At 41.8% G+C, this 288,358-nt stretch overlaps 13 protein-coding genes and 1 long non-coding RNA gene across 18 annotated transcripts; 10 read left to right on the forward strand and 4 right to left on the reverse strand.

Moving 5' to 3' along the window:
• Nucleotides 1-4,231: 4,231 nt before the first annotated feature.
• On the reverse strand, nt 4,232-31,305 carry LOC308113639 (transmembrane protein 26; the record flags this gene model as incomplete). Its single annotated transcript, XM_080470034.1, is given in 5 exon segments — nt 4,232-4,684; nt 27,068-27,109; nt 27,111-27,791; nt 28,278-28,422; nt 31,112-31,305. Coding segments are annotated over 5 exon segments (1,515 nt in total).
• A 4,556-nt stretch (nt 31,306-35,861) lies between these two features.
• gabrd (gamma-aminobutyric acid type A receptor subunit delta) lies at nt 35,862-59,022 on the reverse strand. Its single transcript, XM_080470277.1, has 9 exons — nt 58,862-59,022; nt 47,476-47,591; nt 44,671-44,738; nt 42,717-42,937; nt 41,561-41,643; nt 41,154-41,291; nt 40,541-40,696; nt 38,520-38,731; nt 35,862-36,924 (listed from the first exon to the last, which is right to left on the reverse strand). Exons 1-9 carry the CDS (start codon nt 58,927-58,929, stop codon nt 36,601-36,603), a joined length of 1,386 nt encoding a protein of 461 aa, XP_080326403.1. The 5' UTR covers nt 58,930-59,022; the 3' UTR covers nt 35,862-36,600.
• Nucleotides 59,023-64,766: 5,744 nt separating this feature from the next.
• Nucleotides 64,767-120,314, forward strand: cfap74 (cilia and flagella associated protein 74; the record flags this gene model as incomplete). Its single annotated transcript, XM_080470035.1, has 38 exons — nt 64,767-64,836; nt 64,939-65,020; nt 65,144-65,302; nt 66,169-66,267; nt 66,359-66,463; nt 67,520-67,693; nt 67,937-68,047; nt 68,934-69,036; nt 69,593-69,750; nt 69,901-70,114; nt 70,207-70,362; nt 73,668-73,811; nt 73,881-73,999; nt 84,721-84,787; nt 86,023-86,112; nt 86,335-86,520; nt 86,637-86,763; nt 88,514-88,611; nt 90,406-90,528; nt 90,618-90,739; nt 97,253-97,381; nt 104,163-104,250; nt 108,472-108,645; nt 109,155-109,288; nt 109,414-109,690; nt 110,920-111,054; nt 111,208-111,341; nt 111,832-111,966; nt 113,267-113,367; nt 113,461-113,516; nt 113,818-113,937; nt 115,035-115,190; nt 115,261-115,393; nt 117,870-118,024; nt 118,352-118,484; nt 119,232-119,368; nt 119,471-119,605; nt 120,210-120,314. 38 exons carry the CDS (start codon nt 64,767-64,769, stop codon nt 120,312-120,314), a joined length of 4,944 nt encoding a protein of 1,647 aa, XP_080326161.1.
• A 7,506-nt stretch (nt 120,315-127,820) lies between these two features.
• Nucleotides 127,821-160,668, forward strand: gnb1a (guanine nucleotide binding protein (G protein), beta polypeptide 1a). Of its 3 annotated transcripts, none has more exons than XM_080470401.1 (11): nt 127,821-128,499; nt 151,301-151,407; nt 151,886-151,924; nt 152,042-152,148; nt 154,674-154,737; nt 155,415-155,577; nt 156,776-156,842; nt 157,172-157,373; nt 157,747-157,963; nt 159,954-160,069; nt 160,380-160,668. In XM_080470401.1, the coding sequence occupies exons 2-10, from the start codon at nt 151,351-151,353 to the stop codon at nt 160,058-160,060; spliced, it is 1,023 nt and encodes a 340-aa protein (XP_080326527.1). In that variant the 5' UTR covers nt 127,821-128,499; nt 151,301-151,350; the 3' UTR covers nt 160,061-160,069; nt 160,380-160,668. The 3 variants fall into 3 exon arrangements, with proteins under 3 accessions (XP_080326527.1, XP_080326529.1, XP_080326528.1); XM_080470403.1 differs by lacking the exon at nt 127,821-128,499 and adding an exon at nt 149,996-150,113; XM_080470402.1 differs by lacking the exon at nt 127,821-128,499 and adding an exon at nt 150,046-150,795.
• Nucleotides 160,669-163,929: 3,261 nt separating this feature from the next.
• nadka (NAD kinase a) lies at nt 163,930-182,200 on the forward strand. 2 transcript variants are annotated; one of them, XM_080469395.1, is made up of 12 exons: nt 163,930-164,091; nt 164,988-165,191; nt 168,179-168,262; nt 176,152-176,281; nt 176,383-176,491; nt 177,165-177,250; nt 177,331-177,433; nt 177,523-177,665; nt 178,442-178,541; nt 178,904-179,061; nt 180,058-180,140; nt 180,521-182,200. In XM_080469395.1, exons 2-12 carry the CDS (start codon nt 165,013-165,015, stop codon nt 180,666-180,668), a joined length of 1,323 nt encoding a protein of 440 aa, XP_080325521.1. In that variant the 5' UTR covers nt 163,930-164,091; nt 164,988-165,012; the 3' UTR covers nt 180,669-182,200. The 2 variants fall into 2 exon arrangements, with proteins under 2 accessions (XP_080325521.1, XP_080325522.1); XM_080469396.1 differs by lacking the exons at nt 163,930-164,091; nt 164,988-165,191; nt 168,179-168,262 and adding an exon at nt 173,738-174,203 and having other exon boundaries at nt 180,521-182,199.
• A 1,179-nt stretch (nt 182,201-183,379) lies between these two features.
• LOC308113991 (uncharacterized protein) lies at nt 183,380-195,296 on the reverse strand. Its single transcript, XM_080470602.1, has 9 exons — nt 195,195-195,296; nt 191,652-191,757; nt 191,377-191,548; nt 190,081-190,226; nt 186,843-187,019; nt 186,412-186,528; nt 186,230-186,316; nt 185,726-185,873; nt 183,380-184,771 (listed from the first exon to the last, which is right to left on the reverse strand). The coding sequence occupies exons 1-9, from the start codon at nt 195,206-195,208 to the stop codon at nt 184,752-184,754; spliced, it is 987 nt and encodes a 328-aa protein (XP_080326728.1). The 5' UTR covers nt 195,209-195,296; the 3' UTR covers nt 183,380-184,751.
• Nucleotides 195,297-196,083: 787 nt separating this feature from the next.
• Nucleotides 196,084-202,921, forward strand: LOC308113710 (solute carrier family 35 member E2A). Of its 2 annotated transcripts, XM_080470147.1 has the most exons (10): nt 196,084-196,430; nt 198,482-198,920; nt 199,133-199,268; nt 199,361-199,488; nt 199,860-199,980; nt 200,293-200,332; nt 200,463-200,516; nt 200,592-200,664; nt 200,753-200,898; nt 201,222-202,917. In XM_080470147.1, the coding sequence occupies exons 2-10, from the start codon at nt 198,641-198,643 to the stop codon at nt 201,279-201,281; spliced, it is 1,038 nt and encodes a 345-aa protein (XP_080326273.1). In that variant the 5' UTR covers nt 196,084-196,430; nt 198,482-198,640; the 3' UTR covers nt 201,282-202,917. The 2 variants fall into 2 exon arrangements, with proteins under 2 accessions (XP_080326273.1, XP_080326272.1); XM_080470146.1 differs by lacking the exon at nt 200,293-200,332 and having other exon boundaries at nt 201,222-202,921.
• A 2,772-nt stretch (nt 202,922-205,693) lies between these two features.
• Nucleotides 205,694-209,536, reverse strand: slc25a45 (solute carrier family 25 member 45; the record flags this gene model as incomplete). Its single annotated transcript, XM_080468593.1, has 7 exons — nt 209,412-209,536; nt 209,141-209,199; nt 209,004-209,047; nt 208,850-208,921; nt 207,057-207,233; nt 206,299-206,533; nt 205,694-205,974 (listed from the first exon to the last, which is right to left on the reverse strand). Exons 2-7 carry the CDS (start codon nt 209,175-209,177, stop codon nt 205,694-205,696), a joined length of 846 nt encoding a protein of 281 aa, XP_080324719.1. The 5' UTR covers nt 209,178-209,199; nt 209,412-209,536.
• Nucleotides 209,537-229,496: 19,960 nt separating this feature from the next.
• LOC308112781 (mitotic spindle assembly checkpoint protein MAD2B-like) lies at nt 229,497-233,813 on the forward strand. The gene is made up of 5 exons (XM_080468544.1): nt 229,497-229,834; nt 230,049-230,167; nt 230,253-230,324; nt 230,408-230,508; nt 232,910-233,813. The coding sequence occupies exons 1-5, from the start codon at nt 229,795-229,797 to the stop codon at nt 233,016-233,018; spliced, it is 441 nt and encodes a 146-aa protein (XP_080324670.1). The 5' UTR covers nt 229,497-229,794; the 3' UTR covers nt 233,019-233,813.
• A 2,529-nt stretch (nt 233,814-236,342) lies between these two features.
• On the forward strand, nt 236,343-237,522 carry LOC308113641 (mitotic spindle assembly checkpoint protein MAD2B-like; the record flags this gene model as incomplete). Its single annotated transcript, XM_080470036.1, has 4 exons — nt 236,343-236,701; nt 236,916-237,034; nt 237,120-237,191; nt 237,271-237,522. The coding sequence occupies exons 1-4, from the start codon at nt 236,662-236,664 to the stop codon at nt 237,520-237,522; spliced, it is 483 nt and encodes a 160-aa protein (XP_080326162.1). The 5' UTR covers nt 236,343-236,661.
• A 14,899-nt stretch (nt 237,523-252,421) lies between these two features.
• LOC308113723 lies at nt 252,422-253,255 on the forward strand. The gene is made up of 4 exons (XR_013935571.1): nt 252,422-252,555; nt 252,770-252,888; nt 252,974-253,045; nt 253,138-253,255. It is a non-coding gene; the product is annotated as an uncharacterized lncRNA (long non-coding RNA).
• A 7,586-nt stretch (nt 253,256-260,841) lies between these two features.
• On the forward strand, nt 260,842-261,971 carry LOC308113642 (mitotic spindle assembly checkpoint protein MAD2B-like; the record flags this gene model as incomplete). Its single annotated transcript, XM_080470037.1, has 4 exons — nt 260,842-261,192; nt 261,407-261,525; nt 261,611-261,682; nt 261,756-261,971. Exons 1-4 carry the CDS (start codon nt 261,153-261,155, stop codon nt 261,969-261,971), a joined length of 447 nt encoding a protein of 148 aa, XP_080326163.1. The 5' UTR covers nt 260,842-261,152.
• A 14,580-nt stretch (nt 261,972-276,551) lies between these two features.
• LOC308113643 (mitotic spindle assembly checkpoint protein MAD2B-like) lies at nt 276,552-282,216 on the forward strand (the record flags this gene model as incomplete). Its single annotated transcript, XM_080470038.1, has 4 exons — nt 276,552-276,912; nt 277,127-277,245; nt 277,331-277,402; nt 282,094-282,216. The coding sequence occupies exons 1-4, from the start codon at nt 276,873-276,875 to the stop codon at nt 282,214-282,216; spliced, it is 354 nt and encodes a 117-aa protein (XP_080326164.1). The 5' UTR covers nt 276,552-276,872.
• On the forward strand, nt 281,034-287,334 carry LOC308113099 (mitotic spindle assembly checkpoint protein MAD2B). The gene is made up of 8 exons (XM_080469074.1): nt 281,034-283,753; nt 283,968-284,086; nt 284,172-284,243; nt 284,317-284,417; nt 284,523-284,617; nt 285,782-285,855; nt 286,381-286,473; nt 286,600-287,334. The coding sequence occupies exons 1-8, from the start codon at nt 283,714-283,716 to the stop codon at nt 286,636-286,638; spliced, it is 633 nt and encodes a 210-aa protein (XP_080325200.1). The 5' UTR covers nt 281,034-283,713; the 3' UTR covers nt 286,639-287,334.
• The last annotated feature ends 1,024 nt before the right edge of the window (nt 287,335-288,358 follow it).

Below are 288,358 nucleotides of genomic sequence, written 5' to 3' on the forward strand. Positions count from 1 at the left end.
CTTTAACACATACAACACTAACATCATGCAGCATCATGCCATTTCGTGAGTGCAACACACAGAAACCTCACCACAGATTAGAGGCCGGGTTGTGATGCTCTGGTAGGCAATCTCACTGCTGTTGTTCTGGAGCAACTCTACCACTATGTGAATGGGTAAACTAAAGGGTTTTTATTGGTGTCATGTTATAATTGAACATAAAAACTAAACAGCACCAAACTGCCTCCAAAATCTCCTCTGATCAATCACCGGTGACGTGTGGAAGATGGAAGGTAACAGCTTTGCTTTTCGTCGATGACACTGTCCTTTTAGCACCTTCACATGAACGCCTTCAGAAGGCATGAAAGCTGTTTGCAGCCAACTTTGAATTTGTTGGTGTCAGGGAATTTTCATCTTCTTGATAATAACGTCCTTGTTTGACACATAAATGCAACATGGTGACTGTTCCACAGGATTACGGTCACTGTCATTTTTAATCGCCTCGGAGAATATGTTGTGTCAATTTTCTGTGAAAGAAGGATCATAGCCCTGAATAAATATTGTGAAATGTATGATAGAGAGCCACAACAGATCTTTGCCCTAGATCTTCTCCAAGGTTGAATCGACTTCAATAATCACTGTGAACTAGGCACATGAAAACAACTGACCCCAAGTAGCAGTTTTCACGAATCTTTAAAACTTGATTACAAGAGATAAAGGAGGTATTGGGATTTTGAGTGTGAGTTTAGGGAAACAGCTTGATAGTCACCATTCAGGGTGAACTCCATGACCTAACACTTGACCTAACGTGTGCTCAATGGAAATGACAGGAGGCATCTGGTTGGAAGAACAAAAAGAAACTGGTGAATGGTAAAACTTTTAGAGCGTTGATGGGATTACCATATGTTTCGTTATTTAGAAATTGATGAGAAAAGTAATGAGCTTTTGAGTGCAGCGTATCTGACCTGCCCTAAGTCACTGGGATTCTTTCCATTTCAAACATACTCTGAATACCCAACTAGAGTGTCTCCTGAAGGTCATCCCAGGACCTTTGAGAAAGAGCCCACGTCACAGTTGACTTTAAACCCTCTAACAGCTTGTCCTGTTTCGTATGCTGGAGGACATTTTAAGAAACAGGGACATCTGGGGCTGTTTGCTTCACTAAATACCACTGTGACCCTTTTGGAACCAAACAGTTGGGAAGATGGATTGATTGTTAATTTCTTATTTTTCTTTACCATTCTCCTTCAAATTATTCTAAGAATGATGCGATTAAGTGGTTGTTTTTTTTTCTTTCAATTAAAAAAGTTGCCACTATTACATTCGTTATGTAGTTGGTAAAGTTTAAGCAGCTGAAAAGACTTGATAATGTTGTTGTGGATATCATGGAGGCAAATTATAAGGTTTATTTTCTAAGGTGACGTTTCGTATTATTCCCAGATGGATTTTTGTGCTATGAATAAACTCAACAGCCAATCACATGGATTGAATCTGAAGTCATGTCACAACAACAACGGTAGACCTGTTTCTTGTTTCAGCTTGTTTCAACAGCAGCTCTGAATCCATCCCCAGAAAGATTTCCAGCTCTTTCTCAAATGTTACAAAAGCCTTTCTAAAGTTAGAGAACAGGTTCAGATTGTGGAGTTTCCATTTTTGGGCATAATATGAAACTCCTATACAACCAAAGTCTTCTGAATGAAGAGGAAAAGATTTAGATCTCTGTATCATCTGTGAAAATGAGTTAGCACAGCTCTATTTTATCCTTTGTTAAAACGATTTTTTGCATCATCTGGATAGTTCCAGCAAGTGTTTTGCATGTCTGTCGTTTATGCGTACATCCCTCATGTGTAAAGACCTTAGATCAAATTTAACAACCAAATATCAGAAAGGTCATCAACTCCCATTTGTTCAAATATGAAAACTGAAGATAAAGAAGAAGATTACTTCTAAATGCACATTATGTCTTTATCTTGTCATCTGGCAGTATCAGGGGAAAAAAAGTGTACATTACTAACTCAAGTATGTTGAAAACGGGTAAAAGCAAGACAGTCTTGTGCCACTTCTGCAAGGGAAAACTTTATAGAAACATGGCAAAGGAAGTGGGACGTGATGCCAGCCACCCTCTGGTCTGCTTGGGTCTTAATTCATCAGAAGCCTCACTGAGCTCTTCCCTTCCTTGACTGTCTGAAGGAGTTTGGCGAGCATACAGAAGCAACAGTGATTAATGTGGTTATAAAACCAGCCGGCCGACTCCTAAGTATTATACTAGATCATCTACTAAGGGAGCTCCACCTTGTGCAGTGGTGCGACGCAAAACTGAGAGCTGATGAGAAATGCATTGAAAACAAGTCTCTCGCCATTTTGATGTCATCCAACTTGATGAAAGAAGAAAAGCTCCTTGATAGTCCAACTTCACTCTGTAAGTCCTTACTGCTGAGAGGATATTTACTGTCCATCATTGGCTGGAATTTACTTTTGCCTCGCAATAAGTATTCAGTTACGATCTAAATAGGGAAAAAGAATTGATGCAAAAATGAGACTCAGTCCCAATGGATGCTTGAGGAAAGACCTTGTGTTGGTAAAGTCTGCTTTCAATTACACAAAAGCATCAGCAGATGGCAACTGTTCAGGTGAGAGTGCTGAACAGAAAACACACACAAACATGCACGCACACACCATGTATATTTTTCTCTTGTAAACTCCTGTGCATTCAAGCACCAACATTTTGAAGAGCTGTCAATCACCTCCCACGTTGACGGCCACAGATTCAGATGTAGTGTTGGACTGGCTTTACGCCTACTTTTCATTATTGCATGCATGACGGTGTTATGGCCCGCTCTGGAAAGAACTCCCCGGCTTTTGCCCGCAGGAGCCTTGAGGGTGCTTTCAGGTGGTCAGTTTGTTAGATGCGGCTCACTTGGCCTGTTCTGAGTAGAAGCATGTTGCAGCCATCCAGTCCTCAGCTGACAATATCTTTGCACTAACTTCTTCACTCTAGTTTGGGAGTACTTGGTTCGTAGTTTCTCAATTGACTAAAGCCCACACCTTCATCTGTCGATGACAGTGTCCACGTTATAGCACAGTTTTATATAATATAGCATTTAACACTTTCCTAAATAAAGTGACAAAGTATTGCATACAGAGTCAATAGAAAAGCTGCTCTGTTCAGAATTTCAATTTAAAACTTCAAGCTAAGTTAAACTGATCTTTACAGCAGACTTAAGGACTTCATGAAATTTTTTCAAGGAGGAAAAACCACATTATCAACAGTAAGGAGGAAAAACTCTTGTCTCAGAGGTGAGCCGCCATCTGTCTCGACAGGTCGAGGTGGGGGGAGATTGTAGAAAAACAGGAAGAAAAACAACACCAGGCAGGTTGTTGGGGCAACTATCCGCAGATCATAAACAAGCCACCCTGGTAAAAGAGAAGACCTATAGAAAGAAACAAAAAGGGAGTAGGCAGAGAGGGGAAAAGCACAAACTATAGGAAAACTTTGAGGCTCAACATTAAGAACTGCATAGATATGAATAATAAACGATATACAAGCAGCATGAAGCATGAATAGAAATGACAGAAGGCAATGATGAAGTATGGGACTGAATAATTAAATGAATCAATGCAAATATGCATTAAAAAAGACTCTCAAATTTGCAAGCATTGACTTCAGTCATTTTTGCATTTACGCTCCAGAAAAGTTTTGTGTTTACACAGCAAAGTTTTGAAAACGATGTCGTGAGCATGTCAGGCCAAGAGTTGATGCATTTGGTTGTTTTTGTAATCAAGCCACACTCACATGTACGCAGGGAACAACGCACTATAAACATCAACGATGGTGACAACAAGGACACTCATGGAGACAGACGAGGAAGTTGGATTACTATTACGGGTGACTCTCAACTTGGGTTGCACACTTTCCCAAGAACAAATAAAGGACGGGAGTTTTTGACCGGTGGTCAATGCCACCACAAATGAATATCACAAATAAACACACAACCTACACATGCAGGCATTTCAATAGAAATTTGGGGGAATGTTTGACTCACCAAGTCTACTTTATCCATGGATACTTTTTGCTGCTCCCGATGGATCCCAACAGTCCTTTGACCATTTGCACAGCCCGGGAGAAATCTTTGCATGGCAAGTCACAATTCACACAGATCTGAAGTTCATTTTTGATTAATTCAGTGCAAAATGAAATGATCCTGAACATGTTGGGCAGGTTGGCCTTTCCTATGTTTTGGAAAACAGCCATCTACTTCTCATTTGTGGTTTTTGTGGTATCCTGTCTGGCTTTCTGAATTTCCTCCCCGCTCGCACAAAATTCTTCATACAGTCGATCCATACCGACGGTCTCTGTCAGTTTGAGGGCAGCCACCACTTGCTCCAGGTCAGTGAAGCAGAGCTCCTCATAGAGACCGATGGGTTTCAGTTTCAACAGAACATTTTCTGGAGAAAAGTCAAACCACTTGTCAATGTAAGTGATGACATGGTCGTGGAACTTCAAAAAGTCCTGTTGTTGGTTGTTTGGTCTGGTATCCAAAAAGTTGTCCTGTTTCTGTTTCCGTCTTGTGCAAATGGGACGCAGGATTTCACGCCATTCAGTGTCAACAAAGTCAAAACATTTCTGCAGTTTTTCTCTTCTTGAGGCAGACACTGAGAAGTGGCTGTAGATCTTCAACACAATTGTCTCAATATCCATGGACAGCTGAGCACAGACATGCTTGCAAGTGTTATGAGCTATGTGAGCTGGACAATTAGCTTTCAGAATACGATTGTCTGCCTCTTTCAATAACTGGTAAACAGAGTTGTGTTTTCCAAAGTTGACATTAGCATTATCTGCTGCATAAGACGTGATGTTTCTGATGTCCAGCCCATATTTTTTCCAGACAGTTCGTTAATGCATTTATGAATGCCAATAGCAGTTTCATCGCTGTCTTCCTAAAAGTCCAGCAACTTGCACTGAACTCCCTCAGACACAGAGAAATACCTGACACACACCAGAAACATTTTTCTATTTCCCTTGTTCGAGGCATCAGTTGCAACTGAGAAATAAACAGGTTCGTCGTCAGTAGAGGAGAGGTTGTCCAAGATGTCCCGCACAGTCTTTAGTTCCAAAATATTCCTAGTGATCATCGCAGCTTTAGTTCGTCCCATGTGCACCTTCCTCACAACGTTTGAATCGTTGAACAGCGCACCGTTGAGTTTAACGAGACAGTCGGTGCTGTTGTAGCTGAACCCGTGTTTAACGGTATGTTAGACCGGGTCATTTTCTGCTGTCAATGTGTCAAAGAACACACTGATATTATAGTGTAGTCTTAGTAATTTGGATTACTCTTTCAGGATACTTTTGCCTTGGACTAAACATTTAATAAACTATTAAACTTTATCTCTGTGCCTCAGTTTGCTTCTGGGTTTGTCACTGATTCGGAACACAGTATAATATTTTATTTTCTTCTTTTTTTTTTAATCTGCTTAAATGGTTCCCTTTTCGCTGTTTATACTTCAGACCATTTAGCCATGTAGGAAAATTATGTCTTTGTCTATGAGTTAATTCCACAGATTTATTCACAGGATGAACTACACAAATATAGTAATGTAATAAAATATGTCCGGAATGCTGCCATTTGTTTACAGGGGACTTTAAAGCTGCTGGTTGCTCACATTTTATCGGCTGACCCTCGACTTTAACTTGTGACAAGTCGAGGGTCAGCCGATGAAATGTGAGCAATAGAAATAAAATAAAAATGGACGCATGAAACCATAGAAAAATATAAATCACCTATCAAGGTGTTGGGAGGGTTGAAATCACTTTGAACTGAGAGCTTTTCAGCTGTCAAGATATTTAATTCCACATATTGACATACTTCTACTGAAAAGTGGAGGCGGTCCGTTCCAGATGTTATTGTTTTAGGTCGACTATTATGCTGAACTTGCAACACGAACCACTCGGCCTGCTGTGAGCGCAGAAGAAACCCTCGGTGAGACTCTTTTTGCATCCCAATGTTCAACTTGGGGTATAGATATTTAACCCACTATTTCTATCAGCTTCAGGATACACAAATGTCCTAAAATGCAAATGGTGCCATAGCACATTGTCAGGAAGAGAAACTTACTCAATTTTAATTTGAAATACTACAATTATCTATCTATTTTTCTTTTCTATAATTGTTTTGGCACTTATCGAGGCACAATGAACAATTATCCCATAGACAAAAATTACAATTTGGGAAAGCATATACTTCATTTCACGGGGCCTCCAGTCTCTGTCTCAGTATGAGTGCTTGTGGCATTTTTCAAATTGTTGTGCAAATTGTTTGACATTCACTGAAACTCCAGGGGAAATCTTTTGTCTTCTTTCCATTTATTTGGAACAACAGTTGGCAAACAATGAAGCCCGATCGACAGGGAACTGTTGCACCTGGTCATGCAATTAGCAGCATTCGCTCCGGCTCCGATCAGCAGAGACTGAGTGCAAGCACGAAACCGGAGGAGCCGGAAAAGTGTAGTTTGTGCTCTGCGCTCTGTCATCACCGTAAAAAAAAGAAGTGCCTTATGATAATGTTTCTGTAGTATTAGATCTTAGCGAGTAGGTCGGTGTCACCGCTTAGAGTTTCCACTGCAACCCATAAGTAACCTCCTGCCTAATTCATTCATTTGGACATGAATATTGTGCTGACATAGAGTTATAGACAACTTTAGGTTGCATGAGCACCGATCATAATCAGTAGTATATTCATGCAAGTAACAAAGGATTAATTATTTATGGCTCTTCAGTAGTAAACATCCCGATAAATAGCTGGCCTGCAGCATCAGAGATTTCAAATGTCTCCATAATGAGGTGCCCCTCAACTGTAAATCCAGTACTTTGCAGTTGACTGGCAGTCGATTTATAGCTCTCCTAAAAGCATATATATTTGTTCATTTGATTGGATAAGCTATCGTTTACATTTGTGAAGTTCTTCAATTTTTTTTTGCGCTCATGTCTAATTCAAAGTGTAACTCGAGACAAAGTGGACTGTTTCCTCTAAACTGACCTTCTAACATGTCAACTTCTTGGTCATTGTGTTAAGCACATTTTTTGGAAAAATAGCGGATGGGTTGCGCAAAGCCGTCCAAAATATTTGTATTATGGCCATCAGAACTTGTCACCGTCTAATTTTGTCTGAATCCATGGTCTTTGGCTGTAAAATAGCGAATTATCAGCTTGATTACACAACTAACAACTGACTTCCGGTTTTGTATTACACCCAGTAACAAGCAACATGATTGGTCAATTGATACCATGTGGAATATACCCTGTCAAAGACGGTCTCCGATTGGTTCGTAAATATCTGACTCATCCTGATGCGTTCAAATGCTGAAGCAGAGGGGAGGAATTTGGAGGAATTTCTTTTGCAAGATGCTGAGGAATTATATCTGCAGAATCCACACAGGTGGTATTATTCTATGGACCAATGATCTATCTCATTTTTCATTTCCAACATATTGACACATGCTTGCATAACTGTACTTCAATCATGTTTTTCATTGAAAATCAACAATATTCTTTGCTGTGTAAATGTTGATTTGACAATCGTGCTTGTCCCCCTTACCAATTTAATTATGTGTGACTGTGACGTTCTAAAGCCTTGGGATCTCACTATAAGTGGCATGCACATAACAAATAAGTATACAATATTTAAGTAAAATTAATAAGAAGATAATACAGGTGCTCAGTTTAAGGTGCAGATAGAAGCAGTGTGCCAACGACAGGGGATTTAAACATGCACATGTAGTGAAGTTTGGAGAGAGGTGAGTCAGGTACAGGTGGAAACCATCGGCAATAAAGATAAGCCATTACCTTAAAAGAAAAAAAAGGTAACTTTTAAACAAAGCAAGAAAAGGCTATAGGATGCATCAGCAAAAATGTCAGGGAGAAAAGGAAATACGTCACCGTGAAGAAGCAAAATCTACATGTCACAATGGAGTATTTAGTGATCCAGAATGCATTAGAATGGACAATTTAGTTGATTTTTGAACCTCCTCCCATCCCCCAATCCCATGTCCGTCCCGCCCACACTGGTCGCCGAGCATGTTTCCAACTTGCATGAAAAGTGTCTTTGTTTGACAGATTAATTCCTTATTTTCAAATAGATAACAAAGCATCATAAAGCCCAAAACCTGGACGTCATTTTTTTGACCAGATCTAGAAAAAGTTCCACTCACGAGGAGATAATGAACATTTGGCCACAGCAGTGGGATGACATTGTCTGAGTCCAGTCGCTGTAATTATGAGCAGGAACATTAACAACAAAACACAAAGGATCTGACAAAGCATGTCCTAATTGCATGAAACGTCTCCGTGGAGATGTTTTCACAAGACTCAGGTTTTCTTTTTAAAGTATCAGGATGGCTTCGTTTGGTCACTGTGAGCCTGAATTTGTCCTTTTTCAGCTCAGATTTGATCCACATCAGATGAACAGGTTGCAACTTTGAACTCGTTGTGGATTTGAGGTCTCCTCAGGAGGGGATTGAGTACTTTAACCTGTCTTTTCTTTTGCATGCTGAGCCAAAACAATGAAAAACACACTGCATCACTTTTCTAATACTTCCAGCATGTGCTGCAGATGCAAAATTTAGTTTCTGAGGTGAGTTTCATATTATTTGAAGTTCAGTGGGGTTCCTTATTAGACCGTATGAGATTACGTTAATGAAAATGTCCATTCTAAACCCTCCTCATTCCCCCCCCCAAATCCATCCTCATGCGTTTGCCACTGATTAGAAGTCTGACCAGGACATAACTAGTGATGCTGATGATTTTGCTCTTCCTTTTTTTTTAATGGTCCCAATTATATTGACGTGGCTCCCCGACTTCTGCGTCTTCTTTTCTTCCTTCCATCCCCGAGGCGTTAGGTAGGCGATTACAATTATTTGTTTAAAAACGAAGCATCAGCAGAAAGGATTGTGCTGTGGATTAAGTCATCTTGTAGTCTGCTTTGGGGCGCGTATCCCAGCATGTCCTGTAAAGAGACAATTCACTTTGCAAGTGAAGCTCAGACGTTGTTTCTCTGCCTCTTGTTCATGCAGGTCCCCTTTTATTCCAAATATATTGTGCTGTGATGCTTTGGTCCCTGCACAGACGAAAAGTGACACACGCATACATGCAATGCACTTCGGGCCTCTTTTTGCTTGTTATCCAATGCCAAATAATGTGTTTGTTCAAAGTCTCTCATGCTGTACATATCGGATTAATGTGGGCCAGTTCTGACACTGACATATGAGGCCTGGTTCTGCCTTTTTTTCTTTTTTTTGTTCTGGCAAGCCACTGCTCGAGCAGGAATAGATGGGAGACGAGCCACGTTACTGAGTCTGTGATGTAGCTACCACTTCCCTCCTCTTGTGCTGCTCTCTGTCACTGGTGAGCACACCGGGGGGACGTTGGAGAATCTGCCTTCAAAGGGTTTTTTGTTTAGCATGTACCTGCAGTCCTGCACATCAAAGTGGGCCCATCAGTTATAATTGAAGCTACACGTATTAATAAGCGTTAACCAGTCCAGAGGATTACATCGATTAACCGCCGGATTTGTGTACGGCAACACATGATGTCATGTTAAAGAAGAAGCGCACAACACGAGTCCTTCAAATCTATCGCCCTGTCAAATTGTTCCTGACGGGCTTTGATTGTGCTTTTATCCTCCTCTGTCGCTCGGTAAGAGTGAGCCCAGGCTGTTATGAAGCGTTGGAAATGGAAATCAGGTCTTAGCCCACTCCACAATTGTATGTGAGGCTCTTTGAGTGGGGCATAAAAAAAGAATAGACTTTATCAATTCACTGTAAGTGGGTTTCAAGGACAAGTCCAATAATACTTCTGTGGCACATTAAGAATAGTATGACTGAATTAATGCAGACAGATTATTTGGGTATTTTTTTTGTCTGAATTAATCATTGTATGGGTTGTACAGATTAGTTGTAGTGAGCACACTCACCCCCCCCCCCCCCCCATCCAATTATGGGCAAACACAGAAAGACAGTCACATTCACTAATTAACTTCACATGCATGTTTTAGGACTGTACGCGAAAATCGAAGACGACTAATGCATGTACAGGGCGATCATGCACACTCGACGCAGAAAGGCCCCCGAACCCAACCCAAGAAATCCTGGTTATGTGGTGACAGTGCTAAACCCTGAAGCAACACGCGGCGTTAACCTGCCCTGTTAGAGGCTCTTTAATGGAGTAACCACCAGTTTTAGCTGGATTGAACCAAGGAACCAAAGAATAAATAATTTGCCTTGAAAAAAATGTGTAAAACATGCATCAATAACGTTATCCCAAACGTACGCACAAACAAGAGAAAGAGAGAAAGAAAGAAAGAGAGAAAGAAAGAAAGAAAGAAAGAAAGAAAGAAAGAAAGAAAGAAAGAAAGAAAGAAAGAAAGAAAGAAAGAAAGAAAGAAAGAAAGAAAGAAAGAAAGAAAGAAAGAAAGAAAGAAGGAAAGAAAGAAAGAAAGAAAGAAAGAAAGAAAAAGAAGGCGGACCGACGGATAGAGAACTTTTGACAGCATCTTATTTCTAAAAAATATCCAGAAATGACATAAAAAAAATATGTGAAGAGGAAAAAACCTTGTTCTTTGCAATAATATAGATTTAACTTATCTAAAAGCATTAAACTGGCTTATGAAGAGTTACGCTTTTCATTGCCTACTGATGGTTTGGTTCACGCTCCTTTCTCTCTGACTATCAAAAACTAAACTACATCAAACACACATTATTATTGTTATTATCATCCCCACTAGAATATTTGATGTTTCTTTAGCAAAACACAAAAGATACACACAAAAGCAAGATGACTGTTTCCACTCCATTATATCTTTAAACAGACATTGTAACCGGATTAAAGACGAAAACCTGGAGCTTATAACATAGAATGTACGGCTCAATACCAAACCACTTCACTTGGTTGCGACTCAGTCACTTTTCAAACAATTCTACTTTCAAATGAGCCTTTTTATTTTTATTTTTTTAAGGTTTTTAAAGACATGAAACCTTGAGAAGTAAAAGTGTCTGTTTTACAAGTACTAGAATTTATTGCTCTGGCAGAAATAATCTAATGGATAATACACCATAATGCCACATGTCATGGTTATTTAATCTTTAAATGAATGAGTAATTTTCCCTTGAACAACTTGCTTCCGTCATGGATTTGAGTTAACTTTGCCTTCCTCTTCCACTTCATTTGCTTTTTATACCGTAAATAAATAAACAACTACGGTGGCATTAAGCATGAATAAACCTGTGATGAAACGATTGGTCTTTGATTAGTTTAGGTTCTTGAAATATGTTACTCACTTGGTGCTAAGAATGATAAGACGATAAAGTACAGCTCCGTGGTCAGGTTTAGGTGTCAAACCCTTTTGGAGAATTGTTTTCTGTTAAGTCAGTTTTGTTATTTTATATATAGTAAAATCCATTTTAGAGGTTCAAACTAAGAAGCACAATAGCATGATTTTATGTGTGGGAGGATTATACTTCTAGTTTATTATGTTCATCCACAGTACGAGTTAAAAATGTTGCACTCTCTCTCAAAATGATCCATCTTTATTTTCCCCTCCTAATTCTCAATCTGCCCCCAGTCTTTCTCCCTCTACTTCATTCCCCCTACATTGTTTCCTCCATAATCACCATAGCCTCTGGAGGTCACCGGAAAACTAAACCTTTGGCTCCTGCAGGAGCCCTTGAGCACATCCAGCCCGTATTTATTAGATGACTAAAAATACTCAAAGAACACATATTATTTAGGGTGTTTTTTTTGGGGGGGGGGATTTTTTTAGGTTAACTGTCTATGAGTTAGACTAAGTTAACCATGTAAATTCCACCCGTATACTACATTAATAAACACATGGTGTTGGCAGTGTAATACTCTAATCCAAGCTGAGATCTGCTTGATATGGTTTATCTCACCATCTCCAGACCCGGGGACACCAGGGGCTGCATGGTGCAATAACAAATATCTTAATGTGTAAAATACGTGTTTATTCTCCAAATCAAACCTCTTCCCCTCACCACTAACCCACTTCCTGAAATAGATCCGCTCCATTCACTCTCTGAAGTGTTCCAAAGAGAAAAAACGCTTCTGGCTGCCCATGTCCTACATAATGTAATTATGTAAACCAACCAAGAGAAAGAACCCGCACACCACACAATCCACCGCGCGCAATCAATGCCACATAAACACTGAAAGGGCGATGAATGCACAGGAATGCAGTGAAGCGTGCAGAAGTTACGCTTAACAATGCCGCGTGTGTGTTTCTTCGGTGTTGGTCTAAGTGTGTTTTTATGGACTTATGTGTTCAATTGTTTCTTTCGGTGCTGATTGGACGAGGTGAGGCGAGCCTCTCCTGCGCCTCCATGGACACAGCAGATTGATTCTCAAAGATTTAAACAACAATTTTGTTCAACCAAAGCGAAACGTCCCCTGAAAGCCTTGTTCATCATACTGCGGTAGGCAATGGATGTCTCTCTCTCTCTCTCTCTCTCTCTCTCTCTCTCTCTCTCTCTCTCTCTCTCTCTCTCTCTCTCTCTCTCTCTCTCTCTCTCTCTCTCTCTCTCTCTCTCTCACACACACACACACACACGCACACACACTGATGTTCTGTGTATTACAAGCCAAGCAGTACTGTAGCCGCATACATCTTTCGCAAAGTTGGCCACTCGTTCTTGAGATCTGACTGTAGACAAAGGATGAGTGGCGCTAAGAGGAACAAAGCTTTCTCGGGGAAAGGGAGACATAATAGTGATTTAGGGTGGATGAAGAGCTTTGCATGTCTTTATCGGTATTGCAGCATGTTGGTGACACAGCTCATTGGCTGAGCCATTAAAAGGAACAGGCTCTCCTCAAACACATCTGCGATGCCTCCATTGATTATATTGACTCACTTGGGGGCCTCTTGTGCCATTACGGGATGGTTCAATTTCCAAGCACACTCAGCACTCATTTTCTTCTTTATTTAACTGCGTTGTTTTTTTTAAGAAGTGCCAGATCACGCACTCTGACGCACACACGCTCACACACACATACACACACACACACCGACAACCCCAACATCATAGCCAATTGGTCCCATTGAGGCTGGGGGCATTTTCCACAGATAAGCCTGTCAGGTCAATAAAGATGCACATAAAGTGAAGTGAAAGCATTTTTTCCCTGCTGAGCCCTCTTTTTGACACATTACATGTTCACAGAACAGATTGTACCTGAGCCTCACCTCCCTGAAAAACACCTCTTTGCTGTTTTCTTTCTTTTTTCTTTTTCCTTCAGTAAATTGAAAATCCATATAATCTCCAAAAAGGACCCATTCAGGCACAGTGTAGCCTCCGCTGTGGTAACGCTGTGGCGTCGTCGTAGACTCTCTTGATACATATAGCGAAGAGACGCTGAGTTAGGCCTTGGGTTTCCCCCCACAGTCTAAAAAAAGAAGCATCTGAAGCTAATTAGTGTCACTCTAAATTACCTTTAAGTGTGATTGTGTGTGGTTGTACATCTCTCTGTGGATCCCCGGTGATGGACAGGCGCCCCGGTGAAGCCTGCCTTCACCTACAACTTTATGTTGGATAGAGAAATGGAGGACTGTGTAATCCCATTCTTATTACGTGTACGGGTAGGTATAATGTAGCTGAATTGAGTTATAAAGAAAGCCCAATAGAAAACCATCAGTGTGAACAGCATCAAGAACGGTATTGCTTTTTATGACTGATGTATCCTAAGAGTGTTAACAATCATTTCAATCAAACGGTCATCACTCATCAGCAAACAAAATGATTTGTGTTTGGATTATTTCTCTATAAATTTTGCCGTTGGCACACCTGAAGTCTCTCATTTAAACTGTTGCCACATTTGTGGGATGGACGGGATTGCTGGAGATATGGCTGATGGAAAAACTTTCCAAATCCCCTCCACTGAGACCAAATAGCTTTTATTTTCCGTTGACGCATGAAATCTAGAGCAGTTCCAGAAAAAAATGGGGTTTAAAGTAGCATGTAGAACTAGACACAACCCCAACAGCCTGGTACTGCCTCCACACAGTGCTTCCCTGCATGCAGACATATAACTTGCTTAGCTTTAACGACACCAGTGTAGCAAGAAAACAGACACATTGTTTAGTAGACTTTCTTCTCAGCACATATATTAGATTTTTTTTGGGGGGAGAAAATGACTACCTGCCTGATTTTTCATTTGCTTGTGTCAGTTTGATGACGATAGCTCGACAGCTCATGCGATTCTTCTGAACGATCAGTATTATTAACAATCAAAAAGCAACAGTTGACTGAGAGTGCATGTAGGTTTTATCTGTGGTGGAGAAGAGCTTCATCGGGATGAAGTACCGACAACAATCTGACAGCAGCGGTGTGTAGCGAGCTGGCAGACTGGTGTTGTCAACAAACAACGTAAAATAGATTAGCAATAATTAATGTTTATGCGTCAGTTAGGAGGAAACACTGCAAGTTGAAAATAATTTCATTTACACCCGCCAGCTGTCTTCGCGGAAAAAAAACTAAACCAAAAACAATTCAGTTATATCTCTAAAAGTCAATTACGAATTCTTGTGGCAAAAGGTGTAGAGGCGATAATATTCATTTGTCAAGATTTTCTCAATGTCTCTTTGCTGTTTATCTCAGCGGAGTGGTTAATACTTACATGCAGTCAACATCCTGTTCTTTTTCTTTCCTCACTGAGCCAAAAAACACAAGACACTTGTGTCTCAATACGCCATCTTGTGGAAAAATGTGGTATTATAAGACAAAAGGCGCTGTTAGCGTTCTGATGTGGTGCTTACATCTCCTCACACAATACCTGCACGTTAAAAGAGTTGTTTCTTCACATTTGTTGGTTGCGTGAGGTAGTTTTAGACTATATGTATGCATAGTTTGGCAATAAAAATGCTACAATCTGTTCCTTTAAACTTTTTTTTAACAATACCTTCCTTCTGTTCTGCGTATCTGGTTCATCTGATGGCTGCTTTTGCCTGCAGTAAGAGTCAGTGATGAGAAGTAATTACCCCTTTATAGGGCATTAATTGAAATCCCAAACCTCAAAATGTCTCGGGATAGCTCAATACTTGAATGTGTAAAAAGTGTAAAACATCATTTTGTGCCTTGATTTGCTACCAAAAATGACATATTTTACCGTTTCAAGCTCAAAAAGACTGAAATTAAAATGAAGTTAAGTCAAATTACTTTTTCTTGCTGGATTTTTGTAAATAATTACCTACATGCTCTTGAGTATCACTGTCCTATTGGTATTATCTGCACAAAAATACCCTAAATAAGACCTGCATTTATGCACTACTTTTCCAATGGTTTGCTCATGCATAGTTTCTAAGTAGAAAGAAAAGTTACTTCATCAGAGGATGAGAAGTAAAATTAGCAGAAAATCTATGCTATGCTATGCTATGGTATGGTATATATATATTTATTAAAAAAAAAAATAATGATCAAAATCAAGCCTCGCATATTGAGGTCATTATTGTACGATAAGTTAACTTGATTAAGGGTTCACTTTTCATATCAAAACGTTCAGTTTATATCCTAACAGAAAAATCTATTTTAACATACTTTTTCCCAGGTGTTTTTATTCTTTTAGTTTGCTTCTGACAGATATTGTTGGTGTGTTATGGTTGTTATGTGTATTCCCACTTCAAGTAGGACTTAAATGGACGAAACAATAGCAAGTAGGAAATAGTTCCCCTTTGTATAATGATTGTGAAAAACATTGGAAGAGATGTAGCTGTACTGAAAGAAGAAGAAGGGAAACAAGGCCACGGAGATAAGTCACCTATTGAATGTGATGTTTATTCCAGGGGCATATATCACTTGTATGAGTAGACGTGAAACCAGATAATGCAGAGCCCAACAGCGACACATAGTTCATTCATGACTTCAAATTACAGGGAGGGTTGATGGAAATGTGCTCTGAAAGGCTTAAACTCTGACTCTTGGTGTCTTGGTGCCTGCACTCTTTGAATCACTGCTTCTTCTTTTCCATTTTTAATTAGGAACATATTGAAAGCAAACAGCAACTGCTAAATTTGTGTTTTTCTCTTGCTCTATGTTATCCTGTTGATGGAATTAGAGACACTCACTCCCGGTTGATATAAGAGAAAACACCCTAGCAGAAATGAGCAGGCATAAAACTAATGGCAAGAAATAAAATGGCTCTTCGATCCAATCATCAGGCTTAGAGAAATGCCGTAATCACCAGGGAGGGAGACATTGGGTTGGCAGATGGTGGTTGAAGGCCTTGTAAGGTACACCTGGTAAACAGGTGATGTCAGACTTCTCATGAGGGGCCTCATTTATAACTGCGACAGGAGTACACAGCTTCCCACGCAAATGTTGGGCCTCATAAAATAACCTTGACAGAAGAGTGTATCCACCTGCAGTGAAACTCCGGCCCATGCCTACGAACGCTGGGGAGGGAGGGATTAGCGATGCCGTTAGTGAGGTGGTTGAAGCCAGACTGTGGAGAGGCGACATTAACCGTGCCTTTCGCACATTTCATTTCACTCCATGTCATGCATTCCTTAAAGATCCCCTGCATCGTAAACATTCAAACCTGCAGCGTTATATTGCGCGTTAATGGGCCGTAAATATTCCATAAGTACCTTTCATTTGTGAAAGATTCATGCCAACTCAAAAAACCTGGAATCGGGTTCTGCTCGATGTTTCATCGCTGCTGTCTCACAGTTACGTTCTCCACCCCCGGAGCGTAGAGGAGCGGGCCCGACGGTACGCCGCTGACACTCGTGGTCAGCCGCAGAGCGCGCCGCAGCTGTCCAAATGCCCGGGTGGTGCCAGAACGAAGCAGGTGGCGAGATTCAGGGAAGTCTGGTTTGAAATAAGAATATACCGACGTCTCCTCAGCCAAGAAATTCAAGATGACATCAAATAGCAATGAAGAGTTGCAGAGGAGAGTGAAACGAGTTTAATATCTATTAATAACGTGCACAAGTACTAATCAACATGGTAGTTTTCATATAGAGCTTGTGTGGATCTGCCACAGTGAACGGGCTGAACAGGGGCCAAATGGTAAAACTTTGCTGAGGAAGAAGGTTTTACCTATACAGACAAGATCTCACTATTTTTTTTATAATATAATCTGCTCAAGGCAGCAGCTGGCAACGCCATGAAGCTGGTGTCAAACTACAAATTCTTGATGTTGCATTTGGTACTTCCTGGATGGTAACCAATCAGAAGGAAGTGGACTTTTCATGAAAGCTTATTTCAGTGGAATAGTCATGAGGTGTTTTTACTGGATGAATGTGTGTAGTTCGGCAACATATTTAATCCAGGAGTACATTTCCGGAGGCAGACTGAGATTACTAGGTGCACTTTATAAACTGTACAGTCGTGAGATGAATGTAGGAGAAAGTGAGTGTGGGAGCTCACTGTGGCCAATACAACAATCTGTGGGGTGTGCTTTCTAATTTTACCTTCACCACAGACTCCTCAGTCTCATTTCAAGATGTAAATACGCTTTACACAAAAACATAAATTCTACAAACGCATGTAAAGGGTTTTCAAAATAGCCGATGTTTTTCTGCAATAATAAATTTCATAGTTCATAGAAAACATGGCCCAAGATCCCAGTCGTGATCTGAACTAAATGTTTAATTATTCAAAGAGAAAGCTTCAGGCTGCTGTGTGCAACCACGTTCACGCAAGGTGAAACCGGCTCACTATTTCTTAATGAGGTCGTCTTCTCCAGGGAATCCCAGCAGCTGATGTCAAAGTGCTTGACGCCGCCCAGGGTCAAGCTCAGGTGTTGTTGAAAGTACAACTTCCTGAAACCAATAATCAGAATGCATGCTTTCTTGAAAGGCTCATTTCTGTGAACTCATAAGATGCTTTTTTGTTGTCCATGTTTGAGTGTTTATGTGAAAAGAGTAAATGACATAAGCACATTGCGCCCAAACAGACTGATGGATTTGATGCTTGTTAACATTTTGGGTTATCTTAATAAATGAGGCCTCAGGTCTGTGTGAACTTGCACAGACGACTTGACTGACGTCTGCACAAATCTGTTCTTGGCTCTGTTGCGCCTAATTAGTTGAAGAGAGCCAATAAACTCATAATGTACACCGCATTGTTTTGCCCAACTCCATAGATTTCTAATTATCCAGAATAACTGTCGACACCTGGGGGATCTTCCAGGGTTATTTTCACGCTACAGTAACTGATCTTGAAAGAAGCTGTGGACTATTCATTTTCTTTACGAGATGAGCACAGTCACAAAGAACAACTTCACTTTATTAAGCTAATAAATCCAAAATGCATCCCAGTGTTTGTCTTTCTTAAGAGAGAGATTAGCCCCATGTGTAGCTACCCTGCAGTGACTGTGCTCCATTTCTGCATCTTTATCATTCTGCTGTTTTGACTATAAGAGGTCAATTATGAAATTCATGGAATGGAATCATATTCATGCAATATCAATTATCCATAATATCCTGTAAGTATTTGATTTAAAAAATTCAATTGTATAACTTGTTTTTACATTTTTAGACATATTAACCCACTCACATTGCAGTGGGAATGAATGTCATCCAAAGTGCTCACTCAACACTTAAAGAAACTGTGTCTTGCTCAAGGACACTTCAGTCCATGGAGAGGCAGAGTGAGGGATCCCGCCGCTGAAAACACCATTGTAGGAATGTCCACACCTGCGCCTGAGCTACTCATCCACAGTTTTAATAAATCACCCTCTATTAAACTCCATTTTCTTCTAATGGCCAGCTTCCAAGAAGTTCACATTTGTAATTTGACACCAGCCTCATTGCCGTGCCAGCTGCTGCTACGCTCTGGAGCCGAATGAATTAACTGAATTTAACATTTTGTTTTTACTTAACTGTGAGAACCTGTGTCCATCTTGAGTGTTGTCGAGTGTTCTCATTATTATTTGCATGCAAGATGATACAGAAAATATCGTTGGAGACTGTGAACTACAGTAAAGTGTGAGTCAGATTTTAGTCCAGCTTATAATCACAGTTTTCTGTTGCGCCGTTTGTGCGCCCACAAAAAGCTCTTTTTCCCTGCAAAAAGGCTGCAGGCTGCACTGGGTAGAAGTAGCGCAAATGAGTCAGGAGTAGCCAGTCCCCTTTGTGGAGGGCAGAATTAGGACATCACCATCACACTGTGGGGATATCACAAGGCATATGGCTCAAACAACACTTGAGCTGAATTCAAAAATGTGTTTGTTCGTCGAGTGCTCTCAGCCGTCCTCATTATGTCGTCCAGTCAGACAGCCGACTGTATTCCCTAAGTTGCGCCGGTGTCCCGACGTGGCCTTGGCCTCTATGACCAGAGGCCATGTTGTAGATTGGAGCCGGGTAAAATGGCAGCTCTCCCAGCACAGAAGAACTCGGGGTGGCAAAGGAGGCGGCCAATTAATATTTCAACAATACATCCTCTGTGGCCCGAGATTGACTGACTAAACTGCTCGCTGTCAGAGCAGTTATCTCCAAAACTGCCATGTGGGTCTGAATTCAGAATGCTCTGTTTGGAGGGAGATTTCACATTCATTGCTCACTTTTGCAATTAACATTGGATAGGAGGAAAAACTGGAATGAATATAAACAGAGCTGAAGCAACAAGACAAAGTTATCACATACCTGAGCAGGGAATGGTGTTTTCCAAGTCTTCTTTGTTTTCCGCATCACAAATTCGCACAAAGTTAACCCGAGCAAAATCATCCAGAACTTTATCATAACTCAACTGAGAATTTTTTTATTTTTTCTAATAGTTTTATGAAAAGCTCAATATACTTTCCATTTATATTACTGCTTCCAAAATACCCAAAGTTATTATCCTCAACAACGAGCACCTCTGATATTATTTTACCAAACCGCTGTTTTACTTGAATCCATAACTAAATCCTTCGGATAAGCAACATTAACATCAGCATCTCCAAATGGACACCAGCCTACCTTTATAAGAGCGTTGTGTAGTGTGATGTTTTGTTGCTGCTTCTTCTCATTGTTAGTTTCGGTAAATAATTACGTTTTGAAAAACGCTAATTTACAGATTATAGAGCATCTCCACCTAACTAGCCCAGTGCTTCCCAACCTGTGGTGCATTAGGGGCCCAAGGGAGCTTCAGGTGGGAGAAGAAATCAGAGGTTCCCAGCAGGCCCGTTTTCCCCCATTAATCCGTTCAATTCCTATTTCTCAGATGCTAAAAAAACATACATTTCTATGCTGAATTGGTGGCATGTGTAATGGTGGTGAATAGATATATGCTTCAGAAACTTTCTGTGCACCAACACTATGAATGAAGGCTCAATGGATCTTACTCGCCTCTGGATTTCAACAGCTGTTAATATCATTTGATCTGACAAAAATAAGAATCCTACAATTAACTGATTTTTCACGTTGTATTAAGAGTATCTTTCCATATTTTCATAACTCCTCAACTAACTTGTGTCAGAGATACTGTAGATTCAATTGTATCCACATAAGTTTTTTTCTTAATTATATTTTATCGGACGGGTATTCCAGCCACACAAAGCTGGCCATTTTCAGACAGCTAAAATGCTGAGTTTTAAAAATGATGTGTGGATAAATCTGAAACGTACATTCAGCAAAACACTGGTTATGAACTACATGGTTGCATTTGTGCTTCATTTTCAGAGATGTGACTATTAAGTGTGATCAATTAAATTATTTCTATTAAGTTCCCAAGCACTGTTTCCTTCTGACCTAAACTGATTCAGCTGAAAGTTGAAGTGACTGACGAGGCAGTGTCAGGGGTCATTTCGCTATTGACAGTCTCCTTTTTGAAAATCACTAAAAAGCTGTAAGGTTTTGCCGAAGGTATGAAAAAATAATGACCTATTCTGTCATGTCTACCCTCTAAAATCTCCCTCTCTTGAAAAGTTGTCACTTCAAAGTTGGAGAAAGAGTTTTTAAACCTGCCAGTCTTCCTCACTCAACGGGGTGCTGATTGCTGACTGGACCTTTTTGTCCGATCGAGCCATTACTCTGTGACACATCAGTGCATAGCCCAGACGCTGACGTAATACAGACAGCAAAATGTTCTTGTTCTTTTAGTTTTGTATGAAAATCGGTGTGAGCCACACTCCTGATGCATAAGACGTGCTGCACAGTCACTTTAAAATGTGTATACACTGATGGTGACTGATGGTCAGGACAAGTTTTTCCCATGTATTAAACAGTTATGCGGTTTAAAGAGGCTGTTGGGTTAAGGTTTGTAAGATGTGGACACTTAGTTGTGATGGCGAAGGACTGTGTAAAGATCAAGGGAATACAATATGTCAATAGGTTAACCCCAATTAAATAGAGTGGCTTTCATGTGTGTGTGTGTGCATGTGTATATATCTCTTACTGTCGACCCTGATCTTCGATGTGCAGATTTTCAGCCCAATAAGTCACACAAGGGAAAAAGTCACAACCCTGCAAAAGAAATGGCTCGGCTTCCATATTTAGATGACTTGCTTCCTTATAAGTTCAATACTTTTTTTACTATTTTTTTTATTTTTTTTATTTATTGCTTTAGAGGAGATTGCAAGTGTTGTCTTCTGTACAAAGAAACACGATTAATCATGTGAAGTAATCTGACCTCCTCGTGAAGGGACCAACAGTGTGGAAATCTTTTTTTTTTTATGAACAGAAGCCGTGCTTAGCAAACTTTACATTCGTTTGATATAAGGGTGTGACTGCCACCTTACTTCGTATTTTATTTGTTTTTTGCCATCTCCCTCCCCCTCGCCCTTCAAACACACACACACACACACACACACACACACACACACACACACACACACACATATATACAGTATATATATATATACATATATATATATATATATATATATATTCCCTTCTTTTATTGAATTCCCTGCATCTTCACTTTGCTGCTGTCATAATTACTATTTCCACTACTATTATATCTTCTAAAGCCCTGTTTACATGACAGTTTGAAGTGAAAAGGCATCTTTTGCATATTGTTTCAGAAACATTTACTCTGCAATAGTTTGAAAACAATGTGCGATGAAATTTATGTCCGTTTGCCTGCCAGGCCATGAGTTGAAAATTTTGGTTCTTTTTGTCATGAAACCACACTAACATGTGAAGAGAACAGTACACTATAAACATTAACAATGGCAAGTACACAGACATTTGTATGGACAGACAATGAAGTTGGATTGCTATTACGGTGACTCACAACTACAAAATGACCAAGTCCCTGGAGAATATGGTCAGGGAGTCATGACACTCAGGAAGCCGCCATTGTTGTTACTATGGATACGCTTATACATGTGCAAAAGAACCATTTGCTACGGCCGTGGTGCGCATGCACAGCAACGGCGTTTCAGAAAAGTCGCGTTTTCCCCTGTTTCCATGGAGATGGAGCTGTTCTCAAAAAGTTGCATTTTCAGTGGCTCCAAGCCACATCGGCATGTAAACTGACCCCCAAAAACGCAGTGAAAGTTTCCCATTTTCACTTGAAAGCATTGTCGTGTAAACAGGGCTTAAATCGGTTCTTCTGGCTCATGCACTTCTAGTCAATAGTGAACAAAGAATGGCTGTTTGATTAACTTGGCGTCATTTCAAGTGGCTATATAGGCGCTTCCATATTACACAGTTGACTCCGTCTCAAGAAATCCTTTATCATGTGAAAGCAAGACAACATACAGGCTCCCTGATCTACAGCCAGTGAAGTAAAGCTCATTAGTTTCCATCCATGGCAGTACATGAGGCGGCGGGAGCCGGATCCACAGCCGCCTGTCAGAAAGTTGTGGAGTTCACTTGAAGTTTCCCTTTGTTTTCACTCTCCCACTTTTCGCCACAACACTTCAGTGGCATTCTGACGGGTTTATCTGTCGGATTGGCGGCTGATGAGGCGCACCTTGGCGTGTTTGGACTTCCTGATTAGTTGACACAAAATAGGGAAATTGTGTCATGTGGTGAAAACGCTCCACACGCTGTCATGTGAAATGCACCTGTTCTGGTTGACTGAATCTCTCCTCCCTTCATTCCGTTGCTTCTTCTGCAGCCTTCAGGTCGCCTTAGAAATCTCAATAGCGTGTTTGCCACACCCGAGAAACATTATAATTGGATAGCGTGTCTAAAAACGGCAAGCAATGATTTTCTGTTGTTCTTTTCTAAGCAGTTAGTCAGAAGCTTGATTGCTAAATAGACTCCCTGCCAACTACTGCTGAAATATAACTTAGTTTATTAGTTCATCAGTGAGTTATTTTTTCAAAGTGCTCTGTTAAGAGGAGTGATTTCCTCCACTTCAAGAAGTTGGTTGCAAATAAATTTCTGAACAGATGGAGGCTTTGCAAACTGTTTGACCCCCTTGAATCAGTTTCATTATCCTATAAAAGTAACCGTTTGTAAACAAAGTCTTGGGGATCCGATTATTTTATTAAGGGTGAATACTAATCAACTATTTGTTTACAGCTGTGGTGCACATGTGCAGGAGCAGCCTTTCAGATAAGTAGATTTTTCCCCAGTTTCCACGGAAACGCCGTTGGACTTTTCTTGGTGAATCATTTTCAGTAAAGCGAACACCAAAAACTTGCCGAAACTTTTCCATTTTAACTTGAAAATCATGTCATCAGGGCCGGAGGCTTTAAATAATCAGTCACCATCATCCATTCACATAGCCTCATACAGGCTCACACCACAGGTCGAAATTTGCATCAAAGCATTGCAATGAGGGTGAATTTATAAGAAAAAATGCACGGTGAAGAAAAATAGAGGGTGAATTTGCCCATATTAGCCTGAATACCACTGGCTAATTTACTAAAGAAAGCAGGTATTTGTTGTGTTTTTGGATCCAACAAAAGTCAAAGACAATCTTTGAAACACAAATAGAGCCATGGTTTTTGGACATGCACAAGGAGCCAAATGATGCATACATAATATAGTTTCTTTACAATGAAACCAAGGGAAACATATGGAGTTGTTGCTGCTTACAGGCTATTATGCTTTCATTGTATTTGTTTGTGTTTTATCCCATTTGAATTGTGAGATTAAATTGGGCAGTATACAACCTTGAACTACAATGAGTTTGACATGACTGAGGTGAAGAATAAAACTTCAATTATCGCATTGAAAATGTGCATTTGCAACAGTGAATGTTTTAAATATTCCTTAGAAAATGTTCACTAAGCTTCCGTGACATTCATCCCATTGTTCCACAACTTTGGATGGTATTCACAACAACTGTTTCTTATTAACTTAAATGTGAATCACCAGAAATTCTGCTGCTGATCATCTCAGTGTGGTAAGAGACTCAAAGTTAATGACAAGAGAGCAAAACTTGCAGGTTAGATGTTTGACAAAAGGCGACTCTTTGTGCTACAGAAGGTTAATTACAGTTTTTGAACTGTCGTGCAGGTACGTGATGCTTCCAAATACATCCACCCAACAGATGAGAAATTTGATGACAATTCGAGTAAATGTAAAAAGTTTTTGGGGAAATCAATCCATACAGATACCTGAAAACTACTTCTCACTTCTGGCCTGCACATCAAACTTTAAAGTGAGTAGTCACATCCATAATCTCTGATAGTGTGTGACACATGAGTGTAAGCTTGGGAGAGCAGCGATGAAGCCGCTGGTTGAGTACCTTCGGTATGACTAATGGTCTCATCACTCAAGCAAATGATATGTTGTCAGTGATCAGTCATCCCTCTTTGTCCTTAGAAACATGATCATATAAGTTTGAAAGATTTAGCTGAGAGCTGTAGCAGTAGCAAAAAAAAAAAAAAAAAAAGATGCCTGCTTCCTTGAAGACTTATTGATTTGACGTAATCAGAGAAATGAATGCCTCACAGAGTCCTATTGTCTCTCTTTACCAGGTGAACAGGTTTGGTTGTTTTAATTTTTAGATTTGTTTTAATACATGCGGAATTGCAGGCTTTGAGTCTGGCAGCTCTCTCTCTCTCTCTCTCTCTCGCTCTCTCTCTCTCTCTCTCTCCCTGTCTATGTAGGGCAGCCCATGGATCAGCTGACATCCCCATCCTCCCACATACCCACACAATCTTGTTAAAGCATGCAGTTAATCTGAGGAGGAAAAGGACTCTCTTCTCAAGCATGCGCCACTTTCATCACCCTATTGTATTGCCCACATCGCATTGACGCACAAATATTGGATTCTCCCATAACTCAGGTGCTTAAGACAGGCTTTCTCTAACGGCCCCATGTGATGTCATTTGCCTGCGAGTGACTGTAAACTGGGCATTAGTGAGCGCTCAGGAAGCACAGAGAGCATTGTGCTGCGGGAAGATTTAACATCTCCGTGGGAGGCTCTCTATTACTATTTCATTCTTTTTCTTTTAAAGCGTGGATCCATCATTAGTCATTTAGAGGGCCACCACAGAGAAAACACAGTGGTACTCTCCAGAAAGTCTTTCAGAGGTACATATACACTCACCCGTTCCGCAAAACGCCGTGCAATCTATGCTCTCTTTTTTTTCTTTTTTTTTACAGCGCTTTCTTTCTTTCACCTCTGGCTCTTTCTGTCAATAAGTCCCAATTGGTTCAGGGCCCCAGCGCCGATCATCATCTTACAGCCCAGGTGAAGTGTGGCAATTCCATGAACACAGATACAGGGGCAGCACTCGAAAGGCCTCTGATTGAATTGCCACTTACTCCTGCTGCCGCTCTCGGTTCCCCCGGCCTGCCTGACACGGAGTGAGAGGGTCATCCATACATGCGAGGAGGACGGTGTCCCTGGCATTCGTTTGACAGGAGAGGTATTGTCTGGATCAAGCCTCAAAGAGGACGCGTGGAAAGGGTTTACGCTGAGGCTCTTTGTCCCCCTGCACCATGGAGTAGCAGTTCCAAACCTTGAGGCTCTGGGCTCACACGTCTCTCTCTCTCTCTCTCTCTCTCTCTGTCCTTGCAGGTCCTACCAGAGTCTCTCGCTGGTAATCTGTAGACTGGCAGATAAATATCTTAGAAGCACCTCGCATCTCTCAGAAAGTGATAGCAAATCATGCCAAACTTAAACAACACCCACATAATCACGAGTGTGCTTTTTTCAGACGTAATAAAAAGCCTTGTGCATTTGCACAAGGCTTGCAAACAGTCGTTCATGGGCTGATTGTGCTCGGGAGGAAAATGAACCTTGAAAAGTGAATCAAACCTCTTCAGCCTTCCACCTACTTGTTATACTTTATGAAGTGTCTCTAGACTGGCTGCGACTGACTATTAATTACATAGACAATGCCTGAAGGTGACTAAAGCTTTCAGGTACATTTATCTCATGTGTGCCTATTACCTGCCTGTCTTACAGAGTCCCAGGAAGAAAATGTTCTGAACCAAAGGTGAACGCTGCCACTGCTGCTGCTGTACTGTGCTGCTGTCTTGCACATTTTTTTCTTCCAGGTTGCTTGCATGCATGTCTCAGACAAGTAAACAATGCATAGCAACGCTTGTGCATTGGTGGATTTGGCAACACTGCCATCTCATGGCCATCAGAGTAAACAAACCTCACTCTGCTTTTTCCATATACATGTTTATTTTAAATTGTTTTATTATAAGTGTAGTAAACTGTGATTACCTGATCAGCCATCATACTTAATTAGTGCATATGTTGTTTTCCCTTCAAGGCTTATTTAATGTAAAATGTATTGATGCAATGTTATAAAATTGTAGCATGTCATTCTTATATGACTAAAAAAAAACAATTACTCCGACTGCAAGGCACAAAAGCTTCATTCACCTAGTTGCATGGTAATTCCTCTTCATATTGCCAAGACTTAGAGTTCACGGTAACTTGTTGGACTCGTTTTCCTGAGCAAAAAACTCTCCCGTGACTGAAACACCACTTTTACTTCAAGGTTTTACCAAAGGGGGTTGCAAAAATTCATGTCTGATCTTTTCAGCAGTGAATGATTCTCTCCTCCTGAGGTCTATTTCTAGTCACTGAACCTCCAGAGAACTGAAAACTGTCTCTGAACAAGGCTGCGATGGAAGGGATGGCAGATGGGTTCAACTTTTCTCTCAGTGTGTGAAAGCCGTTTTCTCCACCCCCCCGAGGGCCTAAGTCATGCCTCACGGCATTTTGAGCCTTTCTTTACCTGGACACCTCTCTGATCTTCCTCCCTCATGGCACCCTCCCTCCATGTCTTCGTGACAGCTCTGCCCACCGCAATGTTCCTCTTTCCCTGCGTCCTTTCCCAGCCCCTCCTCCTTCCCATTGCCCCCCCGGGCTTGACACTGAAGCACCCAAGCAGCACACTTTTCCAACCGTGCTCCAGCTCCCTGCTGCTTGCATTGCACCACAAAGATCCTGTACAGCTCCAGAAGGACGATCAGGATGTTCTTGCAGGTGAAGAAAATCATTAGTTGGTTGAGCACTCTCTCTTGCACCATCAGATAAATGCGGTAAATCAGGAACGGGCCATCTTGGAGTCCGACAGTTAGCAGCAAGCTCCATACTTCACTGGAGCAGCATGAAGCGCAGGACCCCGGAGCTCCAGGACCACCCGCCCTCCCCCGGGGAGGCTCGCCCTTCGGGGGTCGGGTCTGTGTGAGAACCAGAGGAAACTGCATGAGCGCCCAAGAGAAAAGGGTCAAGCCCACGATGATGACTGGCCGGTTGGTTTTGACTTCGGGCTCCTTGAAGGTGTCGAAAATGTCCAAGATATCAGCCCCAAGTCCCACGTAGACCATGAGGAGCTGTGAGAGCTGGTCACGTGACATGTCCCCCTTGGGCATCAGCCAACGACCCAGAACCAGCACTATCAGCATGGTCTGCTCCAGCCCCTCCACCCAGTTCTCCGGGTCAAGCTTTTCAATGCCCTGCGTGAGTAACAATACAGGCAAAGGTTCAGTCCGATCTCTCCGGCGGTAAATTAATCATATTCACAATAAATAAAACAGGCTGGAATCTTTTCCTTTATCTCAAATATGATAAGATTAAACTTGTTGTTGTGTCAATGTTCATTAAAATGATCCTGCCAGCACCTCTCCACTGTTCACAACATTCCCAGAACACCGTCTCCAAGTTTCTAAAGCTGCCCCCCAGCCTCGAGTACAGCCAAGGGGCAAAAACAGCTCCCAAATCCTACTTGAAAGAAAGTATACTAAAACCATCCCGGAAGCTGAGAGATCTGAGAGTTTTTCCAACAGGAGCCTATCTGGATCTCATCTCAATGTGTCTATTACACATTTCCTGAGACTAATAGTTTATCCCCCCCCCCACCTTCTAGATTTGAATCTTATCTGATATCAGGTGTCGCTTTAATGTGGCAGCATGGAGGGCAGTTTCTGGTGTGGGACGCCTACCGCTGCGATGGGGATGTGAGCCAGTACAGGAAGCTCGTGGCTCGAGGAATTGTTGACGGGCAGCTTGGACTGTAGCAGACTCAGCTCCAGGAACCAAATGGATGGGATGACAGTACTGAGGTAGAGGAAAACCATGGGGGAGAACCTAAAAGAGGACCACCAAAGGAGAGGGATGAAGGGGGGAGAAAGGTGGGGACGGATTATTTTTAGAAGCATGCTTTTTCTTTTCTTTTTTTTCTTTTTTTCATGCCATCCTCTAAAGAAAAAAAAAGAGTCCCCCTCCCCAAAGAAGCATCGAATTTCAGACAGGCAATTATTCTCATCATATATGCAAATCCCACTTGACAGAGCAAAGCCTTCTACATGAGGAGAGAACTTCAAAGTATAACCCAGCGAGAAAGAGAGAGGCGTGAAGAAAGCCCGTGTCTGAGGACGGCGGGTCCGTGCGTGCTGGAGAGCCACCATTTCTGAATGAGCCACAGCTCGGCGTTGAATGAGGTGTGACACTAAATGCCTATATCAATTTGAGGCTCGCGTAATAAAGGCTGACGTCAGTCTGTGTTTACCCAAGTCTCACATTTCTCTTCATTTTCACGGCACGCGAGCTGGTGTGAGAAGGCTGGAGTCGGTACGAGACGTTTTTCTCCGCGACTAGATGGAGGGAGGCTGTGACAGACCCGCGATGGCAGGTTCACAATATCCAGTCGGTGAAAGACAGAGCAATAACGCAGCGGGCGAATAGATTTGTTTTTGATGGACAGTGAAAGAGAGAAAGAGGTGCGGAGTGGAGTGCAGGATTTCAGTGGCAGAGAATATTACAGGCCTTAGATGCAAGCTGCCTCACATGGCCCTGGGCAGATGGGCTGTAAAGTGTTAGCACAGTCACAAGTTCAGGAGTTATTTACTCAGGTTTACAAAGTCTGGCTGAAACATCTCAAACCCTGTGAAATCGTTTTTTGTTTTTCCTCTTTCGTTCTTTTAAAGAGTGAAAAACAATGGAGAAGCAGCGAGCTCACACTTGTTAACTTATCACATGGGCGAGTTGTTTTTCATCACAGCAGAAGCAAAGAAGGGAACACCTTAAATGACAAAGTGATTGTTAATGCAGGGGTGCCAAACGCATTTTAGTTCCGGGACCATCCACAGCCCAATTTCATCTTGAGCGGGCCGGACCGGTGAAATAGTGCCATAAGAATGTTTAAATTTAAACTTCTTAAAGTTTTTCTTTGTTGTGCTGCAGAGTTTATGTAAAATATATGTCTATATTTTCCAAAACCCCAAAACAATTTTTGTGAAAATGACTACAATATCAACATAAAAGCAAATTTAATGAAGCCTGGTGCAAAATACAGTGAAATGTCCCAAAATTTTAAAAAAATCAAAGAAACTCCTATACTGTATCCTTTGCATTCTGCATGTGTTTGTAAACTCACCCTGACGGCATGGCTTTGAGGCTCGTTTGTTATCTTTCATGCCAGCATCACCAATACTTTAGCTCGGGTCTCTGTGTTGCTTTATGTCCGCTACTGTGAAGAAATTTGTTTTTAAATAATGTATGTTTTCTTTGAAATTTTTACCAGTTGCTTGGTGGTTTGGCACCAGATTCGAGCCTCTTGCGGGCCGATTTCCGTCCACAGGCCTTATGTTTGACATCCCTGGTTTAGTGTGTTTCTGTGAAAGAGTGATATTCTTCGTAGTAGGCGATCAAAGCTACTTCACCAGCAAATGTCCAATAATCGTGACTATCAGGGTATTATCTCCTCGGATAACATACACAGCCTGAAGCTAAACGGACATTTTGGTTAAATTTCTGTACAATAAAATTAGTTTGACTCCCCTATTTTAGACCGTTATTCTATTTCTCTATTTTACCCACAACAGCAGTTCTCTTCTCGAAGTGCTCGTAGCGCACTCAAAATGCATATAAACTCCAGCTCGAAACTGCACCTGAACACCTGCTGTGTACACACACACAGATCTGCGAGGGCCGCTTATGTTGATCCTTTAATGTAGACTCAGTGCAGCCGCTACTGCTGCTGCAGCCTGGTAATATTTAGCTCTTTAAACTTGTTATAATAAATATGTGCTGTCTCGTAGCCAAATCTGTTAGGAGGTGTAACAGCACGCTCGATGTTGATATGAACATCCATCTTGAATATTTTTCCTCTGTATTTTCTCTTGCATTCATCTTTTTTTTTTAATCTATCCAATAGATATGAGAAGAAAAGGGCATAACCGGGGTGTGAGCTGTGATAAAAGCAGCAGGGACGATGTTTTCTAGCACCTGTCAACAAAATGGTGAATGGATTTCACTTATATAGCACTTTTCCGCTGCTTGAGCAGTGCCCAAAGCGCCTTACATTATTAATCACATTCACCCATTCACACACCAATGGAGGCGGCTGCCATACGAGGCACTCAAGTCCATCCTTTGGGAGCAGTGTGGGGTTCAGTGTCTTGCTCTCGGGCACTTTGTGGGCAGATAGGGTATTGAACATGCAACCTTCCGAGTGTGAGACAATCCGCTCTAACAACCAAGCCACAGCCGGTGGCTTTTAAAATCAGTGACTTTTAAAATGAACCAAACAATGACAATGAGACGACAGGGACATTTTAATTAAATGTCATATGATTGTAGGTAATGTATGCTGTGTGATGTGTTAGTATTGTTCTTTTCATTGTTACCATAATGAGCTGTTTGACTTCACAGTGTCGAACAAAGAGTTAGAGGAGATATCGGTAGAGCAGCCATTAAACTGAGCCCATGCAATACTGTAGATCAAATACAAAGGTTAAAGTCGGGGTAAATGTTTGTATCCACACACGCGTGTTACCATTTCCACTCTGCGTTACGGGTACATTTCAGAGTGACGGCCATTTCCACGCCTAACAGAACCACGCCTGTCAGCAGCAGCCAATAGAGCGGCTCCTCTTTGACGGCCACTACGTGCCACACTGTCACCACGCCATGGACCACGAACAGGAAGCGACTCAGCAGAGCCAGCAGGACGTTCAGGAGAAGACACATGACGCTCCACACCAAACCTGCAAAGACAATTTGACAGGTTTCATAGAAGTCAAACGTTTCAAACAGAGTTTTCCATTTTAGTGTGAAAACAGAGAGGAGATAGTTCGGCCTTGTATCTGGAGGGAGCGAGTCATTGATCTGGACCAGTTTGTCAGATGTGGGGCATAATGATAAATGACTAAAGGAGAAAAAATGTTATGTGTCATATTTGCTTTGCAATGGATCACTCTTGTAAAGTTGATCAAACGTATTGCCAGAAACTCACTAAAATAAAGAAAGTCAGTGAAAGGCCGCGAGCCAATGAATTGTTTAAAGAAATATAAAGTTGGAATCCACAAATTTAACACAAGTAAAAAGCTCAATTTGCCAAAGTTTCAGTGGAGGATGTTTCATTTAGTGATACGTCGTGGTTGTAGTGATACCAGAAATTAAGTAAAATATGAACTTCTTGTTTAACCCATGCTGGACAAATGGTGAGATTGCACCAAAAAAAGCCATTTAAAATAGAAACAAATGTGAAATATTAGCAACAAGCTTATGTAACCAACAGCAGCATTACACATGAAAACCAAGTAAAATCTTCATTATGGATAAATACTACACTATGTGTTGGTGTACAGACTGTCCTGGCTGTCAGCAGGATAAAAGCTCCTGAGCTTGCAGGGAATTCAAAGCAAGCAGTGATTAGGAAGAAAAAGAGTCAGACAAACTGATCTGCAATCAATATTGAAGGACTCCTGGAGGCTTTGCACAGGTTTGCTTGAATTCGATGCCTGGATCTCGGCGGATGGTTGTGACGGCTTTGTGGCTTGAAAGTGGTGCTATATTATAGCTGTATATTTATTATGTGGCTCACACTTGTCCACAGACAAATCCACTTTTACCCTCTATAGAAGGCAGAGTTACAAAGTCACACTGCAAACAACACAGTGCAAACACTTCAATCCTCAAACTACAATTTGTTCTGGTGTCAGTCCTCGGATACGTATTTTTCTCACAACTTTATGCTTTTGACATTTCAACTTTTTACCCTTCTCTATACAACCCTCTGTACATGTATTCATTGAACATTTATCATCTGTGGCCAGTTGTAGTTAATAAATAGTGTTCTTATAAGACAGATTATTCATAAGACGGATTGTTTTGTTCTTAGGAATTTAAAAAGACAAAGCAAATTGAAATAATATCTTCAGATCTCACTATTCAAAACCATGGAAGGTTCAGAGACAGCGATAAGCACATAACGAACAAACACCATGATTAAACTTTCTTAAAAGGCTCCATTGAATGTCTTTCTATTCCGCCCGTTAATTCAATCCAATTGAATTAGGCACATTAATGTACATTTTTCTTGTGAATACCTACAAAGCGTGTTTTGTAAATGTATGATATTCTAAGTAATGATGCATGCGGTACAAACCTAGAAGATTCTTATAGTGAAGGTCAGTTTCTTCAGTGTACTCCAGAGGTGTCCAGATGCTGTGGAGTGAAAAGTGAACATGCTGCAACAGTCACATATAGAGTGACCCGGCTTCTGTCTGTCTGACTGTCTTTTTAAGTGACGGCCCCCTAGAGCAGACGTGTGTGTGTGTGTGTGTGTGTGTGTGTGTGTGTGTGTGTGTGTGTGTGTGTGTGTGTGTGTGTGTGTGTGTGTGTGTGTGTGTGTGTGTGTGTGTGTGTGTGTGTGTGTGTGTGTGTGTGTGTGTGTGTGTGTGTGTGTGTGTGTGTTGTTCCATACTCACTGGGACCTCAAAGGCACTGATCAACTGGCACTCATGACATTATAAACACAAAAATGGAAGAAGTCGTCATATAGAAAATCATTAGTGTGCATCGACATAAAAACCTGGTTTAAAGTGAGATGAAAGTTAGTCTTTAGAGCGTAAGATGTAGTAGTTTGAGCTGAGTTTAAAGTACTTCTGTTGGGAATGATTGTAAGTTGATGACATGTTCGCTTGTATAATTACTTTTTTATACCTCAACTGATTTTTGATATACAGAGACCACATCTGAGGCAGTCATGAGTGAAATCATGAAATATTCAGGTCAAGACTTGTTTTTTGACTTATACCAAGGTTGCGTTCGTGCTGGGATGATGTTAAGGGAAAGCTTCGGCACATAGTACTTAAAGCCATGTCCAGGAATTCAAGTCCATGAAATGTGCTCATAAGGCATAAAACTAACATGCATGGTGTGTACCCGTGTGCTCAGTGGGGAGTGACTGCTGTTCAAGTCCACTGGATTATCAGTGATCGACAGCGCGAGCCAGGAGTGTATACGAGTTTGTCTCCGCCGCCTCGGTGCCATTGTAGGAGAAAAGTTTTCCTGTTCCCTTGAGTCCCCATCTTCATTGGCATCCGTCATGATGTCATCTCTCATGGCCCAGAACAAAGTTATCTGCCTGGGAGAAGCCAGGCTACCACACTCCCTGTTCAGAGAGCGGCCGGCCCTGCCCTGACCTGCCCCGCTCCCAGCCCTCCGCTCTGCCGGCCCTGATAACGGCCCCGGCTTCCTGAATCTCTGTGCACACAAAGACACCGAGCAACAGCAGTTAAAAGGAGATGCCCAATGCCCCATGAGCCGTCACTACAGGAGCGTGTGGGTATGTTACAGCCGTTGCATCAGAATGAGGATGCTGCGTGGGCTGAGGCTGTCCGTGAACGTCAATCCACTTAACTGCTGAAGGAGAGCAGAGACAGATGATTGACGAGATGTTATTTGTTTTGTTTTTTTTTTTAACTTTGGCCAGCATGTGAATCCGATGCATTAAGGACAAAGTTCCCTTCAGTGTGCTTTACAGAATTATTTTTAACATTTTGGGAGGACTGGAAACGACAGTGAATGTGTTTTTACATCCAAGCAGACATGGAACAATGTTTTTTGCTCGGATAAATCTAATAGTCCTTTATTGTTATTCCGCTGACACTATTTCTCAATTGTGTCTGGCTGAAAGCAAGCTTGATGGGAGCTACGAGAATAAACCAAAATATAAAGCTGCAGCCCTCAATCGTGGAAAGCTGAGTTTTATGTTACAATCATTAGTCCATTTTGTAATTACACCACCATTTGTGATCTATTTTTAACCCGCAAATGTGAAGTTATCACAGCTCAGAGGTGTGCTCATGTTATAAAAGAGGCTAAATTTAGAAGAACACTAATTGCACAAAATGTCAGTGTTCAACCAGAAAAGCTCTCAGTGGTGCAACATAACAAAACTAATGTGAGACTTGTTGATCCAGAAACATTTTAAACCCATTACAAATGAAGACATTTTTTTTTAAATAATTATTTTGTGTAATTATTTCCTGATAGGTATTCCCCCCGGTAGAGAAATCAGAATATTATGATACTGTGGTTTCCTCATAACTCTTCATTTTGGAAATTTTAACTGCACACCTAAAAAAGAAAGAAAGAAACACTGAGGAGAGCACTACGACTTCAATAAATTACCTTCATGATCCTTAGATAATAAATTGCAACAAGGTTTGATGGAAATTTTTTCTTATCTTTTCTTTTCTTTTACAGTTTTGTATTCCCATTTCAAATCTTGCCTGTTTAAAGGTACAGTCATTTTACCTTTTACTTCTAATCTAAAACCAACAGCTAGATCTGTTGATCACTGGTGAATGAGGATATACAGCAAGTATTCACTATATATATATTATATATATAGTCCCTCTGGGAGTAAAAAATTATTTATCTTCCATTTTATGTATATGATATGTATTTCTGTTTATACACCATATGATGACTGTAATTTGGACTTATGAGAGAGTAAAAATACTATTACTGTATTCATGAAAGTACAAGTGTATGGGGAAAAAAAAATTACTTGATACCAGTATTGTGAGTTTTTGTACTCTTTTTTTTTTTTTTGTACATTATTGTGTTCTTCGGTGTGAGAAATTAATCACAGCACATCAGCTGAGGTGTTTTTGGGTAACATGTACGCAAGCTTCTAACTTTACGCTTTCTTTTTTTCACTTTCACAACTTAAAAGCACTCTTCTCTTCTGAGTTACTAACCATGGTGTGTGTTCTTTATAAACTCATCCCTTCCTTTAACTGTAATTTATGTCCCCTTGTCTTCAAGTCTGGCAACATGAAAGTAGATGGTGACCAGAGGAAGCAGTGACCGTCACAGTGCTGTGATGTGAAAGCTAAAAAAGGGAGGGTTTTTTTAAAAAAAAAAAAAAAAAAGGAAAAGGAGGTCATTTTTGAGTCTGAAGCAAAGGTGCTTTCTCATCCATAAATATCCTGGAATCAATTTCCCCAGTTCAGACAAAGGACAGAGACGAGTGTGACATTATTACCACAGTACAGTTCCTGACCTGCAATAATTTGCCGAGTCAATTTTTCATAATCCCTCGAGATATTTTGGAAGATCGTGCCTGTACAAAGTTGCATCGGCCACCAGAACAGAGTTCAACTCTTAAAAACAAAAAGAAAAATCACACTGAATAACTGTGGATTTAATGCCGCAGTGATCAGAGAGAGAGAGAGAGAGAGAGAGAGAGAGAGAGAGAGAGAGAGACATTCCCACACACACACACAGGTAGTGAAGAAAGTCCTTTAATGGAGAGGAAACAGGCAGAACTGGCAGAAGGAGATAAGACACTCCAGACTGTGTCCACAAAGTGGAAATGAAGTTTAAAAAAAAAAAAAAAAACTAGGTGGAGGACCAAAGGAGAAAGAAAAAGCGAGTGGATCGCGATGGTGATGGGGAAGAGGGTGAATGAGTTATCAGCCATGCAGAATAGCAGGACACCTCATCTGGTTATCCTCCGGTCTGGGTGGTGTCTTTGCTTTTTCAGATAACAGGCGGCGGCTCAACGAAGACTCTGGCTTCGGGCTTACTGTGCTTGTTTGTGTCCGTTCGGGGGAAGAGTACAAGCGTCTGAGTGTTGGGGGGGGTGGGGGTTGTTCAGTGTCCTGTTTTGAGTTAGTTCTTACAGCAGAATGACGAATGGGAATCTCGGTTGTTAGTTGAGCTATGTTCACTGTGTTGCGTGAACCTCCAACAGGCAACAGTCCTTTGCCTTTATACTGCCACTACTTGTATGTAAATGTAATTAAGTCCTCTTAACACTTTTTAAACTCATAACTACTTCCATTAAATACCAGATTTCCATATTCACAGCCTGTCGTACTTCGAGTGCTTCTGGAGGATTTCATTTTTTTTCTTATACCTCGAGGCCTGCGTCAGTCTGCCAGCATTAAAGTGGCACAGCTCCAGCAGTTTCTTATATACAGCTCTGGACGGCGGCCACTCGCACAGACTCCCGCTGCCTCCTCTTCACATGGTGTACGCCACCCAGTAGATCACGTTCACCACGGCGAAGGTGAAGGGGAACACGGCCCTGGCATAGATGTCGATGGTGTCGGCGTCGATGGGCTTGCAGACGCACTTTGAACAGCACTTCTTCTCCTCCTCGCTCTCCTCCGTCTGCTTGGACCGCCTCCTTCTCGGCTCGGGCTCCTCCGGGCCGCCCTCCCCGGGGATCTCGCTGCTGGCGCGCTGCGCCCGGCCCTGACGGTTCGAGATGACCACGCCCTGGTTCATGCCGGTGACCGACAGGGAAAACAGAACCATAGCCTGTTTTCCATTCTTTACAATAGACTGGAAAGAGAGAAAAAAAATAAACCATGAGACAGATATAATGCACTTAAATGCAAAAATGGCAGATAGCCGCTTTGGTGCTCGAGTATTTAATAACAATCTTCTCCTATTCATTGGGAATGGCAGTATAGAACATGCAGAAATTTAAAAAAAAGCAGAGAGCAGACATGTGTCAAAAGCCGTGACTCAGCCGAGATACCCGTACTGATAACAAACACAACCCGCGCATTAATAATTCATGTTGTTTTGTCTCTCCGATTGTCTGCTTTGTAGATGCTTTGCATATCATCCTGCAAATTTTTCGGGATGCTCTCTCTCCCATTCGGTAATAGCGCGTTATATTTTGGAATCATTTTGGTTTGTGTTGGTTCAGATTAAAGTGTAGCTGATTTGAACCATTTTACTCCCATTTGCGTGCCTATTTCTCATAACCATAACTCCTACACACAAAAAGCAGAAAGCAGAGGAATAGAGCTCCGTGCCCATACGTATACTCGTCATCAATGCGGCTCTGATGGTGATTTTATATGCATGTAATTTTGACACAACACATTTTATCTGGAACTCGCTGAGAGCAGTTGAGGAGATTATTGTAATTTGAGATATTAGGCTTTACAGCTTGGTTTTCTTTGACCCTGATTATTGGATTTTAGCGGCATCTGCAGGTGATGTTGTACACTGAATAAATATCCTGATTATCACCACGTCATCCCTTCCATTATCACTTCATTGAGAACCTTCAGAAGCTGTGGAAAGTGTTTAAAAAGAACCTTTGTGAAGCCGAACTTTGGGTTTTCCATTCTGGAGTAAAGGTTTTTTTGAAGATATGAATTGACTGTTTGAAGTCAGTTTAAAGAGTTTTATCTGTATGTAATTGTTCAACAATACAGCTTAATTCAATATAAGTGTATAAATCAGGCACACTGGGAATTGGAAATGTTTTTTTAAAGAAATACTTTAAATATAACACCTAAATTCTGGTATAGTCTTTGAATTCACCATTGTCTCTTTGGAAGAAAACATAAAGACATGAACTAGTTACCAAGTATGGTCACTTGCCTAGTAAACAGTTCCAATGAAAACTGGATTAGTTTTGATAACACCGGGTAATTGCTGGAATCGTAGCTTTCAGTATCGTTACTGTAGATCTCAAACTCGATATGCTCGCGCACTTTCTCCAACTCAGCACTGCGATATTAAATTTTAATCACCTCCCTTATAACCCTCTCGCCCTGTCATATCATCCGGCAAGCAGTTAGACTTCTATTTTTCTATTCATAAGAAATTCCAACTCACAAATAGTAGCTTGTGTTATTCTGGAGATACAGCTGAGATTTGCAACGATTGAAAAAAATAGAAAGTACGAGGAGATTCACTATCCCTCCCTGTATGGATGTCATCTATTCTCTCATAATGCCGTGCAGCAAATCATTGTCTGGCTGAAGGTCAGAAAGACGGATGCTGTCAACACGAGGTTTGAAGCCCGACCCAGGTCCATGTTTGAACGGCGTGCTCATTATTCCCAACAACCCCGAACCCCCACCGCCGCCGCCCCAAAGCTCTGCATTGGTACATAGCGGGAATGATTTCCTCACCTCAGAGCTGAGCTTGTTGGCCTTCACCTTGGCCTTCTCTTTGAGTCTGTAGTCGGCGTTGTAGTGAGCGAAGGCGTACTCGATGAGCGCCGCAAACACAAACACGTAACAGATCCAGAAGTAGACGTCCAACGCCTTGATGGCCGAGGCTCGTGGCAGGGAGGAGCGGGCGCTCACCATCAGAGTGGTCATGGTGAGGACTGTGGTGATACCTGTGGAGGGAGTGCAGACAGCAACTATGTTATAGTGTGAAAAGAGTCTGACATTTGTGCTTCCAATTTTTTTCCTGTTTGAGAAATTAACAACCAAACCACAGGAATGGCTTTTTTCATCTACTTTCTTTGAATTGGTAAGAACATCAGGAGTCAGTGGGTGCTTCTGAATAGTCCCTCCTTTCTCCTTTCCTGTCTACTTTTTCTTAACCCCGGAAGTGTTTAAATGGCAGCCATGATAAGGAACGTTCGAATTCTCAATAAGCTAACGAAAGGAGGCTCAATGCTTCCTCTATTACCTCCTTTAGCCTAGGAAACACTGATGCATCATTTACCAAAGGAGACAAGAACATGCTAACCCACAATTCCTTGCGGCGACAAAATTTAAAGGGACCAGCTCATCCGAGCGTTCAGGGAAACAAGTTATAGATCCATGAAAAAGCATTCAGGAGAGCAGAATAAAACAATGGCTTATATGATTCATTAGTACTTTATCAGAATTTTCAGTATCTGCTTAAGCAGGTATTTCATTTTACTATAATAAAATATAGGATTTCTTTGCCTGCCAGGATCACAGGCACTGCTGGGTTTTCATACCGAATAGAATGCACATTTGGTGTAACCCTAATCTTCAATGTGCTGTCAAAAATTTACTGAACAACAGCAATATGTAATAAAGTTTACTAATACTGAAATATTGTAATCACAGCTTTGAAAACGCCTTGCAGCTGCCACTAGGTTTAAGCTCTTTCAAGTTTGCATGTGCCCTTCCTGCAGAGGCAGATTCCAGTTCTCTTCAGAGGGTTTCAGTTGGATTTATGCTCCAACTCATTGCTGACTACTTCAAACCATCCAGTCATCCTGTTGCGCTGTTGAGGCTGAGCTTTGGCTCTTTGTCCTGCGAAAACATCCAAGACCTTCATCTACTTCTTCTCCCACTTGGTGACACTTTTCTCTAAAAAATGTCAAGATAATGCTCAGATTACATCAATCTTTTGATGCATTTAAGACTTTGAGTACCAGAGGCAGTGGAGCAGCCTCACAGCATGACAGGATTCCATGTTTTACAGGATGCACTTTTCTCGCAGGCACAGAACGCCCCACGAAGCTGAACTTTAGTTTAGTTCCTCAAATATTATGTCAGAGAAACTGTGGATTATCTTAAATTTGTCTAATGTTTGGAAAGCTGGCATTCTCTTGAAAGGTGAAATATGTGTGCGAAAGACAGGGAGGGGTTAATCCTCAGTGTCTTTGTGAGGTTGAACTAGAAATATCTACACTCTGAGTAAAGTTCACTCCAGAGAAGTCAAGTAATGATTCTTCTATATTGGCTTTCATAATACATTCATCTCAGTTAATAGGGAATCTCAGCGACGGGTTTTTCAGCTACGCGGAATCTCGTCTTACGGATGATAGTTTTTCGCCTGTTTTGGACCGAAACAAAGGAAAAATCTATTCACACTTAAGAACCTTTTCTGGCTGGACCTGAGGCGCACACAGTCATTCTGAAAAGAGCTGATTTGAACTTAGTGATATCATGATTTTTGAAGAGATAACGAAGACCCTCTGAAAGGAACTTGAACCAGTGGGAAAGGTAGGGGAGCTACAGAGACTTTATTAATGGAAAAGATCCCATTCTTTATTCTGACACACTATTTGCTGGTTAATTCTGGTCTCATAAACACTACAAACACTTTTACACTTTTTTTTGTAAGTTGGTTGGAACAACGAATATAACGTCATGACCGATCACAGATTTTCATTGAAAGAGCCTTTTTAAAACAAATCAAACACAGACTTTGGACCAACCTAAGGAGACACGTGCAGGGACCGCTGACTGGCTGATCCAGAAGGAAACCCAGGACATGGCAACCAAAAGTATTGAAGGCATGTACGACTGGATGATGTAGACGCCTCTGTTACGTCTCAGCTCAAAGCGAAGACTGAGTCTTGGAAATCGTCCCGCTGGAGGAGCAAAGGAAGAAGACAACCTGTTTTACTGCTTGACTGGAACAGCAAATTATCCACTATAAAGCAACCCACTGTTCTTCACAGCCACTGGTTAAAATGGAACATCTGCTCATTTGTGCCCCTAGTGGAAAAACGTCTCAATCTGAGCCATAAAGAGGAGCCGCAAACTGCATCCTCCCAGCAGGAGCACCTGTCATCTCCTAAATCTCCTGCCTGGCTCGGTGGCATCTCCGTCTTGATCCATTCCTTCTATGCATAGAATATATCCACAGAAGTGCCTGAAGTTGTGAAAAAAAAAAGCTTGCTTCAAAAAGAATGTGCTAGGTTTTCAGACGCAAGAGCGAAGCCAAGTTCAGTACATGATGCATGAAACATTCAAGCCACTCGGATGGAGTTTTTAAAGTGCCAGAGCGAACCCCGAAGAAAAGAGAGACCCAAAAAGGAAGCTCACCTGATTTGAAGTTCATCATCTCTGTGACAAATCGGTAGTCTGTAATGGTGAACTGGGAGAGCTCGAGCTTATCCAGGCCGTGGATGTGTCTCTGACTCTCCGACCAATGATACACTATGTCCTCTGAGGAGTACCCGTCTACAATAGTAAAAAAAAAAAAGAAACAAATGTGACAGTTGAAAATGTTAACCATCTAGAGGACTGAGATGTGACATAGTTTCCTCAACACGCTGCGTTTCTGTCTTCACACTGGGTGGAGGAAGGAGTTTGTAACATTGTGACCTTTTGTAAATGTCACTGTATTTGGACAATGAAAGATTTCAGCAATTTAAACCCCGAATTTATCCAGAAAGGTGGATGTGGATGAAGAAAAGGTGGAAGAAGCACTGTGAGTATAGCAAACTTACAGCTTTCCAAATCCAGCATGCATTCCTGTTCATCCATGGGATACTTGGTCAGGTCCATGTCACACGCCACTGTCGAAGTGATTCTATGAATGAAAATAGCACATTTAACATTTAAGGATCCATAATGTATCAATGAGGCTCCGTTGGAGAAACTTCATTAACATCATTAAGAAAAATCCAGATTTGAACCTTATCTCTGTAAGTCTGCTCCACTTCAGTCCCAGTCTCTACAGGATGTCTACACTGTTATAGTCAGGTGCAGTATTATTATTATGGACAATAAGATTTCAGAATTGGTTTAAAACAAATTAGCAGCATCAGATGATGGCACCCACTTTTTTGTAATTTAACACCAGCCTCATCCTTTCTATTACTATTTGTGATAAACCTTGAAAATTATGCAATTTCTCATTTTTGATTGGTTTTGTAAATTTGCCAGTGCAGTTAGACATACATTTGACACAGTGCATGTGAGGAAAGTGGCTCTGTTTGATTAATATTTAACATTAAGTGCGCTGAAGCCAGGAAAATGTGTTTGTTTTTGCTGCTTTACAGCTTTATGCTATGAAGAAAGTAAATGTCCACTAATCGAATTATATAAAGTCAAAGCTTTTTCTCAATTTAACATAAGCTGTTCTTTCAAACTTTACTATTTCCTCTCAGACGTCAGCCTCTGGGGGGTTACACTGAGGACTGCGGTCAGGAGGGTTGTTGCATTATGTTGTGAGGACGACGCTCTGGAAAGCGTTGTGTCGCAATCGTTGTCAAATGTGGCCTGGTTTTGGATAAAAGTGGCATCTTCTCTGACACATCAGAATCATGTCACTTTTTCCCCCCACTCATTGTGATCAAAGTATTTCCTATCTTCACTCTCTTTGTAGATAAAAGAAAATCTAAATTAATAGCAAAATGCTCCGCTATGCTAATTGCAAGTTGCTAAATCTGTCAGTGTGCGTTCTTGTTGAAAACTGAATGCTTCCAGAAACTCTGCAATGGAGAGCAGTAAGACAGAACGGGAACTGTAAAGTTTGTGCACGGCAAAATAAAAAAAGGACTTGGACAAAGGCTGAAAATCTCAGCTCAAGCGAGTGGGAACGGCAGAGTTGGCGGGCAGTCCTTCCGAGAGGAGAGAGGACAGTAATCTGTTTGTTTCTACCTGCTGCTGTATAGGATGACGCCGTTGGGCTGCAGGCGGATCAGCTTGTTCTCCACGGTCACGTCGTGAAACCAGGCGGATTTGGCGTTCACGATGAAGGTGTCGGGCAGCCACAGCTTGTCCACAAAGCGACTGTCCAGTCCTAAAGTCTTGTTGGTGTGGTTGTAGGACAGGCGGTCATCGTGCCAGCTTTGCCGCAGGAATATGGTCATGGTGTATTCCTGTCAGGAACAGCACAACAAGCAAACGGAGCGTTGAAGGAAATATACGGAAGTACAGTGCGAAAATCGGTTTTCTAGAAGGAATAACTCAGAGCAAAGAAAGTGGAGGAAAATCCAACTCGTACTGTTTGATACAAGAAAGACTGAATCGAGCTAAATGAATGTGAGTCCTCTTAACTCCGATTTTTTTTTTATGTTTTTCAAGTTGTTTCATGAGATGATTGTGCATGCATATATTTGAAGCTTGGCACCCAGTCTCAGAGGATCTTAACCATTGTTTTAGGAGAAATAGATTGGAAGTGAAGTGGAAATGGAAATCTGCCTCAAATGTAATGGACTCCATTTATTTTAGCTCTCGACAGGCGGTCAAATAATGCGTAAGACCCACTTCAAAGTAGATTAAGAGAAATGTGTAAAATCTAACAAAATAGATGAAAGTCTGTATCCAATTCCACATCTTTTGATGTTTTTTTTTTTTTCCATTGCTTAACTGTGTAGTCTTATACTGTGCATCACCTGGTTGACAGAAAAGGGAGTACCAAAAGAAAAAAAATGAAGAAAGAAATTATTGCACTTCTGTTACAATTCCAAATGTTACCTCTCATTAAAAGACTCCCTGCAGTTTGACACTGTTAGAAAAATGCTTTTAAGTAGGTCTGGATTAGCCAAATCATCCACATCAAACACATTCCCCTTTAGATGGAAATAATCCTTGAGCTGTTGTCGTCGTACAATCTGTTGAATCTAGTTATGAGCTGTCAGTTTTCTTGATCCCGTCGATATGAAGCGCTAAAGCACAGCTGCACCTACTGGAGCCACAAAGTAAGATTTATGGTGTGTTATTAAGGCTTTAGTAATTATAGCAAAAGCAATGCTGACAGGAAATTAAACATAAAAAGGTAGAAAGTTTGCATCTGGAGGAGATTCTCCATAATTTATGACAATCTGAGTGCCACTGCAAACAAGTGGGCAAGACATTCTGACAAGTGGATCCTGGTCCGGTGTACGGCTCCATTAAATCCACCTGAAGCCTGAACACAGCATATATAAAAAAGATCTGTAAACAGACCAAACACAGGATGTGACGGACTGAAGTATTACTGTGGAAATCAGCAGACCAGCAAGACTTCTTCATCAATCTTTTCGACAAACATCACAGAAGAGTTTAAGCAAACAGTTTTTTCTCTTTTTTTTTCATCCAACTTTGTTCCAGACCAAGGTATCTGTGTGGATAAAGAGTTAGATCACATACTTAATGTATGCCGTTATTAAACCCAATATGACAATGTTTTAACTTACTTAATGGCTTATTAAGGGATTAGAAAGGAACTGTAATATCATGTATCAATGAAACAGATGATGATCTAACTACGTGAACTGAACCGTAGTTATAATGTAATATGTTTTTTATAGGTGCAGGTGAAGCTGATATCTGCACATGTTTTGTTGAGGTTTTCCTGACAAATATGAATTTTCTTGGAATAGCATCAGAGTTACATACATAAAGTGAATCGTCCCGCTCGGTTTGGTTTAAAATCCATAAAAGTATCAAATTATCCAACAACTCAGCCAGTGTGTCACACATGTTCACACTGAATAATTCCAAACCTTCAAGTGGGATAAATCAGGATTATGCAAATGAAAATCTTTGATCTTTGCTGCACTGGTGAAGTTGAGTGATGATGGAGAATCTCAATGTGGGAAGAAGGAGAGAGAGTGGCTGTGTACTTTACCATGTTGGCTTCAGAGATGTGGTCAATGCTGGCCACCTCAATAGCCATGGCCACATTCACAGGTGGACCTGCAGAGGAAGAAGTGAGAAAACAAGGCAAACCTGCACCTTCCCCACCGAGAACAACACACCTTCTCTCTGCCTATTGTGAGTCCATAGGTCCCTCCTGTGGTCAATCCATCACCCATCTGTTCCCCCCCCCCCCCCCACACACACACCCACACACACACACACCCACACACACACACACACACACACACACACACACACACACACACACACACACACACACACACACACATCTCAAACGCCCCTTTGGTGCATAGAGATTAGGCATTATCCAGTTTAACCATGCTAAGTGGCACATCACACTGTGGGCATTCCTAAACAGCGCTGGGGCTTTCATGGACTCGCACAGAGAGAGCTTCTGCCAACACACATAGACACACATACATACACACGCATACATACACACACATACACACACACATACACACACATACACCGTGGCGTTTTCACTCAACAGTTTGCCATATGATTAGCATGAAGTGGGCCTCGGTCCTCGGATGCTCGAGGGCAGAAACTGCGGGGGAGCTCACTGATGGCGAACAGAGTGGCTATTTATACTGAACATTAAGGAATCATGCATCACTATTTCCCATCATTCAACACCTCTCCATGACCGTTTCTGCATGTCAGATTTCTTTTTCTCTTTTTTTTTTTAGCATTGACATCCAGCAGGTATATAGTGTGAGTTGATTTACCATGCTGTGCTTATTATATGAGAAATAAGGTGATACCTATAAAGTTATTGAAATGATGCCATAAAAGGCATACTTGCACAGATTAATAACTAAAATGAGTGCACATTTGTAGTACTGTTGACATATCATTAAGAAAAGAAAAAGTATCCCACAGTTTAGACTGCACATCCTTAAATGTATAAATAATCTTCTTAACGTCGAAGAATTTGTTCAACGCCATTGCTGGCAACATTAATGAATCAAACTACAATTTTCTGGTTACTTCACAGCCTCGACTTGTATTTCGTCACATTCTGATGAAATGTGTGGCGTTGCAGGCTCATCTCTTCCCATTGTATTGTAACGCCTGTGCGAGACAGCTCGTGTTCCAGAAACCACTAAACAAATATGTCAATAAAGTAGAATGTTATCTGTTTAGTCCCACATAAATGCGGTGCCACTGTGTATTTGTTTTTGTCCAATACAGAAATAGCAGTGCACTCACTGACATATTTAGTTGGAGAGGACGGTGGAAATGCTGTATTATTATGTTTCAGGAGACAACAAAGTCCACTATAGCAGCTCTTACTTATGGGATGATGCACTTTCAGTGTTTAATCACACTTGGCACTTTAGATCCGACTTTAAACCCGACTTTAAACACACACACACACACACACACACACACACACACACACACGAGAGCCACAATTTCCTTTATATATATAAAGGAAATATATATATATATAAGAAAAATCAATAGAAGTAATCAACTTGGCTTTTTCAGTGTTCACAGCAATAAAATTTGTAACAAGATCCACAAACTTAGAATTTAAAAAAAGCTTCTTTTTTTTCCCCCACATAAGGCTGGGTAATATTATAATGTTGTGATTTGCGTAGTGACAAAGGGAAATATGAGTAATTTAATGAAGTCCTTATGTCTGAAATATATTGATTATTACAAACAGAATAAATGTGAATATATTAACAAAATACCAATTATCTGTCTCATAGGGATGCAATATCCACCCATAAATACTCCAGTGTTATTTTCATATTGCCCAGCCTCTTTTCCAAAGCCAAATCCCTGCTTTGCACCATGTTGTTGTACATATGCGTCACTTTCCTCAGGCGAGATCTTTTAAATAGTTAATTTGTGGATGTTGCAAGCTACAAAACATTCAAACTTTCAGATCTTCTTTTGAAGTTTCACTTCACACTGATGACACAAATAAATCTCATGAGCAATGGGATTGTGCTGAATGATGGAAATTGCCACAAATAACACACGCGATTCCCCAATGGTCACAACAGCCCTTTGTTTTAGCGTTTCTTTTCAGCCCATTGTAATGTCAAATCTGTAGGAGTGCAGTGACCATGATGCTGCGTCACGATGGCTTGTGAAGGCGCGTGTGTGTGTGTGCGTTTGCGTTGATAGCAGCGTGTCAGCCCCACATTTTCACCTCTGCTCAGCTGAGTTAAGCTGTGAGATTGAGCAATCTATCGCTGTGGTCATTGGATGTTTCACATTTTGCAGCCATTCTTAGCAAAGTCTCCGGAGCAGTACAAATTGTTTTAACCACTCTTATACTTTAGTTTGTCCTTGGAAGGCATCATCCTTTATAATCCATTTCAGCAAAACTGCTCTTTACCTTTGTGTGTGTGTGTGTGTGTGTGTGTGTGTGTGTGTGTGTGTGTGTGTGTGTGTGTGTGTGTGTGTGTGTGTGTGTGTGTGTGTGTGTGTGTGTGTGTGTGTGTGTGTGTGTGTGTGTGTGTGTGTGTGTGTGTGTGTGTGTGTGTGTGTGTCCTTTGTGAACAAGTCACCTTATTGACAAGTCAAAGCAGGTATTTGCATGAGGTAAACACAGCTTTGTTCTAATACAGTGCGAGAAAAGAGAGCAAAGATGAAAAGACACCACTCAGGATGATGGAATCGAGAAAATGAAATGCAAACATCCACATTTCCACGTTTTGGGACTCGGGTTGGGTTATGCTAAGCGTGGCTGTATATGTGAGGGGGTGAAATGCAATCCAATGCCACAAGCCGTAGATCTCATACTCACCTCCTATCCCAGGGCGAAAATTTCTGGCATAGCCCTTCATTAACTCATCCAGATTAGGTAACCAGGATATTTCAATGTCTGTACCTACATAGTCCCCAATGTCACTCAGCATGGCCCTAAAGGAGACAAACAGCAGACAGAGCAGCCTTCAGCATGAGTTCACAGGACGACCTGGCACGACTTCTGGTTTAGTCCGGGACAAACACTTGAAAACACATCAGGTGACACAATATTAGCTGTTAAAGAGAAAAAGAATTAGAGGGAGCTGCAACCACACTGACATGGGATTTCTCCTCCTGACTCGTGCATGTCCTCTCAATCATTCCTCATAAATGTCATTTTTAAAGAGGGGTGTTTTGTCCATTTGGGGGCAGCAGAGCACTCACATAATCAGTTACAGTAAAGAGCTGCATGCTTTCATAACACGAAGCGCTGATTAGCTCATCATGACTGGATAAGTTGTTTATACTTACCTGATAGACAATAGTAAAACCTTCTGTCAGAAGAAAGATTCACATGTTAGCCAGAAAAATGACACTACACCTACAAAGACTTTAGCCAGATTCCCTTTAGAGATAATGAGACTTAATTTGTCATTATATGTGAAATGTAATGAAATTACAGGTCCTTCTCCCTTGTGGATCAATAGAGTGTGACAAAAGGTACACATAAAGTAGATAGTACATGTAATATAAAAGCACTCATATTCTGTTCACTAAGAAAAAATATTTACTTTATTTTAGTAAAAAGGAACAGTCATCCAGAATCTCATAAAGTTGAAAAAGATGGAGGTTTACTTATTGTCACAATATAATTTAACTACAGTTGTTTTTCTGTCAATAACACATATAACCTACTGTACGTTCAACGTTCACTCTCGCTGCGTGTGTGGCAGTTAGCACAGTGAATTTATGGTTTCCATAAATCACAGAACCAAAACAATTTGACTGTTCTTGCAAGAAATGACGAGCAAAGACCAAAGAAACATTAATAAATCGTCCAGTCTGAATAGCAAAACAAGGTGCTGAAAAGTAATAATATACTTCCAAATGCTAAGGACTCTATGTACTCATTGTCATCCCCTATGATGAGGGTGTGTCGAGGTCAACAAGGCAAGTTTCACTAATACTTGTAGTTCTATCCTCTCTGTTTTGTCATTTGTCCACTTATTTTATTGGTACTAAATAATTGATCGTAAGTCTCCATTTGCAACTTCACTGTTATTTTTGTCTGTCTTGTATTGGTATTGTTCATGTCACTACAGCGTTAAAAAAAAAGAAGAAAAAAAGACACCAACGATGATCTATTAAAATATCAGTTTGAGGAGAAACTGAGGAATCTCATTATATATACAGATATAGAGAGATATGTATATAGATTTAATATAGATATACAGAACACATGAAAATAATCATATTGTTTATATACAAACTGTCACAGTCATATTCTGGTAAAAATGAATTTACCATGATTGATATCAACACATGCAACGCATATGATTAATGTTTTCTATCCTTTGACATCCTCTCTATTAAAATTAATATGACAATGATGCTCTCACAGCAAGTAAAAAGTGTATGATGTCACAAATATACAGGATTGTTTTTTGTTGTTTTTTTTTTTTTTTTTGCATTAAACTGATCAAATCTGAGCTGATAAAAAAATAATAATAATTTTCACATTGGCTACATCCTTCCAGAAAGCTGCAGTTGTATTATGTATTCAGAAGCCACATTGATTAAAGCCTGGCTGGCATATTTTTCTTCAGTGGTGTGTCTCACAGTGTGCGCTTGTCCACAAGGAGGCTGACAGCAGATACAAAATCTGCCGGCTTCAGAATCCACACAGGCTGAACGACATGCTGCGCCTCGCTCCGTCAACCTCCAAAACCTGGTTCTCATTAGACCACAGACCCTCAATTAACAGAATTGTCATCACTTTTCTACATTGTTGTTGATTTGACTGAGTGATTATTGATGCAGGCTGCACGGTGATGTAATGGTGAGCAGCCTTGCCTTGGAGTAGCCCTGATTTTGAGCACCTCTGTGTGGATGTTGGCCCCATGTTGTCTCTACCCTGGTTTCCTCCCACGGTCCAAAAAAGCACGAGGCCAAATCGCATATCCAAGCAAATTAAAAATAGTCGTTGCAGTTCAAAAGGACCTCACTGAAGCCAACTAAAGCGTCCTGAGTGCTCCTCAGATTCAACAAGAGCAGCTCAGCTCATACACCACCAGGTGGCAGTTTTGTATTCTAAAACACAGATCCCACACAGGCACAAGCACAGTGTATACAAAAGGGGATTTTCACTGTGTTTGGTCTGCAAACAGGCCGAGCTTCACCGGCAGCTATTTTCAGCCACCGAATCAACATTTTGAAACTGTTGAGACTCGAAAGAGCCGACTGTTGTGCAGTGAATAAAGTGAATAAGACCAAAGGTTTCTCTGACATTCAAAGGCACAAAAGGCTGCTGGTGCCACTGACAGGGAAATTGACCACATGGGGGAGGCGTTGATCGAAGGTCTTCCCTTTGACCAACCATAAAAAGCCATTTGGTGACCTTTCAAATAAAGCTGACATTTGAGTGCAAGTCTGCTTGTGAGAGAGCCTGAACACTACACACACAAAACCAAAAAGTCACAACATTTCTGCCCTGTCATTAACATTTTCCTCGTTTTAACGCGGCAGGAGTATTTTTATCCTGGCAATCGCTGTCATGTCTGGGGAAAAAAAAATAAAAATGAGAGCAGAGAGTAGATTCATTAATCACTATGTGACTCCTGGATTTCTCCACTAATTGGCACTTTCTAAATCTGGACGTAAAGAGTTTTCCCTTCATGGAATTCGTTACCATGCCAAGGTCAAACAAGCCTCGTCGCATGGAGGGATCAGACACAGCGTGTGGGGGGGTCAGGATGCCAGTGTCAAATTCCACAATATTAGACTATGTAATGTCATTTAATATCAATTTCACGTTATTGTGTGTGTGTGTGTGTGTGTGTGTGTGTGTGTGTGTGTGTGTGTGTGTGTGTGTGTGTGTGTGTGTGTGTGTGTGTGTGTGTGTGTGTGTGTGTGTGTGTGTGTGTGTGTGTGTGTGCGCGTGTGCACAGTCGCACAAACTACTGACCATTAACATCTTTTATTTACCGATACGAGCTGAATGTTAGTGTCGGTATGACTTTTAGCTTTATGTCACAGCCTCAGGCCGTGCAGCTTATAATTCAGATGATGGCTTTTGACTTTTGTCAGTCCTCAGACGGTGACCGCTGGACGTCCACGGCTCCGTCTTCATTCCTCCGACACACACTGACGACTGTCTGACAGCTGAATTACGTACATGTGTATTGGAATCGCAGGGGATATAATGTCACAAGTCATTGCTTTAATTAGTAGCTATTCACCAACGATCTGACTTTTCCTCCCTGGAAAATCTTTTGAGAAAAATTAGTTTCTTTCTTTTTTTTCTTTCTTCCCAAAGAAGAAGAAGAAGCTCCCTCACTGTATTGTGTTAAAAGACATGCACAGGTCTGAAAATTTGATTGCTTTCTGGGGAGATTTGCCGAACAGTCTCGAGCTTGCTCCACTCGCTTCGATATTTCACTTTCATTAAACGCCTCTCTCGGGGCCCGGATCTGCCGTCTGTCGACGAGCTAACATTAAACAGATGGGGAGAGGAGACAGAGGAGAGGAAAGACGGAGAGAGGCAGCCTCGCACCAAATGATGGCGTCTCTGTTTTTGTCAACCCAACGTGCAGCAGCTCACGCTAACAAGCCTAATTAGTTTTACATACTGACACCGCGAGTTACCTGAGCTCCAGACGAGTGCCAGTCCCCTGATCCACACTGTTTAATGCTTTCAACAACGCACATCAAAATCAAGTTGAATACATCAGAATGAAACATGAAGAGATATTTCCATTGACAAACAGCTCCTTCATATTTATGAAGTGTATTTCTGTGTGCACACCGACTGGATAATGTTCCACGTATTGCACAGCTAAATATGGAGTTGAAGAAGCAAAATACGTCCTTAAAGTTTTATCAGGAACCCATAAGAGAGTACTATATTTTTAATGGGTCGTCCTCTGGTTTTGTTTTAATATTTTACGGAATTTATCGGTCAAAGACGGGTTTTTTTTTATATGCAATGATGGAGAGTAGAAATAACGTTTCAAAAATGTATATATTGTCTGGACAGGATTTTACCAAGGACAGAAGCAGTAACGTGATTGAACCTAGTCAAGTAAATCAAAACAATCCTGTCTTGGACTTGTGTTGCTGAGCGCTGTTAGCTGTACTGATCATTTGGAGCGGAAAGAAGAGAAAGACGCAAACGTTAAAGTGCCTTCTGTGGTCAGAGATAGGAGAGTGGTCGTGCAAAAAGACAAAGCGTCTAATAACTTCAAAACATAAAAGTTAATATTGTAGAATCAGTGACTGGCTGACAGCATTTCTTTCTTTTCATAAAGTGTGAATATTCATGTAATTATGACAATTATTCATGCTTTTAATGGTCCTCTTTTACGTATAGCACTTTGTGATTTTTTTATGTATATATTGAAAAGTGCTTTATAAACAAAGTATCACATCCAAAATTCTCAAGTTTTATTTTCCAAAAACGTTTCATGTTTACACAGCAACGTTTTGAAAACGATGTTCGTGCACTCAGAAATGGCAGAAATGTTGAAAATGATGTCGTTTTCATGTTCAGCCACTAGTGGGTGCTGTTGTCTGTCATTGTGATGAAAGCACACACACATCCACAGAGGACAATACAGTATAAACATTAACGATGGCGAGAACACGGACATTTGTATGGACAGACGATGAAGTCGGATTGCTGTTAATGTGCCTCTCAGGAGTCCCAGGACAATATGAACGGAGAGGGAGTCATGACCCTCTGGAGGCCGTCATTGTTGTTATTGTCCATCTACTTGCCCGTGTGCAGAAGATATATTTATTACAGCCGTGGTGTGTATACGCAGTAGCGTTTTCAAAAAGTTGCGTTTTCCTGGTTCACACAGACACGAAGTTGGAGCTTTATTGAAAAGTTCCACCTTGGGAGTCGTTTTCAAAAAGATTGCTTCAGGGTTGCAGATCTGGAGAAGGATTGTGTTCAGATCAGCATCATGAGCAGCATGATTTCAAATAAAGATTTTTCAAGTGATATACACAAACGAAGGTACCTTTTTTTTTTAAATAGTTATTAGAGCTAATGTTATTATCTTCTCTGGAACATAACCAGGCAGTTTGGTGGGTAAATCTAACCAGCAACTTCAATGACGGGCTTATTAGTGTCACCGTGGCAACAAGTAACACATTCCCTATTTATTATTTGTCTTTCTTGCAAGATGTAGACTTTCCTGTGCTGTGGCTGTGTTGATGGAGCAGATCATCTTCCAATCTGGATAAAGGTGGTAGTTCGATTCTTTTCTCTGAATGTCAGTGTTTTGGGGCATAACAGTGAAAGGTGGGCGGGCACCTTTATCGTAGAGTGTGACTGATCATTTAGAGCCCACCACTGAGAGCAGCAATATTTACCATTGTGCTAAAAACTACGTCATACTAAAAATCATCTCTGACTAATCTGAGATAAAAGGTGTTTTTTTTCAGATTTTAAACATGTGATTGACCAAAATCACACCAGTAAATAAAGCACTGCAATCAAAACAAACTATTTAAGTGTAACCGAGTATAAAGATTTTCTTTACATGTATTTCTCACAACTGGTCAAAACAATGAGTAGGAAAATCTCCCTGCAAATAGTTCAAGTTGAACTGCTCCTGACCCCTACACCTTCCAGAGAGTGGAGGCTTGTCATCCTCCGAGCACAACACTACAGACCAAATCCATTGTATTAAGGTGGAGGCTCTTGTAGGACAAGTCCAAATCATTTCCATCTCACAGCATTTGATACATTTTCCTTTCCTGAGGGAGATGATGGGTACTGCAAAGGATTTGACTGCTTGGTATCACATTGCTGTGGACATTGAGTGTTGACTTGGTAATATTACATTTGGGTGAAGATATGGAGTTTCACAACATAGGATGAAGTCAAATAACATCAAAGGACCTGTCTCATTAACACGTCGTCACTTTCATATATCATAAGACCACAAAAACCTGCAACAAAGAAATTAGCAATCTGAAGTTTTTTCTGAATAGTTTTCAATCGTCTTCTCTTAAATAATACACAGTATATATACAATATATACATTTGACACTAATGAATAAAACATAAAAAGTATTAGAATTCATCAGGAAGTCATAACACGGAATGAGGTTGTTAATAATGTTGAAATGATGAGTACGCAGCGGGAATATAATTACCGTTCATTCAGCACTGATTGCAGCAGATAAGTCAACAGTCAGGATGTTATCTGCTCATAAAGGCATGAGTGGAGTCATAAATCACAGCTCTGACCAGCAGATTAAACAGAATTCTAGCACAGACAGACTCATTTCTGGATAATGGGGTGAATCCGGATTTGACCCTTTGAGTAGATCCTCATATGATAGATCAGTCTGCTTTCTACCAGTTGACTGGAGGTGACAGGAAGAGGTTAATGCATCATGAATGCAGGCATAAATAGTCACTTCTTATAGACCAGGAAAGACAAAGGAGACTGTGTGACGAATCAGCTAATGAAAAATAGAGATTAAATCTGTGTGGGGAACGGAATTGAAGAGTGAGCAACACATTTGATTGTGTAATGCACATGAAAGTCGGCTAAAGGGAAACTGACTGGACAGAGGCACGGCTGGATTATGAACAGGGCAATAAAAAAATGACCCTGAAGCGCATTTGAGCTAAAGTCTCTGCTCCGAAGATCTGCGAGGACCCAGAGGGGCCAATTGAAGTAAAGTTCAAGTCGGTTAACATGGAGATGTTTGCTGGATACTGGCTGGGATTTGAGCTGCTAAAGTTTAATAATCATCTCTTCTAGAAACATGAAAATAAACATCAGACACATGTAAATTGTTCTTTTCTTTGTCTTTCTCATTGGCACACAAGAGACGAAGGATCACAGATAAAATAGCCGTTTATCAGTATGCAACACTGCCTCTCGCTCCGTGGCGTCACGCTTGTCCTCAAACCTGTGCTCAGGTGACACAGTTCTCCTGACTAATCTGCGTGAGAGGCTGACTCAGCGGATAAATCGCTCCCACCATCCAGAGAGCACATTTCCCCAATAACGCAGTGATTTGATCATGTCACTCGGGCTCCGTGAACCGGCTCGGAAGCCTGAGTCTGTGCTGGCTGCAGGCTGAGGTGATTCAGGAACACATCAGTGCCTCCGCTAAAAGCCTCCCACTCTATTTGAGGTGACACATACAGTGCAAAGAGGGAGAAATACCAGTTCAGACCAACATTTATCAGATAGATATGCTGACAAGGTTTCTATTTTTACTGGCTGAATACATGCATGTCGCACTGAAGGTGATAAACGTAGTTGGAGTTGAGGATTAAAGAAAAACTTAATTAAAATCTCTTTTTCAATTTTTTTTATCAGTTTTTTTATTTGTGTTATTTTAGCCCATCAGTAAATATCCTTGCTATGATAGCATCAGTGGACACAGAAGACACTTTATTAGTCCCTGAGAGGGGAAATTCAAATGTCACCGCAGCATACGACAAATATTAATAGAACGAGATAACGAATAACATTAATCAAAACAATTTTACATGCACTCCCTTCTCATTGAATCTGAGTTTTCTACGTCTCCATTGCTGGGTTCAGTCTTGACCTTGAATGTGGGGGACTCAGCTGAGAATCCTGCTTGTGGGAGGAAGTTGAAATATTCACTGACCTGAACACAAAATCCTGCAGTGTCTGATAAAGATGCTGCTGTTTTGTAAGGCTCCTCAAACACACTACGGCAACGTTTTCAAGTGAAAACTGTAAACCTTTGTTGTTTTTGGTGTCTGTTTACATGACAACGGTGCTTGGAGCCACTGAAAACTCAACTTTTTGGAAATGTCTCCCATGGTGAAACTTTTGGAAAATGTCGCTACTATGCATGCTCACCACGGCCATAGTAAATAGTTCTTCTGCACATGTGTGAGTATGCGGACAATAATAGCGCTCTCCAGAGTGTCATGACTCCCAGTCCATAGTCTCATGGGACTTGATAGTTTTATAGTTGAGAGTCACCGGGAATAGCAATCCAACTTTGTTGTATGTTCATGTACTCGCCATTGTTAACGTTTATAGTGTATTGCTCTCTGCGTTCATGTGTGGTTTTATTTTTATTTTTTTAAAGAAACAACAGCACCCACTAGTGGCCCCACATGAAAACTACATAGTTTGCAGCATTGTCCATGTAAACGGACATCATTTTCAAAATATTGACGGGTAAATGCAAAATTTAAAAAAGAAACGACAACACAGTCGCGTAAACATTGCTTCACAGCAATCGGTGAACTCAATGTCCATTTTTATGAGGAGACATCAGTCAAATGTTTAATACTCATTCTTTAAAAGGAAGATTTAGATTTAAACTTCTGAACAGCTGGAGTGTCAATTTGCAGGAAACTGAAATCCTCACAGCTTTTCCCAAATGTTCCCCCCAATACCTGTCTCTGCGTTAGTATGTTAGTAGCTGCTAATCCATTGACACAGAAAAAAAACTACGCATGCAAACATGTAGGACATTGATGTTTTAGCTGTCGTGTCAGATTTTGAGGCGACAGTGCAGCACAGTTTTTCATGATTTCCAAGCCAGGGTTAATTTATTTAACTCATCCAGCTAAACTGTTTACAAATGTAACTGAATTATTATTATTATTTTTTTTTTTTTTTTTAAGGTTTCTTGGAATAGAAGGAGCCTTTCATAAGAAAGCCTGTCAGCTGCTTTCATGGAACATCAAGATGCCACGAATGGCAATAGCTTCAGTCAGGGACCAAGACAGAGGACTTAGTAGGTAACAGCTACAACCCCACAACCCATTGGATAAAGCGGTATAGAAGATGGAAAAAAAAAAAAATTTGTCTTTGGGGATTGCAGTTCTATTGAGTTCTTCATGGGATCAAGCAATGTATTTAATAAAAGGTGAAATTCTAGTTATTTCTTACTCCCTTTTAGTCCATATCCAGACTTGTTTTCCACTTTCAACCACATTTTTCTTTCAAAACCTTCCCACTGAATTCTGTTTCATATCTTGTCATCTCATTGAGTTCAGCAGACCTGACATTCAACATCTCACACATGATGCTTACTTTGTACCACAGGGACAAACGGGATGGAAGGGCAAAATCTGTTTGTGTGAAATGTTGCAGGGTAGATTTACTGCCCGACATTTTTATTGGCTGATCACCAAGTTTGACTGAAATAACTGAATACTGTGACCTCCAGTCTCTGTCGATGGAACAAAACAAGACGTGTCTATGGTAAGGGCGATGTTTTTAGCTATTAATCCCTCTGTGCATTTCGTCGTTTGCATAGCTGGGTCATTTTCATTGTTATGCAGTATGTACAAAGACAATTATGTATCATTCAGTCCGTTATTAACTTATTGGTTAACGAGAAGGCGATTTTAAATCTCAGCGTTATTGTGTTCCTTCATACTTTTATTATCAACATTTGTGTGTCTACCTGGTCATTGACGCTCCACTGTATTTCTTTAAAAGAAGGTCACAGATGGAGGGTCAATGGAGTTTACTGCAAATATAAAAGTATCGATCACATCATTTACAACAGCTACTGTATCATAGCAATTCAAAATCAGATCAAAAACATTTTAAGGGCCTCTCAAGACATCTGCTCACAGTACTGGGTGTTGTCATCACACCCTAATGAAGGCTAAACCTTGAGTGTATTCTTTACAAAGCATTGCTGAGCCCAGTTCTTTTTTGGGTTGCAGATATTACACCATCACGTCGCTGCAGATTGTGTTCAGTGAAGTGAAGGGTAAGTGACTCTTCAGCTGAAAAGAAGAGCTGTGAAATTTACGCAACACCAAAAGGTGGCGAGGCACAACTCAGCTGTGCAACTTTTCGTGAAATGGATAAACGAGGAGCTAAAAACAGAGTCGGAGTAATTTTGCTCAGAGGAGGGGAGCGGGGAAGGGAAAGCAGCTTGCAACTTGCAGCAAAGCGAAGGCAGAACCGAGAGAGAGAGAGCGAGAGAGAGAGAGAGAGAGAGAGAGAGAGAGAGAGAGAGAGAGAGAGAGAGAGAGAGAGAGAGAGAGAGAGAGAGAGAGAGAGCACTGACACATAATGAGGTGCAAGAAAAAGCCTACACTCTGCATTGTACGGAGAGCACAATGATAACAGCAGTGACTAGAGACGGGGAAATCTAATTACAATAGCTATTACTCCCTCTACTGGTGAACAGCCAAGAGGGACAATGAAAGTCATTTGCCCCAAATTCACCCAAAGCTTAAGTAGCTTTGCCCTTTGCCCCTTTGTAGTGGAAGGACTTGCCAGGAGGTGGGCTCGTGACTGTGTACTGATTATCCTCTGAATTGGATGCTGGTGAAAGCTTATGGACAAGAGCATGAGGGGATTTCTGGCAAAAGGCCTCCCTTGAAAATGGAAAGTTTAAGGCATTTTTTCTCACCTTCATGTATTGACACACCTGTCCTGTCCAGGTTTCCAGGGAATCTGTGCCAGAGCTTCGTGTTGTAGTAAACACTGAGGTCATGTTTGGATTGAGGACTGTCGTAAATCACAATCTCTTTTCACACTTGGTCCTTGCATGAGTAAAAAAAACTGAATGCAGGCACCATAGGGAGAAAGCACTTGGTTTCTCTAATATCCAATAGAATTTGAAGACCCCCAAATATAGCATCAACACCTATCCTCACATCCTCATCCTTTCTTAAACTCCCTATCTACTTTCTGCACAGTGTAAATCGATCATGCACACAGGCAGAGGCCACCTTCTGATCCACATACCTATACCATCTGATGCTGTTGACCCCTATCAAACAGGCCCGGGGGCGTTGAGGGGTGACATTATCTGCCACACAGAAATGTACATCTCATCTCATCCCACCTTGTAATTATTTCCATTTTTAAAAGAGTCACCTCTTACTATGCATATGCATTAGATATGCAAATGCAGCGTCAGTGGTGGTCTGCTGTCACAGGTAGAGCAGATGAAGAGAGCACACTTGAGGCTGATGGTGTGGAGGAGTGTTGGATCGATTATATGTAACCTTGACTATGCATTAATATTGTAGGATAAAGTCGTGGGAGGCAAGGCAAGGAGAAGGTGGCTCGAAATAAAGAATACATTTTAAAACCTTCTCGTTTGTCAAAATTCTGGAGGCTCTAAACTGGTATTGGGATTTTTTTAAGGGGGGCGCTCTTGACAACACGGGGAAAAGACACCTGCCAGAAGTAAAAAATAAATAAATAAAAAAGCAAGGCGGATCTCACCAGGTGAAAATATCCCCTCCGACGAAGAGCAGAGCGGCACTCGACAGCAGGAAAGTTGCGATCTCCATTCCACACGACGCAACGCTGCGCACGACGATTCAAAAGGAAAAATAACGATAGAAAAGTTTCCTGCGATTCAAATCGATGACAAAACCCACTGAGTTTTTTTTTTATATATATATATATATATATATATATTACTATTATTATTTCAGTGCGCTCTTCTCCGACGCTGTGGAGCGCAAAGTAAAGTGCGGCGCTGCTGAAGGTGACGGCGACGATGACCCCATGGCGAGATCCCCGAATTCATCCCCGCGTCCGAGAGCGCACGAAGAGCGCAGAGCGCACCTGGAAACTCCCAGTCCGACCGCAACAACCAGCAACAACCCGCACATCCACCGCCGCCTGAGCCTGAGCCTGTCATCCAGCAAACACACAAAGAGAGAGAGAGATAGAGAGAGAGAGAGCGAGAGAGAGAGAGAGAGAGAGAGAGAGAGACGCACTAATCTGTCTATCCCTCCGTTGCTTGGCCTCTACACGTCAGATCCAATCTGGCCACGGGAGGGGAGGGGGGGGGGGGGATGTCACGAGCACAGGACTTCACTATATTACATAATGTTTGACACATCTCCGTGATTTAATTAGTATTTCAAAGTTGCATTTCTATATTTTGGAAAACAGCAGATGCGGACCCAACGAATTTTTAAGAGGGGCGACAGGGGGTGCCAAGTTATGTGCCCCCAAAAATACTGTATATATGTATATGGCCTGTATCGACTTCAGCTGATAAATTAGTAGGAAGAAGTAAAGTATTTTATCCCACTTCCCCAATAATGCCTTGAAATGTGTATACTGTAAATATTGACTTTGTATGCATTCAGCATCTCTATAGATTACTTTATTTGTGTACAGGATTAAGCAGCATAGAAGGTGGATGGATGGTAAGTCATTTTGAATTGAAAAATGGTGAGATGAAATTCAAACCGCAATTAATCAATCCCAGATCTCTTCATTGGATTAATCTGCTTCCATTGAATACTACCACTAATACTGAAACTACGAAGTTACAAATTATTGACTTCTTCATCTTGCTTTTGTTGGCAGTACATGACTCCTTCCTTTTCCACTGTCAACATCAGCAGCTATCAGCTTGGACGTGTCACCTTGTTTACATTGTTCTCTTCAACGTCTGCTCCTGCGCTGCAGTTCACAAGTTATTCCAGAGAGTTCAGTATTCAGCATTGTCAATGATCACACAGTTTAAGATTTGTTTCTGCATTTGTCCTCAAAGTGAAATCAAACACGCAATAAGCCTCGTCCGACACATCCATTTCAAATTGCTCTTAGGTTTGAGTTTTATTCCCTTTATATATAATGCACAGGTGACAGCTGAACATAACGACTGACAAAGTAAAAACCAGTCAAATTCAACGGAGTCCTCAGGTTTACAAGGCTTGATTTGTGGAAGTAGTAAACTTGGTGGAGAAGCAATGAAGAAATTTGAATATGTAGTTATTTTTCAGTGCAGAGCAAAGTAAGATGTTGTTGAAGGGAGCCTTGGCCAGTTACCTGGACAGTCTATAAAGTTAAACGAAAATGTCAGAAGACTTTCAATAAATTATCAATAAAAGTTCAATAACATCTTCTTTGAACTATTAAAATAGTTCAATTTGTGCAGGAGGTTTACCGAGTTTTAATAATGCCTCTACGATTTGGTTTAACTTACTGGAGTCGTATTGGAACACGGTTCAACTGCTTGTCCTCCACATCTCTGTAATTTCACATTTTGCATTGAAGTCAACTTCTCTGTTGTTGATAGATTGATGTTTGCGCTTAAACCACTTTGACTGAGCCTCACGATGGCTTGAGAAGAAGCTGCGTCATTAGAGAACTTGACAAAGTGGCTGCTCTCTTGGGGAAACCTGCTGCTATTGATAAGTGGAGGGGAGAGTTCACAGCCATGAGAAGAGCCCGCGTTAGAAGTTGTCATGCTGGACACTGGACCATTTAACAAAACCTGATGAATTCTGTTACGTAGTCGAAGATCATGAATAAAATCTGATGAGATGCAACTCACTCTAAAGCATTCACACATCAACCTCCATCCAAGGAGATTTAAGCTGCAGACATCAGTATAGTAAAATCACTGACAGCAATTTGTAATTAAAGAATATATGTGTGAGCCCGGAGCAGCACATACATCTCGTATGGCTGGGGACCTTCATCACCTGTCCTTTGACACCGCTCTGTCTTTTGTGTGGCCTATATCTCCTCATAATAAGATGAAGAATGGCAGACCATGAAGAAAATATACTCGTAAATCAAAGTAGCAGCGGCTGCATGGAGCCAGTGGTGATGCTCGTGGGACAACATCAAATCACTGGCTGGATTTATTTGAGTCCCACAGGTGGAACATTTACTCAGCTTCATCGTATAGAAAAAATACTGCATGTACTCCTACGTTACAGCAGAAAACGTTATTTGAATTTGCTTCTTCTTTTTTTTTTTCTTCCTCCATTAAACATACCCTCTTTTCCACGCTGTGGGGAGAGAGTATCCATGCAGCAGTGCACCTGCCCTGGTTTCTGCTTCTTCACCAGGGAATGACGGCAGGCCTCCAAGTCCACAGCTTGGATGTGCCATGTTAAAGGCACATTGCTTGGGAATTTTCATTCTGTCTGGCAACCAAAAAGTATTTCTCGTTCCTTTTCCTCTTTGCACTCATCATGCATTATTTGTATTTATTCTGTTAATCTATTCTTTATACTAGCTAAAGTCTTTGTTTGAGCTCCACTATGTAAAACACCCAGCTTTTATTTCTGCTGGAGCAGTCCTCCCCATGGGGAAATGAGTGAGAGATAAAGCTATTATTTATTTATCAAAATACACAATTTTAGAACTGCGCTGCATAGTAGATGTCATTAAGATGAAACCATTAGTGGTAACAGTCACGACAGTTGTAGGGTACTTTGGATAGGAACATATACTATCAGGGTAATATCTTAAGATGTAAATTAAAGAATTAAGTCATTCACTGCTTCAAGCAAAGCATGTACAATTAAGGGCATAATGGAGTTCAAGCTCTGTGACTCACAAAGTCCCCAGACTGAATTAAATTGTGTCTGTGTGTTATTAGCTGTCTAGTGAATCTTTTTCTGACTACTTTTCATATATTTTAGAACAAATTTCACATTGTCACACTGTCAAAAGAACTACGTTCATCTTAATAGGAAGGGCAATATGGTTACAATTCAGTAACAGGGGCTTTCTCCCAGTCTGTGAACCCCCTCCTGCCTTTTAGCCAGCAGCATTTATGCCCACATCACACTCACTTACACTATTTATGACACAAGCTTCCCTCTGTGACACAAGGGGACTTTGCAGTGCGATAGAACAAACTTTGCATCTTCTTTTGAATCCCTTAACATTGTAATGAACTGAATAAAGGAAACAATTATACAGGGGCCCATTGTTCCAGTGCAGTAAGCCACTAATCAACTAGAAATTCATCTCTTTTCTAAAGTCAAATGAGGACGCACAGTCCTGCATGCTTGACAAGAGATTTTTTCTCATTTGATCGGCATTAGCTGCGATGTTTACTCCTGTCTGTGGTTTGACGGATGTCCGTCTAAAGACGGCAAACAAGTATTAATTTAAACAAAAAAAGGTTTCTTGAGTGGACTTTGGCAGTAGCAGCAGGAAATAGCTGGGGGTCAGAGGATGAGAAGTTCTTTCTGGTGGTCTTGGGTGGTCGTCTCAGACTTGTAGAATATGAAACAACCAGAGTCCGAAGGTCCTCGAGAAGAGGTTGTACTCAGTGTCCCCAGAGTCAGAACCAAACAAGGTGAAGCAGCTTTTAGTTCCTACTCTCCTCACCTGTGAGACCAACTTCCTGGACTGCTGACACACTCACTTCTTTTAAACCAGGCCTTAAAGCACTAATATTTGATGAGTCTTTCCATTAAACAATTCATTTTACACATATACCGTATCTTTATAAAAATTCGCTGCTCATCAGTATTCATTTTTTTATTTTTTTTATTTTTTTATTTTATTTTATTTATTTATTACGTTTCTTTTTTTTAATGGCTTGAAGCTATAGACTGAATGGTGTTTTTCGATCGCTGACGGCCCCACAGAGACGTCGCCTCCTGAGTCCTGTCACCATGGAAACAGTAACAAATATGGCGAATCGCGTGCTGAGAAGAGGCAGCCAGCCGCCGCTCTGTTTACCAGTGCGCCCATACACAATGCATTACTGTAACAGCGTACTCAAACGGATTTCAGAAGAAAAGTGATGTTCCAGTGAATGGGATCTCACCTTCATTAAGTTACTTAATACAACACAAATTAATATGACTGCGAATGACGACAAAAACAAAATAAATGAATGCGTCAATAATACAAACTATTGACAAAGAAATAATAATGAACACATTTTCAGTCAGTGATATATTAATGTTACTATAATATTACAAATATCAGCCCATTCTAATCGTGTGTGTGTGTGTGTGTGTGTGTGTGTGTGTGTGTGTGTGTGTGTGTGTGTGTGTGTGTGTGTGTGTACATGCTCACTATATGGATGTTGGTTTAAGTATGTGATTGTACACAGTGACACAATGACACAGTGATTCTACTAGAAAATCGACAAAAAGGTACCTGGGAGCCTGTGGAACAAGAATGTGGTACAGTGTCCTGAAAATAATTAGATTTTCTATTCAATCTTTTACTATAAGTTTGTACAGTAACATGTATATTGGTGTGAATTCAGTGTGCATTTGTGAGAAAATGTTACTGTGAATCCATTTGAAAATTGACACAGAGGTACCTGGGGGTCTGTAGACCATGAGTGTGCTGCAGATTCCTGAAAACAATTAGATTTTCTAGGCATTTTTTTAGACTAAACCTGCACAGAACTGTATCTATTGGGTGTGATTTATTTTTGTAATTATGAGAAAATGCTACAGTGAATCCAATTTAAAATTGACATAGCGCTACCTGGGAGGCTGTAGAACAAGAATGTGTTGTCGTTTCCTGAAAACGATTTGATTTTATATGGATTTTTTGGTACAATAAAGCTGTACAATACTGTAGGTATTGAGTGTGTTTTGTGTAATTGTGAGAAAATGCTACAGTGAATCCAGTTGAAAATTGACCCACGGGTACCTGGGAGCCTGTAGAACAAGAATGTGGTGCAGTTTGCCAAAATAATTAGACTTTCGATGAATTTTTGGTACAATACGCCTGTACAGTGCTGTTGGCGGGATTTATGCCTGCAACTGAGGTGTACTTGAACGCACCATGAAGCTCCCGTCGGGTTCTGACTGCTTTACCGTAATACACCATGTACCAGGCATTCTAGTTTAAACCGCAGATGGCGTTACTCCAGTAGCTCTAGAGAAGTGAACGGAAGCCAAGTTAAACACAGCCAAGCGAAACGGAGTGACGGGTTCGTTTCATACATTATATCATTTCAGATGTGTGTCAAGTTTTATTTCTTTACTTGTTTAGCTTCTCAAGTTTAGCCAGTTTATTACAGAGTAAACGACACGCCAAATTCCATTCAGGAAATTGGAATTTGAAAGTCACCTCACCCTATAGCAAATACTACATCTCCCAGAAATAACATAACTCTAAGAGAAATAGAACGAAAGCTAAACTTCATTTCGGCATGGTTATAATCTGTTATGTACCTGTGAATACATGAAATATCAACTGTTAAATCACTCCCCACAGTGCAGTTTTAGAACCGACGTTTGCGACGTTTGCGCAGTGTTTCTGTTACGCAAAGAAAAAGTGACATTATTCAGCAGAAGATAACTTTATTCATCTGAAAATGTGGTCTTTGACTAGTATGTATAATCGTTTAGTAAGATTTACCCCTTCCAGTCTGAAATCAGGTGAAATGGACGCGGATGACTGCAGCCTGTCTGATGCAGTGTTGGACAGCTGTGGACAGCTGGAGGTGGACACAGGTGAGAAACATGGTGATGTTGCTCGTATTGATTGATGTACACTGAACACGAACTCACAAATATACCTGCAACATATCATCATTTTATGTCTCTATATTTTAGATGATCTTTCCGACATGTACACCTTTCAAGATGAAGAGCCGGCCCTTCCTCCTGATTTCAAGTGGTTAGAAGAATTATCTGAGTGGGTATTTCTTGCTGCTTATGTATAATCACAGATTACATTTGTATGCATGCAAAATACGGTATGGTTGTCACATTATCCAAGCAGACTATGGTCCAAATGTCATTTTGCATCTGTCCCTAGAGAGGACAGTGATGAAAGCGATGCTGACCTTGCGGCTGCGGCCGATTTTACTAAGGAGAGGAGTTGTGCCGAGACAGCACGGATGTTCAAGCTGAGACGAAACCTGGACCAGCTGGACTGTTTTCACCAACAGAAGGAGCATGACGTGCTGAAAGCCAGGTCTGGACCTGGCAACAACACTCTTCCAGAGCTAATGTAGCACCTTGAGTTAGATAGAATCCCATGCCTCTTGTCTCGACTTTTGAAGAATCACTAAGAGAAAACCATTTTTACTTTGAATTTGATAAAAAAATGTGTCTTTGTAACAGGGCTTGCTCCTGGATAGATGTTTCTTGCAAAAGTTTTTTGTCCCCCAAGGTCTTTCCCCTTTTGCCCCTCTCACACAATCCTCTCTGTACCAATTGATTCGGCAATTTGCAGGGAATCATTTCAGCTGCAGAGAGAGCATTTCCCATTATTTCCTCTCTCCCTACTTTTCTTGCCCCTCTTTATTTGTCTGCCCTGCGAGCCATTAGGCGCCTGATGAACTGTGATGCGGTCTCCAGCAAAAAGAAATGTCTGCCATCTACCCTGAGCAGGAGGCACGCGGGTAAAGGGCGGAGCGATGCTGCACTCTGATTAAACACGAGTTTAATGGAACCAAAGCACACCTGCCTTTTAACCAATCTGCAGCTCTGATTGTACCATGTGCCACAGATTTCTTTATGTGGCCACCTTTGGCCCCCATCACAGCTTGTTGTGTTTCGCACCATCAGACAGCAAGAAGAACATTGGGCAATTCTGAGCTGGCGGAGGGTGTGTGTGTGTTTCTGTGTGCCTCCAGACTTTCAGCTTTCCAATATCTTCATTAGATTACCTTGTTAGGCAGGAGAATGAACTCTTTTTTTTTGTTTCAATGGCAGTAAAGAAATCCATTGGCCCGACGCTCTGAACATATTCCACTTGAACCGCCTTGTAAATGTTTGAAATTTGCCTCGTTTCTCCGTGTCAGCATTGCGTCTTGTCTTTTATATCTATTTTCCCAGAGAGCAGCTGAAACTCTGTCGCCAGACTATCAAATGCCTTTTGGAGCAGAGGGATGACTTGGAGGGAGAAATAGAAAAGCAGAAAGCTACAGACAACGCGTGAGTTCACGGTGGACAAACAGTAGTATACGTTCACGTGTGAGATTATGCTGTTTCAGCGCACACCTGTGTTTTGCCTTCTTTGTGTTAGTGCGTCGGTGTTTCGATTGCGATCCCGGCACAAGCATCTGTGTCAGCGGCTGCAGAACGAGGAGGAGCTGGAGGGCCGCGTCTCCACCGAACTGAAGCTACGAGAGTGAGTGAGAGAGGAATATGGTTTGACAGTAAGGTCATGTTCTGACAGGTGTGAGGGCCTCCTGAAAAGGGCAGCTTCCCTGTTTGCTTGAATTGAAGTACTGCCTTGACAGTGTGGGAGTGACCACAGGGGGCTGCTGGGTGAAGAGGGCATGTTAATCCTGCAAAGATTAATTTAACCTGCCGATTTTGTTTTGTCGCTACACAGTTTGAGCACATTCAACCACTAACGTATTTAGCAATGACGAGAATAATAATGTTTTTCAGTTTGCAGTTGCTACAAGAGAGGATTAAACAATATCCACAGTATAAAGTTCCAACGCCTTGTCTAATTGTGCTACTAGATATTACTAAACTGCTTTGCATTGCATGGGTGTTATAAAAACCTTCCACCTCTGGATGTATTCCTCTTACTGGAGTCCTGCATTGTGTTTCAGCATCTCCGCGGTATCTGGAAAAACACACCCACACTTCTGCAGCCCCTTGTGTTTATTTTTTTTATTTTTATGCAGAGCTTTTTTTTTTTTTTTTCAGGCAGAAAGCCTGGTTACTCAATACTTTGTACGGCTGCAGCACAGCAACAACTACTGTAAACATTTCGCTGTGTGAAATCAGCCTGAATTCCTGCCTCGATTAGCTCTCAGGAGGTTTCCGAAGGGAAATTATGTCCTCAGACCATGTCATTGCTGATTCAAAAGCTTTTTAGCTTAAAAAAAAAAAATTCCTCTCAGGCCAATTAATTCAATTCAACACACTGAAGCCTCATTCTGCATATCTTACTTTATAATTATTTATTTGTGTGAAGGAGAGGAGACATGATTTCCTGTAAATCACGACGTCTCCCATCAGACACTGATGGCACCACATGGCCATTTCCATTGCATCCATATGTGAGGGCGGGGAATTGATCTCCGTTCCAGCTCTTGATGGGTTAAGCCAACATTTGGCGTCGCAAGCCTTCCTCATCTATTAAGTGATTCTGCAGGCCCGTATTATGTGTCAGTCAGCAACTTTTAAAGTCGTGTCCTTCCCACATTTATGTGTCCTTGATGATCAGATTGGAGTTGAGTGAGTTGGAAGTGGAACTTGGCAGGTTCTCCTCGCTCCGTGAGGAGGTGCAGGACGAGGAGCAGCTCTTCCGGGCCCAGAAGGCCCGGAAGGCAACGGCCAGACTGCAGCAGGAGAGGAAGGTCGGCCAGAACCTGCAGCTCAAGATACAGCAACGCAGGGAGTAAGGAAACGACCTCTGTTGCCATTTCTAACAATAACCAAGATATGTCACGTCCGGTGTGAGTCAACTATGTAAAACATTTAGATTTTTATTTTTTTTATTTGTCCATTTACCTACGTCAGACTTAAACTACAGTACATTGATTTGATGTGTATTTTTCTTCCAAGCCAAGACCATGTATCTCAAACGATTCATGCTTTATATCTACAGTATTATTAATTGTCTGTGATTGTGCTCTGAAAGTAAACAGGCCTCCATGCTGAAGAAAGAGGAGACTGAATGTCAGAAGAAAATTGAAGAAGCCAGAGCAAACCGCAAGATAGCTGCCAAGTACTTGAAACAGACCATTAAAAGGTAATCAGATTCCCAACCAATAAACAGTGGCAGAGTAGAACAAAGATGGGAATTATCTCGGAAGGACTCGCGAAAGAGTCGACACGTCCTATTGATCATTTGTTCATGCAGGCAACGTTTAACACAAGCAGGGCCGACGTTGCACTTGCAAAAGATCAACACAGCGGAGTTCATGCCGAAGAGGGAATTAAAAACTCAGACATGTGCACAATGAAGAGTTTCAGGTTGTAGCATATCGCAGAATGCGTCAGCTTTCAAGGAATTGTGAATAAAATGTAGATTTTACATCTTTGTACGAGCAATTCTGCGTGCCTGCCTCCTTAAGAGGCGAGGCGCACAGGTTACTATCTCGGGCTGATTTCATTTCAATCTTTTGCACAGAAAGCACATCAAACGTGCAGAAAGTTTGTCAATAGTGACCTATGACTTCTGTTAAGGACTCGGCAATCCGCTTCTGGAAAAAATAAAATAAAAAAAGCCAAGAAATTTGCATTCTAAACAGATAGGATTTGTGGGAAAATTATACTTTTTGACTTTTACCAGCAATCCAGCAATGCACTTTTTGAAATCTAAAGAAGTTTTGATAAATTTGTGTCGTTTTATGGGTTTTTTATGAGAATATCATCCTATTCATCTATTATTTGTATTATTTGAATAAGTCAGGCCCAGCACTGCACGTAAACATCAAGCTATAATGTATGTTTGTGACAATTCTTTTAAAATTCTGTCTTTTTAATAAATGTAAGAGCGACAAGACAGCTCGTACAACCCGCCATGTCTCAGGTATAACTGCCACTCATCTCCAGGATGTTCCAATGAGCTCTTTGCATCTCTGTGTCTTGTATCTGACGTTTGTTTGCTTTGCGATGCTCCCTGGTTCATTCAGGATGCATCAGCAAGAGGCCGAGAAGGAGCACCAGAACAAGGAGTTAATGGAAAAGAGGATACAGGCTGTCAGGTCTCTGAAATCTAACATTGCAGCCACGCAAGTAAGCAACCTCACTGTTTTGATGCCATGGTCTTTGTTGAGTAAGAATGAGATGGAAAAAACCTTATGAATATATCATTTTTACAGAGCCAACACTAATTCGTTGGTTGGAAGAAAGAAAAATATCCGAATGATAAATTCTTTTCTGATTTAATCTAATTTGTACATGTTTGTACTTTGATTTGCTGGTTCGTGCACATGTGACACTGACGATAATGTTCTGATGTTCATTTGGTGATTTTAACCGAATCGAAACCTTAATGTTTCATAATGCATTCATATGCAAAACGCACATGATGCACCAGAACCTGCATCGCTTCTGATCACTCCAAATTATATTTGTAACAACTAGGAACAATATTAGCTTTTCGGTTTTGTAAATGAATTGGCGTTGCAGTGCTGACATACTCTTAAAAATAGTTCATGAATCAGAGAAAATTAAAGATTCATAACATATACACAAAACAAATGTGTGAATAGAGCCCGTTTTTCTCCTAGTTCATGGCAGCCTGCGGTCAAATAGAGCTTTTTTATTCATTCTGTTGTTGTTTTTTCAGGAGCGTTTACAGGTCCAACAAAGCAGAGCCAAAGCAAACGCCCAGAAGAAAGAGCAGCAGCAGAGACTGCTGAGAGAATCCCTTCAGGCCCAAGGCTTCAACAGTGTCAAACATATGCACCAGCAGAAACAACTGGAGGAGACAAAACGAAAACAGGAGTACGTCCTCTCCTCTCCTGTCCTCTCCCACACGCGTGTCCTCCACTCCCACTCCGTGCTGCAGCGTGTGGGTGTTTTCTCTAACCGTGTGCCGAGGAATACATGACCCCATTTCGGTGTAATGCAGCGCTGTCGATTCACCCTTCTCAGGGAATTTGGGGAGAGCCACAAGTTAAAGAGGGCGGAGATAGTGGCAAAAATTCTCCACGAGGAACAGGTGACGAAGGGCAGAAGGAAGAACCAGGCCCAGATGCCCAAGCCCTCGGCTGCCGAGAGGTTGCCAAGTCTGAGTAGGGTGAGAGAGACGCTCCTGCACTACCTGGATCCCGTCCTTCCGGCAGCCACTGAGGAGAAAGCCACAACTGTGAGGGCTTCCTGACATCCCAGTTATGAAATGAATGCGCAGAGGCAATTTTGAGCGGTTCCCACTGACTGTATGTGTTTGTGTCCATGCAGCACTTCAGAGAGATCAGTGACATCAGCAGCTCTTCTTCAGCTTCATCTGATATTGAGGACCTGGACGAAGCCACCCAGCGTGACGTGGACCTCCAGAGCCTTGCTGACAGCTTGGCAGAGCCTGAATTCTGCGGGCTGTGGGACCAGAGTTTCAAGGTGCACTTAAACAACAGCTCCCACAACGCAAAAGCAAATCCATTGCAAGCTGCTAAATATAAACACCCATAAATCATGCACCATTCAGCAGGCAGATCATTTTTCTAACCCTTTCATCTGAGACTCCCGTTAGTCGGCGGAAACAATGGGGCGGTGGGTTGTGGATAGGGAATAACACTAACTTCCACAAGCTCGCCGTGATATTTATTTCATGCGGGTGTAAGAAGATCCAAGATGTGTAGATAATTAGGACAAGCAAGACTTTAAATCACCCGTATGTGCGGATGCGACTGTGTGCTGTTTTATTTAGCCTCAAAACGTAAGCAAGATATTTTAAGTCGGGTATTCTGTGAGTTGGCGCCTCCGTCGGACAACATGCATCGCTGCACTGCTTTTTCCCCTCCCTCTACCACTTTTTACAGATAGTGACCACTGCAGACAAGAGCTGCAGTTTTAGAGACGCTCTCGTCCGGCTGTCTGGCCATCACTGTCTGACCCTCGTCAAAGTCACTCAAAGCCTCACACTTGCTCATGGTCCTGCTTCGAACACGTCAACTTTGAGGGCAAAATGTTCACTTGCTGCCTCGTATATCCAACCCAATCAAAGGTTTGGTAATAAAGGGACATCAGTGGTTATAATAGTAATGGCTGATATAGGGGCACACACACAATATTACTGTTTTTTTATGTTTTTCATAAAACCAGTTTATTGAGCTTTTGGACAGTTTGCTGGATAAAGATGAAACATCTCATGATGTGATTTCTTCATGATTAATTATTTATTAAACCACCATTCTTGTTCCTCAAACTCTCCTCTTCTCCAGGCGACTCTCCAAATAAGTTATATTACTCTTATATTTCCGTTCCAGTATAATATAGGAATTCAGAAAAATCACAATTCAGCAGCAGAATTAGTGATTTCCTAACTGCTGTCCCCTGAAGTGACTCATAAGAGGAGGTGTGTGAGCGTGGTGATCCAAGCTGGCATCCACATGTGGGAGGACAGGCTTCGCTCTCACGTCCACCCCATCCTCTTTTAAAAAGACAAGAAGTGGTTTATTTTCAGCCAGATGTTTTTCGCTACTATGCTACGACGATGACTGCACTACGTTTTGGTGTTGTTTTCTGAAGGTATGCATCTCTCCATACCGTGCTTTTCATCTGGGTTCAGAGTGATGAAGCTTTTAATTAGATCACACCTACAATAAGTTCTGCACTGGAGCGCATGTTAGTTGGATTTCGAAAGTAATGCGGGCAACACAGAACTCCCATTCTAGATCAGGGGTGTCAAATATAAGGCTCATGGGCCGAAACCCGTCTGCAAGAGGCTCCAATCCAGCCGCGAAACCACCAGGAAAATTGTAAAAATGTCAAAGAAAAACATTTCTGAAGAGCAGCGGACACAACACAACACTAAGACCTGAGCTGAGATGCCGTTGCTGCTGCCATGAAAGATAGGCGACTTGTTGCGAGCAGAGCAGATTAAACGCCATGCTGTCAGAGTTTGTAAAAACATGGATAATGCAACGGTTATAGATGTTTTTGGGGGAGTATTTCACTGTATCTTTCACCAGAAGGTTTCCTTAATATTAGCGTTATGTTGAGATTGTCGTCATTTTCAGTAATAATTGTTTGTTGTGTGAAAATGTCAACATTTTCATCATGTACTGTATACTCTGCACCACAACAAAGAAAAACTGTAACGTTTAAATTTAAAGGTTATCATGGTGCTATTCTACTGGTCTGGCCCAGTCAAGATAAAATTGGTCCTTTTTGCGGCCCCTGAACTAAAATGTGTTTGACACCCCTGTTCTCGATGCTTAGAATAAAGACTTTAACTTCCTTACTTAACTAAAAACCAAAAGAGGAACCTGCTAAAACTTAAAGTACAAAATTAACGTAATGTTTTGCTATCTTTTTTTTAAGGCATTCAAATTCACCCGTGTAATCAAACTTTCTTCTCTATGAAATATGATCACTCAGTAATCAGATAACTTCTTATACGTACATGCACTTCAGGCATGTGATAATTATAAAACGTTGCTTTGTCAGAGTGTATGGGGACGTATAACAAGTCAAACATGTCAACTCCCACAGTCCTTTCTTCACTCCAGAAGTGATCTTTAGTGACGTTCCTCTGCTGCATGTTGTGTTTTGTGTCTCATGCGGTCACTACGTCACATAACAAATAATGTTACATATATTCTTGATGCTTTCACTCGAATAATCTCAATAATCTGATCCAGTAAATGACAGACTTGTATCAAAAATAGATGATTACCTGGCTGGACTTTGGAATAAAACACTATAAATCCTATTTACTTTATAATTGGAGTTATTTTGAATAAACGAAACACAAACCAGACATGATTGTTATTCAAGTATTATTGATTTGGCTTGATCACTGTTAAATTGATCAATTTCCGGAGGTTCGGATAATTGTCATCAGTTATGAACTGCCTTGATCCTTTCACTGTAACCGGATCAAAACCTGTAGAGTCGAACGTTTTACGAGTTGTAAGAAGAAGAAAGTATAGGTAGAAAAGAAATGTGATATAGAGCAGTGCTGATGACTGTAAATCAAAAAGCCTGCCTACAGTTCCAGTTGTTTCGTCGCATGAATGGGGAGATTATTTGCCTTGCTCAAAGGCTGCTTCCGCTGCATGTAGGAGTCTTTCAGCTCGGTGCCATGGAGGTGAATCGGCTCTGTGTCTCATCCGGCGCCCCCACGCACATTTTGAAATGTGGGGCGACAGGCATCACTCGTCATTATGCTGGTGTGTGTTTGAGCTCTCGGAGTCGGCGCCGTGTTACGGCTCGGAGGTCCGGGCAAGTGACAAGTGAGGTGGAAGGAATCTCTCCTCCGAACATACAGATCCGACCGAGGCGCTCACCCGAGGCCACGAGTCAAACACGGTAATGGGCGGCACAATGGAAGAGCACGGCCATGCAACAAAAGCTAATGATTCATGAGGGGGAGAGCGATGATTAAATGTCAGCACTTCTCTTCATAACAAAGTTATAAAAATGCTCTATAATACAGAATAAAACATAGCAGGGAGAAAAACACACAAAGTGCTGAATGTGGCCGGATTCAGACAAGAATCGCACAAGGTAAATAATCACTTTGGAACATCTTTCTGTAGATGTCATGTGACAATCTGAAAGAAAAGTGTTTACATGTAACAAAAAAAAATTAAAAAAAAACTTTCCAAATGCTTTTTGATGATGAGCAGTTGGTTTTTTGCAGAATTGCAGTATTCATGAAATGTGTTACCAGGTGTTGCTTCCCTGTGCATTTACAGAAAGTCCTCGATGACAAAACTGCGGTACAAACAAAAGTAACACAAGAAGAACCTGCAGTGGCCGCGACAAAGCTCAAAAGAGTTCAAGGAAAAGAGTTGCAGAAGCCTGCGTTCACCAGCAAACCAGATGTCGTCGTCTTCAAGGTAACGGCCTGAACGGGATTCAGCCGCGGCAAGTGTTCACTAAAGCCTCAAAGATATTTCTTCTTTCAGGACTTTGACGTGGGGAAAACGTATAAGAAGAAAGTTATCCTGACAAACACCAGCTACACCATCAACCAGTGCAAGCTTCTCGGCGTCTCCCCTCAACTGAAGGACTTCCTCTCGGTCAAGTAAGTTTCTTTCTCACAGTTTGTAGACGAGTAGGACGCGAGTTGGAGGGAAATGGAGACAAACCTGAATAGAAAGTTCTGTATCTAACTTTTACTCTCATGTTGACATGTTTGTAATGTTTGAGCATTAAACATCAGAACCTCAGGATAAAAAGCACAAAAATGAAGAAATTTCTGCTCCTGAATGTTCAACAGCATATTACAGAAAGAATAACTGAATGCTCGGACAACTCGTGTGCGCGGCTATGATGGTGCACTGCAGGTTGAATAATCTGCCCATCAAATAAATGAAGGCTTCATGAAAACATGAAAAGAAACACGGAATGTAAATTCAATAGCTTGAGATGTATTTTTTATTATTATTCATACGTGACCTGAACTCACTGATACGATTTGAGTTTGCCTCTCAGACCAGTAAAATTATGGAATAATGACATAAATAACAACAATTCCTAATCTTTACTTTGTTTCAGTGCAAAGACATACAAGTCCAATATGACAAAAGTGTTTAGGAAAGGAAAGGAAACAAAGTGTGATTTTAACATTATTCCTGCTGCAGGGTTTTACTTGCGGTCACTTCTACTTCTACATGGTTTCTGTCGTCTTTAACATGCATGTTTTTCCTAAACTTGGTGCGAATGCAGACCTGTTCATCTTAAGGCTCCGGGGCTGTAAGTGGCCTTTCAACTCTGCTTGAACCTCATGGTGTCACCGGGAAATCCACAATCAAATGAAAGTCACTGTTGTTTTGGGCTTTAATACATCTAAAATTGTCATGTTATTGGCCATTATTACATTATTGGTTGTGTATAGAATCCTTGGCTAGCAGAGTTATCAATTATTACCTCACACAAATTGGTGTTTCACAGTGGAAAAAGACAGTTAATAAAAATTGATTTTTCCAGGCAAAGACTGGGAAAGACGCAGAGAAGAAGAAGTGACAGAGCAACAATAGCTGTGTAAAACAAAAAAAGGCTTTTTATGAAGAGATGATTCTTATTGAGCAAATCTCAATTCAACGTATGTCTCAGCCCTCAGTGCAGATTCCTTCAGGGGGCCCTTTGGGAAAACGAGGAACTTGTTTCTGGTCCATGGACCTTAAGTTTGACACCACTGCTTGAAGGTTGAATTCATCCTGTTGTTGAGGTTTTTCATATTTACAAACTGAGGATTTGAAGAAGAAAAGCCAATAACGTGATCGATGAATCATGGTGGGAAAGATCAGTTTCTGTAGGGGGGGGGGGGGAGCACACAGACTCCAACAGCCCACCAGAGCCAATCATGAATCACGTCGGAGCAAATTTATCATCACATTCAGAAGCGACCGTTGCGTGATTTTTCTTTTTCATGGGTTTTCTCTTGGACGTAACTGTTGAAATGTGTTCGCAGTGTGTATTTATAACCCTTCACGCGATCCACACACGAAACCAACGTCAAAGGACTTTACCGTGTTGAACATCTTCAGTTGTCACACCAAAAAACATCTGTTTATCCGTCAGCGGGTTTCGAAATACAACTACTTCTTGTCCTTTTTAAAAACGACGGCGGGGTGGACGTGAAGGCAAAGCCTGTCCTCCCACATATGGGCGCCAGCTTGGATCACCACGCTCACACAGCTCCTCTTATGAGACTCAGCTAAGTGAGTCAGTCTCCGTCTCTCCTCGCTCCTCTCTCCCTCGGCCTGCCAGCAGCCCACAGGCCCCCGAGCAGAGAAGCATTCTTCACCAGGTCACTCGCTGTGTATCACTTTCCCATCAGCCCTCCTATGACTTGACGTGGTTTCTCCCGCTCTCGTCCTCATGCCTGACTGAGCGAAGAGTCTCGCGGAGTGAGCTGGGAGCCACTGTTGATGCCGTTCTCGAGCCTCCGTGAGAGAACCACTTGTCTGAACGCATTACCCTCCAGCGCTCTGCTCCCAACTCGCATTTCCCGAACAAACGGGTGAACGCACACATACTGTATACCGCTCATTATACCCACTTAGTCCCTCGCATCTCACTTTCCCGTGACCGCGGCACAGTCAGCTGGCCTTCTGATTGTTCACCATTGCAGATATTTTATTTATAGAGACCCATTTTAAACCTCGAGAAGAAGAGTTGAAAATGAAATCAATCAAATTACAGGAATATAATGCTGCTTTTCTACAATACAATAATAATACATTATTAAATACATACACATGCTGCAAACAATACAGTCATTTATATGCAATTGTTGACTGAAATTGGAGGAGTAGCACAAGGTAACACAATTACAGATAAAGTATTTAATTTACAGTCAGATCTTTTTTGATTTGGCCTTACATACTGTGGCGTGAGCGCTGCCCCCATCAGAAACTATGAAACTACAAATGCTATTGAATATGAGCCTGAATATTTTATTCACCTTGCAGCTTATCATTTAAATCTAATAGATTATAATCTTCTTACTGACCCATATGGAGGAGAACAAACGTTTTTGATTCATACAATTGTGGATCAAGTCAAGTTTTCGTTCAGTGAATTCAGCTTTGCATCTGCTTTATGTCATCGTTTTTTTTATAAGACCCATAACCCTCCAAAGGAAGTGTGTTACAGACAAATGAATTGTTTGGTTTTGGTCATTTATAAGTACAGAGTCGATCTAATATCAAAGTTCAGGGTCGGCAAGATCTTTGTTTGAAGGGAACAGATCAAGGCCTAAAATTAACAAATGTAGCAAATGTATTTCACTTAATCACAATTCTATCGCAAAAGTCAAGTCAAGAAAAATAAACATTTGAATGTGTATCAGTGCAACACTAAGAAAAATAAGAGTAAATCGTGGGAATGAGGTTTAAGTATTGAATAAAGTCGAGTTTTGGCAACATATCACCAAACTGGACATAAAAAATGTTTTATTTAATAAGAAACAGCATTTTGACTTTATTAAACTTAACGTTTTGACTTATCTTTGAACAGTTTACCTTTATTCTCAATGATCAAATTTTATTTGGGACATTGGAACTCTATTCTAAATATGTTCTTTTACTGAAAACAATTCTATTTTTTTCCTTATTATGGCTCTAATACACCTTAACTTATTATACCTGCACATTTTACGATTCAGCTTTTGTGTGTAAAACTGCTTAATCACACATTGATGGCCACACTATTGCAATCAGTCCTGACAACTGCAAAGACTCTTTATGACTCACCCAGCTTCAAACCTGAGCAATGCAGGAAAGAGAAACACATGAACCAGGAACTTACCCGGGCTTTTTCACACCAGCCCATGGTTCCCTGTACGCCCCCTGATTTTCTAAAAATGGCTGCCCCCCCCTTCTGCCCAGCGTAGGTGCATTAGTGCCAGAATGGGCTGTGCTGAATCTTTTCACTATTGGGACAAAGAGGAAAAAAAGAAAAAAAACTGCTCGGGCTTGCCAGACATGGTGAAACGCCATCGAAACCATGGAACCTGTGTTTTTGCAAGGAGTGTCACATCCTAGCACGGTTTGTAAGTGGCTGGCTGAGAGGAAGACACCCCTCTGTGGTCTCTGTGCACCTCAGCTCCTTAGTGAGATAATTCCTAAAACTGTTGTGGGAATGGTGGTACTCGACAAAATGTGATGGTGTGATCACACCTACAAGTTGTTTCATTTTCTCTGGAAATTAATGGAAAATCTGTTACAATATGAAGCACAAACGAACCTTTAAGAGCCACTGAATTAAATGTTTTATTTCATTTCTTTCATTGAAACAGTGTGGTAAAATCACAACCTAATCCAAAACCCAACGTATGTGACCACAACTAGGCAAAGACAACCTCCACATTTGTGTTTCAGAATATGGCTCAAACTTGAATGCTAAAGGGAACCTCTACAAAACATGCCCATATTCCCTTGTTTCATTCTTTTGGGTTTTTTTTTTTTTTTAGAGCTGGCGACACTGCTCAAAAGACAGGAGGCTGAAGTGAAAGTGGCAAAATTAAGGATGTTGAGGATTTCCAGCATGGAGAGGTTAAAGAATGAGTAGAAGGACAGAGTTTGGGGTGGCTTGGTCAGTTATGGACGAGTGATGATAACAATACAGCAGAACGGACGCTGAGGATGAAGCTGCCAGACGTGAGGACGTTCACTAACACAGAGATTGGTGTGAGGAAGGTGCATACTGGAGACTAGTGGTGTGATCCACTGTATAAATCCATGATGGGAAAATGCAGAAAGACGATTTGTTTAAACAGTAACTATCATTCTATTACAACGAACACTGACATTGACAACTGCCTGAAGACATAAGTCAAGAGGAGCGCAGTTCCAACTTTCAGAAAGTTTTCATGATAATCAGTCAAGCTGTACACACTGGTTGCAAAACATCTCACATTCTCCTCTTGTTGGTGTAGGCGAGTTACAGTTGAGTCTGTTTTTTGTTTTTGTTTTTTTACCTTAAAGGAGACATATCATGCTTTTAAATCCTTCCTTTTTACATATAAATCATACAGTTGTGGTCTATACAACGCGAAACTGCAATGCTTGGGTCTGAATTCCTCATTATTAGAGCTCCACAGGCCCCTTTTCAACCCCTTTTCTGATGTGCTTCTGAGAGCAACTCGTTTTGGGGCGGTCTCTTCAAATGCAAATGAGACACTTCATACCCCGCCTCCTCTCCAGGTTGCAGAGGTGACACTCGGTTCAACGTCACCCTGTTCGGCCATCTTTGTAGTTTGATAGAACAGATACAATTATCTAGCGGCGCAGAAACTTTATATTCACACATTATTTACAAAATGTCAACAACGGAAGATTTGTCCATCCAGCCATACATGTTGGAGCCAGAGTCGGACCCGGCGGAGCGAGATGAAAATAACGATGATGCACCTGCAGAACAACGTCTTCATATGGATGTAACGCAATGGTGTGTTACTATATTTACACTAACTTCTCCATCCATGCCCACTACTACAATACTGCCTGTATTACAACGACTATTTAACACAGAAGTTACATTATAATCTAAAACGAGCACACAGCGCTAACATATGAAGACGGTGCAACTGCTAATGCTAACAAAACAATGACAGGGACGTCTTATCATCACACTTTTTAGCGTTATATACAGCTTACCGAAGTGCTCTGTTCGTCGTCTCCATAGATAGAAGGAACTGACCGCTCAATCAGACGAAGTCTTTCGGCAAATCCTTCTTTATACTGGCGGAGGTTGCTGAAGCAGTCGTCCTTAAAGTGATTCGCGCACACAAAAATGACCTTACCCACAGATGTGGGTACATTTCTGTGAAAAATAAAACTCAACCAGGCACTTCGAAAAGGTTCTGATGCTGGGAGACGGTGTAACGAAGCTTGTGGGTTACTACATCCAACAACCGAACATTTCGACTTATCCTCTCGTAACTTCGGTTGGACTACAAAATCGCAGCGAGAAACAAAAATGGCGGATTGCTCGAAATGTCGATGTCCTAATTTGGCAGTTCCGCTGAGAATACTGTGACGTCATTGTTCAAAAAACGTAATAGAGAATAGAAAAATCGAAACCGATCGCAAAATATGACCAAAACAGAATATAAAGATATCAACGGAGCACCTGAAGAGACTACTTTGAACTTTTCTGTACTTCTAAACACTCTAAATATACAACAAAATGCATTTAAGGGCTAAAAAAGTGGATTTAGCATGATATGTCCCCTTTAAGTCATGGTAACTTCTCCCTGAGGATTAATCTAGGTCTGTACATCTAAATACTATAAGAACGTAGTAACAATTCCCAGATATCTTGGCGGTCTGTCTCACTGACAGAACTACAAGAGGCTGAAAGAGGCCAGCAGGCGTCATCATCATACGTCCAGGAGAAGGGCTACATAGACCTTATCGATATTCTGAAATGTTGAAATGATTCACTCACATATCTGTTGTTTTTTTTCCCCCAAAACAATATTTGGTCTGCAAACCAAATAGAGGGACCAAAATATGAAACGCCTGGAATATCAATGTTTTTCTATTGCTCTGATCTATACAGAGTCTGAAGAGCTTAATAGCTGTCTAATTTTATCCCATTTCTCTGTGCGCTGACTTTGATTGGGCGAGATTAAACTCGACTGGCTTTTCAAATCAGGGACCTGTCTGGAGTTGTTCCGTGATTTTCAGAATAAATTGACGACCACAAGTGAACAACGCATTTTTGCTTTATCGGCTGTATCAAATTTGGAAATAATGCATCGAGATGCATGTATTTTATATCAAATTAGTAACTCCATTGCTGGAGGAGGAGTGCCTCATTATTCCAGAACTAACTCAGTTTTCCTTCCTGCAGCTGTCCGGCTGTAAGCAGCATTAACATCGGCTTCTATCTACACTCTCCGTAATAAATAAATCAGCAGACTTGAGTACGTGTTAACTTACCTTCCTAAGATCACTCTGCTGCGTTTTGTTCATGTTGGGAGTTAATGCCAACTTGTTGCTACTTATGTTTTCATATGAAAACAGATAACTTTCATTGTGTATTGGGTGCCGTTTACATGACAAAGGTGCTCGGAGCATGTTTTTTAAAAACTGCTCCCAAGGTGGAACTTTTCAAAAATGTTGCAACACAACTTTTCTGAAGCGCCGTAGCAATGGCGGAGTGTCATGACTGTCAGTTCATAGTCTCTTGGGTCTTCGTAGTTTTATAGTAGATATAACAATAGCAATCCAACTTTGTGTATTGTTCTCTGTGCGCGCGCGCGTGTGTGTGTGTGTGTGTGTGTGTGTGTGTGTGTGTGTGTGTGTGTGTGTGTGTGTGTGTGTGTGTGTGTGTGTGTGTGTGTGTGTGTGTGTGTGTGTGTGTGTGTGTGTGTGTGTGGTTTTATGACAAAACCAACCAATGGCGCCAACTTGTGGCTCGGTATGTTAACGACAGTGCTTTCAGCGTTTCTGGTGGTTTCGTGTAAATTGACATCGTTTTCAAAACATTGCCATGCAAACGCAAAACTTTTCTGAAACGAAAAAGCTAAAATGATGCACTTTCACTTGAAATGTTGTCATGCACGCAGGGCCTTGATCTAACAAATGCACTACGGTGGCAAAGCTACATTGAATGAACATTATTTTCACTGTGAAGGACTGTCTTTGCCCCTTTACAGTAGCTGTGATTGGATGGATGGATGGATGGATAATGTTACTCCCTGACTTTTAAAATGAGTAACTGCTTCTTCTAGTTAGATACTAATTTTCACTAACTAGCCTAACTCTTAATATAGCTCACTCCACATTTTAAAATGTTTGACAAAATCCTGCATGTTCATGGTTCTAAAGCTGCAGTGACAGTTCCTGTTTACCCGTTTTTACTTTGTGTCTCAATGTCCATCAACTGAGTCATATTTTTATTATCTCTGATTGAAAGACAAAAAAAATAAAAAAAATCATTGAATTATAACATTTAAAATACATTTTCAGTAAGGCTTTGGCCGTGCGAATGATGTTGGATGTTTAAAAACATCGAGTTTGCGTAGGGACCGATTTATGAGCCCAGATCAGATCTTGACAGCGAGCAGTGACAGAACTATTCTGGGAGTTGTCTCAAACTGAGTGCTGGCAGAGCTTTCAGGGCCTGATGTGTCTCGAACCGCCTGTCTTCAGATTTAGCTCTCTGTATGCCATGCATGTGTTCTCAACCAAAGATCAGAAGTAAAGTTTAATCGAGTTTGACCTCTCTTTTAAGTTGACCGCTCAATGAGCTCTTCAGTTTGTCAAAAAAAAAAAAAAAAGTGTTCGTGTTAAACAGATTGAAAGCTTAGATCTGGATCAGTGTTGAGAATCCAGTGAGTTCCATTGTTTAGTCTCCTCCGGTCATCTCTCTTTCCCTGACATGACGTGTACGAGTCAAAGTTGGACCTGGTATTCTGTGACAGTGAAATGAGTATTTCAACACTTCTTTTCGGTGTGTTTTCAAGCTTGTCCAAATGTGGATATTCATTAAATTCAACACCAAAATAAAAGGTGAGGGTGAGAAAAAAGCGATCTTTACTGTTGATTGAAATATAAAATATTTCTTAAAGCGTGGAAAGAAAAAGCCAAAGTTCAGACTGATTTTAAATCCACAAAAGGAAACTGATGAGAGATGATATGGGCGAGGGTATTCACTGTACGTACTGTACACAGAGGGAGTGGAGAGACAACAAGGCAAAGCTGACGGCAATCAGAGGCGTGGCTAATCAAGGAGGGGGAGGAGCACAGGGCCACATACACACAAGGAGTAAACCGACGTAAAACCGAGGCAAAAGATGAAAGACTGGAGCATCACAGACAACCTGTCCACTTTAGGATTGTTCCCAGCAACTCATCTCTCTGTTAACTGGACCAACATTTTCACTAAGACGAGTTGACATGTTTGTTTTTGTTGTTTTTTAAGAAAAACACTCAGAAAAGTCCGAATTTAGCAAAGATGTTAACATATTCTGCATAATATATTGTGTCCGTCTATTGAGAGCCCCTTGTAGAGAATTAATCACAGTCTGGATTTGAAATGCTGCTATGCCGTACTAGATTATTATTTTGTATGCCAGCCTGGTAAATGCACGCTCAATGTATCTCCTAACGCCTTTACCCTCAACTAAGTTACTTAAAGTCGATTTTGTGGGGTCATTGTTGTGACAAGCGTCGCCATCTTCTCAGACAGGAATGATGAGAGCTCAAATGATCCAGTGGAGTGATTTTCCTGACAGAGCTTACATCTCACCTTGTGTTTGTTATTTCGATGAACATTTCGACCAACTGCTCTGCTTTAGTGGCTAAGATTACTGGTGCTAACCCATGAGGAGCTGGACACTGGACCATTTAGCCTACTGTTTGTGCACATTCTTTGTCTCGGATGTTCCTTGCATGAGATCAGCTCAGCCTAAGTTGGATAAAGTGTTGTGGAAGATGGATGGTTGAGTTGATTGATTTACTGTAGAAGCACCCGACAGAGAGCAACGTTATTGCAGAATGTGGCACACAGGATATTCAAGTCACACTGTATGGCCTCAATTTAAACTTCATCACTCCGGTCTTCCTATAGATGCTCTGTATGCTCTGGCCTCATTTGCAGCTGTTTATATGGGACTGTAGTAGCCCCTTTTTCAAACACTTCCTCACTCAGCATTTAATCCCAAGTGCACTGCTCTATTTTCACACCACCTGTCTTAAAGCTACGAGAAGAAAAGCAACAATACAGGAAGAATCATTCCAGCAAGAGAGAGACAGAGAAGTTGGGATGAAAGTGCGACGTGACACGTAGATATTATTTTTCTGAACAAATGCTACAGCTGCACCAGTTAGTCGCACGACTAGTTCAAACCCACCAGCCCATTTCCCCTCCGCTCTGTACAAACAAAGTCCTATCACTATTGTGCCTTTACTCTTTTTCAGATGATTAAGTTTTGCTTCATCATAATAAATTTTCCCAGCTATCCGGCATTAGAAACCGTCACCCAGTTTCTGGGAAGATCTGAAGCTGTTCACACCTTTGTGAATATGTGAAACACTTCTACAAAGACGCGTATCAAACCGTATTACAGTCTCACATCAAAACATGACTACAAAAAAAGTACAGGAGTTGCTCTGGATACAAAGGTAAAAATAACTTCTTTCAACACTGTATTGTGCTCATGTGCACTTTGTTTCTGGATCCAATGTATTTCCTCTTTTCATGAGTCGTAGAAATGAATCGTTTTAAAAGGTGTGGAATAGGAACAGTCCATAATATTGATGTTTTTCCTCATGTATGCTAAACTATTTTATACTGCGTGCGTGCGTGCGTGCGTGCGTGCGTGCGTGCGTGCGTGCGTGCGTCACACCACAACATAAACAGTCATGTACATTACAAGTATATTCTGAAAATTAATTTTTCTTAATCATATGCTAATAAAAAAAAATGATTTTTTTTTAACTCTATCTCTGATGTATTTTTGTTGCTATGTTCAGTTATTTTTATATTCACAGTATGTATTAATCACTAGATGTGTATCAATTGACAAAACAAGCTCAAGAACCAAACTGAAACTAGTCTTTTGCTCAAAATCAGCACTTTCATTGCACATTTTCCATCTTTTGCAGCAGGATGAAGCAAACTGAAAAGTACTTTGATGTCCATCACATTGTGGAACTAAATCCGAAGCCTAATTATGCTCCTAGTTGTATGTTTTCTAACTTTTTGTTTATATACAGTATTGAGTTATGTGAATCCTCCCTGTTTCTCTGGCTGCCTGCCTGCTACATTTATATCGATCGGCCTTCTTGTGTCTCTGGAAGGGCGGCAAGTCGTCAGGCTCCTCGGGGCAGCGATCGGGTTGGCGGGAACATGTGCAGCGGGAGCCACATGTTGCTTTAAAAGAGCCTGCGGTCCTCGTGCCTGTTTTCGGCTTCCCGGACTGTTCGTACTGCGATATAATGAGAGCTACCGCTTCATTATCATTTCTATTGAACCACCTTCCTGCTCGATATAGCAACAGGAGATTTTCCTCTTGCTTTGTTTTGGTTGTGTGCAGGCTGAGCACCAGGGTGACCTTTGACCTCAGTTCTATTTTCTGCTTCTCTTGCTTCATGCAAAGACACCGATACTTGCTTCTACAATTTATTCTCTGTTGCAGGGGAGTTTACTTGGCATTATATGTTTTATGTCTTGGTTAATGTTATTGCTTTCATAAGCAGTTTACTGCTTTTCCATTGCAGAGGAAATGTTTTGTTAAATGAGAAAAGTCATGTTTGTAACACATAATTTTTTGGGGTATTTCAGCTTTGAGCCTCCTGGTTCTTTGTCTGCTGGGATGTCCTGTGACATGCAGGCTATTTTCCAACCTAAGGTTAGTAAAACCACTGTTAGACCTCTGCAGTACATCATACAGATCTACGAAAAACATTTAGGGGTGGTTTGTGTGGCTATAATCAGTTTAGATCCAATTAAATGTGTGAAACGAAATGGTGACTAAAAGGAAGACCAAGGCATGACTTTTCTAGAGACGTACTGAATCAATACGCGATACATGCAATACTTACAATACACTTTTTTCTTGTTTTTCCAGTGTCTTAAGTTCAAGCTTCTGGCTGGCAGAGCTAACTCATTACCCACTCATGCTCCATTTCAAGTTTTTAATGATATATTAAACACTTATTCATAGAACTAGAAGATAAATTTATGTTCTTATTTTGTGTTGACCAGGTCACCGTGTCGAAGGAGTGAAATGTAGTAACCACACGAAACACACCGAGAACGCCAACACTGTGCAGAGCAGAAACCATGTCAGAAAGTGCTTCCTTTTAGCTAAAGTCAACTTATTGCTCGACCCTCCTCAGCAGTCCCAGTTTACCAAGTAGCCCAATGGGGAAAAATAATAATTATGATAATAATAACTGTCCGCCCCTGCCCCGAGGTGAAAGTCTAAATAATACAATGAAGCAGGTCTATGTGCTGTTACAGGCAAGGCAAGTGTATGTATATACCGTAGCAACATTCAGACAAACAAACGGTGCTTTAAAAATGTACACCAATGCAGTCAAAATATAAAGACCAGAAATACATTAGGCGAAGCAAATCAGATATTAGGTAAGAAATATATTACAGTACATTTACGCCCAAGACCATCAAATCAAAGATAAGTCGTAAGATTTTGAATTCTTGACACGAAGGCAGCCAGTGCAGTGATTTGATCTCAGGTATTATGTGCTCCACCTTCACTGTGTTGGTGAGGACTCGAGCTGCATTTAATTATTGTCTTAATGTGGTTGTTAAATTTCAGGCCTGAGTCCATAATTAGCTCGAGCTTAATACTGCATGAAGACATCAAGGAAATACGCAAGATTTGTATTCAGCAACAGCCACTGGGCTTTTTTTATGGATTTGATCATTCTCTTGAAGACAGTTTCAGAGACAAACAGTAGAACCAGACTAAGCTTGATATCTACACCATAACAGTCAAACGTCAAACTGGGGCAGTGGAGGAACACATGCATCATACCATGTCTATCATTTAATCAAACACAAGACTTTTTTTTATTTTATTTTAAACATCACATTTGTGCTACTTTCTGCCTCCTGCAGATAAACAAGGACTTGGAAGGTGAGATCCAGTTTGCATCAGCAACTGGGTCGTTCTCAGTCCCGGTCAGATGCATCATAAAGAAATGTAAAGTAGGTGGTCTACCACAGACAATCCAGGATCTCTTCCTAGCTATTTTGTTAGTTTTCTAATATGATTATGTCTTGGTGTATGAACATACATATCTAAGTTTGCTAACATTCGGCAGCTTTGTACTACTAATAAGGTAAAAATTGTGATCAATAATTCATGTTGATATTGATGCATGTAAAATTGTGTTCTCGAGTGAATGTGAATATTGATCCTTCCTCCAGCTCGAGGTCGACATCCAGCTCGTTGATTTCGGCTCACACATTGTGGGCCAGACTATTTCACGGACCATCACCTTGACCAACAAGGGCGCGCTGGCCACCTTCTTTCTCCTGGACGCGTCGCCATTTCTCAGTCCAGAAAGTAGCCATGTCCAGATGCCATCCCAAAGCTCTGCCAACACATGCCAGGTCAGACCTCAGCATTCGGAGCTCGAGAGTTACTCTGTCTTTTATGTGGTGAGGAGGAAATTAAATACAAGTAATAACAGTTGATTCAAAGTAATGAGCGCGTGTTTGACTCGTAGGAGACATGCAGTCAAATGCAGTCAACAGCAAGCAACCAGGACAGGTCTGCTTCCCTGGATGCTGGAGAAACGCAAACCGAGCAGCAGAGTCAGGTGCTCTCTGACTCTTTACAGCAAAAGCAACTAGGTAACACTCCAACAAACACATGTACAAATTATATACATAACATAACACGTTTACTCTGAGCTCTGCAAGAACCTCAAACTGGAAACTGAATCGGCAAGATTGAATTCATCTTAACGTGACTCACACTGGGCTCACTCATTTCTCTTACATGACCTTGTTTTTCAAGCAATTTTAAAGAGGAACCTGGTTGTAAATGTTTTCATTGATACGAATGTTTGTTGCATTCTGGGTGTTGTTTTTTGATTTTTGATTTTTTTCTTTTTATAATAGTAGTCTCACTGCTTCAATGCAAAGGCTTTCCTGCTTATATAACTTAATAGCTTAATAAAGAAACAAATAGGTCATATAGGGAAAGGTAATGTAATCGAGCTCTAAATGTATTCATTCAAATGTTCCAAAATTTGTGGATTTTTCATTTTATTTGATTATTGCGGGTGAAATTATCATACTTTTTCAGACACGAATTGAAATAAAAACCGACTTTTACATTTAAAAACCCCCAAATTACCATCATTTATTATTCAACATTTTCAATACACTCCTTATGGACATTATGTAATTGTATTATTTTTATCCTCATAGTTTATGTTTGGATAAGAGTAAATAACTGAACGAAATTTCTAATAGAAACTTATCCAATGTAAAAAATAGGTTAAATCTTAAACATCAAGCATGTTTTCAATTTTATCTATTTTTTAAGAAACGCGTTATACAGACGTGTCTGTTTCCAATTGCAATTTCCAGCTTTTTCGCCGAGAAAGCATCTCCAGACAACTCTGCATCAGCAGTCCTGTAAAAATCAAACTACAATCACACATCCGACTCCTCACAGAAGAAGTAGAGCCGGCGCAAAACAGAGAAACAGTTTCTAACTTTGTTTGAAGTTGGAGGGTATTATAATTGAGCAAATATTAGTGAGGCCGTGAACTAAAGTGAGCTGTAAAACATGAAATCTGGAAAACGTCGTGGAGCTTAATCCCATTTTGACATTAGCGTGTGGTTGAAAGCACTGCAGTGATTAAAATACAGCATCACAGGGCAGCCGGTCGTGTTTGAACATCATTTAGTGAAGAAACTGTTCATTTGAATCAACTTATGAGAAACACAAAGTACGATCTGAGACTGTCTTCTCACCATGGATGATTTTCCTTGTGTTCCTGTTCCTGTTAGGCCTTTCAGTCCTTGTAAGAACAGAAAGAAAAGGACACACACACACACACACAAACACACACACACACACACACACACAGAAAGCGAAGGGTTCACCTTGCTCTCACAGCTGGTGACAAGGAGGCATCTTCTCTTTAATGCTCGTTCAGATCTGAAGTCCTCATCGCTGCTCTCAGCACTTTCCACTGCTGATGCTTTGATAAGCTGTGCAGTCTTTTGCCTCTGCTTTGCTGGCGGTGGGAATTCGCTCCGTCTCATTGCTTTTTCTTTTTTCTTTTTTTTTTTTCCTCAACTTCACTTTTGTTGGAAAAGCACATCTCATTCTTATGGAATTTATGTCAGTTTCTCTACTAAAGCTTGCAGCAGGTCCAACACTGAACCAGGTTACACTGTTCTATTATATAATTGCTATGTCGCATTTATTCAGGGTTTTGCCATAATTGTATTTGTCTTTCTGTGCATATTGACACAAACATTTTGATCAATTTGATCTTTCTGTTTTTGTTTGGTAAATCTTTCAGATCTCTTAACCAGACTAGAAATAATGTCCGCTTAGAAGTGTCTGGTTCTGTGTGTGCAGCAGGTCCTGAAGCTGTTCCAGAAATGTGTACGTCCTCACTTGTGGATGTCCAGACAGATCAAATCGCCTCCGACTCCAGTGATATAAGACTTGGAAATGTGAGTACTGAGTCTTTCTTTTATACTGATTAGTATTATGACACCAAACACTTCATAGCTAAAAGAAATGTGTCTGGATCCGCAATGTGCATCAAGCTGAGGGAGGGAGGGAGTGCTCATCCTCCGACACTTTGAAAACTCCTGAAAGAGAGTATGAGTTCATGAAAAACGGTGCATTCCACAGGCTGTACACTGTATGCAACTGGCATCATGTGATTGCTCATCGCTGGTTGGAATAGGTTTGTCTCAAGAGGAGAACAACTAAAAGAAAGGCCCCGTTGTGATTAAACGCAAAAGATGCATTCCTTTGGAACTTAATTACGATGTTGATTGACATGATCAAGCTCGACCTACACACACGACGCAGACAGAGTCAATCGTAAGTTTTTAATTGGAGGACGCCAGTAGAATATACACATCCATGTCACCGAAAGCCACGACAGGACTAGAACCTCGACCTGGATAATAAATGTGCATGTGAATACACACACACGACGACAGCGATGAGCCTGTTAAAACACTTTACAGGCCATACCAGTAAACAGACAAAAAAAAGGACAAACATTTAACCCTGTTATTGAGTATGATTCATCTGCATTTGTATGTTACTTTCACTCCAAATTTGTTAAACATGTCTGCCTGGGGAATTCTCTGCCTCTTTGTTCTGTGTTGTTTTCAGCTGTGTGCTGCCGCGTGTGCCTTGTGGCCCATGTGAATTTCTGGATCTGTTCAGGGTTCATTAGGTCTCTCTGGTGGGGGCCTAATGGTGCATTACCTCTCCCTCTGCGCTCATTGTAGCTGTGTGTATTGCATGTGCCTGCATGCCTTCGGCTCCATCTTTGGCATTTTGAATGATACTTTGAGCACCGTGTGTCTTAAATGACAGCTTATCCATCAAACTATCACAGTCCCGCAATACTTAGTAACTTGCTGCATCTAAAGCATGTTGAAACGTATTAGTTAGTAAACTTGGTTTCGTTTTTGTTTCCTCGGGAAAAGATTAGCTCTTTCCATAACTCTGTCTTTGTGTTTTGACATCTTTAGTATTTAACGTAGCTTACTGTGGCAATGCCATTGTTTTAGTTATGCGACCGAGTAAAGAACTGCTAACGTGTTGTAGTATCACCTTTTCTGCATAGTCAGCATGGCAGCTTGTTGTCAACATTAGCATGGCTTTTGATTGGTCCATACATGATCTAATGTCCATGGATGCAGCACAATAATGTTAAAGGAGTAGAAATTGCATATTGCATTTGTTGATCTTTTTCACACCCATGTGGCCCTCGTCAAACTTGTCGGATTTAGTTCATCCCCTACATAAGAAACGAGACAAAAGTGTCCACCACTAAAAAAAAAAAAAAAAAAAAAAACGTGTCAATGAAAGAGGAGTTCAGGTACCAGAGGTTTCAACCATCGAGGGTAATTGATGGTAAAAAATGACGGGACGAGGGAAGTACATGCAGGGTGGGATGAGTGTGACAAAAGCGTAGTAGAAAGAGTGAAAGAGAAGGTTTATAAGACAGTAGTGCAGCTTGCTATGATATGTGGTGCAGCTGGAAGTTATTCAGGTGAGAGGCAGAGGGAAATATCCCGAACTTTTCATTGGGAATGAGCAGGATGGTCATCTAGTGAAGGAGAGCATGAAGATGGTGACGGGGTGAAATGAAGCCAAACTCTGATGGGAGCAGCCAGAAGACAAAGAGGATTGAGAACTGTATGTGTTGTAAAGGTAATGTTTAAAAAAAATTTATTATAATAATAATTGCATATTCTCGCTTATCAATCCTTCTTCAGGTGAGAGAGGGAGAGATTGGACCATTTGAAAGCATCAAACTGGAAATCATCTTCACCCCGACTCTTCCCGGAATGACCAAACAGGACTTCCACATCAAATTCTCTGACAAAACCAGCAAGCCTGTAAGAGACCAAAATACCTCACGAAGGGAAATGGCATGATATTAAATTGATGAGACACATTTTGAATGAATCAAAATGTTTTCAAACAGATTCCCATTCAGGTGAGGGGAGTGGCCGCCAGCATGCCCGTATGGGTGGTTCAGCCCAGCGTTGACTTGAAGATCTGCATGTTCGACCGTCTTTATCAAGACACCATCGTGGTGCAGAGTAGGTGGGTCTCACAATATAAGATGGCTGACAACTTTGTTTTGTGGCTCAACATTTATGGAAATCCTCCCTTCAGAATCCAATATGAGCGCCATATATTGTGGCTGCCCTGGTTTTAAAGATGCACGACCCAGTACAACTAACTAGTCATGGAGGAATACACATAAAGGTTGTCTCTCCTGTTGTCTTAGTATCTTCAGCTCACGTGTTGTATGTTTAATATGTTGCTCAGCTTAATTGAAATGTAGCATTATAGTGTAATGAGTCACTTTATCATAAAAGTGTATGGGGGGGGGGTTGCTCAGGGACTCAAAGGGCTGCAGTGGGATTCAAATCAGAACCCGATCTCGCCTCTCTACCATCAAGGCCACCACTTAACTCCAATTGGTCAGCGGTGTGAATGAAATTGTGGGTGAAAACTGGTAAATACAATAGATGGATGATCAGTTTGCAGGAGTTTAAGATCAATAAAAACACAGGTAAACGATCCACAAATTTTCTTTAGCCTCATGTGTACCATGTTTAGCCCATTTGGAGTTCTGGATGACATTCAGCAGTATTTTGTCCCTCCCCAGTGTAATATGGGAAAAGTGTTCTCCATAACTGGATTAAACTGGTTGGATATTTTCTGCAGATGTGCAGCTGTATCACCCCGTACTCTTGTCCACCTACCTGGTTTATATCAGCAGCATTCGCACATTTAATACACATAGTCATTTTAAGTTGAAATATCTGAAAGCAGGCTCCAGTGGAACACACTTCTGACTAGATATTCAACACATACATTTTACACATGCTGTACTACTTTGTTTAGGTTGCAAAGTTTTCCTAAAATGAAAAAGTTTCATTGTTTGTTTGTTTTTTATATAAGATGATCAGTAATAAAATGTAATAGAAAAATCTTTGACAACAAATCTTTTGATGTAAAATAATTGTAAGCATGCAATGAATAGGAGCCAGATTAACCTACAAAACTAAAGGCTAAAAGTCACATTCCTCATTGCTGCATGGCGATAATCATGGTTTTGTCTTCATGTACAGTTTCAGCAGATGGTCCATGACCATACACACATATGCAGGCTTCTCCCAATGGAAATGGCACAGTATTCACTAACAGTCCATTTGTACAGGCCTATATTTAAACTTTGCGTTGCCAGTGCAGCATGAAACAATGGGTTTTCAAGGCATCGCCATCACAACAAAGTGTATAATATTGGCAAAGGTTGCAAGCATAATACAGCGGCATCACCACAGGCTGTGATATCAGATCTTTTCTTGGCAGTTCTCTGACATCACGCTGGCATTCATTAGATAAATAATGCCATTTCTTCCCCGCTAACGCTCCGCATTTGCAGTCATGAGGCAGTGATTGGAATATTGAGTGCAATTTATGTTTGTAAAAGTGAAGATTATCGAGCAGCATGTTTGATTATGCGGCATCATCTCTGAGTATCAAGGAAAAGTAATTGAACCTGTTCCAAACTTGATTAAGTGCGCACTTGAGTAATAAAAAGAAGTTGGGAATTCCCATCATTTGTCAGCATTGTTCCCCCCAAATAAATTATTCAAGATGACTAATAACCTATTTCAAATATATTTCTGAAATTCATTAAAGAAAATGGGTTCATAAGAACACACAAGACAAAAATATTAAAGTTGGATTATTTGAGCGAATGTGGAAAATCCTCAGCCCAATGACTTGGCTGCAGAAGAAAGTGCTGCACATCATAGTTCCATTTTTTTTTGCTCTTGTTGTCGTGTTCGTGAGCATCCTTGAAATAGAGTTGGAAAAGTAACATGGACTGCTGATGTAGCATGCTGGCTTATCTGCAGAGTGCAATGCTGAAACTCTCTCACACACTCGGCCGCTGCCAAAGCAGACACTTTCACAGAAAAACGGCTCATGGAAATCCCTTAAAATTGACAGGGCCCGCTTTACTTGTCAGCCAACATAAAACTCCCCCCTCTGACTATTGCTTACAGCCAAGCCGCACATCGAGATATTCAACAAATGTGCGGCTATAATAAAATAGAAATGTATTAGCTGATAAATGCTACCTAAACAAAGGATGATGTAAGGGGCCAAGCGGTAAGCCCGCAGCGCCGCAATCCTCTTTGATCTATACAACAGCACCGACCCGAATCCTTTTTGATTATGGATGTGATGCATTATGATGCACACATAAGGTTAAGAAGTCACCAGGGGCGGCAGCAGCACAGTCCATCACCTCAGCCAGTCATTGTGTCACAATATGTAGGGGAGGGAGTGCTCGAGTGGGGGCGGGGGATTTGTGACAACTGCCATCTGGTGTGCTGGCACACCAGCACATGTGACAACATGACGATGACAGCGTCAGTGTGAACTGCAGCTTTTAAAGTAAGGGAGAAGAAAAAAAAAAAGAAAAAAAAAGACGACGACCAAGCAAAGCATGGAATACAGTATGTCAATCTGCCTGCAAGACAATAATTTGAACAAATAAATAGCTTGGCAGGCTTTGGAGGGAAAACAATGGGAGGGCTGATGCTTTCATCATCCACTTTGTCACTTTTCGTCTTTGAGGAGATAGTAGATATCCCACAAGTCCTCTTTAGTTTGTGACAGATGTTTTTTTTTTGAGAGAGCAGCACAAAGCACAATTGAATATGCCTATCTTGTCCACGAGCCAGTGAATTGAATATCACTCCTACTAATTGAAAGTATTTTTATGAGGTTTTAAAATGTGCAGTATTCAACTCTGGCTCATGAGCCAATGATTATTCAGAACGCAGTTGGCAGAGTTTTTCCTCTTTTTTTTTTTTTTTTTTTTCCCTGTCTCTTTTTTTTTCTCTGTATTTCAAACGCTCAGCCTGGACTTTCAAACCCTCCTCCACTGGCACCAGCTGGGGAGTTGAGAATTCCTGCCCAAGCTCGAGCCATAAAAACACAACCAACCTGCTTTTTTAAATTTATTTATTTGCTTCACTGAGCATTCTGTCCTTGATTTGTCCCTGTTTACTGTATTTCTAATGTGCCTACTGTACCTCATCTTGGCGCAGCCAGAGTCCGGTCTTGTTTGGGCAATGCGAGTGTGTTATTGAAATGTTTTGATTCTCCTTCTTTCTTTCTTTTTTTTTTCATACGATGGGGAAAATAGAAACGTAGATGCTAATGAAAAATCTGTTCTTCCAGCTGGTTGTTTTGAAGTATGTGATATAAAGCAGACAGTGCTGCATTATGGGGACAGTTGCCCGGAGCCCTTGCCATGAAGGCTTGGTACCCCGTGGGGTTTCGGGAGTACATGTGGAATACACAAGCACAACCACCTGGCCCTTTTAAGAAAGGGCAGAGGCACTGCAGTCGCCATGGGCACTCACAGTCCTGGCACTCACTTATTCAGCTCTGTATACAGACTCAGCGTGAGCAACTTCTCTGCAACACGGCCTGAAAGCACTGAATCTTGGTGAACATCATGTTACTATCAGTGCTAATAGAACCCAATACATTATGTTCAGCAGTTGAAGTTAATAGGGAACGTAAGCTGGATTTACACCATGGTGAGACACGTTAGTTTTACACTGCTCATGATGCGTTGGTGCAATAGCAATGCTGCTTTATCAAGCCGCCACAGCTCAGCATGGCAGTTTAGAATAGCTCCGTACATATCAAGAGGTATCCTTGGGGAAGACAGTGAACCCCAGGTTCCTCCCATCGATGCAACCTTACATGGCAGCCAGCGCTATTGATGTGTGCATGTGTGACTAAATGTGATCGATCCTACGAAGCGCATCTCGACTCCTGAAGCAGTAAAATGCACTTTACAAGGAAAGTCCATTTGTTTGAGACTAAAAATAGTTTTTGATTCTATTTGCTGTGGTTTTTCCTTCTTTTGTGGTCACTTACTGTAAAGGTCTTTTTGAGGGGAGGTAGTGATCTGTTTATGATGCTCTGCCACCTCCTTCCTCTTCTCCACTGTGCAGGTGAACAGGCAGTTCAGCAGTAAGTCATCAGGCTGACTTTCTTTGGCTGACTGCCTACTATTACAGGTGATTCCTCCAATGGAGCACAGTGTGGCCTTTTTTTTTTTTTTTTGGAAACCTTGTACATTTCCCCCCCAACACTTGTCAATTTTTTTCTTTCTTTTGTTTCACTTGCTCTCAAGCAGTAAAACCCTTGTTCTGATCTAATAAGACAAAAGGACTCATTCGACCATTCATCCGTGTCACCCCTCAACAGCTTTTATATTACCATAACAAACAGTATTGTGTTAAAACCCAAATGCCATGGAACATTAATTTAAAAAGGCTTTACAAACCCCGATAAAATACACGGTCAACTGTTGTGAACAGTATTTCCTGTGTGTTTTGCTCGGCGGCATGGTGAAAACGATGTAAGCATACCTATTTCATAACGATAGGGGATAATCTGATACTACAACATCCCCTCTTCTGGGAATGCTTTGTATAAGATTTAGGAACCAGTCTGCAGGGTTTTGCTCCAATTGAGCCACAAGAACATAACGGTTGTTGTCCACCAATGTATTAAAGGATAAGGCCCGGCTCACACTCTTTCATCCTCAAGATAATATTATTTGATGGTGTGGTGATTAGGTTGCTGTTGCCACCAGACAATATATTCCTCATAAAATTTAGATAGAAACATATTATGGTGGACTTTTCCCCCCCCCCAGGAATACTAGTAAAAAGGCCTATTGAAACTGTTGCAGCAAATGTAAAAACCGAATTTCTTGTGCAAGCTCTGACGTTGGTATTTCCATGCAATGCCCTAAACCCTGAACAGCAGCCCCTGGCAAGAAGTCCATGATAATACTTTTGGCCGACACTGTGATATTACACAATGTGATCAGGATGAGAATCTCTTCTTTCACTTCTGTTACAGATCATGTCGCTGGTTTACAGAAAACACGCGTTACGTCATGTGAGTTTTTTGTGTGTAATGTGGTCAACATCATGGTGCCCTTTTTTATCCGGATGACACAAAGTTTGCTTGACTATAAACTCACCTCGAAATCCTTTTGTCATTTAAACTGGTCACAGCCTATCAGTAAAAGCAGATAAGAACAGTTAAATGCATGTTAATTAAAATGCCTAATTGCCCTGAAAGATTACGTATCCGTGAATATTCCCTGGAGAGTGATTTGAAGGTTATCATTTAGCTGGAATAAAGATAGCGACTTAATATCCCCCAAGTGTCCCTGTGAGTCCTTGCCTGGGGGAATCAGCCATCTGGTTGACCTTGCTGCTCAAAGTGGGTCATTCCATTTGAGAGGGGAATCGAAAAATGAAGGGCCCCTCTGTCAATCTGGCCACCGCTCTCTCCTGGCCGCCTCTGTGTCTTTCAAGATCAAAGCAGGTACAATGAAACGCTATCGCTGCATACACTTATCACCTCCAGCAAACAAGGTGTTTTTTCACTCCGCTTGTTTGTACTGTCATCGTTTCTGAAGGTGTGGGCCGTGGTTGGATGTGTTGGAGAATTCCCAAGGTGGGGAGCCATTTATATCACAGGCCTCAGCAATAACTGAGGCTTGTAGCCACAGGCACAACCATCTGTTGGATCCTCCAGAAAATTGGGTCACTTAAATGTTATGGACTTTGGGTACTGCAGTCTATACCAGGCGATTTTTGTCAGTGTCACTCAAATGGAAGTCTTTCATCTCTCCTTGCCAGGTGATAAGGAATAACAGGTCTGTCCTCCCATGCACTTTCAGTGAATATGTTTTTGTTTTTTCGTCTTTATAGAGCTGATATGAAGGGACTTTTTGTCAAATGGGCTTTAGGAACACATGGGTACATCATCTAAAATTACCTCTTGAGATAACAAAGAATAAAGTGCACATAGTTCAGAAAATCCTTACTGTGGAAAGCAAAAACCTAATATTCCACAATTATTAAATGAACAGATGTCATTAGATTACATACACAGCCCACAACTTAAAGCAGTCTGACAGTGGCAATATATTTAGTGACAATGGGATGATGTTATTTTATGTTAATCAAAAAGTATGCTCAAGTAAAGGACAAACGCTGGTCACCTCCAGTTCCGCACATCAAGAAATTTGTTGTACTTAGTTACTTCCCGCTGCTGGAGAAGCCCAGCAGTTCGCCTTGATTGAGCATTTGGCAACATTGAAGAAGAAAAACTCCCTTTTAACAGGAAGAAACCTCAGACAGCACCATGCTCGGGATGGGCGGCCATCTGCCTTGAGCGGCTGGGGTGTGATTTACGTCAAACATTATTGCAATGCAGTCAGTCGTGTGCCCTTCAAGTAGACAAGTAGGCGTGGAAGGATCAGTCTAGTGGATGTGCACATACTGCATCCAACTTTCACAGCAGAGAGCCTCTTCAGGTCACGTAGCACCGCCATCTGCATCTTTATTGGCAGGCAGTGTTACCTGTTTGTTACTACCTGCGTATTATTTATAAATGTGTGTGTCACTCTGGGTTACCCTTGTATCACAACAATGTACAAGTGCTGTTAAGATCTGAGCTAATGAAACAATATCTTTTTCATAACAGAGCCAGCACAGCCTTGAAAGTGAGCTTTGAGGTGTGTCCGGAAATGAGGAAACACATGGAGATCCTACCAAAGACGGGCTTTATTCAGGCTCAGTCAGGCTTTAACACCCAGCTGAAGTTCATGCCAAGGTAAGGAGAGACACACAGAGGATGTCGCGATAATGGAATTAGTGGAGCTGCGATAATCTTATTTTAGACTGAGCTTGTTAGGATTCTGTCAGCCTTCACCAAAAGTGCAACGGTTTCACTCGAGAGGAGACTCATTTTGCATATCGAAGCCCACTTATAGTTTTTTCTCCTCTTCAATACGGCACAAGCATACACCTACTCATTGCACTGGAATGAATTTTAAGAGAGCCCTCAAGTTAGTTTGGTTTTTATTATGATTTTTTTTCAGTCAGTGATAATATTTACTAAAGTAGTTAATTGAAACATCTGCACAACCGCCTAAAAGTAAGTTAATGTGGCAAACAACACCAGCCGTCCCTCCATCTTCTATACTGCTTATATCCTGTGCAGTGTCGCGGGACACTGGAGCTGATCTCAGCTAACTATGGCCGAGGGTAAGATACACTCTGGACGGGTCGCTAGTCCATCACAGGGCAAACTCATAGAGAAACACCAAGGACATTTAGGGTCACGTGCATATGAGGGTAATTTTCAGACTGTGGGACTAAACCAGAGTACGGGAGGAAATCTGCACTTGCAAGGGAAATCATGCAAACTCCACACAGAAAGTACGGCCTAACAATACAAACTATTAAAAAAAAAAAAAAAAAGATTAAATCTGATTCCAAAAATTTCTGGTGACATCCATCATTTTAAGATGTTCTTGGAGGAATATGGGGAACTGGGGTCGCTGTTAGGGGCTATCCATTCTTTGGACTTTCATTGTCAGAGCTGCGTCCACATACTTGATATTAGGTCAGACTTGTTCGTGGTGGCTGTTGGAATTTCACCAAGCCTGTACTTTGTGTCCCCTTTTGTTTGTGATTTTCATGGGTAAAGTGATGTGATGTTTATCATGCATTTTGGGAGCTAAGAAGAAATTCAATGAGAAAAGTTACAAACATCAAGCTGTATGTCTGAAAAAAACCTTCACACTGAGGGCCCCTGCATGCCCCCGTAAGAATAAGAAAGTGCGGCTGCTGACGTCAGGCAGCTGTTGAAAACAATTCCTGTTCGGCTGGAGATTTCATACACCAAGAAGAAGCCTTTCACATCAGGCGCACTGCACAGCTTATTTCTTGCTTCAAATGTTTTCAGAAATCCATTCAGTTGAACTGTTTCAGGAATAAAAGATAAAGTTTGTGTTCGGTTTTAATGGTTTTAACCACAGGTTTTAGCTGCAGGAGTGATGCGTTCAGGCGCATCACGTAAACTCGGAACCATGCTACATGCTCACGAGCGTCGGGGCTCACACAGTAGCGAGGCTACATGCTAAACCTAATTGACATGATTGAAATGCGACTGATACACTCATTAGTGAGCTGGAAAGTGTGTGCGCAGCACACCGCAGTGCAAAACACACGCCCCCCTGTTGCAGACTTGTGGCGGAAGACAGAAGTAAACAAGAAAAATCTGACCAATAACACACGGGTTTGCTGAGCACGCTGCAGAACTTCGACAAGATACTTCGGCCCGGCCGGTTGGCACAGCTCAACAAAATTTCTTCTGACAGAAGGAGCTGGCCGAAGAAAATGACGTGTCCGAACTTTGTTCTTGTTCTTATGGAGTACGAATTGGCCTTGACATGGGATAATCTGGAGAGTTACTTTGAGACTGTACCGTGCAACAAAAATTCAAACTGTTCTTTTTTCATGAAGGTCCATGAGGATATCACTGCTGAGTGAAAGGCACACACATCAGATACCATGCACTATACTATAACATGGCAGCATGTAAGTGTAACGATGTGTTTCTAGCCGCCTGCCAACCACTTTTTCAGAGGAATACAAAAGAAGACAGTGTGTAGTGTCAAAACTTTGGTCCCAAAATATCCGTAAGATATGTCAATGTTGTGTCCAGGATACCTTTTCTTTTCAAATGTAAATATTTTTTAGCTTTTTATTTCGTGGATTTGGAAATTTAATTAAATGTACTTTGGGTTTGTTTGTAAAAAAATTCCAAATTCTTTACCATAAATTCTGTTTCGGGAATGGAAATAGACAAAAAAGACCGTCTGATGTCAGAGGTGACCGATCGATTTCATTTTGTAGCTGTAGGTACATACATCTGCTGTAAATATTATACTACAGTGTTTATATGTTAACATCCATTTTTCATGAGCTGTGGAGTCTCGGGGCAGCAAGTTGTAGCCAGTCAACAGCCGGCGGGAATAAAGGAGTTGCTTCACGACACCTTCATGCACGCTGAGCACAGGGCCACGAAGGTTTCTGATAATGGTTCCTAATGACTTTGAAGGACATGGTAATTCTTTCCACAACAATACCAATTCTATATTTAGACGGAGAGGCAGAAGTTGAACTGCAGTTTGAACGCCAGGAGAGCGGACAGGGGACCCCCAGGGCAAGTATGAGAGGCGTGCAGTATGTAAAAACGCAGCGTGGGCGCCAGTATTCTTCTACCCACCCTCTCCTTTTTTTTTTTCATTTCACGGTTCAACAGCTTTGTGTAGCGATCGCTGGAAGGCTATTGGTATGGAAAGAAAAAAAAATGCCAGCAGATGACAAAAGTTAGGGGCATGCACTGGTCATGATACAGTTGGAGGACAGGAGAGGAAAGTGGGAAATTGTCAGTAATCTGCCTTAGTGAATCAGCAGAGGTTTTAATGCGAGGATTAGAGCAGAGCTTTACTTGTGCTGCTGCTTAGATGGGTGCCTCGTTCACCAGCACCAACACAACTACAGATTCTACCCCCTCCCTACCGCATCACACTTTCTCTCTGTCTCTGTCTTTTCACTTCTGTGCTGTCTTCTCCCACTCTCTCACACATGCTTTTCGTTTCCCTGGCCTCTCACCTCTGTGCTTAACTACACTTCTTACTCTTTGGGTCTTTCTCTATGCAGTCCTCTGTCTCTGTGCTCCTCCACTTCCCCTCTCACTCGACATTCATTCTGCCTCTCTCTGTTATTATCAGACTGCTCTCATCGCTCCATGCATCGACCAGCCATCTCCACTTATATGATGGCCCTGATTCTGCTTACATAACCTAAGACGCCAGACCCAGCTCGCTGTGCTCACACTTTGTTGTTTTGAAATGATAATTATCATATCGGATCATATCGTATTTTGCAGCTTTTGTCATCATTTATTTCTTTCCCAATTCTGATAGGATAGTTCACTTAGTTGCTGACGTAGGAGGGTGCAACTAGAAATTACCTGAATTGTTTTTCCATTCCTTATTAGTCTTAATGTTGTGTTAATGAAGGTTTCATTTGGCTAAACTAATGAGTCATGTGAAAAACTAAAATTGTCCTGTTGATTTTAATCAGTAAATGAGTTTAGTATAATTACATTTTTGAAAACTCCTTACAAGTAGAGGTAATAGGGGTGCAACGGGAAAACCTGGGAAAAGGATTTTGTTTGAAACAAACCAATTCTGTCTTCCTGAGCCTCCGTTGAACTCCCCTCCACTGCCTGCCTCGTGGAAGGTTTTTGGAGGATGGAAGTCCTGACGCGATCGCCGCACACACACAGTTTGTCATCTGTGTTTTGTAAAACTTGCTGTGGGAGGGACTGACAACACTTCAAATATGCGCGCATATATTCAGAGACATTGTCCCGACATTGGTGTTGCTCACTTCAGCGAAGTGGCGGGAGGATCTACCTCCTCTCTAGTCATTCTGTCCCCTCTTGTGAAGTATTTTTATGATTTGGGGATCAAATCTGTGTAAAAGTGTATGTGTAAAACATCGACTTCACCTCCAGATTGGACAAAACACATCAAATATATATATGTATGAGTGTTACTTTCCTAAAGATCTTCAAGGATTCATTATCTAGGAATTCTTTTAAATATTTGATGGTTGATAGAATATTAAAGAAAATGTGTACAGTGTGACCAAAACTAATGGGAGTAAATGTATAAGATGTATAAGATCCTTTAAGATGCTCCAAGACCCCAAACAATGTCGTCCACCCACACCGGGAATTCACACTCCTCAAACTGTGGAATGGAAAATAAGTATTTCTCTTGCACAACAGTGAGCTTTGTGTCAACTCTGTCATGGTTGGATTTCGCCTTCCAATCTGTCGCTTTTTGGTGGGTTTGCTTTTGTTTTACGCTGTGGCAGTGTGTCATTTAAAATGACGCCGCCAATCTTTCTGGCCAGAGCCGTAGATTGGATTTCCAAATCCTCATTAACCGCACTGCCTTCACTCACTGTCTCATCCACGCATACACTCACACACTGTTAAATCTGGATCCTGACGTGACTCATAGCTTTCATTCTTTACACAGGTGTTCGCTTCTTGCCTTTCCCTCCTCAGGCTTTTGGGAGAGGGTGCGCGCATTTCTTGCTTCCTCCTCTGAAGGATTGAGCTCAACCTGCCCACATCGCTCAACGTCTTTCGTTCGCCTCATTCCTCGCCGCCTGTCTTCCTCCACCTTTTGTTTGTCACCGCGCAGCCCACACTTTCCCCCTCACATATGCACAGCATTGCTCCACACGCTGCTTAATCCCCTCGCTGCACCATCACGGCCAGTGGTTCACACATTTGTGATCCCATTTGGCCAAGAAGCATACAGCTCGCTTGAATTCAGAAAGATAATCAGAGTAAATCTTAAAGCTGTGTGACGTGCCGCGCTCAGCTCTTACTTTTTGGCTTTAAAGAGTTCCTCCCATGGACTAGGAAAGCACATTTTAGTTTTGAAATCCATTATTTTGTTTTGTACGGTCACACAAAAACAATATCCGTACAAAGAATTCGATTTCGATTCCTTCTTTTTCACCATGTAAACGTGATGTCATTAGACAGGATCATTAGAATGAGATTGCTTGAATGAGCGGTTTTAGGTGTAATCTCTCAAGAGCAGGCGATGTGTCCAACCCCGGCAGTTCCGGCTGATAAAAGGGAGATTACAAGGATGATTTACCACAGATTACAGTGCAATGCTCCGCCAGTACTTTCACTGCTAGTACACAGCTCACGTCAGCAACAGCAACTTTAATGAGGAAAGGAGTTGTGTGAAAACAAAACAAGCAAGCTCAATAACCTGCTTGGCTAACATGAGTTTGAAGATTTCTTTCGCAGTCATTTACTGGAATTTCTGCCGATTCACTTTGCCAAACTGAAAAATCCTCCAGCCTCTTAATCCTTTTTGTAATCCTTTTTATAATCACTTTTTTAATGGTGAAGGGAAATCCACACAAGCTTCAACACTAAAGAGTGTTATGTATATTTTCAAGGTATTGTTTTTGGCCAGAACGGTTTTAATAAACGTTCCATCTTAAATCATTTATTCTCCTGATGAATACTTGAACCTTGCTTTCATCTTGTCTCTCACCATCTCTTGAGTCATGACTCATTTCTGGTCGAAAACATACATGGCAGCTCCGCAGCGTGCAAACCACTTTCTGTTTTTAAGTGTCCTCGAATAGTCTTAGAAGTACAATCAAAGCCTATGCGGGACAATTACTTTTTGGCTGTGGATAATCTGGCGACAGAGCGTAAAAGTACACAAGTAAATCTGCTCGGGACATTCGGCAAATCTGAAACCTCATCCATCCACAAAATTCTCCGGAGCATATGGGCCCGGCGACGCCCCACCAGGCTTTTCCACTCTGCTCTGCCAAGCTAATTCAAGAGTGACTCTCCAGCAGCGATTCTATTAGCAGGCAGCACAAGAGTGCTTCCTTAAATACACCCTCTGTGCTCATTGGTCAAGCCATGGAGACGAGTGGAAAAAATAAAAAGAGTTTGTAAATGTGGACTTTAGATTTTGACAGGTGAGGGACGGACCTTTCTGGTTTTTGAGCCATGAAAGTCGTCCTGATAGAAGGGCGCGTGTGCACACGGCTAAGGTGAAACCTCTCCTCGAACCTGAAGCTGACAACGTTTGTTGGAGGCGAGACCCGGTAGTAGAAGCTTTAACATAAAAGCAAGAAAATGAAAACCCAGCGACATCTGGAGAGCCTTAAAACCACTGACATTTACAGCATTAGCTCTCGAGCCTTCAACCAGCATTAAGAGCGAGCCTAAAGAGGGAAAGACAGAGAGGACAGTTAATAGGAGGGAAGGAGAGGAGAAGCGAGGAAAGAAAAGAGAGAGTTGCTGGAAGGAGGAGAGCGAACGCGAGAGGTGGTGGGCGGATCTGAGCCACAAACCGTATTTGACATTTGACCATTGTTTACATGGAAATGAATTATGCATGCATACATGTATGGAGTGTGTGTGTGTGTGTGCGTGTGTGTGTGTGTGTGTGTGTGTGTGTGTGTGTGTGTGTGTGTGTGTGTGTGTGTGTGTGTGTGTGTGTGTGTGTGTGTGATCACGAGAGCAGCTCTTGATACAGGAGGATATTGGGGGACTGGAGTTTTACATAAGCCTGTGCATGACTACTGGTCCTCTTTGAATCATACTTACGTCTCCCATCACCATGGCTACAACCTACAGTAGTGTGGAGGCGCGTTCTACATCTCTCTCCTGCTTTCCCTGGCGAGCCGATCCTACAGTCGTGGGTTAAAGCAAAGTAATGGGTCTTCAGGGTCTAAATCGCTGTCTTTCTTTGTAATGTTCGACAGTGGCTCGTGGCTTTCGACCTGCTATCTGACATCGGCTCATAACTATGTTTTCCGCAGACCATGTTTGTTTTCAGCCCCAAATTAGTATTTTGCTCTCTTCTGCTGTTCGACATGAAGATTAAGCTGTTTGGGTTTTTTTTTTTAAGAGAAAGTGCTACTTTGCATAAAAGTCTGTTTTCACATTTGTAATTTCCTTCCCTCCCCAGACGTTCGCTCTCCCAAGATGCTGGGGAGTTTTTCGACAGCGATACAGGAGTCCTCGAGGTCCCGATGACAGTTCAAGTCGCAGGCCAGGTTTGTATTCGGTCGCTGACACTTTCCAAAGACACATGTCACGTCTACGATACTGTGAACCTCCCAGTGACGCTGAACACTCGGTAGCGAGTGCGCCCTACTTTGTCCCAAACAGAAGCCGAGCCACTGAAGGTTGTAACCTATTTTGCTTCCAACAAGCTAAAATTATCTCCCGCCCTCAAGGCCCAGTTACTCCAATAAGGCAAGCATAAAGGTTATCTCATATTGTTTTACTGAAAATGTCCCGAGTTGCTCAAGACATGCACGCAGGGATCAGATGTACACCAAATCATGGAGGGCTGTCTGTGTTTTTTAACACCGTTTTATAGATTTATTGTCAGTTAAACATGTCACATACCATAAAAGTTAGTCATGAGTTCTTTCTTTGGTGTCATATGCAGCCACCAGCAGTGAAAATAGCAAATTATTTCCTCTTTTTTTTTGAATTTTAAATGTAAATCAATATTTGTGATTTCCCTGAAACAATACTGAGGTGTAGTGGTTAGTCCTCTAGATTCCCAGCAAGAATATCACTGGTTTGAATCTGTGTCGGACTTGGAGGTCTTTCTTGTGTGGAGTTTTGTTCTCCTTGTGTGTGCAAGCATTGCACGAGTTCTCTAGTGTCCTCCCACTGTCCAAAAACAGGTATTTGAGGTTAATTGGTCACTTGGTGACTGTGAATTGCCAGTAGGTGTGTATGTGAGTGTGTGCGGCTGTTGTGTCTCTCTGTGTTTGCCGTGCGATGGCGATCTGTTCCATAGTTGGCTAGGATCAGCTTCAGCACCCCACATCCCTGACTTGGAAATATAGACAGATAAACTCATTCACAATAGGATCTAAACAACATATCAGATTATAGAAATGATATATTATAGAATTTCATTGAACATTTTGCTGCTTTATGTTTTTTAATTCAGAAAAGAGTTGGCTCAGGCTCATATTTGTCGTCATGTACCAGCCTCGTTTCTTGGGAGATTGGTGGTGTTCTAGTCTTGTCTGGTTACCTCAAAGCTTTCTTTCACATGTACAACTGCAACCACTGCATTCAGTACAGTTTATACATCGAGGCAGCTGTCTCTTTTGCGATTTCCGTGCACGTTCACGATGCTCCAAGTGCATTTAAAGTGACAGATGTAGACAGTAGGCATGCCAGTTCAGTACACAGAAATGTGTTTCACTGCAACCACAACCGGTGAACCAGCAACAGTTGCTATGCTACGGCTGCTTCTATGTTCCTGTTTTGTTTACTTTTTTCCAAGCCCAACTTTATCTTCTTCATTTCAGCTTTGTACGTCTTGTGACATCACTTGTTAATACCAAGGGTAGGAATCACTGGGGAGGAGAGGAATTCCCCATCAGGGCTGCACATCTTCACTTCTGCCTTAATGATCATGCCTGCAGGAGGGGATGAAAATGTATTTAGCCAAAGTAGTGATTAAAGCGACTTCACCAGCACATCAAACCATGGAAAATAACGAATAAATGTATTCTGAAATCTAAGCAACGCAAAGCTGTCACCTTTTACACGCTGGGCGTGAAGCTCACAAGATTAACTTCGAACTCGTACTGCACACAGGCGGCCTCGCAGCACCAAGCAGTTACGATTTAAAAAGAAAAAAGCCAAACACACAGATCCAGAAGCATTCAAAGTTTATGTGTTAGAGGCTTTTACTACTTTGTCTGCATTACGTTGTTGCATACATTACACTATATAATACTCTTATATTTGATTTCCTTTCATTTTTACCCCGACCTCCCTTGTTTATAACCAACCCCACCCTATTGATAACACATCATAATTCTTCATGAGTTAGTTGACCATTCCAGCCATTCTTTGTCACAATGGCACTTTGAGAAAATTGCACACAACAAAATATTCACAATATTTGCTTTGAACAGAAAGAGCAACGGTGAGATTCCAGAAGCCGGGCTCCTGTCGAAGAGTCTTTGAATAGGACGGTATTTTTAGAAGGTGAAACAGCTCCTGAGGTGCAAGAGCATTCAGTGGAGCTTCCCGTAATCGATAAGCAGCTGTTTCATAAGTTGAAGTTGACCGTTTCAAGATGAGCTCATGTTCTGTCATGTTACAGAAATCTCCTCGTCAAAATAAAAGTACCTTAATCAGTTTGCATCCAGAAGGCTCTGCTGATATCAACTTCCTCTGTCAAACAACACCTGCTCAGTGGAGCCACAAAACCTGACACCTTCAAAGGATTCAATATTAATGTATTGAATATCAAATAGAGAATCCCTACTTGAAGCAGGGTTTGAATCCCCCATCACAATCTATCTGTCTGTCCTATCGTTTTCTCTCCTTCTATCCCCTCACCCCGACCGGAACAGCAGAAAGCCTGGTTCTGCAGGTTTCTCCTTGTTACAGTCTTTTTAAAGTCAGAATTACAATTACGGTACAATACGTTTCCTGAAAATTAATAAAGATTTTAAGTGTGATACATAGTTAGATTTATGAATAATAGAATCATTCTGGAATATTTATAGGGTGATGTTGCCACAATATACCAGTCTATAATAAGCATTTTTAATCTTTGTCTTTCATGTCATTGAGAGATGATTATGGTAAAATGCCTTATAGATACAACAGATTTTAAATTTCCTTTCTTATGTGCTGTCACCGTGAAGCTACACTTAAATTCCTTCAACTCCTCACTACAGGCCTTTTAAAAAAGCACAGAGCAGCTGCTTAGACATCCGTGTTGCACTTTTGCCAGCCCTTTTTTTTTTTTCCTGTAAATTCAAATCTGGCCCATTTTCCTGCCAAACTGTCACCTTCTTCATCCTCCGAAACCCTACTCACTAAACCTGGTCTCTGCAGGATGTGAGGAGGGGTGAGAGGATTGTGGAGGTGGCAGGGGTCAGGGACGGGTGTGTGCAGCCAAGGGCCGGGGCCAGGATGTTCCTGTGAAGCACCAAAGCTGTTGCCCCCAGCCCCAGGCCCTGAGCTTCTGGCACTAGACCATGAAAACACACACACACGCTCATATCCACACACAGCGTTTGGCCACCAGACGCCACAGCAGCCGGGGAAGCAATGGTGCAGAGACCAATAAACAAGGTCATCTGCTCAGCAGTGACATGACTCAAGAAGACTTCATTCCCGGTGAAACGACACAAAAATCACAAATTCGATCTCTTTTCGAGTGAATTATCATATCATAATGATCATGCTGCAACACTCTGTGTTTTTCTTATGAAACTAACCTCGGCATAGAATTGATCCTTCTTTTTTCTGCCTGATCCACCTCCATTGTTGACATGAAGAAGGTGTTGATGAGCTCGGCTGTTGCACTGAGTGACATGTTGATTCATTAACACAAACACAGCCACAGCAGTTTATTTTGAGTCGGTCCCAAGCACATCCTCATCCTGCTGCCATAAATGTTCACTGGAGCATGAAATGTGTATTAATCCCCTGCTTAAAATAGTCTCCTACAAACACGCTGCTTGAGAAGTGGCATGTACGCTGAAAACAACAGTTCCCAAATGTTTCAGGAAACCACAGAGCCGTTTTAGTGGAATCAGAAAGTGTTTGTGCGGAATATTTTTAGAGTGTTCAGGGGAGGCCCGGTGGGATTGGGGCTGAGCAACACAAAGAGGGAAATGATTTCTGAAAAGTACAGAAACGTGGACAGACACAGTGTTGGTTTTTAGTCTTTTTTTTGTGAGGCGCGTTAACGGAGAGGAAACTACAGAATCACCAGCAAGAGGAGGAAAGTCGGTGTCGCTGATAAGAGCTTCCTTTGAGTCAGAGCTCTGTTTTGAATCTTGATGAAAATGTTTGATAGTATTGCGCCGTATCAGCTAGAAAAAAAAAGTTACAAATAAATGTAATTATAAATAATATTTGACTTAGTTAAAGTGCATAATTCATATTTGTGAAATCGCAGGCCTAATAATGTTTTTTAGGAAACACTGGTTCATAACATACATCAAGTATCTTTTTCTCTTCAATCAGAATGTGAAAATCTTTTCGTAAAGCGAAAACCAGCCGGCAACATTATTGATGGTGATAGTTTATTTCACTGATCCCTTTTTGCAGGGTTTGCTCAGCAACATGGCTACTTGGCTACCAGATCCCCTACACTCAGCCTCATGACCCAAACTATTGCACCAACGGGGAGGGCAGACCTTTATTAAGATGGCAGATTTAAAACCAAAGGAAACTAGAGTGTAATGACCAAAGGTTTCTTGATGTCTGTGCAGGTGCAGCCGGCGTGTTTCACGGTCCATGCCGTGGTGACATCCTCAGACCTGCAGTTTGACCACAGCGAGGTGGACTTTGGCTTCTGCTCCATTCTAGAGTCAGTCAAGAGCAGCGTCCGCCTCACCAACCTCTCCCTCTTGCCGCAGGACTTTGGCTTTGTGGGTGTCCCAGAGGTACGGCGTGACTGCTCTGTATACTTCACTATCTGGTCATTGTGAAGCACAATCACTTGCTTCCAGATAGAACTAGGAAGTCTTGTTTATCACTCCTGCTTCACTGGGCTTTTTTATTTAATTGTACACTTGTGATAACTGACCCTCTCTCTTCTCGCTATGGGCTTCCCATTATTTGAAGTAGTTTGCATTAGCGATAACTTAACACAGCTTTCATAGTGTGTGTACACGGCGTGAGAATTAATCACTAAGATAAACTGCATTCATGCTTTGTTTTCGAAGAATCCGCTCTGCTTGAGTAGGCAATCTAAATCCCGTGTGAGAATGGCAGCTTCCACAAATAAAAGCTACCACATAAAGACAGAGATAAACATGGCAGGGGAAAAGAAAAAAAACAACTATAAATAGTTTCATAATCTGTGCGATTTCGTCTTATCTGCAGGGTTCTAACTTTCTGATGGAAATCAGCGCTATTTGAATTGACTGAGAACTGTTTGTCTTTCTCACAGTTTATTGAGGTCCAGCCAAATGATGGGTTTGGTACTCTGCTTCCTCAAGAAACCCTGGAGATCCATCTCATTTTCAGCGCCAGATTTGCCAAAGAGTACCATTTCCAACTCTGCTGCAAATCTGGAATAAACAGGTTTTTTTTTCCTCATTGCGCATGCTTTAACCTTCTTAAAATGGACTTTGAGTTATTGGTTTCAGTGATTACACCTGGTCTGATTCAAAATCACTTCTGACTGATTTGTTTTCCACCGCCTTCAGAGATTTTCTGCTGCCATGCCGGGCGGCGGGCGTTCACCAGCCACTGGAGCTCTCACACTCCCTGGTGCAGTTTGGGGCCACAGCAGTGGGCGACCACTCCACCGTTGTCCTTCACCTGACCAACCATCGCACCGACCGGAACCAGTCCAAACAGACGTCAGGTCCGGTGGGAAAACACACCGGGGCTCCTGCGGGTCCCAGGTTGTTCTCCTTCGCGGTTCCAGAAGACTCGGACCTCGGCATCACTCCTGCAGCAGGACGTCTGCTCCCTGGAGAGGTGGAGCGCAGCGCCTCTTCTGTTAATGCTAAACATAAAGGAGTGTAGCGACCAATAATGTAATAACTGCCAAGAACAACATTTTTCCCATTTCAAATTTAATTAAGCCAATAATGTAATAAAATAGTAGAATATTAACGACCACAAGTGAAAGACAAAGATTATAGAAGGAATTATATCTGTTTTGGATAAGCAAACTGTACAATACATGCAAAAAAACAAGTTTCATGCCCAAGAAATATAGTCTCATTTATGTATTATTATATTAGTAGCTGCAATTACTGAAAGGTTCAAAAGGTTTTCTTTAAATGGTTCTTCAGTAAGGTAATAACTTATGAGATTTCAGGAAAAAAAAATTTCTGTTATGCTGAGAAAGGCTAAGATTATTTCATCATTGGCAGGTATTACATTCTGACTTTATTGGTTGTTACAAGGATAAAATACAAATCAACTGCAGTGATGATTTCAATAAGAAAGTAACTCTAATGATGACGAGGACAACACTGTCCCTCCGTTTTTAATGCGTCTGTCATCATTCCTGCAGCTCAAGAACCGTACAGTACTGGAATGCTTGTGTGCAACTTTAATGTGGACTGCTACGCATTCAAACCAAGCATTTATTAATATTAACAAAGCAAACTGAAGAATTTGTTAATGTCCCCCGTTCTTCAGTATTCCCCTGGAGGTTGTGTTTAATATTTTATGCAAGGATATTATCTCACCATAGCAACCGTTACAAAAAATACCGAAACCTAATAGAAACTGGCTTTGGGTGAGCATGATTCTACTGTGTATTTAACCCAAACCAAACTGAAGAAGTACACTTTTCTATGCGTGAAGGATGATTTTCATGTAAGACGTAATGATTGCAGGGTAAATCGGTCTCTTCGCAGCCCTGCGCAGTACAGATAAACACACATTTACAGTAAGATGAAGAGCGAAGCCGCCACTGAGTTACTGTGGTTGACTCCGCAGTGCTGTGATGCCCTCTACTGGACATCTGATGGAAGTGAATAAACGCTCTTTGTTGCACTATTTTAAGATCAGCATGTTATTATTATTAATGGTTTGATTAGAAGTCCTACTTTTGAGTCAGTCGATCAAAAGAGAAAAAAACAGGATACTGCCCAAAGCTAATTTAGATCTTCACTCTGCAATATTGAATTAAAAATCTGAAATAGACAAAAGCAATACCTCTGCTAATGCCTTCCTCCTTTCGTCTCTCCCAGAGATGTCCCGTCCAGGTGACGTTCAGGCCCAGACTGCCGGACCAGTTGATCAAAGACGAGGCGCTGCGACTCCTCCACCGAGCCAAGTTACTCCGTGAGAAGGAGCTGCAGAGAAACAGACTTGCTGAGCAGGAGGTACAACTGCATGCCCACCTCCTTACTCCAGTCACCTTCTGCCCGTGCCAGGGTTTTTTAAATGTGAACACGTCCTCTGCAGCTTTGGGAGCCGTGCCGGCGCTTCAAGAAAATGTCGCCAGCTTATTTATCTGACACCTATGAACTTTTCAGGCTAAAAAGGAGATCCCAGTGGAGTCCTGTAAGGGCAAAAAGGCGACCGTGAATGCACGGGGCAGGAAGATGTCGGGCACCCCAAAGACAGAGAGCGCCTCTGAGTCACCCGATCCTGTCCATATACAGCCTGGGTAGGTTTTGTCTCTGTAAAGATCACGTCCATCTTCCTGTCCCACTTTACTCCTTCATCCAATTCAGGGTCACAAGGAGTTTGGGCCTGAAAAAAACAATAAATATTCTGTCTCTTGAGTATGAACCAAATGATACCGAAGATGACTTATGCCAGCTGATGCGTCCACGTTGTCCACTAAATTGAATATCTTTTGATTATATCTACAGCAACATATCAAAGAGAATTTTAGAAAGCGTTTCTCACGTACCTAATGAATTCCTCTTTATGTAGGGAAGAAGCAGAAATCTGACTACCAGCAACAACGACATGTAGATTACACGCCAGGATTTTCTATATCCCCTCTTCCTCCAGTAATGCAGTGATTCCATCAAGTCTTTTCCTTCGACCACACGAAGCCTTCCCTCAGTGGAAGTGGACTCTTTGAGAGCGGCATTTTTAAAATTTAATTGTGAGATTTTTATTTTTATTTTTTTTGATCTCCTGTCAAGGTCAGAGTACTACGAGAAAGCCAAGGCCTCCCTGTTGTACTCCTTCGGTAAACGCTGCGGAGAGCACACAGTGCCCTGCTTCGTGTCCGACGGAGACCCTCCGGAGGACGACAGACAGGCCCAGCCAGCGTGGAGGTAACAGCCGGCCTCCACACAGCGCCTCACACCGTCGGCTCTGGCATGTCACATTTGTTCCACGTCTTTAATCTTTGGGACCTCAGCAGACCCAACACAGAATTCTTTTTGCAACATTGCATTTGCAGACCAGGTTTTCATCTAATCCAACCCCCCCCCCAAAAAAAAACCCTCACTGCAGGACTAAAATATGATGCAGGGCCCCCGATCATTCTTTCACGCACTTTGGGGATGGTAAGACCTCTATAAGGAAGGAGACAAATTAACACCTGTTCTCTTGTTTTTTTCTGTGTGTAATTAGTTTCTGAAGGATTGAATGTGGGAATAGAAGTTTAATCAGGAACCTGCTTTTCAAAACAAAACAATCCAATTAAAAAAAGTTTGTCGAGTCCAAAAGCATTTTGTGACTCGACTTGCCCGAGACTCTGGGGCAGCATTGTTTTGAATGGTTACTAAAGACATCATAAGTTTGAATTATGTGACAGGTTCCAGCCTTGTCTGTGTTTATAACTGTATTCCAAGTCCCTACAAATATCGAGAAGTTCTGAAAAAAATCTCAAACTTACGTTTTTTCATCATAAAGATGTGAAAATCCACAGAGACTTTTTCTCTCTCACCGTATAAGAAGAGAAGTAAAAGAGAGGAATCCGTAAGGGCAATGTGTATAACAATAACCTATAGCCACTTTACATCCTACAGAAGAACGTAGTCGAAAACAATAAAGTAACTAACATGGTGTGCAGAGAGCATCCAACAGCTTCTGAAGTCGCACATGTGGAAGATCTGGAGTGGGGTACCAAAGTTTTTCAAATGAAACCGTTTTTCCGGAGGTCCAGTCAGTCGGTTATTTCAATGCATTTGTGTGTTAAAGGATAATTATAACTCAATCAATCTGTCAAGTCCCTGTAGTCAGAGTTTTCCCTGCAGACCCTCTTTGATTCCATATTTTCTTTTTTCTACAACTACCGGTTTGTCCAGTGAGACTGAATAATCCAGCAGAAATTTTTTTCAGTACTTTTGTTAACTGAGCAGTTACAGACGACTGCTCCGTCTCCTGAGAGACATTAAAGGTCTGACTGTTTTAAAGGACCCCACCTTTCTGTTCTTCCTGCTGCGCTCTGAAAGGAAATAGACGCCTTAAAACACTGACGAACATCAGACATTACTGCCAATTCTAGGTCTGATTCAAAGTGAAGTACTCCACGTTTTGAGTAACCTGCTAATGAACTGCAAACCTTTGAAACAGACTTTCAAGATATCCAGATGGTTTTCAATTCAACGCTGTCCACTGTCTCCTCAGTCCCTTCAATACGATCTACCTGAAGCTCCAGTGTCCTGCTGTGCAGCCCCCTCTAGTGGTGCTGGGGAACAATCTCATAGACTTCCATCAGGTAGCAGTGGGTGAGTTTGTTTCTGAGGTCAGACGTCACCGACACCTCGTGATGCTTTTAATGTCGTTTTGCTGCAGAACGTGTGTTGTCTCCTTTTTCGCAGGGGAGAAAGTGACTCAACAGGTTACAGTTCAGAATATTTCGACGGAATCCTTGGATGTATCCTTCTGTCTTATTTTTACCACAGTTACTGCTCCATAAGATTGTGTTGCTGCAAAATGTCTTAAAACATATAACTGTGTTGTTTTTGTTTTTTTTAAATGGATTGAACACAATATTGTAAAATAATCTGAGCAGAAGTGAGACATCCTGATAGACTCATTTTCATTTTTATTCACATGGTAGATTTGTGGTAATGCCGAAATCGAACTTTACAACTAAAAGAAAAAACAGATCTGTAATTTCCCACTCCAGGCACCACAGTGATGATATAAACCGTTTTTCTTTGACCGTTTCCAAGCTGAGGTCAACTGTGTTGGACACATGTGGTCCCTTTTCCCTTCTCAATGCCTTGAGATGTATCAGACCTGGAGAAAACCACAGTCTGATCTTGGCCTTCAGTCCAGCTCTGGACAAAAAGGTGAGCGAGCAGTGAGAAACAGCACATGTTGAGAATAACAGCTCATTAAGTAACAGACTTATCCGACACCAATACTTTTGGCAGGAACTGGTTTCATCGTCATTCATTCATTCATATAACAAAACGATTGTGCATTTTCCATATACTAACTATTAACACTATAAATCTGAACTCATTCTCACTTGCAGGTCATTTTGAAAGGTCCTATGGTTTTACATTTACTTTATGGCTTTAAATTTATCATTACATCTACACAAGACGCAGTTCTAAAATAAAATAATATTAAAATGAAAATGCTTTTAATATTTAATATATTCTTCAGTCCTAATTTCTTGTCAAAAATTGAAGTAAAAAAAGCATGCTTGGAAAACACTAACCCTTCCTCGAGTTTGTGGACAAGCTGCACCCAAAATACAGCGATAAGCACGTTGTTAGAACAAAAGCATTTAGGACATATCAATTGAAAATTGAGTCCTTACATTCTCTACTGAAGTATATATTATTCATATTCTGTGCAATTCTAACAAAATCTCTGGTATAATTCAAATCACTGCCATGCAAGAGTGTAAAATATTGTCACAGTTATATTGTTTTAATGGCAGCTACGTTTTCAATATTTATTATTGTTTGTATTCTTAATTAGTGCTTATAAAGACATGTCGCCTTTCTAACGTGTGGGAACGTTTTAACTCTTGTGTGACACTGAGAGTGATACAGAGTTTTTTATACTTTGGATCATTGTTTAGAGATAGAAACTGAATAGCTTTCTAAAACTAAAATGATGATGATGATGATGATGATGATGATAATAACCTGACCATATTTCATATGAAATACTATGATGTCAAACCCTTTTTTGGAAAGATTTAGCACACAGTAACAAAGCACAACTACTTGTCACCTGTGATTAAAACATTTTAAATAAGGTGACTACTTTTAAAAGATCTGACTTGTAACTGTACTAAGAGCAAATGATGAAACACCACGCGCTAGATGTGTGAATCAAACAGTTGATTGGTCTCTCATCCTTCCCTCAGTGTCATGAGAAGCATGAGAGTCTTTTGTGCCTAATGACTCGCCCCTTTGCTGTCCGTCAGTATGGCGAGGTGCTGGAGGTGCTCAGCCGGAGGATGACTGTGACTCTGCGGCTGCGTGGCGAGGGAGTCGTCCCTGCTGTCACCTCGTCCCACACTGGAGGGCTCCTCGACTTCGGCTATGTGTTGGAAAAGGAAACCTCCTCTCGAGTTGTGAAGGTCAGTTAATAGAGTCCTTTCTCGAATTGAGATTGCTTTTGGTAACGTGTCGGCTTCATGAAATGTCCAGTTACAGAACGGCTCGGTGTTGGCGGTGGGGTTTCAAGTGCTGCTGGAGAGTCTCTCTGCCTCCGGACCTCAGCGGAGAGCTGAGCAGGTTTCCCTCCTGCTGGACAGACGGACAGAGGTCATCCCTGCCACGGGTACGACGTAGGAAATATTTCAGTAAATCACTAAGAACACCACTAACTCGAGCTCCTCAAGTGGAGCTGCACAGCTGTTTCCAAGCTGCAGTTCTCATGTTTCCCTGCATGAAAACACCCGATTACATTATTACACTTAAATGTGATTGAGAGAAACGCTCTGAAAGCTCTACATTTTTACAAAAATCTCTCCAAAGCCACATTTCAATATGTCACAAACATGAAGACAGGACATCAGACTTTCCCTGCTGCTCACAATTTAAAGAGGGAAAATCTGAATAGGCACAATCACGTGCAGGAGAGGCGACAATTTTAGTTTCAAAACATCGGGTTTATTTTTTATCATTTCTATTTTCAGTAGCCACAGCAGACGGAGCACCTGAAGCGATGAAGTATTAATATGTATATTTATATTTCAGCATTTGTTTATTAAGAACCTTTAACTTCACATGCTGAATATGACTCAGCTTTACAGCGCACACTTTCAGAACAGGCTTGTTTATCTAGTTCAGGGGTCGGCGACCTGAGGCTCTGGAGTTCACATGTCGCTGTTTGCTGCTTCTTAGTGGCTCCCTGAACCCTCCACAAAAGTATACCTAGATAATAATGTTCTCTTGTTTTCATTATATTGACGCACACAACCATTTTCTTAATTCTTAGCAAAAAAATGGCTTTTTAGTAAAGGCACAACTAAAATGGGTACAATGGGGGAAACTGTTAAAACCACAAGAAATAGGAGGGGGAAAATATTGTTAAAAAAAACAACCTGAAATGAAGGATTTCTAAAAGGAAAGAAAGCTACAAACAATGGGAAAAACACAAAACTTCTTAAAAAAAGAGAAAAAATTAAATGGCTAAAACAGCTAAAATATGTAAATTGTCAAAAAATACTGAAGAAGGTCCAAACCTCTGAAATCAGGGACAAAAACCATCTGAAATTCAAAATTGTAATTAAAAGCTCATAAAGGCAACATAGGACATCATTTATGTTCATATATCAAAAATATGGTTAAACATGTTTTACGGCTCCAGTAAAAATTGGATTTGGGTGAAAAGTAAAGTTTGTAGACCCTCGGTCCAGTTTAAAAATCGGTTCCCAGCTGAAGGTGTGTCCACACTTCAGGTACGATTACTGTGTTACTGCCTCAAACAAACAGGCTGAGTCCACTTGAAAAATAGCAAATGATTTCTGGTGCAACTCCTTTAAAGACAGAAGGGAGTGTGAAAGCTATCCGTCTTTATAAGCACTGCACCTTTGCAGTTTACTCTCACTGATGTGGATTATGAAATGTTTTAACTATTTTTTTACATTTTATTGGCTGTTGAATTCCTAACTTCCGAGGTTCCTAAGCCTTACATTTAGCACAGTTACATACAGGGTTTTGTTGCAGAATACACATCACAGCAGCTGTCCAGCTGAAGGTTTTGTTAGGAGAAAGAAAAATGTCAGCGTGAACTCCAAGCAAACAGAATGTGACTGGAAATGTTTCTTGTTCAACTTTGGTCCAGAACAGAAACTGCAACACTGGACACAGGATCTGCAAACCCCCAGTGACGATAATCATCCAGTGACACAGAAACATACAACAATAATCTAACTTACCAAAACTGTGCAAAAGATCATATGAAAACAAAGTTTTTGTTTTTTTTAACACAAGCTCGGCCCAAGGCCACACTGATCTCGTCTGAGCACCTACTATATATCACGCTCCATATATCTGATATCTTTAGTTATTATGCCTTAAATTCAAAATACAGTAAAAACTATTTCAAACCATCCATTATTATTCAAGGTGTTTTCACATTATGTCAACCAGACTTAATGTTTTCTCCCATAATATACAAACAAATATGATACCATGCTGTTGAGTTTGTGTCTGTGACTTGCTGGTGAGGTTGAAAGAAGTAAACCTGCAATGACTCACGTCAAACATTTTAGCAAATCAAAACAGAGAAAGGGGGGATTAAAATACATTATTTTATGTGTGATCCAAATCTCTAGTTATTTCACAGGACATGAAAAATAATAACAAAAACAAACTATCGTCATTCGCAGCCACCCAGCAGGATGCTCAGGCCTTAAGATAAGATGGGGAGAGATAGAATATCATGAGATATACTTGTTTTTCCTCATGAAGATATTTCTCCTGGGGTTCACCCAGCTGCACCGTTGCACACAGAAATAATCTCTTGGGAACGAAATGCACCCACATACTGAATATACGTGATAAGGTATATTGCATGTTTCAGATGGCCCAAAACATTTCTTATTTTGTACATTTATTGTGGAAATTGCACGTCACTTATGCATGTAATGTACTGTATTGCACAGGATGTTTTGTATTGCGCTGTGCCAAGTTAGTTTATTCAGGAACTTCAAAAACCAAACAACAGCACATGAAATAACATCTAAAATCCCATGATAACGTGGTGTAGAAGATACAATATGTAGAATATACAAGTTCTCTTTACACAGGAACCCAAAACTACAGTGGACTGAGTGTGTTCAGTGTGGTGCCAGCAGAGGGCAGCATTGCTCCAGGAGAGAGCCAAGACATCACTGTCAGCTTCCAGCCGGATCATCCTTCTAACAACTATCACGACAAACTCACCATAGAGCTGATGAATAAGGTCAGCACACACACACACACACACACACACACACACACACACACACACACACACACACACACACACACACACACACACACACACACACACACACACACACACACACACACACACACACACGTATTGTGAGCCTTGAACACGTGTTTTCTCTCAACTTGTCCTTGTCTTGAATAGCTGCTGGTAAACACAATCATATGATCCCTGCAAAATACTGCCCTCTAGTGCAGCTTGTTATTCAAATACACTTTGAGCAGCAGCACTGTGGATGACCTCTCATCACATTGGTCCTCATGATATAAAAACATTAACCCTGTTTCACCCTCGCAGACTAAAGTGTGTGTGATGGATCTGAAGGGTGCCGCCTCATCACACAACACGTATCTCCATGGAGGAGACCTGCTGACTGTCCCCATTGACTCTCTCCTTCCTTCACACATAGCCGGCCCCCGTCTGCTCACAGGTATCGTCTCTGCATCTCGTCCTCACGGCAAAAACAAACCGCAAAGCTGAATGGGACCCGTTGTTAATGTGGGACCTCGATCATGACAGATTCCTCCAAGACACCATTCATGATCTGTGTGAGAAAGCGTACGCAACAGAGTAATGTCTGCTAATCATGGCACGTTCAGAGCCCACGTGCGTGTCACCAAGACTGAGATCTGGTTTCACTGTGAGAAAATGAGCTCCCGCCTAAATCATGCGGCGACTTGAGATCTTGAACTTTACTTTGATTGTGTTACAAATGCTGGACTCCATTTGAAAAAAGAGATGTCCGTTTTATCTGAAGGTATCTCACTGACTTCCAGTAGGAATTTGCACTATTTGTGATTGATGTGCGGAAGGAGGATACAGAAAGTAAAGGGTATGAGGGGGGGATGATTTGCAGTAGCAAGACCCTATGGGAAAATGCAGAGAGAAGATTTGTGCACATTCTGAAGCAAAGTGATAAAGACTTTGCAAGAGTTCATGTAATGAAAAGTAGTGCGTCCACAGTTGAAAATGTACATTGGCATTGGCTAAAAAATCCCAATAAATGTGTATTTAGTCGCTAAGTGTGATGCATACAGAATCCTGGCAGTTCCCGCAAATACATTTTTAAACCTTAAGATCAAAAAAATCAATACGGTTGTCATTTAAACAGTTTGTGAAAAATACTTCAAAGGATTTGTGTGGAAACGGCCTGACCTTGTAAATCTCCTCGACGTAGCCGAGTCAGACGTGACGGAAAGTCCCGGCGTCCCTTTCCTGGTGAGCCTGCGGGCCAGCTACAGCTGTGGTGAACTCACTCCTGCAGTCAGGGAGCTGCAGGTGGGCTGCATCCACTCCACACAAGCCAGTAAAAAGGTACCACCGGGAGCTGACATTGTACCATTAAGTCCATCAATGCTTGTGTTAAACTCACTATATGAGGTGGAAATGAACACATTGTCGCTTTATTTGCCCCAGACTGGCGAGTTTTACTGGGATAACTTCACATCCCTGCAGCAGCAAGGCTTCAGTATAGAGCCGCTTAAAGGCAGCATGGAGGCAGGTCAAAGACGCCTCATCACCATCAGATGGAGCCCCCACACTGGGTACAAGGTGAGGAAGAGCTGATTACTCTATATCGCTGTCGTGCACCTGGATGTATCGCTTGTATAGGTGTGTGCTGTTTGCCTGGACCCTGTCTGTATTAAACAATGAATACAGTGAGCTAATATTCTTCTGCTGGGGGGGGGGAAAAGAAGCAGGTTTTAACCACAGTGTAAAACTCCAAATACAAGACAACCCTGAGTTTAAGATGACAGTATTTAGAAAACATTATCTTATATTTATAATTGCATGGGTTTTTTTTTTTTTTTTGCTTAAAATAAACATTCTAAAAGCACATTTAACATTCCAACTCCGATGAACTTCCTTGGTTCCATTCAGTTTCATGTACAGCTTCGTCTACCTATTACTCAGAGATCTTCTGCCTCGCTGGTTTCACCTCCTCCCAACGTCCCCCGCTGCCACCCAAAGCTTTTCAGATGCAGCATTTGAAAATGGCTCCCTCAGGTTTCCACCAATAACATCCAGCATGTTCCTGTTGTTCTTCCCATTCCTGTTCTTATGCAAAACTCAGCATCACACTGAGGGATTACCTGCAAACCCAGTCCCAGTTTTGGTGAGTGAACCTGCGCTCTGGTTTGTTTGTGTCTTTCAGCCCTACGAGGTGGTGCAGGCGTGTGTGCCTCTTACCGTAAAGGGCGATGAGACGACTGTTTACAGAGTTACCCTCCTGGCTTTGGTCTCTGTGACTGCCGACTAACCCTCTGCAGCCCCGGGATGCGGGCCAGCAGGAAGTCTGCTCACACGCACGATATAACACACAGTGATATACTGTATCCACCCAGATGAAGACAACATTCCATTATTAAAGATATTATCTAAAGATTACATCCATTTTTTCATTCCTCTTTACAGTGTCTGTGGAAGATTTATTAAATAGAACAGATCAACACATTTTCAAGCTTTAGATTGCAACCGAAAAAGCAATAATTTTTAAAGTTTCCCTTGACGTGACCACTTTTCATGGCTTAAGCTGCTCTTGATAGCGCCGTAAAAATCACAAATCGTACCCTTGGACAATAGAAATACTGTAGAAGATGGAAACTAAACATTAGCAGTGTAAATACAATGTATGGATCAAATATATCCGACACTGAGTGTTTTGTCAACAGGACAACTCGTGCTTACCCGTATATATATATTGTATGCATTGCGAGAAGGTGAGGACAGCGTTGTTATGAGTCTCCTTTATTGAGAATGCAACATCAACTTATACATGTTTATTACAACACTGCGTATCACAGGGTTTGTAATATTTACACTTTGTTCAACCTGGGCAAATATTATGTTTGAAAATCTTAATTTTTACCCAAAATACCAGTCAGCCTTCAGTAATCCACCATATTTATAAGAAAGTGTCGTGTTTATTGTCACATTTTTAACAATAACCTATTTTGTTTCATAAATATTTTACTGCGCTATAACACTAAACTATCTTTAACATACTTGTATAAAAATTAACGATTGCACATAGAAGGCAAATATGTACATATAAAGGCCTGTTAACTTAAAGTGTAGCTCTGTGTCTCTCTCAGCCACTGTCTCTCTATCATTCATTCCCGCCGTGAACTTCACAGATTTCATCATTAACATGTCAATTTTTTTATTTCTGTCTTACTGCTAAATTATTTATTAGTCCATGGAATCCATTTAAAATCCATCCTGATGATGGAAAAGCAAAAAAATAAATCATTGAAATCTTCCCAAATACCATCCTCAATAAATGTGGAAATGCATATATTGACCATTTAAAGAGTGCGAGCAGGAGCAAAAAAATAAAAAAAAACTTAGGTCCGATCTTAAGTTGATGGTTTTGTTCATTCTTTCAGTCACAGGCAATAATACAGGAGAATTACAGTGCGTATCACATTGACGCTGAAAGGCCTAAAATAGTAACGGCTGATTTTGACAGCAAATAAAAAGAGTGCAGGCAGGATGGAGTGGGTGGAGACGAGTGAAGAGAATGCTTTAATAGAGGGACGGCTATTGTTGAGCAGTTTCTAGATAAAGCCTGAGAGGCCAGGTTAAGATGAGGAGTCGAAGCAGTCGTGGCCACATTTTCATGAAACTGGCATTCTATGCCAGTTTTCCAATATATACATATCATGATCATTATCCATTAAAAAACAACAAAACAAAAACAAAAAAACAGTGCGGAAGAAACATGAAGTAAAGAGGAAATTAACAAATATGGCCGCTTGCCCTTTAAATGGCTCAATAGCCGGCAAGTTACTCAGAGCAAGTGAATTAAGTCAGTTCATGTATCTACATGAAAAGTGTAAACAAAGCCAAGCGATGGCAAAGGAAAAATAAAAACTGTTCCTCTCCCTCCGCTCCCACAGGTATAATTATGACAAACCTAAAAAAAAAAAAAAAAAGCCCTGGGAATTACCATGACCTTGTACTTGAGGACAAAACTTTAGTGGTTTTTGATTACCTTGAAACACAGCTTCCTGCGGATTAACAAAGCACCAAAAGAGAGAGAGAAAAAAGTATTTTCTCATACTCTCACTATTCTGCCCAAACGTGACCCTTCAGTACAAAACTGAATCAATAGGCCCTTCTTGTACAGGACTCAGTCCAGTATCTGGTTGCAGGACGCAGTTCAACCACTAGGGGGTGTTTGTGTGACACCGAGTGAGCAGCTGTGTCATCAGGGTGTGTCAGCTGATGTAAGCCAGCAGATGTATACAGTACGTACTGTAGCAGTGCTGGTACTGTACAGGGAGAGACAAGAGTTCACAGTGAGGTCACACAAGAAAAATGGGACAAGCTGGTGATGAGGAAGGGGATTTTACCCAGAGCTCAACCTGCTGCTCTGAAAGTCTTTCCCACATGTGAAATCATTTCATGAAATTGTAATCATGCTCAGAATGTAAAAAAAAAAAAAAAAAAGCAGTATGAGTTGGGTCACTATCATCAGCTGTGTTTGAGCAGCATGAATCTGAAACTAGTGGAGCTGCTGTCACCTGTTAGAAAGCACCCTCTTACGTTCATCCCGAGTTACCAATTATTACCTCAAGAAACTGTCTGCTAATTGTAAAAAAAAAAAAAGAAAGAAAAGAAAGACGGATGTAGAATGTAGAGTTTTTAACAAGCCGTGACCATTTAGACGCTTATTCACTGAGGTTAAACACAGTAGACATGCTACTTTGCATACTGCATTGGATTCCGGACTGTAGTGTTATGGTTAGTTCATCAAACCTGGTCGGGGACCCTCATCTGTCTAGTTTGCATGTTCTCCCTGTGCATGTGTGCAGTTTTCTTCTACAGGTACCCTATCCAAAAACATGCATTTGATGTTCACTCAAAGTTTCCTGTAGATATAGGAAGGATCAGCACCATCTACACTGTTGGGAAGAATTGTGTTTGGATTTAAAGCAGACAGTCCTAACCAGGAGAGATCCTGGGCAGGTTGTCTGGTTATCATAGGACCACAAGCACCCACACATACACTAGACACCGACAGTCAGCAACTACTCAACCGAACAAGCATGTGTTTGGATTGTGGGAATCCCAGAGAGAGAAAAAAAAAAGCATGAAAATCAAGCTTCAGACCAGGAAACTTCCAGATGTAGAACCAACAGCCCAAACCACTGCTGTTTCATACACTAAATAGTAAAGAACCAATCACAGCTTCCTGTGATTAAATTCTGGATGCTTCTATTTAAACATAAATTAAAGTTTAGCATCATTTCCATCCACCAACTATCGTATTGACGGAGAATTGCCAGAATAAGTGAAAGGATCCATTGAGCGTCCAGTCTTTAGGTGAAGATCTTGTTACATCATTGCTGACCTTGTCCACCCCTTCAGCAGACGAAGCTCCAGCAACTCCGTGACGCTGTCATGTTAATGAAGAATCACATTTCTAAGGATTGTTTCCTTGACATCTTCGTGCTGCGAAGAGTGAAGGCAGCTCTCCAAACAAAAGAGGGCTCAACCTGGTGATGAGAAAATGTACCTAATGCTTGTGTGCATTAGTTGAGAGTGGCATCCGGTCCGTTTTTCTCTGTGATGGACTGGCAACCTTTTCCAGGGTTTACCCTGCCTGACGTCAGCTCGGACAGACTCCAGCCCTCTGCGCTGTGAACCTCCACAGGATAAAGTGGTTACAGACATTAGATGATAGATGGTCCGATTTTCTGGAAGAGGAGGAGCGAGTCCTACACACTGCAAAAGAGATTCACCAGACGAGTGTTTCCCGACCAAGTACCAACTGTGACAATATCAGTCGTTTGCCTGTTTTGGACTTTCATCCAACAAATCTCAGCAATTTATCTTGAATTATTTCACCAATTAATTTATTTATAATAAAGAAAACCTTTAATTACCTTTAATTGGCAAGAGGCTAATTTAATTTTGACTGAATGTTCAATTATGTGGCTGGAAGTTGGGTTTCAAAATGCATTTAATTCTATTTTCTGTGCTAGATGTTTTCAGTATGTCTGGTTCACAATAGAAGTTGTATATATGGTATAACATGCTGGGTTTTGTAGTCCTATTAGTATGCTGCTATTGATTTACTCCAGTTAAATGGTTAATATACTGAATGTTTGAATGTTTTGAAATATATAATGAATCTTTTATAGGTCACTCACTTAAAATGTTTCACAACTTCAAGATATAACTGTAATAAAAAGGTAAATAAAAACAACTGGCCGCAATTTCTACATGGTAAGTCTGTTCAAAAGGTGGAAAACTAATGTAAATGGCACAGATTTCACCATGTCAGGTCAAAATTCCATAATTTCCATTGATTATTGTGTTACTGGCAAAGTAAAACCCTGAATATTACAAACTAGATGCATTCATTATGGGTTTGTCAGTTTTTAGAAGTTTATTCTCTTATTAGCCCACACTGTTTACCAGTTAATCACATAACTTAAATGTCATTATTGCATACAAACGTAAATCTCGAGATAGGCGTCTTTTTCCAGGATTGCTTTGTATATTTGAATTTAATAAACCCTGAGTGACCTGTGGGCCCTGTGTTTATGAACAGCAGATGTCAGTAATGTCTCACAATGGACCAATAGGATCTGCCCTCTCGGAGAGATACATGCCGTAAGCATTTATCAGAGATTGTAGGAGATTACGCTAAATCAGATTACTGTACCCCAACCTGCCTATAAAAAGCAAGGTCATTATGAGCTTAGCCTCATGTAATGTCACTCGTTTTATGAAATGTATGAGATCATATTAGGCAATATTTGTGTTGTCGTTTTGCCTCTTTTTCTAATCTGATTTCTCCTCTGATCTCTCTCTAATGCGGCCAGATAGTGCTACTTACTGCCCTTGCTCTGCGGCCGGGACTGTTTGCAGAGACAGTCGGGGAATGGGACTTTACTGAAGGCAGGGAATGCTTCACTGATGTGAAAGTTGCTTTTCCTGAAGGTCGCGTCCATGAATTCTACTGATACTGCATTAACACACAATACAGAAGTGATTTTCAGAGTGCAATCATATTGGTTTAGAATTAAGTTTTAAAAATGCCATAAACTCCCTTTGCAGCCTCTTAACTTGCAGTTCTTCTTAAGCTTTTGTCAAATTGAACAAATTATAATAAACTATATAGAAGATAGTTGGATTTGTTTCAGAAACCCCATAGTTAGAGATTTTATTCATCATGATATATTTGATTCTAATACTTTGCTCTGACTTTAAGGTGTGAAATAATCATGTCTCCTCATCAAAAGGCTGAAGACACACAATAAGCTTTGTCCCGTGGCTCCTCTCAGGCTCTGCTGCAGCAGCTTCACAACACATGTATGCAGGCAGGCAGGGGTGTATCCAGGGGCAACTAAATCTCAGCAGCATTAACCCCAACAGATGAGTCCCAGTGGAAACTCACAACAGTCTCATAAACTGTGCGGTGTCGTCCACGGTTCCTTTTAAAAATGTATATGTGTGAGAAGACTTAAATTCGGGCCTTTAGAGTTGCTGTAGAGTTTCCTCCTCTTGGATTCCACTTTACAAAAAGGACACAAACACGCACTCATCTGCACTCAGCTGAAAATTCGGATCACCGAGACAGGGAGCGTATTGACTGATGCTTTTTTAGGGGCCAATAATCAATCATCGTTGACATTTCTCCCTCAGCACTGCATTCACACAAGGGACTGTGTGTCTATGTAAAAACTATACATCAGCTAGCGACTGCTGCCGTCCTTTCATTTGAAGGGAGCCACAACAATGACTCAGTGCAAAACGCAAAAAGACAACAGCTCACAAACAGACAGGCCAGCGCTCTCCCAGGAGCCATCTCCTCACAAAGCACGGCCCATGATGCTGTTGTCGCTCCCCCATCGGACCGAGCCCGTGAACACTTTGTTGTCTCGGTGGACGGCAAAGTGTTCCACGTCTCCAAGTAACGCCTTAACCCGCTGAGCATTAACTCTCCTCTGAGCGCTCTGCCAAGACTACTGGTGATAATGATCAAGTCATCTTTGCACTGTGGCGAGGATCCACCCACAAACACTAAGAGCAGGAAGTAAATCCCTCATGAGTTCTCAGCTTGAGGGACGCAAGTTTATGAACCATGAATGTTCAAACAAAAAGAACATTTTTTTCCATTAGCAGCTTATGCTGGCACAAATGACAGAGGCCGCGAGCAGAGACTGGATCCTGTAAATATAGGAATAAAGAACCACCCCTACTTGTTGAGTCTGTTATTAAATCCAAGACTTAAAAAAATGTGTAACATTGAAGGTACAGCTGCAGCTCGAATTTAGTAATGCATGCTGGCACAAGGAAGCATGTCCAGTGTTCCTACTTTGGATTGCAAATGAAACAACGTTATTGGCTTGAATTAGCAGGTGCTGTATCAACATGATTTCCCTGCGAGGCGCATCAACATTTTCATATTGAAACACACAACGCCTCTGTGGGACATACATACACCCCCTCTGTTTTTGTCATTCTTTGGACTTTAAATTCCAAACAGAGGAAAACACACAGGTACCAACATGGCAACCACACCTGTAGTAAAACATATATATATATATAAACTAGCTGGAGGTAGAGCTGCTTTGATCATAAAGACAAATTAAGGAGGTCATACTATATATGTAAAGTGAAGTGACTAATCGTATGGGCTGATGATACCAAAGTTTAAGGAGTTTTGTGTCTGGTGTTTCACCTCTGCTTCCTTTGTACTACCTTCCCATAAACTGCACTTTGTCCATGCCCTTGACTGTCTCAGATATGGTAAGATAAGATGTATGCTCAACAATACAATTAATTAAAAGTGGAGCCCATACTTTGAACCTGCTCAGGGGCTTCGGTTCTGGGCTGTTGCCTAAAAACTCCACCTTACAGATTGGATTGTGTAAAGTTTGTGAAATATACAAGGGTCACATTTATTTGAATTGAATATAACATCACAGATTATAGAACAGATATTAAACTTGACATACGGACCAATTTGATTCCTACAAAAAACTATGATGCATGCAAAATAAAGATTTCAAAGACCAAAAAAGGTGCAATCTCAACATGGACCTAATTTAAACATTACTTAAATGGTGCAAAATACAGTGGAATGTCCCAAAATCATGCCCTGTAATTGTTGAGATTTTGAAACCTTCAGCATGTCTGTTTGTAGCTACTTGCCTCACAGTATGGTAGATAGATCAGTGTTGTGTTCTCTACTCCTAAAAACACTATGAATTAATCAGAAACAGCAGGCACTATTATTTGTATTCTTATGCTTTTAAAGGTTATCCTCTGAGACTGATTTGATCTTCTGTAGGGCCGGTTTCGATCCGCAGGCCATATGTTTAACAACCAGGGGTTATAGAAACACAACTAACTTTTTAGTTATGTATTTCTAGCATAGTTTATACTGAGAACGAAATTATGAATCATATGAAAAGAAAATCATCACTGTGTGTTGCTCATTTGTACGTTTCAATTTGAGTTTAGTAGTATTACTACAAGTAAGAAGGCTGTAGTGTTTATTCATTATGGCTTTCTACACACTTTTACTGTTATAACTACTTTTAATAGTGTGACCGATTTGAAACTGAGATGTGTAGTTTAAATATAACTGCGCACAATTGCAGAAACCGTTTATCTTTTGATTAAGTTTTAGATTCGCTGAATTTGTTTCACTTTCATAAGAGTTAAACTAAGAGAGAAAGTTAAGAAATACAGAATGATTGTATTGTTTTGTTTACTTTCGTTTCTCCTCAATCTTTTCGCAGAGACTGCTGCTTGAAAATCGTCTTACAGAGCCGATAAATGTTCTTCCTCGGTTTACATGTGCATTAAGGGTGTTTGACGGGGCTGTTTGCGGGATTAAAACCGTGTTTCTGCAGTAAAATGTGGGGTTAAATCAGTGTTTTTAGCAGGTAGACATGCTCTAGGTGAGCTGCCGTTACCAAAGATGGCAGTATTTCCTGATGTGGCGGAGTGGTCGTCGACCCTTCGCGTGCGTTGTGACGCTGCGTAACGTGGGGTTTCCCAGACCTGAATGCAGGGTTACCGCGCCCATCTCTGCTGTTTGATGGCCGGAGGAAGAAGCGACTGAGATCCGGGCGTGAAAAGAGCGAGAGAGAGAGAGAGAGAAAAAAGAGGGACGTCGACGGTTGGGACAGTCAAGAAAGGGATCTTTTTTTATTCTTTCGCTCTGAGGTGGAATTTGCACCGAAACGGAGGAGCTGTGCCGCGTCTGTCTGGGTGAAACGCCGCCTCGTCTCTCTGCGCCTCTGTGCCGGTGTGTCTTCCCCCCTCGGCGGGTCGAAAACTGGGTTCGGGGAGTGCCGCTCCTCGGTGGCTAAACTAGCTGAATCTGAGCGCCTCGGCGGAGAGAGAGGAGTGACGAGACTCTGCTGTTTCCAGTCAATGTGATATAAACGACGGATACCCTCGACTGAACGCGGGTAAGGATTCGTGTCGATATTCGAGGTTGCGGTTCAGGAAATGCATTGAGTGTGTGCAGAGCTAGCAGGGCTGCCGAGAAGGGTTAAACTGGGCTCCGGCTACTGTTAGCTTCCCGTTAGCTCCCGAAGCTAACACTGGGTGGGGGGAACTTTTAAGAGCCCCCACCACTATACTTTAATCCAATATGTCTCATTAATCTAAACGATTGGTAACGTTTTTTTTCTATCCGGCATGGTGCGGGTTAATGCTCAGGGCTAATGTTAATTAGCAGGTTAGTTTGTGACAGCTCGGTGGGTTAGCCAGCTCCCCTCTCCTACGTCCGGGTGTCTTTCTTTAGCCCCCCCTTTTTTTTTTTTTTTTAATCCCAGCACTACTTACATTTGAGCTATAATCTGTATGTAGCATGCATGCTTAGGAATCAGTAAATCGGAACTGGTTGTCGGCCTGGATTTTCCCCCCATACAGTGACTACCTGGCAGGCTAATTGGCCGCACATTTGCAACTCTCAGGTTGACCAAACCCTTAACCAGCAGTTAAGCACAGCGTTGAACTGGTGCAAACTTATGAAACTTGCATGGCTGAATCTGAAACGGCGCGTTTGCTTGTTATATTGCAAATTTCTTCTTCTCCCACCGCGGAATTGAAGGGAGTCTAAAAATGGCTCCGTCACCAGCAGGATCACCACCACCCCCACTATTCCGTAGCCAGTCCATACAAGTTAGCCAGCAGTGGCCGCAGCCTACGCTCGCAGCCTGGTGTGCTTCATCTGGGTGTGTAGATTCCACGAATATGGCAGCCAGAACAACATACCCGGGGTGTTTTCGGTGCTTACGGACCTCGTTGTTGTTTTCCCGTCGGGTTTACGTAAAAACCTCCGGCACTGATTGAAACGCAATATTTGCGTTGTTGGGATTGTTTGCGTAATGTCTTAAAGAGTTATTTGACCGCTTGTGTTTGAGCAGGCTCTGTCATTTGGAACAGTATTGTGTATTGAAACAAAGCCATCATGGGTAATGGCCACAGCTTCGGTTTAGATTGAGGAGGAACTGACTTATTTGATTTCATGAAAGAGATTTGTGGAGAAGTAGAGCCGCGGCTGTTCCCGATAATGGCAATAGCCATTTTACTTTAATGACTTCAACCCGCGACGGTTTACCAGCACACGGCTCAACCTTAATTTGAACTTCTTCTTTTAATGACGTGAAAACGAGATCGTCTAATTGGATTGTGACAATCTGTTTATCTTGATCACGGGTCTGTTTGCAGGACAAGTTGTTAGCAGTCACCGAGCCCCCGTCGGGCCGCGCCGCTTTAACACAGTCTGTATCCCGTAAAAGCTGCTCCGCTTCATTCACCCCGAGCCTTCAAACCCTCAGCCAGCACAGCATTTTAATGTGTTGGAGGAATGGGGTTGAACATGTGTTAAATCAGATGTTTCAGCAAGAGACGTGCTGTCGCAGGAAGCGGCGCCGAGCGCCTCCTCTCCCGCACCGAGGCAGGCTCCGTGTCGCCCGCCGCTTCTCTCCAAGTTACTTCCGATATGTGTTCGAGATCCCTCATCTGGACTCTCACTCACGGCTTAGAACCCCTTGTTGGTCGTGTCGAGATGTGTAAATGCCTTCCTAAAAAAAGAGTTATTGGTGTTTATTGGCTCGCAGGGCTGAATCCATGTAGCCAGTGTGCCCCCTCCCTCCGCCTCCTCGAATGAATGGGTTCCTGTATTCAGGCCCAAGCAGCTGCAATGAACAAGATGGCGTTCAAAGCCTTTTTCATCGCCGCTTTTTCTCAGACACAGAGAGGCAGCTGCCGAGTATCGGATGGGTTCAGGCTTGGCACGCTACACCTCTTTGATTGTATCTAACCTAGAAATGTACATAATGTCTTTGAATCGAAGACTACTTGAGGGCTGGTAGGGTTCGTAGTGGGAATGATCCAGTATGTGCTCCTAAGAAACGGGACAACATGGTGGGAAAAGGGGTGTTGTACATCTCCACTGTCAACCTGAACACCAGGAGCGTGGCAAGTGTACTTAAACTTGTATGAATGGTGAGAAATACAACTGTTAATATTAAACTTGATGTCAGATATTAGTGTTTAGCCACACCTCAAAGTAATGGACATGAATTTCTATGGGCTGACTGAAACACAGTTCTAATTCAGTAGCTCTTTAAATTTAATGATCTGTAGTTTCTTGTGATGTTTTTCTCTATCTCTAGTTGCAACACTTTGTAAGATTTAATCTAAGTTATTTGATAAACCTCATCTGCTCTGTGACCTGCTGTATTTAATCTTGACAGTGAGTTATGTTATTTTAACTGTCAATGTATGTTTTTGATCTGTCAATCTTATGTGTTTGCTTTAAATTCTGCATGACTTATAATCCAGTCGTTGAATTTTTTTATATTTTTTTATTCATAATATTCCAGTATCAATGAAGTAGCAGTTACACTGCAACAATTTCTCACAGTTTAACTAGATCTTGACGCGATTTTTTTGTGTTTTTTAGCATTATGTATCCCATGGTTTTTGTGTGGTAAATCTCAAAATTCTTGGCCAGTTGGTGTTGCACTGCACATATAGGATGAAGCACATATTACACTGCTGAAAGTGTTAACTTCTTAACAATAAAGCGTTAAGATTAATCAAGACCATTTAAAGTAGGTTGACCTGCATGTGACTTGCATTATACTGACTCTGTGTGTGGGTGGGTGGGTGGGTGGGTGTCTTTCTCTCGCTGGGTCAGTAACAGCAGAGCTTGTCCAGAGAATGGGTGTCACCACAAGATAATGACCATATGTTTAAATCTTGAATAATTATCCTTTTTTTTACTGGAGGTGTCTTTGTGCTTGAATGAGGATTGTCATCCATGTTTTTTTCTTTCCTGTTTTTAATCTGTAAATGCAGCATATGAGCAGGATTTAATCCTTGGGCTGTGGATTTCACTCTTTGGGATTATGTGGCCTTGGTCAGTGATAGTGCTGATTTCCCTTTGCCTTTTGACACTATTGTCTGTCTAAGTGTGCATCCACTGTAAAAAACAGAAAAATCCTGTGAGGCTTTGTGAACAAACACTGCCAGAACACTGACTGCATAGCCAAATTCTAAATACATTGGATTGGCTTACTATATACGTAGAAAATGAGTTAAGCTGTGCCCCTAAACCATCTTTCATCTTCACTCATCTCGGTCTCGAACCGGACCTACAAATTAGCACATATTCATGTCCTCATTTGTGGTAGATGTTTCACATTTAAAGGTCTTAGATGTGTTTCACAACAACACTGACATCCACAATGATGATATGACACTGTGGCAAAGCTTCAGGTGAAAAAGGTTTGATAGTTATACAAACAATTAAGCTGGGCTAGGCTTTATTGCAAAAATATCGATCACAAAATGTTTCCATATTTCTCACGATATGTATTGTTCTTACTTATTGTGTTGGTTTTAAGATTAACACGACTCCAGTCCAAAGAAACATGAGGTTAAACTTGTTTACCTTTGAGAAATAGTGTTATCTGTAGGGCTTTCATGCAGACATAATACTCCAGTTACTCATTCACGTTGTAAGAAACTCAGAGGAGAGCAGAACTGTTGAGAGAGCAGCTTGGGTGCTATTGCCACAGATTTGAAAAACTCTTGAAATGAATTACAATTAAAAGCACAATTGTTATTTACTTTTTATCGAAACTCTGGAATATGCGCAGTATTCAACCCTTCCTAAATGTTTCTCAGATTTGAGTGTTTTCATATAGTTTTTAGCATTTATAGTTTTCTCCATCTCCATGGTCGCAGCAATCCCAGCCAACTATGGGTGAAGGCAAGGTGAACCCTGGATGGGTCACTAGTCTATCACAGGGCAAACCATCACACTCACATCCACTCCAAATCACCTGGTAAACTGAAGTGGTGCTCTGGACTACCCAGAGAAAACCCACTCGTGTCCAGGGAGAAGCCCAAGTCCGACCCGTATTCGAACCGGGGACAATATGATGCGACAGCGGTAGCACCTTCCGTGCAGCTAAATTCATTCTTAGAAAATGTTTGGTTTAGCAATAAGATAACCAGTTTATTTCACTACATGTATGTTCATGATGTGGTTTAAGTCAATGTGACTGCCTTGCAGAAAGCATGCTGGGAACAACATTTGAAGCCACAGTGCAATCTTTATGGCAGTCACACCTTACTTGGTTAATTAACTTTTGCTCATCATTGACATTTAGCACAATGGCCTGCATTCAAATCTCATGCTTCTATTGCATATTCATTCATAATTTGAGCTTCAGATGAGGTGGAAGATTTCTAAACTCGTGTATACCCCAAAAATGCTGGCAACATCCAAAATGGGAGTTGTTGGCTACTTGCAAGCATACAGGCTCTGTAGTTGCGATCCTGTCTTGTATGCAAAATGTAAATTCGCACAGAAACCCATCTGTCTCTTATTTTCATTGCAAATGGATTAAATTGTTTTTAACCATTGTATATAAAGCTTTTTCATCAAACCATATCAAACACAAAATAGTTGTGGCGTTGTCCACATCATGAGTGAAACTCACACCAGTGCTGCGACACACACTTTGCTAGATACCTTGTAGGAAGTTCTGGTTGAATGCTGGGCTTTCTGTATCGTCACAGGGTGATTCTGCAAGTAGCCAGTTGCACCAGCAATTCTTGCTTGCACAGTTAAAGCACATTAACGTGTCCATTTAAGGTTTTTTATTCAGATTTTTAGATATAAAACATTGATGTTAAAGAAAGCTGTATCATTATTGACAAACCCCAAATAGCTATTGGTATATCTGAGCAAGTACCACCTAATTTTGATGGCCAAGTGAATTTGATTGTGACCATATATTGCGTGTGCTTGTCTGTAAGTTTATGAGGCGTCTCCTGGCACTCAGTAAAACGCGCAATGGGGCAACTTATTAAGTTTATATTTTTGAGCCTCAATGGATTTAGCATTGTTTGCTTTTTTTATTTCACATCCTCTTGTTGTGTCCTTCCCACACTGATTGAGGATCTATCAGTTTTGAAAAATGCAAAAAAAAAAAATGCAGCAACTCTGGCTCAGATCATTTAGTTGTTGTTAGGGACGTCAATGTGCGTTGTGTCACAGCAAACAGCCTTTATATGCATGGAGAGACATTGAATGTGATATACAAAACTGACGTACAGTTTGTTGCTTTTCACATGAACATCGATGTTCAGCTAAATACAGAACTGCCCCTTCACAGCTAAATCTATCCTATCACAGTATCTTCTTTTTACTAGGGATGCAACGGTTCTCTGTAAAATATTGAACCATTCAATTCACTCTACACGGTTCAATGCGCCCTTAAGGATGGTGGTTTTTCAATTTTACAATTAATTTTGCATTGACTGTTTACGTGTGCGTGCGTGTGTGTGTGTGTATGTGTGTCCAGAAGCTGTGCCTACTGTACAAAAGCCCACCATACAAGTTAATGTCCAATCACTGTTGTGGCTCTGCCCACAACTGGAGCCGTCGAAAGAGACGTTCACCTACGTGTCTACAGAGGCGTTTTCGTTTTTTTTTTTTTCTTCCCCCCCCTCACACGGAAACTCATTGCATCTGAAAATTGCACCTTTGGTGGGCGTGTCACTTGGGGGCCACAAGGCTGCTCCTGGTGTTCAAGCCAGACCAATAGTGTGGCTCAGTCACAAACGTTCTCATTTATTACTAAAACTGTTCATCGAAAAGTATTTCTGAAAACATTTGAGGTGAGAAATATGCTGTGCAGTTGCTGAAACTATCCTTGTTTTGGTTCCACTACAGCTTGTTTAGATGTTTTAAGTTTTGCGATGAGTCTGACCTTCGCTTGCTCTCCACTACCTATGCCGGCTTCATACATATCTCTGATGAGGGATTATTTCGGTTTCGCTGTTGAATACACCGATTAGGGAGTGAAAACAGTCAACATAAATTTCACTGTCTGCAAGTGATGCTTGAAACATGTCCCATACGATAAAGGAAACTCAAGCAATAGGATCATGCATCTACAGCGTAAGCTGTAACACTCACAGTCGAGGCTTTAAGAAAGTAACAATTTTTACAGTGTTAAACATCTTACTTTATTGATCTGTCACAAGTGACCAATGTGACCTCAACTACCATGTTTTCCAGATTATATTGTACTTCCTAGTTGTTTGACTGGACATGTGACTTATATTAGGAAGCCAATGTGACTTTCAGGTGTACCATTCATTTCATTCAAAGCCTCAGATTTGTCAAGTTTTTCTAATATTCCTCATCTTTTGAAAAAGTTGGAAAAACAACGACAACATAATGTTTGGCAATGCATTGATCTTGTGTATTCTGTGGTACTGTAATCTTTAAGTAACTCTCTTGAGCCTCAATGGTGACTACATCTTATTTTTGTATCCTAATTTAAAACATTCATTTGTAGCGTCTGCACTTTGGCCTCCACCATTGCTATTGTTTGAACTAATTCAACATATTTTCTCTTAATTTACTGAACTAATACAGACAAACTGGTTTAAACAGGGTGTGTTGAACATCCAGGGCCAGAAATGGAGTTATAGATTGTGTAATTGTAAATTACTGTCCCTCTAGTGTCGTCCTACACAATCAAAATCTCTAAAAGAATCTCTGTTGTTCAATTTGACCTGTACCTAAAGGGTCTTCGTGTTTATTTGGAGACCACATGTTTCACATTCATACAGGTACTGAGGCATATGTCATTTTTATCCCGATGTGCCAGTGAAAAGTTAAGTGCTCCTGTGTACAACTTAAAAACTCAATATTCAAGGCATTTATTAGATCTGAGTGCCAAACCCCAAATCTACAACACCATATTTACAACATCTATTCACATATGGAGTACTGGGTGGCAATAGTGTCTGATGGAGCTATGAGCTATTTATGGGCTGTTTAATGTCATGAAAGCAGAATTTTGTAATGACTGAACTAATCTAAAAGTTCTAGACTGTTATACGTGGGCTGGCTATAGCTAATCGATATGCTCTCTGAATGAGGTTGATAGTGTTTAAAATAGGCATTATGGAACTACACAAACAGTAAGTACTTTGATACGAGATTCATATGTGATACGCTGCTGACAAGTTCACTTATTCTTATTTAGTCTGGGTATCTAGAGCTGTAGCCATAGTTAATGTCGGGTAAATAAAATTTTTCTCCCTATTTAGCTGGAAGATGCACAGGTGGTAATGAATATTTTCTGCAGAGTTTAATAAGCACTAAAAACAGCATGAGACACATGACTTGCTTCAAAGCTCCTGACCACAGTTGAAGAAAAAGTGCTGTTTGAGAAAAACAACAACAATCTTTAGCTGCTACAAATATTAATTCTGAATATCAACATTTCCAGGATTGATTCACTTAGGGCCAACTGGCATACCACAAGCAAGTCAGAAACATATTAGAGAACTACATATGTGTAAAACCATGTTGAACAACTAAGCTTGATTGTGTTCTGATTAGAAACTCCAGATACCCTACAATGGTGCTTTAACCCAGAACTATTTTAAAATGTTTCATTGAATTTTAAAAGAGCATCAATTGAACTTGGCTGTCACGTAAACCCCTGCTTGTGTGCTCTTAGTTGTCTCACTCTCGGCTTGTAAGGCATTGTGTAGTCGAGCTTTTTCACCTTGATGCTTGAAACGGCAACACTGTTTTAACAACGTCACACATTTTAAATACCTTGATTTTTGTATAATTTGTACCTCATTGTAATCCCCACTGTTGCACGACGAGACATGGGTGACTCTGCATAGCTCCTTGATCCAGGATAGAGAGAGAATATACCTCTGGTTCATTTTTAATTAATGGAGGTAGCACGATGTACCAATTGGTTGATTTGTTAAGCCATCAAATAAAAACACAATAAAAGTATGAGCAGTGTTGAGCAGGTATGAACTGGGGGTGCAATGGTACAGGTAGCCCACAGTTCACTCTGACCCTTGGTTTTTGAGCCATGGTTTCATTTCAGTTTCGGTGCGGGTTTCTTACATAAAGTCAACATGGTTTTTGTTTTTTTTAAGTAGGACTATGTTAAAAAGCGTTCTTGATAAAGTTGTTTTTTTCACCTGGTGTTACCTTCTGAAGTCCTCGACTGTCAGAAAATGTTGCCTCAGTGTGCTTAAGCTGGAGATGCATGCTGCTATTGCTCTTTTCTTTTTACGTATAGGACATGTTTCCAGCAACATTTGCTGACCGTGATATTTCTGTTGGCTTTTTCACTCCCTCTTTGGGTGTATTCAACAGCAAAACCAAAATCATCACACACCAGAAAAAGATTTGAAGCTGGCGCAGAGAGGGAGCGGAGGTCCGACATATTGCAAAACTTTCGTAAAACATCTAAATTAGCTGTAGTGAAACCAAAACCAGGATGGATTGAGCAACTACACAGCTTATTTCTCGCCTTAAAAGTTTACAGAAATACTTTTCGCTGAACTGTTTTAGTAATGAATGTAACCATATTGATCCGGTTTCACAGCCTCCCGAGTGACGCAATTGTAGACTCCGCCAAGTGGCCCCCAAGAGACACACCCATCAAGTGTGAGATTTTCAGATGCAATGCGTTTCCAATTGAGAAACGACCCCATGGAAACGTGACTCGCTTTCCCTGGCTCAAGTTGCAGGCGGAACCATGAAAATGATCCGACATTAAAGTTGTTCTACCTGAAAAAATCTGTGAAATATGCTTCCTATGAAAGGTATCACTTCGGCACGGAGAATAAACCCATACACAAAAACAAGACCATTACCACTCATTTTCACAAATTTCCAACCCGCAGTTTCCTAAATCTAAATCAATCACAACAAAATCGCTGTTTACAAACAAACTGGAATTTGTGGCCATCAAACTGTGTTTACGTTTTGCTTACCGACGTCATCTTCAGAAACCTGCGCGCATGGGTTTGCAATGGCATTGCGGCAGTTCAAGTGAACATATCAACATTTGACGGATTCAGCCCTAAAAAAACAGACTTTCTCAGAGTTTTCAAGCCACAAGAATAGTTGTAAATGTTGTGAAACTGATCGTTTATCCTTTTTACAGTGTGAATCGAGATCTCGTGAGATCATGTACAAACGGGATAATGCACACACAGTGCCTTGGGAAACTTCGTGAGTTTCTGTGTTTTGATTTTTCTCATGCGGATTCTTGTAGAGTAACTTTAACTAGCGGGGAGGACGTTTGTGCCACAGGCAGACTCGGCCTGTCGAAAGGCACGCACACATGCACATAATTAATTGCAAAATCAAAAGACCACCGCCCTTAAGAGCTTATTGAACTGTGCAGAGCGGACTGAATGGTTCAATATCCCTTGAATGGACATAAGGCAGAAATGATTGTGTAAACTAACTTTGTTTTGTAGATTTTCACCTTTTTAATTGTCTCTTATCAGTTAAGCCTGATGTCTCTAGTAGTTGTAGAACATGTGTAAGCTTTCTCACATGAATTTGGTTGCATAGCTTGAACACCCTTTGGTTGGGTTTGCATTATTTACATGTTTGCCATATGATGGGATGCTGCATGCCTCCATATCACACACTCATTTCTTAACTGAAATGAACAAGGTGTCACAAACGTTAAAAAGGGACCAGATGAACTTAAGTTGGAACGGTGGATAACCATCTCACATCAAACTGTCAATCCTTTTTTGGATTCTTTGTTTTGGTGTCTTTGAGCAGTAAGACTTTAAAGATTGTTTTCCTGAATCTGTTTTGCCAAACATTCTTGCCACCATATTTTGATGAATTTTATGTTTTTGCCTACAGCTCTCCCCACGGTCAGTGTTTATTAGGGAAATTCAAACTAAACTGTACTGCATGTGTCAAATTGTGTGTAGTTTCACTGTAGGTGCTGTTACTCATGCAAAGCTCGTCACCACCTGGCAAAAGGTCTCGCTCTGTGTTTTGAATAGTCAAAATAAGTGGCACCAGGGCCGCTTAGTGACCCACACACAGGCCTGTCACCACTCAAACATTGTGTAACCTTACCGCAAACCCATCACAAGCTCTGGCAGGACTTTGTATGTACATTTCAAGGCCTGCTGGAGCTTGAATAGAGACTTTCTCACAGTGTATTTACATTCTAGCCCTTACTGCCACCGGGGAAATGTGACCAAACCTGAATTCCAAGATGATGGAAAGGAAAGACGCTATTACTGAGTTTTCTTCCTCTTTAAAGCTGAAAGGCCACAATCACTTGAGCACAAGAGTGGGGCAGCTATCATGTGACTCTTCACACACACATGTTCCTCTCTTGGAAGCTTGGGGAGAAAGCATTGGGGGGAGGGGTATGATTATTAATGTAATCAAAGGAGTGTATTTTATGTTTTAAATAAAGTCATGCTTTTGGCTTTGGGCAAGCCTGACCTTTCTGTTCCTTTTTTTCCCCTTTTTTTAATCTAACTCATTCATTTGCTTGTATGAAAAGATGGTTGTGCAGCTGTCCAAAGCACAAAACATATCTTTGTTAATGTATGTGAGCTTTTTTTCTTTTCAACATGGATTTTCTAATTGTTTTCATGTTATGGCATTTGCACAAAATCAGACAACATTACCAATTGTCCATAAAGTCACTTTAGTTGGATTACTTTCATATTTTTGCATTTAAATTTATAACACTGATCAGTTTATAATGGATATATATATATATATATATATATTATACTACAATGCCAGAGTCTGCCTTTTTTCCCCCCAACAGTGTTCCCTGTCTCGTAAGAGCAAACAGCATCATGGAATGTTTCACTGATCAATCAATTAAGCTCAACTGTCAGTCCCATTGATGTTATGTGTCCTATCATCAGACATTCCCCACAGGAGGCAGCCACACCGAGGGGGTGCATGCATACACAAAAGTGTCCTGTTAAAGAGACAGTTCTTCCAGAGAAAATAAACAATGCAGTGCTGAGTTGTACACGTTATAATGTAAGCTAAGTGCTGGTCGACTACTCACAGTGATATGATTTAGGCAGTCGTCAAAGATTTTTAGATGCTGATGCAACGATATAAGCAAACTGAATTCTTAATCACTGTGTTGGGGGGGGGGTTCTGTTTTAGAGTAAAAAGCTCTGGTTGGTTTGCCCCCAATTTAAAGATCAATACTCAGCTAGATTCAGTCAGGGTTTGAACGCTCAAAAGACGCAGGCCTTCATTGCATAACAAGCACAAAAAAATTCTGTCGTTCTACTATAGGTGTATATTTTTTGGGTCCCTCAGCGTTTATGTGCTCCAGCTTAAAAACGGCACTTCTTTGGTGTAGCACTGTCTTTACAGGTTTTTGTGTTTATTCACAATAATGAAAACGTTTTCAGTCATAGTAATTGCTTTATATGATATCGTGCTTGGATCTAAAAGACCTGCCTAAAACATTTCAGGACCTTGTGTGTTTTTTACCTTCAATATCTTCGTCGTGGGTGGCATCTATACAAAAGTGTTTTAACATTGAATATGCATACTTCCAGTAACGCATGCAAGGTAGGCATTGTGTCATTGGTAGTATGCTTTTAGGTGGTTTGACCGTTGTCCAGGAAATGCAAGAGTTTCATCACACCCTTATTGCCTCTGGCTCTAAGTCCGCTGTTGTGGAAAGGTTTTTGTGTGGTGCATACAACTCAAATGTATCTTTGTAAAATGCTTCTACCCCCGAAAGCCAGCCCTCCACCCCCGCTGATCTGAGAGGCTTGATATCCCATAAATTGAAAGCATGTGACACAAATGTTTTATGATGCATATGGTGTTCTTCTTGTTAAGTGTATGTCCAGTAAGGATGTTTTCAGTGACTAACTCTTGAGTTGACATATTTATTGAAGCATTTTTATAACTTGCTGAACAAAATCTATTTAGGAAATTACTTTAGTGAGCTTGACAGATTAATTTTCACCTAAACTGAGAGGAACACCATGATAAGAAATGTGCCAGGTTGTGCATCCTCATTTGTAGCCTCAGGATTTTGCTCCACTTTCAATGGAGCAAAATGGGTTATGGGGCCTGAGGCTAGCCACTTTCAGCTCAGCCATTCTTCGCAAGGCTCAAAAGGATTTGAAATCCACCTTCTCTTCGGTTATTTTAAAATCACAATTTATCATCAATCTTTGCTTACTGCCTGGTTTATATCATTGGCGGAATGTCCAGTAAGTCTGACAGAGCATTCCTTTTCATGAACCTCAGTTGTGCAAACTTCAAAAGCAATTACTCCTCGTGTCTTTTTTGTAAAGCTTGAGTCTTTTGGTTTTGTAATGTATTTGCATTATATCTCACATCTTAAATGCAAGGAAGTGCTTCTCTACCACCATTACTTAGTGGAATAATTGTCTAATGCAGGCAATACTATGAGAAATGTTATGTACTATTTCGTCAGTTATTTAGAAAACCGACTCAATCATAGTCGCCAAATGGTTTGTGAATGTGATAAATTGTTAGTGCTTCTCATCTGAGGTTCGATTAAGCATGTGTGTCTCTTGACTGCATACGTTTCGACACTCTTAATGCCAAGTTATTTGATTCCCAATTCCCGTGTCCTCTCAGAATCTTTAGATACATGTAACTTATATGTATTATGCCAGGCAGTACAAAAGCCGTCTCACATCAACTAGACGTTTGGTTGGAATTGCTTGAACCATGTGCTGGATGGAAATAGTATTTTATTTATATATATATATATATATATATATATATATCTCCTGACACTAGCATGTCTTCTGATGCTTTCATTCATACTGATGTTGGCTAGCCATGGAGTCACTTTTTTCCTTTACAGTGCAGTGGCTCCCTTGTATTTGGTAGAGAAAAAAAACTAGCCATAGTAAAAGCGAGTGTGTGTATTGGAGAGTGACAAAGTGAAGGAAGGATCGGATGGGGCTTTCAAAAAATGTCCAGGAGCAATTCCCTTCTGTCTTCTCGTCCTGCATCATCAGCCCTCTTGTTCCTGCCTCCTGTGTGACCTGGTTGTGTTTCAGCTACATTTACCATGCATCGCTTCCCCTCAGCACTTAGACAGACCCTCACCCACCAGCCAGACCAAAGGACCACACACAATCACTACAGTAGAGTTTTTTCCCCCTGTTTCACAGTGGACAAACACAACATAAAAGACAACAGATAATTCTACATTTATAGAAAAGACTTAATTAGATGTTCACTGTTAATGCTGTCACTGTAATAAAAGTGTGGTATTTTCCTACAATGACTGGCTTTGCAGTACTTGAATAACCTAAAACAGAAGTTCAGAAAAATGTAAAGCAGTGGTAAGATTTGGACCACATTCAAACACGTAATGCTTGTATTTTCTGTTGCCTTGAATCAACTGCAATCATTGAGACGACAAATTCAAATATGCACCGCTCTCTGTTTTGTTTGGCATTGTTGTCCTGAATCATATTGTTACAGGTTTGGTAACGAGAGCGAGTCACTGGTTGAGATGTCACTACTGGTTAGACCAGAGTTGCAGAGCACCAATTGATTTGCCTAACTCAAAGTGAAACAGCACAGGAGTGGAAGAATACTCTTAAATATTTCAGAGTTTTCTTCCACTGGATGGATGGATGGAGGAAGAAATGAGGTGACTCTTTTCCCTGCAGAGTGTTTTTTAAGCCACTCCCATTCCATCAAGACCCACTGTAAGCCAGAAATAAGATTTTTAGAGCAATCTGCCGTTTCACAACTCTGCTTAAATAACATAACGCAGTGTTATTCAAAGTAAAAAATAATAATGGTCGTAAGGTTTGGATGTAGACATCTAAAAAAAATTTCCTGTATTTTAACATAAATCTTGTGCTCCAAATTGTGCATTTTCAAACTTTGTTTTTTATGTAAATAATACCAGCACAGGCACACTGTTGATTGTAGTCAGTAAGTTGTATTTGTAGAATTACATTGGTGCTTTTATGATTCGTAAATGAACAGTGTTTAGCCATTACAGAATATTGTCTACAAGATGTGTGGTTCTCCTCACCTGCAGGCCCTATACCAGTGGTCATGTTGGCTACGGTGAAAATTGTGCATGTAGGGGGGAAGAAAACAACAGACGACGGGCGCATGTGGCAGTAGCAATGCAAGTGACTCCTCACAATTTCTACTAAAGACACAACTCAAGAAACCTTCACCAGGTTGTTGTACTGTCACGGTCATGTCATGCGCTGATATTTTCGGACAGCACGTTGCTACATTCTTACCTCCATTATCCTGATCTGTGCTGTGCATCACGTGATAACCATCTGTGGTCAGGTGTGCCCGGACGCGGTTCCAGTAGTTATTCTGGAGCAGAGCTCCTCAACCTTTTCTGCACCACAGATAGTTTTAAGCAACATAATTTTTCCGCGGACCATCAGGACAGTATATGAAAAGGTCTTAACGACTTAATGACGTATGAAAAAAACCCAATGGAGTTAAGCACCGAAAGTAACATTTTTCAAAATAAAATTCAATGCGGAAACCTGAAATGAGCATTTCGAAAATAAACTCTTTGCTCTCTCTTTGAGGCCTGGGACCAAATGATCCACGTACCAGTCCGCGGCCCCGTTTTGTGCACTGCATTGTTTCATTAACAAACCTATTTTCATTTAATTATAAGTTTAAAGGGATAACACACTGCCTGTGGACATGCTGTACATGTAGTATTGTAACAAATATCACCTACTTGTATTCAAATATTATACAAATCAAAGTTGTTGTTTTTTATATTCACAATGTGTAAATTGCTATATTAAAAATGGGAAATAATAATTGATTGAAAAAAAATTACTGTTAGATTAATCGTTTGAAAAATAATAATTTTGCCCAGCCCACCATTGATGGCCAATCTTTGCTTTTTGTCTGACAAGAAAAGTGATCTTGGCTTGAAAAAGGTTGGTGACCACTGCCCTATACTAACATGTACAACAGAGCCTGCCCATAGATCTTGGGGCACATTTATAATTGTCATGTTTGGCCAGGTTAAGTTGAACCATTGAGTATTACTGTATTATGTAAAGATGAACACGGCCATCCACACCCTGGTGTGTTCCAAACAAGGAGGCAGGGCGCGACAAACTTCAGAGGTGCTGTATCCTCAGTTTATTATATTGTGCATTATCGGACTCCACCAGAAAAAAAAATCTTTAAAATATACTTCCCATAAAAGGTGTCACAGAGAATAAACCAACACACGAAAACAAGACCATCACCACTCATTTCCACAAATTTCCAACCCACAGTTGCCTAAATCGATTGATCACACCAAAGTCGTTATGTTTCCAAACAAACCGGAATTTGTAGCCATCAAACTGTGTTTATGTTTCACTAACTGACATCTTTGGAAACCTGCGTGCATGGGTTTCAGGGATATGAAAGATGGCGTTGCAGTAGCGCAAGTGAAAATATTGACAGCATTCGACCGATTCAGCCCGGTAAAAAAGCTAGACTTTCTCAAAGAGTATTCAAGCCACGTAAATAGTTGTGAAACTAATAGTTTTTCCAGTTGCAAATCGATTCCAGTTGTGCACACAATGCCTCAGCAATGTTCGGGAGTTTCCGTGATGCTAAAATGTCAAAGAACCGGAGGATTTTCTGCAAAATTTAAATGCTGGAAATGCGTGTTTCTATGAGTTTAATGACTAATTTCTTTCAGAAAGATATTGACAACGTATTGGAGATATACAACATCAACTATAACTGGGTACTACTTTTTTCACTTTACCTGTGTGGATTCTGGTAGAGTAACTAACACTTGTAAAACTTTTATAACATGACAATGAGTTCTAAGCTGGTAAGAATCCCACTGAAAAATCCCAACACGCATTTGGTTACGTGTTGTCCAGGTCACGGGATTGTCAACATTTTTATTTGTTTATTTGTTTTTCAATATACATCAAAACAAAGTTTTGTTTACATCTTGTGCTCTGGCATTAAAATGTCAGTCATTATACTACGGTTGATTTTATTCCCAAACTTTTATGGTATTCACTTAAATGTCTGACTTTTTTTTTTTTGCCTTAATCACAGTAAAAGCGTCACAGCCTTGAACGTCATACACAGAACATATTTTCGTGAGTTTTATTTGCCCCACATAACTATGTTCACGGTGCAATGTGTTTTATAGTTTGTACAGGCATTAAGTCAACTATGATTACTGGTGCATGCCTTTTGCTTCCCTTTGTAATTTCAGTATGTACTTTTTGTAGCTGAACTTGTCTCATGCTATCCTTTTGAGTGTCTTGTATTCAGTCAGTCCTGGTGATTTGTTTACCAGCATGGGCTAGTCCCAGTCTAAGTCAGACTGACCTAATTTTCCATGAAGTGCCAGTATGTCCCCTGGTGATGCAGCACCACACAGCGCCTCATGCCTCCTGCTAAACCTCCTCCCTCTCCTGTCACTTTTTTTTTTTTCTTTTGTCATAGCTATATTTGTCTGATAGCAAGAGCCTGCCCATCAGGATGTCCTGTGTAATGCAGCTGATTTCACAGCATGGTTTTCTAGACTGGATGGACATTAGCAAATGCAATGCTAGTGGAAGAAACCACACCGAGCGTATTTGTAAAGGCTGTGCGATGTCGCCACATCCGCTGAATGTTTTGACAAAGGGAAGAGAGCAAGAGAGAGCAGAGGACAAGGGAAACACCCTTAAATAGGAAACGCCTGCTTAGAGAATCTATACATGAATATATTAAGGTGGTGGCAGCCTGCTGACACAGATGATCTGTAGTGAAGGCACTGCTTCAGCTAGCGACTGGCAGATTGTACCAAAGTCCAACAGCTTTTATGCTCTACTGCAACACGTACTGTTGGTTTCTAGCAGACGCAAATTAACCACAACCTAAGTGGCACCCTCAAGGACTTGAAGCCAAGATCTCACAGAGAGCCAAGCTAACAGGAACAATCAGATGAGTGAGACGGCCCTCAAGAAGGCAAGGGGTGGGGCAGCTGGTATCCAAGCAGGAGGGTGTAAATTATTAAAGCCACCATCTCTACCCCACCTTACAACACTATTTTGTGCTTAATGCAGTGCTGCAAGTGTTTGTCTCACAGCCGGGAAATGTATCAAAGTGCAAAGATAAGCTTTCATGACTGACCCTCTCTTTTAAAAATGTTGACGTCTATTTTTTATCTTATAAACGATGGCAGATGAACGCTGATATCAGCATATCGGTATCTACCGATAAACACTAAAGAATTGAGCAACGACACAAAACACTGATGGTCGTATGCCAATTACATTTTTTGCTGGTGCAACCAGCGTCAACACACCATGAGTACACTAGGCCATCAAGGTTAAAAAGAAAAAATAGAGGCGTCTTCACATGAGGTCAGTGTCCACAGGGGCAGTGTTTTTTCTCACATGAAAGGCACTGCAACTGAAAAGAGGCTTTCCTTCAATTACTTTTGTACAGGTCAATGCATAGTGTCTATCTACGTACTGCCCAAGGAACCAAGCTTGCTGTATGTTGCACATATACGTTCCAACTTGCTGTTAATTAGTGTATTAGTCATACTTTGTTCATGTTAGTGTTGTTCATCGCTAGTGTGTGAACCCCGAATCTCAGAGTGCTGCACCTGATTGGACAAACACGTTGTCTCTGGGGCACTCTGCACCTGGAGTTCAAACTAAACCAACATGGCGGTCACAAAACGTCTCTTTTTACTAAAACAGTTCAGCAAAAAGTATTTCTGAAAATATTTGAGGTGAAAAATAAGCTGTGCAGTTGCTCAGTCTATCCTTGTTTTGGTTCAGCTACAGCTTGTTTAGACGTTTTATGAAAGTAGCTCGATGTGTTGGACTTTCACTCCCCATGCCTAATTTGCATACCGCTGATTAGCTTAAACTTTATGTAAATGCATTGAGGACAGCTTCGGGAAGCGGGAAATTGACGGATCCTGTGAACCTGTTGATTTAATGCTCCGATGCATTCGTCCACTCCAGATTATATTGACCATGTTTTGTTTTAAAAATATCAGCACATATCAAATATTGTGCATCCTGACAAACTCCAGCAAAAAGATTTGTAGTGAGTCTATGTAACATTGAATGCATAGGTCTAGTCCATGTGATAGTTGGACTCGTTTCATATTGTACAGAACACACTGCCGCACCAAGCCCCCTGCCGCCGCTATATTATCTAATTGGCGCATATATGCGGGTGTTCAGGGTTTTTAGAACCATGAGTGTGAGCGGCGTGGCATTCAATGCCATTCAGTTCTGATTATTTAACGTTAAGTGAATAATTGCCCGTAGCAGTGAGCATGAAGAAGTGAAGGAACTTCGTCAGCATCATTCCTCCACACGTCTGCTGATTGGTAGTGACGATTGTCACTCTCGACAAGCCCGCAATATCAAAATATCTCATCTGCCGAAAACCGACATGTCTCTCCATAACAGGAGAGGAGGAGATTCAGTGGGCGCTGGATGCTGCTGCTCAGAATTGGAGGGACTAAAGATGGAAATTAGCCGTTGGCTATAATCTTGCATATTTACATGTGTATGTTCATCAATATGTGTTGTCCCTGTTTTAAATAAAAAAAATAAACTCAATTAGAAGGTATTCCAAGCTGTTGTTACTCGTCGTTCACAACCCCGCCTACATTTTAACCACACTTTGTAGTGGGACTGCGTATTAGAGTTGGGTCTGGGTGCGCTTTGCTTTACCATACCGTCCTGGCCCGCTCCGGCACATACTGCTCAGTGAGGCTCAAGGAGCCGCAGCAGAGCGACGAAAGAGCCTCATGCAGCTCCAGAGGTGTGAGTTGCCGACCCCTGGTCTCGTCAGTCAATGTGACTTGTGCATTTTGAACGTTTTTAAATAACATGTTGTTTCAGGACTAAAAGCATCTTATTTATAGCCTACTCTTTTAGATAATAAAGGCAGGGTTAGTACTTCAGAATAAATTATCGCACATCCTTCATCAAATCTACCCTGGGAAAAAAGCAATTTGTGGGTGGAAAAAGCTCTATGGTCTACTGGGAAAATATCCAATGACTAACCTCTGTGATGTCATTTGATTTGTGTGTGTGTGATGGACAATTAGACTTGTGCCTCAAATGAAGTGTCGGTTTTTGTATTTTCTACCGTTGTGCATGACCAAATACATATTTAAAGCCAAGAAACAAAAAGCAAAGTATTTTCCTTCTTGATTTTGGCTCCAATGCAGGGATGCTTACCAAGCCTGACTCCCCCTTTACCAAGGGGTTAATTAGCAGCTCCCCTCCCAATTGTCCTCTGCTTGTTCACTCTCATTAGTTTAATCTGGCTCTGTCCTCCAGCTCGCCTCGGTCGCCTCTATCCCCTTGTGCACCAGAACATCTCACTGCCGACTCCTCTCCTTACGTGATCAGGGTGATGCCTCTTGTCTTACCCCAAAATGCACTGCCAAACCCCAATAGAACCATCCTGACTTTTTTATCCCTGCATGTATACTGAGCCATTATTTCTGTTTTATTGTCATGAAAAACAGACTCATACAGAATAGAAATATTTCACTAAAATAATGCTGGTAATCTTCAGAATTCCTAGATATGCCCCCCCCCCCCCCCCTTTATTTTTTTTTCCTTTTTTTCTTTTGTACTCGTGTCTCTCACCCACTGCACCCATTTTTAAAGAAACATTGTCTCAAATGTTCTCCAGTATAGAGGACCAATACATCTTTGTGGTTTGAAAATGGATGGTGCGTCCACATACGTGAAGAAGAAATACAGAGCCTGCCTGTGCGCGTGTGTTCGGAGTCAAATTACACTTCCTCTCTCCTTGTCACTGTGTTGTGCTCGAGATGTCGGTGCTGATAGGAGTGGCTGGAAAATGTGAAGTCTGCTTCCCTCCTCCTTTCTCCTCCTCCTCCCCCACCACCTCTCTAAAAATAGCTGGTAGAAAGAGAAGCCAGCTCAGTCGAAGCTCTATCTGTTGGGCTGCCAGTGGTTTCAACACTCCCACCACCAGCAAAAGGGAAGAGAGTCTTCTGAATCACACCTCTTATGCTAATAATAATCACCACTAAAGAGTGCTGCTTTTATTTAAAAAAATAAAAATAAAAAATGCCGCATAACCTTTTAAATTTCGTTTGATTACATCTGACCCAGTGGGGGAGTTTAAGCATTTTTGATGCCAGATTTTGTGGGTGCCACACCTCAGTCACTGCATAGAATATAAAATGTTGTGCATTCTTGTGAAACACTCAGAAATTTACATTGTTTTATAACCATTTTGTTAAGGATCAAACAGTGGAATGTTCAGACAGGCTGAATGGATCACCTGACCTCAGCCAACCAAGCATGTGTTTCACTTATTTACGACTAGAGTAAAAGCAGAAAACCCCTTAATGAATGGGGAACAGGCTGCTGCACAGGACTGGCAAATCACTGCCAGCAAACAAGCTGGTACTCGTATCCACAAAACGTATGAATATGTCAGTTTTGGGTTGCAGTTTTTCCATCTGGTTGAACAGTATTTGTCAACTAACACAGCCGACTGTTAAAAACTTTGATGTTTTCTTCACAGCCAAAGGTGTTCACTTTCAGATGAATTCAGACTGTAATAGTTACATTTTCTGATCTAAAAACGTCTGGCAAAGCATATTGGACAAAATGGCATCTTTCATTCATGTTTAGTCTTAGACACTTGTACAGTAACGGTAGTATTTTTCAGTTCTGTACTGTACCAGCCTAATTGCTTCATCAAACAAGTCTTTTTCTATTTTCCTACAAAGGCTCAACTTGATAAGTCCACTGCCACCTTGTCCCTGAAAGTCAGAGAAAAACCCTGCTTGTAGACAGAATGGATGCTGTTCACATGTTGTAACAGCCACAAGGCTTGTGTGAACAGCCAGCAATGTTTAACACTGCTAACTCCACCCACAAAGTTCCTCGGCCATGGGAAAGCACAACCTCGGGACCAAGCATGTTGGGAGGGGGGGGGGGGTTCTGTGCCCCTTCGCATTGTTCCACTGCTGAGTTGGGTGAATGTTTCAGAAGGGCAAATTTGTGTTTACAAAGAGCTCTTTGGGGCCTAGTGTATCAAATGAAGATACTTTGCCATTTTAAAAGACAAAATTGAATGTCAAGTGTGTCTGTCATCATTGTGTTTTGACGTAGTGGCTGCAGATGTGGTTGAAACAACAAAACAAAAACTACATCTGATGACTAAAATATATGCATAGTGGATACAACTTAAATATGTCATGTAACGCTTTAGATAAACTTCTGACTGATAATTTTTGACAGGACAGGTATTTATTTCATGAGGGATTGTATTTAGTCTTTCAAACACTGACAGTAATGTCAACCTAATGAACCCACTGGGCTTATGGACTTCTGTAAGAAGTGAATGTTCATGCACGGTTTCATAATTTGACCTTTCGATGACTTTGTTGAAAAGTATACCAATAGGTGTTTCTATACCTGTTTATATCAGAACGATACTAGAATTAGCCAGTGATATTACCAAGACACATTTTTATCACAGAGATTAGGGGGCTAAGACGCCTTGCTTAGGTGCAGACCCATTTAGAATTGCCGGCCAATCAGGTGACAGGTAGCTACTAAGATGTGAGGCACATGAAGGATAAGGTGTTCATTCAGAACGTCTCGACTCGCCCTAGGACAAGGGACTTAAAACGAAACCCAGAAAAACAGGGAGGTAAATAATAGCGGTGTAGATGCTACTGTGGTTTGCTTGTATTTGATGGATTGGTAGTGAATTTACCTCCAACACCAACTTGCTTTGCTTCAGTATATTGTGGGGAGAGATGAGTTATTTTGAGTTGGTGGAAGTTGATAGAATAAAAGAGAGCTGTTTCTCTGTTTATTTGCCTCATTACTGACACTGAAATGATTTCTCATAACATTGGTTGAGACTTTTTCCAGTCCCACAAAGACTTGGTTAGAGTCGGGTTGACACTAATGTTTTAGCTCTTGTCTAAATGTCTTTAAGCCAAATTTAATGATTGTCCCAGAGATATTTTCCTTTTTAACTACAAGTCGTCTTCTTTATGTGGCCTTTGAAAGTTTCAGTGTGTAGAGTGTTGACCAGAGGATTGGGGTCAGCGGGATAGCCACTGCTTTTAGGATCATCAGCAGGTTTTGTCTTAACCGGATTTGGCTGGAGGAGCTGAATCAACTGTGTCCCAGGATTACAGGGATGACATTGGAGGAGAGTTTAGAGTCCAGAGGCCAGTGCATTGACAGCTTTGTCAAACCCTGCCTGCCCATCATCTTGAATATCTTGTGGGTTCCAGTAGCACAGCGAAGCCACAGCTTGTCTCTTGGTCTACCTGTTTGCTTTCCTGGTATCTGGACTCGTAATCTCTATCGTTTTCACAGTAAGGAGTATGTTTTGCTCTTCCATGGCCGAGTAGATTTTTATATTTTGTTTTTTAGGATAACTTTTTTGGCTTGTGTTATTGGCTGGTCAGTGGTGGGGGGCATATGTTTACCCAGTTGTTTGCTGTTGTTTGGGAGGGGAAGAGAAAACAAATTCAGCATCATCCTCAAAATTGTTATCTTAAGCCGAAAGTAGCTGCCTGGTGCTTGTTGCTAGGTAACCGTTTCAAGCTGGCAAGGACAAGTCTCGAGCTGTCGAGAAAGTGATTCCCAGCGACTTTGTCTGGGCCTCACAGATTGGATATAAGAGACACTATGCGATCCTCGGCTGTGTTTCACTTAAGTAGTCATGTCTAGAAATTCATAGCAGAAGACTGAGCATCTTTCCACTATTGGCAGCATGTAAATAATGGTATTTGTGTAGTTAGTTGTTTCTCCTTTTACACACTTGTGGAATAAGGTGTGTGGTTTGTGTGCTGACCCATTATTCTTCGTCTCTTCCAGATCAGCAAGAGTCCAGGCGGCGGCGCGAAGCACACCATTAGCAGAGGAAAATGAGTGAACTGGATCAGCTACGCCAGGAGGCTGAGCAGCTCAAGAACCAGATCAGAGTAGGTCCTCCTCTCTCTTCTAGTCCCCAAGTTTGGCTGATTTATTTATGTTTGTTAAATTCACCTGCTCGATGTAAAAGATTTTAGTGTGTCTTAACCACAAGCTTGGTGATAGTGACAGTTCATTAGTACACGTTATTTGTTGAAATGATTAACTGCACATTAGTCACAGACAGCAGGATGGTAATATTTCATCATGTGATATTTGTGTTCATTAGATTGTAGGGATATGAAGTTGAAGCTCTGCTGGATGTCAGAATGATGTTCAGCTATTAGTGGAGTGAAAATCACACTTATCTTCATCATAATAACCATAACACATTTCTATGATCACCTTTGCAAAGCACAGTGACTGAAGGAGCCCCAGGCTTGTAAGACTGTCAATGGGGTGATATTGTCGGCAGTGAGTGTAAATCAACCCTCAGTGGCTGTAAAAGTACCATGTGATGTGAAGACTGACTGAGTTGTTGCGTTTCAGGATGCCAGGAAAGCGTGTGCGGATGCTACCCTGTCTCAGGTGAGTAGTTGTTGTTAATCTGTGGTCTAAAAATCAGAATTGGTGTTTGACAGCTTATTGGGTAAAAGAACCTGGTGTGATGTAAAAATGACGTTTTTCCTTTTGAATCCTTTTTAGATCACAGCTAACATTGACCCTGTTGGCCGAATTCAGATGCGCACTAGACGAACACTGAGGGGGCATCTGGCTAAAATCTATGCCATGCACTGGGGCACTGACTCGAGGTAATCTCATTCATCTTTATTTCATCCATTAACTAAATATTTTATCTCCACAGCCCAGCCCCTCTCCCGTCTAAATGCAGGAAATACATATAAAAGCTTTCTTTGACTGTCTTTGTGCCAGTTACTGCCTCCTCGGGGTCTTTGTCAAATCCTGATGGTTCACAATGGCTTCATCCACTTTACATCCAAAAACAGTTCCTTTACTTTAGGATGTCCACATTGACCTGTCATTGTATCACAGGCACGACAGGGAAGGCATCCATTCCTGTGAATACTCATCGGACATTCATCAGCCTCTCTATCTCGCAGTGCGTCTGCTGTGTTGTGTGTTCACGTTGCCCTGTTTGTGTGCACTGGAGGTGGTGCATGTGGGTAGGGAAAATACTCAAAATGGAGTCGTCCCTTGTTAAAACGAACGTTGGGGCCGGTTGCTGAGGCAGCTGAAGCAACACTCCTCAGAAAGCCTTCTCCCTGGAGTTGTGCACACCTCTCACCTCAGCAACACGACAGGCTAATCGCTGTGGTGCTGGTGTATATCGGTCCACAGAGAGACTGCAGTGAACCAGCCTGTCACCCCATCATCCCACAAGTCTTATTCCACACAAAGTCTCCCACTGTATGTATCAACTTCCACTGTTAACTTCCACTGGAGTCCAGGTGTTTATTAGACGGCGTGCTGAGATTCGGCCACCCTGGAAGGTCATAAAGATGCTTTGACCCTCAGAAAAACCTTCCCCTGCTATTTTCATTCCTTTAGAAACACCCCGGATATTCAGAAGCTGGATTTCTTCCACTTTATCAATTAAACCTTTCCCTTTGTTGCCCTCTCTAGACAATAACGTATCCAGCCAAATCATTTTATTTTATTTTGGGGTGGGGGGCGGGGACATGTTTAAAACATTAAATATTCACCACAGCAAACTACTTGAGGACTGTTGCCAATTCTCACTGACTTTTGGAGCTCTCCTCATTTCTCTAGAAACAAGCGGTTGTTGCACCTGTTTTTCAACTGCACTTGAGTAAAACATTATATGGAATGAAGTCAATTTTAAAGAAGGAAAAAAAACCATTTAGAAATATGTTACTGTTTGTTTCACCCGTGAAAACCTGAATGCAGGACAAAGTAGTTGTGTAGGTTTTTTTTTTGTGTGTTTTTTTTTAAGTATTTAAATTCTGGTGACTCTACACATTTATTGTGTCCTCTTAAGAATATGTAATCTGCTTTTCTTATGCAATATATTGCATTTGCAATGCGTCCCAAACACCATTTTTGATGGAGAGCTTGTTGGGTTACATTGGCACACTGGACTGAAAGGTGAGCACCAAAAGTCTCACGCCACTGCTCACAATACACCTCATTGTGAGGATTCATTGTTTTGCACTGAAGGTGTTCATTTAACAGCGAGGATGAGGATTTGTCTTCATTTTGAGCAGAATTCCCAGCAAACCATTTTGTCCCTTGCTTATTATCTGCAGGAGTGCTCACATGTGAGCATGTCTCCACCAGCTTGGTAGTTAAGATTTGCATAGTCCCAGCAGTCCTTGGTGTGTTCACTCCTTTTCCTATGCCTGTGTGCATTGGGACCATCGCTGTGGTTACTCTTGTTGGATTCACCCAGATAGCGGAGCACAGCCACATAGGTGCCTGTGAGCCTTCTCCAGAATGCAAAAACAAGATTTGAAAGGGGTCCTATTGGGGGGGTGGGGCTGCATGTTGTGCAGAGTCTACAGAGATTCACTTTAAAGCTCAAACATACACTGGAGTGTCTATCGGTCCATAGTCACATTTGAGTCCAGCTACTTGGTTTATGCAGTTAAGTTAACATTCCCAAGCATCATTTATCCGTTTACTTAATCACCTGTTGTGCATCTTGATCATTACTGCAAGAAACCTGTACACAATGACACTGCTCAGCTTTGCTGAAAATCACAACACTAGTGGCTTCCATGATGATAATCCAACAAGCTCCACCCATTTATGTGACAGCCAGTGTGCTCGAATGACCTGGGCTGCATTGATTTGAAAAAGGTTCCCTTCCTCTGCTTGTTTTGTTTTTCTCTGTACAGTTAGAAATCTATAAGTAGCATACAAAGTACATATCCTGGTCTCTTGGTTTTGTATTTTGGCTCTGGTGACTATACAGTACAGAAGTTTTTCAAGTTTATCACAGGGAAATTAAGTTAACTGTAACAGCTGGCCAAATATATTCTAACATGACCTTTAAAACAGCCATCCATTCGTCCACTATACCGCTTTGTCCAACCTAAAGTTGCAGGGGGCTGATTGTGATCCCAGTAGAGTCACAATTGACGTCAAACGCATGGATTTGGACTCTGGGCGGAAACCGAACTACCATTTTCAAATATTGTGGATCAGTTCTAGCTGTATATTTGAAAGAAACGTATCTAAGAATCTTGGAGTGTTCGTCACATTCATAAATAGAATGCTGGTTGTTTTCTGTGGAAATTGTAAATGTCTTTTGAATTGACTGGTCATTGATTCCTGTAATTTTTGTGTTCTGCAGGCTTTTGGTCAGTGCTTCCCAGGATGGCAAACTCATCATTTGGGACAGTTACACCACAAACAAGGTGAAGATGCCATATTCAAACCGGTCTTTAACACTGGCTCTGTAAACTTTTTCCATGTCTTTTCATTTTATGCATCAAGTTCAGAACATGGTTTCTGGTGGTGTGTAGATGTTTACTACAAGAAGACAACAAACAACTGTTGACATCAGAATTCAGTAAAATAAAGGCATGAGATGATAAATTATGTACTTGCTTTGTTCCTTAGTGAAAAAGCAAAACTAATGTTAACTTTATTAGTAGAAATGCATTTGAGTTTGATCAAAGTTAGGTCTGATCGTGCATTGATCTCCTACATTTCTTTGAAACACTATGAACCTGATTAACTGGCGCTTGCAGATCTGATGAATAACTAGACCTGACCCGGCGATGGTTTTCAGATCACGTTTACCTGTTGATTAGAGCTAAAGTCAGCAGGAGTTGACCCTCTGATCCTCTGAGTTTTATGCCAGCCGGTGTCATTTAAATTGACAGACTGCTGAGTTCATTTTAATACAATTCACACGTGTGTGAGGGTGCCAAGCAAAGCTATTTATAGTGGGTATTGTGCCCTTGAAAGGTTAAGTTAATATTGCAGACAGACTTTGTCACATGCTCTCTCTCTCTCTCTCTCTCTCTCTCTCTCCATCCCATCTGTCATAGCATACTATCTAATATTAAATCTTCCTCCTCTCCTCCAGGTCCATGCCATCCCGTTGCGTTCCTCATGGGTGATGACGTGCGCCTATGCCCCTTCTGGAAACTACGTTGCCTGTGGTGGTCTGGACAACATCTGCTCCATTTACAACCTGAAGACCCGTGAAGGAAACGTGCGCGTCAGCCGCGAGCTGGCCGGACACACAGGTTGGCCTGACACTTCCACATTACCTTCTATCCATCCATCCATGAGTCCCAGGACAGTTTCATTTGAAGGTCAGACCAGCCGACGTACTGACGTCAGCAGCCTGTGTAACATTCCAGGCTGTCTTTAGAATGAGGCCAAATGATGCTTCACTGATAACTTCAGTTTAAGTTATATAGATAAGACACTAACGACTTATTTCACCTAAAGCTTTGTTTTTCTACAGTCGACAATTAGACGGGTATAGTTGAAGGTCCTTGATAGAAAACAAAAACAATCTTTGCCTGATGCTTTCAGGAATTCTGACCTGTCCAAAGTAGTCACTCATTAGCTCCTCCTGTTATTTATTAATGAGACTGTTAGGCAGTAGTGCCATGTTGCACTTCTAAAGGAATAAAAGTTTTCAACGATTTAGTATTAAATCCGTTGTATTGCTAAATGGCAGTTGGATAATTAAAGTAGTTAACAGTTGAGCAACATGTTCCCATAATTGCAGTGTACAGATTTATTCTGATGAAATGATGGCTAAAGAACAATGACAAGTCACACTGGCATAACAGGACACCTCTGGCATTAAAACTTTTATGTTTCAATTCGTTTAAAAAAAAGGGGGGGGGGGGGGGGGGGGTCAGCTAAGCTCACAACAGGCAGAAACCATCGAACACTGAGGAGGGCAGTTTGGTGACATAACAACATTTGCTTCTTTTTCTGCTTGCGCCCTTCGTTCTGATATTACCGTAAATATTTTCACGTCCAAAACATGCCACTCACACGGTGCATCTGTCTCTGTTCAAACCGGAGGTGGTGTATCGGCTCTTCAGACAAATGAAAGTGTTGAGCTCTTAGGCAAGGAGCATTCATCTGATCAGTGTCACATGATGCAGGAAGTGTGTCAGCATTTTAGTTCCAGTTCCCTCACTATAGGGAGGGGTATGCACACTCTTAGTAAAGAATGGATTCTGGAAACCAGTCATGAAGCAGGAGGTGCCCTGGAGCTTTTTTTTTTTTTTTTCTGTTTCTGGTTGGGAGTTTGTCAATTCATCTCTGACACATACAGCTCAGGATCATTCTCTGATGGTGGATTGGAATCAACCTTTCATCCTCTGTGCAGTGAAAAAGAAGGGAAACGTGTACCTGCTGTCAGAATGAAAGAATCTATTGGAGAGGAGTTACTCAATCAGTGTTTTTCATTCCTAACAGGTTACCTGTCCTGCTGTCGCTTCCTGGATGACAACCAGATTGTCACCAGCTCTGGAGACACCACCTGGTCAGTTGTGGTATTGCACACAACACAATTCCTGACAGCATTAAAGTTATTGCTTGGAAATTGGAATTTAAACAGCTGTTTCACAATGTTTGACACATTAAAAAAAGACTCAAGTATTGTATATTTAGTAGCTTTTTAATATTTCTGTTACAATACATAAATAGTTGTCAGTGGGAACAGCTGTTTCCAATACTATTAATGTAAACACAGTGGATGTGTAATATGCCCAGATATTTGATTGGGTTTCCACTCGGTGCTTTCTAACAGAGAGCTACGGTTTACATCTTATAATTTATATATCCTCCATGTGTTTTTCCCTGTACTTGCAGTGCTCTGTGGGACATTGAGACTGGTCAGCAGACAACTACTTTTGCCGGTCACACCGGTGATGTCATGAGTCTCTCTCTGGCGCCCGACACCAGGCTGTTTGTGTCTGGAGCCTGCGACGCCTCGGCCAAGCTCTGGGACATCAGAGAAGGAATGTGCCGACAGACTTTCACCGGCCACGAGTCGGACATCAACGCCATCTGTGTACGGAGATGCACACACACGCACACACACACGCTGACATGCCACATGCAAATCAAATGAGGCAGCATGTCTGAAGTCATTCAGAGCATGTACGGGTCGAGTCTGTCGGGCCGAGTCACAAGAGTGCAAGTTCTACTGAACCAGGCATTTGAGAGCAAGTTACAGAGCAATGTCTCATTAAATATGTTCCAGACGAAACTGAGACAGTAAAATAAGACTTGAAGTGGAAAACAGTCAAATATATTTATGTATTAGCAATAGAGAATGAACTTCGAGGTAGTGGCAGCTTTAATAAAAGACGTATCGTGGAATATCCTGTCCAGATCCTCGTACAGACGGCAGCCTCTTAAAAATGTGCATTTTCTTTTCGTAGTTCTTCCCCAATGGCAACGCCTTTGCCACGGGCTCAGACGACGCCACCTGCCGGCTGTTTGACCTGCGTGCCGACCAGGAGCTGATGGTTTACTCACACGATAACATCATCTGCGGAATCACCTCCGTCGCATTCTCCAAGAGCGGCCGCTTACTGCTGGCCGGCTACGACGACTTCAACTGCAACGTCTGGGACACTTTGAAGGCCGACCGCGCAGGTGAGCCACGGCGAAAAGAGCAGAGGTCTCAATATCTGTAATGTTCACAACTTGAACGAATTGCAAGAAGAAAGGCCAAAAGAAGAGTTTCCCCAGTTAAAAAAAAAAGAAATCCTGTTTCGAGATTGATTGTAACTAACCAAATAAACACTGGATTCAGAGTTTCCACTTTTGGCTCACTCACGTTTCCACTTCCTGTTACTGGTGATGAATAACAGGGTTAACATGGGGACTGATTTAGAGAAATGAGATTTGTTGTAGTCGTCCGTTAAGAATCCAGTCATTTTACATCTAAATTGTACCGTTCTGTTGGAGGATGAAATGGGGGTTATGGGATTTGTTCTTGTCTACTTGGTTAGTTTCAACATGAAATGGGCGTGGCTTTCATTTCTGCACAATAACATTACAAATACCATTACCCAACCACCTAATGTCATTTAACAATGTGTTAAAAAGTGTGGAGTGGCCTTTGCTTCGCCTTGCGAGATCAAGAATGTCTTCAGGAGTTGATCGTTTTACATTTAATAAAAATCCTGTCCAGAGAAACTTTGCATGTTGATGGAAATGACGGATCAATGAAGAACTTGATGCTCGTAGCTCCTAGATAAGAGATTGTTTGATAGATTAGCTTCGCTGCTGAATGAGGAAGGTAGTGATGTTTTATGGCTTCATACTGGAAATGATGTCCTGTTGAGTAGATTACTGGAACTGCATTGTAAAAAGTGTGCTGGTAGGTTTGTTTACCCCAGTGTACATGTGGATAGTTTGCCCTCTCCTGGTCTTTATCTTGATTTGAATACTATTTTTTAGTCACCTGAATATCTGGCTTCTAAATGTTCTGATTCCTCAACTTTACCAAACAAACATGGGAGGGAGATATTGGCTCATCGACATTAGATACAAGAGTCTTAACAGGAAGGAGCCGAACATAAAAATGTCTCCAAGCTAATCATCATCATCATCATCATCATCATCATCCGCTATACTCTGAGAAAAATCACTCATATCTTTGAATCTCTGGAATATTGTGAGGTAAATGTGTAAAAGTGACTGTACTGACGAGGAACCAAGACTTCATATTACGTTAATCACACTTTTGCTTCAGCGTGTGTCAAATAAATGGTAAATAGACAACAAACAGCCGCTCCACGTAAGAGGTCAAGTTAAAATGCAGAAATACCAAAAACGGCTTGAAAGAATCCTGTTTAACCTTAAAACCTGAGAACTGAAGCAGTAGAACTTTATCCACACTAAATCTGAGAGAACGTGGACACTCTTTTGTCCAGCTCTACAGTCATTTTGCTCATGATAGGTGTTTATCTCTTCATTCACTTCCTCCTTCGCGGTGGCGTTAACATTATTTTGATGTCACCCTAAAGTCGGCATTTTGATGCCGACTTTAGGGTGCACATTGTATTTCCCACACTGCTCTGTGAACGCCACCTGCTTTGCCCTTTAGCAAAGAGCAGCAGTCCAGGTGCCGCCGTACCACTGATGTCTATCTATAGCGCCATGTATAGGCGACCACATAGAGTGTTGGACAGGCCGTCCATGCTGCAGGGAAACTTTGTAGGAACGCACTTTAATGGGACAAGTAGCTGCGGGGGGGGGGGGGGGGGGGTCATGTTAGCAGAATTAACGAGATGAGTTTGATTTGTATTTATTTCCAGAGAATAAAATGCATTTTGCTGATTGAGGGAGAGCATGAAGCCTCACCTGCTCCTGCAGCGTCGACCCCTATGGAGGCATGAATACTTTACAGTTATTGACAGCGTGGTGGGAGAGGGATCAGAGGAGGCACACATCTCGACAGGGAATTTCAAATTACACACACACACACACACACACACACACACACACACACACACACACACACAGGATTTTGAATAAAGAGCCAGTCTGTACCCTTTTGTGTGGTTTGAAAGCAGTTAGGCTGAACATGTGGGAATCGTCTGGGTTTTTAACTCGTGAGCCTCGGCTGTGTGTGCAGGTGTCCTGGCTGGTCACGATAACCGGGTGAGCTGCTTGGGCGTGACCGATGACGGCATGGCAGTGGCAACAGGGTCCTGGGACAGCTTCCTCAAGATCTGGAACTAGAGTCTGAAGGTAAAAGATGCTCCGAGAGGAGCTTGTTGCACTCAGTGACCTCTGTGATGTGCGTGTTTACTGCCATCTGGGGTTTGGGAATGAAAGTGCAGCTCAAGCTGAATATCAGTGGCGCCATCCCACCTGAGGGTTCTGTGTATAAGTTTTTTACATTTCAAATTTGGGTTTCTGTCACTGAAAAACACCTAAAAATGACTGTGTTGTATGTGGTGCTACATAAATAAAATTTTATTTAAATAAATCAAATGTCGGAAATGTTGTTTTCCTCGTGATGAAGTGAATAGTAAAGTTTTTCTTTTGTTTCCTCCAGATGGCATCCGGACTCCAAAGTTGAGTGGAAGACCATTCCAACATCACAATGTTCAATTTTATTGCATATCCAATCTTTTCGAAAAACACCATGATACTGACTCCAAACACCCCCCCACCCCCCAGCCCCACCCCACCCAAAAAAAAAAAACTATCCAAGGGCAAAAATTCTCTCTCTCTCTCTCTCCTTCTCATTTAAAAGAGCACAATTGTCTGTCACTCATTCAGCTAGAAAAAAAAAAAAATTCTGAAAAAGGAAAAAACAAAAAAAAAAAAAAAAGCTTGAGGAATTTTTGTGGTTTGAAAGTGGAACGGAGGGGAAAGTTGTGCATTCCTCCCATGACCATGGTCTGGTATTGTAATAAGTGAAAATAGCCACCACTGCTGCCGCCACCAACACCGTCACCACCATCACCATTATGCACAGGTCAGAGTAAAGGTTCTTACATCGACAGTGATCTAACTCTTCATAGCTTGTTTGGGCCATTTTTATTTTTTTTTGTTTCTTTGTTTTCATGATTCAATTTTGTCCACAAGAGGTAGATCAGCAAACTGTCAGTTTGATGTTTCAAAATGAGGATCAAAGCTTTGTTTTATTTCCTAGTCTTTACACATTTTAGAGGATGTTTTTAAGTCTGAGAAACAAGCTGAACCTCCAGATTGTGTCATTTTAAAATTCAGCTTTACCCCGACCCCCACCCAATCCAACCCCACCCAACCCCGCTGGAGAACAAAGCGAGAGAATTCAGCTTCAACAGGGAGTCCTCAAGCCATTTCTGGCCCTTCTGTATATTTAGCCCCCATGATACTTTTACTGTTTCTTTATCTTTTCTTTTTTTTTTTCTTCCAGTGTAGTCCACCAATCTTTGTTTGCACAAAAAAAAACAACTTTGCATATATAGAATAATGTTTAAAGAAAAAGAGTTAACTAACCAAGCACATGCTGTTTATGATAATGAATGCTCGTTTTTAAAACGAAAAACAACAAAACCATTTTAACAATCCTTACACCTTTTTGTCTGGCAACAGTGTAGAATAATTAAATGAAGATTAACCCATCGGATCATAATGGAACCCCCACCCCGCCCTCCTTTTTTTTTTTTTTTTTTCTTTCTTTTTGGTTTAGTTTCTTTCCTCCTTTGACTTTAGTTTCTGTTGCCCGTGGTTGGGACCGGTGATGTGATTTGGTCGGGTAGGGAGTACCTCCACTTTAGCCCGGTTACAATCCGGACGTTTCTCTTTTTAACAGAGGTGCCCATTCCGTGCTTGGAAATGCAGTTACTACTCTGTGAATGACATGTTGTATAAATCAATGTTTGAAAATAATGATATTGAAACTTTTTAAGTTAAAAACGGAAAAAAAAAAAGATTTTGGTTGTCTGCCATGGGTGGGTTATCTCTTAGAATCGCATGCTGTAGAATTGCTTAAAAGGTGCATATGGAATTGAGTCCTTTTGATGTTTTTCTTTAAGAAAATAACCTGTTGAATATATCAATACGATGGTATTTATAGTTTTCTTTTCTTAGTTTTTTTTTTTCTTTTCTTTTTTTCCTTTTTGTTTTTTCGGCTACTCCGTGCATACATGATCCAACTAAAATGTCAAAGCTATGCACTCGAGAAGCGAAACCCTGCAACGTAAACGGTTACTTGGTCCATTCTTGGGAGGGATTCCACAAATTTAAGAAGTAAATGTTTAAATTGTACACACATGCATACGTACATTCATTCACCTTTAAACATACACGATCTCAAATGGAACAAATACAATTTTCATTCCTTCTGTAGCAAACAAAATTCCATTTACAAAGAAAAAACATTTTATAACAGGTTTTTTTCTGTCCTTTAATAAAAAAAAAATGAAAAAAAAATCTTGCAGCATCTGAATGGCAGAACTTTCTGTTGTTCCTTCTCCTTGTAAACAGAGACGCTCTTTCTTTAGCAGTAGTGACCTTTTTTCCATTGTTTTTTCTCTGCGACATTCTGTACAAAAAAAATGTGCTGTAATTGTGCGTTAGGCCTGGAGTTGGCAAAAAATAAAACAAAATAAAAAAATATTAAAATAATTAAATTCCCTTTCCTTTTCTCTCTTTCTCCATCAAATAACTGTAGAGCTCTGCACCCCCACTGTTCCCTTTTCACCTTTTGTATTTAATTTTAAAGTCAGTCAGTGTACAACCGAAAGCTGGATGCAAGATAGAAACTATATTAAAATGTACTGTTATTTAAGATGTAATAAAAAGCAGTTTGAGATGACCTACTGTGTTGAGTGTGATTCACTTAGAGCGATTCCCACTGAAGCTAGAATGTTGCAGACTGTTTGGTTTCCTTGTAATTATGTTCAAGTCAAATAAACAATTTCTTATCCACTGTTGAATCGGCCTGCCTCCTCTGTACGCTCCTCCGAATTTCTGTGTGGAAACAAAGAAAATACAGAGTTGGTCTTGAATTCCAAGTTCAGGAACCTTCAGTCTCACTGCTTCTGTACCGAGTTTGAATGTAATTCATATTTAGAGACACTCCCTTATCTTTGTCGCCCTCTGTTGGACATAAACATGGCTTACAAGGTTATATCGTTTACAACTCGAATGGATTTCTTTAAACCTTTTTTCTTTTTTGCCACGATGTAACAAAGTATCACGCTCTCATTCATAAAAGTTAATTTCATCTAAATCTAATCATAAAGGGTTTCACAGTAAAGTCATTTACATAATTCACACGCTGAAATATAAAAGATTTAATTCATGAATGTATGTCCATAAGAATGAATGCTTTTTGTTGTGAACCCAGCAATTTAGAGATTATTCATCTTGTATTTGTAATTGTGGGTTTAGTAATCCAAAATACATTAAAACACTTATGGAACTATAATGTATAAGCAGATTCTTGAATGAGAAGCCAAATAATCCTAGAATAAAATAAATATTGACAAGCTTGATACATTAAATGACCACATAAATGAAGAATCAGATTGATTATTCAAGATGTACATTACAAACTACACAAGGTCACAACATAGAAATAAAGAGGTTAAACAGCCATAATCTGACATTTTAAATGTAAAAGATGACTCAAAATGATTTGAAATAATTGTTAGTGTGGCCTGAGCTTGTCATGTGCATGGTTTCAAGGTAAGACTAGTGTATTTCTATCACAGTGATTAACAAGGAAATAAAGGGAATACATTAAATCAAGGTGATAAAAAAATCTTGATATAGAGCATCAGGAAGAGTACGGTAACTTATTTAATTACGGTACAATTAAATTTCACGTCAGTATAAGTCCCAGTTTGTACTTTTATTCACTATCCACATTTATTCAAAACTATCGGATGTGATGACCGAACGTGTGAAGGTTTTATTGAGCGATAAATACACTAGAAATAAATACATTAGAAAAGTATTAATGAGCAGAAAAACAGAAGAAGATCGAGTAAAAACAACCATCAGATATATCTGATTTTAAGTTGACCGTGCGTTGAGCCGCGACATCATCAAATAACCCGCCTCCATGTCTTAGATGACGTCAACGCCGATCCGCCCTGTGATAGGCTGGCGACAATGCGGAAGTGGTGACAGACTGTTGACAGCGCCGCGGTGGTGGAGGGAGACGGTGAAACGTTTTCCACTATATAAATAATGTCACGGCTCTGATCCTCCGGCAGTCTGCTGCACGGCGAGTCCCTGTCGTCGCCCCGTAGCACCGTGACGAAAAGGTAGCGTGGGGAGCGGGTTATATTGTTGTTCTGTGCTGAACGCGACTAAGTGTTAGCCTAGCGTGCTAACTAGCCGAGTCGAGGGACCATCTGGAGCCGTCACCGTTCATCCGATTAACTTCAGCCAGTATTGATTATTTAACTCTTATCCAAGCACTATTTTTAACGCTTACCTTTCTGGGTGTGTTTTTTTCTTTCCCTTTTAAGGGGAATCGCCTCAGTTGAAAAGAACATTGACTTGCTTCTCCTGTTAAATAAGTTAATATATTGGCTGCTCATGTAGTTTGTCAGTAAGTGGAGGCTGAAGCTCCATATTCTGTGTGTTGTCTACATTAGGTGACGATGTTTGAGGTGACAATTAGTGGATGGCTTTAGTATTCATGGTATTTTAATTAAACGCTGGCTTATTTCTCACACTCTTCCACCCATTGTGCCACATATGGACTAACGGTCAACTCCTATTTGAAGCCAGGCTGTTTGTTCAAACCCCATGGAGAGATGACATCACCTTCCCTGTGGTTGCAGATCTAACCAATAGTTTAAAAAAAAAAACCAAATATAGAATATTTGATATTAGGAAATAAAAATCGCTGAAGCTGGTCATGACAGTCCAACTGTGAATCAATAATTACCTGTGGTCTTCTGATCAATGAATATATCCATAAAAAAGCGAGTTAATCTCTGAAAGTGTGTAACATGCAGGCACAGAGACCCATAGTGGATTGTTTGTACAGAGAACTTTATGATCTTCCCTTCCTCAGTTGTTTAAATGGCCGTTTTATTGAGATTTGTCTCCCAGCTACATAAGATCTCTGCTTGTTGTCTAATGATTATCAGCCTGCATGCAAGTGACTCTGTGTCCTCATGAATGATTGATTTTTTTCCCCCTCCGGCAGTTTGTTCGCAGCCCGACTGTCTGAGATGGACGGTGGACAGGACATGCGACTGGAGGCCGCCCAGTACTGCTGCTCCACCTGCGACGGTGGTGGGGAGGTCTCCGGCCACGGCCACGGCCACGGCCACGGCCACAGCCTGGCCCGACGCAACAGGAAGACCCGCAGCCTGAGCACGTCTGCGGCCACCAGCTCCTGGGAGTACAGGTACGTGTGGGGTCATCTGATGTTTGAAGCCAAAGGTCACACAAAGAATTGTGATTCTTCCACCTCAAAAATATGTTGATAAAAGGTTAATTTATTTCCTACACTGATAAATGTTTCAACTAGGAATCTTCAAGCATTAAAAAAAAAAAAAAAAAAGGTTCTGTATTTTTTCATTTTCATGATGCAAGTTAAAATATTAAATAATAAAACAAAGAAGGCTTACAGGGTGTCGGTGTCTGTGGAATCCATTTAAATATATGGAATAAAATGTGGCAGTATTGAAACTTTCCATTGTTTCCAAATGATTTTCATTCTTCCCAGGACTGCACATGAAACCAGCTTCTGACTCGAGTATGAAATAGGAACACGCATCTGTCTGCCTTTTTTTTTTTTTTTTTGATGTATTAATGCAAATTCAGTGAAGCGGCACAATATTTCTAGACTCATGCAATTATTTTAAATGCCTGTGATTTTTATTTTTGTTAAAACTTAAAGCTATTTATGTTAAGATAGGATTTTAGTGCAGCTTTAAAAAAAAAAAAAAAAAACAATCTCACAATACTCCTTGGGTTCTTTTGTCAATTTCTGCAGGTTCTGCAACGGGTCGCACCAAAACAATGAGAATCCTCCATAAACTGTATAATTTGTAGGAACACGGTAATCAGAATTAGACCGAGGCAGCCGTTTGGTTGTAATGACGGCTCCCTGCTGCCTGCACTGGTCAACACCCTGTTTTTGTCAGCCCCGTGACCTTTATACAAAATACTCTTTAACCAAACATAAAGATTAAATGATGTTTTATTCCCACTCATCTGAGGGCTTTTCGACTCGCGCACGCCCTGCAGACGTTTTGGTAAATAACCTGAAAGGTGAGGCGAACGTGGCCCTGCTGTTGAATTCTCAGTAAACGCTCCAAGCAGGGAGACGCCGTTGTCGGATGCTGGAAGGTGATGCGGCGCAGCAGCCGTTTCTTCCCAGCAGCTTCGTCGGAGGATTAGCGTTGCGCCACATCAAGTGTTTGTGAAATGTGTGGGGTGCACAAAAGAAACTGAAAACACGCATTTGTTTCACACACACAAGCCGCGTTGGCAACTGAGGCTTTTCTTGTAAAGAGAAGTCGGTGCAAAGAGTGCACCAGTCCAAGATGTTGAAACACTCTCCCACACATGAATCTGACCACAACACTTCTCATTTTAGTGGCGTTTGAAAAGACCCGGCGGGTGATTCAGAGGAGTCAGATGGCCGTGGGATTCCCTCAACTCAAAGTTTATTTAGTGTTATTTAGTTAGAAGGCTGCAAAGAAAATCAAACTTGAATGATCCCACTTCGGTGCAGGTGTAAAATCTAATTATATGTAAAATATACACCATAAATGACTATTTGTACATCATTTCTAGTTCATATGCAAAATTAACATCCACCGTTTCTTTCACTTAAGTGTTTTAACTTGTCTGAATGATAATATTTTTTTTTATCATCATAAGTTTTGACCCAATTTTAGAATACAGTAATTTATTTTATTTTTAGAGTTACTCACACTGAAAGTTAAAAAGAACTTCTCCTCTCACAGATTTCTTTGAAATGATGAAATTACATTTTTTTGTGTTCTTTCTCAATGGAAGTCATGAAATTTCTCCTTTCACCATCTCTCATGTGTCGCAGTGTCTGAGTTTCCCTCTCCGCCTCGTCTTCTGCTTTAGTTGAGCATTAAACAGCCTTAAAGCTGCTTTAACGTGGAAGAAAATCCAAAAGAAGCAGGATTCAGCTTTTTGTAGATTCAAGTCGACGTGATCTTTAAACTTGGACAAATAAAATGTAACCACACAGTAGAAGACTTTTCATTTCAACCACGCCTCCGAACGAAACACGGGTCCTTGGTTAAATGTAGCTAAAATAAACGCATAAAATAGATTATTTATTATTATTTTTATAGATTATAATAATTCTAATTATATTATTTATTTTATAGAATAAACTCTGATTTAAAAGAATATATATCTACAGTATAGACGTCGCACAGCCACAGCTTATATTGATGGTCAGTCTAAGTAAAGCAGTTAGAGACAAATTGAAGGGAAAAACATGTTTAAAAAAAAATGTGCCTGTTGATGATTTTGGATTCTGATTCCAATTTTCCAGCTTTTCCACAAATTTTCTGTCTGTTAACTTTAAATTCAAACTGCAAGTTAATCAGAAGAGTACTTACTACTTCAACTGCTTGAAAATTCAGCCTTTTTTTCCCCCCCCACTCCCATAATCGGACTGATTTGAGTGACGTGATGCAGCGTACCATGACAGTTGTTCAGGAAAATCTAGTTGCAGTGCTCCAGTTAACTGGGAATTTATACTCGCGTTCTCAGGAAAGCTGCTGTCGCACTACATGCCAGAGTATGACTAAAAACATTTGACTCCATTTCATTCGTAGGAGTGGTGTGCAAGTCATTGAAATTAAGATTGAATGTTCTAAGTGATATCAAAACCGTGCAGAGCTCCAAAGTAAGCCGAACACACCAGGAGCTCTAACTAGGAAATTCCAACACCTCAACTCGGAAAACGAGTCACAATTCCAGCCTCTGACGACCGCCTCGCAGTAAATCACACTGATGGGTCTGTGTGATGGAGATGGAGGCAAGTTTCCATCTTGTAATGATGGAAGGGGAGGGGGGGGGGGAACTTCCCCGTCGTCCTGCAGCAGCTCGCCGCTCCCTGCCTTCGACAGACCGGTGACTAATCGCGGCCGCACGACGAGTATCAGCTGGTGGGGAGTCCAAAAGTGGAAATCTTTCAACTCAAACTCAACGCTTTGTTTTCATCCCTTCAATAGGGAAATGAAAGGCGGATGGTTATTGCACCGTGTTGTGTAACTCTGGAAAGTTATGCTCAAGTGTGTTCGTCTGTCCGGCTGGTGCCGGGGACATTATTATACCGAAACAAAAAGTCAGGTTTTAGTTTGAACTTTGTTTTAATCCCTATGCTCTTCCTCCCAGGAGGACCCAGTCGCTCCACGGGCCCAGTCCTGTGACCACATTCGGCCCAAAGGCATGCATGCTCCAGAATCCACACGCAGTCATGTAAGTAGGACACAAACCTTTTATTTTTCATTTTTTTAAACCAATGTTAAGGATTGTTTGTGACATTTGTTTGGTGCAGTCATGAGTCGGTGTAGAAATGTTTGAATAGGTCACCTTCAAACTGCATTATGACGACCGGATCAGAAACTTTGTCTCCAAAAGGAACTACAGTTTAATCTCAGGTGTCCAGTCTTTTGTTCTCACCGACGCGTGTTCGAGGCTGAACAATCGGCAGCATGCCGTCACTGCGCACCGTGTCAGTCTGAGGAACGGGAAGGAAAACGACGAGAGCTGCACTAGAGAAGAATAACACGGATGTGATGCGTTGGGTGGCAATTACATGGATAAGATGCAGCTTAAAAAACATTTAAAAAAGGTTATTTTAGATTCTTTCTTTTATATTGTTTCACATCCACCTGGTGAGGAAGAAAACGGTTTTAACTCGAATAGAAAAGGACGGATGAATGAATGAAGTGTATGACAGGAAATAAAAACATGTCGGGATCTCGAAACGGTATATAGAGATACTCAAACTATTGTATTGGAGTAAAACTTTAAAGAAGTCAAGTTTGAACAGAATTCTGTCAATAATGGCTGATTCCAATGTAGGTTTTTGTTTTGTTTATTTTTTTTTTTCTTAAAGCAACAAGCAAATACAGTTGTATCAAGAGCAATTAGAAATGTCTGATGTCCACCAAAGGTGAAAATTTCAACTCAATCTGTGCGGTAGTTTACATACACTGTGTAAAAAGACTCAAACCTTTTTTTTTTTTTTTCTCTCTCTGTTTGAAGTTAAATCAGACTAAACTTCTCCTCTTGCATACATTTCATTAGTATTTGGGAGCTTTGCCTTTAAACCGTAGGACTCGGTCAAACGCGTTGTGTATCCTTCCACAGCAGTTTGCTTGTAGTTCTGACCTCCCTCCTGATAGAAGTGGTGGACCGGGGGCTCTGTGATGTCCAATCCAAGACACTGACTTTGTTGTCCTCGAGCCACGTTTTGGCGCCGCGCTGAGGCTCCTTGAGGCTGATGTCTTGAGATGTTGCTTCAATGTTTCCACATAATGTTCTTTCCTCATGACGCCCTCTAATTTCGTGAAGTGCACCACTTCCTCCTGCGGCAAGGCAGCCCCACAACATGATGCTGCCACCCCCATGCTTCACGGTCAGGAGGGTGTTTTCAGGCTGCCCAGCTTCCACCTTTTTCCTCGTCCTATAATTGTTTTGAACAGACAAACGTTGGACGGTCGAGCGTCGGGAAATTGCTTCCGAGGATGACCCAGATTTGTTTGGCTCCGCGACTGATTTCTTTCATGTCGGACAAGGAAGCAGCGTGTTTGAGGTGTGGCCTTAAAATACGTCCCCAGGTGCGCCGCCAATTAACTCACATGGCAGGTCAACCTATCCGAAGCTTCCAACGCCGTGCCGTCGTCCTCTGGACTTTCCCACATTGTTTAAAGACTTGGTAATCTTTGTGTGCGTGAACGTTTGACTTCAAAGAAAGTAATGAGAGATTCTCTTTCTCATTATTGGTGCATTTATGAAAGAGAAATAGCTTTGGCAATCCAAACTGACCTAAAACAGGAGAAGTTTAGTCTGATTGTATTTAAACTTGTGGTTTTAACTGTAGTTCATGTTTTTATTGTGCAGGTCATGTTTCTTAAAAAAAAGGCAGTTTATCTTTAACAAAGTGAGCCTGAAATACAAGGCAGACGTTGAACTAAATCTCTGACCATTATCCTTCTTATACACAGCTGACTAGGTAATCGATTTGATTAATCAGGAGAGAAGTTAGTCGCCTGGAAAATCCTCAGTGGTACTAAAAACGGCTTGAACTTCCTTGAACTGAGGCAAAAAAAAACCCCAACTTTACAGCGCACACAAAGGATCACCACATCAGTCTGTTGAGGGAAATAGGAGTCGATCATTAAACCCGGGATCAGAATGAGGAAACCGTCGGCGCCAAATGTTGTCTTCACTTTACTGGACGAAAATGCTCAGATGAGTCTCATGAAGCGCCTCAAGAATCATTACTTCATTCTACTAGGGGGAATCGGTTTCAGTCCAATACATGTAACACAGTTGGAGTGACGGGTTTCAGGAGATAATGTGTCCAAAGCGTAGTAGAAGAGGTTGGAAACTGAGTTTTACTATTAAAATACTCCGATTTTTAACTGTTATTATAATGATCAATGAACTTCCTGTAATTAAGAATTGAATTGCGACTCGTATCAGCCCAAGAATTTGAACACTTTTCTACCAAATCTCTAAATGTCTTACACTTGACATTTGAATCAGACAACATTATGAGTTTATTTTATTAACTCAATGAAAAAAAAAAAAAAAAAAGAAAGCTGGTGATTTATGTCCACTGAACCTGTCCAACACCAGAACCTGTTAAGTCACTCTACAACTCTCATGTCTTTAGACAATCCTGGTGTTCTGGTTGCATAGACGTTTGCATTCTGCTTTGTTATGCTGTCGGGGAGCCGGTCTCCGTCCCCAACAAACACTCACACACACACACCGAGTGTTGATTATGCATCTGCCGCGCTATTAATGAAAATGTGTCCGGACTTGCTCACTCGTCTCTCCCATATCTGTCAAATACACCTGTGAGACTGAACGTGCCGAAAAATAGAAGTGGGCCGCTGTTTGTTTAAAACAAAATAAATAAAAAGATCTGATGGGTCTGAAGAGGTTTTCAGTGTCAGCTGTGAATGATCTTGTTTGACAGGTCAGGTCAATGTATTTACAAGATTTCTGGAGGACTTCTATTAACAGTGCTCTTTCTGTTTTTGGACACAATTTCAACCAGACTGAACTGAAGCTTGAACTGTTGTTGAACTAGTTAATGTAGGAAGCCCAAATACTGTAGATGGGTACCATGCATGTCTACTGATTTCCTTGTTTTTCAATCTTTCTGCTACTCGGCATTACAGCATCAGAACTGTAGAGTCATTGCTTTGTGAAGTGAATAGTTGTTGTTGTTTTTTTTTATTATTGAAGGATTTAAAGTGAATTAGGCAAAACTGGTTTTTCCGGGGATTAAACTTTTTTACGTTGTCATTTCTGACTGGTTTTCAGCGCTGTTGCGTCATTATTTGGATGAGAGGTTGTGTTAAGGTGGTGAACTTATATAAGAAGTCGTGGCTAAAAAGCCGGTTTTGTGTCGTACACCGAGAGAGGTCTGCCAATTTATTTCGGACTTCGTAAATATGTTTTGATCGTTTCATCTGTTGGATCGATACCGGAACACTCCGGCTGGTGCTGGTCACTTCTTTTTTTCTGTTTTTAGTTTTTTATGTGAAAGTAAAATGAGTCAAAACTTAGCAGCATTACAATTATTAATTCTTTACCTCGCAAGCGTTAGAACTCATTAATTCCCTCTCTGTAAGCCTCTGTGCTTTCTAATGTCTTATTTCAAGCAATAAAAAGATGATAAAGGTATGGAATCAGAGAAGGTTTATTCTCAGTCGTGGAGAAAGAACAAAGTAACATGAAGATTTTCAACATCGCTTAAGTCAGAATTGTTATTTCTCACACACACACACACACACACACACACACACACACACACACACACACATACAGTGTCTGCTACAGTCCTTGAAGCGATGTAAAAGACAATAATATCAATAAGAAAGACTTGGGCAGGTTGTATTTGTACACCGTGTTTGACTGCTGTGTACAGATCCTTCATTAAAAGTTTGATGCATCGATAACGTCATGCTGAAAGATCCTCCAGTCCTGTTCGACCTCCGACCCCTCCGCCACGCCGGCGCCTCAGTCCAGCACTGTTTGTTTCAGGCCGCAGCGTTTGAAGGATTAGCCTCCACAAAGCCGCTAGACGGGGTAAAAGTAGTAAAACCGGGTTATATCGGTCACAAACAAAGGTTCACGCCGCTACTTTTAGCTGGAGCCGCTTCATCACACTGACCGTCTGCACGGACTGAGGCGGTCCCGGTTTCAGCCTGCAGAGTGGAACCAGAAGTCGTCCCATTGAGAAGGTGTGGTCGCGAGACTGGATGAAAGCGCGACTGACTTTCTGGAGTTTGCAGGCTCAAAACAACGCCCGAAAAGAGCCCAGAGGAATTTCCACCTTTGATCACCCGAGTTCACGCCACCCGGAACACGCCTTGAGAGGAAAGACGGCAGTGTGCCAGGCCCTTGTTTTGAAGCCAGCGTATTGCCTAATGTCGGTCACGAAGGAGGACGGTGACATCTATTGTGAGATAAGAACAGAGCAGGCCTGCAGGTTGCTCCACAGCCAGAACCGTAGCCACATGAAGGGATATTGTCACGATGTGGACTCCATTGTCGCAGATGGAGAAACCTCAAAGCTTGTGTCATCAATGTGTATAATTTTTTTACAACAATTGTACAATTTCCTGTAACAAGTAACCGAGTACACAAATACTGGAAAGGCACCAAAAAGCTCAAACAGAACAAATACTGAACGGATATTCAAATATACAAGTTTGAGATTGGAAACGTAACACCAAAGTCTTGTGGAGTTGAAGGTCTCCGCGTTTTAATTGAACCAATGACTTTGCTCCCGGTTTTTCCCACATTAATAATGGAAACTATGTTTGGCCTGAGAGGAATGCGGTGGATCCGGTTGATTTCCATCTTCCAGACTATTATGTACTGAGGTGACGTACGTTTGATGAAAGACCAAAAACTGGGTTTCTACAACAGAGCAGCTGATTCCAATGAGGTCATGTGACCAGCCTGATCTAAAAGATCAATGTCATTATACATTTTAACCTCATCTCGACCTCATCTGAGTAAAACCGGCTCCGATTTTACACAGAATCGAATCAGTTTTCCTTCAGCCTGCACAGATCTGGCCACGTGTAGAAATACGATTCTCAAAGTTAGACATTTTTATTTATCATATTTTTATGCATTTGATTTTTCTCGTATGATCTGTTGTGTTGTGATCAACTCAAACAGCCTTTTAGCCAACTGTATGTTTAAAAACTTTCACTATACTCACACAGCCTATTTTTTTTTTAATGGAACATGTATTTATCACGTATTCAATATATTATAACAAATGTTTTAGAAAGGAGGCTGGACTGAACAGCTGATGCTGTTTGAAGCAGCATGTGCTGGGTTTCTTTTGTTCTCAGACCATGTTTGCTCAGTGCAGGTGAATAGAGGACTATCAGCTTTCTGGAATGAGACACAGGGAAGTTCAGTTTCATCCTGCTGAATTCTCAGAACACATTCGGACGTGTTGATAAACCTCATGAAATTTTCTGAAAATAATTTGAAAAAAACACCCAAATAAGCGTCATTGAGAGAAACTCTTTGTTAATTGCCATACTCGCTGAAAAGCGAGCGATTTTTTGCGAAGTGCTGGTGTAGGTGCAGCCCTGCAGGTGTTGTCTCGGTGAGTCACACCTGTCCAACAAGGAAATCCCTTCCCTGAAGTGGGCGGGTTGGAGCGGAGTGGGTGGGAGCTGAGATGAAGACAACCTTAAGATGAGCGAGAGCTTTGCTCCAGCGGGCAGAGTGCACCGTGCGTCGGGAGGCTTTAGTGTAAGTCCTCGCTGGGACAAATATAGCCACAGCCAGTCCAGCTCCAGGGGGTTGTTAGCTGGTGCCGGGGCCCCGACCACAGCGCGTGGAGAGCCTCTCCTCGTCTCCTCTCCTCTCCTCTCCACGCTCGGCCTCCCTGACTCACGGCTGGACCGCAGAGCCAGCAGCTCAATCTGCTGCTCGGTCCGCTGCAATCTGCAGCATTGGAGGACGTGGAGCCGAGGCAGCATGAGCCGCCGTGTCAGAGCGGGCCACCAGGACCGAGCCCCGTTCTCCAACTGAGTCAGACCAGAAGCAGCATCTTCCGTTACATGTGTACAACCATGAAGTTCAACCAGTGCGTGTTGCAGGACGCTCCCGAGAGCCACGGCGGGAACCGAGTCTGGAAATGGTGAGAGGACTTCCCGGTGTTATCTGTGTCTTTATCAAACACACACAGTCGCTTTTTGTAGCGGTGAGATATGAACAGGGATGGCTGGACGTCTGTCGGACACATGATCAGAGCAGCAGCAGTAATGTGGAGGGAGAGGACGGCGATGCTGAACTTGTTTAGTGTCAAGTTGAGTCGTATCATTTTGTTGCAGCGTTGTGGTTGTCAAACGCTGTAACGTTGTCGGGGGGGGGGGGTCACCGTGTGAATGGGAAGGCGTGGACGCTTTGAGGTGTTCTGGGGAGAAACTGAACGGCGGCTGAATAGCCGTTTCAAATGCTAATGACGTCTCGCCTGGTTCGCCTCGATTGTGTTGGAAAGCAGGTGTGCTCACTTTGTTTCACATGTTTGGATCCGTGCAATTTGGAATAATTCACCTTGTAGAACAACAACCTCACACTATCAAGCGGTGTCATCTAAAAGGAGCCGATGCAACAAATCCTTGATGAAGTCTGCTTTTACCAGTTGTACTGTCTGTTTTATATGTATTTAAAGTACAGGGAGTGGCATGTTTATAGCACGTAGCCTCACATACTCCAAACCTCAGAAAGTAACATGCCGTTAAAAAAAAAAAACCCCAAAAAACCCTCAAGTCAAACAAGTTGACAGCAGAGCCGTTGTGCTGATCACAAAGTGTATCTAATGGTGAGACTACATTGTCCTTTATGTGCAATCTGTGGTGGTTTGTTTGCATCACGTTGTGGCCCGTTTTTCCTCAAATAAACAGGAAGTAGACATGTCCTAATGAAGCTGCTGTCTTGTGTTATTTGTTGAGACTGAACAGGTGTGAGTGTGTTTGTGTGTGTGTGTGTGTGTAGGAACTAAACCTGCATATTTTCCTGATATCCTGAGTGAAAGATTTCCCTTGGGCAAAAAAAAAAAAAAGATCAATGATTCCGTGAGTTAGTCTCACAGATTCGTCCTGCAGATCGTAACCAGGCTTGAAAAGCACATTTTCCTTCTGGAACTGCCATAAAGTTCAATTAGGCCCTGAGGCGAGTGATCAGCCTCCCTGTGGTTTGAAGATGCTTTCAAGTATGTCAGGAGTTTACCAAAGTACATGTGCTGAGATGACTGATGGTCGGGTTTTCTTTGCGTTGGGACACCTTACAGCTCAGCTGGTTCGGAATGTCAAGTTAACTTAACCTGTGAATGTTGTGAATCCTCAGTTTCTGAGCTTTGGCGCGCATCGAAAAGCGTTGTGTATCCTGCTGAATGTAAAGAGTAATCAAGGGCTCATATTTTATTTCCTGCTTTATTTGCAAACAAATTGGCAACAGCCTTATATTTAAGTGCTCACTTGTATATTCAAACGTAACATTAATTCCTCCCAAGTTTCTCTTGCATAAGAGATCCGCTCGTCCTAATTTACCATCACTGACTCCCTAATGGGTGTGACGGATCCATTTCTTATGAAAGCTGGAACTAAATGAGGTGGACAGATTTTGGTAATGGAGCCCGTTGGCTGTTTCCAGCTTGAACTCGTGTCCCGTCCTCCTGGGATGCAGCTCGTTTTGGGCCGGCGTGAAGCTTCCTGTTGGTTTTCCTCATTCCGCCGTCGCGTCTTCTCTCGGTGCCACCCGAGGTTGTCGGTTCCATTTCTCTTCTATTTAATGCCGTGTCACCCTGACGGTGATACAAACTCTTTACACGTGCCGGTGAATGGGCCTCCTTCCTTCCACTCGCCGCACGGGGGTCAGAAGTGTGTGTTATCAGAGCTGGGTGTTAAGTTGGTGCCTCCTAATTGGATATGTGCTGAGTAGTTGTGGTTATGATGAGCACAAGGACTCCCCGGTGAGCAGGTCAGCTGTGACTCGAGTCACAGGTCTCGGCTCATGTAGGATTTAAACTCTATTCCGGTTTTCTCCTTCGTAAGGTGAGAGTTTGTTTTGGCTGTGTTTGTGTGCAGGCACATTCAGGACCCCGCCAGCCAGAGACTGACGTGGAACAAGCCACCTAAAAGTGTCCTCGTCATCAAGAAGATCCGAGACGCCAGTCTGCTGCAGCCTTTCAAAGAGCTCTGCATTTTCCTCACCGAGGTACGACCCCTGAACCCCGACCACCGGGTCTGCTCATGGGAAGCTGCATCCCTCCTTTAGGTTTCCGGCTCATCACTCAGCCTTGTTTTCCTGATCTGCAGGTTAAAAACATGATTGTTTACGTGGAGAAGAAGGTCCTGGACGATCCGGCTATCTCGGCAGACGAAAACTTCGGAGCCGTCTCCAAAAAATTCTGCGCTTTCAGAGAAGGTATTAAACTTGGTAAATCTTAATGCAAAGATAAGAACAGTTTGAATGGATGTTAGAGTCTCTAACTTTTTAAACCTTATAAACAAACTATAGAAAACAGCATTACGATCCATTCAATCTCATTGTATGACCTCAAGTCAGCCGACAGGGTCACAAGAGTTAAAATGATCCATTTAAATTACTTAAAAACCCAAATAAACATAAATAAAAGGAGCATTTATGCTCCATAACGAGTGGAAAGATGTGTGTGTACTGTAACCAAACCTGTAAGCATTTTTTCCCAATATACAACAAATATATAGATGAGCTATAGATCGAGATACAAATAATGAGAAGAGTGTGTGTATATATAAAAATTTAAAAAAAGTTGTGAACTTATGTAGAAAGAGAAATAAGTACATTTGAATAGACATACAGTCTAATGATATGGAGACGTGGCATACACAGTTTCTGTGTATAATTATAGAAAAATCGATGTGTATATAGAGACGGAATAAAAAGATCTCTTCATCTATGATGTTTTTAAGGACAAAAAGATGTCAATCTATTTAATTGTGTAATTATAGAAGCATATTTAGAGAGGGAGACATGCAGACAGTATGGACACATGGCACATATAGATAAATAGATGTAAGTCAAATGTTTCCATTTATTATTTTCTTGTGTTTTTCAGATCTGGATGACATCTCTAACCAGGTGGACTTCATCATCTGTCTCGGTGGCGATGGCACTCTGCTGTATGCGTCTTCGCTCTTCCAGGTATTCATTCAACTTCAAAACCAGCATTAATCTAAAGCTTTCCTCCTCTAACGCGGTTCCCTCTCCCCTCTGTCTTGCAGGACAGCGTTCCTCCGGTCATGGCCTTCCACCTGGGCTCCCTCGGCTTCCTCACGCCGTTCAAGTTCGACACATACCAGTCTCAGGTCACCCAGATTATTGAAGGTACTTCCTGCTCCGCTTGTGCAAGCGTTCCCCCTCGCCCTCGTTGACAGAGCCGGGGGTTTGTTTGAACTTTGGCTTCTGGCGTGCAGGAAACGCCGCCATCGTGCTGCGGAGCCGCTTGAAGGTGCGTGTGCTGAAGGAGAACTGGGAGAATAAAGCCCGAGTGGACGAGAAGGGAATCATCCTGACCAACGGGGACGCGGAGAGCTGCCGCAAGGCCATGCAGTACCAGGTGAGCCCTCCGGAACAAACCAGAAATCTTCCTGTGGGCAGCGTGTTTCCAGTCGTGACGTGTGATATGCAATAATGCTGCAATGTGTACTAATGTAACGCAGTTTCAAGTCATTTTGGAAAATCTGCCGGTTACAAGTTAAATGAGTCATTGCACTCGGCGGTATTTACAGTCTGGTTTCCTTTCTTCAAGGAGAAAGAAATGGCTGGTGGAAATACTCATTGGCTTGTAATTTTAAAAATCTAAAATGTTAAACCTCATTTAGACTGCTGCATTCTACCATTGCTATGTTGGCAGGACATGAGCAAAAACAAAGAGTGACATGTAATACTAGTCCAACTGAGCCTTTTTTTTTTTTTTTTTTTCATTATTAAAAATAGAACCAGGTCTAGAGATAAAGGGTGAAATTTCTGCCATGATGCACCGAATTATTCCATTTTGTTAGAAAATGGCTTCAAGAATTGTATTCCAAAATGCGGCGTTATTACATAATGAGCTACAAAATGTTATTACATATTGCAGCATTATCAAACGACGTCCTGGTGGAGTCTTGTCACCCTGACTCAGCAGCTCTCAGCCTGAGACTCCTGAAAGCCTCAGACCTGTTATTACAGAATAAACTGAGCTTAACGTGTTTTTAGCAGCACAAATCCACCCGTGTAATCTGACCTGTGTGACACAAGGAGAATAGTTTCTCTCTCTTATCCCCAACATCAGTCTCATCTATTGAAACGTTAACTGGTAGGTTTCTCCCTCTGTGTGTGTGTGTGCGTCAGGTCCTGAACGAGGTGGTGGTGGACCGAGGGCCGTCCTCCTATCTCTCCAACGTGGACCTCTACCTGGACGGACACCTCATCACTACAGTGCAGGGCGACGGTGAGCGGCAGTCGGATCAGAGCTGCTTGTTAAATCCTGTCGTGTCGCACCGCCAGTCAAAACTCCCAGACAGTGTTTAGTCTCCGCAGCTCGTAGTCTTCCCGTCCAAGCAGCCGCAACCTTTGGACAGACTTTACTACGCAGTGATTTGTTATGTAGGGCAATCATTCCAAATACAACAGAGGAACGCAGTGAATCACTCTGATGTAGAAACACACATCCACCTCACAACATCTGAACACAATGCCAAAGTTCACTTCATACATTCTAGAATTAAATAATTCCTCGTGTGCGGGCACAGTCTTATCGGGGGCCTCGATTTGGATCAGGTGATCTAAAAGTGCGTCTCTCTCCTCCTCAAGGGGTGATTGTGTCCACTCCTACGGGCAGCACTGCGTACGCCGTGGCGGCCGGCGCTTCCATGATCCATCCGAACGTCCCGGCCATCATGATCACCCCCATCTGCCCGCACTCGCTCTCCTTCAGGCCCATCGTGGTGCCCGCAGGGGTGGAGCTCAAGGTACGCACACTCCACTCGGCTTCCTTCCTTCCCTCCTCCTCGGGGGTTCCGATCCAAACCTGAGTTTTACCGTAATAAGATGTTTTGGCTGCCTGCGACTTCTGAGCTGAGAAATCTGGGACACCTCCAGGTTTTCATGGTCGTCACAGATCCTCGATTATTATCATGCTACATTCTCATTGTCAACAGTCGTGCTGCCTCCCTGCACTTGGAAATACAAAAAAAAAAAACCACTCTATTCTTTGAAATTGTTCAATACGTTAATTCAGAGCGGCGGCCCCTGGTGAATTTATGACCAAATGTTCACTTTGCATTTTAAACTTATTCAGGCAAGTTCACTCACCATCATTCAGACACGAGGCTTTTCAAATGCTAAAAGCAGCTCGATAGAAAGTACATCAAACGAATACAAAACACACGGGAGCTGCCTCATCGGATCAGCGGAGGTTTACAGGAACACTAATGGTCACAGGAAACATGTCAAGGAAACGTTTGGCACCACAGATTGATAAACAGTTAACGTCACTTTAGGAGTAGAAGAGATACTTTGAATTTATTAGCGATTTATTGTGTCTGTTGAGTTTTAGAAGTAAATATTAACCTGGGTGCTTTGCAGAGTAAGACAGAATACAATAAATAAATCAATAAACAACATGGTTAAAACACATTGCCGCTGAATTACTCTGCACTGCTATCATTTCACCAACCAGCCATAAGATTATAACCACCTTCCACCGCTTCGTGGCAGGAAGTCAGCATTTTCTCAGGTGGTCATAATGTTCTGGCGCAGAGATGTATTCGGTAAACAAACTACATACTGACGGTGAGCGTGCTGATTCCTCTTAGTAACGATGGGGAACCTGCTTCATTATCACCCTCTGGATCGCCTCTGAAACAATGAGTGTTTGTGTGGAGAGAAGAACAGGTTCCACGCTTTGCTGGCGAGGGAAGAGGAAGTGTCTTTCCTGCCTGAAAACGGCTGCTTTCTGTCCTCAGATCATGCTTTCCCATGACGCCAGGAACACGGCCTGGGTGTCGTTCGACGGGAGGAAGAGACAGGAGATCTGCCACGGAGACAGGTTGGTCCACATACCGAGCCGCCGGCACCGAAACACGAAGGCTTTAGACGGCGAAAGGAGCCGCGGACGGAGACAAAAGACGCGCCGGGCGAGCCGAGGATGAGTTTAACTCCCTCGGCCGCTGCCTCGACACTCGGAGGCTTTTGTTATGTAACCTTATCAACCTGCTTAATGGTCTCCGGGCCTCAGGAGAGCCTCATCCAGACCTCTAGCTATGTGACTCCTCCCAACATAATCCCTCCATCACTTCAGCGCTTCTGGGAAAAAAGAGCAACTGAACAGTCCAGTGATTCCTCACCAGGAAGTGTTCTGGCCGCGCCTCATTTCGACAAGTCTGCGAGACAACACCCTCACCTCCTTGTCTTTGTTTTTCTTTCCAGTATTACCATCACCACTTCCTGCTTCCCCGTTCCCTCCATCTGTTTCCGGGACCCGGTCAACGACTGGTTCGAGAGCCTGGCTCAGTGTCTGCACTGGAACGTGAGGAAGAAGCAGAACTACCTCAGCTCGGAGGACGAGGAGTTCTGAGTCCTCGGAGACGCTGCGCTTCACTTTTCCCATCAGATCATTCGTCCAAACCCCCGTCGTTGATGTTGGATTTGTAAAAAGACGGTCGGTTGGTTGAAGCTTGAACGTGATTTACTGATGGACTCAAATAGGCTCGTAGAGCACAAAGTACCTTATCAAACTAAAGTGAATCAATTAAAAGCCGATAATTTATTAAGTTATTTCCCCTCACGCCCAGCGAGTGGCTTGGTTTGTTCCTCGATCTGAGTCTTTCCAAGTTGAAGAAAAGTGTTTCTGACGACCAATCGAAAGAGTTGATCCGGAATCAACGTGCACATCGGGCTTCATCCGCAGCCAAGCCTCCCGTTAGTCTTTTAAATCTCTCATCCATCTCTCCGAAGTGTGTTTTAGTTAAGAATGGAGAGACTGTGCCTTAAACACTGCTATCACTAATGTACAGAAAAGGTTCTCATCACGTTTGTTCATATCTGTGTCCATCAGCCCCGAGCTGCTGGTTCTTATCCATTCCAGGCAAAGAGGCGGCCGCTTACATCTTCTTCTTTTTTTGATGTTTGCTTTTTGGTTAAAAAACAACAACAACAAAAAAAAAAAACCCTATCCTTTAAGCCATAGTGGAGGTTTTTAATAGTTGACTGATCTGTTTTTCACGCTGTGGAGGAGCCGGACCGGTCACCGAGCCCGGCGCCACCTCCAGAATCAGACCGACCGAGGCAATCATTCCTCTCACTCTGGAGTCTGTATATAAGGAAAGAAAATGTATTTTGTAAAGTCCACATGTTTATTACCCTGTTTACAAAGTGTTATTAATGAAAGTACTTTTTTTTTTTTTTTTTTTCTTTTTTTTTACATTGATAACTTCCTCCGCCGTTAACTTTATTTCCATGAAGTGAGGTCAGGGTTAGCAGGTCTGACCATCCAGCTCCGTTTTTTTTTTAAAAAGGTTTTACCTGAAGTTTGCTCAAACGGAGCCAAAGTCTATTCCAAATTCATTCCACTCTGGTATTTTTTTACATCCGCCGTTCTGTGTCAGGAGCTGCTGTTGAGAAAAAACAACAAAAACAAACGAGCCTGAAGCCTGGTTGACTCTTCTCTCAAAGTGCTTTTCACTTTTTGTAACTATGAGAACATGTAACTCTTTTAACTTTTGTATCTTTCAGTTTGTAAATGTTTCTAATATGAATCTTACTATTTTTTTTTTCCCCCCCAAAAGACTTTAATAAACACAAGGAATTTAAATGGGGAAGCGGCTCCTGCTTGGTTCTTTTGATTCTCGCGTAAATCGAGAAGAGAAACGGACATTCAGTCAAACGTTTATTTGAACGCGCCATGTTGAGACACGCAGGGCAGGAGGACGAATCTCTTTTGACTCCAGAGTTTTCTGAAACGTTTACACAAGGTGAGAAACCAAAACACTTCAAACACTCCAGTTTATTACAAGGTAAATGTAATTATATATCAACATTCTGGCAACAGAAATTACAGTGTGTTCCAAAGAAATAAAGGAAATGCAATAAAACAAGGCAATTTAGACAAATAAGGCAATTTGTATTTTTCTTGAAACGACAGCGTTGTCGAAGCTGAAAGGGTTTTTGCAATGTCTGAAAAGCCCATGTCTTAATTCCAGTGTTGTGCAAAGCACCAGAAATTAGGAACTGATTAGTAACTTGACCAGAATTCTGCAACGTTTAAGACCAAATTCATCTGGAGCCTGAGAACACGTTGAACCTTTTAAAGTGGAATCAACACGGACCGTGAAGTTTTGCAAAATCTACAAAGATAGTTGTGTGTCATTGGTAAAGTTTGCAAATTGAATATGTTTGATATCAAACCTTTTTATTAACTATTTCTCAGCTTCTTTTTTTTTTCTTCCATTTGATTTTTTCCTTTTTCTCTTTAAGTGTTTCGAGTTATTTCAACCATTTAAAAATATATAGATATTTCTCATTTAGACATTTTCTCATGGATTTGCGTTATTGCTGCAATTGTGTCCATTTTTAGCCAAGAGAAGTCATTTTTCAAAAAAGTCTGACTTATCTATAAAAGAAAAACACACGTTTACATATAATTGAGTGAAAGCTTCAGGGAGCCACCACAAAGGTGTCTTTCATACAAAGTGTCCCATTAACTGTTTCACAAGCGTTTGACTGGCCTGTGAGCAACAGTGTCGTGTTGATAAAGACGACAGGAAGACGTCCACAGAGCGGCTGACATCAGTGGCCAACATGCAGCCAGGCTGTATAACAGTGAGGCTGCAGGACACGACATAATGTTTAATGCCACCACCAGTGGGGCATCCACCAGATGCTCTTTGTAGTCTTTCTGTACAGACTTATTTGAGCTGCGTATGGATGAGATATTCCAAAATGTCTTTTGGGGATTCATGAGGTTCTCTGGCTCCAGTAAAACAGAAGTTTAATGACACAGTAGCAGGTGTCTTGACTGTTAAACGAGCCGGCCAGAGAGAGCTGCAACCTCGACAACTTTCATTTACAATAAATGTAACAAGGCCACAATAAAGTAAATTATTAATGTGCTGCTCGTTTCATTACTCACCGACGTATTGATAGTCACTTTAAACATTAAAGAAATAATATAAAAGTAACTGCTTTAAATAAAGTCTTATTTCAGACTCAAAAGCAGAGCCCGTTTTAACCAGACAAGACAAGTTAACAGCAGAGTGCATCCAAAAAAAATACAAAAACAAAAGCCATCAAGGTTTAACATTTTATTCAGAATTAAATTCACTCTCCAGTTAAAAAACACTCCCAAGTGCAGCAGAAAGTCAACCAGTCGATCTTCCAGTAGTAGTCAGAATTTCACTTTAAAAAAACAAAAACATATTGGAAATGTGAAAGAAAATCTGCTGGAGCTGTGAGAGGACTGTTTGAAATCCCACTTCTGTTTTCTCAACAAGGAAAAAGAAGCAGCACGCCACTGGACCAGCGGGAGAAGCGAGCGCTGCTCTGGTTTGTTGATGATGACGAAAGGTGAAGGTGCAGCAGAGCCTGTTTGGCAGCATTGTGACCTGCAGCCAACCGGCGGCACATTCTTACACCGCAGCTGTGGACGTGACACTCGGGCTGAATCCAGATGAAAAAGAGGCGCGAACACACAACCTGTAAACACGCACCCTGAAGACAACAATCGGTCATTTGTCAAATTCATCTTTCACACGGAGTATGATTCAACTTGGTTCACAGTTTAGAGTCGGAAACAAACAAAAAAAAAACTGATGAAATGCGTAAATTATATTAATTCAAATTGGGATTTTTAATCAACAGGCTTAAAACTCACTTTTTAATTCATGTCTGTCTTATCTTGTTAACCAATATGGTTTGACTGTTAATATTTCAGACAATTTAAATATGTATCACTTAATTCTAGCACGTTATACTCTCCTCTATCTTATAATTTAGATTTTATTCATTTATCCTGTTACAAAGTTTACAATCAGCTTCAGTGACCTGGGGAAACACTCTGCTTCATTTCATTGTATGAAAAGTGCTTTATGAACAGAAGTTGATTGATAATTAAAGTTTGAATTCTAATTCTAAAGTTGATCACTTAACATCTTCTACAGCTTCAGGATGAACAACAGTGTTCGAATCATCCTCACAGAGGTTGAATTGAAAAAAAAAAAACATTTTTAAAAAAAGAAGTGAGGAGCCAGTTTGAAGACTATAAAGAGGAGAAAGTCCAGATATTTGAGTTCTAATGAAGAGAGGAGAAGAGAGGCTTCAGTAAGGCACGGATCCCGGTTAAGTACAGGTAAACAAAAAAGTATAAATACATTCACACAGTAGAAATTCTTCTGATGAACCGAGCAGGAAAAGCTGCTGAAGCTCCAGTTTGCTTTTATGGAAACAAACGTCCCGTCTGTTTAGTTTAATGCCGTTTTATTATTTAACATTAGAACCTTCAGGACGACCTGGAGTCATCTACCTCCTCCCAGAAATAATAAAATCTTGAGTTGCTCATTAAAAGAAAAACTGCAGTTTTCTCGTGCGAGTCGGACACGCTTCAGGAGACCCAGAGAGGCGAAGCTTCGGGCTGCAGCGTCCTCCACCTCCTCAGGTTCCTGCTTCACTTGCTGGATGAAAACACTGTGAGAGAAGGAGGGGAGACAAAGTGTGAGACAACGGCAGCTTGATGTGACGCACATGGAGGACGGAGCTTCAGAGGGAGACGTGCTGAGGTCACGATCCCAGTTTCATGATTGTTTTGTCTTCTGCTCAGCAACATGAAGAACTTCAGGACGCTGTCTGGAGCCACTCCAGGGTCACGTGTGTTTATCAGGAACACTGACTGATCCTCCACGTTGTCTGGGCTGGGACGGTTTCCTGCAGGTATCACATTGGGTCTTTTCTAATTCTTCATGGTTTCCACAAATAATCCCTCTGGACATTTTTCCTCAGATTTCATCCAGCTTCACTCATCATGAGAATGTGTTGTATAATAAAGATCTTTTTTTTTTTTTATTTACTTTTGCATTTACATTGGTTGCTTCCTGACCCACTCACCAAACAGGAGTGGATAAAACAGTAAATTACTTTAATCTTGGCCTGTAGAAAAATGCATTTACTAAACTTTGGACCAAGTGGGTTTGTCCTCGACAGATGGAAGAACTAAATGAATGATTTATGTTGTTTTTATATTTTATTGTTCGATATTCTATGGGGCCTAACAATTAGTCTAGGATCAACCTTTCGTTTCCCCATTTGCTCTTTTGTACCAGACTTTCTTTCCCGATACGTTCAAAGTTGATGTGTTTAATTTTCTGTATTTTGGGGAGGGGGCCGGGATCCTAGATGTAAAGCTAACAGACTGCGGTTTAGGTTCTGTGGATGGATATCGATGCATACATGACCACATAAACAGATACATCGATAAAATATAAAGTACACTAATGAATTGAAATATACCAGGAACTTTGTCAAAATATTTCAAAACCTAAAATGCTTTTCTGTGCTCCAAAGGTTGCTGAGACTGAGCCGATACAAACTAAAAGTATTAACGTCTAATTGAAGCTGCTGCTCGTCTTCAGAGGGGAAACTCACTTCTTTCTCTCAGGCCTTGTCCGAAGCTGTGCACCAGTCTGACGAGGCCCCACAACAAAACCACCTTGATGAGCAGAGAAATCAGAGCTCCGGTGACGGCGGCCGCCTCCAGGGTGTACACGTCGTCACTCAACCATTTTCTAATCACCTGAAATTAAAGCAGAGCGGCGTTTTGTACGCGGGGATCCAAGTCTGAGAGTACAGACTGTGCAGGATCTCGACAGGTGAGTGAGGAGAGGCACACTGGGAAGGTTTGTTCTGCAAATAACAGCAGGCGACTTCATTCAGAAGTTACCACAGAGAGATTTTCACCATAATCTTGAAATATGCACGAGGCAAGAAAACAGTTAAAGTGAAAAACATGGCTGATCGTGGTTGATTGAGGGAAAGTTGTGGCCCAAAGATTAAGAAGCAGCTGAGGCTCTCACTCTCTCACACTATTTTTTTTACTTGTAAATGTCTTTTCAACCCCAACCCTCATGCGTAAACGCCGCCGTCACCCACCGTGTACATCAGATAGATAAAAAAGGCCACTTGAGGAACGTTCTGCAGCATGAAAACCCAAACCAACACCCTGGCTTCCTTCAACACCTGAAAAACAAACAACAAACCAAATGTTGGCGCTTCAGATTGTGTGTGTGTGTGTGTGTGTGTGTGTGGTGGTGGGGGTGGGGGGGGGGACTCACTGCTACAGCACCGACCGCAGCGGTCAGACAGGCCCAGACCACGCCGCATCCCAGGATGATGCTGTGGGCGGCAGACATGGCCGAGTCCAGTGTTGTGAAGAGGATGCACAGGCACAGCTGCAGAGACCAACGCAAACACTCAGCCGGAGGCTTCACAACGTGATCGTCAGCTGAGCAGGAACAAACAGCTGCAGGTGTCGCCTTTGTTCCACCTTGAGACACACAACGAGAAAAACCCGCTCTCCTCCCGTCCGCTTCCCCTTAATTACCGTCGCCGAACGCCAAACAACCTGCAGACTCGCTCACGCCGCGCATTCCTTTCAGTCACTGTCGTCATTAACAAAGCGCAGTCCAGCGTCTTTTCTTTGGAGCAGCAATAAAGAGTGAGGCCGCACGTGGCGTGTGCACCGAGTTGGCCTGTGCCTGCGTACCTGTGCCTGCAGGTCGAAGGTCACCATGGAGAAGCACAGGTTGAGCAGGAAGTACTGCTCCTGCAGGCTCTCCAGGGCGCCGCCGACACGGAACGCCATCATGTTGGGCCTCTGGATGAGCAGCGTGGTGCAGAAGACGTGCACCACGCCCAGACACATGATGCACACAAAACGGACCTGCAAAACACACACGCACACGCACACGCACACACACACGCGCACACACGCACACAAATTACACTTTCATGCAACAGCCGGTCAGAGTCATGTCCAGAAAATAAACGCAATATACTCAAGATACTGTGAAGAAAGACATCTGTCCTGAATAGAGCTGCAATGTGAAAAATCCTGTAAAAATGTGGAGAACAACAATAAAGTTTCAAAATATTAAAAGAGCTTTGTCCTTTGAAGGAGGCAGGGGATGGCCGACAAAAAACAGTGAATAATTAAACATGAAATATTAAGAAGAAAAGAAACTATTCCAAAAAAACAACTATTAAAATCTAGAGAAAATTTAAAAAAAATGCAAATATATATATATATATATAAATGAAGGAAAAATGTCCCGAAAGGCCAAAAATATCTAGTAATGTCATTAAAAAAAATAAAATATCAGTCAAAATATCCAGAAAAAAAGTGAAAATGTCCAAAATGGGTGTCAAACTCTTTCTTCAGGGGCCACATACTGTGATCACATGTGGGCCAGACTAGCAGATGATAGAATTAATCTATAACTACAACTCTGGATCTCTATCTTTGTTTTTCTACAAAAAAGTCTTAATATGTATATTAATATTATTATTATTATTACATTCACATTTAATGAACTACCCTTTTACGACACGCGACAAACTTGAAATTTTAATTAAAGAACTGCAAATTCAACAATATTATGTCTCCGTTCACAGTGGATTTTTATTACACCACTTACATCTTCAAAGGTGTAAAATATTCGGCCACATGCAGCCGGAACTCAAAACGTTAGAAAGTTAACTCATATTAGTATCAGAATAACTTGTCGAATTCTAGAAATGATCTTCAATGTCGACACAAACACTCCCGTTCAAAAGTTTGGGGTCACTTAGAAATGTCCGTATTTTTGAAAGAAAAGCACAGCTTTTTTTCAATGAACTAATCAGAAATACACTCTTTACATTGTTAATGTGACAAATGACTATTCTAGTAGCAAATGTCTGGTTTTAAGTGAAATATCTCTGTAGGTGTCTAGAGGCCCATTTCCAGCAACCATCCCTCCAGTGTTCTAACGGTCCGGTGTGGTTGCTCATTGTGTCAGAAGGCGAATGGATGATTAGAAAACCCGGGGTGGGGTGGATTCAACGCTCAAAATGGCCAGAAAAAGAGAACTTCCATGTGAAACTCGACAGTCTGTTCTTGTTCTTACAAATGAAGGGTTTTCCATGTGAGAAATTGCTGAGAAAGTGAAGATTTCCTCCAACGGTGTGTCCTACTCCCTTCAGAGAACAGCACAAACAGGCTCTAACCGGAATAGAAAGAGAAGAGGGAGGCCCCGCTGCACAAATGAGCAAGAAGATAAGGACATTAGAGTCTCTAGTTTGAGAAATGGACGCCTCACAGGTCCTCAGCTGGCAGCTTCATTAAATAGTACCAGGGTCAACGTCTCCAGTGAAGAGGCGACTCCGGGACGCTGGCCTTCAGGGCAGAGTGGCAAAGAAAAAGCCATAACTGAGGCTGGCCAGGAAAAGAAAAAGATTAATATGGGCAAAAGAACACAGACACTGGACAGAGGAAGATTGGAAAAAGGTGTTATGGACAGACGAATGGAAGTTTGAGGTGTTTGGATCACACAGAAGAACATTTGTGAGACGCAGAACAACTGAAAAGATGCTGGAAGAGTGTCTGACGAAGCTGGTCTTCTGTCTGTAATGGAGTGGCCAGCGCCGTCACCACATCTAAACCCCATTGAGCCGCTGTGGGAGCAGCTTGACCGTACGGTACGCAAGAAGTGCCCCATCTAGCCAATCCAACTTGTGGGAGGAGCTTCTAGAAGTGTGGGCTGAAATTTCTCCAGATTACCTCAACAGATTAACAGCTGGAATGCCAAAGGTCTGCGACGCTGGAATTGCTGCAAATGGAGGATTCTTTGACGAAAGCAAAGTCTGAAGGACAAAATTATTATTTCAAATAAATATCATTATTTCTAACCGTGACTATATTTTCTAATCATTTTACACCTCGTGTGGTAAATAAAAGTGTGGCTTTTCATGGAAAACACAAAATTGTCTGGGTGACCCCAAAACCTTTGAACGGTAGTGTATCTACATCTGTGCACTGATCCTGATCACATGAACCGACTCAACACATAATACAGACGAGAGTGCGCCCCTGGTGGTCCAATAAATAAATGACAGTTAGTGTTACAGTTTCTCACAGCTGGCAAATGTCGTCTTGTGGCTGATTGGACTCTCTGGGATAAAATGACCCCAAAAAACAGGAAACTCCAGAAAGAACTAAATAAATTACAGTTTGCAGAAATCATACAGCCTGACATGTGACGGGCTTGCGCAAAGATTTGTTCGATATTTAAAGTAAAATGGAAAAAAACTTGTAATTACTTGAAGGTTATTGTACTTTTGTTTCACTGGTCTGGAGTTTTCGCAGAGCACATTGGAAATACAAGAAGTTTGATACGAAAAAAAAAAGAAAAGAAAAAGCTGAGAAAAGCCGGGATGTCGCAGCCAGGTGTCCACCATTTGTGTGATTTTATCAAGGAGACATACAGCAGCTTTCTGCCCAAACTGCCCCGTCTTACTGACCCAGAGGGGACTGCCACCCTGGACCGTGTACTGAGGATTTAATCCCATTCAATGTGTTCAGCCTTTTTCTATCCTCACGGGCTCTACTGCTGTTGCATGCAACAACAGCGACATCTAGCGGTGTCACGACTTCTCTACACGATAGGAAAGCTCGACTTCAACGCCTTTTCAATTTCACAGTGTTGTGGTCTACGTGATGAGCTCCAGCTCTTAGTCCAGGGGTGTCAAACATAAAGGCACGTGGCTCAACACCACAAGATCAAAACCCTCCATTGTTTAACAGTTTGTCAGTGGTTTTTTTTACAACAGTTGGTTGTAAAAAATTTGCACACAAAAGGCTGCAAAACGCAATAGTTCTAAGAGAAACGGACCCGAGCGCCTTGTGACGGCTGGTCGCATTCAAACCACGATGGCGACTAGTGATCATGAAGGAGAAGACCCACCAGCAGCTCGTCTTTGTCCTTTGACTTCTGCACTGAGAAGTTGACCAGCGAGCGAACCATGACCACCAGCACGTTGAGCACGAAGGCCACTAGCTCCTGGCGGTTCTCCTGCAGCACGCCGCGGCTGATGTAGTAGATGCAGAACACTGCGGAGGACAACGTCACAGGAGCAACATCACCGCAACAATGTTTTCCAGGGTCAGCGTTTTCGAGTGATGCTTCTGCTTCAAAAGCTTCTACAACAAAGACTAGTCATTTTGAAAAAACAATGAGGTTACGATCGATATCCAACGTAAAAGATAATATCAGCTGGAGGTTTGGGGACAAAAACCTGGTTATACTGAACTTTTATGATTTTTAAAAAAAATTTTTATTGTTTACAAGCTTCAAAGAGTTGAGCAGTATTATAAAATCCAACAGGAAGTGACTGAAGGTGGGCCTGCTTCAGAAAGAGAAGCTCATATTAGAAAAGTCTGGAGTGAATCTCGTCAGTGATTGGATGATCGTCCTGAGGACGTGCACCAAAGTGCTGGACAAGTTGTGGCTATGAGGAGTGCAGAGTTCACATGGTGTGAGAGAACAAATTACCGTCTGTTGATCATTGTGGTTTTATTGTTTGACAGACGTCATCATTTCTCTACCGAAGCCACATCAGCAGTTTAGGAGGAGCGAAGTTTGGTTTGTGGTCGTCTGCACGCTGCCGCATTTATCACTTTCAGCTGGAGCCCTTCTTTAGCCGACAACCACAAGTACATGGTTTTACATGTTCCTTTCAGTTTCTTTAAAGGTTTCAGATTCTTTGCCTTTTTTTCCACAAGAAAAACTTTCCTCCAATACTTTGACAAATAAGATTTAAAAATTCTAACAGAGCGGCTCATCTAAAAATAAAATAATCTGCACATAATGATGTGCTATAAAGAGTCACATATAAGAGGTGGGTCTGTGTGGTTTCAAATCTCCATTTCGGGTTTCATTTGTGCTTTACTTTCATAAATTGCATCGTTTAGCACACGGATGCACTTTTATCAGGTTCATTTTTAATTCTCAATTCTTTGTTGTTTTAATTACTTTTTAATTGCCCTCTTATTTTCTTAATATCATTTAGTTCTATGATTTTAACACGATTTCATGTATTTCTTTGCCTTTGCGAAGCACTTTTTAACGTTCTGTCACTGCGACTGAAATGCGGCGCCGTGTACTTAATCACCCGTACATTGTCCCTTCTGAGTCACAGCAAATGAAAAAGATTACAGAAGTGAAGACGGAGGACGACTTCTTCCCGATGATCAGACTCACATATTCCGACCAGCTGGATGAGAGACACGCTGAAGTTGTCCTCGGACATGTCGGGGCCCTTGTGCTGCTTGTAGATGCTGAAGCTGGTGAGGCCCAGCAGGCCCAGCAGGGACAAGACGGTGAAGCAGAAGTAGAGCTTCAGCAGGCAGCACAGCTCCGACCACGACTTGATCTGCAAGACACGGCGGGAAGAGGAACGAAGCACAGCTGCGTCAACACCGTCTGAACGTTCAACTCAAATCACTGCTTTGGTGTGAAGGAGTGAAGCGTCTCACGGGGCCACATGGAGTCGGGATCAGTTCCTGGTGTCTGGGCCTCAGGTTCGGAGACGGGAGGTCCGGGAGGTCCGGGTCCTGCTGAGGCGGACTGCCCAACAGTGGACTGTGGAGAAACAAAGACCTCAGAAGGAGCATCCGGTTTCTTTAAATGTGCAGCGAACAGACGTTTTTTTGGTTTTCCTGCTCCAGGTGAAACAGACAAACAAATTGTATATAGAATAGTAAAAAAAAAAAAAAAAAGAAGACTTGCCCCAATTTGATTTTGTGTTTTAAAAGCCATTTCATAAATAAAAAGTGTGAACAAGTTAAAATTGTCCCTCATGACTCACTTCTACCCAAGTTAATGTAAGTGAATCAACATTTTATTTTTTTCTTAAGACAGTTTAAAGGACAAACAATTGGTGTTCACAGGGTAAAGGGAAGAAGAAGATTGAAATAAGCACTTTGTGTTTTTATTGTTACAACCTGTTTATTTACTTCATTACTAACTCGCTTTCTTTGTTTTGTGAATAAAAAATAAATTTAAAAAAAAGACACACACAGGGTGTAAACAGACCGACTGGAGAGGGGACAGGATTTAACAAGCGAATGCTTCTTCCCATTTCCCTTCTGAACAAATTTGGTGTATTTTGTTTTAGTTAATAAGTTCGAAGTGAATTTAAATGAAATGAATAAATAAATACATTGAATTGGACTTTATGGGTTGTAAAATGTCAACATGTTCAACATACAGCCTGAAATGTAACGGTACCAAAAGGAATATATATCAGAATATATCAGCATTAAGAATGATAATCTCAATAAAATAAAATAAAATACTCAATTCAGATTTTTAGGTGATTGACAAAACAAGTGAAAATGATCAAATTAACAGAAATAACAATCCCAGTAAAGTTTATACAGAATATATATTCAGGCAGTCCCAGAGTCTGAAGCATTATAATCTCATTAGTCTCAGTCTTCCAAGGCTTTAATCATCTATTCTGCTATTTTCATCTGTTAAGTAAACTGGATTTATATCCAGTCACACACCAACACGGACACTGTTGGACTTAATGGGTCGTTTGACTTGTGCAAATGCAGCAAGCAATACAAAGTATTAACAAAAACATATCTATATCTATATATATCGACTGCTGCTGTTTTCTGAGTATCTAATCGGATGCAGAAACATTTTTCTTCATTTTCCCTCGTGTCACATGAGACACCGACTCGTCATTTTATCTAATAAACCTTGGAAACACATGACAAACCAACACCAACCACTCAGTGCCCTGCAACAGCATGCAGAGCAGCTGGTTCAGGACTCGGCCACCTTTTTGAATCTGAGGGCGGCTTAAGGAGCAGAATAACAAGAAGGGTTACTTTTATCAAAGTGAATGATCACACTGCCAGATCACTAGTTCCTGAGGGTCACGAGGAGTCTACGATGGCGCCCCCCCCCCCCTGCTGTGATGCCATAGTAGTGTTAGCATTTGTTTTTGAAGTTGAAAAGAGCCTGATCGCTGCAGCAAACTAAATATAACGTATTTATATAATCTGGTTCTTCAGCAGATTTACAGGATCTCTGCGATATAACTGATCATACTCTTTTTGCATATCACATTCAGCAACTGTTTCTCCAAGCTTCTTGTGAGTGCAACGAGATTTATCACAAATCATGAAACGCTCAGTCATGATTGTGCAGCCGGGGCTGGACGGTCTTCCTCCTCCACCCACAGACTGATCCACTAATCTTTTCCTAAAAGGCCGTTTCAGGGAAGCTTTTTTCCAGCCTCCATGAAGCCACGGAGGGATTTTTTCTTCACTCTTAAGACTTCAAACATGTGAATGATAAATTCAGTTCAGTGTTTGAATATAGACGATTGCACTGCCGGTATTCAAGACCATTTCAAAAGAAATGCAGAAGTGGGCCAAAACCGGACCGCGTGAAGCTCCAATCCAGCCACCAAACCAGCAAGCAAATGGTAAAAACAGCAAAGAAAGCATTTATTCTTTAACACAGCTTTCTTCGGAGTCGCGGGTGCAACACTGAGACTCAAGCTGAGATATTGAGACGCTGGCATGAAAGCTCGACACCCTGATGCTACCAAAGTCGCTGTTCGCCATGCTGTCAGGGTGCGTTTGTACAAACAAACATGCAAGAGGCTGCAAAAAGCAACAATATAGAGATGGCTTTATATAGATATTGGTTTGTTGGGGGACATTTCACATAATTATAATGGGCTTCATGTTGAGTTTGCAGTCATTTTTGAAAGCAATTGTTCATATTTGGATACATACAGACTTTTTTATACTCTGTGGCACAACAATGAAAAGTTTTTGTGTAAATTTAAAGGTTATTATGGCACCATGTCACCAGTCTGGCCAGCTAAAGATGAAAATGGGCTGAATGTGGCCCCTCAACTAAAATGAGTTTGAAACGGCTGCATTGTGGAGACTGTGTCGGGGTGTGTGAGTGTTCCGTCTCTCTCCCTCTCTGCATTAGTCCTGCGATGGACTGACGACCTGTCCTATCGGGGGGGGGGGGGGGGGGTCACCTGCCTTCACCCATAGTCAGCAAGGATCCATCGGCCCCCTTAAGTCCCGAATTGGATAAAGGTGGATAGAACATAGATGGATGTTTGCAGCTTCTTGTCTTTATATTCCTGCTTAGGCTCTCTGGTCAGGTGGCCTGGCAGGTAAGAAGGAGCACAAGGGGAGAGGATCTCCTCTGAGCACCATGATCACACCCAGAGTCCAAACGTTAGGGAGAGCAGGATGAACTTCTCCTTGTCGGGACTCACTGCCCTCCTGTCTTTTCAAACCGAATGCAGTCCTTTTTTAAAAATAGACACTCTTTATTTCCTAATATTTTATTTAACGAGGTTTGATTGCATCTGTAAATCTGGGTTCATTCAATTCACTAAATCTAAGATGTTTTAAAACAAACGAAGTTGTATTTTGTTTGATTTGTATGTGTAAAATGATTGAAACATTGCAGAAGCCCTTGAAAAGAGAATGTTTGCTCTGAAGTACCCTTTTCATAACAGATTTTGTTGGGTTTTTTCCCCCACCACTGAATCATCTGACTGTGTGGATAATTTTGACATTTGGAAACCACTTCCTTGAGCAATGTCACACTAACAATGCCTGGACTTCCCAGTGTCAATGGCGGGGTTATTGTTGGGCAACAGATCCAAGTCTCAATCATTCAGATGGGTGTTCTTTAGTTTTAATCGGAAGTTCTCTTCTTTTCTTAAAGGAGCTGCAGTGACCCGTTAGTCTTTCTTTAAAGCCGTGTGTATATATATATATGCTCTCATATATATATATGCTATATAAGAGATGCGTTGAGCGTCTCTTTCTAAACTAAAAGACAATTCCCTGTCATTCATAAAACCCGTCGTCCCGTAAATTAACCAGGTGCTAAAGCTTCTGAACACTTCAGCATCTAACAGGTTGTGGAGACACTTTGAAGCACAGTGTATTGAATTCACTAGAATAGTTGAATTCGATACAAACCTGGAATGAAAAAAACACGAGAATGAAGTTTCGTACCTGATCTCGTCCATTTCAGAGGTCTGCTGCTTACATTCCTCACAGCGCTTAATGAGCCGCGCCTCCACTTCCACGAAACACAACTTCCGTCTCACGTTTAGGAAAAACAGAGGCAGCCTCCCTCTACGCTCCTATAAAGGAGCCTGTCACTGGATCACAGCCGCTCTACTGCCCCCTGCAGGAGGTGTGTTTTAGAGGAGTTACTTCATGCTTACTTCTTTCTAAGATTTCTTCTGTCTTGAAAATAATATTAATTCATCTTGAACTAATTGATGCACTGTAGATGTTTTCAGTGAGTAAAACTGCAGTTTTTTTTTAAATCTGGGGTTCATTCTTCATTGCAAGATAATTTGATCGTTTTAAAATACCAAATTACATATAAATCACATGTACATACATACAGACAGAAATTCCAGGTGTGTTGGAAATGTTTTTGTATCAAGTGTTTCCTTTCTGGTCATTATGACACATTCGTTCATGAAAGTTTTTAAAGTTTGCACTGCCCTCTACTGATCAGTATTAAGAACTACAACACCAGATTCTACGGACTTTCTCCGAATAATAGACACTTTCGTTTCGTTATTATTTCTGAATTTATAATATATTAGAAATTTCATTGAATACGCATTTTTGGGGCCCACAACTCTGTATAAAGAGGTTTTTTTGTGTTTCATGGCATTTGAATTAAAGTTAGAGTCTAACCGGAAGCTGTGTCTGGAGAATAAAAGCATCTCCATGAAATATTACTCTACAAAAAAATTGTTTATGTAGTTAATAAACTCTCTGCTGATTTATTTTCAAGCTTATGTGGTAGTTGTGTATAGTGAATTACTCGTGTATGTCATAGCTTCAGTAGCGTAGCAGTGATTTATTTTGACGGCGCCTTCTTGTTGTGTTTCCGGTCAGTGCTAACAATTAGCAGCCACGTCTCCGGGTCAGGTCAGGTGCACAGACCAGACAACCATGCACCAAACGAGAGTCGGTACAAGGTGGCAGTTTGACTGAATCTCCCCGGGTTTGAGTGCGGATCATGGCCGGGAGGACTGCAGGCCGAGCCGGTGACTCCCCGCCCCGTGGCCCGGTGCAGCGGATAGCGGTCGCTAGCTAGCGTCGGCGTGGAGCTTCTTCCTCCGGACAAAACCTCCAGAGCAGCGGCTGCCTTTATTTCTATGTACTCCTGCTCTGGATAAAAACTCCTCAGCTCCTCCTCGGTCCACACTGCAGCAGCCGCCAGAGGTAAGACTTTGTTTCGTCTCCGCGTCCAAACGTGTGATTCTTCCTCTCATTGTGCTCTTTTGTTTATATCCTGAGAGTCTGATATCAGCTGCAGGGTTCGATGACATGCAGTCGTCTTGCATGGAAACCTCCCACTGCTATCTTTAACGTGCACATTATATAGATATGCACTTAATCAAATCACCGTTAGAAAAGCAGGACTGGGTAAATTAAACTTCCTTAACCTCAGATTTGGTGTATTCAGTGAGTCCATCAAACATAAATACATTACTGCTTGTTCAGGAATAAACTTTACCAAATCAGACTGTCACATGGAAGCAATATTTAACCATGTAGACCAGATGAAGTTCAAACATGTATGGAAATGAGGGTGAACAATGATTTAAGTGACGTTGGTTGATCTGCTGATCTTACTGGGATTACACACCAGCACCTCCAAGCTTTAGAACAAACAAGAGAAAATATCCACTGAATGTCATTTTTCTTGACTCAATAATACATCTGACCACATTTGAAGCACCTTATTTTGCTTTGAGCAGCATTTTAAAACCTACAGCCTGCCTGTTGATGTTAAGCATACCCATACCTTAATCGCCACAGTGCACATTGATCTGATGGCTCCTTCCAGCAGGACAAGAACTCCATGACTGAAAACAAACCATCTGTTTCTTCAGCATTGCAGCGGCCTCCACTGTCATTAGATATTTATTCACCGAAGAGCCTAAACGAACAGGACATTTGTATAATGGTTGTGCAGCCGACACATCTGCATTGACATGATGCTATCAAGTCAACATGGACCAAAATCTCTGAACTTTACCAGCATCTTGGAAACAATGTCGCCGAGGATCAAGGCAGTTCTGAAGACAAAAGGGGGGTCCAGCTTGGTACGAGCAATTTTAGTGTTTATCTCAAATATCGAATGGAGATCAAACGTGCTGGTAAATATGCCCTCTGATTTAATATACTGTTTACTGTCTTATATATTTAAATAGAATCAGTGGTTCCCAAAGTGTGGGGGAGCAGACATGTGACTCCCATATTGCCTCTGCAGGAGAATGCCTTTTTTTCCTGCATGATTTTATTTTTTCCCTTGTTGAGAAGAAATCTTAATTAAATTACAAAAATAGAGGGTAAAACAAAAATATTCCAATAAAGCATTGGTGGATGTTTCCAAGCGTGGAGGCTTGTTGAAAAACAAGTACAAATGTTCTATTATTATATTAAATTACAAATTATAGCTGTGGGTAAAGCTCGTCTCCCGAGAGACAGAATTCCATTGTATGGTGGTTAAAAGCTGATTGGCAGCCGACCAAACAACCGTGAGACATACGAGAAAGTGCTCGCGCTTTTGTAGCTTTAGAACACATCATTTTTCATCAATAAATTAAGAGAGTCTGGTCTGCTACAGTTTAGAGGATGTGGGTTGAAATCCCGTGAGAGGGTCTTTCTTCTGTGTGGAGTTTGCAAGTCCTCTTATTTTTTTTCCTCACAATTCAAAGACATGGTGGTTCGGTTGACTGGCATTGCATTTCTTGCGCCTTTTTGTTCTTTTTTTTTTCCATTTTTCCTCGCGTGCAACAAGATGCAACTAGAGTGTAAAGTAAGTGGCTGGAGCAGATCGATAAACAGATATTCAATCTTCTTTACAATCAATGTCGGATAAAGGTCATGTTTGTCAACTACACTATTCTTGTTTTTATTTTGAATGCGGCAGCTTTATCTCTGGCTCTGTGTTAGTTCAGACTTGTTGGCAAACCTTTGCCATTATCTGTTATGTCGTAAGGCTGCACTTTGAATCACCACTATCAGACAAAACACAAGAGGACGGACAAGAACTTGACCGACGCATAACAGGAACTGAAACGTATCAAAAGCACATATCGGAACATAAAGGGAAGTGAGGAGAATTTTTGGCTCGGCAGTCCTAGTCTTTCCGTTCCAGAACTCCTGCTTTTACATGTTTATGAGATTGTGTGCGTCCGAAAGTGTTGACCTTTATCAGAGAACCTCTTTCTCCTGACTGAGGAGGATTCTTATTCTGTCCACAGTGAGAAGTCCAGCGTGTGAAACATTCTCAAGACTGAGTGACTGGTCACTTTCACCAAATCCATCAAGAAGATGAACTAAACCCTCCTCAGACTCTCCTCGTCTCCTCGTCTTATACCCGCCCGTCGTCCCGCCCCCCCGAATCCCCCGTCGCAGGCGCGATGCCGGGCGGCAAGCAGTCATCTCGCCACCCGCTGTGGCGCCTCCTGTCGCCGTTCCGCACCCGGCAGGAGGGAGTGGTGCTGGCCCGCAGCGAGAGCCTGCCGGGGGAGCAGGTGCTGAAGATCACCGTCACCGAGACGACGGTGATCGAGGCGGAGTCCGGCGTGTGGAACTGGCGTTCCATGTCCTACCTGGGCCTGTGGTACTTCTTCAGCTTCTGCACCCTGTTCCTCAACAAGTACATCCTGTCGCTGCTGGAGGGGGAGCCCAGCATGCTGGGTGAGGACCAACTCAAACATCTCCACCCCACATATCATAGAGAAGTGATGTTTAAAGTCCACGTGCTTTATTCCTCCGGAGAGACCAGCTGGGCTGTTTGGTTCAGAGACGGTGGCATTGGTTAAAGGACAGGAGGTGGCAGAGCTGTACAAGTTGACTGAACGTGTTTTGTGGATCCAGCTCTGACTGGTTGTCTCTCACCTGGTCCCTAGGTGCGGTCCAGATGCTCTCCACCACTGTCATTGGCTGTGTGAAGATGTTCGTCCCCTGCTGCCTGTACCAGCACAAGTCCAGGAGCGAGTATCCTCCCAACTTCATCATGATCATGCTGTTTGTGGGTCTGATGAGGCGAGTTTTGTTTTTCTGTCCGAAAATCCCTGATGACAGATTGTGACGTGTGCGGATGTGACACATGCAACGTGGATGTCTCTGTTCCTCAGGTTCACCACTGTGGTTCTGGGTTTAGTGAGTCTGAAGAATGTGGCCGTGTCATTTGCTGAGACGGTGAAGAGCTCGGCACCAATTTTCACCGTCATCATGTCCAGGCTGATCCTCGGAGAGTACACAGGTAAATCAAGGACCCATACTTTCTTAAATATTCTCATTTTCCCACTAAAGTTGCGCAGACGTTCTACTTTTAAGTACGTTTTTTTTTTTATAATATCATGCATCCTGACAAGATTACTTGAAACACTGCAACGATTCACTCACACACACACACACACACACACACACACACACACACACACACACACACACACACACACACACACACACACACACACACACACACACACACACACACACACACACCTTTCAGAACCGTGTGCCTCACTTTGATATTCAGAGGGTTTCATTCCAGCTGGACGTCCTGAGTTGGAGATCAGGTCGGAGGTTTAGGATTTTCATTGTTGCTGCTGTTGGCACTGTGGTCTTTAGGGCTGTGGGTGAATCTGTCCCTGTTCCCGGTGATGGCGGGCCTGGCCCTCTGCACAGCCACCGAGCTCAGCTTCAACATGCTGGGCTTCTCCGCCGCTCTCTCCACCAACATCATGGACTGGTACTGCAGCACGCCGCTTTTTTAATCCTTGATAATGTGCTTGTTGGAACGCGGATACTCAAAAGTCCTGCTCTGAGGAGTAACTGAAAGCTAGAAACCAGGATGTGAGGGTATGTGGAGGGTTTCCACATCAGTATATCGTAGTGCCTTACAGTCAGAATGTCTCACTGGCCTGAAATCTGATTCTTCCACCATTTATAGGTTAACAATGATAAAGTAGGATACACCGCTCGCATGATTTCACATCCTAATGTATCAGTTTTAAAAAGTCTCAGGATCAGCATGTATTAACATGTTATGTATTCACTGAAGGTCATGGACATCACTGTGTGTGTTTGGAAGACATGTGGAGGTCAGCAAATATCATGCTGATATTTTAAACTTCTGAATGGAAAAGAATCAAGTGTTCAAGGTTGTGGATAATCTGAATGCTTGCTTTGCCAAAGCAGAAAATAGTCTCATCTGTGTCTCTCTCGTCTCAGCTTGCAGAACGTTTTCTCCAAAAAACTGCTGAGTGGAGACACTTACAGATTCAGGTATGAGACGGCGACACGTCCCGGTCAGGAGCGTGACGGTAGACGCACGGCTCTAATACGGGTGTCTTGTTTCAGCCCTCCGGAGCTGCAGTTCTATACGAGTGCAGCGGCGGTCATCATGCTGGTCCCTGCCTGGCTGTTCCTCTTGGTAGGTCGCAACTCAGCTGCTCTAATTGGCACCCGCTCTCGGTTCTAAACCAGCCAACGATGCTCCGTTGCTCCACTGTTGTTTGCAGGATCTTCCGATTACAGGAAAGAGCGGCCAGAGCTTCATCTTCAGTCAGGACATCATCCTGCTGCTGCTTTTCGACGGCGCCCTCTTCCACCTGCAGAGCGTCACCGCGTACGCTCTGATGGGGCGGATCTCTCCTGTTACGTTCAGGTAGGACAGGACGACCGCGTCTAAACTGATCCAGACAAATGGCTATAAGTTCATGAAGACATCAGGGAAGTTCAGTGTTAATCTGAAGTCTGATAATCTGACAAAACATATCCCATCATGGGACAGATCACAGAGCAGGACAGAGAGGCGCGCTCCTAAAACTGAGCAGTTTGGATTCACCAATCACCAACAGCGGTAGATTTCCTGACTGTGTGAGGGACGCAGTGCACCGAAGTGATGAGCAGGCTGATCCCCGAGTGCAAACTTCCATTTCTACTACTGAAGTCCTTCCTATTTCAATAACCGCCCTGATCCCTCCTCAGCGTTGCCAGCACGGTGAAGCATGCCCTGTCCGTGTGGCTGAGCGTCATCGTGTTCAGTAACCAGATCAGCATCCTCAGCGCCGCCGGCACCTTCCTGGTCTTCATCGGCGTCCTCCTGTACAACAAGGCCCGGCAGATCCAGAGGGAAACCTTACAGGCCATGGCTGCCGAGCAGAACCACAAGCCTCTGCTGCAGGAGCAGGACCTCCAGTCCTCTCTGCCAAACTGATGCCGGAAGAACGAGAACAACCACTTACTGACCGCTCAGAGTCCGCACTACTGAGGGCCACCGTCTTCTCTTCAGTGTTCACTTTGGTTTCCGGCTGGAGCAGAAACTAGAATTCCTGTGGAACAGGGTCAAGAGTGTGTTTCTTTAACCGTCACTCATCCTGTCTTGGCCCGTCGGTTTGTAAAAAGAAGCTCACGGTGTCCTTCAGCTTTCATTCCAGACGAAACTGGTTTGTATCTCATCTGTGGTGAAGCAGCTACTGAATGACATCCGTCACTTTTAGAGTTTTAAACCGTGTGGTGTCGGGAGACGAGTCGGGCCTCTCGGCAGAAGGTCAGAAGGTAGCGGGGGCCTGAGACACGACGCCTTCACTGAGGCTGATCCTGCCAAAGCTCGGACTGACTGACTGACTGACTGACCCATGAACACGGTGTGAAACGTTTGAAAGCCACATTCTGCATTCTAGGAATGCTCATCCTCTATTGTGTAGTTTGTTTCCTCTTTGTTTTCTTTGTAAAGGGACTGGAAGACAGATTGAACCGAGCAGACAAAATGTATTGAAAATGTATTCTTCAATGTTTTTTTTGGATGATTTTGATGTAACGGTTGAACTTTTGGGGGCCAGCCCACTTTATTTAAAGGTGATCGGCCTTTTCTGATGAGCCGACATTTCAAGTTAAAACTACGCCCGCTGGGTGAACTCTGCCGCGCGGGGACGCTTGGCGCCGACCCAAAGGCTCAAAACGCAGCTTGTCCGACACAGTTTTTATAACTTTCGTATAAATATAAAACAAAACTCCACCTCGAATTGAATCCTGAGTTGTGATGAGCCTTCTATAGCAGATTCATAGTCGTCCTGCCGCTGCGTCGTCTGAGCAGGAAGTGAAACTTCCTCTTGTCTTCCATCGAAAAACACATCAGTGCCGCGTTTTCCAAAGCCAGCCTCATTGTGCCAACGATTTGACGTACACGTGACTTGACAGTCCAAGTGTGTTACAACTTTTTCCCGTGTGAGTCATTGACAGTCTGAAACTCTCTGCTGATTGTTTTGGCAGCTTTAGAATGAACCGTTGACATTCTCTCCAGTTGTTGTGCCTCGAAGCAACGCGTGTGTCTTGTGACATGTGTTCTACGACATGTTCATTCTCTGTGCTTCTTCCCTCTTTGTGTTTTGAGAAGTTGTTTCTCAATCGTATGAAAATAAGTTGCAGTGGGTTATTTATAACCTATAATAAAGGAGTTTATTTTTATTATATACAAATCATCTGCATTAATATTTTGAAAAGCAGCTTCAATAGACAGCCTGTAACAAGCAGGTGTCTTTTTCTTTTTTTTTCTTTTTTTTTTTTAAGGGTCCAAACGTGTGGAGGCGATTATGAACTGTGAGTTAAAAGATGTCCATTTTTAATGAGGATGTAAATGATGTGTAGTGGACACTGTGCAGAAAAATTAAAGTATTTTCTTGTTAGCGTGTTGTCTGAAATGATTGACGGTGACGCATCACAGCCACCTTTTCACAGAGTGGCACAGACCCAACGACCACGTGCCATTGAAGAGTTAAATTCATGTGTGTGAACTTGACCTTCCACACAGAATGAACTCTGCTGGCCCTCCAGCCCCCACAGGAGAGTCGTACTTTATTCATCCTTTTAGGGAGGTTCATGCACACGAGTTGTAGATCTGGTCATGCGCGGCGTGTTTTCCTCGAGGCAAATTGAGGACCCCAATTAGGCTCAGGAGGTCCGTGCCATGTGCTTTATATATATATACTGTATACAGTATATATATAGCCCATTAAAATCAGACACAGCCGTTCAGCTTTGTCTGATTTTAATCTCGCAGGTCTACTCCTCTGAATGTCCGGAAAAAAAATCTCACTTCAAACACACTACTGTCCTGTAATGATCGACAGGGCTTGGTGGGAAGTGCAGTACGTGGGCCCAACAGACTGAAAACGCGGCACAGCACCACCCTGTGGTGAGGAGTGATATCATCTAATTGTCCACAGCTCAGGATGGAGACAATTCTAAAAATCCATTACAAGCTTTTTGATATTTTCAGTTTTGTACCGAATGTATTCAGTGAAACAATATTGATTCTCAGTATTACATTCAACTCAAAATTATGTTAACACACATTAAATACAGCTTGATTTGATAAAACTGGTTAAATACTCAGATTGTTTTAAGTAAGAGATCTATTTTTCTGCTGTATTATGATTTTCTTTGGAGAAGAAGCATTTTCCATGTCATTTTTTCCCCCCAGACATTTTAAATAACATTTTGTAAACCTGACTATATCATGGGATTAAATATGTTCATTAACTATTGGAAAGCCTGTTTGATTTCAGGTGCTTGGTCATAGAGAGGAATTGTTTTCACAGTGTTGTGGGGCTGAAAGTGATCAGAGAGAACTGGCTTTAAATCAGGATTTAGGTTTATCAGTATTTTCTCTTCAAACGGGAGGTAATATAATATAAACAATCTAAAGTTGAAAGTCTGTAAGACTACGAAGTGTCTTCACTGTTTCAGTCCTGCTTTCCATTTCCATGACATCCCCTTAAAAAACAAAAACAAAAAAAACCACGTCCGTCCAGCTCTCAGCTCTTTGCATCGGCTTCCTGTCGTGCAGAGAATACATTTAAAACTATTACTACTAACAAACCTCTGAATGACAGGACTTACTATCTGTTGCACTGTTTTTAACGCTATCATTCTTAAGGTTTTTTTTAATTTTCTTCATATTTCAAACTTTATTGTGCTTTTTTATTTTTGCTGGTTTTGGTTCACTTCTCCCACCGCTTGTGCCAACTGTTCGTCAAGCACTTTTAATTGCATTGTTGCAGAAATGTGCTACACAAATACAGTTGCATCGTTTTGTGTTGCAATCTCTCATAAGAGGAGCCCGATACCTGAAAACTCTGTCTCACATTGTCCCTTGAGGAATTCTACAAGCCTCGGATAAGCAGCAATCAAACAATGAATGGATCCGATGGGATCATTTTCCCTTTGTTGTGCCACAGCCTGCAGGATGATGGCCTTTTTTTTTTTTTGGTTTCTTTATATAATCAGCAGCAGAATATGTCTGTTGTGGTTGGCTGGCTTTCCACTTTAAATATAAATGATAAAGCTAAATATAAAAACAAAGATGAGAATATTGCACAGCAGCCAGGTGAGGAGAGAGCGGAGTGATCACCTTCACAGCTGTCAGACACGTTCAGCTTTTTTCCCATTTCAGCTGTTTCCCTCTGATGCTTTTATACACTTTGAAAGTATAAAATAGGTGTAGCTTACCACAACAGATCCGTATTAAAGATCTTTAACATAAAGCACGAGGTAGTCACACCATCTAAAACCAAATGAACACGAAGTAATGAGAGCATGTTTAAATGACACAGTGGCTGAAAATGAGCTCAAGGTTTAACATTTAAATGGGAAAGACCAAATGATTTTTCTTCTTTTCTTAGTTTTATTTATAATGTGACATTCACGTACAAGTCCAGTTGTTGGCTTCACGAAACAAAAAGTAGTTTAAAAACATTTTCTGTGTATTTTACATTCACATTTGTTTTTCAAGTCGAGAAAATGTTTGCAACAAAGCTGAGCAGTTTAGTTCAGATCTGTTCAGCCGAAGCCTTTAAAGTAACAGTTCAGCCGTATGAAACCTTGGAATGTTTTCAGGAGTTTGTGCTGGATTAGAGTTGTTATTCACAATAACGTGTTTATAAAATTTTTTTTACAAAAGGCTGTGTTTGGTCAGTTGATCAGAATGAAATAAATTCATCATGTTAAAAAATAGATATTTTGCTTATTTAGTTAGAAGTTTTATATCCCAGCTGATCTGATCTGTGTTTTTGAGTATCAATTATTGATTTTTGTTCTTAATCACAAAAGGCTTGTGAAGTGCTAACGCGGAGGATATTGGTGGATAACGTCTCGTTACTTTTCACTGTTAAGACTTGCTTCAAAGTCACTGATTTGAAATCAACTGAGAACAGCAATCAGACTCAGACTTTACATTTTAAACACAACAGAAGTAAAAAGTGTGTGACCGCCCTGCACTCCACTTACGTGTGTGTGTGTGTGTGTGTGTGTGTGTGTGTGTGTGTGTGTGTGTGTGTGTGTGTGTGTGTGTGTGTGTGTGTGTGTGTGTGTGTGTGTGTGTGTGTGTGTGTGTGTGTGTGTGTGTGTGTGTGTGTGTGAGACAGAAGCTCCAGCGACTAACATTTTATCTTCGAGGTGTTTCATCTTGCTGGTGGACAGAAGATCTTCATGAGACTCTCGTAGCTGAGGAAAGTGACGGCGTTGACGGGGAAGGCCCTTAGAGAGTTCAGCAGGAGGCCTTTGAAAAAGACCCTCGCTCCCTCTTCCTTCAGGCTCACTCTCATGCAGTGCAGGACCCCGCTGTAGACGCGGCCCCCGGCCCCGGACATCTGGACACGAGCTTTCACCACGTCCATGGGCGTGGCGAAGGACCAGGTAACCACACCTGCGACGCCGCCAGCCATCAGAATGGCAAAGGTACCTGGGACGGAAAGGATCAGCGGTTAGTGCAAGTCTTTAAATTCTTCTTCACTCCTCTACACATTGATAGGGTGAGGAGAGGATTGAACCATCAACTTCAGGAGAAGACTACCAGCAAAATCTCAAGTACAAGCAGGAGTAAAAACAGCAGAAAGACATTCCATGATAAGTTGAAACTTTAGCAAACAGAAAGAAAATATTGACTTTCGACCACTTAGAATCTCCTAACAATTGTCTGATTACTGATTTGAACGGTCACCGGGGAACCTTACACCCCTGACACAGCACAGGGCAAAGAAGATGAATGGATGAACGCCTTTCTGACCTGGCTGTTCGCCGCTCTTTGTCAGGGCTTTACGCGTGACCTCGTAAGGCAGGAAGTAGAGTCCATAGCAGGGGACGTCTCTCAAAGCGAGGGCCAGCCCTCCTCTGTACAGGCCCCGGGGCCCTTCCTCCTTCAGGATGGCAGTGACACAGTGTATGGGTCCACGGTACCGGTTGGCGGTGGTTTGACCCTGCAGACGAACCTTCACCAGGTCAATGGGGGCGCAAGCGACTACCTGGGAGCATATTGAGTTCAAGTGTCAGCCCATATTGTCATAGAACTTTTTCAGTAAAGTAAACTGTCTCATTCATGAGTCAAACAAAACACTGGCTGAATATCACCTCAATGACTTTCTGAGTGTTATTTAGTTATTAAAGGTGCAGTACATTACTTTTTTTTTGTCAAACTTTCAAAGATGAGCTAATAAAAGAAAACAACAGAGGATGATTTATATGTGTCGCCCAGCATCCTCCCTGACCTCAGTCCAACAAGAGAAATCTCAACAATAGAGCTGAAGAAAATAACTGACAGTCGAGGGAAAAACAAGCAGAGGAAAGTGGACTGAAGACAAACTAAGGACGACAGTGGATTTCTACACAGGTAAAGCTTACAAGAAGTATAGAAACAATTAGTAAGTGTAGAATGCACTGGCACTGTCGTTTCCGGCCCAGTCTCAGCAGATTGAACTCTGCACACACACAACAATGACGAGATGATCACATCCACAGCGACGGGAGCTGCTGTTAGACAGACCTTACCTGCACAAGGCCAGAGAAGCAGCCGGCAGTGAAGATGTGTCCAGCAGAGGCAGAGCGGTCACTGCGTTGGGTCTGCGAGAGGTAATCTAAGGCGTTGCTGTAAGATCCAAAGACCACTGAGTTGGCGAGGCCGGTGGTCAGCACCGGGAAAGCCATTCCCTTGAAGAATCCACGGAGCTGTAAAGGAAGAGATTTCCTGATTAGGACGAAGCACCGGCGCTGAATAGTGGACAGCAGAAACAGGTGGCCACATATGGTTCCATGTTTCCATGTTTAGCGGTCTGTGAGCCACTTTCCAAAGACGTTATTGGTTTCACGTGTTTTAGCAGGAAAGTCTTTTAAAGGGGACATATCATGCTAAATCCACTTTTTTAGCCCTTAAATGCATTTTGGTGTATATTTAGAGTGTTTAGAAGTACAGAAAAGTTCAAAGTAGTCTCTTCAGGTGCTCCGTTGATATCTTTATATTCTGTTTTGGTCATATTTTGCGATCGGTTTCGATTTTTCTATTCTCTATTACGTTTTTTGAACAATGACGTCACAGTATTCTCAGCGGAACTGCCAAATTAGGACATCGACGTTTCGAGCAATCCGCCATTTTTGTTTCTCGCTGCGATTTTGTAGTCCAACCGAAGTTACGAGAGGATAAGTCGAAATGTTCGGTTGTTGGATGTAGTAACCCACAAGCTTCGTTACACCGTCTCCCAGCATCAGAACCTTTTCGAAGTGCCTGGTTGAGTTTTATTTTTCACAGAAATGTACCCACATCTGTGGGTAAGGTCATTTTTGTGTGCGCGAATCACTTTAAGGATGACTGCTTCAGCAACCTCCGCCAGTATAAAGAAGGATTTGCCGAAAGACTTCGTCTGATTGAGCGGTCAGTTCCTTCTATCTATGGAGACGACGAACAGAGCACTTCGGTAAGCTGTATATAACGCTAAAAAGTGTGATGATAAGACGTCCCTGTCATTGTTTTGTTAGCATTAGCAGTTGCACCGTCTTCATATGTTAGCGCTGTGTGCTCGTTTTAGATTATAATGTAACTTCTGTGTTAAATAGTCGTTGTAATACAGGCAGTATTGTAGTAGTGGGCATGGATGGAGAAGTTAGTGTAAATATAGTAACACAGCATTGCGTTACATCCATATGAAGACGTTGTTCTGAAGGTGCATCATCGTCATTTTCATCTCGCTCCGCCGGGTCCGACTCTGGCTCCAACATGTATGGCTGGATGGACAAATCTTCCGTTGTTGACATTTTGTAAATAATGTGTGAATATAAAGTTTCTGCGCCGCTAGATAATTGTATCTGTTCTATCAAACTACAAAGATGGCCGAACAGGGTGACGTTGAACCGAGTGTCACCTCTGCAACCTGGAGAGGAGGAGGGGTATGAAGTGTCTCATTTGCATTTGAAGAGACCGCCCCAAAACGAGTTGCTCTCAGAAGCGCATCAGAAAAGGGGTTGAAAAGGGGCCTGTGGAGCTATAATAATGAGGAATTCAGACCCAAGCATTGCAGTTTCGCGTTGTATAGACCACAACTGTATGATTTATATGTAAAAAGGAAGGATTTAAAAGCATGATATGTCTCCTTTAAATCACTTGTTACACCAGAAAAATTGAGTTAAATTCTGCGTTTGAAAAAGCAGATGGATGGACGTACAAACCACAAATTCCTATATGCCCTTGTATACATGCTCTGTTTCAATTTGGCCCTCTGGTCAGAAGTATGAATGTTATGGCCTTCATCGTCACCCAAAGTGTGAAATATGTCTCAGGATGTCACACCTACCCCTTCATTAGAGTATGTTTTGGTCACACAGTGAAATATTCCTTTATACACAGACTGGGCTTGCAGACGCACCTAAGAATGAAGCACACAGAGTCCGATGAAGCCAGATTAAATCATTTAGTCATATCCATACGTTTTTAGTGTTTCATACAACCTTCACAGTGTCTAGTGGATGTCCAACTGCAAGTCCCACAGCACCTACATTGATAAACATGGAAATGTCAGTTCTCCACATCTATACAGAGGCTGCTCCACAATGAAAACAATGATAGTTTAGTTGTTGTTATTTACCTGAAACGCTCCCTGCAACGAATTCCAAAAAAGGCATGTTTCTGTCACAATTGCAGAATCTGCAATGAGATGGAGGATCTGTGACATGATGGAGGCTTACAGCTGCAGGATCGTTAATGACTGATGACAGAGGAAACTCTGAAGAACGTCCAATAGTGTAATTACTCACTTACACGCATACGCAAACCCCGTGATAAGGCTACAAGTGCAGGTTGTGACGGGATGTGTTATAGGAAAAAAATGAGACGACTGTTAAATGAGACCGCCTTACCTGGACTGAGAATCGGGTCATTGTGACCGTTCGTGCTGGTTATAACGCTTATCTCGGTGCTCAACTGCTCTCAGCGGTGATCTTTGAGTCGTGGGGTGAAGCTGCAGCTCGGAGCAGACACGTCCTGTGCGGCTCTGCCACAATAACACGGGAGCAGCGAGCCTGGCTGGGTCCGATGGACCTCCACGGACGTAAAACCCAAAGTCACTGCAACACCTCGGATCCACTGCGGACGTCCGAGGGACGTTTTACATCGTATAACAGTGAGATCGAGAAACATAACCCAATGTCATAATCCCGGGAAAACCCGAAATTAGATGATCTATTTATTTATTTATATATTTATTCATTTATTTATCCGTCATGATCCTGGGTAAGTGGGAATTGCATTTACATAAGGTTTATTTAGAAAATATAATTTTCTTCATAATAGCATTTATTCATTCATTCAGTCAGTCAGTACTGTAAAATAAATTGCCTTCCCATTTATTTTCTGATAAATTCCACATAATTTATTTATCATTTTAAATTCTATCTTTCTATCTATCTATCTATCTGAGTATGGGTAAGGGGGAATTAAATTAACTTCTTTAAAAAAAGTTTAATACATCTTCATTTTAATAATTATTTATTCTTCAAATTGAATTGAACATATTTATTTATTACATTAATTCCCTTCGCATTCATTTTTTTTAAATCTATTTTACATTCAACCACTTGGTCAAACTCCTACTCTGTAAAGACCTTTTTCCAGTTGTGCCGTTTTACTCTGAAGGTAAAATTACGTCATTTCCTATCATGACATTCTAATTGATTTGATCTTACTGCATAAAATCTTTTCTTCAGAAAATAAGTCCCTCGGATTTTCAACAGGTCATATACGCCTCCTGCATCAAAAGGAATTACAATCTCTCAACATTTCTGTTGACCAGTCCACGAGAGAGTTTTGGCTGGGCTTGGCTTGGCTTTTAAAAAAAATGGAGGAATTTCAAGTGCGCTCACCGAGTCGACCACACAAACACAATAGAACTGGATTAAAGAGAGAAGTCCTCCAAAAGTTCAAACAGCTGTGTTAGATATACATAAAAGCTGACTGCAGTGATTTTCCAAAACTCGTAAATCTAAATGTTCTTCTCAACAGAAGTTAAACAACATGTCAGATGTTGAAACGGAGGCATCTCACCAGTTCACGAAAATATCGTCTCACTATGAAGTTGATGGCAGAAACAAATTTAAAAAAGAAAATCGGAACAGGGCAAATAAAAGCTTGGAAAGTGTTTGAGGAGCAGACGACAGTCAATTTAGTTCATTAACAACAAACTCCAGCTGTAGATTCAGAGATCAGGACTGCCTGTTCCAAATGAAACATTGAATTGTAATGATTGTTAGACCTATCCTGGTTTTTAACTTTTAAACCAAGATGAACTTTAAACTGAAAGGACAGTGTTTTGACCCTGTGGAAGAAATCCAGTATGGCTCACAGATTATAGATGGCACACTGGGTTAAACCTCTTTACTTCAGGTGATTGAGAATATATTCATTTGTTTATTGTGAATAGATCTGACAAGGATAATAGCCTGCATAAGAGGCCGTTTTAAAAATGAGCTACAGATGTTCAGAAAACACTTTTGATCAGAACCAGAAACAGAATCAGCTTTATTGGGCAGGCATGTTTAACACACAAGGAATTTGGCTTCGGTAGACTGTGCTCTCGTTGTACAGAAGTAACATTAAGTAATAACAATAAACAACAAAATATAAAGAAGTACTGAAAGAGTAATATGTACAAGACTAAATAAGATAATAGTGCAGTGGTGAATAGTGCAAAAGGATGATGAGGTAAACATGAAGTTGCTAACTTTCAGTATTTACGAGTGTGCGTAGAGGACCATTTGAGTTAAAAAGTATGCGTATGTGTACTATCACAGTGACACTTTTGTTCCGGGGTGTTCCACAGCAGCAGGTCTGACATTCTGCGTTAATCAGAGTGACAGCTTTCTAACGTCCAATGATCTGTAATGCCTGCTGGAGGGGCGAAGTTTGAACAGTTTGTGTCCGGGGTGTGAGGGGTCTGCAGTGATGCTTCCTGCCCGTTTCCTGACGTTTGAGTCTGTGATGGAGGTGTAAAACATGACCAGCAGCTCCTGGGGTCTCATGACCAGCTCCTCTTGATCACCACGTTTCAGAGAGGTGGAGCCCAAGATTCTTCTTTGTTGCAGATATGTCGAGGAGTTTATCACCGCTTGTGAATAAGGTTTTGTTTTTGAATGTCTTTGTCAGAACTGTTACATGACCATTGTTGGTGTTTAACCTTTTTCAACCTAAAACCCACTGGTACAACCCATGTTTCAAGGTTGAAGGATGTGGTTATAAAAAAAAAAAAAAAAAAACTCTACCAAGCTTTGTGCCCCTTGTTTGCAGCAATGGTATTCACAATTGGCCATGGACTGTATTTGTAAGCCATCCTATGTGGGGATGGAAACACTGCTCTCCAATGCCCTCCCTCCTGTCGTGGTTACTCTGCACTGAGCATTTTGCATTTGACTTCATCTGGGTGGGCGGCCACTGACTGCCTGGATGTCATAGGAGCCTTTTCAAAACTTACTTCTTGCCTATAAAGTTTTGAATGATTTTGGGCCTAAATACATCTCAGATTCACTTGTAGATGTGTTCAAGAATGATGTGTAATTTGCAGCGTGTGTTCAAGGATGACCTGTGTCAGCACTGTTGGAACCTCTGTGCTACTTTTGGTGTCCTTCAATGCAGTGTGAAAACAATTCAGCCTTTAAGAAGGTGCTGTCTGACAAACTCCTGGACAATCATGCAAAGGTTGTACTGTGACATTGTCTCTTCTTGCAAGAATAATGTCATACAATTGTCTTAAATGTTTTCAAATCGCTCTCAGTCTGATTCCTGTGTATTCTGTCTCACTGAGGTTATTTACTGGGAAATTCTCCAGACAACATGAACCATCCAGCCCCCTGAGGTCCTCGGGGACGAAGGGACGTTTTGTTAGTTTGATTTGTTGGCAAAATCCACACAAGTTTTATCGTTTTCTAATTTGGGTCAGAAAAGAAAGAAACGAGAATTCAACTCGTTTTTTTTGATTTTCTGGTTTTTGGACAAAAATCGAAAAAACGTACATTCAACTCAGTTTCCTATTTTCTTTTGTCATTGTATTATTGCTGTCATTGATGGGCGGGGCTTCAGCGACCCTTTTGTGTCTGATTGGCTCACGTTTGCCTGAAGTTTTCACAGTAAAACTCCACGCTAACACAACATACCTCGATGTCAAATAACCACTGCAGCCTCCAGTCTGTGTTGTCACGACTGAAAATATGGTGTTTGGTTATATATCAATGCGATACACACATTTTTTTTTTTTGTGATACACACATGCTCACTCTGCTCTGGGTTATTTTTCCACACTTACTCCTGATTAATCCGAAACTCCTGGATGTTAAACTGCCGTTTGCCGGAAACAGTCTGACACGCCAAAAGCAGTTACAAAAGATACCTGCAGGTGGCAGTGTGGAGACATGTTTGCCCTTTGAAGGCCTGATTTAATGAACGTTAGTGTGTAAAAACTTAAAATAATTCAACAGACGTGCATATGATCATCACTTTAAGATAGAAATATCAGCAAAATTGAACAGATTTGTGTTTTTAGAAAATACATAATAAAAATCTAATTCTGAACAAATATTGCTACAAATAATTGCTGGATTTCTTTTCCCAGACCCCGGTAAATGATTTTCATTAAAAAGTGCAGTCTCTTCTAAATTACTTCTGGTGTGGACTTGGCAGGTTTTGTCTTGAAGGTATGTCTCAGAAATATCCATATATAACATCTATAATATCAGTATATTTTTCCTTTTTAAAGATACAATGACCCAGCCAATGTTTTCTTCTTGCTGCCGAAGCCTGGTGGGCTGTCAGGGTTGTGTTGGAGAGTGGAGCCGCACATCAAGCCACTGTCTGAAGTGCAGCGAAGAACAGCCTGTGTACACGGAGGTGGCTGCACTTTGCACAGCACTGGCCTTCTTTAGGTCGCTGCCCTAAAGAGGACAGCAACTTATTGTGGTGTTCATGATTGTTCACATAAATATGTAAATATGTTCATTATTTGTGTTGTTTAGTCTTCAAAATGATTCTGTTGTCTGACTTTTGTTGTGCATGTGTTCTTTCTTTGATTAGACTCAGTCTTCAAATATCTTTTTCAGTTCTTTCTTCATGTGTTTGAACACAGGCAAAGTTGCTGACACCTGACTGTTTCCTGCATCTTTGAAAGATTTTTTAAGTTTAACCCTCTGAATTATGAAAGACTTGAACAAGATTTTTTTTCTGAGGTCTGTCATTCTGTTGTCTAGATACCATGAAGCAATAAATAGCTTCTCCTGGGCTTCTTCCTCATGTTCCTTTTGCATTAAAGACCCCAAAATAATACTGATGTTACCTATTCAATCAACTCCTGAACATTGATATGTTTAATTAGAACGAGCCACGATGGCTTTACAGCTTCTCCTCCAGTGTGTCTGCCAGCAGGACTGTGACAGAGGCCGACTGCAACAAACAAAACAAAAACACTCCTGTACCTGTATCTGTACTTCAAACACTAATCATGTTTCTAAAGTGATTGAACAGAAACGTGTTTGTGTGTTAGTATTTGCGAACATGGAGTGGATAGAAGAAGCTGAAACGCATCAAAAGAGCTTCTGTTCTCATCATTTCCCTCAAGAGTGAATTGGAAAATCTTTCTTACTATATTTTCTTACTTGAGTCCATCTAGTTATTAACACCAGAACGTGTTTTGAACATACAATCATGGGAACCAGTATTACCAGTATGATAGTTAAAAATCAGAGACCCTATTTGACCTATTTGGAAAGAAAATTGTCCAAATTCCTCCTCTCTGCTTCAGCATTTGAACGTCTCAGGTTGAGTCAGAGAATTATGGACCAATCAGAGGCTGTCTTTCAAAACGTATATACCACATGGTGTCAATTGACCAATCACGTTACTCCTTACTGGGCATGATACATAGTTGCATAGTTGAGACCATAATTTTTTTTTGCAAAACATTTTTTAGCAAAGTGTTGACAAAATTAAATCATATCCTTTTTTTGGACCAATTGAGATTATTTTAGGGTATTTATTTTCTGCAGTGGATTTTGCCTTCATAGTATGGTACAATACAGTATGGTACAGTACAGGTACTCGTGTTTCCTCTGGCAAAAGAAGCTCTGAACTCCTCTCATTTAAATACATTTTTTTTATTTTATTTTGAACAGCAAAATCAATCATTCACAACAACCAAAGATATTTCACCAAACAAACAGGGAATAGGTTCACCAGAACAATGTGATGTCAGGCACAAGCCCCGGCCCAGACTCATCTGGTAGCTTTGACAGATGTTACCTACAACGGCTATTAAATTTTTTCATGTGAATGATGTACTTTTCTGAGAGAGTAGGTTCTTAAGCACTCGTGTGCCAAATCTGGTGCTTTTATCACTAAATGAAAGATTGTTTCAACAATCTGCTCCACAAGAAAGGTGGTTTTCAAAAAGTGCGGGACAGGACTGGTATTGACCGTTACAGTTCAGGTTTCCACCGCGAGAATTTGGGATTTTCCTGAAAATACCGCTCCGAAGCTGGACGCTTTTGTGCTCCCCTTCCGTCGGGGTACTCAGGACCATGGAACTGGCCGGTTCTGAGGAACCGTAGGCTGATTGGCCGGTGATTTACTACACGCCCTCAATATTTTATATTAATAATATGTTGGCTGTATGAATCCTCTTAACATATTCAGCTTTGCACTGGTTGGTTTTTTTGTTTAGTTTGTTTGCAGCGCAACTTTCATGTTGGTCCCGAAATAGTAGACGCGAGGCAGGACGGAGACCGGGACTCGGGAGCAAACGATACGGCCGTAATCGATGCTCTACCAAGTCCACTCGTCGCGTCGCGTCGCGTCGCGTCGCGTCGGTCCATTGCTTGAATCGCCGCATGCCGCCCCGGAGCTCCGGTGTCTGTCCTGGCATCGTGTCCGTGATCTCTGCCTCCATGCGGAAGTTGCAGCCGTCACAACCAGCAACACGACACCGGCACCAAGTGGAGTCTGGTGCCACAAAGCCGGGGCGACGTTCGTTCTCTCGGAACCAACACGGAAGTTGCAGCTGCAGCTCTGTGGCTGCAAAAAATAAAAATAAAATAACTAAACAACTAGTGCAAAGCGGAGTATGTAAACAACAACAAAGGATCCATAAGGTCCAGAACCCTTTTCTTACTTCTTTCTTTTTCACTTCCTTCTCTCTTACTTTCCTTGCCAGGTGCATCTGTTTCTTGTTCCACTCTTCCAACTCTCTTTTGTTGTCTTGGAGTTGTTCCAGCTCTGAACAACTGCAAGACAACATGTGTCCCTATGTGTCCCTTTTAAACTTTAACAAACTTTTCTCGCCCTGACATACCTTGTCTTTTAACATTTTTTCTTTTTCTGTAGCACTTTGAGGTTGTTTAAATGTAAAGTGCGTTACAAATACAATGTATTATTATTAGCAGTATTATTAAACCTTCCTGGCCTCTTCAACTGTCTCTCTGGCCTTCGTCTCTCTGTTGTCATTGTTCAGCGCCGTTTGAAGAGTTTCCTCCAGAAGCCTCTTTTCTTATGTTGCTTGTCCTGGGGATCCTCCCTTATGACCGTGTAGGGCTTCTCTGGCCTGATCTTCTCATGCAGCAGCTTCTTGTTCTCCGGCTGCAGGGTATTGTTCTCATGCTCCAGGGTCTTCTTCTCATGCTGTATCGTCTTGTTCTCCGGCTGCAAGGTATGGTTCTCATGCTGTATCGTCTTGTTCTCCGGCTGCAAGGTATGGTTCTCAAGCAGAAGCGTCTTGTTCTTCAGCACCAGCACCTTGTTCCTCTGCAAGAACATCTTGTTCTCCTGCAGCAGCGTCTTGTTCTCCTGCAGCAGGGAAGTGTTCTCTCGCAGCAGGGCAGTGTTCTCATGGTGCAGGACCTCTTTATGATTCAGCAGTGTATCGTTCTCACTCAGCAGCCAATTGTGGCCCTCCAATATGGCCTTGTTCTCATTCTGCAGCGTCTTGTTCTCCTGCAGCAGCGTCTTGTTCTCCTGCAGCAGCGTCTCCTTCTCCTGCAGCAGCGTCTTGTTCTCCCCCTGCAGGGTATTGTTCACATGCTCCAGGGTCTTCTTCTCATGCAGCAGCATCTTCTTCTCCCGCAGCAGGGAAGTGTTCCCACACTGGAGGACCTCATTGTCATTCAGCAGCGTATGGTTCTCACGCAGCAGCCAATTGTGGCCCTCCAACATGATATTGTAGTGAGTGTTGACAGCCCTCTTCTCATGCAGCAGCCGGTCTCGCTCCTCCACCACCTCCTGGAGCCTCTCCTCCAGAGCTTTGAGCCTTATTTCAGCCAGCTCTTCAACGGTGAGCTGGGGCATTCCAGTGAGACTCTCATTCTTCTTCTGCAGTTCAGTATTGGCTTCTTCACTGCCAACGAGCTGCTCCTTCAGCTGGATGGCTTCTTGTTCCAAGTCCCTCCTTCCTGTTTGAGGTGACTGGATGTCTGAGGAGGCCTCAGCTCTCCTCTGTGTTTCATTCTCCAACAGTCCAGCAATCATCTTGAGATGCTCCAGTCTGGATCGTTTTGTCTTCAGCTCCTCTTCAATATGCACTAATTCCAGACACTTCCTAGGATTTTTCAGCTGGTATATTTAGTGACGTTGCTTCTGGAGTTCACCAATAAAACAGTGCAGCATCAAAATCTCACGATTAATATTCGGCTTAGAAACCACAGGACGACCCTGTTTAAAACCTTCTCTGTCTCTTTCAGCTATACTCAAACCTGTTAAAAAGATAACTATCAATGTGGTGGCTACTGTGCAAAATGGTGCTTTGTCCTTGCAGGTCTACCTTTGAAGTGTTTGTGCTGATCCGACGTGGCCTCTTTTCACATAGAAGACACAAAGTGATGTCAACAAGCTTTTGTCTTGTAGACATCATGCGATGTCATCACAGTTTCATCTTGCGATCAAAGCCATTAGATCAATGTCATCAAATTCATTCAATATTTTTTTTTTTTAAAACGTTTTCGTGCTACTTCCGCTTTAAGAAAACTCCTTCCGTGCTACCGAGCAGTGGAGCAATGGAGCGACGCGACGTGACGTGTGGACTCAGAGCATCGATTACGGCCGGATTGTTTGCTCCCGAGTCCCGGTCTCCGTCCTGCCTGCTCTGGTTTCCCCACAACTCTAGTTTAAAAACAAAACCACCTTTCTCGTGGAGCAGATTGTTGAAACAATCTTTCATTTTGTGATAAAAGCACCAGATTTGGCACACAAGTGCTTAAGAACCTACTCTCTCAGAAAAGAACATCATTCACATGGAAAAACGTAATTGCCGTTGTAGGTAACATCTGTCAAAGCTACCAGATGAGTCTGGGCCGGGGCTTGTGCCTGACATCACATTGTTCTGGTGAACCTATTCCCTGTTTGTTTGGTGAAATATCTTTGGTTGTTGTGAATGATTGATTTTGCTGTTCAAAATAAAATAAAATAAATGTATTTAAATGAGAGGAGTTCAGAGCTTCTTTTGCCAGAGGAAACACGAGTACCTCTACTGTACCATACTGTATTGTACCATACTATGAAGGCAAAATCCACTGCAGAAAATAAATACCCTAAAATAATCTCAATTGGTCCAAAAAAAGGATATGATTTAATTTTGTCAACACTTTGCTAAAAAATGTTTTGCAAAAAAAAATTATGGTCTCAACTATGCAACTATGTATCATGCCCAGTAAGGAGTAACGTGATTGGTCAATTGACACCATGTGGTATATACGTTTTGAAAGGCAGCCTCTGATTGGTCCATAATTCTCTGACTCAACCTGAGACGTTCAAATGCTGAAGCAGAGAGGAGGAATTTGGACAATTTTCTTTCCAAATAGGTCAAATAGGGTCTCTGATTTTTCATTTTTAACTACCATACTGGTGTAGCCCTGTGTAAAAATACCCTATTAGATATTATTAGATACCACACATTAGTTGGAATATGTGAATAAAAATATTTTGTTTTGGGTTGAAATTTGAAAAGCACCTTTTTTTTGAGGAGTTGTTTGTTGTCAATGTTTTATTGTTTTATGTTGTTTTCAGTTCTAAAACTTTTTGATTTCTTTTGCTGGTGTTCAGAGATGAAGTTTGTTTAGTTGACACCCACATTGTGTTGTAACTGCTGATTGGAGGGAGCCAACAGAAAGGGGTGGGGCTAAGGGTGTGGCGCAGGTGAAGTGAAGTGCCTGCACTCAGTCTGTGTGAGAGAGGCATCAGCAGCAGAAGCTCCACCAGTGAACCAAATGTTTGCAAGTCGACCAATCGTGGGCTTAAGGCAAGCATTTCTTGTGGCAACCAAAGGTAAATTGTACTTTGTGTGTTTTGGGAATGCACTGCCCGTAATAATGAAGCTTAAAGGTGATCAGCTGTTGAGCTAATGTGAAAATCCATGTGAAATCCTGTGCAAATCATGCAGAGGCAGAAGAAGGCCAACAACCTGCCGCCTGTTTTGGAACGGTCCTGCTGTTTGTTCTACTGGAGAAAGACTCCTGCCCAGTTCCTGCTACCCCCCTGCTCTCCCTCCATGACAGAAACCCCCCCCCACACACACACCCCACTCATCAAACCCCTGTGAGTACTGCACCGATCATTTTTCAGCTCCTTGAGCGAAGCGGCCAGAAAGTTTGGGCCTCACCGGACCCAGACGTCGAAAACAGGCCGGCCACCAACCTTTTGCCAGTGGTACCAGGTGGAGGGGTGGGTGGTGTGATTAACCATTCAATTATCTTGTTTTGGTGGTTGTTTTCGTTGATTGATTTGTTTCATAAAAGGAGCACCTTGAGAGTTACAAGGAATTTTGATTTATTGGCAAAGTAGAAGATTGTTTTTGTTCGAGTGAAGGATTATTATTTTGAGTTCGAAGAGTTAAAAAGGTTCTGCGAAACCAGTTCTGTTGACAATAAGATTTAAACCTCATTTTTTTCAACGGTTTAGCGTAAAATAGTTTTTTCATTTTAAGAGAACCCTTGGTTGCAATTGTCTTGCTCTAATTTATTTTTGTTTCATAATAAATGTCCAGAAATTTTGGTATATAAGTTGTTGTGTCCCATTACTTTTTGTTAATATGAACTCAGGCCCTCTCTCATAGCCTTCACATGGGAATTGGGTTACATAAATGGAGGCACTGCTGGGATTTCTACTTTATTAACAAACTGTATCATTAAAAGTAACAAATAAAGTAAAGTCTACGGGACACAACAACTTTAAATATTAAAAAATGGAAACTCAAATGGGCAGCCCGTTACAAAATGAGTTGGTTAATTGGTTCAGAGGAGAGTCAGTCAATGTGAAACATGCTCTCTTATTATATGGAGTGCCTGAAAGTGTTTCAACAGCTGAGGTAGAAGAAACAGCAGAGACTATTAAAGCTTTGGGTAAAGTAGTGGTTAAAGGTAAAATGTTTCACCCTCAACAACAGTCCTTAATGGTGTTGTGTGAATGTCGGGAAGAAATAGACTCCACTAGAATCCCCCCAGAAGTGAGGCCAATCAGTGGTGGAAGTACCTGGAAATCAGTGTACTACATAGAAAAGCCACTTGATGAGTTTGAAGTAAAACTGCAAGCTTTTCTGAAACAGGAAGGAAAAACTTTAGAAGATATTCAGAGTCCATGCATCTCACCAGGAGCGGGAGACGGCAACTCTGAGTCCATCATCCGTGCAATGGGTGATATAATGAGCAAAACAAACAGATCAGCTGACAGCCATGCCTATAGACGACTACGGACATTTTCCGGGGTCAGTCCCACCCCCGCTGGAGAAGAGTCGTTTTGTGTGTGGTTGGAACAGGCAACACTCCTAGTAGAGGAAGGGGAGTGCTCTGACAAAGAAAAACGACGACGAATACTGGAAAGTCTCAAAGGACCTGCTTTGGAGATCATCCAAGCTGTTCGTATGACAGAACCCGATGCTAGCTCCCATGAGTACATAGAGGCAATAACGAGCATTTTTGGTACTGTGGAATCGGGTGAAGAACTCTATTTGTCATTCAGAGCCCTTCAACAGCAGCCTAATGAGAGTTTGTCTGATTTTTTACGAAGATTAGAGAGGTCTCTTGTTAGAGTTGTGCAGGCAGGGGGTCTACCTGTTACTTCAGCCAATAAGGCCAGAATAGAGCAACTTATTAAAGGCTCAACGTCAGATCTTATGTTGCTTCAGTTGAAAGTGAGGGAGCGAAAAGATAATCCCCCCACCTTTCTGCACTTGCTACGAGAAGTGATTGAAGAAGAAAATCGTCACTCTGTACGACGGCAGCAGGTACGTGCCATCCAGGCCGAGAAGGAGCCTTCTGAGTCCCTTTCGCAGCAACAGTTAAAGGCTCAAATTCAAGATTTGAGAGCACAGTTGGAGAGGAAGAACGACAGCTCACGGCCCCAATCGATTGCTGCTGGTTCCGTCCATGGACCAAAAGAATGGAGGAAAACCCCGAAAATGGAGCCATCAAGTGAACTGGAGTCATTAAAGAAACAAGTGGAAGTGCTACAAAATAAAATGCGTGTAATGGCAGTGAACTACACATCCGCCCAGCAGCAAGGGAACCTGACACAGCCTAGTAGACATAAAGTAGTACAAACCAATAAATCTACTCCGTTTAACCCATCATTGTCCAAAGATTCTAATCAGTATTTCTGTTATAGATGTGGGGAAAATGGTCACATAGCCACCCGATGCACAGCAGCAGAGAACCCACATAAAGTAATAACAAAACTAATTTGTGCATTGCGAGAAGCGTCTGATCCAAATAAAACAAATTCAAAGTCTACGGCAGGCGATGTTGCTAATGTCAACAAAATTGAAGTCCCTTTAACAGATGCAAGCTTACCTGAGGGTCTGGTGGGCCCATCATTCATTCATTCCATTAGGGTCAATAATGTATCCTGTGATGCTCTGATTGACAGTGGGTCTAATGTGACTATAATTTTTGAAAGTTGGTACAAGGAGCATCTAGCAGATGTCCCCATACAACCACTCTCCCGTCTTGGTCTGTGGGGCCTTGCTGATACAGAATATCCCTATAGAGGTTATATTGTAGTAGATATGGAGTTTGCTAAAGAGATCACCGGTGTCTCTGGGCAAGTAGAGGTGCTTGCATTGATCTGTCCTGAGCCGAAAAACAACCAGCAAGCCCCTGTATTAGTAGGCACTAACACATCTTTGTTCAGCCGGTTATTAGACTTGGTAAAATCAAAATCAAAGAGCACCATAGATGATGTGCATTCAATGAGAATCCAGTCTGTGTATGCCCCAGTGAAGGCACAATCAGCCAAGGAAGAAGTAGTCTTAGGACAAATAAAATGGACAGGACCTGGTCCCCTCATTGTGGCTCCGGGTGCAAAATATTATGCCACGTGCAAAATAGATAAACATAATACCTCAAGTAAAGAGCTTGTATTGATTGATGCACCCACTGTTCAGGCTTTACCTGCTGGTGTACTGTTACAGCCCGGTGTGCTCCCAAATGCTAATGTAGATGGCAACAATTTCACAGTGCTCATTCAGAATGAGTCTAAAAAAGAAACAGCGATACCAGTGGGAACGGTTATTGCAGAGATGTATGTTGTGGACACAGTCACCCCAGTTCAATCATCCGAGTCCTCAACGGAAGCAATAGACCCCAAACTTTTTGACTTTGGAGATTCCCCAATCCCTAAAGAGTGGAAGAGGCGGCTTCAGCAGAAGTTAGCTGAGAGGCGAAAAGTTTTCTCACTGCATGAGTGGGATGTTGGTCTGGCGACAGGAGTAGAACATCACATACGCCTGCATGATCCCCGACCGTTCAGGGAAAGGTCAAGGAGAATAGCTCCAGCAGATATTGATGACGTGAAGCGGCAAATACAGCAGCTGATGGCAGCAGGGATTATAACAGAATCCCGTAGTCCTTATGCCTCCCCGATTGTCATTGTCCGAAAGAAAAATGGAAAAATAAGAATTTGTATAGATTACAGAACTCTTAACAACCGCACAATACCAGACCAGTGCACAATGCCACGCATTGACGACGCTCTGGATTCGTTGTCAGGCAGCAGGTGGTTCTCTGTACTAGATCTCCGTAGTGGCTACTACCAGATTGATATGGCTGAGGAAGACAAAGAAAAAACTGCCTTTATCTGTCCCCTTGGTTTTTACCAGTTCGAGCGCATGCCACAAGGAATTACCGGAGCGCCTGCCACGTTCCAGCGTCTGATGGAGAAAGCAATTGGTGACATGCATCTTCTGGAAGCCTTGGTGTATTTAGATGACATTATAGTGTTTGGGAAGACCCTTGAAGAACATGAGCAACGTCTATTGAAGGTGCTGGACCGATTAGAGGAGATCGGCTTGAAAGTGTCCATTGACAAATGTCAATTCTGTCAGCCGCGAGTCAAATATGTTGGTCACATTGTGTCTGCTAATGGTATAGCGACTGATCCAGAGAAGGTGGAAGTTGTGAAATACTGGGAAGTGCCCCCTCACCTAAAGTCTCTCAAGTCCTTTCTTGGGTTCTGTGGTTACTATCGGAGGTTTATCAAAAATTACTCCGCTATCATCCGTCCCCTCACTGAGCTTACCAAAGGATATGCCCCCACTTGGTATGATGCTAAGATTAAAAAGAAAGCAGATGCAAACAAAGTCTATTTTAAAACCTCTGAGCCTTTTGGAGAGCGGTGGACTCCAGCCTGTCAGGAAGCATTTGAGAAAATCCGTGACTGCCTGGTAAATGCTCCGGTGTTAGCATTCGCTGATCCCACCAGAACTTACATCCTGCATGTGGACGCCAGTATGAATGGATTAGGTGCTGTCCTGAATCAAGAATATCCAAAGGGCTTTAGACCTGTTGCTTTTGCAAGTCGGAAACTCAAAGACTCTGAGCTTAACTACCCAGTCCACCAATTGGAGTTCCTGGCATTAAAGTGGGCCGTCGTGGATAAATTCCATGACTATCTATATGGTGCAAAATTCATTGTAAGAACAGATAACAACCCACTAACCTATGTTTTGACCTCAGCAAAACTCAATGCGGTGGGACATCGCTGGCTCGCTGCTCTCGCCACATATGATTTCATCATCCAATATCGTCCAGGGCGACACAATACTGATGCTGACTTATTGTCTCGGCAGGAGTGGGTTAGTATCCCAACTGCTGGTGTTAAAGCGCTTTGCAAAAGGGCCTGTGTCAGAAAAGAAGAGGTGGTACCTGATCGATTGGTGGATCAGCTTGGAGCTCCAGCCACTGCGATACCAGATGTTTTTGTGTTTCCTGTGAATCTCAGTTTAAACACCCTTGATCAGTTAAATCCAAAGGAAATCCAAACATCACAAGACCGGGATCCAGCGATTGGACGGGTCAAGAAAGCAATTGAGAACAATCAGAAACTGAATCTTTCTAAAACTGACTCACAAGAAACTGTTTTGCTCCTCCGTGAAAGCACCAAACTGGAGGTTTCAGGCGGAATACTCTTCAGAGTGAAAGAAAAACCATGTGGCAAACGCATCAGACAGCTTGTCTTACCATCCAGGTATCGACCAATGGTGTTAAGATCCCTGCATGATGAATGTGGACACATGGGGATAGAAAGAACCAGAGAGTTGATAACAGACCAGTTCTACTGGCCGTGCATGGCAGCTGAAGTTGAGAAGTACATTCAAACCTGTGGGAAGTGTATAACAAGGAAAACACTCCCTAAGCGTGCCGCACCGCTTAAGCAGATCACAAGTAATGGTCCCTTAGATTTAGTCTGTATTGACTTTTTACAGATAGAGCCTGACTCCAAAGGTGTTGCTAACGTGTTGGTAGTAACTGATCATTATACACGTTATGCACAGGCATTTCCTACCAAAAACCAAAAAGCTGTCACTGTTGCCAAAATATTGTGGGAAAAGTATTTTGTGCATTATGGCCTGTCGGCGCGGATACATTCTGATCAGGGCAGAGATTTTGAGAGTCGACTGATTAAAGAGTTTTTGTCCATGCTAGGGATCCGTAAATCTCGAACTTCTCCCTATCACCCACAGGGTGATGCGCAACCAGAGAGATTCAATCGCACACTTCTGGTGATGCTTGGGACCCTGGACACTGTGAAAAAACAATGCTGGAGTCAGCATATCAGTCACCTTGTACATGCCTATAATGCCACCAAAAATGATGCTACTGGATACTCACCTTATTCACTCATGTTTGGAAGAGAAGCCAGATTGCCGATTGACATCTGTTTCGGTATCTCCCCCGAGGGAGAGAGTGAGTCATCCTACCAGCAATACATTGCTCGGTTGAGGAGAGACCTGCAGAATGCCTATAAGTTGGCATCTGATGCTGCTACCCAATGTCATTTACAAAATAAAAAACGCTACGACCAACGAGTGAGAAATCAGCCCTTGGAAGTAGGAGACAGAATCCTCATTCGAAATATGGGATTACAAGGCAAACACAAACTACAGGATCGATGGAAGCCAGTCCCTTATGTCGTTGTTGAAAAGTTACCCAATCTGCCAGTGTACAAAGTTAAACCAGAACATGGTCCAGGGTTGATCAAGACATTGCATCGAGATCATCTTTTGCCCATCGGTTATTTGGTCAGGATGTCAGAACCTTCCGATGATGTAGGACCCGTTAGGAGACCGGTAACCCGATCCGATACCCGTCAAAGAAAAACTCAACCTGGTCCTCAAACCGAAAATGACACCACAACATCAGAGTCCGAACTTGACACTACCTATGTGCCTTGGGAGTTTGATGAGGATGAGGTCAGAAGGCAACTGAAAACCCACCATCGACATCCTAAAGAGAATAGGAGCCCTGAAAGTTCTGAAGAGAGTTCTGAAATTCTTGAAACCCAACCTGGCATAGAAACTGAGTGACAATGCTTCTGAAAACTCCCAACCTTCTAGTTCTGATTCAGATTTACAAGAGATAACTGACTCTGCAGAAGAACAGCATTTAGAAGGCAAAGCAAAGTCACCCTTTTTGAGCAGAGCGAGAGGTGAAAGTTCTGATACAGGTATCAGACATCAAAATGAATCATCGTCGGCCCCTGTTCGAAAGTCTCAGTGAAAACCAAAACCCCCATTAAGACATAACTATGACAAACCAGGTATTCCTTCCAGTGAACCAGTTACAATCATGCATCATGGTATGGTCATTGAATTAAAGCTTAACCCTCCCGACAAAGTCAGAAATACTTCAAGACAAAACTGTAAAATATGCAGAACGTTATCAGATGAGGAAGGAAAGAAAATAAAGAAACGGGTTTCCAAATCCAAGAGACACCCAGTGTAATGAGGACATCTACACGGTTAGAAGGGGGAGGGTGTAGCCCTGTGTAAAAATACCCTATTAGATATTATTAGATACCACACATTAGTTGGAATATGTGAATAAAAATATTTTGTTTTGGGTTGAAATTTGAAAAGCACCTTTTTTTTGAGGAGTTGTTTGTTGTCAATGTTTTATTGTTTTATGTTGTTTTCAGTTCTAAAACTTTTTGATTTCTTTTGCTGGTGTTCAGAGATGAAGTTTGTTTAGTTGACACCCACATTGTGTTGTAACTGCTGATTGGAGGGAGCCAACAGAAAGGGGTGGGGCTAAGGGTGCGGTGCAGGTGAAGTGAAGTGCCTGCACTCAGTCTGTGTGAGAGAGGCATCAGCAGCAGAAGCTCCACCAGTGAACCAAATGTTTGCAAGTCGACCAATCGTGGGCTTAAGGCAAGCATTTCTTGTGGCAACCAAAGGTAAACTGTACTTTGTGTGTTTTGGGAATGCACTGCCCGTAATAATGAAGCTTAAAGGTGATCAGCTGTTGAGCTAATGTGAAAATCCATGTGAAATCCTGTGCAAATCATGCAGAGGCAGAAGAAGGCCAACAACCTGCCGCCTGTTTTGGAACGGTCCTGCTGTTTCTTCTACTGGAGAAAGACTCCTGCCCAGTTCCTGCTACCCCCCTGCTCTCCCTCCATGACAGAACCCCCCCCCCCCCCCCCACACACACACACCCCACTCATCAAACCCCTGTGAGTACTGCACCGATCATTTTTCAGCTCCTTGAGCGAAGCGGCCAGAAAGTTTGGGCCTCACCGGACCCAGACGTCGAAAACAGGCCGGCCACCAACCTTTTGCCAGTGGTACCGGGTGGAGGGGTGGGTGGTGTGATTAACCATTCAATTATCTTGTTTTGGTGGTTGTTTTCGTTGATTGATTTGTTTCATAACAGGAGCACCTTGAGAGTTACAAGGAATTTTGATTTATTGGCAAAGTAGAAGATTGTTTTTGTTCGAGTGAAGGATTATTATTTTGAGTTCGAAGAGTTAAAAAGGTTCTGCGAAACCAGTTCTGTTGACAATAAGATTTAAACCTCATTTTTTTCAACGGTTTAGCGTAAAAATAGTTTTTTCATTTTAAGAGAACCCTTGGTTGCAATTGTCTTGCTCTAATTTATTTTTGTTTCATAATAAATGTCCAGAAATTTTGGTATATAAGTTGTTGTGTCCCATTACTTTTTGTTAATATGAACTCAGGCCCTCTCTCATAGCCTTCACATGGGAATTGGGTTACATAAATGGAGGCACTGCTGGGATTTCTACTTTATTAACAAACTATCATTAAAAGTAACAAATAAAGTAAAGTCTATGGGACACAACAACTTTAAATATTAAAAAATGGAAACTCAAATGGGCAGCCCGTTACAAAATGAGTTGGTTAATTGGTGCAGAGGAGAGTCAGTCAATGTGAAACATGCTCTCTTATTATATGGAGTGCCTGAAAGTGTTTCAACAGCTGAGGTAGAAGAAACAGCAGAGACTATTAAAGCTTTGGGTAAAGTAGTGGTTAAAGGTAAAATGTACTCAGGCCCTCTCTCATAGCCTTCACATGAGAATTGGGTTACACTGGTAATACTGGTTCCCATGATTGTATGTTCAAAACACGTTCTGGTGTTAATAACCAGATGGACTCAAGTAAGAAAAAATAGTAAAGATTTTCCAATTCACTCTTGGGGGAAATGATGAGAACAGAAGCTCTTTTGATGCGTTTCAGCTTCTTCTATCCACTCCATGTTCGCAAATACTAACACACAAATACGTTTCTGTTCAATCACTTTAGAAACATGATTAGTGTTTGAAGTACAGATACAGGTACAGGAGTGTTTTTGTTTTGTTTGTTGCAGTCGGCCTCTGTCACAGTCCTGCTGGCAGACACACTGGAGGAGAAGCTGTAAAGCCATCGTGGCTCGTTCTAATTAAACATATCAATGTTCAGGAGTTGATTGAATAGGTAACATCAGTATTATTTTGGGGTCTTTAATGCAAAAGGAACATGAGGAAGAAGCCCAGGAGAAGCTATTTACTGCTTCATGGTATCTAGACAACAGAATGACAGACCTCAGAAAAAAAATCTTGTTCAAGGCTTTCATAATTCAGAGGGTTAAACTTAAAAAATCTTTCAAAGATGCAGGAAACAGTCAGGTGTCAGCAACTTTGCCTGTGTTCAAACACATGAAGAAAGAACTGAAAAAGATATTTGAAGACTGAGTCTAATCAAAGAAAGAACACATGCACAACAAAAGTCAGACAACAGAATCATTTTGAAGACTAAACAACACAAATAATGAACATATTTACATATTTATGTGAACAATCATGAACACCACAATAAGTTGCTGTCCTCTTTAGGGCAGCGACCTAAAGAAGGCCAGTGCTGTGCAAAGTGCAGCCACCTCCGTGTACACAGGCTGTTCTTCGCTGCACTTCAGACAGTGGCTTGATGTGCGGCTCCACTCTCCAACACAACCCTGACAGCCCACCAGGCTTCGGCAGCAAGAAGAAAACATTGGCTGGGTCATTGTATCTTTAAAAAGGAAAAATATACTGATATTATAGATGTTATATATGGATATTTCTGAGACATACCTTCAAGACAAAACCTGCCAAGTCCACACCAGAAGTAATTTAGAAGAGACTGCACTTTTTAATGAAAATCATTTACCGGGGTCTGGGAAAAGAAATCCAGCAATTATTTGTAGCAATATTTGTTCAGAATTAGATTTTTATTATGTATTGTCTAAAAACACAAATCTGTTCAATTTTGCTGATATTTCTATCTTAAAGTGATGATCATATGCACGTCTGTTGAATTATTTTAAGTTTTTACACACTAACGTTCATTAAATCAGGCCTTCAAAGGGCAAACATGTCTCCACACTGCCACCTGCAGGTATCTTTTGTAACTGCTTTTGGCGTGTCAGGCTGTTTCCGGCAAACGGCAGTTTAACATCCAGGAGTTTCGGATTAATCAGGAGTAAGTGTGGAAAAATAACCCAGAGCAGAGTGAGCATGTGTGTATCACAAAAAAAAAAAAATGTGTGTATCGCATTGATATATAACCAAACACCATATTTCCAGTCGTGACAACACAGACTGGAGGCTGCAGTGGTTATTTGACATCGAGGTATGTTGTGTTAGCGTGGAGTTTTACTGTGAAAACTTCAGGCAAACGTGAGCCAATCAGACACAAAAGGGTCGCTGAAGCCCCGCCCATCAATGACAGCAATAATACAATGACAAAAGAAAATAGGAAACTGAGTTGAATGTACGTTTTTTCGATTTTTGTCCAAAAACCAGAAAATCAAAAAAACGAGTTGAATTCTCGTTTTGTTTCTTTTCTAACCCAAATTAGAAAACGATAAAACGACCCGATTTTTTTTTTTTGTTTCTGATTGTGTGGATTTTGCCAACAAAACAAACTAACAAGAAAAAACAACAACAAATGAATGGTTTGCAATCAAGTTAATGTGGAGAAGCTTTAGTGTTTTTGTTTTCTTTCATAGTATGTTTTAATATATTAAAGTGACTTAAAAAAAACAACCAAAAATGAAACATGACACGAAGACCACAGATTGTACCTCTCTGTCAAAAACTGACTCATACAAACAAAAATGAAATAAGATCAAACAAACCAAAAAAAAAGTAAAGAGACGTCATCACTGGTGGACGCAGCTTGTAAACAACGCATGACGTCTTCGCCGCGCGCCGTGAAGTCGTTTGGTAACGAGGGAGATAGAAGCCCTTTGGTTTAGTATAAAAAAACGATTATGAATAAATGTGTATTGTTCAATAATCAAGTTTAATGAATCAGTTATGTCTGAAACTGAAGCCAAGATGTACCACTATCTCCGTTTTAAATAATTTCCTAAACATCTTCGAAAGAACCCGCCGTTCACTGTCTGCTTCCGTCAGCCTGCTGGAAGAAAACAAAGCCTTTTTTCTCTTTTTCTATTTGTTTGTGACGCAAATATGACAACTCTAACCAGACAAGACATCAATTTTGGACAAGGTAAGCCAACACTTCGCATGTAAATGTTCAGCAGTTGTGATGCTTGATTAAGTCAAGTCACCTCAAACATGCCATCACATGTCTTCCTCCTACAACTGAGCACGAAGCTTTAGTTTAATCTGTACTATCTGTCCTTAACGCGAACGATTCGAATACAATATCATAAGAACGTATCTGATCTTTTAGAGTTTTATCTCATTGCTGTTTTCCTCAGTGGTTGCTGATATCCTCTGTGAGTTCCTGGAAGTTGCCATTCATCTCATCTTGTATGTGCGTGAAGTTTATCCCTCTGGGATATTTCAGAAGAGAAAGAAGTACAACGTCCCAGTGCAGGTACACACCAACCTGTGATTATTACATTCATAGTATATTGAATACACGTGCCTCTTAACATCAGTTTTCTGTACCTCATTTCTAGATGTCATGTCACCCAGAGCTTAATCAGTACATTCAAGATACCCTGCATTGTGTGAAGCCGCTCATTGAGAAGGTAAGCGTTCTCCTCAAGCTGTGTGGTTAATTTTACAACTCCATGCAGAAGTTCCCCCCCCCCCCCCCCCCTCCCTCCCCTAGAATGAAGCGGAGAAGGTGGTCGTGGTCATCATGGACAAAGAGCATCATCCAGTGGAGAGATTTGTGTTTGAGATTTCTCAGCCTCCCCTGCTCTCCGTCAGGTTTGACTCTTCAACTGTCATTTATCATAATGATGAACAGCAAAATCAATCATTCACAACAACCAAAGATATTTCACCAAACAAACAGGGAATAGGTTCACCAGAACAATGTGATGTCAGGCACAAGCCCCGGCCCAGACTCATCTGGTAGCTTTGACAGATGTTACCTACAACGGCAATTAAATTTTTTCATGTGAATGATGTTCTTTTCTGAGAGAGTAGGTTCTTAAGCACTCGTGTGCCAAATCTGGTGCTTTTATCACTAAATGAAAGATTGTTTCAACAATCTGCTCCACGAGAAAGGTGGTTTTGTTTTTAAACTAGAGTTGTGGGGAAACCAGAGCAGGCAGGACGGAGACCGGGACTCGGGAGCAAACAATCCGGCCGTAATCGATGCTCTGAGTCCACACGTCACGTCGCGTCGCTCCATTGCTCCACTGCTCGGTAGCACGGAAGGAGTTTTCTTAAAGCGGAAGTAGCACGAAAACGTTTTAAAAAAAAAAAAATATTGAATGAATTTGATGACATTGATCTAATGGCTTTGATCCCAAGATGAAACTGTGATGACATCGCATGATGTCTACAAGACAAAAGCTTGTTGACATCACTTTGTGTCTTCTATGTGAAAAGAGGCCACGTCGGATCAGCACAAACACTTCAAAGGTAGACCTGCAAGGACAAAGCACCATTTTGCACAGTAGCCACCACATTGATAGTTATCTTTTTAACAGGTTTGAGTATAGCTGAAAGAGACAGAGAAGGTTTTAAACAGGGTCGTCCTGTGGTTTCTAAGCCGAATATTAATCGTGAGATTTTGATGCTGCACTGTTTTATTGGTGAACTCCAGAAGCAACGTCACTAAATATACCAGCTGAAAAATCCTAGGAAGTGTCTGGAATTAGTGCATATTGAAGAGGAGCTGAAGACAAAACGATCCAGACTGGAGCATCTCAAGATGATTGCTGGACTGTTGGAGAATGAAACACAGAGGAGAGCTGAGGCCTCCTCAGACATCCAGTCACCTCAAACAGGAAGGAGGGACTTGGAACAAGAAGCCATCCAGCTGAAGGAGCAGCTCGTTGGCAGTGAAGAAGCCAATACTGAACTGCAGAAGGAGAATGAGAGTCTCACTGGAATGCCCCAGCTCACCGTTGAAGAGCTGGCTGAAATAAGGCTCAAAGCTCTGGAGGAGAGGCTCCAGGAGGTGGTGGAGGAGCGAGACCGGCTGCTGCATGAGAAGAGGGCTGTCAACACTCACTACAATATCATGTTGGAGGGCCACAATTGGCTGCTGCGTGAGAACCATACGCTGCTGAATGACAATGAGGTCCTCCAGTGTGGGAACACTTCCCTGCTGCGGGAGAAGAAGATGCTGCTGCATGAGAAGAAGACCCTGGAGCATGTGAACAATACCCTGCAGGCGGAGAACAAGACGCTGCTGCAGGAGAAGGAGACGCTGCTGCAGGAGAACAAGACGCTGCTGCAGGAGAACAAGACGCTGCAGAATGAGAACAAGGCCATATTGGAGGGCCACAATTGGCTGCTGAGTGAGAACGATACACTGCTGAATCATAAAGAGGTCCTGCACCATGAGAACACTGCCCTGCTGCGAGAGAACACTTCCCTGCTGCAGGAGAACAAGACGCTGCTGCAGGAGAACAAGATGTTCTTGCAGAGGAACAAGGTGCTGGTGCTGAAGAACAAGACGCTTCTGCTTGAGAACCATACCTTGCAGCCGGAGAACAAGACGATACAGCATGAGAACCATACCTTGCAGCCGGAGAACAAGACGATACAGCATGAGAAGAAGACCCTGGAGCATGAGAACAATACCCTGCAGCCGGAGAACAAGAAGCTGCTGCATGAGAAGATCAGGCCAGAGAAGCCCTACACGGTCATAAGGGAGGATCCCCAGGACAAGCAACATAAGAAAAGAGGCTTCTGGAGGAAACTCTTCAAACGGCGCTGAACAATGACAACAGAGAGACGAAGGCCAGAGAGACAGTTGAAGAGGCCAGGAAGGTTTAATAATACTGCTAATAATAATACATTGTATTTGTAACGCACTTTACATTTAAACAACCTCAAAGTGCTACAGAAAAAGAAAAAATGTTAAAAGACAAGGTATGTCAGGGCGAGAAAAGTTTGTTAAAGTTTAAAAGGGACACATAGGGACACATGTTGTCTTGCAGTTGTTCAGAGCTGGAACAACTCCAAGACAACAAAAGAGAGTTGGAAGAGTGGAACAAGAAACAGATGCACCTGGCAAGGAAAGTAAGAGAGAAGGAAGTGAAAAAGAAAGAAGAAAGAAAAGGGTTCTGGACCTTATGGATCCTTTGTTGTTGTTTACATACTCCGCTTTGCACTAGTTGTTTAGTTATTTTATTTTTATTTTTTGCAGCCACAGAGCTGCAGCTGCAACTTCCGTGTTGGTTCCGAGAGAACGAACGTCGCCCCGGCTTTGTGGCACCAGACTCCACTTGGTGCCGGTGTCGTGTTGCTGGTTGTGACGGCTGCAACTTCCGCATGGAGGCAGAGATCACGGACACGATGCCAGGACAGACACCGGAGCTCCGGGGCGGCATGCGGCGATTCAAGCAATGGACCGACGCGACGCGACGCGACGCGACGCGAGGAGTGGACTTGGTAGAGCATCGATTACGGCCGTATCGTTTGCTCCTGAGTCCCGGTCTCCGTCCTGCCTCGCGTCTACTATTTCGGGACCAACATGAAAGTTGCGCTGCAAACAAACTAAACAAAAAAACCAACCAGTGCAAAGCTGAATATGTTAAGAGGATTCATACAGCCAACATATTATTAATATAAAATATTGAGGGCGTGTAGTAAATCACCGGCCAATCAGCCTACGGTTCCTCAGAACCGGCCAGTTCCATGGTCCTGAGTACCCCGACGGAAGGGGAGCACAAAAGCGTCCAGCTTCGGAGCGGTATTTTCAGGAAAATCCCAAATTCTCGCGGTGGAAACCTGAACTGTAACGGTCAATACCAGTCCTGTCCCGCACTTTTTGAAAACCACCTTTCTTGTGGAGCAGATTGTTGAAACAATCTTTCATTTAGTGATAAAAGCACTAGATTTGGCACACGAGTGCTTAAGAACCTACTCTCTCAGAAAAGAACATCATTCACATGGAAAAACGTAATTGCCGTTGTAGGTAACATCTGTCAAAGCTACCAGATGAGTCTGGGCCGGGGCTTGTGCCTGACATCACATTGTTCTGGTGAACCTATTCCCTGTTTGTTTGGTGAAATATCTTTGGTTGTTGTGAATGATTGATTTTGCTGTTCAAAATAAAATAAAAAAAAATGTATTTAAATGAGAGGAGTTCAGAGCTTCTTTTGCCAGAGGAAACACGAGTACCTGTACTGTACCATACTGTATTGTACCATACTATGAAGGCAAAATCCACTGCAGAAAATAAATACCCTAAAATAATCTCAATTGGTCCAAAAAAAGGATATGATTTAATTTTGTCAACACTTTGCTAAAAAATGTTTTGCAAAAAAAAATTATGGTCTCAACTATGCAACTATGTATCATGCCCAGTAAGGAGTAACGTGATTGGTCAATTGACACCATGTGGTATATACGTTTTGAAAGACAGCCTCTGATTGGTCCATAATTCTCTGACTCAACCTGAGACGTTCAAATGCTGAAGCAGAGAGGAGGAATTTGGACAATTTTCTTTCCAAATAGGTCAAATAGGGTCTCTGATTTTTAACTATCATACTGGTAATACTGGTTCCCATGATTGTATGTTCAAAACACGTTCTGGTGTTAATAACCAGATGGACTCAAGTAAGAAAAAATAGTAAGAAAGCTTTTCCAATTCACTCTTGAGGGAAATGATGAGAACAGAAGCTCTTTTGATGCGTTTCAGCTTCTTCTATCCACTCCATGTTCGCAAATACTAACACACAAACACGTTTCTGTTCAATCACTTTAGAAACATGATTAGTGTTTGAAGTACAGATACAGGTACAGGAGTGTTTTTGTTTTGTTTGTTGCAGTCAGCCTCTTTCACAGTCCTGCTGGCAGACACACTGGAGGAGAAGCTGTAAAGCCATCGTGGCTCGTTCTAATTAAACATATCAATGTTCAGGAGTTGATTGAATAGGTAACATCAGTATTATTTTGGGGTCTTTAATGCAAAAGGAACATGAGGAAGAAGCCCAGGAGAAGCTATTTATTGCTTCATGGTATCTAGACAACAGAATGACAGACCTCAGAAAAAAAATCTTGTTCAAGTCTTTCATAATTCAGAGGGTTAAACTTATAAAATCTTTCAAAGATGCAGGAAACAGTCAGGTGTCAGCAACTTTGCCTGTGTTCAAACACATGAAGAAAGAACTGAAAAAGATATTTGAAGACTGAGTCTAATCAAAGAAAGAACACATGCACAACAAAAGTCAGACAACAGAATCATTTTGAAGACTAAACAACACAAATAATGAACATATTTACATATTTATGTGAACAATCATGAACACCACAATAAGTTGCTGTCCTCTTTAGGGCAGCGACCTAAAGAAGGCCAGTGCTGTGCAAAGTGCAGCCACCTCCGTGTACACAGGCTGTTCTTCGCTGCACTTCAGACAGTGGCTTGATGTGCGGCTCCACTCTCCAACACAACCCTGACAGCCCACCAGGCTTCGGCAGCAAGAAGAAAACATTGGCTGGGTCATTGTATCTTTAAAAAGGAAAAATATACTGATATTATAGATGTTATATATGGATATTTCTGAGACATACCTTCAAGACAAAACCTGCCAAGTCCACACCAGAAGTAATTTAGAAGAGACTGCACTTTTTAATGAAAATCATTTACCGGGGTCTGGGAAAAGAAATCCAGCAATTATTTGAAGCAATATTTGTTCAGAATTAGATTTTTATTATGTATTGTCTAAAAACACAAATCTGTTCAATTTTGCTGATATTTCTATCTTAAAGTGATGATCATATGCACGTCTGTTGAATTATTTTAAGTTTTTACACACTAACGTTCATTAAATCAGGCCTTCAAAGGGCAAACATGTCTCCACACTGCCACCTGCAGGTATCTTTTGTAACTGCTTTTGGCGTGTCAGGCTGTTTCCGGCAAACGGCAGTTTAACATCCAGGAGTTTCGGATTAATCAGGAGTAAGTGTGGAAAAATAACCCAGAGCAGAGTGAGCATGTGTGTATCACAAAAAAAAAAAAATGTGTGTATCGCATTGATATATAACCAAACACCATATTTCCAGTCGTGACAACACAGACTGGAGGCTGCAGTGGTTATTTGACATCGAGGTATGTTGTGTTAGCGTGGAGTTTTACTGTGAAAACTTCAGGCAAACGTGAGCCAATCAGACACAAAAGGGTCGCTGAAGCCCCGCCCATCAATGACAGCAATAATACAATGACAAAAGAAAATAGGAAACTGAGTTGAATGTACGTTTTTTCGATTTTTGTCCAAAAACCAGAAAATCAAAAAAACGAGTTGAATTCTCGTTTTGTTTCTTTTCTAACCCAAATTAGAAAACGATAAAACGACCCGATTTTTTTTTTTTGTTTCTGATTGTGTGGATTTTGCCAACAAATCAAACTAACAAGAAAAAACAACAACAAATGAATGGTTTGCAATCAAGTTAATGTGGCGAAGCTTTAGTGTTTTTGTTTTCTTTCATAGTATGTTTTAATATATTAAAGTGACTTAAAAAAAACAACCAAAAATGAAACATGACACGAAGACCACAGATTGTACCTCTCTGTCAAAAACTGACTCATACAAACAAAAATGAAATAAGATCAAACAAACCAAAAAAAAAGTAAAGAGACGTCATCACTGGTGGACGCAGCTTGTAAACAACGCATGACGTCTTCGCCGCGCGCCGTGAAGTCGTTTGGTAACGAGGGAGATAGAAGCCCTTTGGTTTAGTATAAAAAAACGATTATGAATAAATGTGTATTGTTCAATAATCAAGTTTAATGAATCAGTTATGTCTGAAACTGAAGCCAAGATGTACCACTATCTCCGTTTTAAATAATTTCCTAAACATCTTCGAAAGAACCCGCCGTTCACTGTCTGCTTCCGTCAGCCTGCTGGAAGAAAACAAAGCCTTTTTTCTCTTTTTCTATTTGTTTGTGACGCAAATATGACAACTCTAACCAGACAAGACATCAATTTTGGACAAGGTAAGCCAACACTTCGCATGTAAATGTTCAGCAGTTGTGATGCTTGATTAAGTCAAGTCACCTCAAACATGCCATCACATGTCTTCCTCCTACAACTGAGCACGAAGCTTTAGTTTAATCTGTACTATCTGTCCTTAACGCGAACGATTCGAATACAATATCATAAGAACGTATCTGATCTTTTAGAGTTTTATCTCATTGCTGTTTTCCTCAGTGGTTGCTGATATCCTCTGTGAGTTCCTGGAAGTTGCCATTCATCTCATCTTGTATGTGCGTGAAGTTTATCCCTCTGGGATATTTCAGAAGAGAAAGAAGTACAACGTCCCAGTGCAGGTACACACCAACCTGTGATTATTACATTCATAGTATATTGAATACACGTGCCTCTTAACATCAGTTTTCTGTACCTCATTTCTAGATGTCATGTCACCCAGAGCTTAATCAGTACATTCAAGATACCCTGCATTGTGTGAAGCCGCTCATTGAGAAGGTAAGCGTTCTCCTCAAGCTGTGTGGTTAATTTTACAACTCCATGCAGAAGTCCCCCCCCCCCCCCCCCCCCTCCCTAGAATGAAGCGGAGAAGGTGGTCGTGGTCATCATGGACAAAGAGCATCATCCAGTGGAGAGATTTGTGTTTGAGATTTCTCAGCCTCCCCTGCTCTCCGTCAGGTTTGACTCTTCAACTGTCATTTATCATAATGATGAACAGCAAAATCAATCATTCACAACAACCAAAGATATTTCACCAAACAAACAGGGAATAGGTTCACCAGAACAATGTGATGTCAGGCACAAGCCCCGGCCCAGACTCATCTGGTAGCTTTGACAGATGTTACCTACAACGGCAATTAAATTTTTTCATGTGAATGATGTTCTTTTCTGAGAGAGTAGGTTCTTAAGCACTCGTGTGCCAAATCTGGCACTTCATTTAGTGAAAGATTGTTTCAACAATCTGCTCCACGAGAAAGGTGGTTTTGTTTTTAAACTAGAGTTGTGGGGAAACCAGAGCAGGCAGGACGGAGACCGGGACTCGGGAGCAAACAATCCGGCCGTAATCGATGCTCTGAGTCCACACGTCACGTCGCGTCGCTCCATTGCTCCACTGCTCGGTAGCACGGAAGGAGTTTTCTTAAAGCGGAAGTAGCACGAAAACGTTTTAAAAAAAAAAAATATTGAATGAATTTGATGACATTGATCTAATGGCTTTGATCGCAAGATGAAACTGTGATGACATCGCATGATGTCTACAAGACAAAAGCTTGTTGACATCACTTTGTGTCTTCTATGTGAAAAGAGGCCACGTCGGATCAGCACAAACACTTCAAAGGTAGACCTGCAAGGACAAAGCACCATTTTGCACAGTAGCCACCACATTGATAGTTATCTTTTTAACAGGTTTGAGTATAGCTGAAAGAGACAGAGAAGGTTTTAAACAGGGTCGTCCTGTGGTTTCTAAGCCGAATATTAATCGTGAGATTTTGATGCTGCACTGTTTTATTGGTGAACTCCAGAAGCAACGTCACTAAATATACCAGCTGAAAAATCCTAGGAAGTGTCTGGAATTAGTGCATATTGAAGAGGAGCTGAAGACAAAACGATCCAGACTGGAGCATCTCAAGATGATTGCTGGACTGTTGGAGAATGAAACACAGAGGAGAGCTGAGGCCTCCTCAGACATCCAGTCACCTCAAACAGGAAGGAGGGACTTGGAACAAGAAGCCATCCAGCTGAAGGAGCAGCTCGTTGGCAGTGAAGAAGCCAATACTGAACTGCAGAAGGAGAATGAGAGTCTCACTGGAATGCCCCAGCTCACCGTTGAAGAGCTGGCTGAAATAAGGCTCAAAGCTCTGGAGGAGAGGCTCCAGGAGGTGGTGGAGGAGCGAGACCGGCTGCTGCATGAGAAGAGGGCTGTCAACACTCACTACAATATCATGTTGGAGGGCCACAATTGGCTGCTGCGTGAGAACCATACGCTGCTGAATGACAATGAGGTCCTCCAGTGTGGGAACACTTCCCTGCTGCGGGAGAAGAAGATGCTGCTGCATGAGAAGAAGACCCTGGAGCATGTGAACAATACCCTGCAGGCGGAGAACAAGACGCTGCTGCAGGAGAAGGAGACGCTGCTGCAGGAGAACAAGACGCTGCTGCAGGAGAACAAGACGCTGCAGAATGAGAACAAGGCCATATTGGAGGGCCACAATTGGCTGCTGAGTGAGAACGATACACTGCTGAATCATAAAGAGGTCCTGCACCATGAGAACACTGCCCTGCTGCGAGAGAACACTTCCCTGCTGCAGGAGAACAAGACGCTGCTGCAGGAGAACAAGATGTTCTTGCAGAGGAACAAGGTGTTGGTGCTGAAGAACAAGACGCTTCTGCTTGAGAACCATACCTTGCAGCCGGAGAACAAGACGATACAGCATGAGAACCATACCTTGCAGCCGGAGAACAAGACGATACAGCATGAGAAGAAGACCCTGGAGCATGAGAACAATACCCTGCAGCCGGAGAACAAGAAGCTGCTGCATGAGAAGATCAGGCCAGAGAAGCCCTACACGGTCATAAGGGAGGATCCCCAGGACAAGCAACATAAGAAAAGAGGCTTCTGGAGGAAACTCTTCAAACGGCGCTGAACAATGACAACAGAGAGACGAAGGCCAGAGAGACAGTTGAAGAGGCCAGGAAGGTTTAATAATACTGCTAATAATAATACATTGTATTTGTAACGCACTTTACATTTAAACAACCTCAAAGTGCTACAGAAAAAGAAAAAATGTTAAAAGACAAGGTATGTCAGGGCGAGAAAAGTTTGTTAAAGTTTAAAAGGGACACATAGGGACACATGTTGTCTTGCAGTTGTTCAGAGCTGGAACAACTCCAAGACAACAAAAGAGAGTTGGAAGAGTGGAACAAGAAACAGATGCACCTGGCAAGGAAAGTAAGAGAGAAGGAAGTGAAAAAGAAAGAAGAAAGAAAAGGGTTCTGGACCTTATGGATCCTTTGTTCTTGTTTACATACTCCGCTTTGCACTAGTTGTTTAGTTATTTTATTTTTATTTTTTGCAGCCACAGAGCTGCAGCTGCAACTTCCGTGTTGGTTCCGAGAGAACGAACGTCGCCCCGACTTTGTGGCACCAGACTCCACTTGGTGCCGGTGTCGTGTTGCTGGTTGTGACGGCTGCAACTTCCGCATGGAGGCAGAGATCACGGACACGATGCCAGGACAGACACCGGAGCTCCGGGGCGGCATGCGGCGATTCAAGCAATGGACCGACGCGACGCGACGCGACGCGACGCGACGAGTGGACTTGGTAGAGCATCGATTACGGCCGTATCGTTTGCTCCCGAGTCCCGGTCTCCGTCCTGCCTCGCGTCTACTATTTCGGGACCAACATGAAAGTTGCGCTGCAAACAAACTAAACAAAAAAACCAACCAGTGCAAAGCTGAATATGTTAAGAGGATTCATACAGCCAACATATTATTAATATAAAATATTGAGGGCGTGTAGTAAATCACCGGCCAATCAGCCTACGGTTCCTCAGAACCGGCCAGTTCCATGGTCCTGAGTACCCCGACGGAAGGGGAGCACAAAAGCGTCCAGCTTCGGAGCGGTATTTTCAGGAAAATCCCAAATTCTCGCGGTGGAAACCTGAACTGTAACGGTCAATACCAGTCCTGTCCCGCACTTTTTGAAAACCACCTTTCTTGTGGAGCAGATTGTTGAAACAATCTTTCATTTAGTGATAAAACCACTAGATTTGGCACACGAGTGCTTAAGAACCTACTCTCTCAGAAAAGTACATCATTCACATGAAAAAATTTAATTGCCGTTGTAGGTAACATCTGTCAAAGCTACCAGATGAGTCTGGGCCGGGGCTTGTGCCTGACATCACATTGTTCTGGTGAACCTATTCCCTGTTTGTTTGGTGAAATATCTTTGGTTGTTGTGAATGATTGATTTTGCTGTTCAAAATAAAATAAAAAAAAAATGTATTTAAATGAGAGGAGTTCAGAGCTTTTTTTGCCAGAGGAAACACGAGTACCTGTACTGTACCATACTGTATTGTACCATACTATGAAGGCAAAATCCACTGCAGAAAATAAATACCCTAAAATAATCTCAATTGGTCCAAAAAAAGGATATGATTTAATTTTGTCAACACTTTGCTAAAAAATGTTTTGCAAAAAAAAATTATGGTCTCAACTATGCAACTATGTATCATGCCCAGTAAGGAGTAATGTGATTGGTCAATTGACACCATGTGGTATATACGTTTTGAAAGACAGCCTCTGATTGGTTCATAATTCTCTGACTCAACCTGAGACGTTCAAATGCTGAAGCAGAGAGGAGGAATTTGGACAATTTTCTTTCCAAATAGGTCAAATAGGGTCTCTGATTTTTCATTTTTAACTACCATACTGGTGTAGCCCTGTGTAAAAATACCCTATTAGATATTATTAGATACCACACATTAGTTGGAATATGTGAATAAAAATATTTTGTTTTGGGTTGAAATTTGAAAAGCACCTTTTTTTTGAGGAGTTGTTTGTTGTCAATGTTTTATTGTTTTATGTTGTTTTCAGTTCTAAAACTTTTTGATTTCTTTTGCTGGTGTTCAGAGATGAAGTTTGTTTAGTTGACACCCACATTGTGTTGTAACTGCTGATTGGAGGGAGCCAACAGAAAGGGGTGGGGCTAAGGGTGCTGCGCAGGTGAAGTGAAGTGCCTGCACTCAGTCTGTGTGAGAGAGGCATCAGCAGCAGAAGCTCCACCAGTGAACCAAATGTTTGCAAGTCGACCAATCGTGGGCTTAAGGCAAGCATTTCTTGTGGCAACCAAAGGTAAACTGTACTTTGTGTGTTTTGGGAATGCACTGCCCGTAATAATGAAGCTTAAAGGTGATCAGCTGTTGAGCTAATGTGAAAATCCATGTGAAATCCTGTGCAAATCATGCAGAGGCAGAAGAAGGCCAACAACCTGCCGCCTGTTTTGGAACGGTCCTGCTGTTTCTTCTACTGGAGAAAGACTCCTGCCCAGTTCCTGCTACCCCCCTGTTCTCCCTCCATGACAGAAACCCCCCCCCCCCCCCCCACACACACACACACACACACACCCCACTCATCAAACCCCTGTGAGTACTGCACCGATCATTTTTCAGCTCCTTGAGCGAAGCGGCCAGAAAGTTTGGGCCTCACCGGACCCAGACGTCGAAAACAGGCCGGCCACCAACCTTTTGCCAGTGGTACCGGGTGGAGGGGTGGGTGGTGTGATTAACCATTCAATTATCTTGTTTTGGTGGTTGTTTTCGTTGATTGATTTGTTTCATAAAAGGAGCACCTTGAGAGTTACAAGGAATTTTGATTTATTGGCAAAGTAGATTGTTTTTGTTCGAGTGAAGGATTATTATTTTGAGTTCGAAGAGTTAAAAAGGTTCTGCGAAACCAGTTCTGTTGACAATAAGATTTAAACCTCATTTTTTTCAACGGTTTAGCGTAAAATAGTTTTTTCATTTTAAGAGAACCCTTGGTTGCAATTGTCTTGCTCTAATTAATTTTTGTTTCATAATAAATGTCCAGAAATTTTGGTATATAAGTTGTTGTGTCCCATTACTTTTTGTTAATATGAACTCAGGCCCTCTCTCATAGCCTTCACATGGGAATTGGGTTACATAAATGGAGGCACTGCTGGGATTTCTACTTTATTAACAAACTGTATCATTAAAAGTAACAAATAAAGTAAAGTCTACGGGACACAACAACTTTAAATATTAAAAAATGGAAACTCAAATGGGCAGCCCGTTACAAAATGAGTTGGTTAATTGGTTCAGAGGAGAGTCAGTCAATGTGAAACATGCTCTCTTATTATATGGAGTGCCTGAAAGTGTTTCAACAGCTGAGGTAGAAGAAACAGCAGAGACTATTAAAGCTTTGGGTAAAGTAGTGGTTAAAGGTAAAATGTTTCACCCTCAACAACAGTCCTTAATGGTGTTGTGTGAATGTCGGGAAGAAATAGACCCCACTAGAATCCCCCCAGAAGTGAGGCCAATCAGTGGTGGAAGTACCTGGAAATCAGTGTACTACATAGAAAAGCCACTTGATGAGTTTGAAGTAAAACTGCAAGCTTTTCTGAAACAGGAAGGAAAAACTTTAGAAGATATTCAGAGTCCATGCATCTCACCAGGAGCGGGAGACGGCAACTCTGAGTCCATCATCCGTGCAATGGGTGATATAATGAGCAAAACAAACAGATCAGCTGACAGCCATGCCTATAGACGACTACGGACATTTTCCGGGGTCAGTCCCACCCCCGCTGGAGAAGAGTCGTTTTGTGTGTGGTTGGAACAGGCAACACTCCTAGTAGAGGAAGGGGAGTGCTCTGACAAAGAAAAACGACGACGAATACTGGAAAGTCTCAAAGGACCTGCTTTGGAGATCATCCAAGCTGTTCGTATGACAGAACCCGATGCTAGCTCCCATGAGTACATAGAGGCAATAACGAGCATTTTTGGTACTGTGGAATCGGGTGAAGAACTCTATTTGTCATTCAGAGCCCTTCAACAGCAGCCTAATGAGAGTTTGTCTGATTTTTTACGAAGATTAGAGAGGTCTCTTGTTAGAGTTGTGCAGGCAGGGGGTCTACCTGTTACTTCAGCCAATAAGGCCAGAATAGAGCAACTTATTAAAGGCTCAACGTCAGATCTTATGTTGCTTCAGTTGAAAGTGAGGGAGCGAAAAGATAATCCCCCCACCTTTCTGCACTTGCTACGAGAAGTGATTGAAGAAGAAAATCGTCACTCTGTACGACGGCAGCAGGTACGTGCCATCCAGGCCGAGAAGGAGCCTTCTGAGTCCCTTTCGCAGCAACAGTTAAAGGCTCAAATTCAAGATTTGAGAGCACAGTTGGAGAGGAAGAACGACAGCTCACGGCCCCAATCGATTGCTGCTGGTTCCGTCCATGGACCAAAAGAATGGAGGAAAACCCCGAAAATGGAGCCATCAAGTGAACTGGAGTCATTAAAGAAACAAGTGGAAGTGCTACAAAATAAAATGCGTGTAATGGCAGTGAACTACACATCCGCCCAGCAGCAAGGGAACCTGACACAGCCTAGTAGACATAAAGTAGTACAAACCAATAAATCTACTCCGTTTTAACCCATCATTGTCCAAAGATTCTAATCAGTATTTCTGTTATAGATGTGGGGAAAATGGTCACATAGCCACCCGATGCACAGCAGCAGAGAACCCACATAAAGTAATAAAACTAATTCGTGCATTGCGAGAAGCGTCTGATCCAAATAAAACAAATTCAAAGTCTACGGCAGGCGATGTTGCTAATGTCAACAAAATTGAAGTCCCTTTAACAGATGCAAGCTTACCTGAGGGTCTGGTGGGCCCATCATTCATTCATTCCATTAGGGTCAATAATGTATCCTGTGATGCTCTGATTGACAGTGGGTCTAATGTGACTATAATTTTTGAAAGTTGGTACAAGGAGCATCTAGCAGATGTCCCCATACAACCACTCTCCCGTCTTGGTCTGTGGGGCCTTGCTGATACAGAATATCCCTATAGAGGTTATATTGTAGTAGATATGGAGTTTGCTAAAGAGATCACCGGTGTCTCTGGGCAAGTAGAGGTGCTTGCATTGATCTGTCCTGAGCCGAAAAACAACCAGCAAGCCCCTGTATTAGTAGGCACTAACACATCTTTGTTCAGCCGGTTATTAGACTTGGTAAAATCAAAATCAAAGAGCACCATAGATGATGTGCATTCAATGAGAATCCAGTCTGTGTATGCCCCAGTGAAGGCACAATCAGCCAAGGAAGAAGTAGTCTTAGGACAAATAAAATGGACAGGACCTGGTCCCCTCATTGTGGCTCCGGGTGCAAAATATTATGCCACGTGCAAAATAGATAAACATAATACCTCAAGTAAAGAGCTTGTATTGATTGATGCACCCACTGTTCAGGCTTTACCTGCTGGTGTACTGTTACAGCCCGGTGTGCTCCCAAATGCTAATGTAGATGGCAACAATTTCACAGTGCTCATTCAGAATGAGTCTAAAAAAGAAACAGCGATACCAGTGGGAACGGTTATTGCAGAGATGTATGTTGTGGACACAGTCACCCCAGTTCAATCATCCGAGTCCTCAACGGAAGCAATAGACCCCAAACTTTTTGACTTTGGAGATTCCCCAATCCCTAAAGAGTGGAAGAGGCGGCTTCAGCAGAAGTTAGCTGAGAGGCGAAAAGTTTTCTCACTGCATGAGTGGGATGTTGGTCTGGCGACAGGAGTAGAACATCACATACGCCTGCATGATCCCCGACCGTTCAGGGAAAGGTCAAGGAGAATAGCTCCAGCAGATATTGATGACGTGAAGCGGCAAATACAGCAGCTGATGGCAGCAGGGATTATAACAGAATCCCGTAGTCCTTATGCCTCCCCGATTGTCATTGTCCGAAAGAAAAATGGAAAAATAAGAATTTGTATAGATTACAGAACTCTTAACAACCGCACAATACCAGACCAGTGCACAATGCCACGCATTGACGACGCTCTGGATTCGTTGTCAGGCAGCAGGTGGTTCTCTGTACTAGATCTCCGTAGTGGCTACTACCAGATTGATATGGCTGAGGAAGACAAAGAAAAAACTGCCTTTATCTGTCCCCTTGGTTTTTACCAGTTCGAGCGCATGCCACAAGGAATTACCGGAGCGCCTGCCACGTTCCAGCGTCTGATGGAGAAAGCAATTGGTGACATGCATCTTCTGGAAGCCTTGGTGTATTTAGATGACATTATAGTGTTTGGGAAGACCCTTGAAGAACATGAGCAACGTCTATTGAAGGTGCTGGACCGATTAGAGGAGATCGGCTTGAAAGTGTCCATTGACAAATGTCAATTCTGTCAGCCGCGAGTCAAATATGTTGGTCACATTGTGTCTGCTAATGGTATAGCGACTGATCCAGAGAAGGTGGAAGTTGTGAAATACTGGGAAGTGCCCCCTCACCTAAAGTCTCTCAAGTCCTTTCTTGGGTTCTGTGGTTACTATCGGAGGTTTATCAAAAATTACTCCGCTATCATCCGTCCCCTCACTGAGCTTACCAAAGGATATGCCCCCACTTGGTATGATGCTAAGATTAAAAAGAAAGCAGATGCAAACAAAGTCTATTTTAAAACCTCTGAGCCTTTTGGAGAGCGGTGGACTCCAGCCTGTCAGGAAGCATTTGAGAAAATCCGTGACTGCCTGGTAAATGCTCCGGTGTTAGCATTCGCTGATCCCACCAGAACTTACATCCTGCATGTGGACGCCAGTATGAATGGATTAGGTGCTGTCCTGAATCAAGAATATCCAAAGGGCTTTAGACCTGTTGCTTTTGCAAGTCGGAAACTCAAAGACTCTGAGCTTAACTACCCAGTCCACCAATTGGAGTTCCTGGCATTAAAGTGGGCCGTCGTGGATAAATTCCATGACTATCTATATGGTGCAAAATTCATTGTAAGAACAGATAACAACCCACTAACCTATGTTTTGACCTCAGCAAAACTCAATGCGGTGGGACATCGCTGGCTCGCTGCTCTCGCCACATATGATTTCATCATCCAATATCGTCCAGGGCGACACAATACTGATGCTGACTTATTGTCTCGGCAGGAGTGGGTTAGTATCCCAACTGCTGGTGTTAAAGCGCTTTGCAAAAGGGCCTGTGTCAGAAAAGAAGAGGTGGTACCTGATCGATTGGTGGATCAGCTTGGAGCTCCAGCCACTGCGATACCAGATGTTTTTGTGTTTCCTGTGAATCTCAGTTTAAACACCCTTGATCAGTTAAATCCAAAGGAAATCCAAACATCACAAGACCGGGATCCAGCGATTGGACGGGTCAAGAAAGCAATTGAGAACAATCAGAAACTGAATCTTTCTAAAACTGACTCACAAGAAACTGTTTTGCTCCTCCGTGAAAGCACCAAACTGGAGGTTTCAGGCGGAATACTCTTCAGAGTGAAAGAAAAACCATGTGGCAAACGCATCAGACAGCTTGTCTTACCATCCAGGTATCGACCAATGGTGTTAAGATCCCTGCATGATGAATGTGGACACATGGGGATAGAAAGAACCAGAGAGTTGATAACAGACCAGTTCTACTGGCCGTGCATGGCAGCTGAAGTTGAGAAGTACATTCAAACCTGTGGGAAGTGTATAACAAGGAAAACACTCCCTAAGCGTGCCGCACCGCTTAAGCAGATCACAAGTAATGGTCCCTTAGATTTAGTCTGTATTGACTTTTTACAGATAGAGCCTGACTCCAAAGGTGTTGCTAACGTGTTGGTAGTAACTGATCATTATACACGTTATGCACAGGCATTTCCTACCAAAAACCAAAAAGCTGTCACTGTTGCCAAAATATTGTGGGAAAAGTATTTTGTGCATTATGGCCTGTCGGCGCGGATACATTCTGATCAGGGCAGAGATTTTGAGAGTCGACTGATTAAAGAGTTTTTGTCCATGCTAGGGATCCGTAAATCTCGAACTTCTCCCTATCACCCACAGGGTGATGCGCAACCAGAGAGATTCAATCGCACACTTCTGGTGATGCTTGGGACCCTGGACACTGTGAAAAAACAATGCTGGAGTCAGCATATCAGTCACCTTGTACATGCCTATAATGCCACCAAAAATGATGCTACTGGATACTCACCTTATTCACTCATGTTTGGAAGAGAAGCCAGATTGCCGATTGACATCTGTTTCGGTATCTCCCCCGAGGGAGAGAGTGAGTCATCCTACCAGCAATACATTGCTCGGTTGAGGAGAGACCTGCAGAATGCCTATAAGTTGGCATCTGATGCTGCTACCCAATGTCATTTACAAAATAAAAAACGCTACGACCAACGAGTGAGAAATCAGCCCTTGGAAGTAGGAGACAGAATCCTCATTCAAAATATGGGATTACAAGGCAAACACAAACTACAGGATCGATGGAAGCCAGTCCCTTATGTCGTTGTTGAAAAGTTACCCAATCTGCCAGTGTACAAAGTTAAACCAGAACATGGTCCAGGGTTGATCAAGACATTGCATCGAGATCATCTTTTGCCCATCGGTTATTTGGTCAGGATGTCAGAACCTTCCGATGATGTAGGACCCGTTAGGAGACCGGTAACCCGATCCGATACCCGTCAAAGAAAAACTCAACCTGGTCCTCAAACCGAAAATGACACCACAACATCAGAGTCCGAACTTGACACTACCTATGTGCCTTGGGAGTTTGATGAGGATGAGGTCAGAAGGCAACTGAAAACCCACCATCGACATCCTAAAGAGAATAGGAGCCCTGAAAGTTCTGAAGAGAGTTCTGAAATTCTTGAAACCCAACCTGGCATAGAAACTGAGTGACAATGCTTCTGAAAACTCCCAACCTTCTAGTTCTGATTCAGATTTACAAGAGATAACTGACTCTGCAGAAGAACAGCATTTAGAAGGCAAAGCAAAGTCACCCTTTTTGAGCAGAGCGAGAGGTGAAAGTTCTGATACAGGTATCAGACATCAAAATGAATCATCGTCGGCCCCTGTTCGAAAGTCTCAGTGAAAACCAAAACCCCCATTAAGACATAACTATGACAAACCAGGTATTCCTTCCAGTGAACCAGTTACAATCATGCATCATGGTATGGTCATTGAATTAAAGCTTAACCCTCCCGACAAAGTCAGAAATACTTCAAGACAAAACTGTAAAATATGCAGAACGTTATCAGATGAGGAAGGAAAGAAAATAAAGAAACGGGTTTCCAAATCCAAGAGACACCCAGTGTAATGAGGACATCTACACGGTTAGAAGGGGGAGGGTGTAGCCCTGTGTAAAAATACCCTATTAGATATTATTAGATACCACACATTAGTTGGAATATGTGAATAAAAATATTTTGTTTTGGGTTGAAATTTGAAAAGCACCTTTTTTTTGAGGAGTTGTTTGTTGTCAATGTTTTATTGTTTTATGTTGTTTTCAGTTCTAAAACTTTTTGATTTCTTTTGCTGGTGTTCAGAGATGAAGTTTGTTTAGTTGACACCCACATTGTGTTGTAACTGCTGATTGGAGGGAGCCAACAGAAAGGGGTGGGGCTAAGGGTGCGGTGCAGGTGAAGTGAAGTGCCTGCACTCAGTCTGTGTGAGAGAGGCATCAGCAGCAGAAGCTCCACCAGTGAACCAAATGTTTGCAAGTCGACCAATCGTGGGCTTAAGGCAAGCATTTCTTGTGGCAACCAAAGGTAAACTGTACTTTGTGTGTTTTGGGAATGCACTGCCCGTAATAATGAAGCTTAAAGGTGATCAGCTGTTGAGCTAATGTGAAAATCCATGTGAAATCCTGTGCAAATCATGCAGAGGCAGAAGAAGGCCAACAACCTGCCGCCTGTTTTGGAACGGTCCTGCTGTTTCTTCTACTGGAGAAAGACTCCTGCCCAGTTCCTGCTACCCCCCTGCTCTCCCTCCATGACAGAACCCCCCCCCCCCCCCCCACACACACACACCCCACTCATCAAACCCCTGTGAGTACTGCACCGATCATTTTTCAGCTCCTTGAGCGAAGCGGCCAGAAAGTTTGGGCCTCACCGGACCCAGACGTCGAAAACAGGCCGGCCACCAACCTTTTGCCAGTGGTACCGGGTGGAGGGGTGGGTGGTGTGATTAACCATTCAATTATCTTGTTTTGGTGGTTGTTTTCGTTGATTGATTTGTTTCATAACAGGAGCACCTTGAGAGTTACAAGGAATTTTGATTTATTGGCAAAGTAGAAGATTGTTTTTGTTCGAGTGAAGGATTATTATTTTGAGTTCGAAGAGTTAAAAAGGTTCTGCGAAACCAGTTCTGTTGACAATAAGATTTAAACCTCATTTTTTTCAACGGTTTAGCGTAAAAATAGTTTTTTCATTTTAAGAGAACCCTTGGTTGCAATTGTCTTGCTCTAATTTATTTTTGTTTCATAATAAATGTCCAGAAATTTTGGTATATAAGTTGTTGTGTCCCATTACTTTTTGTTAATATGAACTCAGGCCCTCTCTCATAGCCTTCACATGGGAATTGGGTTACATAAATGGAGGCACTGCTGGGATTTCTACTTTATTAACAAACTATCATTAAAAGTAACAAATAAAGTAAAGTCTATGGGACACAACAACTTTAAATATTAAAAAATGGAAACTCAAATGGGCAGCCCGTTACAAAATGAGTTGGTTAATTGGTGCAGAGGAGAGTCAGTCAATGTGAAACATGCTCTCTTATTATATGGAGTGCCTGAAAGTGTTTCAACAGCTGAGGTAGAAGAAACAGCAGAGACTATTAAAGCTTTGGGTAAAGTAGTGGTTAAAGGTAAAATGTACTCAGGCCCTCTCTCATAGCCTTCACATGAGAATTGGGTTACACTGGTAATACTGGTTCCCATGATTGTATGTTCAAAACACGTTCTGGTGTTAATAACCAGATGGACTCAAGTAAGAAAAAATAGTAAAGATTTTCCAATTCACTCTTGGGGGAAATGATGAGAACAGAAGCTCTTTTGATGCGTTTCAGCTTCTTCTATCCACTCCATGTTCGCAAATACTAACACACAAATACGTTTCTGTTCAATCACTTTAGAAACATGATTAGTGTTTGAAGTACAGATACAGGTACAGGAGTGTTTTTGTTTTGTTTGTTGCAGTCGGCCTCTGTCACAGTCCTGCTGGCAGACACACTGGAGGAGAAGCTGTAAAGCCATCGTGGCTCGTTCTAATTAAACATATCAATGTTCAGGAGTTGATTGAATAGGTAACATCAGTATTATTTTGGGGTCTTTAATGCAAAAGGAACATGAGGAAGAAGCCCAGGAGAAGCTATTTACTGCTTCATGGTATCTAGACAACAGAATGACAGACCTCAGAAAAAAAATCTTGTTCAAGGCTTTCATAATTCAGAGGGTTAAACTTAAAAAATCTTTCAAAGATGCAGGAAACAGTCAGGTGTCAGCAACTTTGCCTGTGTTCAAACACATGAAGAAAGAACTGAAAAAGATATTTGAAGACTGAGTCTAATCAAAGAAAGAACACATGCACAACAAAAGTCAGACAACAGAATCATTTTGAAGACTAAACAACACAAATAATGAACATATTTACATATTTATGTGAACAATCATGAACACCACAATAAGTTGCTGTCCTCTTTAGGGCAGCGACCTAAAGAAGGCCAGTGCTGTGCAAAGTGCAGCCACCTCCGTGTACACAGGCTGTTCTTCGCTGCACTTCAGACAGTGGCTTGATGTGCGGCTCCACTCTCCAACACAACCCTGACAGCCCACCAGGCTTCGGCAGCAAGAAGAAAACATTGGCTGGGTCATTGTATCTTTAAAAAGGAAAAATATACTGATATTATAGATGTTATATATGGATATTTCTGAGACATACCTTCAAGACAAAACCTGCCAAGTCCACACCAGAAGTAATTTAGAAGAGACTGCACTTTTTAATGAAAATCATTTACCGGGGTCTGGGAAAAGAAATCCAGCAATTATTTGTAGCAATATTTGTTCAGAATTAGATTTTTATTATGTATTGTCTAAAAACACAAATCTGTTCAATTTTGCTGATATTTCTATCTTAAAGTGATGATCATATGCACGTCTGTTGAATTATTTTAAGTTTTTACACACTAACGTTCATTAAATCAGGCCTTCAAAGGGCAAACATGTCTCCACACTGCCACCTGCAGGTATCTTTTGTAACTGCTTTTGGCGTGTCAGGCTGTTTCCGGCAAACGGCAGTTTAACATCCAGGAGTTTCGGATTAATCAGGAGTAAGTGTGGAAAAATAACCCAGAGCAGAGTGAGCATGTGTGTATCACAAAAAAAAAAAAATGTGTGTATCGCATTGATATATAACCAAACACCATATTTCCAGTCGTGACAACACAGACTGGAGGCTGCAGTGGTTATTTGACATCGAGGTATGTTGTGTTAGCGTGGAGTTTTACTGTGAAAACTTCAGGCAAACGTGAGCCAATCAGACACAAAAGGGTCGCTGAAGCCCCGCCCATCAATGACAGCAATAATACAATGACAAAAGAAAATAGGAAACTGAGTTGAATGTACGTTTTTTCGATTTTTGTCCAAAAACCAGAAAATCAAAAAAACGAGTTGAATTCTCGTTTTGTTTCTTTTCTAACCCAAATTAGAAAACGATAAAACGACCCGATTTTTTTTTTTTGTTTCTGATTGTGTGGATTTTGCCAACAAAACAAACTAACAAGAAAAAACAACAACAAATGAATGGTTTGCAATCAAGTTAATGTGGAGAAGCTTTAGTGTTTTTGTTTTCTTTCATAGTATGTTTTAATATATTAAAGTGACTTAAAAAAAACAACCAAAAATGAAACATGACACGAAGACCACAGATTGTACCTCTCTGTCAAAAACTGACTCATACAAACAAAAATGAAATAAGATCAAACAAACCAAAAAAAAAGTAAAGAGACGTCATCACTGGTGGACGCAGCTTGTAAACAACGCATGACGTCTTCGCCGCGCGCCGTGAAGTCGTTTGGTAACGAGGGAGATAGAAGCCCTTTGGTTTAGTATAAAAAAACGATTATGAATAAATGTGTATTGTTCAATAATCAAGTTTAATGAATCAGTTATGTCTGAAACTGAAGCCAAGATGTACCACTATCTCCGTTTTAAATAATTTCCTAAACATCTTCGAAAGAACCCGCCGTTCACTGTCTGCTTCCGTCAGCCTGCTGGAAGAAAACAAAGCCTTTTTTCTCTTTTTCTATTTGTTTGTGACGCAAATATGACAACTCTAACCAGACAAGACATCAATTTTGGACAAGGTAAGCCAACACTTCGCATGTAAATGTTCAGCAGTTGTGATGCTTGATTAAGTCAAGTCACCTCAAACATGCCATCACATGTCTTCCTCCTACAACTGAGCACGAAGCTTTAGTTTAATCTGTACTATCTGTCCTTAACGCGAACGATTCGAATACAATATCATAAGAACGTATCTGATCTTTTAGAGTTTTATCTCATTGCTGTTTTCCTCAGTGGTTGCTGATATCCTCTGTGAGTTCCTGGAAGTTGCCATTCATCTCATCTTGTATGTGCGTGAAGTTTATCCCTCTGGGATATTTCAGAAGAGAAAGAAGTACAACGTCCCAGTGCAGGTACACACCAACCTGTGATTATTACATTCATAGTATATTGAATACACGTGCCTCTTAACATCAGTTTTCTGTACCTCATTTCTAGATGTCATGTCACCCAGAGCTTAATCAGTACATTCAAGATACCCTGCATTGTGTGAAGCCGCTCATTGAGAAGGTAAGCGTTCTCCTCAAGCTGTGTGGTTAATTTTACAACTCCATGCAGAAGTCCCCCCCCCCCCCCCCCCCCCCCCCCCCCCCCCTCCCTAGAATGAAGCGGAGAAGGTGGTCGTGGTCATCATGGACAAAGAGCATCATCCAGTGGAGAGATTTGTGTTTGAGATTTCTCAGCCTCCCCTGCTCTCCGTCAGGTTTGACTCTTCAACTGTCATTTATCATAATGATGAACAGCAAAATCAATCATTCACAACAACCAAAGATATTTCACCAAACAAACAGGGAATAGGTTCACCAGAACAATGTGATGTCAGGCACAAGCCCCGGCCCAGACTCATCTGGTAGCTTTGACAGATGTTACCTACAACGGCAATTAAATTTTTTCATGTGAATGATGTTCTTTTCTGAGAGAGTAGGTTCTTAAGCACTCGTGTGCCAAATCTGGTGCTTTTATCACTAAATGAAAGATTGTTTCAACAATCTGCTCCACGAGAAAGGTGGTTTTGTTTTTAAACTAGAGTTGTGGGGAAACCAGAGCAGGCAGGACGGAGACCGGGACTCGGGAGCAAACAATCCGGCCGTAATCGATGCTCTGAGTCCACACGTCACGTCGCGTCGCTCCATTGCTCCACTGCTCGGTAGCACGGAAGGAGTTTTCTTAAAGCGGAAGTAGCACGAAAACGTTTAAAAAAAAAAAAATATTGAATGAATTTGATGACATTGATCTAATGGCTTTGATCGCAAGATGAAACTGTGATGACATCGCATGATGTCTACAAGACAAAAGCTTGTTGACATCACTTTGTGTCTTCTATGTGAAAAGAGGCCACGTCGGATCAGCACAAACACTTCAAAGGTAGACCTGCAAGGACAAAGCACCATTTTGCACAGTAGCCACCACATTGATAGTTATCTTTTTAACAGGTTTGAGTATAGCTGAAAGAGACAGAGAAGGTTTTAAACAGGGTCGTCCTGTGGTTTCTAAGCCGAATATTAATCGTGAGATTTTGATGCTGCACTGTTTTATTGGTGAACTCCAGAAGCAACGTCACTAAATATACCAGCTGAAAAATCCTAGGAAGTGTCTGGAATTAGTGCATATTGAAGAGGAGCTGAAGACAAAACGATCCAGACTGGAGCATCTCAAGATGATTGCTGGACTGTTGGAGAATGAAACACAGAGGAGAGCTGAGGCCTCCTCAGACATCCAGTCACCTCAAACAGGAAGGAGGGACTTGGAACAAGAAGCCATCCAGCTGAAGGAGCAGCTCGTTGGCAGTGAAGAAGCCAATACTGAACTGCAGAAGGAGAATGAGAGTCTCACTGGAATGCCCCAGCTCACCGTTGAAGAGCTGGCTGAAATAAGGCTCAAAGCTCTGGAGGAGAGGCTCCAGGAGGTGGTGGAGGAGCGAGACCGGCTGCTGCATGAGAAGAGGGCTGTCAACACTCACTACAATATCATGTTGGAGGGCCACAATTGGCTGCTGCGTGAGAACCATACGCTGCTGAATGACAATGAGGTCCTCCAGTGTGGGAACACTTCCCTGCTGCGGGAGAAGAAGATGCTGCTGCATGAGAAGAAGATGTTCTTGCAGAGGAACAAGGTGCTGGTGCTGAAGAACCAGACGCTTCTGCATGAGAACCATACCTTGCAGCCGGAGAACAAGACGATACAGCATGAGAACCATACCTTGCAGCCGGAGAACAAGACGATACAGCATGAGAAGAAGACCCTGGAGCATGAGAACAATACCCTGCAGTCGGAGAACAAGACGCTGCTGCAGGAGAAGGAGACGCTGCTGCAGGAGAACAAGACGCTACAGAATGAGAACAAGGCCATATTGGAGGGCCACAATTGGCTGCTGAGTGAGAACGATACACTGCTGAATCATAAAGAGGTCCTGCTCCATGAGAACACTGCCCTGCTGCGAGAGAACACGGCGCTGCTGCAGGAGAACAAGACGCTGCTGCAGGAGAACAAGATGTTCTTGCAGAGGAATAAGGTGCTGGTGCTGAAGAACAAGAAGCTTCTGCTTGAGAACCATACCTTGCAGCCGGAGAACAAGACGATACAGCATGAGAAGAAGACCCTGGAGCATGAGAACAATACCCTGCAGCCGGAGAACAAGAAGCTGCTGCATGAGAAGATCAGGCCAGAGAAGCCCTACACGGTCATAAGGGAGGATCCCCAGGACAAGCAACATAAGAAAAGAGGCTTCTGGAGGAAACTCTTCAAACGGCGCTGAACAATGACAACAGAGAGACGAAGGCCAGAGAGACAGTTGAAGAGGCCAGGAAGGTTTAATAATACTGCTAATAATAATACATTGTATTTGCAGGAAGGTTCTTAAATGGTGCGATGCGATCTGGGTGACAGTGCTCGGACTGTCACCCCTGCGACCCGGAAACGGATAAGCGGAAGAAAATGAATGAATGAATGAATGTATTTGTAATGCACTTTACATTTAAACAAAAACAGAAAAAGAAAAAATGTTAAAAGACAAGGTAGGTCAGGGCGAGAAAAGTTTGTTGAAGTTTAAAAGGGACACATAGGGACACATGTTGTCTTGCAGTTGTTCAGAGCTGGAACAACTCCAAGACAACAAAAGAGAGTTGGAAGAGTGGAACAAGAAACAGATGCACCTGGCAAGGAAAGTAAGAGAGAAGGAAGTGAAAAAGAAAGAAAAGGGTTCTGGACCTTATGGATCCTTTGTTGTTGTTTACATACTCCGCTTTGCACTAGTTGTTTAGTTATTCTATTTTTATTTTCTGCAGCCACAGAGCTGCAGCTGCAACTTCCGTGTTGGTTCCGAGAGAACGAACGTCGCCCCGGCTTTGTGGCACCAGACTCCACTTGGTGCCGGTGTCGTGTTGCTGGTTGTGACGGCTGCAACTTCCGCATGGAGGCAGAGATCACGGACACGATGCCAGGACAGACACCGGAGCTCCGGGGCGGCATGCGGCGATTCAAGCAATGGACCGACGCGACGCGACGAGTGGACTTGGTAGAGCATCGATTACGGCCGTATCGTTTGCTCCCGAGTCCCGGTCTCCGTCCTGCCTCGCGTCTACTATTTCGGGACCAACATGAAAGTTGCGCTGCAAACAAACTAAACAAAAAAACCAACCAGTGCAAAGCTGAATATGTTAAGAGGATTCATACAGCCAACATATTATTAATATAAAATATTGAGGGCGTGTAGTAAATCACCGGCCAATCAGCCTACGGTTCCTCAGAACCGGCCAGTTCCATGGTCCTGAGTACCCCGACGGAAGGGGAGCACAAAAGCGTCCAGCTTCGGAGCGGTATTTTCAGGAAAATCCCAAATTCTCGCGGTGGAAACCTGAACTGTAACGGTCAATACCAGTCCTGTCCCGCACTTTTTGAAAACCACCTTTCTTGTGGAGCAGATTGTTGAAACAATCTTTCATTTAGTGATAAAAGCACCAGATTTGGCACACGAGTGCTTAAGAACCTACTCTCTCAGAAAAGTACATCATTCAAATGAAAAAATTGAATTGCCGTTGTAGGTAACATCTGTCAAAGCTACCAGATGAGTCTGGGCCGGGGCTTGTGCCTGACATCACATTGTTCTGGTGAACCTATTCCCTGTTTGTTTGGTGAAATATCTTTGGTTGTTGTGAATGATTGATTTTGCTGTTCAAAATAAAATAAAAAAAATGTATTTAAATGAGAGGAGTTCAGAGCTTCTTTTGCCAGAGGAAACACGAGTACCTGTACTGTACCATACTGTATTGTACCATACTATGAAGGCAAAATCCACTGCAGAAAATAAATACCCTAAAATAATCTCAATTGGTCCAAAAAAAGGATATGATTTAATTTTGTCAACACTTTGATAAAAAATGTTTTGCAAAAAAAAATTATGGTCTCAACTATGCAACTATGTATCATGCCCAGTAAGGAGTAACGTGATTGGTCAATTGACACCATGTGGTATATACGTTTTGAAAGACAGCCTCTGATTGGTTCATAATTCTCTGACTCAACCTGAGACGTTCAAATGCTGAAGCAGAGAGGAGGAATTTGGACAATTTTCTTTCCAAATAGGTCAAATAGGGTCTCTGATTTTTCATTTTTAACTACCATACTGGTGTAGCCCTGTGTAAAAATACCCTATTAGATATTATTAGATACCACACATTAGTTGGAATATGTGAATAAAAATATTTTGTTTTGGGTTGAAATTTGAAAAGCACCTTTTTTTTGAGGAGTTGTTTGTTGTCAATGTTTTATTGTTTTATGTTGTTTTCAGTTCTAAAACTTTTTGATTTCTTTTGCTGGTGTTCAGAGATGAAGTTTGTTTAGTTGACACCCACATTGTGTTGTAACTGCTGATTGGAGGGAGCCAACAGAAAGGGGTGGGGCTAAGGGTGCGGCGCAGGTGAAGTGAAGTGCCTGCACTCAGTCTGTGTGAGAGAGGCATCAGCAGCAGAAGCTCCACCAGTGAACCAAATGTTTGCAAGTCGACCAATCGTGGGCTTAAGGCAAGCATTTCTTGTGGCAACCAAAGGTAAATTGTACTTTGTGTGTTTTGGGAATGCACTGCCCGTAATAATGAAGCTTAAAGGTGATCAGCTGTTGAGCTAATGTGAAAATCCATGTGAAATCCTGTGCAAATCATGCAGAGGCAGAAGAAGGCCAACAACCTGCCGCCTGTTTTGGAACGGTCCTGCTGTTTCTTCTACTGGAGAAAGACTCCTGCCCAGTTCCTGCTACCCCCCTGCTCTCCCTCCATGACAGAACCCCCCCCCCCCCCCCCCCCCCCCCCCCCCCACACACACACACACCCCACTCATCAAACCCCTGTGAGTACTGCACCGATCATTTTTCAGCTCCTTGAGCGAAGCGGCCAGAAAGTTTGGGCCTCACCGGACCCAGACGTCGAAAACAGGCCGGCCACCAACCTTTTGCCAGTGGTACCGGGTGGAGGGGTGGGTGGTGTGATTAACCATTCAATTATCTTGTTTTGGTGGTTGTTTTCGTTGATTGATTTGTTTCATAACGGGAGCACCTTGAGAGTTACAAGGAATTTTGATTTATTGGCAAAGTAGAAGATTGTTTTTGTTCGAGTGAAGGATTATTATTTTGAGTTCGAAGAGTTAAAAAGGTTCTGCGAAACCAGTTCTGTTGACAATAAGATTTAAACCTCATTTTTTTCAACGGTTTAGCGTAAAATAGTTTTTTCATTTTAAGAGAACCCTTGGTTGCAATTGTCTTGCTCTAATTTATTTTTGTTTCATAATAAATGTCCAGAAATTTTGGTATATAAGTTGTTGTGTCCCATTACTTTTTGTTAATATGAACTCAGGCCCTCTCTCATAGCCTTCACATGGGAATTGGGTTACATAAATGGAGGCACTGCTGGGATTTCTACTTTATTAACAAACTATCATTAAAAGTAACAAATAAAGTAAAGTCTATGGGACACAACAACTTTAAATATTAAAAAATGGAAACTCAAATGGGCAGCCCGTTACAAAATGAGTTGGTTAATTGGTGCAGAGGAGAGTCAGTCAATGTGAAACATGCTCTCTTATTATATGGAGTGCCTGAAAGTGTTTCAACAGCTGAGGTAGAAGAAACAGCAGAGACTATTAAAGCTTTGGGTAAAGTAGTGGTTAAAGGTAAAATGTACTCAGGCCCTCTCTCATAGCCTTCACATGAGAATTGGGTTACACTGGTAATACTGGTTCCCATGATTGTATGTTCAAAACACGTTCTGGTGTTAATAACCAGATGGACTCAAGTAAGAAAAAATAGTAAGAAAGATTTTCCAATTCACTCTTGGGGGAAATGATGAGAACAGAAGCTCTTTTGATGCGTTTCAGCTTCTTCTATCCACTCCATGTTCGCAAATACTAACACACAAATACGTTTCTGTTCAATCACTTTAGAAACATGATTAGTGTTTGAAGTACAGATACAGGTACAGGAGTGTTTTTGTTTTGTTTGTTGCAGTCGGCCTCTGTCACAGTCCTGCTGGCAGACACACTGGAGGAGAAGCTGTAAAGCCATCGTGGCTCGTTCTAATTAAACATATCAATGTTCAGGAGTTGATTGAATAGGTAACATCAGTATTATTTTGGGGTCTTTAATGCAAAAGGAACATGAGGAAGAAGCCCAGGAGAAGCTATTTACTGCTTCATGGTATCTAGACAACAGAATGACAGACCTCAGAAAAAAAATCTTGTTCAAGGCTTTCATAATTCAGAGGGTTAAACTTAAAAAATCTTTCAAAGATGCAGGAAACAGTCAGGTGTCAGCAACTTTGCCTGTGTTCAAACACATGAAGAAAGAACTGAAAAAGATATTTGAAGACTGAGTCTAATCAAAGAAAGAACACATGCACAACAAAAGTCAGACAACAGAATCATTTTGAAGACTAAACAACACAAATAATGAACATATTTACATATTTATGTGAACAATCATGAACACCACAATAAGTTGCTGTCCTCTTTAGGGCAGCGACCTAAAGAAGGCCAGTGCTGTGCAAAGTGCAGCCACCTCCGTGTACACAGGCTGTTCTTCGCTGCACTTCAGACAGTGGCTTGATGTGCGGCTCCACTCTCCAACACAACCCTGACAGCCCACCAGGCTTCGGCAGCAAGAAGAAAACATTGGCTGGGTCATTGTATCTTTAAAAAGGAAAAATATACTGATATTATAGATGTTATATATGGATATTTCTGAGACATACCTTCAAGACAAAACCTGCCAAGTCCACACCAGAAGTAATTTAGAAGAGACTGCACTTTTTAATGAAAATCATTTACCGGGGTCTGGGAAAAGAAATCCAGCAATTATTTGTAGCAATATTTGTTCAGAATTAGATTTTTATTATGTATTGTCTAAAAACACAAATCTGTTCAATTTTGCTGATATTTCTATCTTAAAGTGATGATCATATGCACGTCTGTTGAATTATTTTAAGTTTTTACACACTAACGTTCATTAAATCAGGCCTTCAAAGGGCAAACATGTCTCCACACTGCCACCTGCAGGTATCTTTTGTAACTGCTTTTGGCGTGTCAGGCTGTTTCCGGCAAACGGCAGTTTAACATCCAGGAGTTTCGGATTAATCAGGAGTAAGTGTGGAAAAATAACCCAGAGCAGAGTGAGCATGTGTGTATCACAAAAAAAAAAAAATGTGTGTATCGCATTGATATATAACCAAACACCATATTTCCAGTCGTGACAACACAGACTGGAGGCTGCAGTGGTTATTTGACATCGAGGTATGTTGTGTTAGCGTGGAGTTTTACTGTGAAAACTTCAGGCAAACGTGAGCCAATCAGACACAAAAGAGTCGCTGAAGCCCCGCCCATCAATGACAGCAATAATACAATGACAAAAGAAAATAGGAAACTGAGTTGAATGTACGTTTTTTCGATTTTTGTCCAAAAACCAGAAAATCAAAAAAACGAGTTGAATTCTCGTTTCTTTCTTTTCTGACCCAAATTAGAAAACGATAAAACGACCCGATTTTTTTTTTTTGTTTCTGATTGTGTGGATTTTGCCAACAAATCAAACTAACAAGAAAAAACAACAACAAATGAATGGTTTGCAATCAAGTTAATGTGGAGAAGCTTTAGTGTTTTTGTTTTCTTTCATAGTATGTTTTAATATATTAAAGTGACTTAAAAAAAACAACCAAAAATGAAACATGACACGAAGACCACAGATTGTACCTCTCTGTCAAAAACTGACTCATACAAACAAAAATGAAATAAGATCAAACAAACCAAAAAAAAAAGTAAAGAGACGTCATCACTGGTGGACGCAGCTTGTAAACAACGCATGACGTCTTCGCCGCGCGCCGTGAAGTCGTTTGGTAACGAGGGAGATAGAAGCCCTTTGGCTTAGTATAAAAAAACGATTATGAATAAATGTGTATTGTTCAATAATCAAGTTTAATGAATCAGTTATGTCTGAAACTGAAGCCAAGATGTACCACTATCTCCGTTTTAAATAATTTCCTAAACATCTTCGAAAGAACCCGCCGTTCACTGTCTGCTTCCGTCAGCCTGCTGGAAGAAAACAAAGCCTTTTTTCTCTTTTTCTATTTGTTTGTGACGCAAATATGACAACTCTAACCAGACAAGACATCAATTTTGGACAAGGTAAGCCAACACTTCGCATGTAAATGTTCAGCAGTTGTGATGCTTGATTAAGTCAAGTCACCTCAAACATGCCATCACATGTCTTCCTCCTACAACTGAGCACGAAGCTTTAGTTTAATCTGTACTATCTGTCCTTAACGCGAACGATTCGAATACAATATCATAAGAACGTATCTGATCTTTTAGAGTTTTATCTCATTGCTGTTTTCCTCAGTGGTTGCTGATATCCTCTGTGAGTTCCTGGAAGTTGCCATTCATCTCATCTTGTATGTGCGTGAAGTTTATCCCTCTGGGATATTTCAGAAGAGAAAGAAGTACAACGTCCCAGTGCAGGTACACACCAACCTGTGATTATTACATTCATAGTATATTGAATACACGTGCCTCTTAACATCAGTTTTCTGTACCTCATTTCTAGATGTCATGTCACCCAGAGCTTAATCAGTACATTCAAGATACCCTGCATTGTGTGAAGCCGCTCATTGAGAAGGTAAGCGTTCTCCTCAAGCTGTGTGGTTAATTTTACAACTCCATGCAGAAGTTCCCCCCCCTCCCTCCCCTAGAATGAAGCGGAGAAGGTGGTCGTGGTCATCATGGACAAAGAGCATCATCCAGTGGAGAGATTTGTGTTTGAGATTTCTCAGCCTCCCCTGCTCTCCGTCAGGTTTGACTCTTCAACTGTCATTTATCATAATGATGAACAGCAAAATCAAATCATTCACAACAACCAAAGATATTTCACCAAACAAACAGGGAATAGGTTCACCAGAACAATGTGATGTCAGGCACAAGCCCCGGCCCAGACTCATCTGGTAGCTTTGACAGATGTTACCTACAACGGCAATTCAATTTTTTCATGTGAATGATGTACTTTTCTGAGAGAGTAGGTTCTTAAGCACTCGTGTGCCAAATCTGGTGCTTTTATCACTAAATGAAAGATTGTTTCAACAATCTGCTCCACAAGAAAGGTGGTTTTGTTTTTAAACTAGAGTTGTGGGGAAACCAGAGCAGGCAGGACGGAGACCGGGACTCGGGAGCAAACAATCCGGCCGTAATCGATGCTCTGAGTCCACACGTCACGTCGCGTCGCTCCATTGCTCCACTGCTCGGTAGCACGGAAGGAGTTTTCTTAAAGCGGAAGTAGCACGAAAACGTTTAAAAAAAAAAAAAAAATATTGAATGAATTTGATGACATTGATCTAATGGCTTTGATCCCAAGATGAAACTGTGATGACATCGCATGATGTCTACAAGACAAAAGCTTGTTGACATCACTTTGTGTCTTCTATGTGAAAAGAGGCCACGTCGGATCAGCACAAACACTTCAAAGGTAGACCTGCAAGGACAAAGCACCATTTTGCACAGTAGCCACCACATTGATAGTTATCTTTTTAACAGGTTTGAGTATAGCTGAAAGAGACAGAGAAGGTTTTAAACAGGGCCGTCCTGTGGTTTCTAAGCCGAATATTAATCGTGAGATTTTGATGCTGCACTGTTTTATTGGTGAACTCCAGAAGCAACGTCACTAAATATACCAGCTGAAAAATCCTAGGAAGTGTCTGGAATTAGTGCATATTGAAGAGGAGCTGAAGACAAAACGATCCAGACTGGAGCATCTCAAGATGATTGCTGGACTGTTGGAGAATGAAACACAGAGGAGAGCTGAGGCCTCCTCAGACATCCAGTCACCTCAAACAGGAAGGAGGGACTTGGAACAAGAAGCCATCCAGCTGAAGGAGCAGCTCGTTGGCAGTGAAGAAGCCAATACTGAACTGCAGAAGGAGATTGAGAGTCTCACTGGAATGCCCCAGCTCACCGTTGAAGAGCTGGCTGAAATAAGGCTCAAAGCTCTGGAGGAGAGGCTCCAGGAGGTGGTGGAGGAGCGAGACCGGCTGCTGCATGAGAAGAGGGCTGTCAACACTCACTACAATATCATGTTGGAGGGCCACAATTGGCTGCTGCGTGAGAACCATACGCTGCTGAATGACAATGAGGTCCTCCAGTGTGGGAACACTTCCCTGCTGCGGGAGAAGAAGATGCTGCTGCATGAGAAGAAGATGTTCTTGCAGAGGAACAAGGTGCTGGTGCTGAAGAACCAGACGCTTCTGCATGAGAACCATACCTTGCAGCCGGAGAACAAGACGATACAGCATGAGAACCATACCTTGCAGCCGGAGAACAAGACGATACAGCATGAGAAGAAGACCCTGGAGCATGAGAACAATACCCTGCAGTCGGAGAACAAGACGCTGCTGCAGGAGAAGGAGACGCTGCTGCAGGAGAACAAGACGCTACAGAATGAGAACAAGGCCATATTGGAGGGCCACAATTGGCTGCTGAGTGAGAACGATACACTGCTGAATCATAAAGAGGTCCTGCTCCATGAGAACACTGCCCTGCTGCGAGAGAACACGGCGCTGCTGCAGGAGAACAAGACGCTGCTGCAGGAGAACAAGATGTTCTTGCAGAGGAACAAGGTGCTGGTGCTGAAGAACAAGAAGCTTCTGCTTGAGAACCATACCTTGCAGCCGGAGAACAAGACGATACAGCATGAGAAGAAGACCCTGGAGCATGAGAACAATACCCTGCAGCCGGAGAACAAGAAGCTGCTGCATGAGAAGATCAGGCCAGAGAAGCCCTACACGGTCATAAGGGAGGATCCCCAGGACAAGCAACATAAGAAAAGAGGCTTCTGGAGGAAACTCTTCAAACGGCGCTGAACAATGACAACAGAGAGACGAAGGCCAGAGAGACAGTTGAAGAGGCCAGGAAGGTTTAATAATACTGCTAATAATAATACATTGTATTTGCAGGAAGGTTCTTAAATGGTGCGATGCGATCTGGGTGACAGTGCTCAGACTGTCACCCCTGCGACCCGGAAACGGATAAGCGGAAGAAAATGAATGAATGGATGAATGTATTTGTAATGCACTTTACATTTAAACAAAAACAGAAAAAGAAAAAATGTTAAAAGACAAGGTAGGTCAGGGCGAGAAAAGTTTGTTGAAGTTTAAAAGGGACACATAGGGACACATGTTGTCTTGCAGTTGTTCAGAGCTGGAACAACTCCAAGACAACAAAAGAGAGTTGGAAGAGTGGAACAAGAAACAGATGCACCTGGCAAGGAAAGTAAGAGAGAAGGAAGTGAAAAAGAAAGAAAAGGGTTCTGGACCTTATGGATCCTTTGTTGTTGTTTACATACTCCGCTTTGCACTAGTTGTTTAGTTATTCTATTTTTATTTTTTGCAGCCACAGAGCTGCAGCTGCAACTTCCGTGTTGGTTCCGAGAGAACGAACGTCGCCCCGGCTTTGTGGCACCAGACTCCACTTGGTGCCGGTGTCGTGTTGCTGGTTGTGACGGCTGCAACTTCCGCATGGAGGCAGAGATCACGGACACGATGCCAGGACAGACACCGGAGCTCCGGGGCGGCATGCGGCGATTCAAGCAATGGACCGACGCGACGCGACGCGACGAGTGGACTTGGTAGAGCATCGATTACGGCCGTATCGTTTGCTCCCGAGTCCCGGTCTCCGTCCTGCCTCGCGTCTACTATTTCGGGACCAACATGAAAGTTGCGCTGCAAACAAACTAAACAAAAAAACCAACCAGTGCAAAGCTGAATATGTTAAGAGGATTCATACAGCCAACATATTATTAATATAAAATATTGAGGGCGTGTAGTAAATCACCGGCCAATCAGCCTACGGTTCCTCAGAACCGGCCAGTTCCATGGTCCTGAGTACCCCGACGGAAGGGGAGCACAAAAGCGTCCAGCTTCGGAGCGGTATTTTCAGGAAAATCCCAAATTCTCGCGGTGGAAACCTGAACTGTAACGGTCAATACCAGTCCTGTCCCGCACTTTTTGAAAACCACCTTTCTTGTGGAACAGATTGTTGAAACAATCTTTCATTTAGTGATAAAAGCACCAGATTTGGCACACGAGTGCTTAAGAACCTACTCTCTCAGAAAAGTACATCATTCAAATGAAAAAATTGAATTGCCGTTGTAGGTAACATCTGTCAAAGCTACCAGATGAGTCTGGGCCGGGGCTTGTGCCTGACATCACATTGTTCTGGTGAACCTATTCCCTGTTTGTTTGGTGAAATATCTTTGGTTGTTGTGAATGATTGATTTTGCTGTTCAAAATAAAATAAAAAAAATGTATTTAAATGAGAGGAGTTCAGAGCTTCTTTTGCCAGAGGAAACACGAGTACCTGTACTGTACCATACTGTATTGTACCATACTATGAAGGCAAAATCCACTGCAGAAAATAAATACCCTAAAATAATCTCAATTGGTCCAAAAAAAGGATATGATTTAATTTTGTCAACACTTTGCTAAAAAATGTTTTGCAAAAAAAAATTATGGTCTCAACTATGCAACTATGTATCATGCCCAGTAAGGAGTAACGTGATTGGTCAATTGACACCATGTGGTATATACGTTTTGAAAGACAGCCTCTGATTGGTCCATAATTCTCTGACTCAACCTGAGACGTTCAAATGCTGAAGCAGAGAGGAGGAATTTGGACAATTTTCTTTCCAAATAGGTCAAATAGGGTCTCTGATTTTTCATTTTTAACTACCATACTGGTGTAGCCCTGTGTAAAAATACCCTATTAGATATTATTAGATACCACACATTAGTTGGAATATGTGAATAAAAATATTTTGTTTTGGGTTGAAATTTGAAAAGCACCTTTTTTTTGAGGAGTTGTTTGTTGTCAATGTTTTATTGTTTTATGATGTTTTCAGTTCTAAAACTTTTTGATTTCTTTTGCTGGTGTTCAGAGATGAAGTTTGTTTGGTTGACACCCACATTGTGTTGTAACTGCTGATTGGAGGGAGCCAACAGAAAGGGGTGGGGCTAAGGGTGCGGCGCAGGTGAAGTGAAGTGCCTGCACTCAGTCTGTGTGAGAGAGGCATCAGCAGCAGAAGCTCCACCAGTGAACCAAATGTTTGCAAGTCGACCAATCGTGGGCTTAAGGCAAGCATTTCTTGTGGCAACCAAAGGTAAATTGTACTTTGTGTGTTTTGGGAATGCACTGCCCGTAATAATGAAGCTTAAAGGTGATCAGCTGTTGAGCTAATGTGAAAATCCATGTGAAATCCTGTGCAAATCATGCAGAGGCAGAAGAAGGCCAACAACCTGCCGCCTGTTTTGGAACGGTCCTGCTGTTTCTTCTACTGGAGAAAGACTCCTGCCCAGTTCCTGCTACCCCCCTGCTCTCCCTCCATGACAGAACCCCCCCCCCCCCCCCCCCCCCCCCCCCCACACACACACACCCCACTCATCAAACCCCTGTGAGTACTGCACCGATCATTTTTCAGCTCCTTGAGCGAAGCGGCCAGAAAGTTTGGGCCTCACCGGACCCAGACGTCGAAAACAGGCCGGCCACCAACCTTTTGCCAGTGGTACCGGGTGGAGGGGTGGGTGGTGTGATTAACCATTCAATTATCTTGTTTTGGTGGTTGTTTTCGTTGATTGATTTGTTTCATAACAGGAGCACCTTGAGAGTTACAAGGAATTTTGATTTATTGGCAAAGTAGAAGATTGTTTTTGTTCGAGTGAAGGATTATTATTTTGAGTTCGAAGAGTTAAAAAGGTTCTGCGAAACCAGTTCTGTTGACAATAAGATTTAAACCTCATTTTTTTCAACGGTTTAGCGTAAAATAGTTTTTTCATTTTAAGAGAACCCTTGGTTGCAATTGTCTTGCTCTAATTTATTTTTGTTTCATAATAAATGTCCAGAAATTTTGGTATATAAGTTGTTGTGTCCCATTACTTTTTGTTAATATGAACTCAGGCCCTCTCTCATAGCCTTCACATGGGAATTGGGTTACATAAATGGAGGCACTGCTGGGATTTCTACTTTATTAACAAACTATCATTAAAAGTAACAAATAAAGTAAAGTCTATGGGACACAACAACTTTAAATATTAAAAAATGGAAACTCAAATGGGCAGCCCGTTACAAAATGAGTTGGTTAATTGGTGCAGAGGAGAGTCAGTCAATGTGAAACATGCTCTCTTATTATATGGAGTGCCTGAAAGTGTTTCAACAGCTGAGGTAGAAGAAACAGCAGAGACTATTAAAGCTTTGGGTAAAGTAGTGGTTAAAGGTAAAATGTTTCACCCTCAACAACAGTCCTTAATGGTGTTGTGTGAATGTCGGGAAGAAATAGACCCCACTAGAATCCCCCCAGAAGTGAGGCCAATCAGTGGTGGAAGTACCTGGAAATCAGTGTACTACATAGAAAAGCCACTTGATGAGTTTGAAGTAAAACTGCAAGCTTTTCTGAAACAGGAAGGAAAAACTTTAGAAGATATTCAGAGTCCATGCATCTCACCAGGAGCGGGAGACGGCAACTCTGAGTCCATCATCCGTGCAATGGGTGATATAATGAGCAAAACAAACAGATCAGCTGACAGCCATGCCTATAGACGACTACGGACATTTTCCGGGGTCAGTCCCACCCCCGCTGGAGAAGAGTCGTTTTGTGTGTGGTTGGAACAGGCAACACTCCTAGTAGAGGAAGGGGAGTGCTCTGACAAAGAAAAACGACGACGAATACTGGAAAGTCTCAAAGGACCTGCTTTGGAGATCATCCAAGCTGTTCGTATGACAGAACCCGATGCTAGCTCCCATGAGTACATAGAGGCAATAACGAGCATTTTTGGTACTGTGGAATCGGGTGAAGAACTCTATTTGTCATTCAGAGCCCTTCAACAGCAGCCTAATGAGAGTTTGTCTGATTTTTTACGAAGATTAGAGAGGTCTCTTGTTAGAGTTGTGCAGGCAGGGGGTCTACCTGTTACTTCAGCCAATAAGGCCAGAATAGAGCAACTTATTAAAGGCTCAACGTCAGATCTTATGTTGCTTCAGTTGAAAGTGAGGGAGCGAAAAGATAATCCCCCCACCTTTCTGCACTTGCTACGAGAAGTGATTGAAGAAGAAAATCGTCACTCTGTACGACGGCAGCAGGCACGTGCCATCCAGGCCGAGAAGGAGCCTTCTGAGTCCCTTTCGCAGCAACAGTTAAAGGCTCAAATTCAAGATTTGAGAGCACAGTTGGAGAGGAAGAACGACAGCTCACGGCCCCAATCGATTGCTGCTGGTTCCGTCCATGGACCAAAAGAATGGAGGAAAACCCCGAAAATGGAGCCATCAAGTGAACTGGAGTCATTAAAGAAACAAGTGGAAGTGCTACAAAATAAAATGCGTGTAATGGCAGTGAACTACACATCCGCCCAGCAGCAAGGGAACCTGACACAGCCTAGTAGACATAAAGTAGTACAAACCAATAAATCTACTCCGTTTAACCCATCATTGTCCAAAGATTCTAATCAGTATTTCTGTTATAGATGTGGGGAAAATGGTCACATAGCCACCCGATGCACAGCAGCAGAGAACCCACATAAAGTAATAACAAAACTAATTCGTGCATTGCGAGAAGCGTCTGATCCAAATAAAACAAATTCAAAGTCTACGGCAGGCGATGTTGCTAATGTCAACAAAATTGAAGTCCCTTTAACAGATGCAAGCTTACCTGAGGGTCTGGTGGGCCCATCATTCATTCATTCCATTAGGGTCAATAATGTATCCTGTGATGCTCTGATTGACAGTGGGTCTAATGTGACTATAATTTTTGAAAGTTGGTACAAGGAGCATCTAGCAGATGTCCCCATACAACCACTCTCCCGTCTTGGTCTGTGGGGCCTTGCTGATACAGAATATCCCTATAGAGGTTATATTGTAGTAGACATGGAGTTTGCTAAAGAGATCACCGGTGTCTCTGGGCAAGTAGAGGTGCTTGCATTGATCTGTCCTGAGCCGAAAAACAACCAGCAAGCCCCTGTATTAGTAGGCACTAACACATCTTTGTTCAGCCGGTTATTAGACTTGGTAAAATCAAAATCAAAGAGCACCATAGATGATGTGCATTCAATGAGAATCCAGTCTGTGTATGCCCCAGTGAAGGCACAATCAGCCAAGGAAGAAGTAGTCTTAGGACAAATAAAATGGACAGGACCTGGTCCCCTCATTGTGGCTCCGGGTGCAAAATATTATGCCACGTGCAAAATAGATAAACATAATACCTCAAGTAAAGAGCTTGTATTGATTGATGCACCCACTGTTCAGGCTTTACCTGCTGGTGTACTGTTACAGCCCGGTGTGCTCCCAAATGCTAATGTAGATGGCAACAATTTCACAGTGCTCATTCAGAATGAGTCTAAAAAAGAAACAGCGATACCAGTGGGAACGGTTATTGCAGAGATGTATGTTGTGGACACAGTCACCCCAGTTCAATCATCCGAGTCCTCAACGGAAGCAATAGACCCCAAACTTTTTGACTTTGGAGATTCCCCAATCCCTAAAGAGTGGAAGAGGCGGCTTCAGCAGAAGTTAGCTGAGAGGCGAAAAGTTTTCTCACTGCATGAGTGGGATGTTGGTCTGGCGACAGGAGTAGAACATCACATACGCCTGCATGATCCCCGACCGTTCAGGGAAAGGTCAAGGAGAATAGCTCCAGCAGATATTGATGACGTGAAGCGGCAAATACAGCAGCTGATGGCAGCAGGGATTATAACAGAATCCCGTAGTCCTTATGCCTCCCCGATTGTCATTGTCCGAAAGAAAAATGGAAAAATAAGAATTTGTATAGATTACAGAACTCTTAACAACCGCACAATACCAGACCAGTGCACAATGCCACGCATTGACGACGCTCTGGATTCGTTGTCAGGCAGCAGGTGGTTCTCTGTACTAGATCTCCGTAGTGGCTACTACCAGATTGATATGGCTGAGGAAGACAAAGAAAAAACTGCCTTTATCTGTCCCCATGGTTTTTACCAGTTCGAGCGCATGCCACAAGGAATTACCGGAGCGCCTGCCACGTTCCAGCGTCTGATGGAGAAAGCAATTGGTGACATGCATCTTCTGGAAGCCTTGGTGTATTTAGATGACATTATAGTGTTTGGGAAGACCCTTGAAGAACATGAGCAACGTCTATTGAAGGTGCTGGACCGATTAGAGGAGATCGGCTTGAAAGTGTCCATTGACAAATGTCAATTCTGTCAGCCGCGAGTCAAATATGTTGGTCACATTGTGTCTGCTAATGGTATAGCGACTGATCCAGAGAAGGTGGAAGTTGTGAAATACTGGGAAGTGCCCCCTCACCTAAAGTCTCTCAAGTCCTTTCTTGGGTTCTGTGGTTACTATCGGAGGTTTATCAAAAATTACTCCGCTATCATCCGTCCCCTCACTGAGCTTACCAAAGGATATGCCCCCACTTGGTATGATGCTAAGATTAAAAAGAAAGCAGATGCAAACAAAGTCTATTTTAAAACCTCTGAGCCTTTTGGAGAGCGGTGGACTCCAGCCTGTCAGGAAGCATTTGAGAAAATCCGTGACTGCCTGGTAAATGCTCCGGTGTTAGCATTCGCTGATCCCACCAGAACTTACATCCTGCATGTGGACGCCAGTATGAATGGATTAGGTGCTGTCCTGAGTCAAGAATATCCAAAGGGCTTTAGACCTGTTGCTTTTGCAAGTCGGAAACTCAAAGACTCTGAGCTTAACTACCCAGTCCACCAATTGGAGTTCCTGGCATTAAAGTGGGCCGTCGTGGATAAATTCCATGACTATCTATATGGTGCAAAATTCATTGTAAGAACAGATAACAACCCACTAACCTATGTTTTGACCTCAGCAAAACTCAATGCGGTGGGACATCGCTGGCTCGCTGCTCTCGCCACATATGATTTCATCATCCAATATCGTCCAGGGCGACACAATACTGATGCTGACTTATTGTCTCGGCAGGAGTGGGTTAGTATCCCAACTGCTGGTGTTAAAGCGCTTTGCAAAAGGGCCTGTGTCAGAAAAGAAGAGGTGGTACCTGATCGATTGGTGGATCAGCTTGGAGCTCCAGCCACTGCGATACCAGATGTTTTTGTGTTTCCTGTGAATCTCAGTTTAAACACCCTTGATCAGTTAAATCCAAAGGAAATCCAAACATCACAAGACCGGGATCCAGCGATTGGACGGGTCAAGAAAGCAATTGAGAACAATCAGAAACTGAATCTTTCTAAAACTGACTCACAAGAAACTGTTTTGCTCCTCCGTGAAAGCACCAAACTGGAGGTTTCAGGCGGAATACTCTTCAGAGTGAAAGAAAAACCATGTGGCAAACGCATCAGACAGCTTGTCTTACCATCCAGGTATCGACCAATGGTGTTAAGATCCCTGCATGATGAATGTGGACACATGGGGATAGAAAGAACCAGAGAGTTGATAACAGACCAGTTCTACTGGCCGTGCATGGCAGCTGAAGTTGAGAAGTACATTCAAACCTGTGGGAAGTGTATAACAAGGAAAACACTCCCTAAGCGTGCCGCACCGCTTAAGCAGATCACAAGTAATGGTCCCTTAGATTTAGTCTGTATTGACTTTTTACAGATAGAGCCTGACTCCAAAGGTGTTGCTAACGTGTTGGTAGTAACTGATCATTATACACGTTATGCACAGGCATTTCCTACCAAAAACCAAAAAGCTGTCACTGTTGCCAAAATATTGTGGGAAAAGTATTTTGTGCATTATGGCCTGTCGGCGCGGATACATTCTGATCAGGGCAGAGATTTTGAGAGTCGACTGATTAAAGAGTTTTTGTCCATGCTAGGGATCCGTAAATCTCGAACTTCTCCCTATCACCCACAGGGTGATGCGCAACCAGAGAGATTCAATCGCACACTTCTGGTGATGCTTGGGACCCTGGACACTGTGAAAAAACAATGCTGGAGTCAGCATATCAGTCACCTTGTACATGCCTATAATGCCACCAAAAATGATGCTACTGGATACTCACCTTATTCACTCATGTTTGGAAGAGAAGCCAGATTGCCGATTGACATCTGTTTCGGTATCTCCCCCGAGGGAGAGAGTGAGTCATCCTACCAGCAATACATTGCTCGGTTGAGGAGAGACCTGCAGAATGCCTATAAGTTGGCATCTGATGCTGCTACCCAATGTCATTTACAAAATAAAAAAACGCTACGACCAACGAGTGAGAAATCAGCCCTTGGAAGTAGGAGACAGAATCCTCATTCGAAATATGGGATTACAAGGCAAACACAAACTACAGGATCGATGGAAGCCAGTCCCATATGTCGTTGTTGAAAAGTTACCCAATCTGCCAGTGTACAAAGTTAAACCAGAACATGGTCCAGGGTTGATCAAGACATTGCATCGAGATCATCTTTTGCCCATCGGTTATTTGGTCAGGATGTCAGAACCTTCCGATGATGTAGGACCCGTTAGGAGACCGGTAACCCGATCCGATACCCGTCAAAGAAAAACTCAACCTGGTCCTCAAACCGAAAATGACACCACAACATCAGAGTCCGAACTTGACACTACCTATGTGCCTTGGGAGTTTGATGAGGATGAGGTCAGAAGGCAACTGAAAACCCACCATCGACATCCTAAAGAGAATAGGAGCCCTGAAAGTTCTGAAGAGAGTTCTGAAATTCTTGAAACCCAACCTGGCATAGAAACTGAGTGACAATGCTTCTGAAAACTCCCAACCTTCTAGTTCTGATTCAGATTTACAAGAGATAACTGACTCTGCAGAAGAACAGCATTTAGAAGGCAAAGCAAAGTCACCCTTTTTGAGCAGAGCGAGAGGTGAAAGTTCTGATACAGGTATCAGACATCAAAATGAATCATCGTCGGCCCCTGTTCGAAAGTCTCAGTGAAAACCAAAACCCCCATTAAGACATAACTATGACAAACCAGGTATTCCTTCCAGTGAACCAGTTACAATCATGCATCATGGTATGGTCATTGAATTAAAGCTTAACCCTCCCGACAAAGTCAGAAATACTTCAAGACAAAACTGTAAAATATGCAGAACGTTATCAGATGAGGAAGGAAAGAAAATAAAGAAACGGGTTTCCAAATCCAAGAGACACCCAGTGTAATGAGGACATCTACACGGTTAGAAGGGGGAGGGTGTAGCCCTGTGTAAAAATACCCTATTAGATATTATTAGATACCACACATTAGTTGGAATATGTGAATAAAAATATTTTGTTTTGGGTTGAAATTTGAAAAGCACCTTTTTTTTGAGGAGTTGTTTGTTGTCAATGTTTTATTGTTTTATGTTGTTTTCAGTTCTAAAACTTTTTGATTTCTTTTGCTGGTGTTCAGAGATGAAGTTTGTTTAGTTGACACCCACATTGTGTTGTAACTGCTGATTGGAGGGAGCCAACAGAAAGGGGTGGGGCTAAGGGTGCGGTGCAGGTGAAGTGAAGTGCCTGCACTCAGTCTGTGTGAGAGAGGCATCAGCAGCAGAAGCTCCACCAGTGAACCAAATGTTTGCAAGTCGACCAATCGTGGGCTTAAGGCAAGCATTTCTTGTGGCAACCAAAGGTAAACTGTACTTTGTGTGTTTTGGGAATGCACTGCCCGTAATAATGAAGCTTAAAGGTGATCAGCTGTTGAGCTAATGTGAAAATCCATGTGAAATCCTGTGCAAATCATGCAGAGGCAGAAGAAGGCCAACAACCTGCCGCCTGTTTTGGAACGGTCCTGCTGTTTCTTCTACTGGAGAAAGACTCCTGCCCAGTTCCTGCTACCCCCCTGCTCTCCCTCCATGACAGAACCCCCCCCCCCCCCCCCCCCCCCCCCCACCCCCCCCCCCACACACACCCCACTCATCAAACCCCTGTGAGTACTGCACCGATCATTTTTCAGCTCCTTGAGCGAAGCGGCCAGAAAGTTTGGGCCTCACCGGACCCAGACGTCGAAAACAGGCCGGCCACCAACCTTTTGCCAGTGGTACCGGGTGGAGGGGTGGGTGGTGTGATTAACCATTCAATTATCTTGTTTTGGTGGTTGTTTTCGTTGATTGATTTGTTTCATAACAGGAGCACCTTGAGAGTTACAAGGAATTTTGATTTATTGGCAAAGTAGAAGATTGTTTTTGTTCGAGTGAAGGATTATTATTTTGAGTTCGAAGAGTTAAAAAGGTTCTGCGAAACCAGTTCTGTTGACAATAAGATTTAAACCTCATTTTTTTCAACGGTTTAGCGTAAAAATAGTTTTTTCATTTTAAGAGAACCCTTGGTTGCAATTGTCTTGCTCTAATTTATTTTTGTTTCATAATAAATGTCCAGAAATTTTGGTATATAAGTTGTTGTGTCCCATTACTTTTTGTTAATATGAACTCAGGCCCTCTCTCATAGCCTTCACATGAGAATTGGGTTACACTGGTAATACTGGTTCCCATGATTGTATGTTCAAAACACGTTCTGGTGTTAATAACCAGATGGACTCAAGTAAGAAAAAATAGTAAGAAAGATTTTCCAATTCACTCTTGGGGGAAATGATGAGAACAGAAGCTCTTTTGATGCGTTTCAGCTTCTTCTATCCACTCCATGTTCGCAAATACTAACACACAAATACGTTTCTGTTCAATCACTTTAGAAACATGATTAGTGTTTGAAGTACAGATACAGGTACAGGAGTGTTTTTGTTTTGTTTGTTGCAGTCGGCCTCTGTCACAGTCCTGCTGGCAGACACACTGGAGGAGAAGCTGTAAAGCCATCGTGGCTCGTTCTAATTAAACATATCAATGTTCAGGAGTTGATTGAATAGGTAACATCAGTATTATTTTGGGGTCTTTAATGCAAAAGGAACATGAGGAAGAAGCCCAGGAGAAGCTATTTACTGCTTCATGGTATCTAGACAACAGAATGACAGACCTCAGAAAAAAAATCTTGTTCAAGTCTTTCATAATTCAGAGGGTTAAACTTAAAAAATCTTTCAAAGATGCAGGAAACAGTCAGGTGTCAGCAACTTTGCCTGTGTTCAAACACATGAAGAAAGAACTGAAAAAGATATTTGAAGACTGAGTCTAATCAAAGAAAGAACACATGCACAACAAAAGTCAGACAACAGAATCATTTTGAAGACTAAACAACACAAATAATGAACATATTTACATATTTATGTGAACAATCATGAACACCACAATAAGTTGCTGTCCTCTTTAGGGCAGCGACCTAAAGAAGGCCAGTGCTGTGCAAAGTGCAGCCACCTCCGTGTACACAGGCTGTTCTTCGCTGCACTTCAGACAGTGGCTTGATGTGCGGCTCCACTCTCCAACACAACCCTGACAGCCCACCAGGCTTCGGCAGCAAGAAGAAAACATTGGCTGGGTCATTGTATCTTTAAAAAGGAAAAATATACTGATATTATAGATGTTATATATGGATATTTCTGAGACATACCTTCAAGACAAAACCTGCCAAGTCCACACCAGAAGTAATTTAGAAGAGACTGCACTTTTTAATGAAAATCATTTACCGGGGTCTGGGAAAAGAAATCCAGCAATTATTTGTAGCAATATTTGTTCAGAATTAGATTTTTATTATGTATTGTCTAAAAACACAAATCTGTTCAATTTTGCTGATATTTCTATCTTAAAGTGATGATCATATGCACGTCTGTTGAATTATTTTAAGTTTTTACACACTAACGTTCATTAAATCAGGCCTTCAAAGGGCAAACATGTCTCCACACTGCCACCTGCAGGTATCTTTTGTAACTGCTTTTGGCGTGTCAGGCTGTTTCCGGCAAACGGCAGTTTAACATCCAGGAGTTTCGGATTAATCAGGAGTAAGTGTGGAAAAATAACCCAGAGCAGAGTGAGCATGTGTGTATCACAAAAAAAAAAAAATGTGTGTATCGCATTGATATATAACCAAACACCATATTTCCAGTCGTGACAACACAGACTGGAGGCTGCAGTGGTTATTTGACATCGAGGTATGTTGTGTTAGCGTGGAGTTTTACTGTGAAAACTTCAGGCAAACGTGAGCCAATCAGACACAAAAGGGTCGCTGAAGCCCCGCCCATCAATGACAGCAATAATACAATGACAAAAGAAAATAGGAAACTGAGTTGAATGTACGTTTTTTCGATTTTTGTCCAAAAACCAGAAAATCAAAAAAACGAGTTGAATTCTCGTTTTGTTTCTTTTCTAACCCAAATTAGAAAACGATAAAACGACCCGATTTTTTTTTTTTGTTTCTGATTGTGTGGATTTTGCCAACAAAACAAACTAACAAGAAAAAACAACAACAAATGAATGGTTTGCAATCAAGTTAATGTGGAGAAGCTTTAGTGTTTTTGTTTTCTTTCATAGTATGTTTTAATATATTAAAGTGACTTAAAAAAAACAACCAAAAATGAAACATGACACGAAGACCACAGATTGTACCTCTCTGTCAAAAACTGACTCATACAAACAAAAATGAAATAAGATCAAACAAACCAAAAAAAAAGTAAAGAGACGTCATCACTGGTGGACGCAGCTTGTAAACAACGCATGACGTCTTCGCCGCGCGCCGTGAAGTCGTTTGGTAACGAGGGAGATAGAAGCCCTTTGGTTTAGTATAAAAAAACGATTATGAATAAATGTGTATTGTTCAATAATCAAGTTTAATGAATCAGTTATGTCTGAAACTGAAGCCAAGATGTACCACTATCTCCGTTTTAAATAATTTCCTAAACATCTTCGAAAGAACCCGCCGTTCACTGTCTGCTTCCGTCAGCCTGCTGGAAGAAAACAAAGCCTTTTTTCTCTTTTTCTATTTGTTTGTGACGCAAATATGACAACTCTAACCAGACAAGACATCAATTTTGGACAAGGTAAGCCAACACTTCGCATGTAAATGTTCAGCAGTTGTGATGCTTGATTAAGTCAAGTCACCTCAAACATGCCATCACATGTCTTCCTCCTACAACTGAGCACGAAGCTTTAGTTTAATCTGTACTATCTGTCCTTAACGCGAACGATTCGAATACAATATCATAAGAACGTATCTGATCTTTTAGAGTTTTATCTCATTGCTGTTTTCCTCAGTGGTTGCTGATATCCTCTGTGAGTTCCTGGAAGTTGCCATTCATCTCATCTTGTATGTGCGTGAAGTTTATCCCTCTGGGATATTTCAGAAGAGAAAGAAGTACAACGTCCCAGTGCAGGTACACACCAACCTGTGATTATTACATTCATAGTATATTGAATACACGTGCCTCTTAACATCAGTTTTCTGTACCTCATTTCTAGATGTCATGTCACCCAGAGCTTAATCAGTACATTCAAGATACCCTGCATTGTGTGAAGCCGCTCATTGAGAAGGTAAGCGTTCTCCTCAAGCTGTGTGGTTAATTTTACAACTCCATGCAGAAGTCCCCCCCCCCCCCCCTCCCTAGAATGAAGCGGAGAAGGTGGTCGTGGTCATCATGGACAAAGAGCATCATCCAGTGGAGAGATTTGTGTTTGAGATTTCTCAGCCTCCCCTGCTCTCCGTCAGGTTTGACTCTTCAACTGTCATTTATCATAATGATGAACAGCAAAATCAATCATTCACAACAACCAAAGATATTTCACCAAACAAACAGGGAATAGGTTCACCAGAACAATGTGATGTCAGGCACAAGCCCCGGCCCAGACTCATCTGGTAGCTTTGACAGATGTTACCTACAACGGCAATTAAATTTTTTCATGTGAATGATGTACTTTTCTGAGAGAGTAGGTTCTTAAGCACTCGTGTGCCAAATCTGGTGCTTTTATCACTAAATGAAAGATTGTTTCAACAATCTGCTCCACGAGAAAGGTGGTTTTGTTTTTAAACTAGAGTTGTGGGGAAACCAGAGCAGGCAGGACGGAGACCGGGACTCGGGAGCAAACAATCCGGCCGTAATCGATGCTCTGAGTCCACACGTCACGTCGCGTCGCTCCATTGCTCCACTGCTCGGTAGCACGGAAGGAGTTTTCTTAAAGCGGAAGTAGCACGAAAACGTTTAAAAAAAAAAAAATATTGAATGAATTTGATGACATTGATCTAATGGCTTTGATCCCAAGATGAAACTGTGATGACATCGCATGATGTCTACAAGACAAAAGCTTGTTGACATCACTTTGTGTCTTCTATGTGAAAAGAGGCCACGTCGGATCAGCACAAACACTTCAAAGGTAGACCTGCAAGGACAAAGCACCATTTTGCACAGTAGCCACCACATTGATAGTTATCTTTTTAACAGGTTTGAGTATAGCTGAAAGAGACAGAAAAGGTTTTAAACAGGGTCGTCCTGTGGTTTCTAAGCCGAATATTAATCGTGAGATTTTGATGCTGCACTGTTTTATTGGTGAACTCCAGAAGCAACGTCACTAAATATACCAGCTGAAAAATCCTAGGAAGTGTCTGGAATTAGTGCATATTGAAGAGGAGCTGAAGACAAAACGATCCAGACTGGAGCATCTCAAGATGATTGCTGGACTGTTGGAGAATGAAACACAGAGGAGAGCTGAGGCCTCCTCAGACATCCAGTCACCTCAAACAGGAAGGAGGGACTTGGAACAAGAAGCCATCCAGCTGAAGGAGCAGCTCGTTGGCAGTGAAGAAGCCAATACTGAACTGCAGAAGGAGAATGAGAGTCTCACTGGAATGCCCCAGCTCACCGTTGAAGAGCTGGCTGAAATAAGGCTCAAAGCTCTGGAGGAGAGGCTCCAGGAGGTGGTGGAGGAGCGAGACCGGCTGCTGCATGAGAAGAGGGCTGTCAACACTCACTACAATATCATGTTGGAGGGCCACAATTGGCTGCTGCGTGAGAACCATACGCTGCTGAATGACAATGAGGTCCTCCAGTGTGGGAACACTTCCCTGCTGCGGGAGAAGAAGATGCTGCTGCATGAGAAGAAGACCCTGGAGCATGTGAACAATACCCTGCAGGCGGAGAACAAGACGCTGCTGCAGGAGAAGGAGACGCTGCTGCAGGAGAACAAGACGCTGCTGCAGGAGAACAAGACGCTGCAGAATGAGAACAAGGCCATATTGGAGGGCCACAATTGGCTGCTGAGTGAGAACGATACACTGCTGAATCATAAAGAGGTCCTGCACCATGAGAACACTGCCCTGCTGCGAGAGAACACTTCCCTGCTGCAGGAGAACAAGACGCTGCTGCAGGAGAACAAGATGTTCTTGCAGAGGAACAAGGTGTTGGTGCTGAAGAACAAGACGCTTCTGCTTGAGAACCATACCTTGCAGCCGGAGAACAAGACGATACAGCATGAGAACCATACCTTGCAGCCGGAGAACAAGACGATACAGCATGAGAAGAAGACCCTGGAGCATGAGAACAATACCCTGCAGCCGGAGAACAAGAAGCTGCTGCATGAGAAGATCAGGCCAGAGAAGCCCTACACGGTCATAAGGGAGGATCCCCAGGACAAGCAACATAAGAAAAGAGGCTTCTGGAGGAAACTCTTCAAACGGCGCTGAACAATGACAACAGAGAGACGAAGGCCAGAGAGACAGTTGAAGAGGCCAGGAAGGTTTAATAATACTGCTAATAATAATACATTGTATTTGTAACGCACTTTACATTTAAACAACCTCAAAGTGCTACAGAAAAAGAAAAAATGTTAAAAGACAAGGTATGTCAGGGCGAGAAAAGTTTGTTAAAGTTTAAAAGGGACACATAGGGACACATGTTGTCTTGCAGTTGTTCAGAGCTGGAACAACTCCAAGACAACAAAAGAGAGTTGGAAGAGTGGAACAAGAAACAGATGCACCTGGCAAGGAAAGTAAGAGAGAAGGAAGTGAAAAAGAAAGAAGAAAGAAAAGGGTTCTGGACCTTATGGATCCTTTGTTGTTGTTTACATACTCCGCTTTGCACTAGTTGTTTAGTTATTTTATTTTTATTTTTTGCAGCCACAGAGCTGCAGCTGCAACTTCCGTGTTGGTTCCGAGAGAACGAACGTCGCCCCGGCTTTGTGGCACCAGACTCCACTTGGTGCCGGTGTCGTGTTGCTGGTTGTGACGGCTGCAACTTCCGCATGGAGGCAGAGATCACGGACACGATGCCAGGACAGACACCGGAGCTCCGGGGCGGCATGCGGCGATTCAAGCAATGGACCGACGCGACGCGACGAGTGGACTTGGTAGAGCATCGATTACGGCCGTATCGTTTGCTCCCGAGTCCCGGTCTCCGTCCTGCCTCGCGTCTACTATTTCGGGACCAACATGAAAGTTGCGCTGCAAACAAACTAAACAAAAAAACCAACCAGTGCAAAGCTGAATATGTTAAGAGGATTCATACAGCCAACATATTATTAATATAAAATATTGAGGGCGTGTAGTAAATCACCGGCCAATCAGCCTACGGTTCCTCAGAACCGGCCAGTTCCATGGTCCTGAGTACCCCGACGGAAGGGGAGCACAAAAGCGTCCAGCTTCGGAGCGGTATTTTCAGGAAAATCCCAAATTCTCGCGGTGGAAACCTGAACTGTAACGGTCAATACCAGTCCTGTCCCGCACTTTTTGAAAACCACCTTTCTTGTGGAGCAGATTGTTGAAACAATCTTTCATTTAGTGATAAAAGCACTAGATTTGGCACACGAGTGCTTAAGAACCTACTCTCTCAGAAAAGAACATCATTCACATGGAAAAACGTAATTGCCGTTGTAGGTAACATCTGTCAAAGCTACCAGATGAGTCTGGGCCGGGGCTTGTGCCTGACATCACATTGTTCTGGTGAACCTATTCCCTGTTTGTTTGGTGAAATATCTTTGGTTGTTGTGAATGATTGATTTTGCTGTTCAAAATAAAATAAAAAAAATGTATTTAAATGAGAGGAGTTCAGAGCTTCTTTTGCCAGAGGAAACACGAGTACCTGTACTGTACCATACTGTATTGTACCATACTATGAAGGCAAAATCCACTGCAGAAAATAAATACCCTAAAATAATCTCAATTGGTCCAAAAAAAGGATATGATTTAATTTTGTCAACACTTTGCTAAAAAATGTTTTGCAAAAAAAAATTATGGTCTCAACTATGCAACTATGTATCATGCCCAGTAAGGAGTAACGTGATTGGTCAATTGACACCATGTGGTATATACGTTTTGAAAGACAGCCTCTGATTGGTCCATAATTCTCTGACTCAACCTGAGACGTTCAAATGCTGAAGCAGAGAGGAGGAATTTGGACAATTTTCTTTCCAAATAGGTCAAATAGGGTCTCTGATTTTTAACTATCATACTGGTAATACTGGTTCCCATGATTGTATGTTCAAAACACGTTCTGGTGTTAATAACCAGATGGACTCAAGTAAGAAAAAATAGTAAGAAAGATTTTCCAATTCACTCTTGAGGGAAATGATGAGAACAGAAGCTCTTTTGATGCGTTTCAGCTTCTTCTATCCACTCCATGTTCGCAAATACTAACACACAAACACGTTTCTGTTCAATCACTTTAGAAACATGATTAGTGTTTGAAGTACAGATACAGGTACAGGAGTGTTTTTGTTTTGTTTGTTGCAGTCGGCCTCTGTCACAGTCCTGCTGGCAGACACACTGGAGGAGAAGCTGTAAAGCCATCGTGGCTCGTTCTAATTAAACATATCAATGTTCAGGAGTTGATTGAATAGGTAACATCAGTATTATTTTGGGGTCTTTAATGCAAAAGGAACATGAGGAAGAAGCCCAGGAGAAGCTATTTATTGCTTCATGGTATCTAGACAACAGAATGACAGACCTCAGAAAAAAAATCTTGTTCAAGTCTTTCATAATTCAGAGGGTTAAACTTAAAAAATCTTTCAAAGATGCAGGAAACAGTCAGGTGTCAGCAACTTTGCCTGTGTTCAAACACATGAAGAAAGAACTGAAAAAGATATTTGAAGACTGAGTCTAATCAAAGAAAGAACACATGCACAACAAAAGTCAGACAACAGAATCATTTTGAAGACTAAACAACACAAATAATGAACATATTTACATATTTATGTGAACAATCATGAACACCACAATAAGTTGCTGTCCTCTTTAGGGCAGCGACCTAAAGAAGGCCAGTGCTGTGCAAAGTGCAGCCACCTCCGTGTACACAGGCTGTTCTTCGCTGCACTTCAGACAGTGGCTTGATGTGCGGCTCCACTCTCCAACACAACCCTGACAGCCCACCAGGCTTCGGCAGCAAGAAGAAAACATTGGCTGAGTCATTGTATCTTTAAAAAGGAAAAATATACTGATATTATAGATGTTATATATGGATATTTCTGAGACATACCTTCAAGACAAAACCTGCCAAGTCCACACCAGAAGTAATTTAGAAGAGACTGCACTTTTTAATGAAAATCATTTACCGGGGTCTGGGAAAAGAAATCCAGCAATTATTTGTAGCAATATTTGTTCAGAATTAGATTTTTATTATGTATTGTCTAAAAACACAAATCTGTTCAATTTTGCTGATATTTCTATCTTAAAGTGATGATCATATGCACGTCTGTTGAATTATTTTAAGTTTTTACACACTAACGTTCATTAAATCAGGCCTTCAAAGGGCAAACATGTCTCCACACTGCCACCTGCAGGTATCTTTTGTAACTGCTTTTGGCGTGTCAGGCTGTTTCCGGCAAACGGCAGTTTAACATCCAGGAGTTTCGGATTAATCAGGAGTAAGTGTGGAAAAATAACCCAGAGCAGAGTGAGCATGTGTGTATCACAAAAAAAAAAAAATGTGTGTATCGCATTGATATATAACCAAACACCATATTTCCAGTCGTGACAACACAGACTGGAGGCTGCAGTGGTTATTTGACATCGAGGTATGTTGTGTTAGCGTGGAGTTTTACTGTGAAAACTTCAGGCAAACGTGAGCCAATCAGACACAAAAGAGTCGCTGAAGCCCCGCCCATCAATGACAGCAATAATACAATGACAAAAGAAAATAGGAAACTGAGTTGAATGTACGTTTTTTCGATTTTTGTCCAAAAACCAGAAAATCAAAAAAACGAGTTGAATTCTCGTTTTGTTTCTTTTCTAACCCAAATTAGAAAACGATAAAATGACCCGATTTTTTTTTTTTGTTTCTGATTGTGTGGATTTTGCCAACAAATCAAACTAACAAGAAAAAACAACAACAAATGAATGGTTTGCAATCAAGTTAATGTGGAGAAGCTTTAGTGTTTTTGTTTTCTTTCATAGTATGTTTTAATATATTAAAGTGACTTAAAAAAAACAACCAAAAATGAAACATGACACGAAGACCACAGATTGTACCTCTCTGTCAAAAACTGACTCATACAAACAAAAATGAAATAAGATCAAACAAACCAAAAAAAAAGTAAAGAGACGTCATCACTGGTGGACGCAGCTTGTAAACAACGCATGACGTCTTCGCCGCGCGCCGTGAAGTCGTTTGGTAACGAGGGAGATAGAAGCCCTTTGGTTTAGTATAAAAAAACGATTATGAATAAATGTGTATTGTTCAATAATCAAGTTTAATGAATCAGTTATGTCTGAAACTGAAGCCAAGATGTACCACTATCTCCGTTTTAAATAATTTCCTAAACATCTTCGAAAGAACCCGCCGTTCACTGTCTGCTTCCGTCAGCCTGCTGGAAGAAAACAAAGCCTTTTTTCTCTTTTTCTATTTGTTTGTGACGCAAATATGACAACTCTAACCAGACAAGACATCAATTTTGGACAAGGTAAGCCAACACTTCGCATGTAAATGTTCAGCAGTTGTGATGCTTGATTAAGTCAAGTCACCTCAAACATGCCATCACATGTCTTCCTCCTACAACTGAGCACGAAGCTTTAGTTTAATCTGTACTATCTGTCCTTAACGCGAACGATTCGAATACAATATCATAAGAACGTATCTGATCTTTTAGAGTTTTATCTCATTGCTGTTTTCCTCAGTGGTTGCTGATATCCTCTGTGAGTTCCTGGAAGTTGCCATTCATCTCATCTTGTATGTGCGTGAAGTTTATCCCTCTGGGATATTTCAGAAGAGAAAGAAGTACAACGTCCCAGTGCAGGTACACACCAACCTGTGATTATTACATTCATAGTATATTGAATACACGTGCCTCTTAACATCAGTTTTCTGTACCTCATTTCTAGATGTCATGTCACCCAGAGCTTAATCAGTACATTCAAGATACCCTGCATTGTGTGAAGCCGCTCATTGAGAAGGTAAGCGTTCTCCTCAAGCTGTGTGGTTAATTTTACAACTCCATGCAGAAGTTCCCCCCCCTCCCTCCCCTAGAATGAAGCGGAGAAGGTGGTCGTGGTCATCATGGACAAAGAGCATCATCCAGTGGAGAGATTTGTGTTTGAGATTTCTCAGCCTCCCCTGCTCTCCGTCAGGTTTGACTCTTCGACTGTCATTTATCATAATGATGAAGATTCGGCTGCATTTCCATTACATTTTGTGGACAATCACGGCTGCTAACTGTGGTTTTGTTGTTTCAGCTCAGATACGTTACTGTCACATGTGGAGCAGCTGCTGAGGGCGTTCATCTTGAAGATCAGTGTGTGCGACGCTGTTTTGAATAATAACCCACCAGGTAACTTTACTGCTGATTACCTGAAGACAAAGTGTTAAAAAATAATGTCTTAATGTGTGAAGAGGTGGAAAGAGTGCTGAAAATTTATGGTCAAGTACCACTGCTGTCACATTTAAAAATTATACTTTAGTGTAAATAAAAGTATGTAGTCAGCACTAAAAAGTAGTGCTGACTTATGGATAGTTGTATTTTGAGTCAATGTGCTTGTTTAAAATACAGACATTTAAAGTACAATTCTCAGACAGTAATTTTAAAATTACAATTACTATAAACCAAAGTACCTCAAAAAAATTTGTTATTATTCATCCCAGTTTTTGTAGTTAAAGCCCATCATTGTTTGCCTCGTTTTTATACACCTATATGTAATTAAAGGTACAGTATGCACAACATTTTAATTTACAATATGGAGAAACTGATAATAATGATAAAGCTAGTAAAAGAGTGCAACAGGAAGAATAGTGTCCCCGCTGATGTTAACCGGCTTATTAGCTTTCTCCAGCATGTCCACGCTTACAAATCCAGCATCTCGTCTGTCCTCAGTCCAATTTTAAAAGTGGTCAATTCAATATTAAACATAACAGGCTTAGACATTATCAACTAAACAACAAACTGCCAATCATCGAGAAGAAATTCAAAGATATTAAAAGACAAACTGAGTGATACAGCAACTTGACTTATTACTGCTACTTCATCTTCTGTTTGAACCCAAATGTCCAGGTTCAAGTATTGATTTCTATAAATGGCCTCATCGGCCACAAAGAATAGGAAATGGAACCATATGTGGTCTGCAGGGCACCAGTTATCCTTGTCTGGTTTAGATTCAGAGACGTTATAAATGGTCGACATGTAGACATGTCAGAAGGAAGGTTTCTTTAAAACCAGGAATGGCAACATCTGTGAAGAATCTCAGTCATCCAGGTCATGTTTAATTGTATCATGAAGGAAACTGGACTTGTGTGACTTTTCAGAGATGTTTCTCACAGAACAGAACTATGAACCAAAGCTCAGAAATCTGGTTGTTAAATTAACCTCTGAGAGAAGCCACGTTAATAAAAGTCTTATGAACCAGCATGGAAGGAATTCTCAATTACCTCACAGATGAGAAGAAAATAAGGATGTGAATGGCAAGAGCTTGATGTATTTGTTCTGTTTTCTTTGTCACAGGATGCTCTTTTTCAGTGCTGGTACACACCAGAGATGCTGCGACACGCAACATGGAGAAGGTTCAAGTCATCAAGGTGAGCTTTTCAGGGCAGACAGACTCATTGTTTATTTCCGACAAGATTAGAATTAAAATAGAAATAAGAACGAAGAAGCAAGAGTGAGTGCAGCATACCACAAGGTTATATTCACCTACGCTGGAACTAAGGTCACAGTCAAGTTTCATGTTGGCTGAAAGAGACACCACAGCATAAATAACCTCAGATTATACTGCACCTTTCAAAACAATGTTGATATGGCACGTTGTCATGAAAAGTAATAACAATAAAGAGTAGTATACAAACATTGAAAACGAAATAAAGGAAAATAAGTTGAGATTGAGCAATACAATATGAAATAAGAAGTTGAAATGATAAGTTGCGCTGCTGCATTCCTGACTGGCTGGAGGAGAGATTTATGATTCATCCCTGACAATAGAGTTATAGTCATTCAAACTCTGGAAAATATGCCTTTAATCAAAGCAGCAGTCCACTTCCACAAGCTCCACTGATGTGTAAAAGCTTGACGATCAACAGTGTGATGGTGAGAGTTTTCCTCCTCAGGACTTTCCATGGATCGTTGCAGACGAGCAGGAGGTTCACATGCAGGAGCCTAAACTCATCCCCCTGAAGACCATGACGTCCGACATTGTAAAAGTGAGGAGAAAAATCACATTTATTTTCCCCCCAGAGAGCTTCGCTTCACACGTGTGCCAAATTCTGTGATACTGTGTTTAACCGATGCTCGGCCCTTCTAAATATCAGATGTTTTCCCTCCAACAGATGCAGCTGTATGTGGAAGAGAGGGCCCAGAAAACCTAGATCCTTCAATCACTGATGCTGCTGAGCTGATCTGAGACAAACTGAGCTGATGGATGAGTTGAAGGAGTGAAACAAGAGTGAGACGTCCATCCAACGACTCATACATCTTCACAACCGCTTTATCCAAATTAGGGGAGAGTTTCAATCACTTCCCTCCAGGCAGTGTTGAGAGTTGCACTGATTTGTGTTCCATTTAAAAGCACGAATGTAGTTTTGTTTTGATCAACATGTATTGTGTTTTAAATTCAGATTTCTCGTTATTATCACAGTATAGTTTTATCTCTAAGACAATGATATTGCAGAGCAGATATTTAGAAGAGGAGCGGTATACCAACATGAGTTTTATCATCCAAAACCTACTTAAATTAAACATATATATATATATATACCCGCCTATTTCTGTATTAACCTCATTTTTGCTGTCACTCTATCCACCCTACACGTTGTCTTACTGTGTTGTCCTGCTGAGGCGCTGCAGCTGCTCGCGAGGTGCCTGCAATAATCAGACATCACTGCAGTTTAAACCGTTTACTTTGAGTTCATGTGCAATAATAAAAGTCTCGGTGTGGTAATCTGTCCTTCTGTTACATGATGGATGCAAACTTGTGATGCTCCACTTCTTTTACCACTCAAAGTAATGTGATTTATTTGTGAAACCCTGGTGAAACTAATAAAACTTGCTTGTAAAATGCTTCAGCTGAATAAGTCTTGATCTTTATGATTGCAGCTTTACACCAGTAATGAACCAATGTGACATTCAGTCCAGCCAATGAGCGCCTCATGTTGAGTGACATTCACAACTGGTGCAGGCTTTTAATCTCATACTTTACACCTGGTAAGTCTACGACAGTCACAATGAGTTCACAAATAAATAAATAAATAAAAGCTCTGAAACTTTAAGCATTAATGTAACGCCTTTCCTTTTTCATTCACGCAACATGTTTTGAGAACAGTCTAAAAGATTCACATTTCAGTCGGTGAACGAAGAACATGTAGGAGAATCTGAACTTAAGACACTTGTTTATTTCCCTGGAATGAAAATGATGGTGACAACATTGTTAGAGATGTAACCACAGTTCTTCATAACAAAGTTGGATTTCTCAAATTAAAACTAAAAGCAGAAGGTTACAGAAATAAAGCCGTTTCATCAAAGTTATTCTTTAACTTTTACTCAAATAAAACACCTGAGTGCTTTTACCAACTGCTTTTTAAATTGAGAAATGAATCTGGACCTTTGAGTCATCCATCTTTTTTATGTTTCTGCACCTTCAGACACCCACGTATCGATCCTAACTAGTTTTAAATGTCCAGAGTGCTGCTGCACCACCAGTTGTTGCAGAGTCATCGTCAACAAATCCATTAGTAATATAAATATTGAGATGGTAGTTTTCCTGATGAATGCTCCTCTATGTGCACCGGTGGATGTAGTACCCTGTCAAGTATCCTATGATGTAAATGGACAGCAGCGCCGCCAGAGCTCCTGATGCTTTCCCGGCGATGCCGCTGCAGCAGACACACTCTCTGCTGCCGAGCCTGCGGTCGTGACAGAGAGAGAAGGTTAAATAATCCCAGCAGTCACACATGGTTTTCATCCCGTCTGCATCTCCCTTCTCTCACCTCAGCACAGCAGCCCCCACATTGCGGGTGCCCCCATTAAAGCGCTCATACTGTGCGCCGATGGCAATGCTGGGCTCCATGTGGAGACGATCAGCTGGATTCA

The sequence above is a fragment of the Lipophrys pholis genome (assembly GCF_963383615.2).
Source record: "Lipophrys pholis genome assembly, chromosome: 8".
In the NCBI taxonomy this organism is placed as follows: Eukaryota; Metazoa; Chordata; class Actinopteri; order Blenniiformes; family Blenniidae; genus Lipophrys; species Lipophrys pholis.

Bases quoted from the DNA above. Each gene is read 5' to 3' on its own strand.
- gnb1a (XM_080470401.1), top strand. From the start codon at position 151,351: ATGAGTGAACTGGATCAGCTACGCCAGGAGGCTGAGCAGCTCAAGAAC. The intron at 155,578-156,775 runs GTTGGCCTGACA...CATTCCTAACAG, and splicing joins CGAGCTGGCCGGACACACAG to GTTACCTGTCCTGCTGTCGC. The intron at 157,374-157,746 runs GTACGGAGATGC...TTCTTTTCGTAG, and splicing joins CGGACATCAACGCCATCTGT to TTCTTCCCCAATGGCAACGC.
- nadka (XM_080469395.1), top strand. From the start codon at position 165,013: ATGGACGGTGGACAGGACATGCGACTGGAGGCCGCCCAGTACTGCTGC. The intron at 177,434-177,522 runs GTACTTCCTGCT...TCTGGCGTGCAG, and splicing joins GGTCACCCAGATTATTGAAG to GAAACGCCGCCATCGTGCTG. The intron at 177,666-178,441 runs GTGAGCCCTCCG...TGTGTGCGTCAG, and splicing joins GCAAGGCCATGCAGTACCAG to GTCCTGAACGAGGTGGTGGT.
- LOC308113710 (XM_080470146.1), top strand. From the start codon at position 198,641: ATGCCGGGCGGCAAGCAGTCATCTCGCCACCCGCTGTGGCGCCTCCTG. The intron at 199,489-199,859 runs GTAAATCAAGGA...TGTGGTCTTTAG, and splicing joins GATCCTCGGAGAGTACACAG to GGCTGTGGGTGAATCTGTCC. The intron at 200,899-201,221 runs GTAGGACAGGAC...ATCCCTCCTCAG, and splicing joins ATCTCTCCTGTTACGTTCAG to CGTTGCCAGCACGGTGAAGC.
- LOC308112781 (XM_080468544.1), top strand. From the start codon at position 229,795: ATGACAACTCTAACCAGACAAGACATCAATTTTGGACAAG. The intron at 229,835-230,048 runs GTAAGCCAACAC...TGTTTTCCTCAG, and splicing joins AGACATCAATTTTGGACAAG to TGGTTGCTGATATCCTCTGT. The intron at 230,168-230,252 runs GTACACACCAAC...CCTCATTTCTAG, and splicing joins AGTACAACGTCCCAGTGCAG to ATGTCATGTCACCCAGAGCT.
- LOC308113099 (XM_080469074.1), top strand. From the start codon at position 283,714: ATGACAACTCTAACCAGACAAGACATCAATTTTGGACAAG. The intron at 283,754-283,967 runs GTAAGCCAACAC...TGTTTTCCTCAG, and splicing joins AGACATCAATTTTGGACAAG to TGGTTGCTGATATCCTCTGT. The intron at 284,618-285,781 runs GTAACTTTACTG...TCTTTGTCACAG, and splicing joins TTTGAATAATAACCCACCAG to GATGCTCTTTTTCAGTGCTG.
- gabrd (XM_080470277.1), bottom strand. From the start codon at position 58,929: ATGGAGATCGCAACTTTCCTGCTGTCGAGTGCCGCTCTGCTCTTCGTC. The intron at 41,292-41,560 runs GTAAGTTTGCTA...TTACTATTGTAG, and splicing joins CATGCTGGATTTGGAAAGCT to ACGGGTACTCCTCAGAGGAC. The intron at 40,697-41,153 runs GTGAGCTTCCTT...TTGCTCCTCCAG, and splicing joins GATGATGAACTTCAAATCAG to CGGGACGATTTCCAAGACTC.
- LOC308113991 (XM_080470602.1), bottom strand. The intron at 186,317-186,411 runs GTGAGTCCCCCC...TTTGTTTTTCAG, and splicing joins CTGCGGTCGGTGCTGTAGCA to GTGTTGAAGGAAGCCAGGGT. The intron at 185,874-186,229 runs GTGGGTGACGGC...CTTTAATTTCAG, and splicing joins TTATCTATCTGATGTACACG to GTGATTAGAAAATGGTTGAG.